Source organism: Colius striatus, chromosome 1, assembly GCF_028858725.1.
Source record: "Colius striatus isolate bColStr4 chromosome 1, bColStr4.1.hap1, whole genome shotgun sequence".
Taxonomy (NCBI): domain Eukaryota; kingdom Metazoa; phylum Chordata; class Aves; order Coliiformes; family Coliidae; genus Colius; species Colius striatus.
The window spans coordinates 123,922,188-124,170,097 of NC_084759.1; the positions used below are offsets into that span (position 1 = coordinate 123,922,188).

Here is a 247,910-nt window from a genome sequence, read left to right on the forward strand (position 1 = left end):
GAATGAACTTTCTGATGTACATTATAGATATAATATCATCCCATTAGCAGCTGTGACACAGAAGACAAGAGGAGATTAATTATTTCCTTTCTTTAATGACTAGATTTATTCAGTAATGGCTGAAGACTACATAGGATCATTTCACAGGAAAGCAGAGGTGGTTAATGAGAGCTTTGTTAAGACTGATGATCAAACAATACTATAATAAAGGCATAAATTCAGGGGCTGGGATGTTATAAAGACTGGAGGAAGGACTGTGAACATGTAGTCCGACCTCTTCTTTAACAGAGACTGTTGGATTTTTAATTACTCTCCTGTGCAATTAAAAAAAACAATCAGTTTTGAATTTAAAATATTTCCATTTCATAATTGTTCTGGCAGCTATTTGTCAGTAATATTAGAAAATTTATTTCAACTCTAAATTTACTTAAATTAAAATTCCAATAAATGTCTCTTGCCCTGATAGGTATCTGAGTGTAAAAGCAGGCAAATGGGTCTCTGTCCATTTCTGTGGAGCTGAGGGCTTACCCATCTCTTTCTGTCTAGCTTGGCACACCAAACAGGTAAGTTGATTGACTTTTTGCTTTGTTATCTTAAAACTTTAATTGGCTTTGAAACTGAAGAGCTAATTACTTCCCCCCTTCCACGTTGATACTTGATGGCTGTGATAAACTCACACCTTCTTCTTCCTTTTTCGCACACTAAACAAATCTCTGTCTCAGATTTTCACTGAGACATTTTCCCCAAATCTTTAATAATTCTTATGTCTTTTTTTCTCACTTATCTCCAGCTTTAAGACCATCTGTCTTAAAGTGAGAACACTTGCACTTGATACTCCATCCTGTCTGTTTCCATAGCAGTGCAAATTGGGGGCAGAAGACCTCCAGTTTAGAAATGAACACTTTTCTGTGCAGCACTGTTTGGCTGAGCCTGATGTTCATCTACATGTTCATTGATTTGTCCAACTGCTTTCGTAACAGTTGAGAACTAAGCTGTAGTGAATACACACACAGGTATCAATATGTGTGGATATCTCATCATGAATAACCCAACAACAGTTGAAGAGATTAGGTTGTTGTGAATGACTGAGTAGAAGTACAGGGGTATGACTGATGGTGTTTTGTATGAATCTTAAAAGATATTGAGAACTACATTCATCCTGTTTTTAAGATCTCTTTTTTGTTTAATGTACATTTTAAGACCCTGACTGAAGTATCTTGGTTAGGAGCAAAAGTTGCCCCAACCTGCCATATAGAGAGACATCTCCTGGGGGATGTTCAGATCTTTTGAGGTGACCTTATACTTTCACTCACCTTCTGTTCTGTATTATATAATAAATACCCTTAAGGAGCTCCTAGTTCTTCATCTGTCTCCTGTTAATAGAGAGCAACAGGAGACAACAACTACTTTGTAGAAAGGCATATCCCTGTGACTTATAAGAAGGAGTGCATTCAGCATTTACTACAGTCAAAACTTTCACTTACAAAAAGTGTAGGGAAGAGTAGCTATTAACCTTCATCATCATGAATAATTAGCTATGTCAGCAGCTGAACTTGAGATTCATCTCTCAGTTAATGTTTGTCCAGACAGATAATACCTTAACTGGCCAAAACCAAACACAAAACCCACACCACGTCGAGTCAATCTGTCAAAATCTGTTCACGCCTGCAACCACACAAACCAGAATTTAATCTTTAAATAAATCGCTTTTTAAAACTATTTTTAATGAGTGAGCTAATTAAGACCTTTCTGTTCTTAGAAGGCTGTTATTCAAAGTGTAAATTCTCTGAGAATGTAACAGTTTTGAGATAGATGATATGTGCAACTTGGAAGTGGAACAGAAATTACAAGCAAAAGGAGTTAAGAACCCAGAAAAGCAAGTATATGTGCATATGGCTAAGTCTTAACTAAAATGGAGCACTTCTGTGACATGTTTTGTTAATACATGTGGAGCAGAAGACCAGGAACGACCAGAGATAAGAAGTTGTGGGAAACATGAGGGAAGATCGAGACACTTCCCAGGAGCAAATGAGCACTTAAAGGTTCAGTTTCAACCTTGAAATTTTTGCATACATACATTTAAACCCTTGACTTTTAATTGGGGGGGCGGGGGGGGGGGGTGTGCAACATTCTTAAGCTATCCAGCTGTAACTTCAAAGTCTTCTGAGTTCAATGTAATTCTGTGTTTGTTTTTAATCCTCTGGTACAATATTTTCTTGGGTTATCACTACTGAAGGGATGTTTGGAATCCTCCTTTGAGGGTGGATTTGATGGCTCTCCATCCTAATACTTCATTCACTGCAGACTATCACAAAAGGAATAACATTTATGGACCTGCAGACTTAACAATCACTATTGTCTCAGTCAGATGTGCTGGTCTTCATGTTCAGTCTGAGGAAAAAAAAAGATGGGGTAACGTGCACAAAGTTTTTCTGTATCTCTCCTGCACCAAATTTTGGAAATATAGAGAAGAACGAAAGGTGTGAAAAGAAGGGAAGACAGTGAAAGAACTAATATCAGGAAAAAAAAGAAAAAGAGCAAGCAACAAAATTGACTGAGGAAAGATCAGAGAATACAGAATGAGTCTGACTGGAGATAGCCAGACACTAGTAAATTTTGCCCTCAGTTCAGTTATTGTGTTAACACTGTAAAGCTTCATCCTCAGAGACCCATGTTTTTTTACGCTAGTTGTCTCTTTTCATTTATGAGCAAACATAGATAATGTTCACCACATTGATTTTTAAAGTGTTGTTAACAGGCTGTGGAGCTGAAATATCGAAAGCAAGTCTCACTTCTCAGAAATACTATTTGAAACTGGCCACCTTCTGATGCAGATATCACTGCATCCATTTTGATTGGCCCACATCTGGAAAGTTTTCTTTGCAGTCGTAAAATGTGGACATGAAACTGTTATTTTATCCATGGCTAGCTCCTGAAGCCCAAGATGACTCTGTCATGAGGGTAAACAGCTCACTAAGATGCCTCAAGTAGGCCAAATGTGACCTACAGAGCAAACAAATGCAGGGACTGAATAATAAACAATAGTTATTGGGCTACAATAGTTATAAATAACATTTTAAACAGAAAAATCATTGCTCAAAAATTATAGTCAAAGAAGATATTAAGAAGAGTGTGCTTGGCTGTTATTAATAGAGGGACAATGTTATCTGTGTGCTGCTGCTTTGATATTCAGCAAATACCTTGGAACTTTTGTTTTGGTTTTTCATACTCCCCAGGGCAGGATATTCCAGGGTTGCTCAACAAATATCAGTTCAAATGATATTGCTTAGACTGCTTGTATCTGTCAGAGTAGCCCCGCACAACTGTACAGATCCTTTTAAAAAAAGCTAAGGAGGGAGAAGAAACCAAATAAGGGCAATCAAATAAGAAGTGCTTGTGCCTGAAAAAGGAATACGAGTACAAAAAAGACGATGATGGAAAGGAGTAAACAAAAGGTAAGAATGGACATCTTCAGCTATTTCCAGATCTGTTCATCAGGGACACAGACCCTTTCCAAGAAAGTAGGATATTTCAAAATGAGTTTGGAGGTGGTCCTTGAAAACGTTCATGAAGAACAATTCTGCAATGGCAGCAGGGGGTATGGACTGGATGTGAACTTACTGGGTCTCTTCCATCTCCAGTTTCTACAAAAACAGTCACCATTCTTTAGCAATATGATAAATATTTTAAAAATAATAGATACTAACTAAATAAAACATATTAAATAACAAGTTCAGCCAATTTAATCATGACTTTTCAACTTTTTAAACCAAGACAGCAGGGAGGAAGAAGGAACAGGCTTGAGATTTTTAGTCCTCTTTGTTTAAGGCGAATTCACATAGGACACACCTTCATGAGACTTGTTCAATAACATTTGTGGAGCTGGGCTGGAGTTGTTGTTGGATTGTCCTCAGTCCACAGGGCTGCTGGTTTTATCCAATGCACACTGGGTGCTGTCTCTCTCTAGCAGCCTTTAATTCAGATTTTGTCTTTTTTATGTTTCACTCCTAGCTGGACCGGTAGATTTCATTTTGGGTGGTGTAATACCAGCCTAGTCCTCTCAGCATTTAGTTGTCATAAGTTGATTCCTTTCTTCATTCCTGCACTGACATAAACAACATCAACTGCCCTCCAAGAACAAATTTACTTCTCTGTAAGGGATCCATGTGTTGCAGATACACAATCTTCATGGTCCTCAGCAGGGGAAGAAGAATTTTTGGCTTGAAAAAAAAGTAGAGTTCATTATTTGAGCACATGGTGTATCCATAAAGTCTAGCTGCAGTAAGGGGACTTGTGTTCCATGGGACAGCCACTAGACAGTGATATAGCCACATCTACACAGCCAAAGTGTGTCAGCTTCACACCCCTGTAATAGTCCCAGCCTCTCTCTAGTATTTTGTTTACAATAGCCAAAATTTTCTCAGAATCCCAGTCAAAGCTCAGCTTACATATATTCCTTCTCAGTACTCATCATTCAGCCTCAACAGAGAGGAAGACTTGAAAAAAAACTTTTCTTCTGTACAAGTAAAAGATGGAGAACATTTTGGGGTAGAGGCAGCCAAGGTTATGTCTTGCCTGTGGTGTTCAATGTGTCTTGTTCAATGGAAAGAAGACCTCAGCCTTCTGGATTGTCAGACTTCAAACTATCAGTCTAGCTTTTATTATTAGCAAGAAAAGTAGTTTAAGAAGTTGAGGCATAGTCATTCTTCCAGTCACTTCCCTGAATTAAGTATTAGAACAAAACAATGAAGAGCCTGGTTTAGGCTTTATCAATATATTTCTCTTCAGCACATCCCTCATTGGGAAAAAGAGACAGGAATCAGTAACACGGCTCAAGTTTGGGCATCAATTTCCCAAGCAACTGTCTCAAGCCACTTACACCCACACTTGTTGGATTAAGTATGCCTCTGGCAAGCACCAGCTGCATCCTCAGAAAGCTCTGCCGGAGTGAATCAGACTTTCCAGTTGTCTCATCTGACTTGCACATTGTCACCTACCCTTTATACCTCTTCTTGAGCCTTCCTTCTCAAACACATGCACATCCTGGAAAAGGGACACAGATAAGATGAAAGAGGCTAATTTACAGGGGCAGCAAGCCTGTCCTAGCAGCAATCCACTCTCTTGCATAAGACTAGGTGAATCAGACAACTTTCTGAGAGCTTTTGGAGAGCTGCCTGACTGCTGCACTTGAGCACTGCACGAGTTCTGTTAGGGAATTCACCTACATCTTCATCCAGATAATGAACAGAGCTGGCTTTCTGTAGAGAAATGCTTCTGTGAGAATATTTTGGCATTCACACCTAGACAGGATCAGCAGTGGCTGATAAAAATGCCTGTATGTAAAGGGAAACCTTCAGTACTCTGCATTATAAGCTCTCAAAGCATCTGCACATTCCCTACTCTGGCTGCTCACTAGGAAATTAACTTTGAGTGGAGAATGGCACTGAGATGGGTGTGCAACATCATCCAGCAAAGTCATTATTCCTGACCAGGGATCATCAAAGGCATCACCAAAAGAATCAGTAACCTAACATAACTTGTCCAACTGTGCCGTAAGAAACATTCTGTAAGACCCTATTTGCCTTAATTCTGCACAATAAAATGTGTTGCATACATAAATCCTCAGTAGGTCCCACTAACTACAGATTCCACTCCAATCAATGGTCTCCTCCAAGAGTCCTTCCCAGCAGTTTCTCTCTCCCAGTTTTCACTGAGTTTTTAACATGCCTGGGCATCTGATGATATACGATTGGAAATTATACCAGCCCTGTAATCAAACAAAACCCTTGCAAGAGGAAGGTAACTCTGAGGGCCTTTCTGTCCTTCTGAACTCTCTCCTTGTTCTGTGAGACATCCCTTATTGCTCCCTGAAGAATCTCCCCACTAAAACCACAGATGTCTTTTCATCACAAGGGACATGCTGCAACTTGACAGACATGCTTGACAACACACCCTTTGATCCCTTCAGATCAAATCCTTAAGGCCAGAGTGCAGTAGAGGCGATCACACTACTCTGGAAACCAGACAAGCCTCTTTTCACATTAGCTTTTCTCTTCTTTACCCTTAGGTCTGGCTTTACTCTTCCTGGCTTTTCTTTGTTTAACTGCTTGTGATAATTCCAGGAAATAATCAAAGGTCATTTTAATTTGTAGTTATAAATAAACAAAGAGATGGTTGTTCTCCATAGTTCTACGTATTCTTTTTCTTTTTACTCTCATGTGTGCCTTTGAAGCAGAAATGATCCTCATTACTTGTTGTTTGGTTCTTTCATGGGCACTGTATCACTGAGCTATAAACATGGCTTAGTATTACAATGAATAGGGAATGAAATATCAAAAATATTTGGCTTTTACTTGTAATTTTTATGTTATATTTTAAGCACATATAACACATAGAAAAAGCAGAGAGAAGCTGGGATATAAGGACTAGCTCCCAAATCAAGTCACTAGTGAGGCTAGCTTGGACCCAAAGTCTCTACTAAATTGGTAGTTTCATCTGCAAAGGGAGTGATAGAGTCAAAACCACAATCAACTGTCATTAGCACAGTATTCAAAATGTTAGTGTTTCCTTGGTGTAAGGAACTTATGCATACTTTTTCCTCCCAAAATAAAACAAAGGATAGCATGAGTTTCAAAAAGACAGCATGGGTAACTCCTCCGTGTCGTGGTTTGGCCCATCTAGCACAGCAGCTCACGACAGTCTCTCGCTCAATGCCTCCATTAACCCCACCCTCATTAGGATGGCAGAGGCCCCAGCAAGGTGGGAGGAAAAAAGATAAGCAAAGTTGTTGTGGATTAAGACAAGGGCAGGGAGGGCTCACTGACAATTATGGTCCCGGGCAAAACAGACTCCAGTACTCAACTTAGAGAGGAAAGTAGGAAAGTTTATTCTACAAGAAACAGAACGGAATAAAAGCAAAAAAGGAGTAGGATGATGAGAAAATGACAACCAGCACTTTAAGATCTCCCTCCCCCATCCCTCCTTTCTTCCCGGGCCCAGCTCACTGCTCCCAATATCTCTACCTCCTCCCCACTCAACAGCTCAGGGGGGCAGGGAATGGGGGATGTGGTCAGTCTCTCACAGATGGGCTCTGCTGCTTCTCTCTGCTCAGATGAGGATGACTCCTGGCATTCTTCCCCTGCTCCAACACGGGGTCCCTCCCACAGGACACAGTCCTTAACGAACTTCTCTGGTGTGGGTTGTTCCCAACAGCTGCGGCTTCTGCCGATACAGGGTCCCTCACACGGGATGCAGTCCTTGGTGAATATCTCTGGCATGGATTCTTCACCGCAGTTGCAGTTGCTGCAGTTGTAGGGTCCCTCTCTCGGGACAAGGCCTCTTCTGGGCATAAGTTTAATGAGCTACTTTGTCATGGCTTCCTTCCCACAGTTACAGCTTCTGTGAATACAGGGTCCCTCCCTTGGGACACAGTCTGCTCTGGCCATAGTTTTAGAGAAGAAAATCATTGCCCTTGGCTTATGGTCTGTAGTGAAGTGATTGGGTCCCTCCCACAGGACACGGCCTCCTCCGGCCATAGTCACTGTCCCTGGCTCATGGCCTTTAATCAAGTGAATCGCTGCCCCTGGTCTGGGGTCAGCATTATCAAAATGAATCTCTACTGCTGATGCGGAGTCTTTAAAGAAATTAAAATAAACCTCAGCTTCACCAGTCCTCTCCATAGAATGCAGGGGAGTCTCTGCTCCAGCACACCTCCTCCTCTCTTTCTTCACTGACCTTGGAGTCTGCATGGTTGTTTCTCTCACTGTTCCTACTCCGTGCACTACCACCAGCCAGAAGAAGAAGAAGGGGCAGAAGAAGGAAGAAACAGGAAGAAGAAGGAGGAAGAAGCCTCCTCTTCCGGCTTCTTCTTAAAAAAGTGACCATCGAGGTATCTAATTGGCTCAGCCCCAGCAGTGGGTCTGGCTCTGAGCTGGGGAGAGTTGTGAGCAACTCCTTACAGGAGCCATCTTTACAGCCCCTTTCCCCTTACCAGAAATGACTGTCATGTCAAACCATGACACTCCTGTGCAATACTCCCTGGCTGGCTGTTGAGGCTATTTCCTTGCCAAGTGAGAGATGTGTTTTCAAATCTGCTTAGACACAGGAGTAGCTGAACCTTCTATATTCCAGCAGAGTTGTCCAAATATTGGATTTGAGGGTGCCCTGACAAAGTGCATTCTGGTATGGTCTGATTGAACTCCGTAGGTGAGATGAATGGATGTTACTTTACTACCTTGACTTGCATAGTTAAGCTCTAGGGATCAATCAATTGTCCAGCAAGAGAACAGGAGGTCACTATGGGCTTGTCCTGCTGTCTCTCCATTGTATTGTTTTTTATTGGTGGAAACAGTTACTGCTCTGTTGCTACTGTCACAGTGAAAGAAGCAATCACAAAGTGATGAAATGATAGATAACAGAGAGCTACAACTAATATGAAGAAAAATAGGAAAAGAAACCCTTCTGTTACATTTTTTTTCTATTTGATACAACCATGCCTCAAATGCTGGTCCACACAAAACCTATGGCATAAATTCCATGGTTAGCTGAGTGGGGGTAATGCAGCGGTGAATACAGCAGATTTCTGGGAGAAGTTTGGAAAGGTACCACAATCTGACATCTGACCTAGATCATTTCCTATTTTAAAGGTTTTGTTTTCTTTCACCTTTACTGTCTCTTTTCCATAACTGTAGCTAGATGATTACTTAAAATAACTAACTTCCACTTCCCCAGTTTCTGCACAATCAGAGAACAGCCTTAAGAAAGTTTCGTTTTCTTGCCATGCTGTGGCGTAGCCCTGAAAAATCTGACTCCAAATACTGCACAAAGAAATCTCTACCGTGTCTTCAAACCAGAGGTTATTTTGATTTGGGATCTGAAACATTAACACTTTAGACTGCTGCAGGGAAGTGTTAATTCTTTACCACTCCTAACTGAAAGTTTAGCTTAACCTTAATAGAGAATTCTCTGAATTAGTAGACCTTTTATCTGGATCTATCTCTAATTAAGCATGATTAAGAATTAAGGAAGCTATTCATTTACCTCTGCAAACAGTAATTATTGGGGGGAGTGATCTGGAAAGTATTTGCAGTCATTTCATTTTGACTGTGCAGCTATACTGTAACAATTGTCATAAGGATTATGATAATCTATTTCTTACAAAGCTACAATAGAAGTAGGAAAACAAATACAATTATTTATCAGAATTAACTGCATCCTAGTACATGAAATGCTGCTTGAAGATCTGGACGACATTAATTCTGTTGGTAATTCTTCAATAATTCGTGGATTAGTCATTTGCTAAAGTTAGTTCTCATGGATGTTCTTCACAAATAAAAGCCTCTGTCATGCCTTCAGGGTGAAAAATACAATTATTTTTTTAATACAGTCTAAGTATCAGTCTCACCAGTGCATTACATCTCTAACAACACTTTTGTTATTATTGTTTGGGAAAATGAAAACCAAACTCTCAGGACAGATGCAGACCATGAGGCTTGGGCTGTAGAATGTCACCAGTAGTTTAGCATGGGGCTATGTGCCGATTTCATTTCTTTTTCTTTATTTTTTTTTTCTTTAAAAAGACATTTTATGAGGTTAAGAGATTTCAGATATAAACTGTTTAACGATCCCCAAAGACAGTGCTGATCTCAACCAACGTTGAAAAACTACGTAATAACTTAAGTGCTTGCAAATAATGATGAAAACATTTCGTTCTATGCATTTCAATTCTTAAGACCCAAACAAAATTGAATACAGCAAATCGGGAGCTGCACGTATCAACACAACCACACAAGGTGCTTTAACTGCACAGGGAGCACCTAGGATGCTCTGCTTCGAGAGATATAGGTATTTTTAGCACGTGGGGTTAAGTATAAAACAGGCGGCTAGATTTTTGTGGTGTGAACTGGAGGAAGATCCCACCAGTCTCGAAAAGAAAACTGAGCGATCGATGCTCTTCTCTCTTTTTTCTTTTTTTTTTTCTCCCCCCACAGTAACGTCCCGCTGCAGGGTTAAGAACTCGGGTGCCAACCTGCCGAGTGCCGCTGTAGGGGCAACCGCACGAAGAGCCGAGCAGCAGCGCCCGCACCGTCGCCCTACCGCCGCGCCGTCCAGGGGGACTCGCTCGCCTGGCAGCGCGGCGCAGTCCAGCTGCGGGGACGCTGATAAAGAGGTATCCGGCTCTCCTGCATCTCCTGCGAGGTAGGACGGGCGATGTCCGCGACGGGGACGGCGTGCCCGGGAGCAGCGGGACCGCAATCAGTGGGCGCAGCGCGGGGCGGTGCGGAGTGGAGCGGGGCGAGCCCGGGCGGGTCCCCGGGGCCACCGCCCGCCCCGCCTTGCGTGGTCCGTGGGAGAGGGCCCGGGTGCCGCTGGCGGCGGGGAGGGTTGGAACGGGGCTCTGACCAGGGGTTTCTCTCTCCCCCACCCCCTCCTCCCCTCGTCGCCGGTTCCCGTGAGGCTGCAAGTGCCGCCGCGGCAGCTGGGGGGCCGGCGGGGGATGCTGCCGCCGCCCTGCCCAGTGCCGGAGTAAGGGCAGGAGCTGGTGGCGGCAGGAGCAGCGCTGGCGGCGGGACGAGGTGAGCGGGGAGCGCGCTCAGGGCGTAGGTTGGTGCGCATCCGGGAGCGGGGCCGGGACGGGCAGTGATCCCGCCGGAGCCAGTCTGTCCGCGCCGGGGGCAGGGGGGGGCACGGGAAAGGGATGGGGCGCAGCCTGGGGGGTTTGCACGGGAGGTGAGGCGGGAGGGGGGAGCCTGCAGTGTAGCGTCGAGGTCTGGCGTTGAGGGTGCAGAAACACGGAGGAGCAGAGCCCTCTGCTCCCCAGGCGAGGTGGGATGGGGACAAGCCGAGGGCGACGGGGAGCCAGGGGCATTTCAGGCTAAACCCGGCCGGCCATGCCAGCTGTAGACGTAATTCTACGGAGGGACCCCTCCACCTCCCCTTCCCAAATCTTGGGAAGGGTGGCTTCTGATACGTGTAGGATCAGGCAAAAAGACATTTCTGTAGAGCTCGGAGGTGTTTACTCTGGCTGAAGTTATCTAGAAATAATATTGAGGGGAAGAACAGTAATTCATAACAAAACTTTAAAGAGCAATAGATTTTTTTTTTTACTGAAATCACACGTGCTACAAAAAAAATGCCTCGAGTGGTTCTGATAGGAAATGGCTAATAGCAATATCATGCAAACCGATTTATGGCACAGTTAGGAGTTTTGGGAGCTTTTAACACTACTCAAACCAAATTTCACTGTATGCTTGAAGTGAAATTCTAAAAAATAGTGAATCTATTCTTAAAAATCTTTATTTTGACATCTGTTGATACAGGATATAACCTTTCTCAGAGTTACTTTCATAGATTTAATTCTTTGAAGTGATTGCCTTTTTACTGTGTTTTTTTCCTACATGAAATGGGTGGTCCATTATGCACAACTGCTCTGCTTACTGTCAGGCTCTGCCCTCCACAACTCTCTTTGTGCCTTTCTGTGCAGTCTTGGTGCAAGCTATGATTAACTGAGCTGGACTCAGAGGGGCAGGGGGGGTAATGGTCCAATAGCCCTACATCTCCCAACTGTCTTCAGTGCAGTGCTCATATGTGTTGAGGAGAGGGGCTTTGCAGGCTTTTCCTGATTTGTCTTTTCAAGTAGCATCTCTCATAGTCAGGACTTTGTCTCCTACTCAGGTTTCACCACCTGTTTTAAATGTTCTGGGAGGGGCAAGGTAAGAGAAATATTAGTGAGGCGTTGCTAAGGCTCTTTCTCAGGCAGTGTAGTGTCACTGAAAGTGTTTATGCTAATTGTGGAAATCAGAGACCTTATCTCCAGTCTTGATTCAGGCTGGAGCTGGACAACTGTTTGCACTCACCGACCTACTCTTTTTGCCTCACCACCTGGCTGCAGGACTAAGCTCTCATTTCAATGAGAAAAGCAAGTTCCAGCCCTGGGGACAGGATCCAGTTCTGTTCAGTGTGGATTTACTGCAATCTGGTCCTTGATCCCAGTGATCTGGAGTCTGGATTCATACATCTCTTGTAGTTGTGATAGTGGGAGAACATTAGTAGGATGATTATTAGGAATATTTTTGCTCAGGTTTACTGAATGACAGTGAAGGGGTCTGATGGCTGTTCAAATGAAACACTGTTTCAATAAACAGTTTACATCCAATTAATGCAATTGGAGTAGTTGAAAAATAGATAGTTTTAATGCAGATTGATTATGGCAGATTGGTGATGACAAGCATCCCAAATTAGTTTATTTTATTCTAGAAAATGCCATGGCTAATATTTGAGGTCATCTATAAAATTATTGGGATGATCCCAACTCTGTACCCAAGTGTGTGTCAAATCTCATCACAGTATTTGACACCAGACTGTCCTACCTGTAAACTCTCAATGAGGCTAGTGATGGAGTGGGTGACAAAACATTTACAATCATTCTCAAAGTAGCCATGGAGTGATATTGACAAAGAAGTTTGTACAGTTAACTCCTGTGCTAAACTTCATGGCTCAATGAAAGAATTCAGATACCAGGTCTGCCTGTCTGACACTCTTGGTGCTATTCTCAAATACTTCCTTAATATTTGATAAGCTTGTTAGAATTCTCTTCCAAAATAAAAGCAAAAATGTTAAGTGAGAGAGTGGGAGCATTTAATCTGCTACTATTCCATCTGCATGTTGGTTGCAAACTGTTGCATCTATTGTTGGTTGCAAACAACCTCTTCTGCATAAGTTGATAGGCTTTCTCAGTGACTTATTAACTGCAAGAGTGCAGAATGCTTTACCTGCACTAATTTATGCCAATGATTGTAAGAACATTATCGACACTGAAGTAGACTGAGTGGGACATTGACAGAGTGGTGGTAGCTTTAGTACCAAAATCTCTGCTAGTGTAGCAGGGCTAATTCTGTATAAATATTTCTTTTGTTCAGCTGAGAAAGTTAGGACAGGTGAACTGCTCAGCTCACAAAATATGAGAGATTGTAATCTCCTCGTGCATATGTAAAACCCTAGTGGAGGCAACACAATCTAGTGACTTAATTGTGATGACAATTCCAGAATCTGTTCTAGGCTTGGACACTGGCCTCAGGCAAACCATTTCCTGCCAGTTTTCTGGTTTCAAAATTGGAGGCGAGGACCATGCTTCACATGGTCTTCTTAGAAATGTCTTGGTTAGATACAGAGGTTTCAAAGAACACTGAAGTTTACATGCAAAAAAAAAAAATCTCTGTTGTTGTGAGATATGGTTACCGTATGGGAACAGACAAAGCAGAGGAGTTCACAAGTTTCTAATCCTTTTTCTCACGACATTCATGACAATTCGAATTACTGTTCCCGTACGTAGGGTCAGGCAACCACTTCTCTGCTCTGCAGTCTTCAAGTGGACCTGTTAACTGGATCCTCTGTATCTGAAACTGTCCTTGCTGATCTAAATTCATTTTGGAGTTGGAAGGAAAATATCATGCTACTGAACTTAGTAATTTCTATTTTTTATTAGCTAGTTTTGGGCACTTGGGGCTGGCGTGTTAACCTGTCTGCCTGCAGTGCCTGGCACTGTGACAGAGACTATTTGGTGCTGAATACTTTGGTGGACAAGAAACTGAACATGTGAGTGAGTGTCTGATATTGGTATGGCAGTTATTAACCAGTTAGTGTCTGGGTTCTGATTTTTGATTCTTGAAAAATGTGTGTGAGTGAGGTGTGTGTTAAACACATCTGTGACATCGCAGACGTAGATACGCAATATTCGCTTGTGCAGAAAGTGAGAGCTGTTGTGCTGTGTCCTAGATCTGGAGGTAAATCTGAAACATTGCTGTTCAGGATTTGTCAGAATGCAAGTGCTCATAGTTAATGGTGGCCCTTTGTATGCTAACAGTGCTCATTCCAACACATTGTACAGAGAATGGGAAATTGTGATGACACATATGAAAAGGAGGGAGAAAAAAAATAAAAGAAAGGACAGGGAAGGGAAATGAGACAGGAGCAAGGGTGGCAATAATCTTAGCAAAGGGAACATTTTCCAGTAAGCAGTTCTGAATGTGATGTAAAAAATAACAACTGAAAGTTTTATTTTACTACACAGAGCCCAAATTCTTCCTTTGATCTCTGTACAAGCTTCCTTTTGGCATCTGTGGGAGATCAGTGGAGACAGGGGAGTGTGTAGTCCTGAATTTATGATGCAGCCCGTGAACAGTCATGAAATGGAATTCAGTCCTCTCAAAAAATAATACGTAGCCATGAGTCAACTAGAAAGGTACATTCAGGGTTCTGAAGTAAATGATAAAAAAATCAGGCTACTCACAGGGGTCTCACAGACAAAATAGTACGTGAGTTATCTGAAAACTCTATTATTGCAGCTAAACTGTCAGCATCTATTTAAAAAAAATAGCTCAGAGGCATGCTACTGTCCACAGGAATTCCTTATTACCCTGGATATCTGTCATAGTTTATATTACCCTTGATTTGTGTAATGGTTTACACAAATACACTATTTTTGAGACTTTTACCAGTATTCAGCATTTAAAAACAATTATTTCAGCTCAGTAAGTTAAGAACACATTAAGTGGCCTCTGAGGAATAACAACAAATTATCTATAACACTTTCTTAAATTATGGAATGAGTTTGGTAAAGTTTGCTAATTAATTGAAAAATAGCAATATGTGAGATTTAAAAGATAGATAACAGATGCACCAACCCTTCTGAGCAAACCAAATATACAAGAATTCACAGAACTTAAGACAGGTGATTTCAGGATTTTTTTCAGGTGTTTATCTTGAATAATCAACATATAGGTATATTCATCCGCAGAAAGGTCACTTTAACTTGAAAGAGTTTGACATCTGATGCTTCTGTTTATACCTCGTGTACCACTGCTATATTTGTACACTTGATATCTTGAATTAAAACACTGGGGAACTAGGGGTTTTGGTTTCTTTATCACAGGATCACGGAATGATAGAATCTTAAGGGTTGGAATGGACCTCAAAAGATCATCTAGTCCAAACCCCTGCCAGAGCAGGACCACCTAGAGTAGGTCACACAGGAACTCATCCAGGTGGGTTTTGAACGTCCCCAGAGAAGAAGACTCCACAACCCATCTGGGCAGCCTGTTCCAGTGCTCCCTCACCCCCACAGTGAAGAAATTCTTCCTTGTATTTCTTTGGAACCTCTTGTGTTCCAGCTTATACCCATTGCCCCTTGTCCTATCATTGGACATCATTGAGAAGAGCCTGGCTCCATATACTGTTTACATATTTGTAAACATTAATGAGGTCACTCCTCAGTCTCCTCTTCTCCAAGCTAAAGAGCCCCAGCTTTTATGTACGTCTTGTGAGAAACAGAACATTTAGGAGCAAACCAAAGCAAAATCTATCATTAAAGCATCACTGTAAATCATCGCTGCTGTAAGAAGCATTTTGTCTGCTTTCTGCCTGCAGTTAGCGGGTTCTTCCAGCACCACTACACAGTTCAGAGCAGTCTGCTGGATTGTGTGAGCAGTAAGGCTGCTGACCCCTTAGTTATCATCACTTGTCTCCACTTAGGAGGGCATCTCATAAACCAGAATAGTGGTCTGCAGTACACTCTGCAAATAGAAAAGAGACCTAGTCCCTGACATAAAGTGCTGAAGTTGTCTCAAGGAGATTAGGTTAAGGAGATGAAAATCTTGTCTTTTCTATTTCCTGTCAACATCTCCTCAAGGCAGAGTTTAATAGATGTAGTTCTTTTCTCCAAGAAGTACTATGAAAGCTGTATTCTCTGCTTTCTGTGCTTTGTTTTTACCTTGTAACCTTAATCTTATTAAAAAGGAGATATTCCCATTCCTGTTTTTCTGCCTTCTGTCTCACCAATGGCCTGGCACCATTTAGTTAATCTGCTTGTTAAGCTTCTTTGTTTGAGGGCTTCCTGTGCTACAGGAGCACCACTGAAGACAAGCTGTTGGAGGAATGTAATATTATACAGAGTGTTTCTCCATCACCTTGACTCCTGGCTCCTCTAGTATCAACTAGGAGGGGATGAGGATGCAAGCAGACTGATTGTTTCAGTGAATGTGCAACAGATCTTTCTCTTATACCGACTGTTAGTGTCAAAACATTCATTGAACTCCAGAGGCCTCCAGAGCATCCACTCATGGCTGTGTTCATATGGTGCATTGCGCAAAACTCTCCACAGAGGCAAGGCAAAAAAGGAAAGTTGAGATCTGGTGGTGATAGAGTTCATCAGTGAATTTAGAGATTAGGGACTGAGGCAGCAGATTGTTTATCCAGTCTTCTACTTAAACTCTTCTTTGATAAGCCTGAGCTGATCTAGAGATTGTAGATGGTTTTGTTGGCATCCTTCCCTCTTCCCCAAAAGGTTCATGTACCTTTAAAATATGCAGTGAGTACCATTTCAGGTGTACAACAGCGTGCCACCTAGCCTGCAGCTTCTGTGCCCCAGAAAGGGAAAGATCTTTTGCAGGTCCAGTGTCACACCTGCCAGGCTGGTGCAGTTATCTCTGATATTGTAGCAAAGCATGGTGTAGGCAGGTTTAAACATCTGGGCTGGTGCATCAATAGCTGGTGCCTGTGACAGGGATTGACTCCTTAATCCCATCTTCCACTTTTAACCTAGTTGCTGCCTTAGCCATACGCGATTCACGTTTCTGGTCAGCTATTTAGTGCCAGCTGAAACATCATTGTGGGAAGCCATGGCTGAATGGGTCCACATGTACCATACTCAGTCTGCTATGGTAGCTGCTTTCAAGAAGACCTAGTTAGCTGTATGTGTTTTAAAATATTTTGAACATATAATTGGTACTCATTAGGAACTTCTGACTAACCCTGACAAGCCAGGTGTCCAAGCCCTGCAACAGCAATCCAGTTTTCAAATCTCTCTGATTGCATTTGAGAATATGTTTTACATTTAGCCTACAAGGAGCAATTCAACTAAGCTGTACCCAGTCTACACCAAGCAGTACACTCTACACCATGCAGTGTTGCAGCTGTTCAGATGTTATTCTCTCTCCACAAGCGTTTTGAAAGCATTTTGAATTGTGGAGGTAGTTCATTCTGGGGGACTTTGTATTGGAAAGACAGCAGTCTGCTCAAAGAACAACTAATTTATGCCACATTTAAGTCCACCAGATATTTTATGTCTTTTGCATAGACATATATTTTGCAAGACTGTCATATTCTTGCATGAATGATAAAATGTCAAACCCCACTGATGAGTTCCCTCTATTCAGTGGCCTTCATTCTAGGGAAAATGCACATATTTACAAACTGAGCTGTAATCTTAAATCTTCTGCTGCCTGCATTTATTATTGCAGGGAACCTGCCTATGGTCCTGAATTTACCTTAGGGAGGCAGCTGCAATTCTCCTGTTTTATGTATTAGAGATTGAAGTGGCTGGATCCAGTAGTGAATGACAAACTAGATATAAAAGTCTGATTTCTAAACCACAGAAGTAGATCCCACCAGTTGTGCCCCAACGTCCCTTAAATACATTTTTTCCATATTTACATGTCTGCAGTATTGTAATGGGGATACAAACCTTAATGTGTGTGAATGTATATATGAATATGTAAGCATGAATTCTTTACATGGTTTAGACGTCTGTCTTTGATAAACCTACTACCTATATCCAGATTATCCAGGATGGTCTTAGTTTGAGTAATTGCAGCACCTAGCTAAGGTACAATTACTGCTATTTCAGTTCCTCAGGAAGTAGTGTTTACACAGCTAAGGATCCTTGATGAGTCATGTCCATTTTCTTGGACACTTGCATACCTAAGCCTTCGAAAGCAGACGTCAGTCAGAATCTGCTGGTCTTAAGGAAAAGAAGCCATCAATTTGCTTAACCTTAAGGAGAAGCCTTTACCTTCCCTCCTGCACAGTTAGATCAGAGCACATACTTGGAATATGCTGCCTGGGAGCTTAAAGTTGAGACCTTTGAGAAGTGTCTCAGTGGTGCAGGAGGCACAGTGTCAATGTTCTGGCTTGCAGAGATGAGATCTCAACCCTCCAGGCTTATGCAGCAACTGTCTGACACTTTTGAGGATGGAAAAATCTCTGTGCCTAAAGTGGGTAATGAATATCTCAAGCACTTTCAAGGACCTGAGCTTTAGTTCCTCAGTGTTAATAACTACAATCCCTTCTTCTTCTGGAGTGTCTGCAACATTTACTGTATTTGTTTCACTTTACTTAAGTGTTGAAGTTTTGGTTCACAGCCACGAGAGCTAGAAGTGTTCAGTTTTAATTGAAAACTGAGGTTCTAATGAAACAGTCCCTGATCACCAAAGTCATAGCTGATCATAGGTGAAGTCACAGGCGAAGTCATAACTCTTGCTGAATTTGTGCTCTGACCACAGATGCATCAGTAACTCTGTGACTGGAGTCTCACACAAACAGGATCTCTTGCCAGTGTATTGGAAACAGCCAGAATGAAACAAGTTAAGTTATTGAAGATTGTTATGCTTTAGTTATTTAGAGTCTATTTCATTTCTCAGTTGGGGCAATGAAGTATTTTATGAAGGAAGAGCAACAAAAAACAGATACAAGGCACTCTCAATGGGAAGGAGTTCTCTACAACCAGAAATATCCATACAGGTGAACAATACCTAGAGAAGAGCAGTAGTAGTCCTTGCAGTTGTACTTCCAATGTGAGATGAAAGTACTCAGGTAGAGGCCTGGATCTAGCCATTTTCCAGGACCCATCAAACTGGAATTGGTCTATCTCAAGTAGGATATATCTGACATTATACCATCAGTACTGGATGAGGTAGCTGGTAGCACAGTGAGATGAGAGATGCTGGAGCACCAGAACCAGCAGTAGCAAGAGGGTCTGGAGTAGATGTGGAGACCTGACAAAAGGCACTGGTAGGGTGGGAGTTGAGGCAGGCACAGTGTAGGCTCTATCTGCTCTCTCATAGACGTGCCATAGTGAAAATGTGGGAAGAACAGTCTCTTGTGTGGCTGTGGGAGTGAATGAGGTGAAAAAGGACTGCAAGGCTGAGTGTTCCCCATGCTTTTCCTATTCAATGCTTGGCTCTTTTCTCCCTTAATAAACTATTCCTGGCTTTGTACCTCAACATGGTATTTGTAGAAGTAGACTTGTTGTCTGTTAATGACATTAGCATAGCACTTAATTTTGGTGGTTCTAGCTGTGGACTATTTCTGGTGATAGTTGCATTTGATAATACATTTTAGGAACCTTCAGGTTGGTGACAGTGCCTAGAAAACTACACTAATGATCCCCATGACGTCCTGTGAGAAGAGATTATCGACAAAGGTTATTACTGATGAACAGATTATTTTAATACCACTATATCAAAATAATTTAAATAACTTATTATGAAATTACTTCCTTTTTTGTGAAAGTTTCATAGTTTTGCCAAAATATCTTTCCTGTAAGCACTGCAGCAATATTGTCAGCATTTGCAATTTTTAAAGTGATCTCTTATTGTGGGAGGTGATTTGTACTAGTCTAGTTTTCTTGTTCAATACATCTGTGGCCGTATTTATCAAGGTAATAGCTGCAGTTACTAAAGACTAAAACAAATCTTGGGCACCGTGGTTCCTGTTAACTTTGCAAAAGTGGTGGAGCTGACACAATGATTTGTATCCTCTCTCTTCGTGCACATTGCCTAGAGAATTACTGACATGTAATTGAAAACTGTTGACAGTTGTGCCAACAAACCAGGGGATACAGAAGAGTGTAGGTGACACTGAGGATGCAGTTTGTTCTGACAGCTTTCTGTTGCTGTTAGCAATTTGCAAATTGGCAGGTAAGTTTGGAGGGATGGCCGTTAACAAAACAATAATGTCTTATAAATTATGAGGAAAATACTTGCACACAACACATGTGGAGCATTAAGATTGTGTTTTTATAGGCACTTTTTGAAACAGCCCTACATTATATGGCCTTGTTTGAAAGCTCTGCTTGTACTAAATCAGTGTGTGCTGAAATAGCTCTTTCAGAAATTAAAAAAAAAAAAAAAAGTTGGCTTGATTGAGCCAGGATTTAAACATACAATTCCAGACAGTAAAACTAGTTGACAACAGCTTTGCATCCAGATATTGTCTTTCATCCCAAGATCTAAAAGCACTCTTAAAAATGTCTAATTACAGCATAATGGGTTCCCACTTTGTACTGAGGATTATCAAAGTAGAAAAAATACACAACTATCATTTTGAGGTTCAAATTTCTGTTGTTGAGTACTTACTTTCATATTATACTTCATGTTATTGATCTAAATATGGGTTTAGATGGCAACTTGCATTCAAGTTTGAAAATGATCTGATTTCCAGGCCCAGGGATGAAGGGAGGAGGGAGGTTTATGGGCATATAAAACATTTAAAAGCCTACATTATTTTGTTTCTCAGTGGAATTTGTGTTTTTCTTTTTTTTTTTGCTTTTGGTAATTTGTCTCTGACCAGCCTCTGGCTGCCAGCTCAAATATCTCTATGACACTTACACTAATAGTATGCCACCTTCTTCAGAAGCAACTATAAAAATTATTGAGGGAATATTACAGGAAAAATAACTAGGAAGGAAAAAATAAGTCATTAAGTCATAATTCTTAGTTAAGCATGTAATGTAACAGTGCTGGTGTGTACCTAACAATGCACATTTCCTCCTAAATGAGGTATTTCAGGTGAGCAAGAGTTCACATCCTGTTGGGGAAAGGGATTATGAGATCTATACCTCTTAATTAAGAGAACACAGTTTTACTAACACAGCTAGCAGTGTTATTAGATAAGTCAAGTCTCTAATCTTTTCCTTTCATAGAATCATAGAATGGTAGGGGTTGGAAGGGACCTCTAGAGTTCATCCAGTCCAGCTCCCCTGCAGAAGCAGGTTCACCTAGATCAGGTTGCACAGGAATGTGTCCAGGTGGGTCTTGAAGACCTCCAAGGAAGGAGACTCCACAACCTCCCTGGGCAGCCTGTGCCAGGGCTCCCTCACCTGAACAATGAAATATTTTCTTATATTCAAACTTTTTGTGTTCCAGCTTCATCCCGTTACCCCTTGTCTTGTTGCTAGGTACCATAGAGAAAAGGGATGCCCCCACCTCCTGACATCCACCATTTAGATATTTGTAAATGTTAATGAGATCCCCAGTTTTGATACTGTGTACTGATAGAAATTGAAAATGAACACAGTGACCTATGGGATCTCCCTGCTTTGCACATGGACTTTTACCAGCTTTAATGTAAGTGCTGTCATGTTAGTTTTCATGTCATTGTACTGGCCATCTCCCTTAATGTTTCCTGTACCTGGGAAAATACCTGTGGGAATTAAAGTTCACCTCCTCCCAATGTCCTCAGTTATCAAGAACCCTGTTGGAATCACAGGCAAGTGCATGTCAGATGGAGTGGTCCTGTAGCTACACAGTGGCATGCAGAGCTGGCATCCCTGTTTGTTCCTGGATTTGGGCAACTGCAAAGATAGCATAAAGCTGATTGTGTTTCACCTTCTCTGGTCTTATGCCAAGAACAGCTTGGAGAACCCAGGCATGACTTGTACAGCAACATTTACTTATTTATAATTATTCATTGCAACATATATTCCCTTCTCAGTCAAATGTTTAAGCTATGGGTTGTAACAAGTGCCTAGATTAATTGCTTTCTGCTATCTTATGTTTTACTAATAAAATAATAAAATCCTTATCTGCATGGACTGTGTAAATCTTAAAGAGCCAAAACATAAATCCTTCTTCCTCTGCTTGTTTAGTTTGTAAAGCCCACTGCAGTCCTGACATCTGTTTAACACAGTGCACAATTACAGTGCAACTTAAATGGTTAGAGTAATAATTACATATAAAAATATACAGATGTCCTGACTCTCAACAAAGTCCATAACTACATGAAATGGCAAACCTTATCCCAAGTTTTTCTGACTATACCTCTATTTTTCCTAAATGTCTGAAGAAACAGAAAGAATCCAGCAGTTCATCTGCAGATTGGTAAATGAACTGTCCTTTTTACACCATCTTCTTGGACCATTTATTCAGAAATGTTCTATATGTTCCAAGATTCTACACTACACATAAAAAATGACAGTAGCAGCTTGAACAGCTGACTGGCATGATATTACCCCAGGAATACCATATGACTGTGTAAATAAAGATTGCATGATAATGCAAATCTCACCTAGTTGAAAAAGCAAAAGGCCATTCTCACTCCTTCGATACTGAGACGAAAAATCTAAAACATGTATGAATGTACAAATTTGAACTCATGTTGTGGGATGAGCTAGTTAATTCTTCAGTTCAGTTGTAGTTCAGGTGTCTCTTCCACTGAAGATATTTCAGCTCATTTAAACAAAGTAGCAAAATAATCATTCAGGTTCAGCTGTCATTTGAGGAAAAAGCTCCTGCTCCCTGGCTACAGGATGGTTTAATCATGCATAAGTAATCAGACAATTGCAAATTGAATACAGGTAAAATTGATAGCAGGTTCTGAACTTTTAATTAATTTTACACAGATTTTAATATTTGTTCAGAAATTTGTATCAGGAATTAATTTACTTTGCAGTTCTTCATGTATTGCTCATTATTTCATAATCTGAAATTATTAATAGTTTAGAAATTAGAAAACATGAACCCAATGATCCTTTAAAGTCATGTGATATCAAGAGAAAGAAACTTTCTCAAATGTTATTTATCTGAGCAACTCTGCACTCACAAATTAGAATAGAGTTTGAGTCTTTTTTCAAAGCTGTACCCTCCTGGCATCTGTTACCACATATTTTTCTGACACAGCCCCTAAATTTCCTATTGTCATGTGTTTCCCACATTGGTAAGTTTTATTCAATCCTCTTGCTGTGTGGTGTGACCAGTGGCAGAGCATGTTTCAAGTTTTGGGCTCTGCATATGAGTAATGTGTTCTTTAGTCTGTCAAAAGTGCTGCTTCTGAGACTGACTCGGAGGCTTGAGCAGGCTGCTAGAGTGTGCGAGTGCATTCACAAACAAAACGGCATGTTCTTGCGTTTCTGTGTGAGCAAGGAAGAGGGAGACTGAGAGTCTTTTGTATGATACTTCGCAAAAGAAGAAATGAGGGTCAGATTTGACAGAGAAAGTCAAATTATTTAAATTAAATCACAGAGGTATATACAGGTTACATTGGGAAAGCTTTATGTCAAATACACACTATAGTTTTAGATCAAAAAGAGGAAAATCCATTTCATAATTGAATGACTATAACTTAACGTGCAAGTAGTTCATTTGGTACACAGGATGGCCCAGTTCTAGTCTTTTATTCAAATCCAGGCCAAGTAGACCTAGTTGGACTCCAGAAGTTGTGGGTTGCAGACAAGCTCCAACCTTGCCAATGGCACTGGCATTCCAGAGCAGTGTCTCACATTTCTGGCTTAAAGTTGGGAAAAGGTCTTGTAGTTATTCTAATGTGGAATGGAAAAAAAATACCCTAAGTCCTGATATCATTCACTACATGGGTGAACTTTTTTGACATAGCTTCATTATAGAGGTGACTAACAGATCATTTTGAAACTCTGAATAACACTGACATGGTAAACAGATACTTCTTGGACAGGTGTGAACCAAATTCCTGGTGCTTTTCAGTGACACTTAGGCTCTCAAGAGTCAGTTTTTTAGACTTAACCAATAACAAAACATTCAGTTAGCAGCCTACTGGGCTTTTCCTGTGTCCCTAATCACCTAGCTGTTTCTGGGCTTCAGTTCCAAAGTCTGAGGACTCAAGTCCATTGAAATGGCAGGCAACTGTGGTATGTCATGAATTATTAGTATTTCTTTGATTAAACTGTAGTCCAGTAAGTTCTTTCTCACCAAATCTCCAATTCTTTTCTTCTAGTTGTTAATTTCTTGATTTCCTATTGTTATCAGTCATTGTAGCTGTCTTTATTCAGCAATGTGTTTTGCTAGAGGTATGACAGAAATAGGTCTGTATAGGTCTATGTGTATATTTATAGGTCTGTATGAGACTCTGCGGTTTAGGGAAAGCTGAACTAACTACAGTGTTTATCTATTTCAGTGTGTGTCAAATGCATTAACATTATGGTGCTTAAATAGGTGCCTGTCTCAAGGCCTGAACTTCTTAAGGTAATGGGTCCATGTAACCCTGCTGGTTTGGAGCACATGTCCTTGCAAATGAGACATCGCTTTTTCCTCTAAAATCTGTGTTGTTTTAAAGCTATAGGTAAAGACCACTTTGCTTATTTTTACTGGGCTCACAAGACAAACTTTATTCAACGTGGTTAGATCGCTGAAGACGCAGCATAGCTGCTAGTTCTACTAGCAAGGCCAAAGCCAGAAACAGCAGGCTAACAGACAGGAAATAACACACTGCTGGATTTACGTGATTCTAAACACATAAATACATTAAATACCTGAATATAAACATATTGAAAAGGGAGAAGAAATTGTTGAACTTGGGTTTCTGGGTTTCAGCAGAACACTCTCCATTTTTTGTCTCCTCAGTACAGTTTGAGCATTGTCTCCTCCTAATGGTCTTAATGTGTGCGGAATAGTATCTCTGGGGTCACTCTACCCAACCCCATCCTTCAGTCAGGATAGTCAGAAAATCAATACAGATTTTTAAAAACACCTTGCATATTTATGTCAGTCAGTGGAAAATGTAATCACCACAGAAAATTTACTGGCCCAAGAACACAGCATGCTTGCAAAAAAATGATTTTTTAAAAAAGTAATGATGAATAGCCAGACTAGTAAGAATATTCATTGCTAACAATGGCACTTATTGGTAGAGCTACAAAGTCTTTTTGCCTCATTGCTTAAAAAACTTACAGCTGTTTGAGTTGAAGATGAGACCTGAGGTTGGGGGTTAATTATCTCAGCTCAGTGTATTTTGTTTTGAAATGACCAGCAATGATATCTGCTGGAGAGAGAACCTGGGCAAGTTATATAGAGGCGTGGATCTATTTTTTCCTCTATGTGTACATAAATTTTGGGGCTATTACTGGGATGCTGATAATAAAAATAACATGTTCTTATATTATTCCATCATTACTAATCTCTCTCTAAAATAAATAATAGAAATCCTTTCTGTCTCTGCAGAAAGCCCTTTGCTGGCTTCCTCTAAACTTGGAAGACATTTACTGTCCCTTGATACTCATGTTCCAGACAGAGCTATTACTGCTGAGCCTCCAGACAGAGAAATTGACTTTACAGGCTCGATGTTTTAAGGCTTCAAATAGCTGAAGGGCTGGAGAGAAGTTGACATGAAATAATATACTTTTCTTGATTTCACTTTTGGGAAATTAAATAAACATTTACAAATAAAATCATGATAGCATTTTTTGTAATTAAGTGTGTAAGCATTAGCTGTTGATTATATTCTCCCGCTTGTAAATTGTAGTGAAGAACCATTTGTCTTACAAGAGTGGCAGCAAGGCTTAATTTAGGCTTTGTTAGGAAGTCTTGGATCCTTAGAGAGAAGCTATGAATGGAGTATGCAGTATCATTATCATAATTTTATATGCAATAATATTCTGTTCATTTACTTTGATGTGGAACAATAATTCAGTCTCAGTATCGTCCATCCTCCTCCTCAGAAGAGGTCAAAACTTAATTGTTATCTCTTTGTTTACTGGCTAGGGAAGCAGGGGTTTTTTTCTGTGAATTCAACATTGCACAAGAAGTAAATGACTGAGCAAGAAATGAAGCTGGCAAGAAATAAGACATATACAGTGAGCACTCAAGATCTTACTGATGTAGTTGTTTACTGGAGTACTTCCTACTACTGTTTTCTTAGCCATGTTTTTGTTGTTAATGGATTGAGCTCATAAGGAGGTTACAAATGCTAATGTTAGTTTTGTGCTCTCTTTGATTCCTTGCAGAAGGACCAATAGGGGGGTATTTTGTTTTGTTTGAAATTGTTTCCTTCAGCTTTGCAAATAGCAAGAGAGACTAATATGCAGTCTTCTGAAGGTTTAGGAGCAGTCTGCCTTGACATTTCATAATTTGAAAAGGAGATTGTATTGAGTCTTTAGCAAGGCTCTTTAACAATATTATCAGACATAATCAAGTTTTAAAAAAGGAAAAAAAAGATATTTGAAGAATTTGATTAAAATTTGCTGTTTCCAGTCACTTTCTAAATGTTTGTTGCTTTGACTGTTGTGGTGGCACTTTATCACTGCCTGTCTGTTTTTTTCCTACAGTTTTCTAGTTTACAGAAATTCAGATTTCCTCAAATGCATTTCTGGGGTACACCTTAGGGCTGTCTTTCCAACAGTGGGAAGGGAGAAAATATGTCAGTTTTTTCCATTGATAGATTAATTTAAAGGTGTTCCCTTTCACTTAGAATCATATGAGCTCATTAGCTGGCTACGTATCTGGTAGACTTGGGCTTAGGAGTATCAGGCATTTTGAGTATTGAATCTGTCCAGTCAAAAAGCAGAGAAAATAGGACATCACCTTAGTGAGAAGCCTCAGGAAGATTTGAGAATGTGTTTTCAGGTGCAGCATTTGTGCTTCCCCTTGTAAGTATGGGCAGCTCTCATAAAAATGAGCTATCAATTTGTGACCTCTTGCTCATCTGTATTTATCCTCCTTTTGAAGCTTTGTCTTTGCTGTATTCAATTTGTAAGTCAAAACAAAGTGTCATATCATTGCTAACACTGCAGGTTTAACCTGCTATCTGAACATCAAGCCAAGCTTGTTCTGCTTCACTACAGTAGCACCCACAGGAAAAGGACTCTGGATTTGGAACTTATCAGGGCTTTTTGTTCATGCTGAAGACACGTATACATGTGACCTAGACTTCAACTTTTGCTGTGCTGACACTATAGGAAACACTTCTCTTGTCAGTAAGTTGATATGTCAACACCAGAACAGTTATAACTAGTGGCTACTTTTTTAGCTGTTTTTCTGGTGATTTTTTTTAGATACTCTAAGAGGGTTGCCTAAACAGTTGAAAATGACAGCTCTGTTAAGGGAGTTAATTCTTCAACAACCAGTCTCATATTATGGCAGCGACACATCTGTAGCACATTAATACACAAGTTGGCTTTCTTTATGCCCTAAGGCTTGCATTATGCCCCTAGGAGCTTGCAGTAAAACTGTCGTGAGACAGACAATATCACTTTTACCCTTCCTTTACCCAAATGCTATACATGTCTTTTGCCCCACATTTACTCAGAAGAAACAAGCCTCTTCAAGCCACGAAGTGATTGTATCCCCAGAAGAAATACCTGAATTTTTAAAAGATCTTGTAAATCTATCAAATCTCTGGGTTTGAGTTTGTTATTTGCATCTCCCTGTGCAAGTCTAGGGAGATAAGAAGAGAAAACAGTGAGTTAGCTGCACTTGGGATTCTCGCCAGTCTTCGTGGGATGGAAAATTCCTTCCTAATTCCATATTTGACTTTAAATTTGACCCTCAGCATGTGAGCAAGATAGAGCAACACACACATTTCAGAAAAAAAAAAAAAAAAAAGATCCTTTGTGTCCTAGCAAGACACTGGTGCAACTTTTCCAGGGTCCCAGTCTAGCTGCTGCCAATCAGTGAATCTTTGTCTTCCCTCAAGCATCCTAGAGTGTGCAGGTAAATAGGGCATTGGAAAAAAGAGCTGTCCTCTCCCTCCTGCAGGCTGTCAACAGAAGCCTTGAAACATGAGATTTCGTTATATAGTTCATCTCAATGTAGAGCTACCAGAATGACGAGGATGTTGAGCAGAACACAGAAAAGCAAGGGTCCCCAGGGGAGAGCTGCAGTTTTCTATGTTCCAGCATTGGTGATCATTTATACGTCAACACTGTTGTTTTCACTGCTAGCTTTAATGTTGTTCTCAGTTTTTAACAAGCACAGTTTCATTTTACTACCCAGAGAACTGATTAAAAAATAACAAATGGGTTCAGAATGAGATTAATCTATGAGTGATGTCTTTAGAAATTGCTCCATTCATTGATATGACCCCTTTAACAAAACCTTTGAGATCAATCCATAAAGTAGTCTTGAATCCTATTAACTGCAGTTTAAAGAAATTGTATGGTCATATGCCTTGGAGATGTCCATGTACTCTCTACAGTTGCCTTTATCGAGTAAGATTCTCCTATGAAGAACTGGGGGCGGGGATGGAGGGGGTGGTGGGGGTAGCATGACAAGATGGTTCACGTTATTGTCTTTTATCCTCTCTGATTTTTAGAAAGAATACTGACCTAATTTATTTCATTATTATATTCAAATTGATATTGGGGTACAGTGACTAGAACTTCCTGAGCCTTCCCTCTTCAGTAGTTATTTAATACCTAGATACACTTGCAGTTCTCTGACCCTTTGGAATTTTCCCTTTTTTCCATGATTTGTTCAGTATCAACACTAGTGGTTCGGAGAACTCCTCATAGAGTTTATGTAAGACTCCAGGCCTGTTGATTTGAAAACATTTAATTTTAGCAGATCTCATCTCACATCTCCTTTTATTACCTACAGTGAATTTTGTTGTGCTGACGTATTATGGGATGATACATTCTCCAGCTTCATTCCAAGGACAAAACAGTGTGCGAAGGACAAAATGTTTATTGGATATTTCCGCCTTTTTTTGATTGTCATTTGCAGTTTTATCACCCATATCTAGCCATGGGCTCATGGCCAGCTTCAAGCACACTAATATTTAGAAAAATATCTCTTTTTTTGCCTCTTTACCTCTGTTAACTATTAGTACTACCTTGGTTTTATTAACTTCCCTTGTAAGTTGCCTGCATATAAGCAATTGTTTTTAACTTTTATTTTTCCCTGTCTTCCATGCCTAGGAAACTGAAGCATCATTTTGTTAGTATGTTAGGTACATACTCTTCACAAGATCGTATCCCCCATGATCATATTTTATGTCAAGTTAGATACAGTTTATTTCAAGTTAGCAAGGAAATCATATGAAGAAGCTGGCATGAAATGTGAGTAAAAAGTCATTTAGGAACAATTCCAGTGATATTACCAACGGAAGCATGAGGGGTTACCTGAAAATCCTTGATTTTTTCCCTTTTACTGGCTGTTCATGCTTGCTCCATACTGTTTGCCACACCTGTTGTTGTGCTAGTGGAACTGTTTATAGGGCTGTGCTGCAAATAAGAACACAAAAACCCAATCAGATTTTTAAAATGTCACCAATGAAATTATGTTCTAATTTATAGCAGCATCCTCTGGAATTTTTATCAGTCAAATATCTATTCTTGGAAGTTTTAATACAAGACTCAACAAAGTACAGGATAGTATATTTTGTACCAGTCCCCAAGGCAAAGAGCTAAAATGGATATATGGGTTGTCCTTTACACAGTAGCAAGTATAGCTCTCATGCTGACTTTTGTAACTTTATTGCTATATGAGCAGTCTTGACTTCAGCTCAAGAAGACTTTGCTCTGAGATATTATAGGGCTCCCCTTTAGAGAGGAAAGGAGGGGGGGAAAAAAATCAGTTAAATACCTGGGGTTTTGTTTGGGATGATGAAAGCTCATGAAAAAAGGACCATCAGAAGGGAAGCTGATGTGTTCTTTCCACTGTAAAATACACTTCAATTTATCTTTTGGTGAAGGGAAATCTGGTTCATTCCCTGATCTTGCACTAAATCATTTCTGAAGAACAAGTCCCTAGGTGAAGAGGCTTCTCACCTTTTGAAACTTAAAAATGGTCTGTCTTGCCTCCCTCCAGTTCTTTTTCTGAGATTTCCCAAGGGCAAAGGTAGCATTTTCTTCTTTGAGGGTTTTATAGGCTGCTAGGAAAAATTACAGGAAGAGCTCAAGAGAAGGCTGGATGGTTTTCCTTTAGTAGGGATCAAGATTCCTCTCAGGCACAAACTCCTTCTATTCATGTGCCTGGAAGAGTGACTCTTGTCCCAGGCCTTTCCTCCTACTCATGATTCCCCTCCCACATAATGAAAGCACCCGCTAACCGTCCCCCTACCACTAACCATGAGGGGAAGGAGTGAAGCCTTAGAGCCAAGAGGCCGACTCCTTTGCAAAACATTACTGGAAGAGAAACATGCATCGAAGTCTGGCCTTCTCCTGGTATTTGTTCATTTGCCACGTTAGTCCTGACGGCAGCACAACCAGTCATCATCATGTCTCATTATAAATAAAATATACACTCCTGAATATCTAGTCAAGGTAGAAAATGTGGGGTTGGGATTGCCTTTTTTTTTCCTTTTCTATTATTTTCTTTTCTTTTTCCGCTTGCTTAAATAAGCACAGCAGAGCTGGTTTTTTATCACGCTCCTGCTCCTGCATTTTTCCAACCCAATTAGGCCATTACCAGGGCTAAATGAGGCATGGAGCCTCCAAAAGTCACACCGTTGTCCCGGAGATGAAGCGCGTAGAGCTGCAGAGTTGGCCGGCAGGTACGATGGCTGGGGCTCACCAGAGTATGACCCGGGGTGTTTTTCTGTACCAGAAAGATCACCTTCAGAAAGGAGGTGAGAGAAAGTCAATAAAAAAAAAATATTATTTTAAAAAGTGCTATGTTAATGAGGGGTTGCCACACTGGTCAGTTAATATGGCTGGCTGTCATAGGGATGCACAGAGGAAAAGAGTGGCTGCAATGTCTTCTCATTTCTAGGCAGAGTGGCAAAAAGGGCTGTGAAGACCACAAAAACCTTTATGTGGTTCTGATACTAGTTTTCTCCTCTCTGGTCAAGAGCTCCTTCCCTAGCGCAGCCTGCTCCCGTGTCTGCAGCACTCTTGGGCAATCCCACTCTGCTGAGGGGTAACTGATGCTCCAGCAGCTAGGCTCCCTTTCTAGCTGAGGTCGTTCAAGTCACTCACACCATGCCAGGCTGTGCAGTAAAGCAGGGAACTTTTCAACTCTTTCTGTGACACAAACACCCTATTTTCTTTTACTCCCAAACTGCTGGGAAGTCTTTGTGCTGGATATAGAAATAAAGCAAAAGAAGGGGTCATCTGTCCTTCCTCAAAGCTTTGGAAGCCCTCACCATTGAGTCTTAAATTATGAACCAGAAAAAATTATGTCATCAGTGTCTAACACAAGGGAGGGGAAAAAAAGGCTCCATTTAGAGAGAGAATACAAACCCTAGGAAAATAGATTCACCAAAGACAAGCCTGGAATCTCCTGCTTAATTTCAGAGATGATCTCTGCTAAAAAAGATTATAATTTTCTACTATATTCTGTTTTAAGCATATAAGATTTTGTGTGCTGAAAGAAAATTAACACATGCATTTTCATAAATTTTATCTTTGCACAATGAAAATAATGGACTAAGTCCTTTGAATACAGAGATTATTTTAGCAGCTTTTACCTTCGCTTCAGTTCTCCTTTTTACTCACACTGAGCAATACCAGCATAACCAGCTACATCATGTGAAACTTCTTGCAGAATGTGGTAGTAGAATCAGATACAATACTAAATTCACCAGCTAAGTAAATCTAAATGTGAGAGACACAATTCCTAGCTTTTCTTTCTGGTTTAAAAGCATGGTAATATATCTGTTGAGATATATGTAGTCAAAAGAAGCCCACACTTCAGCATTACTGGATCTGTTCTTCAGGATCTAACTGCAGTGGTTTGAAGTGTTATTCTTGCATCAGCATACTCTTCACCTGTGCCTTTCCCCAGCAAGAACCATGGTCCTGATCTGCTTCAGTGCCAATTCTAGCCAATTTCTTTAGTTGCATCTTCATAGTGTTTTGAGCTAAACTGACAGAATGTGGAGGAAAAGCTAAGGTGTAGGCTCAAGATCCATTTTGATGACTCTTTGGAGCTCTTAATGACTTCCAGTAGTGGTGTAATAAAAAAATCACAGGTGAGACTGAGATATCTCAGGTCATTGTATCAACTGAGGAGAGTGACAGGGAATTTCCAACAGTGGAATATCACACAGGGATATTTATTTTGTTCACAGGAGTGCATGTGTCAGTTGTGGAGAGAAATGAGCTTGAAAATAGTTAAGGTGTTGATTATTTTATTCTACAGCTGACTTTTCCAAAATTAGGGCTATTTTTCACATACCGATATGCTTAGGATGTTAACCGACTGCTAACTAGTGGAGCTAGAAATGTTCCTTGTAAGACACTAATAGTCTAATTGTCTAGTGCATTTTTGAAGCAGTTATCACTGGATAATGCCAGAGGCAGGCTCTTACACCAAATGAGTTGCTGATTTGAATCTGGGTGGCAATTTCCTTACATTACAGAGCAGGAAACATGCTTCTGAAGGGTTTGAGAGGAATCCTGTAAAGAATCTAAGTGGGACTATTGGAAAAAAAGTGTTTGTGCCTGTCTACCCCCATCTTTTACAAGTTATCATGGAAAGTTTCCTTCATACAGACTTTTAAAATAACATGGCACATCCCTGAAAGGGGCAGGTGGAGCAATGAAGGAGAGTTATGCTGGGTGCTCACATGTTGCTGCTTTAGTATTGCTGCTGGCCTTATGCCATGAGTCTGCGGTGTCATCTTGCTGACATCTTTAGCAAGGAAGTGCAGACCCACAGGCCCAGACAGCATTTCTTAGATGAATAATACAAATAATCAGAACTGATAAACAAGTCCTTGCATATCACATTGACCTTCCAGTGCATTACACAGGCATATAAGGGTCATTGTTATTATTCAGGGGTCAGTGTACAGTGTACAATATTGTATTCCACCCTGGGCTCCATCCTTCATGAGACATGCCAGCACAAGGAAGAGTCAGCAAAACCTTTATTCTTTCACTGTAGGACTAGAGCAGGACAATGGGCGTCCATGCTGGTTACTCACCTCGCCTCATACCTGCATTTCTACTCTTGATTTTCGTCTCTGCCTTCCCCTGGTCTATGTTTAGTGATTTTATAGGTTCAGGAGAATTTCCACCCTTGCTAGAGTTCAATATTTATGATGAGCTTACCAAGACTCCCTTTATATTGAATCTCTTCTTTTCTCAGGACGCTATTCACTCCTGCAACAGCAAAAGTATAGTATAGCATAGTACAGTATACAGGCAAAAGAAATACAAAAAGAGAAAAGAAATACAAAAAGGAAAGAGTATTTTAGTATGAGAATGAATGGAGGAAAGAGAAGAAAACTGGAGAAGTAACCATAATCATTCGGCAAATCATTGAGAAAATAAGCAGTGGAAAAATAGGGAAAAAAGAGACATCCTGAGACAGCAGAGAACTAGAAATGCAAGAGAAATGGTAGAAAAGAGACCACAAAACCCCATAAGGATTTATTAATAAATCATACTGGACTTAGAGTAAAAATAAACCATCCAACACAAAGGAAGTGTTTATTTGTTTTTAATAATAGTACAAATGAGAATGGAACAGCCAGCCAGCAGCTACTTTAGTCTCTGATTCAACAAACCACCAAAGTATATGCTAAGCTTTTAGGATCTACTAAATTTCATTAAAGTCAAGTCTCACTAAAGTTGAGCACATAGTTAAGTCTTTTTTCTAAATTGGATTTATGTTGAAATTGGCTCAGAATTACGTTTGTCCTTATTGTTTGGTTCACTGAGGATTCTGCAGGGAAAAAAATGGGATTAAACAAAGTGTTTTGCTTCAGATATACAGAGTTTGGGGTTTTTTTTAAAAAAAATAAGTAAAACTAAAGGAAATTGCAAAACAAAACATATTTTTCCCTTGTAAGCAATTTGACAAAGCTGAATTGGAAAAAAAAAATGTTTGTTTCTCAAATCTGTGTTTTATTTTATTGTTTTCTAGAGAAAAGCCTGAATCAGGCTTGATTCAGTTGACATTCAATTTAACATCTATTGACATGGAGGAAGCATAGTTGCAATACATTTCTGATTTTATTTCTGGCCACTATTACAAGTTGGGAAGCCAAGACTCAGACAAAGAAAGTGATTGGTATAAGCCTGCCCAGCCAGGCAGAAGAAAGAAGCAGGTGTTTTGTCAAGGATCCTTACCCACACCAGCTCTGGAAGAACATCACTTTCAACAAAACCATATCAAGTTGTTATCAGAAATCCATTTTACTAGTTTATTTAAAAGTTGCAGTTCACAGGTAGATTGGTTTTTTTCTAGTGGCTTGCACCTAATACCAGTGCATCACAGAAGGTTTTGGAAAGAAGAATTTTGCTGATATAAACCAGATTCTTCTTCTCATGTTTATTTACGTGATCCAAGCTTGTTTGCTTCTGCTGTTTTGTAAAAGAATTATCAAGAGCTGGTTGATTAACTCAGAGAAACACAGAAAGATAATTATGCTTTTCCTTATTCTAGTGTTCTCATCCTGTTATTTCATGTTCCCTGACCTTTTGGCTTGCTAGCAGATCTTGTGCTGGTCAATCAGAAAGTATGTGCATAACACTGCAATTTTAGCTTGGTGTGGTTTTGCCCAGCCAGCAATGAAGCATCGCAACAGTGTCTTGCTCAGTGTCCCCCATTCACCCCCACCCTTGTTAGGATGGCAGAAGCCCCAGCAAGGTGGAAGGAAGAAAGACAACCAACGTTGTTGTGGATCAAGACAAGGGCAGAGAGGGCTCACTGCCAATTACGGTTCTGGACAAAACAGACCCCAGTACTCGACTTAGAGAGGAAAGAAGCAAAGTTTATTCTACTACCTACAAGAAACAGAACAAAAGCAAAAAGGAGTAGGATGATGAGAAAATTACAACCAGCACTTTAAGATCTCCCTCCCCTATCCCTCCTTTCTTCCTGGGCTTAGCTCACTGCTCCCAATATCTCTACCTCCTCCCGCCTCAATGGCTCAAGGGGACAGGGAATGGGGGATGTGGTCAATCTCTCACAGATGGGCTCTGCCACTTCTCTCTTCTCAGATGAGGATGACTCCTTGCATTCTTCCCCTGCTCCAGTACAGGGTCCCTCTCACGGGACACAGTCCTTAACAAACTTCTCTGGTGAGGGCTCTTACCAGCAACTGAGGCTTCTGCCAATACAGGGTCCCTCACACAGGGATGCAGTCCTTAGGGAATATCTCTGGTGTGGGCTCTTCCCCACAGTTGCAGTTTCTGCAGATAGAGGGTCTCTCCCTCTGGACATGGCCTCTTCTGGGCGTAATTTTAACCAGCTCCATTGGTTTGGGTTCTTCCCCACAGTTCCAGCTTCTGTGAATATGGGGTCCCTCACATAGGACACAGCTTCCTCCAGCCATAGTCAGTGCCCCTGGCATGGAGTCTTTAAATAAGAGAATCACTGCCCCTGATGCAGGGTCTTTAGCAAAGTGAGTCACTGCCCCTGATTCGGAGTCTTTAAAGAAATGTAAACAAATCAGTGCTTCACCAGTTCTCTCCATAGAATGCATGGGAGTCTCTGCTCCAGCACACCTCCTCCTCTCTTCCCTCACTGACATTGGATTCCGCAAGGTTGCTTCTATCACTCTTTCCACTCCTTGCACCACCATCAGCTGAAGAAGAAAAAGGGAGAGAAGAAGGAATAAACAGGAAGCAGCATCCTCTTCCAGCTTCTTCTTAAAAAAGTGACCGTCGAGGTATCTAATTGGCTCAGCCCCAGCAGTGGGTCTGGCTCAGAGCTGGGGAGAGTTTTGAGCAACTTCTTACAGAAGCCATCTTTACAGCCCTTTCCCCCTTACTAAAAAAGGCTGTTGTGTCAAACCATGACGTAGCTATTTACAGGTGACCAATTACTTTGGCATCTCCTCCACCACTCCCCTGTTCTATGTTGCCTCATGATCCCGGTGACCAGTCCTTCTAACATGTTTTTTCTCTAAATGAAGGAAAGAGATAAAATTTAGGACAAATGTAGAGCATAGAGCATCCAAGAATTAATAACAAGAATAGTTCCTTCTTATTCTTTCCAAGACAGACTGGAGCAGCACAGTTTCATAAATTGTGTTCTTGGATTTGCATTTATTGGCATTCAAAAATTGAGCTGAAGCCACTTCTCATTTGCTTGAAGACAAGTGCATATTAAAAATATGCCCTGATACAAAGAGCACAACTGCATTGTTTTATGAGCACGCATAGCAAGGGAGAAGGACTATGCTAGGGATAATTGAGCCCTCTTGTCAACCCCAGACATGTTTCTTGTGAAAAATGAAGAACATAGCCTAGGAACTGGGAAAGATGAAGAAACTTCTCAGCTACCTATGCAGGGTTGTTCTGTAGCGCAGTAGCGGATTTTGTTTCTGTGGGCTGTGAACACAGCAGTCGTTAACACTTCTGTATCTCCTATGGCAAGCCTCAGAAAAGGTATTAATCCTGCAAATTAGGAATTAAGAGCGATTCAGTTGGGTAACACTTGTTGGTAAAGCTGCAGTGGATGTAGGAGGAAAGGCTTGCTTGAGATGCAGGAGCATAAGGTACCCTGAAAGGCACCCAGGTTGAATGTACCACTCTTACACCTGCAGGCAATAGTCTGAACTAATAAAATCTTGCAAACAGCATCTCAATACCATATGCACCATCCCACAAGGACGTAGAGTGTCTTTATTCTGCAGAGTATCCCTCAGACTCCTTTTCCTTTTGTCTGGGAGGGTGTTAGTCACTTCCCAAATATATGGGGTGGAGTAATACAGCTGTCACTGGAATGCACATTCATTAGCATGGTCCCTGGGACTTTCTTTAGAAACAAGGAAAGTTGGGGAAACCACTTTCATAAAAAAATGATACCTTATAAAAATATTTCACCACCTATTTTATTGCAGCTCTTTAGTGTTCTAATTTCACCTGTACATCAAGACAAAAAAATGGAACTACCAAGAGGCCTTAGATGGATATTATATCAGAGGCATCTTTTCACTCACTTAAAAAAACTGATAAGACAATAGGCTCTTAACAAAATGGAGTGGAAACAACCAAGTTAGTAAACCATGACACAGTAAGAGAAAGAAGGTCAGAGTCCAGAATGCAGAGAGGCAACGAGGGACAGCTTTAAGATGTAGACCAGATGGATTCCTTGGTAGTTATATTCTCTAAATCTGAGATTGATCCAGGGTCTGATGCAGCTCCCAGCATAAATTAGGGTAGTCAATAACTGATGGGTTTATGGTGACTTCCCAAAAGGCTGCAGATGAGCTGCTGTGCCTCCGGAACTCCCTAGGACTTGGAAATTCCTCCAAGTCCTAATGTTCTGACATGGCTCTAGTGCAGTCAGCATTTCTTAGCAATCATTCTTAGTTCATTAAGCAATGTAATGAATTTGTCACACATTTCTTGTCTAGTCATTTTTCAGTGAGCACTGGGAGTGCAGCAGAATGCTTTGCTTTGTAGCATGTCTTGATAACCTCCTGCATTTCAGTACTCCTTTTTATGTGCACACACATGCAGTTTTGCTCCAGTTGTACTGAAGAAGGCACAGGAGTGAAAAGATGAGAAGTTGCAGAATTGTCTGATTCCCTTCTAGTATTCATTTGAGAGGTTTATGATATGTCGTGTAGAAATGGGTTTTAGCTTTTATTGCAGAAAACTGATCCTTCAGAAGAATAAAAACCAGTCATGCCTACAAGGCCCCAAGAGCTGTTTCTTAGGCTAGCTTCCAGCCATTCCTCTGTAGAAATGGCTAAAAGACACAGGTCACCCTCCACATAGATTTCCACCAAGCACTTACTCCTCAGAAACCACTTACAGCTCTGTGTCAGCAAATATATCCCTGTGTCTGAGAACGGTGTTCACTGAGTGCGTTCAATGAGTCTCTAAGGTATTTTCCATTACCACTTCTCTTTCTGTTTTTTGCTTCCCACCATCAGCAAACACATCATTATTTCCATAAAGGGATATCAGTTCCCAGGACCTAAATCACACTGATCAGGGATTTTTAACATGATACTGATGCAGGGTACTTGAGAAGTGTTATGTGAATCCCAAAGTCAGGTACAGTCCCAATTGAAAAGTAGTTGCTATAAAACTATGAAGTCCCAGATACACTGCTTGGCATGTGATTGTGAGTGCTCTTCAGGAGTCACTGCTTAAAGTGGGAGGGAGATCAGAGGCTTCATAATCCCACATTAAATCCACACATGGTAAATGCTGCCTGTGGGCAGGTTTGGATTTTTATCTGGCTGTACAAAGAGCCAGGGGCTGGTGCTATTTTGACTGCTGCTGCTGCCACCAAATTCATTTGCAACTCCTTTAAATAAAGTGTTTTGGTTAGCTCTGGCTCATTTTTCCATGCCTACAGCTGCCCAGAGGCTCGGACATCAGCCTTTAGCAGTTTAAACATCCTTATTCTCAAGTTGCTGTGTTGAACAGAATATCAGCAGTGATACCCCAGGCATATTTCTGCAACCATGGTGTTTCCTAATGCTAAACACAGCTCAGGGTGTGACTCCTTACTCTTTTGTGGTAGGCTCTTTATTATTTGCACACCAGTACACGATCTTAGGAGTAATTATATGACTGCTACATGAAAATAATGCTATAGATACAGACATTTTAGAAACTTAAATGGTAACTCACTGACAAACTTAACAATGCTGGATATACCAGATGTGCCAGAGTTAAATGTGATACCTTTTTTTTTTTTTTTTGATGTCTAGTTTATCTTGGAGAATTGAGGATGTTACTTTAGGACATGTGCTTAAGTTTTTTGCAGCCAGTTCAAACACATTCCTAGGCCTACTTTTCCTTCTGCGGGCTATTCCTCTCAGTGCTAAGAATATGGCTAGGTCTGTTATTTGTGAGCTTCAGCAGCTTCTTCATTACCATGGTTGATTGCAATGTTTTTAGCCTCCTCTTAGCATTTCCAATGCCAAGAGTGACTGTAATGTATCCTTTTTTTAAGATATGTTTTCTACAGTGTGATCAGATATCAGATATTATAATTCAGATATTACTGAATCCTGACAGTAAAATTCCATCTATAACAGATAACACCTCCTTAAGCTGTCTGTCCCGGAGATCTTGTGCTAATGGTCTTGATTTTGTAAAGTCTTTTTCTCCAATGTTCACATTCTGTATTTAGTTCAAAACTATATGTATGGGTAGTGGTTTTAAAAGAGTCATTATTCTAGATCCAAATTTTTCTCTACACTCCTCTTGTCTGTGAATTCTTCAGACTTTTCCGAGGCTGAGATTTCTATTTCCCAGTCATGCAATATGCTCGTACAAAAATCAATCTATTTTGGGGAGTGTGGTGTGAAAGAGTTGTCTCTTGCCATTGGCATTAACTGCTGTGTAGTAATTTTCAGTAAATACTTGCCATCTTTAAAGGCAGAACAGTTTCATTCCACAAAGTTCAAACACAGCTTCTCCATTTGAGCACACTAGCAGTCTGGCTTTGATTGCATTGTTTATGCACTCATCCCCCATTTTCACCAAATTTTTGCTACAAGGCTGAACTATTGCCTGCTTTGGTGACATATGTGAACAATTTACTCTCTCATGTTGCCATGAGACCTCAGTCCTAGAAGTCTTGTCAGGTCTCAGGACTATGAAAACTTGAGTCATAGAATCATAGACTCATAGAACGGTAAGGGTTGGAAGGAATCTTTAGAGATCCTCTAGTCCAACCCCCCTGCACAAGCAGGTTCACCTAGATCAGGTCGCATAGGAACATGTCCAGGCAAATATATAAATGGTGGGTGTCAGGAGGTTGAGACATCCCTTTTTTTCTATTGAGATCTATGTCCTTTGTCCATTTCACAGAACTGCCCTTCTTTAGCTGTCTTGTGCAATGAGATTGGGCAAATTTGACCACTTATATCCTCTCTGATTTCTCTTCTACCTGAACCTCTTCCTTGTCTGCGAGGGCAGATGTGTTGCTCACAGCTTCAACCATACCATGATCTAACTGTAAGCCTTGCATTATAAGAGAATTTCAAGGTACAGAAGGATATCTGCTGAGAAGTTTCTGTTGCTTTAGCAAATAACAAGTCTCCATTAGAGTGAGGCCTGATGAATCTGAGATTTAAGAGCCGCCAAAAACCTAATGAATTATTCTGACACCTACATTACACAAGGGATAGCTCTCCAGCCAGTAATTATTTCATCAGATGCACAGTTCCTGACTAAGCTATGCTGGAACTTCAAGAAAGATACAGACTCTTTGAAACTTCAACAAGCAAAAGCGGAAGAGGGAGTGCTCAAGCATTTTCTGACAAAGCGGCATTTGAATAGAAAACAGTGATTTGTCAAAAGCAGGAACCTATGTGGAAATCTGGTAGAGCAATGCTTTGCTGAAATGCATCTGGAACTCTCAAAAGCTTTTTCTTCACATCCAACAGGCCACAGCTTGGCTTCTCCAAACTTTCCAACACTGCAGCTCTGACACAACTTCATCAGCAGGCTGTGTTGGCCCCAGGACATCCAGGACTCCCAGAGGGAGGACAACCCTGATAATAGGCTGTACGGAAGGCCAGGTTCTTTTGCGGACTGGGACAGCCTTGTTGCCATGGCCAGGATCAGGAATATTCCCCAACTCTCTGCCATAATCAGGTCCTAAAAGCTCAGGAGACTCAGATGAACTAGAGTACACCCGTTCCTTATTGGTTGATCACATGAAGTTTACCAGATTCTACCTTTAGGTGAAATGGGAGGGAAAAACTTGAAAGGTGAGAATTTCTTGCGAGGTTTCATGACTTTATGGATATAAACATGCTCAGCTTTGCCTTGTGTTCAGTTGATGATCAATCATAAGTTAATGTCATGCTGTTCCAAAAAAGATAAATGCCACACTGAGATGTATAAATAAGGCTGTAGCCTGCAAGACACAATGGAGTATTCCTACCATTCTGCTAATCAAAGTGCCAAACAAGGACACTGTCCATTTGTGGGCACTGTTCTGCACTAAATGTGGGGACATGTTGGAGAAAGGCTAGAGGAAGGAAAATCGGAGCTCAAAAAAGAATCTTTAAGAAAAAAAGAAAAAAATGAGACTACTTTAGTTTGCTTGATCTGACAAAAAAAAAAAAAAAAAAAAGGGAGAGGTGCCCTCGTGGCCAAGAAGGCCAATGGCATCCTGGGATGCATCAAGAAGAGTGTGGCCAGCAGGTCAAGGGAGGTTCTGCTCCCCCTCTACTCTGCCCTGGTGAGGCCTCATCTAGAGTCCTGTGTCCAGTTCTGGGCTCCTCAGCTCAAGAGGGACAGAGAACTTCTGGAGAGAGTCCAGCACAGGGCCACCAAGATGATCAGGGGACTGGAGCATCCTCCTTATGAGGAAAGGCTGCAGGAGCTGGGGCTGTTTAGTCTGGAGAAGAGGAGACTGAGTGGGAATCTCAATATTTGTAAGTATATAAATGGCGAGTGTCAGGAGGTTGGGGCATCCCTTTTTCTATTGTATCTAGTAACAGGACAAGGGGTAATGGGATGAAGCTGGAACACAAAAAGTTCTATTTAAACATAAGGAAAAACTATTTCACTGTTCAGGTGAGGGTGCCCTGGCACAGCCTGCCCAGAGGGGTTGTGGAGTCTCCTTCCTTGGAGGTCTTCAAGACCCACCCAGACAAGTTTCTGCGTGACCTGACCTAGGTGAACCTGCTTCAGCAGGGAGGTTGGACTGATGATTTCTAAAGGTCCCTTCCAACCCCTACCATTCTATGTTTCTATGATTTCAAATCTCAAATAAGATGATTATGTGAAGGAAGGTACTGGACTGAATGTAATAGATAGTAGCAGACAACAGGCTTAAGTTGCAATAAAAAAACATTTAAGTTAGATGTGAGAAGACATTTGCCTCGCTAAGAGCAGAAGAGCATTGGAGTAGGCTGCCCTGGGAGTCTGACAGGTCTTCTTTCTGAAAAGGTTTTAGAGAAAATATGCCAGGCACAACATTGCTATTGCTGAGCCCTTCTTGGGCTGAGGCATGCTGCATGACCTCTAGAGATCCTCTCTAACCCAGCTAATACATTAGCTTGAGCAGTTGCTGCTTAAAGTTGTAGTTATTTACTGTTTGATTAAGTGCTTTATAAGTAATACATGCTATGAGTGTGCCATTGAGCTCCTTTTCACCCAAAGAACAAAGACTTAGTGAATATGTCTGGCTTTTCTGCATGATTTAGTCTGACAACTAACACATTCATTCAGCTAGCAAAATGGTACTGATTGCTGCAAGCCTTTCAAATAACCACAACTGTATCCTGGGTACCATCTCACACCATCGGATACTGTTTCCTCCATGACAATAGTAGCCTGATGTCTTCTGTTGTGTCTTCCCTAAAGCTTAGCTGCTACTTTATTTGCGCTTTCAAGAGAGTTTAAAATCAAAAATGTCTGATAGTTACAAAACAGAGTGGAAAAACGAAAATAAAGAATGTTTAAAAAGAGAGAACTGAGATTAAAAATAGAGCTGCGTCAAAAAAATGGAAATGACTAAACTTTTTAATATATATTTTCCTTGCAAAAGAAACCCTATGGAACTCTGTTTGCTAAATATATGTACACAGATATGTAAATATATGTACAGGAGAAAGGTGTTCTGCATTGAAGAGCTTATACTCAAAGAATTTTTGTGCTATTATTAAATAATCATTTAAAAGTAAAAATATTTGCAATGAAAAAACAAATACCAATGGATTCCAAGCTTCCTTCTTAATTCAGTTAAAATCATAGAGTCATAGAATGGTTTGGGTTAGAAAGCTCCAACCCCCATTACCATGGGCAGGGACACTGTCACTAGACCAGGTTTCTCAAAGCACCATCTAACCTGCCCTTGAACACTTCCAGTGCCTCACCACCCTCACAGGGAGGAACATCTAATCTAAATCTACCCTCTTTCAGTTTGAAGCCATTACCCTTTGTCCTATCACTTCATGCCCTTGCAAAAAGTCCCTCCTCAGCTTTTTCATAGGCCCTTTTAGGTACCTGGAAGGCTGCTGTAAGGTGTCCTCAGAATCCTCTCTTTTCTGAGCTGAACAATTTCAGTTCTGTCAGCCTGTCTTCATAGTAGAAGTTTTCCAAGCCCCTGGTCATCTCCATGGTCCCCCTCTGGACTCTCTCCAACAGGTCTGCATCCTTCTTATGTTGGTGACCCCAGAGCTGAGCACAGGACTCCAGGTGGGAGTCTCATGAGAGCGGAGTAGAGGGGGAGAATCCCCTGCCTTGCCTTACTGGCCACACTTCCCTTGATACAGGCCAGGATACCGTTGTCTCTCTGTGCTGAGAGTGCACATTGCTGTTGTATATTCAGCTTTTCATCCACCAGTACTCTAAAGTCTTTCTCCATGGGACTGCTCTCAAGTTGTTTGTTAGTTTAATCTTTTTAATTTGCTAGCTGAAAACTGCAGGACCACGAAAATTTGTTCTATTAGTAATACAATTCCATCTATATTTTGCTAAGTTTTATGTCTTCAGGCATGCGTAAGCAGGTAATTCAATCTTTGGCTGCATAATGTTTTTCCTTAATAAGGAAGAGACTCATAATCTTAATCCAATTAAAGAACAGAGATCTGAAGGAAGATTTACCACAACAAAAGATGATACTAGGGGTTATTATCTTGAGGTACTGGCAGCAAGCTGATAATTGTTAATCAAGAAATCATTATCTTCAAACATTTTCAAACTCAGACATGGTACTTGAAAGCAGCTGGAAGATTTGTGTCTCCTAGCAAATGAGTTTGAGGTACTTGGTTTCTCAGCTAGAGTCAGTATTAAGCATGGAGAGTTGTAAATTTTGACAGAGTTTTACAGGAAGCTGGGCATACACTTAGTTTTGATTTTTCTGCATATGATTCTGTGCCAAAGCATCTTTGTACATTTATCCCCCGGGTTGCTGCCTCAGGGAAGTATTTCATCTATACAGAGACCATCTTGTTCACAGACAACATCTCTGACTGTTCTGTGTCCTGTCCCTGAGAACAGCTAGTTCCAAATTATTCAGAGGGATACCAAGTATTACCCTGAATAAGTTTCATTTGTCTGTTTCCTTGTCATGCTCTTGAATGGCATGTTGTAGTACTGGGTGCCGTAAATGCTGTTTTACAATGAACCCTGTTTTACTAGTTCAGGTCTTTCAACTTTGCCTACTGTGAGAAAAGAGGAATGAGAATATCAATTTACTTTTTCTACATTCAGTACTTCAGCCACATACTGTTTGGTGGCAGAGTGGTTCCTAAATATTCAATAGCATCAGTTCAAGCCCCTCCATAGCATCCCAGTAAACTAAATTACAATTGGCTATTATTCATGATAAAAGCAATTTACTTTTTCACAAGCGAAGAATCCCAAAGGTAAAAGAAAGACTTATTAAAGGAAAAGCAGAACAGAGTAATAAATGAGCAGGCTGTGGTCTCAAGCTCACTCTCTTCCAACAGCAGGTGGTCACTGACCCTGTTCCTTGTCCAGGCTCAGGGGACCTCATTGCTGACTGCCTCCATCTTTACCACTGTAGAAGCATGCAATCCCCCAGGTCACTTTGCCAGCTGGGAGGGAAGCAGCCCTAGGCTAACTAACATTAGTTAGACCATCCCATCTCTTTGCAGCCTCTCTTCAGAGATTATTCTCCCTCCTTCAAGTCTATTGCCTCTAAGTACTAGGCCCCCCTGTGCTGACCTTCACCTCACTACACTCTGTCAGCTGTATTTCCCACTTTTGTTTTTTCTATTTACTACCAAAGCAATGAAAATCCAGAGCCCTTTTCCTTTTGTTTCCCTTTTCTAGGACTCCTCCCTGCTGCCCGAAAGGCTACATTGCTGACTGGGATGGCTCCTCAGCCATAGGGTAATCCCCTAGTCTGCTCTTGGTCTGGACACAACAGGATTTGTCCATTCTTTACCAGACGTAGTTATCAGCATTTTATTCGTACTCTCTTCAGACCTGGTGGTGTTTAAACAGAATGCTCTAACCCTAGCACACTGTGCTGGGGATGCCAGGTGCCCTCTCTAGCAGATACAAGCAGAGAGCTAAAGTGGCCTCTGTGCGTATCTCCAGGTTGCTCTTCTTTCCCTTTTCTCACAAGTATTAGCCATGAACTCTTGCCTGTCACATCAGGCTCCATGTAATGTTTATTATTTCAGACTGCACTGCCCTTTCCTTCATACCTTCTCTTAGTTTAAACAGTGCCAATTGTTATAACCATGAAATCATGCCCGGGCACACACTTTTGACTGACTTTCTGAGTCACTTTCAACTGTGCAATATGCTATGCTGGGACAGGCGTATCTGAGCTAACACTATCTGCAAGCATATCTAAATTGTCTTTAATAATACTGGGGCATTAATTCCTGATTTTTAATCTCACTTTACAAACCAGGAGAGCATTTTACTTACTTTTTGTCTACCATTTGTTACTGAATTGTCCAGCAGAGGATCCAGTATTTTGCTGATAATATTGATTTTCTTGTGACTGTTCAGTCTGGAACATGTACAGAAGCTAATTAAAGTGAGAGGAAAAATAATTTGTTCAACTTGTTGCTTCTAAGAGCAAAAGTTCCCAGCGTAGCTTATTATGCCCGTCTCAGGCAGAAATGGTGGTTAAGCTGGTGATGTATTTACTGTTAGATACAGGAAACACACAACAATTCAAGTACAACCAGCTGAACCAAAGGCAGAGAGCATTCTGCCCCTCTGGGATGTTTCATTCACACTGGCACTAGCTAGACCAGAGCTGATGTGATGGACCTTGCTTTGTCAGCCCCAATCTCTCACAGACCATTTTCAGGCCCCAGAGCAATTTCTGAGGGCCATACCCACCTTTGGATGTGGCTGAAGAGCAGGCTGCAAAGCAGGAGAAGCCATTCAGCTGGGGAGTAGACTGGTTTTTTCTCAGGGACCCTGTGCTATTGGTTCACCCAGTGAAGTGAGAGAGGGTGCCCTTGGAAAGATGGCAGCAAGAAGCAGACTGACAGTTTGACTGCATGTCTCCTTGCTACCTGATCTGAGCAGTGCTTGGGAAAAAAGGTCAAGCAGAGCAGTGGTCACCATTCTCCATGTGGGTAGAAACTCCCCTAAGTGATCCTCACGCTGGAGCAGCGAGTGGGCTGTAAGAAGATGTAGTAAGCACGCATGCTATACTTGACCTCCCCATCTGCAGTAAATTTGATTCACTCCTGAAGCACAGAGCATGCTGCACATTCACATTCACACAGCTGTGTCTGGCTGAATGCACAGGAAGGCTAACTGTGTGTCAAGGCAGCAGGTCATGGTGTCAAGCTCTTCTGCAACTGGCAGTCCACATCTTTCTTTCTGCCACAGGACCAGACACGCATTCTGTAGATGATTGTAGATATTTCCATGTGTCATCAAAAAGCAGGAGATCTTCATGAACCAGGATAGAATGGAAAGTGTCTGCAGCAATGTTTGCCTTTCAGTAATTCATACCATAGGACCTGGCAGACTTAGCCTCAGCCAGGTAGAGAGAGAGAACATCAGTCTAAAATATGTCTAATATCTTTCTTGAATCCTTAAGTGGTGGGATGAAATAACCTTTCCCAAGCTGAAATGTGGCAAAGTGGTTCCTTCTTTATCTGGTTGGCCATCGAAGACACAAGAACCACCATCCATATGCCAGGAAAAATGAGAAGCCAAAAGCTTGGGGACACTCATTTGTTGCACTGTTCTGTCATCTCCTAATCCTGGCTCTGGTTAAAGCTCTGTCCTGCTGTGAAAGGGCCACATGCCTATACCAGAGGCTTCTCAGTACCAGTCAGATTTAAGACAATGCACTCACAAGTGAGACCATACTGCATCCCAGCTAGAGCAATGTGACATAACTCCAATTGCTTGCCAGAGGAACATCCCAAAGCATTTTCTGACTGACAGTGTCAGTAGCAGCTGGACATTTCATGTCCATGTTTCAGATTTTGAGGAAGGTCTTGAAATCCCCATTCAGGAGTAGGGATCTAGCAGTCAAGTTTGTAAAAAATGGGAGTTTCTGACTTTGCTTTGAGTCACTTGGATGCTGCAAACACAAAAATATGTACCATTTCACATGAAAACCTGTATGTTCCTACAAAGAATTTCAGTGTGTCTCGATATTTCCTCATAGAAAATATTTGCCTAGACACAATTTGATCTGTAGCCAAAGATTTGATTGTCCTTGCCAATAAAAAATGTACTTGTTCAAGCCAGGACCAAAGAATAGATTAGAGTGGACTCACCACAGAGGAGTGCAGCATCTACCCAGCTGTCTAAGTGTGATGACCACAGAGGCATGAGAATGATGTGAGCCTTGTCTCTCTTCTCTCATTGGCTGCAGCACTTGGACCTTCATTTTAACAAAAATGTATTAAATATTTGGTGATATTTCCCTGCAGCAGCTCCTTTTTTGACCTAGGTAGAAGTCAAATCTGTCTAGGTACATTTAGTGCATAATAAGCCATCCTCATAAAAAGGTTTTTTGCACATGAAAAGTGTTGATGACTTGCTTCAGAAATTAACTGTCCGCAGGATTAGCAACGTGTGTCTAGCTTCCATTCTGAGTTTTACTGACTTGAGATTTTTGCTACCAGCTTTTAGACCTATTCCAAATAGGCTGAAGAGCTCTTTATTGGGAAAATTTTTTTGTTTGCCTTCTCCCCTATAGCCATAGTCATTTTCATATGCTATAATTTAGTTCTTCATTTGGCAGGCCTGTGAATGTGCTGCCGGGAAAATATATAGAGCACAGAGGAGCTGCGGTATTTCTTATCCCTAGGATGCAGGCTTCAAAGATCTACAACTAAGCTTACAATGACATGATCACCGAACTTTTCAAGGCTTCATGATTCATTATGGAGAAGTACCTTGATTTCAGATGCTTCCCTGGAAGCCATCCTCACTTTCAATGTGAAAGTGATCTTTCTTGTGATCTTATTTCATTTTTAGCAGGGATAAATTCAAACCAGAGAGTTAAGAATGATCAATGGAACAGAGGGGATGGACCGACACCAAAAGAATGTCATAGTTATTTGTTTAAGAGAAAGGTTTAATTGTTTTTACTGCTTTTAATGCTTCCTTGCTCATTACTTGCCCATGCAAGCTCCTCTCTCACAGTCTGCTCTATTAATGGAGGTCTGATAACGAGTTTTACAGGAGCTCCTGTGACAAGAGTCACACAGAACTGTAGGAAGATTTAGTAACCCACCATATATATGTAACAAAGGATTAGGCATCTGGTACTTGTTTGAGGAGTGTTGGCTGATGTCACCGAGGTGCCTGGCTTACCCTGTCAAGGTTAGTATGTGTTCCAGGCAGGTTGTTGGGTGAGGGCAGCCTCAGGGGCATACTGAGGGGTTGATCTGACAAAGCAGAACCACCGTGGCAGCTTAAGGCCCCGGTTTGTAGTTGAGATCACTTTTCATGTCTTTCTTTTACAGTTCTCAGAGATGGGCTCTCCGTAGTGCTCTGGTTATGAAGAAAGAAGGACTGCTAAATTGTTGTTTCGCAATGGAGAAGACAGAGGGAGAAGCATCAGCACTATGGCTCCCACCTTGTTGCTTATCTCCCTGCAGACATGTGTCCCAAATCCTCTCTGTGCTGTATTAAGGAAAGGAAAAGCTTAGACATCACAATATCTGCTTTCTTACATCATCTTATCCAATTTTGCATCCTATAACCTCCTGGTGAAAAGAGGAACAATGACTTTATATAGCTGCTGCTTGATTCTTTTGCTGTTTACCTGGAACACTGCTGCCTATGGGCCAAACCAACGGGCACAGAAGAAGGGAGACATTATTCTCGGAGGATTGTTCCCCATTCATTTTGGAGTGGCTGCTAAAGACCAGGACCTAAAATCAAGACCAGAGTCAGTGGAGTGTATAAGGTAAGCCACAAAATGGGAAAATAAAAAGTTTTAGTGGTCTTGACCTTTCAAGAAGTCTTAACCTTTCTTGGCTTCAGACAACATGCTATACCTTGTGTAAACACTGTGATCTGCTGCTTGTAGAGGCAATGTATGGTGTAAATAATAGAACAAGTATGTAAAGGCAGGAAGTGCATATGTTAAACAGCAGCATAAACAATATTTGGACTAAGAAAGCAATCTTTGTATTTTTGAACCTCATACAATCGGCCTCAGTCCATTACTCCAGCCTGTCCAGGCCCCTCTGAAGAGCCTTCCTGCCCTCAAGTAGGTCTACACTCCTGCCCAGCTTAATGTCATCAACAAATTTACCGAGAGTGCCCTCAACCCTTTCTTCTAGGTCCTTGATAAAGATATTTTGAATAGTATCTGAAAACTAGCTTTTCTAGCAGAAGGATGGAAAACAACTCACAGTGTCCCTAAATTTGTTTGATAACAATCATACTTAACAAAGTAGCTTGGCAATAAAATATTTGGGTTCTTTTCCAGTTCTGCCTCTCATATTCTAAGACTTTACAAATTGTTTAGTTACCTGAACAAGTGAACAGGTGAAAGTAAGATAAGTGACTGGTTTTCAAAAATATCAATAATGACATAGATATCTCTTTAGGACCTTTATAAAATCCCAGAACTCCTTACCCAGGCTTTCTTAACCCAAAGTCATTCTCTTCTGTGTTTTCTTCTGGCAGTTAACTATGGAGGGAGAATTGTTCATGAAAATAAATTCTCTTATTGTAGTATGGCCATTTTCATGATGAAACATGAGGAATTTATTAACCTTGCAATACTACACATGATACATGGAACAAGTGGAAAGTATGACAGAAAACAATTGTGACTGAAATGTCATATAAACAAAACATAAGAAATTGATGTGCAATTTTGTCACATGTGCGGTTTTTTTACCATGCGTGGAAAAACACTTCAGGGTTATGAGACCTTTTCTGTTATCATATGCAAAAAAACCCAAATGTGTATCTGGAATTATTTGGGCCTCTCATCCTAGACTGGGGATCTAGTGCAGTTTTGTTGCAGATGGCAATGAAGAACAGCTGACAGCATGCAGGCTATGCTTACAGATTTCAGGGGTGGTTTTCCACAGAGACACTGAACAAGACACATCTAGGTTATGAGATCATCTGGGGATGATCTCATAGGGAGCACACAGAAAGAAGTGTAATTAAGCAGGGATTCTTTTGGCTTATTCTGTGCACGCACGGGAAAGTCATGAACTAAATGTATGTGCAATGTCTGCTTCATGCAGCAGTAAGTTCTGACAGATTTTCTGCTTTTTTTCCTTTTCTCTCACAGTTGCAGGATTTTAAAAGTGGAATGCTGAAAAGTGATGGATGTTTTTTCTTCTTCACCTGCTTCAGGTAGCAGGCAGAACAGTGCAGATATTTGAAAACTGAACATAACTTTAATTTCTATCAGTGCTGGGTCAGACTTGGTAACTGTCTTGACGTGGTAATGTCATTAGAACGAATCAGAGACTGTTCCCCCACAAGTACTACAAGTGTGTGGTGGCCAAAAGATTTGTTAATGAGGTAGTGCTGCCAATGGGAAAATCCTGAAAAGCTAGACCAGCTGTTTTAAGGATACAATGGGAGGTCCTTCTGAGTGGTATTTGATCTGCTAAAAGTCATCCTCCACCTGAAATTTGCTTGGGTAAAATCTGTGTTCCTCTTACTGATGCACTGAGAAGCTGCAGGTGCAAAGGAGAGGAGTTGACTGAAGGGGAAGGGATTTGTAGGACTTTGCTGCACTACTTCAAGGAACTGAAGAAAAAAAAACAAAGTGAATTGATAACATAATGCAAATGGAGAGAGAATACTTAATGAAGGTCAGAGGTCTAGCTGCAGAGGTAGTAGCAATTACGATAGGAGCAAGGGGCTGGTAATCAGATTTTAATGAAGAAGATACTTACACCGTGGGACAGTTTATGTGCATTCCTTGTTATTGGTACACGTGAAATTGAGAGCAGATGGTTTTCCTGAAAGGATTTCCTATTTTAAGTAGTACTTAAGTAATAAAATTCCTCTGGCTGGACTTGTATAGAGATCTCTCAACACAGTCATGGTGGTCCTTTTTGCTTTTGGACTCCATGATTTGGTAATAGCCTGTGGCAGGTTTGTACATGCTGACTGAAAGATTCTTCAAGTCATAAACTTGAGTCAATACACTCTTCAAGTCACAAGCTAGAGTTTTTCATGTCACATTTCAGTTTCCTCAGTTCTGGGCAACTATCTAGTCTGGAATGATCAAACTCATATTTTCTGGGAGAAGAAAAACCCAAAGATAGGCTCCAGTATCTTTCTAAAGCAAAATCTCCCCAATCTTGTAGCATCAATTTCTGTAGCATGTGAAATCTGCTAGAGAAACCTAAGTGTGGCTGTATGTGGTCAAACCAAAGGTGCTAAATCTGTCTTATACCTTTGACTGCCCCTGCTGCCCTTCTGTGAACCTTCTCCAGTGCCGTTGTGTCTTTACAAAGCTGAAGTTAATCAGTTTTACACCCGCCTCCTTTTTAGGTGGCTGTGCACAGCTTTTAAAAATGAAATGTGCCTCATCACGTAATCAGACCTAGGCCATTTTAGGGGTATAGGCATCTTCTCTTTCCCCATACTCTGCTCTCTGAGGCATCAGCAAGTCAGAAAAGCTCCTTGCTTTGAAACCAAGAGCTGAAGGTCCCACCGAAACCTTGTGGTTGGTTTTACCCCAATCTCTTCTGGAGTTCAGTATCGAACAGTTTAAGATTTTTGAGGATTGTTCAACCAAATCTGTGCTGTTTGGGCATTTTTTTTCCCCACACATTTAGCTGTGTTCAGTCCGTATCTATGCTCCCAAAAAGGATTTCTCAAACTGGGTAGGGCAATTTCCTCTCTGGTTTTTCAGTTTTCAAACTCTTTATGGTCTCTTGGCACAGCACTTTTCTACCCACCTTTTACTCGCCTGAACATACTGTGTATACCTTTACATGATTGTTTGGAAAACTATGTACACTCATCAGTGAAAGGAAAAGGGAACCATAATGATCCATTCTCTGTTCTTGTTGTGCTGTTTCTACTGAAAATACATCTTCATGGCTTAAGCACTGAGTCCAAAGTGAAAATTTACTGGTGGTTTTCCCACACCAAATCTCAGATACAAGCACGGAAAGTGAGAGCAATTTTGTTTCTTGCTTATTGCTTACGCAATGAAGTATCCCACATTCAATATAAATACACCTTTTGTCTTCCTGTGCCTCAGGTACTGTTGCAGCAAGTTTACTTACAACATTTGCTGATGCATATCTGATTTGTGCAGCAGAGGCAGAGGCTGAGCACAGCACAAGCACTCCCTGACCCCCATTCCCTGTCAGCACCCACAGAGGCCTATTCAGAACCTGATTTCTCTGTCCTTTCTTGACTTCAGGTAGATTAGTAGTGATGCTGGTGGTATTAGTATTGTTAGCATTATTGCAGAGATGGGCCATACCCATGTATTTATTCCTCTTACTGCGATGAACTTTTTGCAGTGAGGATATATCTTTAGTGAGCTGAAATACAGTGTTGCCAATATGATGCCACTAGGTCATCATTTTTAATGTGTATTTCCTGTATTCTGACCAGCAATCTAGAAAAGGTCCCACGCTGTGACACGTAGCTTTCAGGCTGTGAAGCTGTGATCCACATGTCATAGTGCAGAACTTCACAGGGCATGGCTCTGGGGTGCTTTAGATCACTGAGTCTATCTGTCCACTTGAGGGAACAGAGAATTTTACTTCTACCCCTTGCAGATGCATTTGCTAATCCCGCTGCAGAACTGAATGTCATGCATAGCATAGTATTTAAAAATCTCCTTCCTAAACCCCAATGATTTCCTCTTTCTCTACCACCCACATTCTGAATTTTAAATGTTTAAGTTTTCATTTCCTTTGATCTGCATAATTTCCCTTACCCATAGTCCTAGCTTGTAAGAGTTGTAAGCAGCTCATTATACCTTACTGGTTGCAGGAATCCAACAAACAGGTGAAGGTCTCTCCTTTGCATAGCTTAGTAATAGCAGTGGTAGTAGCAGCAATAACATGTAATTAATGTACTGGAAATCTAGGGAGGACAGAGAAATTAGTATGTGCATACAAGCACTAGAGAAAGAGGAGAACTGGTGTGAGCCAAGAGGCGTGTGCAAGCTTTGCCACTGTTATTGAATAAAAGTACATGCTGGATATGGGAGGGTAAATGAAAACTGTATTTGGAGCTTTCACATTACTTTATTTTCCTTCATATTCTACTGCTTTTAGTTTAGTGCCTTGCAAGTGTTGATAAATGGAGGTCATAAATTCACATGAGGCTGTGAATTATTTCTTCATGGACACCAACAGGGATCATCACTAATTTCCCTGCTGGATCCAGACAGTAAGGACTGTTCAAACCAAACCAGGGAAACAAACAAACAAACAAACAGGAAATGGAACTATGGGGAGTTTAAATCATGCAGTGAGCTTGTGTCCCTTAATTTACATACCCATGATTTGTAACACTGAGACATTTAATCCATCCTGAGCATACCTTGACAGACACATTTGTACCAACTAGAAAGAAACGGTGTGAGAATCAGTGAGATCTTGTGAGTTTACTATCTAGCAAACTAGGTAGCTGCAATGATCTGTCTTCTGCTGATGTGACAATTAAAATGAGGATTTGTAGAGGAATTGTTTCTGATTTCTCTTTCCCTTCTTATGCTCCTGCCTGGGAATAGAAAGATCAGTGGGCTGCATACTGACAGATGGGAGAACAGAATGGAAACCTTTAAAGAACTGAGTGTAAATAAAAATTCCTATCTACACTTTTGGGGACTGAATTATTTACATTAAACTCTCATTTAGAGCTTAATGGCCACTTTTCATAGCACCATATCTCTGAAATGTTAAAATACAGGACTATGGCAAGGTACTTGTAAATATGGCAGAAAATAAGATTTTTGGGTTTTGTGGTTTTTTTGGGGTTTTTTTTTGTGAGGTTTGGGTGGGTTTTTTTTAGAATCACAGAATGGTAGGGGTTGGAAGGGACCTTTAGACATTATCTAGTCCAACCCCCTTGCCAAAGCAGGTCCACCTAGATCAGATCACACAGGAACATGTCCAGATGGGTTTTGAAAACCTCCAGAGAAGGAGATTCTACACCCTCCCTGGGCAGCCTGTGCCAGGGCTCCCTCACCTGAACTGTGAAATAGTTTTTCCTTTTGTTTAAATGTAACATTTTGTGTTCCAGCTTTTTCCCATTAGCGCTTGTCCTGTCACTAGATGCAGTAGAAAAAAGGGATGCCCCAACCTCCTAACATCCACCATTTATATACTTACTAATATTAAAATCCCCTCTCAGTCTCCTCTTCTTCAGACTAAACAGCCCCAGTTCCTGCAGCCTTTCCTCATAAGGAAGAAAGGCTATTATTATTGGAAACTGCTTATTTTCCACTAAGAAAGTGTTAGTGTCTGTTAAAAGATTCTGGAAATTGGGTGAAAAGTTTGCTTCTATTAGCAAATCCTTTGCAGTTTCTTCATGGAAATTACCAGTTAAATTTCTGCATGGTTGACAGAACATTCCAGTGACTCATCATCTTAGAGCAGCAGCATAGCACAGGAGGTCAGCTGGATCCTGCCTTCAGGTTCAAACACTACTCTTATCCATCACTCAACAAGCTAAGAGAAATCTATTTGCAACCCCTTGCTAGTGTCTTACAGTACAATAGGAGAGAATTTATGCACACAATTTCCACTCACAGTAATTGAGTGAATCACAAAATCTTGCCTTGTTTAGACCTCTTTAGTGTCGCTGCCATCATCTGACCTTATCTATGTTACAGCACTGATTCAACACAGTATCAGTTAACAAAATGAGGCCTTGTCTGAAGCTCTATCAGCTATTAGAGAAGACAGTGAGGTGTGTTTATCTACATCTCACCTGATCCTCATCTCCTGATCTGCTGATGCTGCTATCAGCAGAGGTGCAACTGAAGAGAACTGCAGGTCTCCTGCCCAGGCTAGTTTGAGGTAAATAACCAAAGCATTTCAGAGACGTTTTGGAGTCTAGCTCCCAGAAAATAACCCCTACTGTCCTCTTCCCTCCAAAATAAAACCAGTCCAAACTCAAATACCCAAAGTACAGGCCTTATGCTGAAAATAAGCATATGTCAGAAAGGAAGATAAAAACAACTGTATACCATGGGCCTTAGTATGCAGTTACTAAACAGCAAATATTTTCTGGGAAGACAGTCTTCCCTTTAAAAATATACGAAATACTTTATTATTTTTCTCTTTTACATGAAGACCCTGAATATAGTTCTTTGCTTCAAGTCGTATTTTCATTTTAATTTTAAAAATAGTTGTGAACACATTTAGCTTTTTAAAAAGAAGTGTCACAAAACCCATCCTTGCTGTCAGTCATGCCAATGTGTGTTACTGATCACGGGAAGCAAGTGGTGCGCGCAGCAGCTCTTTTTTTCTGTACACAACCCTCACTGCCTTGTTTAGTCTGAAATTTGCCCTTTTATTTCAGAGCTCTCCCATTGCTTGCCTCTCCTTAATGGTTTGCAATTAGAGAAAAAAATAATCTAAATGACCAAATTCCTATTAACAGTAACCCACACTCCTGTATTGCAGATGACATCAAGTTGAATAAATGAAGTTTTTAAGACTTAAAGATAAACCTTAGATGTGATATCTTAGAAATTCCAGAAACTTAGAAACTCCAGTTCCCAGATAAATAAAATTAAACTCCAGGAATGGAAGCAATGTGTTCTGTATTCATTCAGGTTTGAAGCAATTCCTTTAATCCAAAAATTAAAAAAAGTTCAGGTCATACATTTGAGAGACTGAAAGTTTGAGATTTAATGAAGCTTCTCTTTCTTCACCTTGGTAATGGAAACATCTCAAAGCATTTCAAAATAACACTCACATAAAAAGTAAATGTTATCATTTCACATGGAATCTGTTCTTGGGCAGGCTTATTTCCCCAGACCCGTCCAGTTCTGGGCCCCATCAGTTTTCCCAATGGATCTCAAGCATAACCGCTTTGACATTTTCCTGTTTTCAGCTGCAGCTCAACACAAAACTGCAAACTAGCTGCTATCTTCACCTATAGTGCATTTCAAGGAAGGGTGGGTTTTAGTTCATGAAAGATTCTGCCTTTCTAGATGAATTACCCTTAAGCATAGCAGCTTCACAGGTAAACAACTGTTTGTTTGTGCGACTTTATGGGAGAAAAGAGTAAGCAGCACTTGAGAGTGACACGTTTCAAAGCTACTTTCTTTCTGGTGCTTTCCACAAAGAAGCTTTTTTCTTTGTCTAAGTAGTTACTCATCTTGTATCATCACGCTAGCCCACATGATACTTTAAACAAGAACTCTCAAGGACAGCTCTGGATTACCTCTATGGACAGCTGAGAGATAGTCAGAAAACTCATTTCTTCACTTTAGAGAACAGAGGACAGTGTTTCAAAAGACACAGTTTCAATTTCACAGGCCAGCTTTCATGTCATCTCATGAGCTTGTGTCTAAATCAAATGTATGAGAGCACTATGATAATGAGAAAAGTTATTCCTTCAATGAGAGCACTGTAGTGTCTTAACTAACATGTTAGCAAGTTATGCTAGGATTTACATTATTTACATTTATATCATGTCTCTGTTCTCTGGTATAATCAGATTGACTGTGCTGTCTCTCATAATGTTTAGTGTGTGATGAGAGGCTCAATTTCCCTCAGCAGAGCTCCCAAGGACCTGTGCAGCCAGCAGCATGCCAGTTCTGTGTCAGCTTGCTCTGCCTTCCTAAAGCCATGAGGAGCTGACACACAGAGTATCCATGAGCCTGAGTCCCTGGTAGCATTGTGCTCAGCACAGGCTTAGCAGACACTGCCATCTGCATTCAGAAACATGTCAGAGGAGCCTGGAAAGAAGCCTGATAGGTGTAGCTTTGTGTCAGAGTATTTGCTTGGGAATCATGAGATCCAAGTTTTAAGATCTGGAGCAGAAGGGATAGGCCAGAGCCTACACTCCAGGCATGCTCTCTTTCAACTTCCCCAGACTTTAGGGGACTTAGAAAAGTTCGTCTCATCCTCACAACCTCTGAAGTGAGCTCCCAAACTGAAGAGCTGAAAATCAGAACAAAACCTCATAGCATGATCACGGCTCTTCTGTAACCACTGAAGTCGAAAGCAAAACTTTCCAAAATTAGTAGGATGCAAGAAATAAGCATAAATTGCTTTTGCCTTTTGTATCTGGAATTCTTCACTCTGTCTTTGCCTCAGTCTCAGTCTCCTCTCACTCTAATTTACTTTTACTCCCCCAGGTATAATTTCCGAGGCTTCCGTTGGCTCCAAGCTATGATCTTTGCCATAGAAGAAATAAATAGTAGCCCAACTCTCCTTCCCAACATGACCCTGGGGTACAGGATATTTGACACTTGCAATACTGTCTCCAAAGCTCTGGAGGCCACTCTGAGTTTTGTGGCCCAGAACAAGATAGACTCCTTGAACTTGGACGAATTCTGCAACTGCTCAGAACATATACCTTCCACCATTGCAGTCGTGGGAGCAACTGGCTCTGGCATCTCTACCGCTGTGGCCAATCTGCTGGGACTCTTCTACATACCTCAGGTATGCTTTCACCTCTCTTGTTTAGATTACAGAAGTGACCTGCTTCCCTGTTGTACAGAGGTCAAACAGAGATTGTTTAAGCTTTGCCATTTTCAGGAAAACCTCAGGGAGAGAAGCAATAGAAAATACGAGGGTTTTCTTATGATAGAAACATATCTTGACAGCAATTTCCAGTTACAAACACAAAGGTTACCAAGCAGTCAATAACAACAATCAGCACACAGAAACTTAATCTAGGACTAGAGTCCTCTGGAGTGGTTTAGTCTTTGAACACAGGTATTTTAAATCTGTCATTGGCAGTTGCCAATCTTGACGGGTTAGTTGTGATGTGGCTTCACCATAGTCACTGTCTAGTCATGCCCAACTCCCAGAGAGCTGACTTAAAGCAGAGTTTAGTCATTGCCAACAAGCCTTAGGTCTCTCAGCATCTCTGATCAGTCAAGTAGGTGATTTCTAAAGTTGTTGCTTGTGGCCATCAGGTGCTGTGAAGGTTTCTTCTGGGCTCGCTTGCCTTTCCTTTGCCCTAGGGCCTCCAAAACAGGGTTTATGAAAGCATGTGGATATGCCTCACCTTGTCCTGGGGTCATCTGTGTTGTGGTGTAGTTGTGCCAGTTCTTGGGTCACAGCATTCTTTTTGTTGTCTGCTGACTCCACTGGAGCCAGTGCCAGCATCCATGTTCCTATCCTTTTGTTCTGGAAGCTTGTTGCTCTGACAAGAACATAAGAAAAAGTATGAGGCTGGTATACTGCTGCTTAATGTTGTTGCTCTTGATTTTAGATTTCCACACTTAAGACAAAGTGGAAAAAGTGTTTGGCCTTATCCATTTTTGAGTCACTTTGTATAGCCTCACATTTCCAGTTCCTTCTCTAAAATGAATACAGATGCCAGAGTTCACAAGAATCTTTGTGACAAGATTGTGTCACACTGCACTCTCAGTCTGTTCTGAGAGGATATATCTTTACTTCAGCCAAGGCTACAATTCCCAGCTGCACCACAGATAAGGAAGGAGGATTCCTGACTGCCTTGTGCACAGTAATATATCTTGCCTATTTAATGTTATCAGTCTGACTCCATCACAGGAGTCTGGAAAAGTGGGCATTTGGTCTCTGAGCAGGGCAGGAATGGTTTAAGTTAAAAACAGTATGTGCTATCTAGATGTTGCCTGGAGTAGCATTGGAAGGTGGCACGTAATAAATACTGTGATGGCATTTAAGGGCTATTGTTGATTTACACATCACATTACTAGGCGAACAAGGGCAGCTGAGAAGGGCAGGTGAGTTGAAGTGAACAGAAGAGAAGTTCTCAGACTTTCCCTTTGAACAGAGAATGGCGTTTGTGCTATGAGGCAGTAGTCTCATCTAGAGGTTGCAGACACAGACAGAAGTCAGAAAGTTCAGTTCTGGAGCAAAATCTCAGCCAGGTGGTTGAAGTATGACAACTGAAAGCAGGCTTTTAAACTGGGAGTTGTTGGGCAGCATTAGAATATGCATTATCGCTGCCATTTATAGCAAAGCCATTAGCAAATCCATGCTTAATAGACCCTGCATTTCAGTACAAGTTGGAAGTATATTTTACAATTAATGTAAGGCTCATTACTCATTCCGTTGACATAGAAACTGATAATGTTATGACTCCTGTTCTGTTTCTCAGTACCTCTCCTCACTGTACCTTTCTAGCAGACGTGGGAGTGGGGTACCTTGTCTATGTCTCCTAGCAATGTTGTAGGAGATGAGAGTAGCACTGTGCAGGAGTCTGTTCAGGGGAGAATGTAGTTCTGCGAATGTAGGATTTGCTTCCTTGGCCCTTGAAACTGCACTGGGAGACCTCCTTTTCTTTCTTCTTGCAGAAATATTAAATGCCAGAGTTTAAGGAGGAGATAAGATCTGTAAATTTCTACTTTGTACAAGATGAACTGTTTATAGAAGACTTTTTCAAATGAGACTCAATTCTAAAGAGTTCAGATACCAATCTCAAAATGCAAAGATAAGTGAGTTCTCTGGGTCTTTAAACTACATTCTTCCTATTTATAGAAAATCCAAATTACATTTTAAGAGCATATGGTACTTGTTATGATTAGAAAAATAAATACATTTGCTTATAGCTTAAGAAAAGGAAATAAAATATCATTTTAACTGTGAAACATGGTGACTTATGGAGCGTGGAATGCTACTGACTTCTTTGCTGATTCTGGCCAGCAATCAGAAAACACTGCTTAAGGTAGTATTGAACAGCATTACCACAATACTCTGCAGAGTCAAAGCAACATTACATTCTTCCTACTTATATGGTGCCTGATGGAGCCAGTTTAAGGATAGGGCCAATGGTGAGAGGCAAGGAGAGACAAAATAGATTTGGGATGGCAATAACAGCCTGCTGTCTCATGTCTGGTTCAGGGCAGAGGAAGGCTGCATTTTGTCTGAATTATGTGTATTGCCCTCATCTGAATTACATGTATTGCCCTCATTTATCTAAAAGATATATTCACATTTCTAGATTTGGCAGGAAGTGCAACAAGGTGCATGTGGGCCACCCATGGCTCACCCCTTTGGCATTCCTCCAAACTAGTGCCGGGATCTCTTTCACTCAGATCTTTGACTTTACAGGTGCACATGAGCTTGCTCCAGCCTCTCAGGTCCAAGCAGCTGCTCCTCTGTGTGTGACTCTGTAAGACAGTCACAGCCACAAGAACATGCAGACTCTCAGAGTGGATCACACACAACCACAGACTGAGTGTACTTGGCCGCCACTATGATACTCAGCATTCCATCCCATCCAAGGTCACGTGTTGACAGTGGTGCTAGGTAAATGTAAGCAATTTATTCCTAGGCAGTTCACTTCATGATGTGTTATGCTTATTTACTGTGCTCACACAGGTCAGCTATGCCTCATCCAGTCGTCTCTTGAGCAATAAGAACCAGTTCAAGTCCTTCCTCCGCACGATCCCCAATGATGAGCATCAGGCCACGGCGATGGCAGACATCATCGAGTACTTCCGCTGGAACTGGGTGGGAACAATTGCAGCCGATGATGACTACGGCCGGCCAGGGATTGAAAAGTTTCGGGAGGAGGCGGAGGAGAGAGATATCTGCATTGATTTTAGCGAGCTCATCTCCCAGTACTCAGATGAAGAGGAGATCCAGCAGGTGGTGGAGGTCATCCAGAACTCCACAGCCAGGGTGATTGTCGTTTTCTCCAGCGGCCCAGACCTCGAGCCTCTCATCAAAGAGATTGTCAGGCGAAACATCACCGGCAAGATCTGGCTGGCGAGCGAGGCTTGGGCCAGCTCTTCCCTGATAGCCATGCCAGAGTTCTTCCGTGTTATTGGAAGCACCATTGGATTTGCACTGAAAGCAGGACAGATCCCAGGCTTTCGTGAGTTCCTGCAGAAGGTGCATCCCAAGAAGTCCACCAACAATGGCTTTGCCAAGGAATTTTGGGAGGAGACGTTTAACTGCTATCTCCCCGACGGGTCCAAAAACTCTCCAGCTTCAACTTCCTTCCACAAAGGCCATGAAGAGGGACTGGGAGCTGGAAATGGAACAGCTGCCTTCCGACCTCCATGCACAGGGGATGAGAACATCACCAGCGTGGAGACACCGTACCTGGACTACACACATTTGCGGATATCCTATAATGTGTATTTGGCAGTATATTCTATTGCCCATGCCTTGCAGGATATATATACCTGTACTCCTGGGAAAGGACTGTTCACTAATGGATCCTGTGCTGATATTAAGAAGGTTGAGGCATGGCAGGTAAGTCCTTCATTTGTGTGCCTATGCAACATACTTGCAGGAATCTGGATGCCTTATAGAGTGCCTTTCAGAATCACAGAATCTCAGAATCACAGAATCTCAAGGGCTGGAAGAGACCTTGAAAGATCATCTAGTCCAGAGCAGGATCACCTAGAGCAGGTCACACAAACACAGTGTAAAGCGCCTGGGATGTAGCATATCGCTATGTGCAAGTTAAGGGTACGCTCCCACCCCACAGGGAATGTAAGTTGTGTTACATTTGCCTGCAGTGAAAGGGGCTTAAATTAAGTTAAATTTTCTTGCATTTGCTGTGGGCAAAATGTGCACACACAGACAATTACCAAAGCCTGGCTGACGCAGGGTAACTTGATCAAATATTGAACCCTTACATAAACAAGAGGGCCTGGAAAGAGCACATAAACAAGAAAAACAGTTTTTAGAGTTCATTGTCTTTGGCAAGCTCTAGGTCTTTTGCAATCCCACAGCAATTTTCCATACAGGCTGTATTTTTTTCCCCAGAGTTTTAAGCTTATATAGGGTCAAACTAAAGCAGGTTGAGTAATGAAGGAAAACAACATGGCTATTGGGCAAGTAATAGATAGCTGCTTTGATTTGGCAGTGATAACACTGTATTAATAACTTAGTCACGTTTACCCATTCATTCAATGCATTCTGCTCACTGGCACATGGGTGGTATTCTGGCATTTTGTCTTAGGATTCTTCATGAACACTCTATACAGTACCACATGTTTGAAAGTGTTATCCAATGTGATATTCAGTATGTGTTTGTAATACCTTAATTCTTAACAGAATTAGCTCATAAGGCTATCAAATGAAGATATGCCAAATATATAGCAAATTTTGTTTCTCCCATTCTGGTCATCATAGAAAGCATTGGGCTCAAACATGCCTGAAACCAGAACACAGTCGACTATAAGGAGGATCACATCCCCATTTGCATGTGTAATTTCCCCTGTTTGAGACAGTCTAACCAAAATATAGGGTGTTCATGCCACAAACTTTACAGATGGGTCAGCATTCGCACGTGGGAACTGCAGTTTGGTTCCCGTCTAGTCTTGATCAAATCCCATCAATCATCAGTCAGATCAAAGTAAAAGGGTTTGTCTTGGCATTTGTGGGAAACCTGCATTGCTCTCAGGATCTGATTTGAGTTTATCGAAATCACTTTACTCAAGAGTTGATGAGTTCAGGTTTGACTCTGGCTTAGGGGAATCCTGTGATGGCTGCCTTTCTCTTTCTGTCTTTCAAAGCTTTCCTGCTTTTCAGGAGCACCCTGGCAGAAGTGGGCAAGTCACAGACAAATTTAGTTTTCACTGTGTTGATAAAGATGATCCAGAATAAGTATCTTTTTAATTTGTTCCCTTATGCCTTATCATCTTGGAAAGTAAAGCAGAATATTCATACCATAGCTAAGTAAAATAATACTGTTTTTGTTGAAGATTCCACAATTGGGAAGAATATGCTCTCATTTCTGTGTTGCTTCTCTGGTGCTGAAGGATGGTTGTATTGAAATGTAAAGTATCCTGCTGATCTAGGCTTTTGGGTATGCATACTTGCCTTAAAGGAGGGAATCAACATCAAGAAAGAGTATGTGGGGCAGGAATAGCAGGTGCTACAAAGGAACAAGCTATACCTGAAATGACCACCATTATGTGGTGTTGGCTGTCAAATACATTTGATATTTGTGCATTTCATAGAATCATAGAATAGTAGGAGTTGGAAGGGACCTTTAGAGATCATCTAGTCCAACCCCCCAGCAGAAGCAGGGTCACTAGATCAGGTTGCATAGGAACATGTCCAGGCGGGTCTTGAAGACCTCCAAGGAAGGAGACTCCACAACCCCTCTGGGCAGCCTGTGCCAGGGCTCCCTCACCCTCATTTTTTCACTTCATTTCAAAAATCAAACACATAAATAGCAGGTAAGTGCCAGGTTTGTGTGCACACCTACTTCATATCAGGCATTGTGGCTCATTACCCTTGGAAAGCTTTCCTCAGGCCTGGGGGTAATGAGTTCACCTCACAAATGTGCATCTTCAGAGAGTGGAGAGTTTTCTGACAAGCAGACAGAAGAAAAATCTATCTACTAAATGAATCTTGCTTTCAGCAGTATTTCTGCCTATGGTCAGTGCCTGCTTGCTCTTCCCACAGTCAGCTCAAGGCTTTCTTGAGCAGCCTGAGGGCATGAGGAAGGTGTTAGGAAGCCTCCACACCTGAGACTGGAGCCAGCAGCTGCTAGTAGTGTCTGCAGTCGCCAGCCAGGTGGTGTGCGGAACAGATAAGGTGAACCCTGTGAACTCATGGCTCTGTTAGCCTGAGCTACCCTTGTGGACAGAGTCGGTGAGTGGGAAGGATAAATGGTGTGTTCCGCAATTTAATTATAAATCATTTATTTTTTTGCCTTTCAATGGTGTTATCCCATTAGTACATATAAGTTATTATTTATTCATTGTCTGCTAAATGTTAATTTTATGTACCTGTAACATGAACATTTTGAAGTGAGTGGTTTATGTGATTTGAGGAAAGTGCTTGTGCAGAGCTGTATATAAAAATAACATTTTAACCTCAGTGATCAGTTCATTTGAACTGGACAGCAGGAAGCCTAGCACAGAATTACTTCAAGTTGGTTAAATTGATTGCCATTCTCCTGTTAAGAATTTACCATGTACAGCTTAAGAAAGCTCAAAGTATGTTGGAGCATGGGATTTTTCTGTCTCCCAAGATAAAATATCAAATACTAACAACTTTCTTCTCTTCATACTTATAGCTACTTGTTTAAGAAAATCTGCTTGTTCATTTTCTTCAAGTTGGTGGTCAGTGACAGACCCTGTCCATAAATCCAGTCTTGCTTCCTTTTGTTTTACCAATGCCTCTGAAGCTGGCTGCAGGCATCCCCACTAGAAACGGGACTGATCAGCACAAGCTCACAGGCTGCTGCAGACACGGGCACAGGCAGAGCTCATAAGCGGGCAGGGCACCTGCCAGGCAGGAGCTGTGCCACTCACTCTGTGCATAGCTGCCCGTGGGGTTCAGAGTCCTCTAGCTGGTAATAGGAAAACTGGCGCTTCCATGCTCTAAAGAAAATTACAGACTTTAATCTATAATTTTGTCTGTGCTGCTCTTATTCTGAGCAATGTATATGCATGCAGCTGTCAGGTTTAAGAACTTACCCTACTACAAGGCAGAAGATAATTCAGGTGCACACCTTTGCAAGGTACCTGCAAAGAGCAAGTAGAATTCTCTTCACATGCCATTGTTGTGTCCTGCACAATATTGATCAAGATCAGATTAATTACTTTTTTGCAGTGTTTTTTTCAGGTAACAAAAATGTGCAAAGCAATCCAGAATAAAATGGATAAGCAATTTCTGTCGCATTTGGAAAAGGCAAAATTTTACACAAAGCACTATGGATTACAGTGTATGACTGCAAATAGTCTTCTTAAAGGACTCTGTAATTTCTAATTATCAGGTGCCCTTTCTCTCCTGCTAGTGGGCTGTGGTTATTTTTCTTTATGAGACTGTATTGGATAGGGCTAACTCTGTTATGTATTGCTCTCATTCATGGACTAGCCACCCCAAAATAAAGGCTCTCCCATAAGTGATAGAATAGCAGTGGGAAGCTATGGCAAGAGGTGGGACATGGTCTCAGGACTCCTGTACTACTGTTGCCTCTTAGTCAAAATTCCCCATGCCCTTGGCTTGTTTCTCTGTAACAGCTCAGTCTGCTTTTGAAGTCCTTTTTTCTTAATATCTTCCTTGATAAGATTTCCCAGGTCCTTCAAGTTCCTTATTTTCTTTGTCTCCACTGAGTTGCCTATCCCTATGGTCACTTCCAACACTTCCATCTGTTCTTTTTTCAGTTCCCCCAAGTAAGGATTTGTAACTCTTTGGGGTGTTTACAGGAGCCTCTCTGGTGTCTCTTTCATGTTTCAACCACTGGGTGGTCTTACCCTCTTAGTTTTCCTCTTATTTTTTGTGTCTTGCTCTGTCCTTCAGGGCAAATACTTACTACTTCTGTGTAGCAGAGGAAAAAACACGTCCTTTCTTCAGGCAAAGTTTACTCAGTGTTTCTGCCCACTCATTTGGCTTCTTGATGATTGCCAACAAACAGCTGGTGGGCTTCTCTGTCTCACAGAAAAAGGTTAACAATTACCTGAGAAAGATAGGCTTCTGTAGATTTGAGAGGGCAACAATCACAGGGTCATGGAGCAGAACATCCTTAGGTGGGCTCTCAGATAATTTGCAGGTTGTAGTAACACTGGAGGCTGTGAACTTTGGAAGGTTTCAGGGGTGAAAAATGAGATAGCTCTTCTAGGCACCAAGGCAAAGCATGCTGCTGAGGCTGAAAAATGTGCTGTCCTAATGATTAGCAGGTTAAAGACTTGCTCGTGTATATTAATCTATACCTAGAAATCTGATTGACCTCAGACTTAGTGAAAAGCTGCCATATGCTGTTCCACAAACTAAAAGCAAATACAAATTGGCTTCTCCTAGCAACACCTAAAATGTTTTATTACACCTGTGCACCTCCTAGCCAACAGTTCCTTCCTCTGTGCTGGTGATATGCATTTATAAAGAGGTAAAAATGGATTGGTGCCTTCTCCAGCTTTACATTTAGGTATGTCTGACTGTCTGGATATTGATTCTGCACGGCATTAAAGAAGTGAATGATGCCTTAGATGACATACGTCTCTCCAGATCTTTGAGCCTCATGGCATATCTAATCAATTTTGTGTCTATTGAGCAATTAAAAAGGTGTATGGAAAGCTGCTGCTTTGTGGTATAGAGAATGAAACAGTATCAGAACAGATATTAACTAAGGATGGTGTGAAAATTAGTCATTTGGGAAGAATTGCAACAAAGGAAGCTGCTGAATGTCAGGCAACTGCAGAACTTCACCTAGCTTGCATTATAAATGTACTGGAGATTTCTTTGTTACTGGTGACACCAAACTGGGAGGACTGGCTCGTTCCCCAGAAGGCTGTGCTGCCATTCAGTGAGATCTCAACCAGGTTGAGAATTGGGGAGCGAGGATCCTCATGAGGTTCAACAAGGACAAGTGCAGAGTCCTGCAGCTGGGGAGCAACAACTCCATGCACGAGTACAGGCTGGGCATGGACCTGCTGGAGAGCAGCTCTGCAGAGAGAGACCTGGGAGTCCTGGTTGATAATAAACTGAACATGAGCCAACAATGTGCCCTCGTGGCCAAGAAGGCCAATGGCATCCTGGGATGCACCAAGAGTGTGGCCAGCAGGCCAAGGGAGGTTCTGCTCTCCCTTTACTCTGCCCTGGTCTGGCCTCATCTGGAGTGTCCAGCTCTGGGCTCCCCAGCTCAAGAGGGACAGGAAACTTCTGGAGAGAAGATGATCAGGGGACGGAGCATCTTCCTTATGAGGAAAGGCTGTGGGAACTGGGGCTATTTAGTCTGGAGAAGAGGAGACTGAGGGGGTTCTTATTAATATTTAGAAGTATAAAAACGGTGGATGTCAGGAGGTTGGGGCATCTCTTTTTTCTGTTGTGTCTGGTGACAAGACAAGGGGTAATGGGATGAAGCTGGAACATAAAAAGTTCCATTTAAACATAAGGAAAAACTATTTCACTGTTCAGGTGAGGGAGCCCTGGCACAGGCTGCCCAGGGAGGGTGTGGAGTCTCCTTCCTTGGAGGTCTTCAAAACCCACCTGGACATGTTCCTGTGTGACTTGATCTAGGCTGACCCACTTTGGCAGGTGGATTGTACTAGATGATGTCTAAAGGTCCCTTCCAACCCCTATCATTCTGTGATTTTGTGATTCTGTGATTTCACCCATGTGCCTTTGTTGTGGGAGACCAAATTGAGAAGCAGACAGCTTTAGCCATGCACAGAAACATGTGGGTCAGTAGAGCAAGCACAGATATTTCCAAACAAGGGCAATAACTGATTGGCAGTTATTCATCAGTTTCAAGGTAACAGCTTGCTCTCAGCTGAGAACATCACTTGTGAGCTCTTCAGCTAAGCCAGCAATAAATGGAGTACTGTTTAGATGTCTCTGCAACTAAAAGGGGAAAGAGTTAACTGGACCTTACTAAAGGGAGTTCATGTCTGTAAAGTCACTAGTAGGAAATGCAGAGGGAAGCCATTGCCTCAACAGGGTTTCTAGAAGAAGGGTGAATGAAATACAAATACAAACACACAACCTCTGCATCATGAAGTAAGGAGTTGTGGTTATTAATTACTTAGTGGGGAATGGCTGAGATTCTTCTGAGTCTTCTGAGTCTTCTGAGTCACTGCCCAATGACAAAAACTGCAATATTCCTCTCCACCCCCAAACCTGATGAAATTTTCATGAAAGTAATTTCTATTTTAGCCACTTATATGCTGCAATACAACAAAAACTGTATTTGAAAAGAAGTGTTTTCTAATATTTATGAAGCTCGTTTCTACCTTTGTCACCTGGGGAAAATAAGTCAGTTGTGCGGCCTGTATTGGGCCTGGGAATTTTGAGGAAGGCTCCATGAGATAATAATTATCCCTTGAACTACCAAGACATCAGTATCTTTTACACAACATGTCTTTGTTACACAAAAAGATGTAAAGTTTCTTCTAGGACTCACCTTCCCCAGTGCTACTCACAAATAGAAATGGTGACAAAAGGCACTTAGAATGTGAGGTGAGGAAACAAGTAGGCTTATAAAAAATTCAATTTCATGTTGTAATAATTCCTCTGGCTTGGCTGATTTCTGTTTATCCCAAGGTAGATTTGAAGCTAATTTCAAAGGCATGATAATCACAGCACAGTTTATTATTTCTTTTCGTTCTCTGTGGTTAGTCATCCTCACAGATGGTTTACTAATCAGGCATGTAGTTTTATCCCCACATACACACACAGCACATCTTTTGCCTTGTAGTATTCCAACTCCCCACTGGACCAAAAGCAATACTTTGCTCATAAAGGAATTTTACCAGTGTCTTTAGGAGGAATTACTGAAGGTTATTTAGAAACTGCAGAAATCAAAGCCTTGACACAAGATTTCTTAGTTGGTCAAGACTGACATTGATAAGGGAAATGGAAAAAACAGTGTTAAATTAGTAGTCAAGTGGTATGTGCCCAAACACAGTAACAGTGAATCCACTAGGACTTTAGTTGAGCATTGATGGATCCTATGATTGTGCTTGCAACAGACACCCATTCTAAATGTCTAAAATGGAAGCAGAGTTCAGTTAGATCAGTGTGACTATAGGAAACTTGGGTTTGGTTTTTTATTTTAGTGAATAGTTGTTCTTGAGTAGGTTATAAATAACCACTGAACTCAGGTTTGACAGACAAGCCATATTTTGTTAAAAGAAATTACACCAAGTATGTAGGACAAGTTGGTTCTCATTCTAACAGAGAGGCAGCTTTGAGAAAGGATTGAAGTAATCCATCCTATAGTTCCAAATAGGAAAGAATTTCCAGTTAAAAGCTATGCCTTCCTTCTGGCCTAGGGAAAGCCACAGTTCTTCACATCAGTATCAGCTCTGTTCTGTGCAGTATGCAGTTTCACCCCTTGTTAGAAGTGCTGTTAGAAGAAAATGACAGCAAATGGGTTCATAGGGACACATACAAAGATCTGCTCTCTGTACAGCTGGCTAGACGTAGAATTAAACACCTCCCAGAAAAGACATTTCAATCAGGTTTTGATTATACAAGACATTATATGTGAATTATGCTACTTGAAAACTCTGAACTTGCGGGACAACCACTGGCTCTATTATTCACTTTAATAATTGGGCAATGAATTATCCATTATTTAGCATTAAATGCAGACAGAAATTAGTAAAAAGAGACCTATCTTTAGCTTTTAGGTACTTTGCCATAACAGTTATTGTGCAGCGTGATGATCTCACAAGAGCATTAAAACATTGTTTACTCAGTCAGGACTTCTGCCAATAGATCATTCACCATTAGTATACACAGTATCCTGGGCTGCTGTACCCAGTGGATTTCATCACATTATATTTATTACAAGTGAAAAACAAAGCAATTATGTCACTAAGTCTAGACTAGGTGGCCATGATGGTTCTTTCCTATCGTGTCTGTAGGTACAGACAGAAGCATCCAGAGTACAAAATACCATCTAATAGCACTGCCAACTAGCTTTCACTGTACCTGTACGGTTGCCTTTGTCTGCATAGAGATCATCTCTCTCCACAAAACCTTGATAGGTACCTAAAACAGGTTCAAATGGAGTCACTGTCCAAATGATCATGCAATTTGAAATCCTTTGTGTAATAAACTATATCAATTGATGCCATGTTCAGGAAAGTAAGCTTGATATAGTGAAGTGCTTCATATTGAATGGAAAGTATTTCACTTCCAAAGGGCTGTTTCCAGTCAGACTTGTGTTTTGTAAGGTTTTCAGTCAAACTTGTGTTTAGCAAGATTTATTTTGTCCAAAGACACACTGACTAATAGACCTTCTTTTTTATTAGCATGATCCATGGCAGGTCACATCGCTTGCCACAGACCGCGTCTTATTTCTAGTTAGGATTTAAATGACTTTTAGTTTCATTGGTCCTTACTTGCCCTTGCTCTATTAGATTTAAAAGTCCAGATGAAGTACTCATCATTTTTCTCCATATGGTATTTATGCACATTGATCAAATTATTCCTTGGTCTTATTGTGATAATTTAAACAGTGTAGGTTCTTAGTCATATGTTTTCTGCTTTATTTCTGTATCTTTGGTATTTATTCATCTTTCATTTTTGGCATATATTCAGTATTGCTTTAACAGCCTCAGCACAGCCAGACAGTGAAAAAAAAAAAATCCCACATTTACTCATATTACTTCCTCATTTATATGTGCACAAGTTCCATTAGCCTTGCTTGACATAGTATGCAATTGAAAGGTCACATTAAGTTGCCAGTCATACTTTGCAGGTTGTGGTACCCTTTCTGTGCCTGTGACTTCAATTTCTTATGCCTGAATGGGTGTCTGAATTTTATTGTATTAAGCACAGATGTTGAGCGATCTCAGGGAATTGCCTTGCCTTGATAAATATTTACCATTACCTTAATCCATGCATTTTCCCAGCAGCACTTTTGTATTTGCTACCAGTGTATTGAAGAGCATGCTGGGTGACAGTGAGTTTTTTACTGAGGTTGGAGGAATTCCCCATGAAATTATGATCTGTGTCTGTTGCCATCTGTTTTTACAAATCTGTTGGGCAATTCTTGACCGATGAATGGATGCTTTACTTTCAATGTAAAGCTCAATATAAAGCTCAAACACTTCACTTCTGAAAGGGTGCCAACCAAACTTGGATCTAACAAAATCTGTATTCCTCAAAGCCTTTTCCACTGGCAGCAATTATATTTCTGTTCTATAATCTTACATTCATTGATCCTCAGCCCAAGCCTCTTGTTTTCCCATTGTTTTTCCTGGGATTGATGTCAGACTAATCAGACTTTGTTTACAGACTGCGAAGCAGCCCACTGAGCAGAAATACAAGCCTCTGTAACAGGGGTTAGCTCTGATTCATGCCCTGCACAGACTGACATGCAGGGAAACTTCAGGCACACTGTTGGGAGTACATTAAATGTGCATGTGTGCCAGAAAGGTGGATTTGGATTGCTGTGGAAACATATTAGGTAGCATATTGACTTTGTCATTCAAAGCCAGTGACATTTTTACACATATATCATAAACCTACTGTATTAGAGCTCTTTTTATTGCTTATGGAGTGCTGTGATAAACTGTCTGGTTCTGTCAGCCTTTTAGATCTAATTTAAATTGTTCATGCTGTTCTCTAATCTCTTTTAAGAACCTTCAACCTTGTTAATGTCACATTATGGCTCCGAAAGAAGTGTCCTTGGGATAAGAATGTCCAGGATTTTTTTGTTATTCTGATAGCAAGGGCAATAACATAGCATTTGTTTAGATTTCCTGCTCCTCCTTAGCAGTCTCTTTAGCTTTCCATCCTCTTTAGCTGTCACTTATGGCCTTATGTCATGAGGATTTGGCATACGTGACCCCTTTGAGTAGTAATATGCTCAAGAAATAAGAATTCTTAAGATGCTGCCTCATTATTTTTTCTTCTCTGTTCGCCAGGGTTTTTTTACATTCCACTTTCCGTTGATATAATACCTGTATTTCACAGCCTTGTTTAAATGGTCTGCTAGATGAGTGCTTTTAGAGCACGTCATAGTAAGTACTGCTGTTTGAGCTTTGTGTGATGAGGTTAGCTTTTATTTTGATAAACATGGACGTTATTTCTGAACTGATAATGGATTTATCATGCACACGGTACAATTATTCAGTCCCTTCCTCTGGCTGTCCCTACAGTTTATCCCTTCTTCTGGGTACGGACACCTCTGCCATCACCGGCCTCTGCTTGCACATCACTAGGGCAGAGACTAGTCAGAAGCATGCTTGATTTTGTGTAGCGTTGTGTTTCCCATCTAGCAATTCTCCACAGACATTATTTTTTCACTTTGCTACCATGATTTTTGTCCTGGTTACTAGGAACTGTAATTCTTACAAATTCTGTAATTCTTACAAATACACAGTATTTGTGGGGGGACAATCATAGAATCATTGTAGTTGGAAAAGACCTTTAAGATCATCGAGTTCAACCACTAACCTCACACTGAGAAGTCCATCATTAAATTCAACCATATCCCTCGGCAACTCATCTATGCCTCTTGTGAATATCTCTAGGGATATTGACTTCACCACCTCCCTCTCTTGGTGAAAAAGTTCTTCCTAATGTCCAATCTAAACCTCCTCTGGCACAACTTAAATCCATTTCCTTGTGTTCTATTATTCACACTGGAGAGAAGAGCTCGACTCCCACCTTAATACAATTCCCCTTCAGGCAGTTGTAGAGAGTGATCATGTCTCCTCTCAACCTCCTCTTCTCCAGGATAAACATCCCCAGCTTCCTCAGTTGCTCCTCATCAGACTTGTTCTCCAGACCCTTCACCAGCTTTGTTGCCCATCTCTGGATACACTCCAGCACCTCAAATCTCCTTCTTGTAGTGAGAGGCCCAGAAATGGACACAGTATTCGAGGTGTGCAAATGCTGTCACTCCAACCATTTTTCTCCAGAAGAAATCTACTGCAGTCAGGACATCAGATTAAGTCTGTTTGGGGTACCACTGAACTGAGACTAAGGCTACTTCAGATGTCTTAGCTCCTAAAGTTACATTCTTTTGGATTCTGGGAAACTAATAGTACAATATCATGCTTTAGGCCATACAAACATGTTTGAGTACTGGCACACAGATGGATCTTAATTTAAAACAGAAAAAGGAGAAAATGTTAAAAAGTAAAATCTCTTTTGTCATCTCCACTGGAGCTAGTTAAACTCACTAATTACAGTTACTTGAAACAACACTGTCCAAACAAGCATTTTAGTCTAGAAAAGAGGAGACTGAGGGGGAGTCTTATTAATATTTACAAATATCTAAAGGGTGGGTGTCAGGAGGCTGGGACATCCCTTTTTTCTATAGTAGCTAGCAACAGGACAAGGGGTAATGGGATGAAGCTGGAACACAAAAAGTTCCACTTAAACATAAGAAAAAAATATTTCACTGTTCAGGTGAGGGAGCCCTGGCACAGGCTGCCCAGAGGGGTTGTGGAGTCTCCTTCCTTAGAGGTCTTCAAGACCCATCTGGACATGTTCCTATGTGACCTGATCTAGGTGGACCTGCTTTAGCAGCGGAGTTGGACTAGATGATCTCTAAAGGTCCCTTCCAACCCCTACCATTCTAAGATTCTATCATTTTGACAGATGCCTTTTTACCATTAAAAAAGTAATTACACAATAAAAAATGGAAATGTGACTTGATGGTCACATTTTTTAAGTTTTCTTTTAAAAAACTCTATTTTCACTCATTTTCAGTTGTCGGGATTTCACACGTTTTCCTGTGGAAATCTTTGGTTTCAGAAAATCTTATAGTTGAGATGTATGCGGAGGATATTCCCACTCTGTTTATTTCTTTATATATCATGTGGATCCAGTCTAGGCCAGGCACATGAAAACTTTCTTGCTATACTTTCCAGCCATGTCACACTTATCAAAATGATTATCCTTTATCATAGCATGCTTGAGCCATGTGCCGTTAGCTATCAGCTTTACATTAGGCAGTACAAGCTCAGGGCAGAGCAGTGATCCATGGTTGCTGGCTAGAAAATCATGTAAGCTAACCCATCAAGCCAAGTTGCAGGCAGTTCAGATGGTCCTTGTCACAAGAAACTCTAGACTGAAGCACTCACGACATAGCATGAGACAAAAAAAAGCATCAAGCACCATCTACTGAGCAGCCACCTCTGGCCCTCTCTTTCCTTCCTTATTCTTCTTTCTGATCAAGTGAGCAGGAGTAGCTGCATTTTCCAGTGGAAAATGTACTATCGATGTACATATTGGCACCATAGTTTCAGTGTCGTTTTCTCTCTTACTGTCATATCCAAGCATTTTGTTTGCTCTTTCAACTGCATAATGTATAAAGTGTTTTTACTGAGCTGCCTACAATAATTAACAAGTCTTTGTTTTAAATTATTAGTTCATTTAGTTTCCAGTAAAGGTTATGAATAGCTTAAATTATTACTTCTAACATATGACACATTGGATTCGTCACACATGTTTAGCCTTCAGTTGTGCTGTCCATCGACCTGCCTAGCTTTATGAGGATGTCATTCAGTTCTTACAAAAGCCTAACAGTTTTGAATGTTCATGAGTTATTCTCAGCTTTTGTACAGCTATTCCTGAACTGAACTCTTTCTTTTACTCTGGTTTTCAAGTCAATGACAGATCTAGAATTTCACCAGTGCTGGCATGGCCACTCCGTCTTGCCAGAAATCCTTTGCAGTATTGTCAATGAATCTCTGGCTGACTATCAATGTTTTCTCTCTTCAACTACTTGACACCAGCCTTTCTTCTAGAGTTTCTCTCCCTTTGTTCATCTGCACTGTTACCAACCTGACAGTTTCAATCCTGGAGTACAGCCCAGTCCTCATACAATAAGTGATGAGTAGTCTTTGTTATTTTAGCATCAGGTGCCCAGTATCCCAACTACGGATCAGGCACCCCTTGAGCCTTAGGTTTTGATTGCAATGAGTCATCTAACTGATGGTTCTGTCTTACATCTTGTTACCAACTGGAGGATTCAGACATGCTACTTTTGTCTAGTCCGACTGCTATCAAAATGTACCGTACATACTGTCTGCAACTAGCTTGTGCTCCACAGTACAAAAGTTCAGCTTTGGAGATTCATGCACACAAACAATTATCTACTACCAGACAGTGTCGTGGTTTAGGCCCATCAGGGAACAAAGGCCACGATTAGCCTCGAGTACCGAAGAGGCTGAGGATTGCTCGAGGGCAGGGAGGGCTTAATTGCCGCTTAAGGTTCAGGACAAAACAGACCAGGCTATTCGGTTTTGGGGAAGAAAACAGAAAATAATTTAATGCAAAATCAACCAAAACATAACCAAAATGAAACAACCCAGAGTAATACATCAATGGAGAGTCCAACCAGCCTTTTTAAGAACACCTTCTTGCCACCCCTCCCCTCTTCCCGGGTTCAGAGCCCTGATCCCGGTGTTTTTACCTTGCCCCCCCCTGAACGGTTCGGGGGGGCAGGCAGTGGGGGGTTCAGTCAGTCGGTTTCCGAGAGCTTCTGCCGTTTGTCCCTCCTCAGGACGGGTGAACTCCACACCAGTCCTCCCTGCAAGTCCGTGGGGTAACTCACAAGCATGGCAGACTTGCACGGGCTGCTCCGATGCCCACTTATTCCAAAGGCTGCAGCTCCTCTCTGCCTCTCGTGTGGGGCTGCTCTGCGGCGCGCAGGCTCTCCAGCACGGCCTGGGCCATGGCCATCTCCCCACACAGTCCCCCGCCCGTCCGGGCTCACCCACACGGAGCTGTTGGTGGCTCTCAGTCTTGCCACGAATCTCCACAGGTTTCAGGGGCACAGCTTGTATTCTCGCCACGGCTTGCAGAGGGGTCTCCGGTCTACTGCTTCTCGTTCCTTCCTCCTTCTCTGGCTGAAGGGTCCGCGTGGTGGCCTCCATCTTGTATCACTCTCCACCTCCCGACTCGCATTTCAAATTCCCGTCCCCTAAATAGTGATCGCAGAGGCGCCAGATTGGCCCAGCCGGGCCGGAGGTGGGTCTGAACCTAGGAGCCAGGGGAGGGTCTTCACTGCAACCCGCTCCCCCTGTTACCAAGCCAAAAGCTGCTCCTGGCTAAACCAGGACAGACAGCGTTTGCGATATAAGTGGGGGTTTTTGCCTGCCACCAACCCTAATACTAGTGACACAAAAGATCAAGAAAAGGTGGAGAAAGGCTAAGGAAGCTGGCAAGGCAAAACAAAGGTACTAAGTGGTTATTGTTAAAAGCAAGACAGCATCCTTCAAATAGCTGAATTATGTCCAGTGAGTAAAATTGGAAGGATCATAAACTCTGGCAGTTTACATGTAAGAGTAAAGTAAGGCAGGCCAAAAACAAGAATGAGGGACAGGCTGTAAATGGGATAAAAGCTCATAAATGCTTTTTTTTAAAACACTTCTGCAGTAGGATTGTCTGTTAAGCCATAGATTATCACTGCGAAAGACAACGTAAGGCAGAAGAAGAGTGTGCTCTTTGTGGACAAATTTGAGAATGTTCTTGAGCTTATTTATTTATGGGGGACTTGTAGAGGATCTGTCTGCTTGAAGTGAATGTAGAAGTAGCTATAAGACACAAGAGCAAAACAAACCTTAATAGTTCAGTGCAAATGAATGATGTTCACCCGAGAGTTCTGTCACAGCTCACAGATTAAACAACTGACTATAGTATCCAACTGCTCACTTCATCTTAGGCCCTGAGTCCTAGAAAGTTGACAGACATTCAAAACCTGCCTGGATGAATTCCTGTGTGACCTACTCTAGGTGGCCCTGCTCTGGTAGGGAGGTTGATGATCTTTCAAGGTCCCTTCCAACCCTCAGGATTCTGTGATGTGATATGACATCAGTTTGCTAAAATTATGCTGTAGGAGGTCCAAGGAACTAGCAGAGCCTGACTGAGCCCGTTATTAGAAACTGTAGTAAAGAATAAAATAAAATAGGGAAGGAAAAATAGAATATATTGAGGAGCCTCTCTGACTTTTGTAAAGAGAAGTCCTACCTCACAAACCTCCTGAAGTTTTTTGAAGACACTGAGAGGTATTTGTAGAATAGAGCTTCTATTGATAGACTATGCTAAAAGGCTTCTGATAGTCTTATCACCAAATTCAGTCCTTTGCATGAGTTGGACAGTCAACAGTAGAAAAAAATAAATAGTGAGTTCTGAGTAAACACAGATCTTCAAGATTGAGTAGGTCCTTGGGTAGACTCCTCAGCTTTAGCCGAGAAGTAGTCACAGAAGTAAATGCACTGTTAAGAATATTCACACTGGAAAAGAGACGAGGTAAACAGTGCCTTGGGGCCACTTCAGTAACTCGTGGGGCAAGTCACTTCAATATCATGTGCAAGTCACAGAATTGATGATGGAAACTGGGTAACTTTGGAGAAAGGTCAATGGAACAGATTCTTTAGAAGAAGCAGCAAAGCTGTATAGGGTTCCTCAGTCTGGGAAAGAAGTGGCTGAAGAGAGATCTGACAAGTTTGTAAAATCCCGAGAGGCATGGAAAAGGTGACTAGCAAATGACAATTTTTTGTCTTTTCTGACATAAGTATGAAAGTCATCAAAAGCAATTAGTAGTTGCTCTGTTCCAATAGGCAAGAAGAGGTGCTTTTCTCATAAAATGTAGCCTCTTTGCTGTAGGAGGCTGTGGATGTGAAAAGTTCACATGGGTGCAGAACACCAAGGTGCAACATCATGGAAGAAAAATCCACCACAGGTTATCAGGTACAAAGACCTTTGGCCTAGGAAGTCACTGAGCTGCAAAATGTGTGAAAGTATTCTGGGGAAGTATCACGTCCCCTTCTGCTCTCATGTAGGCACTTGACTGTCTGACCACCAGTCAAAAACAGGTCCTGGGGAGATGGCATGATGGTCTGACCTAATACAACTTCATTTATGGTCCTTCCCTAAGAGTGGCAACCACATGACCCAGAATATCTGGCCTGAATAAAGCATGGGATGCTATGTATCTGGGAATGGCATTACCAGGAATAATCAGAGGGTAAACTAGAAGGCAGCTTGCAAGTCCTCTCTGATAATAGATATTTTAATTAAAAGGCATTGCATTTCAACATGGAGCCTGTGACAGAAGGAAAAAAAATAGAAGGAAGACAGCAGCTTGCACAGTGCTTTTCCCGCAGGCTTCCACCAGCTGCTGACGGTGTATTCGAGCCACGAGGTCAACACGTCTTTTGTAAACTCTTGGTTCCAGGATACAATACGTGCACCCCTGGCACATGCTCTTGCCCTGACTAAAGCAGGGTGTTTTAAGTCTTTGTGGACTGAGCCCTGGGTATTTATGTTTCTAACTTTAGTTACAAAACACAGTGACACATTTTTTTAACTGAGAATCATTTAGCTAATCATTGATAGGCTAGTGCCTATAAAAGAATGCTGAGTTATTCAGAGTCTACAACTTCCTCCTTTAAAGTTTAGTGCTTATATGTTCTTTGGCTGTTTAAACTGTATTTTGATTCTGTAGAGAGCAGAATTTGTGTGATATACAAATATCACCCTGGGATTTTCTTACTGTCTAAAACACAAACATGTCCTACTAGTCATTCTGTTACCATTTCACAAGATGCCCCTCAGAATTTAGACCTGAAGGCAAAGTTTAGTATTTGCTGGAAAGAGAAAATGGATTTTGTTACTCTTGTTGTTCGTATTACCCGTCCATTTTGGATTTTAAATAGGGCATGTGTGTTTTCTGCTTGAACTAATACACCTGGGATCTTCTGCTCTCCAGCTATGACTACATAGCTGAAGCTGCTATTCTGTACCTGGAAAATCACAGCATTAAATGCAGATCAGTGTTTTTATATTAATATTTCCCAATAAATAGAGATATCAGCTCATATATTAAATGGTTTGTAACCTGAATCATCAGGTGTAGTGCTTGTGTAACCAAGGGAAACATGCTGCTGAACTAATCCTACAAAATCCCACCAGCAGAGAGGGGGGTATGTTATTTTTTAAGCAGCCTAATGTCAGGAGTCTACTGCAAAGCAGCAGACTAATTGAGATTAATGTTATTAAATTAAACACAAAAATATTGTATCCAGAGAATCCCCAAGTTTCCCAACCTAATATTAATCTTACTGACTCCAAGGCCAAAGTGAGTTGATGCAGTACAAATATCACTGTGGATCTGCAGACTGTGTCACTTGTTCTGACAACAGAGCTGCTTCTGCTCTGTTCTCACTGTTCCTTGATGAAGCTGAGCAAGTAGCATCTTCCTGAATTCCACTCGGGGACAAGAGGGAGAAGAGAAGAGCAGTCTTCTCTTTTCTTCCCTACAGCAGGTAATGCCCATCCTCTCCACAGCCAAGTACCAGGGCAGAGCACCTTCTTTTGCACAGTCCATCAGAGAGTGATGTATTCCAAGGACAGGTCCTGTCTCTTCAGTTGAGATCATTTCAGCTGCATGCCTTATGGGGGAGCTGGTCTACAGAGGAGAGCTTGAGTAGATGAAAAAGACAGAAAAATGTACTGTTTCTGCCATCCCACCCATTATTCAAAGGCTGAATGTGGTGGCAATGTTTTTATGTACTTCTATCAACATCACACAAAGCTGAAAAGGCACGGCCAGCCTTTATGTCCTGTATAGTACTACTACAGTTTTTCCAGACTTGGCTGGCACTGATAGAGGCAGTGAGAGGAAGATATCTGTGTAGCTCTGGGGATTTTAGCTTGAGATAGAGGATCCCAAAAGGAAACAGAGAGAAATGAGACAATTTAGCAAAACTGACATGAATTAATAAAATGATTCTGTTCCCTTGTCCCTGTGTTTCCATGCTAAAAGGCTTCATCGAAGCAGTGTTGTCTGTTCTATGTCTGTGGGGTGAACAGGCCTCTGCCTATCCAGACGAATTGATTTCATTTTGTTTTCTCTTACGTTTTGACATCCAGGACCTGTATGTTTGGGCACTCACAGGTGAGAGAGTGAGCACTGGACTTAGGAGCTGCTGCAGGCACTAGAACCACAGCAGCAACTACACCACAGTGATCTGGAGGCATTCAATACCCAATCTGCCCTCCGAGTCACCTCAGCTTTCCATAGATGAGCTCTGCAGAGAAACCAACTAATTAAATGAGAGGGGAAAAAAAAAAAACCCAATCTGATAGATGCATAAGTCAGTAACTAACTTTTGAAGAAAAATACAATGTGAATAATTGCATAGGAATTGCCAGTACAGGCTTTCTTTAATCCTGCAATTTCAAAGCAGTCTACATGTCTGACTATCTAAATCATGAATTTTGCAGCTGCAGTTGCCCCTGGGATTAGCTGCTCTTGTTTGCAGCATATGACAAGTTTAAAGCATGAGGTGAAAATTAAAGGAGTCATCATGTGGGGACAGGCAGAATGTGATTCCTTGAAACTACACAATCAGGAGACAAGAGCCAAAAAAAAAAATAGTATGAGTACTCCAGGCCTACCATGGGGTGAACGAGCTTGATTTGTTGCTTTTTACTGAAGTGAGTACTGAAGTTGGGCTTGGAGTTTTTTAATCAAAAGTCAAGTCTGTATTGTTTCTCAAGCATTCCCGTTTCTGAGTGACTGACTGTTCAGAGATGAGTGGTGCCAACTGAGAGCATTTATGCAGACTGGCTGCAAGAGCAGGGTGAGAAGGATGTGTGAGAGACTGAGGCACTTCACTGGCTGCTGCCACTTCTCTACTTGGCAATGAGCTAGGGGCTTGCAGAGGTGGCTCAAAGGGACTGAAGAGGAATGCTAAATAGCTTATGGGGTAGCAACTGGTAAGTGTTACAGAAGGGTGCTGACCACCCTGAGGGCCGTGATACCTTGTGCTATCTATGAGGTTTGTACAGGCTCTGTGTGTGTGTGTGTGATGTCTATTAGAGAAAGACTGCTGCTGCTGTGATTGATTTTTAAGAGATTCAGGACTGTACTAAAGTGATTATTTCCAGTTTTGTCCCCATCTCAGATGTGTGCTCTGGTAGGGTTGTGATACACAGGTTTTCACAGTGTCTATCTCTCTATAGGTTCTCAAGCATCTGCGACACTTAAATTTCACCAATAACATGGGGGAGCAAGTGGATTTTGATGAGTTTGGGGACCTGGTAGGGAATTACTCAATAATCAATTGGCATCTCTCTCCGGAGGATGGGTCAGTCGTCTTTGAAGAAGTTGGGCACTACAATGTTTATGCCAAGAAAGGAGAGAGGCTCTTTATCAATGAAAACAAGATCCTGTGGAGTGGATTCTCTAAGGAGGTAAGTGCTTAAATCTTCACAGAAAGCTGAAACTTGAACTAATCCTGCACACTCATATTACAGCTCCGTGTCTGATTAAAAGATCCATTCATCTTACTGTATGCATTGTCTCTGCTGTAGTCTTTCACACCCTTGTTACACAGTTCTGGAAATATCAGGCAGCTGCTTCTCTCCTCCTACACCTTTGATGAGCCTCGATATTAGTATTTTAAGTAATGCCTTTTTTTTCTGGCTCAGGTAGATAGCTTGGAATTTTGCAGTGCTGCTTCCACATGGATGAGAAATTATTACCTAAATCTGATTGTGGACTAAGTCAAGTTTTCTATCAAGTTTCTATCTCTATATCAAGAAGTGTCTCTTCCTGCTCCTAGTTAAATTCTCAGCTCTTTCTGCTGGCTTTCCCCTCCAAGTCCCAGAGCCTTCCTCACAACCTTGCCTTGCAAACCAAACAGAAAGGCCCTGTCAATCTGTTCAGGTAAACTTGGACATGTACTCAAAGAGTGGGAGATGTCAGTATCTGCCACCTAAATTTAATCTACTTGTGCTTGTGCAGACTCAAAAGTATGTGGTGGAGTCAGGCCTACGTCCTTCACCACTTTCTTGCATACTTAGATCTTTTCAGCATAATAGTATCGTTAGCAGCTAGGGCTGTGTCTCCCCCATGTGATGGGAACACAGTACAGAGATCTGCAGGCAAGAGACAGGTGGCTTGCCATCAGAGCTGGCAGCAGCCCACTCCAGCCTAGAGAGAAACCCCAGCTCACAGAGGGGATACCAATCAGGCATCTGGCTTGTGGCCTAGGAGGTGACACAGAGAGTGTTAGCTTAGAAATGTCACTGCCAGGCCCTGCTGCAACATCCAGATGTGTTAAATCAGCACCTGATTAACAAACAAGGCAATTCACTTCCCGGTGACTATTCAGGTTGGCTGACAGATCAGGTAACTGCTTCTGCAGTAGCAACACTTACTTAATACATTTACACCATCAGTTAAGCCTTACCTTTACTCCAGAGAACCCAGCTTCACTTACCGTTTAAATCCAGAGCTCTCTGAAGGAGACAAGAGTCAGACAGAGCATATTACTGCAGAAACACTGAGCTCAGGTTTTCCTAAGCCTAGCTGGAGTCTCTGAGCACAAACTATAAGAGGAATTAAAAAAAACCCCACCCTGATATTCTATCCCCTCCTGATCATTGCAAATGTCACTGGAACATTTCCAACAATTAGGATTATATTGTTTCTTACTTAAACTAATTAATTTTGTTCTTTTGGTCTAAATTTGTCTGACAGTACAACATTTATCTTCATTCTCTGTCCTAAACTGTTAAAAATGCAACTGGATGTTGCTCAGTGTCATGCCAGTGCACATAAATGGTGTGCTTGTGGACGGGTTTGTGATCTCTGTGTCTGCTGCAGCCTTTTTTTCAACTTATAGTTTGAATTTCTTCCAGATCAAAGAGAATAGCCACTACTTCATTTACTGAAGTCTTCTGTGTCTCTGCCATCCTCAAGAAAAAAAAAGATTAAGTGTAGTTAATTCTAGTACAAGAATTTCAGCATTGGCCAAACTTGCAAAAGAACAAGTTAAAGGGTAGATAAGGCAGATAATTTTTGGCAGAACTTGATGACATTTTCCACAGAATACTTCAGAAGGCAGCCAAAGCAATCTCAAAAGTACCAGCAATTCATCTTTGAGAAAAGTGGAGGATGAGTGACGTCTCAAAGGATTAGAGGAGGGTATTGTACTACCTGTTTCTAAAAGCAGATATAGAAGAGTCAAGGGAATTTCACACAATTGAGCTGAGATTCAGTAACCTGAAAGACTTGATAAAAAAAAGTTATTAAACAGTTTATAAACACTTAGAGGATAATAAAAATGATAAGAAAAAGCCAACATGGATTTGTCAAGGTGAAACATGCCAAATCAATTTAATTTTCCCCCTTGAAAGCTCAAGCTGCTTAGTAGATATTAAGGAAGCAGTGCATGACTTCAGACAGGCCTTTGATTCAGCCCTGTGCAGAACCATCAGTGGCATGCTAAGGGAAGCCAGTCTAGACTGAGTAAGTCCTCTTGGTGGATGATACCTGCTGAAAGGCTGTCCCAAGGAACGGGTATTAACAGCACACTATATTAATAGCAATAGGTATTAACAGCAAAGAATGCTTCAGGTGGGGAGATGGAGGAATTTGCCCTGGATGTCTGTCTGTCCAATTAATTATATGGTCCTGATGAACAACTTATAAACAGTGTTCCCAAACTGTGTTGCAACTATAATTCAGAGTGCCAGGCAATGGCAACCACTGTCAGATGAGCCACAAAATGGGCATCTCCGCATGCGAGTTGCCACTAGTGAGGTCTCATTTACCCTGTGGCTGAGGTTAACGCCTGCACACAGGCCATTTCCAAACCCTGTCCCCGACCCACTGACTAAAGGCATCCACAGAGGATGTGCCTGGAGATCAGCAGGTAAGCAGGGCTTGGGCAAACTAGTGGTAAACTTACAAACAGGTGAATGGAGGCTTCCAACCAGGGCAGCCCTGCAGATCATGGTGCTTTTCTGGCAGTGGAAATTGTGGGTTTAACTCCTCTGAGCTGAGAAACCCATGTTCTATGTCAGCTCTTTTTCCTTAATTTAGCTTGGAAAAGGCAGCCTCAGCCTCAGGTGTGTAAAAAGGCCCAGGCTTCCACTATTATGCTGAACTCCTTGTTGTCACTGTGCAATAGGTGTACAGTTGAGCATGCCCACGCAACCACTTGCTGCCAGGGTAAGACTGTGCCCAGGTGGGCTCACACGCAGCATAAATGCACAGCCAGCAGGTGACACAGCTCGTTATTTGCAGCAACAGAAGTCTGGAAGTGTTTGGATCTGCATATAGCTGCTGATTTGCACTTTTGAATGTTCAGTGTTCTAAAACCAGGGCCTTTCTTCCTTTCATATGAAAACTCATCTTGTTTAGTTAAATTACCTTTTTTTGTTTCTGGGTGGGAAAAGGTCTTCAGGAGAACAGGAGGAAGTGGGTTTCAAGAAACTGTTTTAATTGCCATAAATCATTAGCAGTCAATGTGCAATATATGGGATTGGGGATCAGTACTCAGAGCCCATCATCTCCAAGGCTGACTCAAGTTCCCACCAAGAGACGTCGATCACTTTGCCTTTAACCAGCTAACAACTGTTTCTGGTATGTGCCTCATCATACCACTTTGCAGTGCCCTCAACACAGTAGAGAATAGAAAGATCTGCTGATTTTCACTACCATCTTCAAACAAATATCAGTGCATTGGGTTGGGGAAGGATTGTTGTGCAAAATATGTCAGTTCTGTGTAGGGAACAGCTAATCAAGCAATGATACCTTTAGGGGAAGGCCAAGGTACTGCTGAAGAAAAGCTGAATGTGAGGCACTTGCCACCATTAACTCTCTTTATGCTCTTTTCTTACAGGTGCCTTTCTCTAACTGCAGCAGAGACTGCCTCCCAGGCACGAGGAAGGGCATTATTGAGGGAGAGCCCACCTGCTGCTTTGAGTGCGTGGACTGCCCTGACGGGGAGTACAGCGATGAAACAGGTAATACCCACAGAGCTGCCTTGGGGGTTTGCAGAGGACCATGCGAGCCCCCTGGGCAGCACCTGCAGTTGTGCTGAAATCATCTGCCTGCAGTCCTGAGCTGGAGGATGCTTTGCCAGAAGGCTTCGCAGAAAGTCTGGAGGGACTTCTGAAGACCTTATGGGATTTGAGTCCTATGGTCTCCTGTCTTCTGCTAAGCCTGCTCGTCCCTTCTGCTCTGAGTTAGGAAAATTAAGGCAGAGAACTTGCAAAAGGACTTGTCTTATAAGAAGCCTCTCAGGTAGCCACTGGCAAACTCCATTGCACTGTAGCAATAGCCTTTGTTCCCCCAAAAGCTTGGAGGAAGGAGACATTCCCAAACCTAATCCTAAATTCTGTAGTTAGCAGTCTGATTTTCCTCAGTTACCAGGGGGTTATTTCATTCTTTACAAAGAAATAAAGTTCATCTCATCCCTGATTTCACAAGCAGAGAGGGATATTTCCCTTTACAGGCTCAACAACCATAGCTTCTGTTGAGCACTGACACTGCAGGAGACCAGAATCTCAGGGGCCTCTCAAACATCCATGAATATCTTTTCGTTGTTTTCAGTGGGAACTTGGATTGAGCTCCTCAGGTTCTGCAGTAGAGGGAAAAGGTAACCTCAGCTTTAGAGCTGTCTGAAAGATTCCAAATTTCCAGCACCACTAGTTTCTCTGTAATAGAGACAGGCAGGGTGTTTCAAATGATGAAAAAAGTGTGAGAGGTACGAAGACAAGCAGAAGTAGATATAAAAAAAAGGAGGAATGGGAGAAATGAGCCTGGGTAACAGCTGATAGCAAAGTTTGCAAAGTTTTTACAAGAAATGTATTTCAAAAACATGAGCGCAGGGGCAGGACTCTTTTTAAGCTGGAACTAAGCACGTGTTTTGCTACATAGCCTGTGAATGGCTGGTTGCTGCAGTGTGAAATGCTCTGAGACACCAATATGTGATTCTGGGAACCTGCAGACACCTGAAGGGAACACCATGTGTGTTTAAGGCCAACGTGTAGCTGCCATATGTGTCATCCCATATTTCAGCATCTTGTTCTGACAAACCTTCCGGTCGCTTCTTTTTCAGATGCAAGTGCCTGTGACAAGTGCCCTGAGGATTACTGGTCCAATGAGAACCACACATCCTGCATCCCCAAGCAGATAGAGTTTCTGTCCTGGACTGAGCCCTTTGGGATCGCTCTGACACTCTTTGCTGTGCTGGGAATTTTCCTGACTTCTTTTGTCCTGGGAGTCTTCACCAAATTTCGCAACACACCCATCGTCAAGGCCACAAACAGGGAGCTGTCCTACCTCCTCCTCTTCTCCTTGCTTTGCTGCTTCTCCAGCTCGTTGTTCTTCATTGGTGAGCCCCAGAACTGGACTTGCCGTCTGCGACAGCCAGCTTTCGGCATCAGCTTTGTCCTTTGCATCTCCTGCATCCTGGTGAAAACCAACCGTGTCCTGCTCGTCTTTGAGGCGAAGATCCCCACAAGCCTTCACCGAAAGTGGTGGGGCCTCAACCTCCAGTTCCTCCTGGTCTTCTTGTGCACGTTTGTGCAGATCGTCATCTGCGTCATTTGGCTCTACACGGCCCCGCCGTCCAGTTACCGAAACCATGAGCTGGAGGATGAGATTATCTTCATCACCTGCCATGAGGGCTCCCTGATGGCCCTCGGCTTCCTCATTGGCTACACCTGCCTCCTGGCAGCCATCTGCTTCTTCTTTGCCTTCAAGTCTCGCAAGCTGCCTGAGAACTTCAACGAGGCCAAGTTCATCACCTTCAGCATGCTGATATTCTTCATCGTGTGGATCTCCTTCATCCCTGCTTATGCCAGCACGTACGGAAAGTTTGTCTCTGCCGTGGAGGTGATTGCAATACTGGCTGCCAGCTTCGGGCTCCTGGCCTGCATCTTCTTCAACAAGGTCTACATCATCCTCTTCAAGCCCTCTCGCAACACTATTGAGGAGGTGCGCTGCAGCACAGCCGCCCACGCGTTCAAGGTGGCCGCCCGGGCCACGCTGAGACGCAGCAACGTGTCACGCAAGCGCTCCAACAGCCTGGGGGGCTCCACCGGCTCCACTCCTTCCTCCTCCATCAGCAGCAAGAGCAACCACGAGGACCCTTTCCCTCTACCCGCCTCCGCCGAGCGGCAGCGCCAGCAGCAGCGCGGGTGCAAGCAGAAAGTCAGCTTTGGGAGCGGCACGGTCACGCTGTCACTGAGCTTCGAGGAGCCGCAGAAGAACGCCATGGCCAACAGAAACGCCAAGCGCAGGAACTCCCTGGAGGCCCAGAACAGCGACGACAGCCTCATGCGGCACCGGGCCTTGCTTCCCCTGCAGAACACTGAGCCCCTCGGCACTGAGCCTGGCTTCCAGGCAGCTTCCAGCCCAGAGAGCAGCTCGCAGGAGTCAGTGGTTGGAGACACTAAGGAAGAGGTACCAAACCCTGAGACGGAGCCTTCCCTGCCGTCGGCCAACTCCCGAAATTTTATAGGCACTGGAGGCGGTTCTGTCACAGAGAACACGGTACATTCCTAACGAAAGATCAGTCGTGAAAAACACACCAGCCCCCAAGAGGAACTTGCTCACCTCTTGCCTCCGAATGGGAAAGACAACAAAAACACGCTCCTGTGACACAGCCCCACCACCCCTTGCTGTTAGTGCTGGCAGGGTAAACGCACGTGCCTCCAGAGGAAGGACTGTGTCTGGGGAGCCTCGGACTGAATTTGCGTTCGCTTTACCGAACCCAGGGCATCTCAGAAGGACAAGTCAAGATGGCATCTGGTGGGGCTTAAGCAGAAGTCTGCATGCTGCCTTGCCTGCATAAGCTTTCCCTGCCAGACTGCAACTCAGCTGACTATGGGAGGCACTGGGCAATCCCGCTATACTCTGCTTTTACATTTATGTATAATATTCCTCTTTCCCACTATGTATAATATTCCCTCTTTATCCAGTATATGTGATCTGTAACCATGTGTGTCAGGACTCTCAGCTCTACAGAAGCAAGGTACACGGTTTCACTTGGGGGAAGCATGGTCATGGGGAAAATAAAAAAAGCCCCCATCGTACTGCATGCTGTGTACAGCCAAGGGTGTGAACATGTAAAGTATTTAATGTGACAGAGCGCCCTGCTATTTATATTTAGTAATGTCCCAGTCTCTCCTTTCTGCCCAACAGGAAATATTGGACAATACACTTCTTAGACTCCATTGCACTAGACCAAGCTACTAAGTTCCTACTGGTTTCCTCCAACCTGCCTGTTTTGGTGGAGGGGGAGAAACTGCTTGTAAATCGCTCCCCGGAGAACATTGCGAGAGCACGATGAGATGTATCCTCGATTGATTATGTCGCTAGTAGTTGTATGCTTAACAAAGTGTCGCTGCTGTAATATTCCACATGGCATACATGGCTAACCCTTTCACACCATAGTCAGTGTCGTGCTTTGCCATATTAATCTGCCCCACACCTACACGGCACTGGTCATGACGATAATGGTGGGCCTGACACAAAGAGAATGATATGAGGTGAACTGGAGGAGTTAGGGACGGAGAAGTAGCTCCTAGGTGGGGTAACGTGATTGCAGGAGTGGGTGAACATCCAAAGCGTGTGTGCTGGTAGACGACTGGAGGAGGAAGACGTGCAGGCCTGGGCTCTGAGATACGCGCAAAGACAAAGAGATAACTTGGATGTATTTTGGCTCCTATAGGCCAGCTAGCAGGTTATTCTCCTCCTTGCCCATCTTGAAGAGAGGGCACCTAGCACAAGAAAGGTGGACTCTGCCTAAAGAAAACCAGTAAGGACTTTATCAGAGAGCATAGCAGAACTTCATTGCTCTTGACACCCATCCCACTCCCCCAAAAGCAGAAGTAAGCACTCCTGGTTTTGCAAAGCATACCTGGTTGCAGCCTGATCAGAGAAAAAGCAGCCCTTAACAGCCTGGCAGGCGGGACTGGGGTTATCTTGCAGAATTTATCCCTGTCTTCCCAGATCCTGTAAGAACAAGGAATCAATGTGAAGATGTCAGCACACTCCCTCCTCAAACATGAAAGTAGTCTAGACCACCATGGGCAGGTAGAGGGGCCGGCAGCTTTGTGTGGGTGGAGACAAAAGGACTGTTTGGAGAAAATACCACGATTCTCTTGTTACTGTTTTTGCTTGGTGTTCTTTTGCCAGGGCAGGCAAATAAAACTTACAGGTGACATTACTGCATAAAAACCTTTGTTTTGCCACATCCGCTTGTTGCTGATGAGGAAGAGGGGTTTGGGCTTGGGAGACCAAAGTCCACAACTCCAAGGAGCACGCTACTCAGACAAGTTATTTTAACCCTTTTGTTGATCTGTTGGGGGGGTGGGGGGTGTCAACTTTTAATTATGTAAAGAACCAATACAACTTTAACTGTAAGGTCTGCAAATCACAATATTTGATTAAAGCTATGGCACAGCTGGTCTTAAAAAAAAGAAAAAAGGTTTGAAAACACGATTTTGGATAGCACGTCCTACCTCTGGACCCAGTGAGGGTTAAAAACCAGGTCCCATCCCCACACTGCAGACTGTGGCCTCTAGGCTTAGTTCAGGGTGCACACCCGCGGTCTGTGGAGTCTAAATGCACGAATGGAGATGGACGCTAGATGGCAGAAAGGGCTAAAAACAAGCACTGGGGTTAAGGCCCATGCTCCTAAAAATGTCAGTTCGAATGGTTGTAGTGCTAGTGAATCATTCCTGCGGGCCAAACTTAGCACAGTAGCCCCTGAAGCAAAGCTCACAGTATTGAAGGCATAGGAGAGCTTATGAAATGAATGAAATTAAAACGATACGAGCTGAGGTCTGTGCACGACCACAAACCACACAACATGAGAAATAAAAAGGTACTGTCAGCTGCTTTGTTTGGACAACACTATTCACTGGCTATGCACACAGTAGATAGTGTTGAAATTTGGGTGGTTTTCGTTCTTTGAGTGTTTTTAATTCTTTAGCTGTTGGGGTTTTTTTTACACCTACTTGAAAGGAATTTGTACCCTGGCACACAGCAAGGCTCCAACAGCTGCCATAATTTTATAGCAACAAACCAACTCTGCTCAGTTTTCTGAAGAACCCCCATCCAACCTGCCTGCACATATACCTGGAGCTCTAAGCCTCGATCTCCATATGCTGCGTGAGCCTATTGTAGTGATGCATGTGGCAGATGCAAAGTGATTTGCAACCAAACTCTTTTTGCCATGCATGGAGAAGGGTTCTCATCCTGCCAAGTCTGGAAAAAAGAAGGTTTTCTCAGACAACTGTCCAAAAGCCTGTCTGTGTGTCACACAAGGCAATACTGATGAAGACAAGTTGGAAAACATCCTTCTGTTGAAAGCTCAAGCCTGAGAATCTCCACTGGCAGCTGCCCACGTGAATGGTTACCCCATCCCACCCCCATGATTCAAAAAACCTGCTGGAAAGCCCGTGCTGATGTGGTGCCTCCTGAACCATCCAGAAACAAGGCAACAACAGAGTCTGTCAGCTCTGTGGTAGGATTTCCATCAGCAATCATGGCTGATGGGCAGGGAACCATCCCAGTGGAGAGCTCAATCTTTCATCCTCACTGTGCCCACCAACCTGTCAGAGCTCTGCCTGCCCAAAGTCCCAGCAGAGTATTTTATTTGGTGACCACAGAGGAGAGGGATGATACCAGGGAGAGAAAACCTTTGTCTCCATTCTGTTTCATGCCTCTCCCTGTGCCATCCCCGCCAGTGTAGGAGGTCTGTTCAGCGTGCAATAGCTGCTGCTGTTGAAGTTAGGGTTACAGTTACTCAGTGCACTGAGCGATGCTAGGAAGCAGGGGCACGAAGGTAGGTTTTGTTGTTGTTTTTCCAAAGAATCTGGATGTTTCAGCTCGGGTGGGATTTTAGCTAAAGATGTGAACATTTAGACTGAAGTCTCACCAGACTGTTTCTCAAAGGCTGGATAATTCACCACAGCCTTTGGTTAGTTGGAACGAAAGAGTTTTAGTTCTAGTGAATCATTCCCACGGGCCAAACCCAACACGATAGCCCCTGAACCAAAGCTGACAGTACAGAAAGGCTGGGAGAGTTTAATGAATAGGAATGAAAACGACATGCTGAGGAACAGCAACATCAGCCTGGGAGAGGGAACGATGAGCACTGTGAACCAGGGGGTCCCATGAAAGGGAACTTTCCACGCGGTTAGAAGCGAACACGTCACGTAGGTGGAAAACGTGACACGCTAGAACAGCAAAAAGCTGCAGCTCAGGGCAGTCCTGTCCTCCAGAGGTGACCGCCGCAGAGACGGACAGGCTGCAGACCTGTGCATCGCTCCGCAGGCAGCTCTGACTGGCTGCAATTCCTGCTTCTAGCGCTTTTAAAAAATGACCGTCGTTACTATTTTTGATCGGTTAGCGAACTACAGGAGGGAAACTTTTCTGCCAAGCCCGGAGAGGGCTGGTCCCGCCGCTGCCTCCGTGGCGGTGATGGACGGGAGAGAGGAGGGACGGAGGAGAGGGAGGAGAGGGGCGGGGCAGCAGCCTCAGAGCCCTGGCCTGGCCTGGCCCCGCCGCCGCTGCTGCTGCTGCTGCCACCGCTGCTGGTCCTGTCCCACCCCGCCTCCAGGCTCGGCCCCGCCTGAGGGGCAGGACCGCAGCGGCGCGGAGCGGTTGCCGGCATGTTGTGCGGGGGGACCTCGGCCGCCCGGCCCGCCACCGACGAGACGCAGCAGATAGCCGACAAGGTGAGGGCAACGTGCGGCGCCAGGGCGAGCCCTGGGACGGACTCCCTCGGGCCCGGGCAGGGCCTGGCCTGGCTGCGCCGGGGGCGGGGCGGCAGGTCCCCCGCACCTTCTCCCGACGGGCCTCAGGCCGTGGGGGCCGCATCTGCAGGCGGTGGGTTCGGACGCAGCGCTCGGGCCGCGCCCGCCGGGCAGGGGCTGGGTAAGGCCCGGGTGCGTTTGGCCGCCGCTGAAGGAGGAGGCGGCTGCGCTTCCCCCGCCGCTTGAAAGCAGGAAGCCTGGCAAACGGCGGGCGTGTTCCGAGCGGTCACTGGTTCTCCCGAGCCCCTCCCTGCGCCTGCCTGGCCTTGCGTAGCTTTATATGCTCCACGCAGAGCGCGTTCTGGGTCTACGGAGGAGGTTTTGGAAGGGTTTAGAGAGGAGCCGCAGGCACTGTTGGGTGCTCAGGGAGATCCGGGGTGCTTCCGTGTCCATTCCTGCCTGTGCAGGTGATGCGCTGAGCCTCTGCGTATCCAATCCGTGCCCCAGCTCTGCAAGGTCCATTTTGTCGAGCTTGAGGAAGGAGCTCAAACGGTTCTTACAAAGTCTAAACCTTGTAGACACCACAGGGGTGGTTTTCGGTGGGGTGGAATAAGTAAACTCTGCTGCTTCTGCTATTCCCCAAAGCAGTATTCAACTCTAACCACTGCCAGCTCCAAATTCTGATACTGCTTAGAGTAACTTAGATGACCACCCATGTTCATGAAGCACACGATTTTGCTCTAAAAATGCTGACATAAAACTCTCACAAAGCACGTGGTCTTGTTTCAGTCACGGGAACTCATTTTCCTTCAGCTTTTTAGTTTTATCAGCTAGGGTGTGTCAAGCCAGTGAGGAAAGATGATGAGCAAAGTCCAGCTTCTCACACTCTTTCTCATTATCTGGATTTGTTCCCCAGGCTGCAGCAGTTTCTAAGCATGCAAAGGAGTCGTTCTAGCTTGTAGAATCTGATGATTGTGCATTTAAAAAAAAAAAAAGAGATGTGCATCTCTTCAGCACCAGCCTGTTTGCTGTAATGACTACGTTACTGAGAATTTCTGAGTCACAATTAGTGTTAAGACCCGTAAAGGCCTACATGTCATGTTAAAGATAGTTGCAAATATTCAATTTAACATTGCACATGGACTGAAAACTGGGTTTGAAAGCCTAACTTTCTCTTCTGTGGCAAACTGCAGTGATTTGGAAATCCAAAAATAACATGACAGGCATAAAAACAAAACCCAGCTGGATTCAGAAGGGAACAGAATTAATAAAAAAAACCCTGGCGTTTTCATTTAAATCACATAAATATTTCAAAGTGTGTCCAGCTTGTTTTTACTACCAGTTTAAATTATTTAATGAAATACCAGTGGAAAATCCAAAACTGAAAATTGCCCATGCAGTCATATCCTCATCTGGTAACAGACTGAGGGAGACATTAGTCTTGTTAAATCCAGGTAGGCTTAAATTGTTTTGTTTGCTTAAAATGAGGGATTTTTTGTGGAGGTTTGTCAGAGCCTGCCAGTTCATTTGCCATAAATGCAAAATTTCCTGCTCCTGCTTTTCCAGTTCTTGCCTTCATTGTATTGTTTCATAAAAAGCACGATGATAGCCAAACGTTCAGATTTTGGGCCCTGGCAAGTACGGCTCCTTGCCCAAGGCAGGTACAGTGTGAGACAGAGGAGGACACCTTCCTTCCAACCGTATCTGGCTTAGGAATCCTGTAGAAACTGCATCACCACTGCATGGCTTTCCACTCTGGCCTGTTCAGCCTTTGGCTTCTCACTGGCAGCTGCAGCACAGGTTTGTCAGGGTGATTTTGACCCATTCACTTCTTAGTAACTTCTCTGGGAATGAGCAAACAGGCCATGCAGGTCAGCAGAGAGCCTTCAGGACATGATAACTGTCAGCACTGTGACTGAATCACAGACCAACTGAGTTGGAAGGGACTGCACCTAGAGTCACAGAATCATAGAATGGTAGGGGTTGGAAGGGACCTTTAGAGATCATCCAGTCCAACCCTCCTGCAGAAGCAGGATCGGATCACCTAGATCGGATCGCATAGGAACATGTCCAGGTGGGTCTTGAAGACCTCCAAGGAAGGAGACTCCACAACCCCTCTGGGCAGCCTGTGCCAGGGCTCCCTCACCTGAACAGTGAAATAGTTTTTTCCTATGTTTAAGTGGAACTTTTTGTGTTCCAGCTTCATCCCATTACCCCTTGTCACGAGGCACTACAGAAAAAAAGTGATGCCCCAATCTCCAGACACCCACCATTTATTTGTAAATATTGACGAGATTGCCCCCACCAGTCTTCTCCAGACTAAACAGCCCCAGTTCCCACAGCCTTTCCTCATAAGGAAGATGCTCCAGTCCCCTGATCATCTTGGTTCTGGACTGTCTCCAAAAGTTCCCTGTCCCTCTTGAGCTGGGGAGCCCAGAACTGGACACAGGACTCCGAATGAGGCCTCACCAGGGCGGAGTAGAGGGGGAGGAGATCCTCCCTTGACCTGCTGGCCACACTCTTCTTGATGCATCCCAGGATGCCATTGGCCTTCTTGGCCACGAGGGCACATTGCTGGCTCATGTTCAGTTTGTTGTCAACCAGGACTCCCAGATCTCTCTCTGCAGAGCTGTTCTCCAGCAGGTCAGTCCCCAGCCTGTACTGGTTCATGGGGTTGTACCTCCCAAGGTGTAGGACCCTGCACTTGCCCTTGTTGAACCTCATGAGATTCCGCTCTGCTCAACACTTAAGCCAGTCAAGATCCCACTGAATGGCAGCACAGCCTTCTGGTGAGTCAGGCAGTCCTCCCAGTTTGGTGTCATCAGGGGACTTGCTGAGGGTACACTCTGTCCCCTCATTCAGGTCATTGACTGTCCCCCGAACCAATCCCTGTGGAACTCCACTGGCCACAGGCCTCCAACTCAGTTTTGTGCCATTGATCACCACTCTGGGCTCTGTCATTCAGCCAGCTCTTGATCCACCTCACTGTTTACTCATTCAGGCCACATTGTCTGAGCTTTCTGATGAGGATGTTATGGTAGACAGTGTCAAAAGCCTTGCATAAGTCAATGTAGATGACATCTGCTGCTCTCCGCTTATCTAGCCAGCCAGTTATGCTTTCGTAGAAGGCTCTCAGGTTGGTCAAGCAGGATCTTCCCTTGGTGAATCCATGTTGACTCCCCCTGATAACCATCTTTTCCTTCATATGTTTAGTGACAACATTCAGGAGGAGTTGTTTCATCACCTTTCCAGGGATGGAGGTGAGGCTGACCACCCTGTAGTTTCCCGGTTCCTCCTGTCCACCACAGGGGCTTTTTCCAGTCAGGTCTCAAAAACCTCTGAGGCTAGAAACTAGAGAGTTTCTCTGGGCAACCTTTCACACTGCCAGAGTGTTGTCAGGGGAAAAGTTTTTCCCCACATCTAGCCTGAACCTCCAGCTTCAGTTTATGACCATTGTGTCTCATTTTTCTGCCATCAGCCCTCAAAGAGTCTGATGTCTTGCAGGTACTGGAATGCTTTCCTCAAAGCCTTCTCCAGGCTGAGCAAACTCCTTTTGTTTCTCTCCTCACAGCACGGAGTTCTCCAGCCATCTGACCCCATGGTCACCCTCCACTGAGCTCGCTGTGCTTTATTAACATCTTTCTTATATTCGGAGCCTAAAACTGGATTCCAGATGTGCTCTAACAAGTGCTCGCCAAAAATGGGTCGCTTGTCTGTTCTGGCTATGCTCCTGCTGATGCAGCCCAGTATGCTGTTACCAGCAGGGCACAGTGCCGGCTCGTGTTCAGTGCACTGTCCACCGGGACTCCCAGGTCTAAACTGGGATCATGAACCAGCAGGGCAGGCTGATAGCAGGTCTTTCAGACAGTATTTCTTTCTGGGCTGTCCCTCACGCTGAGTCAGGGTGTCACAAGGGGGTGAGTCATTGCCACAATAGCTCCCTGACAAACTCGCAGCTGCACGCAACTCTGAGTTGTCTGCTGTGGTGGAGCCCAGTGTTCAGCTTGCTGGTGGAAGTACAGAATGAGCTGAGCCAGGGCAATCTTGAGACCTAAGGAACCAACTTTGCACAGTGCCTAGGATAGCTAAGGATAGCTAGGATAGCTAAGGGACCACTGGGCAGGGTCAGTGGAGTGCTGATGTCCACCCTGTCATGGACCCCAGGGACAGGGTAGTCACTGATGAGCTGTTTTGGAAAGGCACTAGAGTTTGATCCTGTGCCTTTTCCATGCTGGAGAGGAGGGAGAGGGTAACCTGTTAGCAGGAATTCATAAGGAATTCCTTATGAATAAGTTCCACTTGAACATAAGAAGCAACTTCTTTCCTGTTCAGGTGAGGGAGCCCTGGCACAGGCTGCCCAGGGAGAGTGTGGAGCCTCCTTCTCTGGAGGTTTTCAAACCTGCCTGGACGTGTTCCTATGTGACCTGATCTGGGGGAACCTGGTTTAGCAGGGCGTTGGACTGAATGATCTCTAGATATCTCTTCCAACCCCTACCATTCTGTGATTCTATTATTGTTTCTGTTCCTACTTTACCTAGAGCAGCTGAGCAGTGACAAACTGGTGGTTTTTTTCCCCCAAGGACGCAGGTGGATTCAGTCAGGAGAACAATTGTATTTATTCCCCTTGAATTTAGGAAGAGGAAGTACACCCTCTAGTTAGAAATCTGCTCCCTGCTCGTGTTGTTGCACTGTGAGTGGAGAACAGGCTCCATGATGAGCAGGGCCAGGGCGATTTTGAGACCCAAGAACCAACTTTGCCCAGCACCTGGGATTGCTAAAGCAGCATGGGACAGAACAGGCTGAGGCCTGAGTAACTGCACTTGCGGCAAGGGCTCCAGGACTATTTCATATTGCCTGAAATCAGCTTTCCTGATCAAGAGTTTTATGGTACAGCCGTGACGTTCTAGACAGCCAAGCGTGGGAAAGAAGAGATGCAATTCATGTGTTCATGCCTGCCTCCAGGGTACTGAGCAAGCTATTCTGACTTCTTGAGCACTGGTTTTATACTCTGGAAACTGGGATGATAACTCCAAGGGCTTTATGGTTCAGTTAGTTTTTGGAAAATGTTTGCAGTTTGAGTGCATGGTAGAATACAGCAGACATGCTGGAAGAACTGTCAAGTGTTGGAAAAACTCAGGCTTGGGTAGTTTTGCTTTCAAAGCTTACTTTTTTGGATGTCTGTCCTGTTTTGCTGGGTCTGTAGTAACTTGTTCTGGGTTTGAAAAGGGAGCTAATGCTGAAAACGGCCCTTTGGCTTGTTGGAAGAATGATGTGTACATTACAAATGTCTCTTTAAATTGACCCATGGTCTTGTGCATGTAGATACTGAACCACTTGATATTTGTTGTTAGATGTACAGGACAGAAAGGAAAGCTGGGACATCAACAGAGGAAATAATTTGTCAAAATAAATCTTCTAGAACAGGCAGTTCTCAGTTGGAGGCTCCACACTTGGTGTCAGTCTGTGGCGACTGACTCACAGGTCTGTCTTGGCTTTTGCTGCCTGTCTAGATTTCTGGTCTGCAAAACTTAACAGTATTCCCTTTGATCTTTTACTGACTAGGAAAAGCAGGAGCTCTGTGTCTTGGAATTCAGCAGCAGTAACCTGGAAGGTGCTGAGGCACACTGATAGTGTGGGCCTTGAATCTTCCCATCAGTCCTAAATAACCTATTGTTTCCTTAAGGTGAAACCTCAGATAGAAGAAAAAGAAGGGAAAACGTTTGATGTCTTCAATGCAGTGGAGTTTAAAACTCAGGTGGTTGCTGGAACAAACTACTTCATCAAGGTAGAGGGCACTGGGCAATGGGTTTATTTGGGAGTTTTTTTACTTAATGTGCATAATATTTGGAATGGGTTTTTAACTTCACTTATCTAGAGGGGAATGCTTCTGATTTGGTCTTAGTAAGAAACAAATCTGTACCTTAGGAAAAAAGAAAATCTACTTCCTGCCCCCAGCCTGTCTCCCTGTCTGTATTAAATGGAGATAAGAGTACTTCTCTGTTTGCATAAGGATTTTTACTTTCAGTTACCTTGTGAAACTTGGGTTGGGGGATAATTCCACATCAGTGCTGTTAAGCAGTAACGCTGCATTAGGTGTGTAAAGATAGTGAAGTATCAAACCCACTCTAACTCTGTCATAGCGATACTACACACAAAACCAAGCAGCTCTGGTCAAAAACATTGAAGTGTTTGTCATGCCAGATAAGCTTAGAGCATTTGCTTCTGCAGGGGGGTTGGACTTGATGATCTCTAAAGGTCCCTTCCAACTCCTACCATTCTATAATTTCTGCCTGTATTTATTATTAATCACTTCTCTGCAACCCCAGTTCCCTACCTGTACGTTCCATGTCTCAGGCACGAGGGGTATTAATAACCATAGAGGATTAAGTGATATTTCCTCCCAGCCTGATTTAAAACAAGACCACACCTTCTGAGGTGGTGATGGCTTTTCTCTGCTCCCCTGTCCTCAAAAACACACTGGTCTGTGCCATCCTTCCCTTCTGCTGAGGTCTTCTGCTACTCCACGGAACTCACTGGCTTTCATGCTCTGCAGGTCCATGTTGGCAACGATGAGTACGTGCACCTGCGAGTGTTCCAGAGCCTCCCTCACGAGAACAAGCCTCTGAGCCTCCACAGCTACCAGAGCAGCAAGACTAAGCACGACCAGCTGACGTTTTTCTAGCAAGCTCTTCTTGTGTGTTTCCCTAGTACTTTCTTAGGGGCGTTTTCTGTAGGCTGCAAAATGTTGATTCCTGTGCCAACAAAGGAGAAAAAAAAAAGTGTCTGTTTTGTTGTCATTGTAAGCTTAATGCTGGGGAAAAAAAAATCAATTGCTTTTATGCTGTCCCCTTCCCATGCAATATCTATATTTTAGGGTCACACAGCTCCCCTTTCCCCCATACTAATGCAAACCCAAGTAGCTGCACTGACTTCAGCGCATCTTACCTGGAATACTGTGGCTGAGCCCTGTTTGTGGGCTTCCGTGGTCTGGCAATTGGGAGTGACACTCTGGTATTTACAAGGAGGAAGAGGAAAACCAGAGGCTTTTCTGTGACTATATCTGTAGACTGAAATTGTACTATTTGTTTTATTGGCAAAGACCTGAAGAGAGGCTTGAGCTGAAGCAATTTTGAAAGCAAGAGAGGGAAGAGGATTCTAGTCTTCTGAAACAAACATTCCTTGTTTGTGCTCCTGCAGCAGCAGGGTATAACATCCAGTATAGGGTATATGAGTTTACAAAAGCCACCTAACATTTTCTTAGTCCGTAGGGAAAGTTCTGGAAAAGAATTGAAGCTGGACAAGCATTTCTGCATTATCATAGAATCATGGAATGGTAGGAGTTGGAAGGGACCTTTAGAGATCATCTAGTCCAACCCCACTGCAGAAGCAGTTTCGCCTAGATCAGGTCACATAGGAACATGTCCAGATGGGTTTTGAAAACCTCCAAGGAAGGAGACTCCACACCCTCCCTGGGCAGCCTGTTCCACTGCTCCCTCACCTGAATGGTGAAATAGTTTTTCCTTATGTTTAAGTGGAACTTTCCATTAGTAACAATAAATCTTTCTCTTGAACTGAGATGGCATATTTGACTGGTGTGATATTGTTCTCTTTGCTGATTCTCAATATTGGTTATTATGTCGCTCAGAGATCTTTTCTCAATGTGTCTTTTTCATATTCCAGGTAACCTTGTGTTTATTCTGTGTTTTTATTAGGAATATGTTGTTTTAATTAGGTGGGAGACAGGGAAGATAGCAAGAAGGGCTTTCTGTGGGTGTGTCAGCAGCAAAAGGAAGACTTGGGCCCTCTGTGCTCAGCAGAGCAGGAGACCTTCCACAGAAAAGGCTGAGGCAGTCAGTGCTGCCATTGTCTCAGCCTTTACTGGTAGGACTTGCCTTTAGGATTTGAGATCCCTAAGCTGAGTGGGAAAGTCTGGAGAAAGGAAAACTTCCCTCAGGAGAGCTGGGTCAGGTCAGGGGAACAATTAACGCAGAACTAACCCAGTGCTGTGGCACTTGAGGGGCTGTAGCCACGGGTGTGCAGGGAGCTGGCCAATGGCACTGCCACACTTGATAGGGAGGTTCCCAAGGACTGGAAGAAATGAAAACATCACTGCTGTGTTCAAGAAGGGCAAGGAGAACCTGGAGCACCAGGGTCATCAAGCTTACCTCTGTTCCTGGAAAGGTGATGGAGCAAATAACGTGGAAGCCGTTTCCAACCACATTAAGGACAATAAGGTCATTGGGAGTGGTCAGCATTGCTTTACAAAGGGGAATTCATGCTTAATCAACCTAATAGCCTGCTATGGTGAGATACATGTCTTGGCAGAGGAGATAAGATGGCTGTTATTTGAGTTTTAGTAAGCCCTTTGGTACTGTCTTCTATAATGTCCTCATAGACAAGCTGATTAAGCACGTGCTGGGTAAGGGGACTGCAAAGGAGCTGAACTGCTGTGCTGAAAGAGTTCAGCAGCAGAGTCCAGCCCGTGGTATACCCTTGAGGGCAATGGTGGGACCAGTGCTATGTAACAGGAGGACCTGGGAGCTGTCCCATTGGATGCCCTGCAGCAAAGGTGGCTGTGGGCTGCACTGGGAGGAGCATTGCCAGCAGGTGGAAAGGCTAATCCTCCCAGCCACCCAGCATTGGTGAAACCACAGCTGGAGAGCTATTCCCTGGCTTGGGCTCCCCAGCTCAAGGCAGACACGGATCTATGAGAGCAAATCCAAAGGGCCACCAAGACTTTGTCAGATTGGGGCATCTGACAAAGCAGACCCTGAGAAAGCTGGGCTTCTTCAGCCTTGGGAGACAAGGTGAAGGGGGAGGCAGTAAAGAGCCGAGCTCATTTCAGTAGCCCTCAGTGCAGTGAAAGCACAAGAGCAACAGCCACAAACTGAACTACATAATTTCCATGTAAATATAGAGGAATCTCCCACCTTTTTTTTTTTGTTTGTCCTTTTAACTGCAAGAGGAGCAAGTTGCCCAGAGAGGCTGAGAAGGCTCCACTGATGGAGAGCACCAAAATTCTGACTGTGACCTTACATGCACGTTACTGGGCTTTTTGGTGCAGGTATGCTCTGAGAGTGTGTCAACAGCCTTTCTTAGAAGCAGCATATTCTGTCTCCTGATTACTAGTGGGGTTTTACATGCTTTTGCTCCTATCAGCCCAACACACTCCCTTCCAATAGGAAATAAAGTGAGGGAGGAAGTCTGGCAGCTTATTATGGTAGTTCTGCTGCTAAAATAAAGTGGCTTTGGAGACACACTGCACCCTGCTCCCATATGGTGATGCTGCACCTAGAGCCTAAAGGCTTCTCAGTTCCCCAGTAGATGAACAATAATTGTGATTAACAATAATAGTCATTGTAGATTAACAATAGCTTTCAGAAGTTATTTTATTTCCTTGCATTTACTGGCAGAGACAGCAATGACATGCAACTTGCAGAAGCGAGGCACCATTCCTCGTTTTCCCTCAGAAGTACGTCAGAGGATCGTCCCTGGTTTTGCCAGTCTGAAAACCGTCAAGGGTGGGACCCTGGTTCTCATAAGGAAGTCTCTGAAACACCCTCAGGTGGATATAGCTGTTATCGGAAACTTGCATCTAGAAACCAAATAAAGAAACAAGTAGCAGGCAGGCTGCACCTCTGCAACACATGACACAGAACCAAAACATGACATGCATGCTTGCATGCAAAACTTAGTCAGCAAAGTAGGAGATGCTTGCATTACATGTTTTTTTCAGAATGAAAACAGATTCACTCTGTGTCTCTGTCAGATCCTCAGGCTGACTTCACATTCATCACAACAAATACAGCTGGAGGACACAGAGGCAAGAGGAATGCTGCTTTGCTTTGAAAGGAAACAGGAGAGCAGAGTTAGGACTAGTTTAAATAATGCGAGTTGATAAGGCAGTCTCTGAGGGAGATGATCCTAAGAAAGTGATCACTTGCACCTGAAGCAGCACGGGAGTTTATATTCCTGTTCCAACAGTAATGCCAAGCAGAGGAATTTTATAAGCATCTGGAGATAATCCCTAGCTCTGGGAGTCACATCAGATGGTTTTCTACTACATTTGCTTCTCTTTCTTGCTATAAGCCACTATGCCAGCCACCTCTAGTGTTTAACTACAAAGCACTCCTTCCTATAACAGATACAAACCTTGATAAAGTAGTTTGTCCCAGCAACCACCTGAGACCTATATAGTATGGCTTTAAACATGCTGTATTTTGTGTTTTCCTTGCTTTCAAGTTGCTGCTTCACCTATAAAAAGAAAAGGAAAAATGGTTGGCAGGTTCATATTTCAGCTTTTCTTTTACATCTACTGCTCCAGCTTTCATCCTTTCAAACACAGTCCCTTAAAGAAATAAACCCAGAACCCCCAAAATAATTCCACTTACACCAAGACCTCCAGCCCTCCTTCCTAACACTGCCTCCAGCATTCTTTAAAATCCTGTTAGATTTCAGGATGTTACACTTGCTAGTTGATAACTAGCTGTCCAGATAAACTGTCCTACTCAGTGCAAGGAAACTGCTACCTGCTGCCCTTTTAATTCAGTGCCACAGGAGCTGAGCCATGCTCCCTGGCAAGGGTGCACCCTCAGTGTCACCCAAGACAGCCCCCTCCCTGGAACACTGGTGCCTGTGCTAGTCAGCCTGGGAGGCTGCAAACTCGCATTGTGTTTCACAGCCTTGGGGCTGTACTCAAGCTGTTGACAGATTTTTTTCAAGGACCTGCAATAAACAGGGTTATTTGAGAGAATTAAGACAACCACTTGATCAGACAGCTCCGAAGCCCTGCAGCTAAAGCTGTAATTTAAACTAAATACATCCTTAACCATCAAAAACCTTGTAAAATACAAACATCTGTAATAGTTACAATGGCCAAGGGCTAAACTATGTACTTCCATCTCTCAAACCAGAACTAGGACCCTTAGGCTGGGAGCCAGAATTCAATCCCAGACCTGCATAAATGTCATGAGTCCTTTACTGTGTAGCAGCTGCAGATATATTGTATTTCCAGAAGAAATGGTTTATCCTCACAGCCCAGTACTCACTTAAAGCCCCCACACCGTTCAGTTGTCTACAGCCATGACACATGTATATTTAAAGAAAAAAAGCAGGTGTAAGTTTTTCCTGAAACACACAAAGTGTAGGGCAAGTTTTAAGTTCACCAGCAACCACAGTGACACATTCCTCTCAGAGATGAAGTATTTGTGTAATTACTCTGCTGGGAGGGGAGGGGAGGGGGGCAGCAGGGAAGACAGCTGTGAGCAGTGGTGCAAGCCTGGCCAGCTGCCCCAGGCATCAGCATTTACGTACCAGTGATTGTTTGACTGCAGTTGTTTGTGTCTGATGACACAAATTCCCTGCAGAAAGGCAACTGCACTGAACAACCCAAAAACTCTATAGTCAAAGTATAAAAGGTCTTTTGCAGGCTGGGTAACAGCCTCTCCTCTGCACAGTGCCACCCATGCAGATGGCCTGATGTGCCCCAGGAGTCGGGTTGAGGAGCACAGCCTCACTGAGCAGCCAGGGCTCGTAGCTCCTCAGTGCTTCTCCCTGTCCACCTGTTTCACAGACAGGCACAGAATTAACTAGTTTTCTCAGCACAGCCACCTCCAGCTGACTGCAGCTCCCACAGCATTCCTGCCTAGGTGGCAGGTCCAGAAAGCATGCTAAGAAACATCCTGTCAGCTGCTTCCAGACAGTCAGAAATTATCTGTTGTATCAGGCTCCTCATGATCTCTTACTCTGCTCTTCTTCCAAGCAGCTTCCATTGGGTTTCAGCTGTACTAGGTCAGCAGCTGCTAACTCTAGCAGACCAGGGAAACTTCAATTTCCAACTCTCTTCCAGCTGTCTGAGCCTGGGAGCTCCTAAGATGCTCTTAAGTGGCAATTTCTGGTACATGTTATTCCTCTCGGAACAAAAAAAAGCAAAGCCATTTCTCTCCAGTTTTATTATTTGAGGCCACACTTGGAATACTGTGTTCAGGTTTAGGCCTCTCATTACAAGAAAGACACTGAAGTTCTGGAGCATGTCCAGAGATGGGCAACAAAGCTGAAATGATATTAATTGCTTCTCTGCTTTGCAGACCACAGAATCCTTCTGAATTCTATCATTAAAGAGTGACACCATTACCCATCTGGAAGCAGAGCAGGACTGCCTCAATGTAAGGTTTGTCTCCACAGAATATTTTCCTTAAAGAACCATACCAGAGGCTTTTCAAGGGAAAGGGACCAGGGAGATTCTCTCTCCCATGCTCAGCACAAGGCAAAAATTTCACCTTGCAGAAAAATAAAGAGCAAAGAATAATTTGTTGTCATTTTCCTGAAGTTCCTGAGAACAGAAGAACACCAAACTTAAGATCAGTCCTCTTCTGGGGTCAAATGGAAAATATCTGTGTCTCTGCATTTCAGATTCTTCATGCCCTTCATGCCCTGTGCTTTATGAGCATTTGCACAGCCTGAAATGAGTGTTCATGTTTTGAAGCGTGTGGTTTCCTCTCTGACACTCATGGCAATAGGGTAGGATCTTTTGATCACCCAAGACACAGCTAAGCATTAAATATTTAGCTCAGTGTGTGGCGTGCTACACTGTCCTACCAGGGCTCAAAAGAGGCCCTTCAGGTATTTCACAGACTCAGTCAAATTTCAGAGCCTCCAGCTAGCAGGAGATATTCCCTTCCCCATCTTACATGGGAAGAAAGAATTGTAAATACACAAAGATGCCCTGAGTCGTTGCCCAGGGTCTCCCCTCCATAGGTAAAAGGGAATTTGTGATCTCTGCAGGTGCTGCTCCTTCAACCCCTTGTGCCAGCACAGGCGGAACAGTGATACTGCTCCTGAGTAATTCACTCAGCATCCTCCAAACAATTTTAGATAATCCTCTTCTTCTGTTCTGCAGCAAGTCATCACCCCTCTCACTAACTTGTTACCACATACTCGAGCCCAACTTTGCCCAACTTTGGCAACCCCAGCTGTGCCTGACTAATAAAGCCCTACAAGTAAGAAGGCTCAGAGGGTAAGGGTGGTATGTCTACAAAACAGAAAACAATGCGGGGTGGGACTGACCACATCTTTTCCAAAGAAGATGACTTCATCTCAACACAAAGGGGACCAGAGGCCATTAGTTTTAGACAGATACCTATGGCAGGTGAGGGGATCAACTTGGGCTGTAAACTCCCAGAGCTCATTAAAAGCACACGAACCCCTCCCTGAGTCAGCGTTGGGGAAGTGAATAGGTGGCTCTGCACAACATACGGTACAAAAACTAAACAATGAACAAAATAGTTCCACAGAGAAGAGCAGACTCCAACTGCCTTTAGTCCACATACTCCTTCCTGGTAACTGAGGGTGCATTGTGACAGCAGATTACAGAGACCAGTAGTGGAGGTCACACTGGTGGTATCACTGAACCTGTAATGGACTGCAATTGCTCTGTTTTGCTAAGAGCAACCTACATCTGTGCTGTGTTACCAGTATGTTTCTATCACTCTGCTAAATCATAAGCCTCATGTAACATCAAATATCTTCAAATAAGGATATTAAACATTATACCCACCACGTGCAGAGTATCAAAGAAAAGTGGTGGCTCTGCCCCTCTGCATGCACAGCCCAGCTCATCTTAGTCTGATTTCATCACCGCTTGGTCTTAGGCTGCAAATTCTGTCCTCCAGGGCACAGCAAAGGAGGGAGCTGGGAGCCCTGCACACACAGGAATGCGCAGCGGGATCTGCCAGCATGTCCAACCCTGCTCTACTTCCTCCTTTTGCTTCCTCAAGGTGGAAGTGAGTCAGTTAAGACTCGTTCGGTAGCCAGAGGGAAGAGCTCATCCTTCAGAGCTGGGAGGGTGAAGGGGATTGGTGGGGTGGGTGGGAACATGAGATGAGAGACACAAAAGTAGCTTTCCCATTCCATGTTGTCCCCCTCCTGCTTCTCAGGATGCACTTCAAACTCTTTTAAAAGTTGCCACACTGCAGGGTGTTAGAAGATCTGCAGAGGTTGTGTTCATACAGCTGCTTCTAAGACAGGACTGCTGCCCGTAACCAATGACCATGGCAAGTGAACTCACCTTGGCTGCCTTGTGCCAAGCTCCCCTTATCCCTCTGGCTCACTAGCAGCCCTGCATCACAGCTGTGACTCCAGAAAATTCTAGATGCCAACAAAGAACATGCCTTGCCCTGTATATATTTTTTGTAGTGCACACTACCACATGGTTGCTCCTATCCATGTCCTCAGCGCAGAATTAATTCTACCAGGTACAATCTTCTCCCTTCAAATCCATCACCTTTCATTTCAGACAAGCAGCCTCAGTGCTGGCACAGTAGAGCTGGTCTTTTACCTACCAACATTAACTGAAGGCAGACGCCACTTTGCCCAGCTACGGACAAGGACGAGACAGAGAAGTGGTTTGTTTCAGCCTTACCAGTACACTGCCTGTGCAGAGTGCTGAGAAAATACTTCCTGACAACCAAGGTAGGCTGCAACTCACCTGGTCAGCAATATGCTGGATTTCTGGAGTGGCAGGCTCAGGCTCAGATAAGCCTCCAGTGATAGGCATCGTCTCTGAAACGATGGGTGGTTCTGAAGAGGAAGCTCAGAGAGAGGGAAGTTCAGTGTAGTCTGAGCAGAGACACCAGGCATCTTGTATATATACACATGTATGTGTCATGGAACCATGTGACCTGTAACATACGGAGCCTACCATTACTAAACAGGAGCAAGGAAACAGGGAAAACAGGGCTGGGCATTAGGGGGAAGCAATGTAATATAGCACTGGTAATATGAATACTACATGAAAAAGATACATTGAAGATCTGAAGTGCATATGGTCTCCATATCAATAAGAAAAGCAAACAACAGCCTCCAGCCACCCACATCTTAAGACAGATGGTTTAGGCTGAAACTAGAACCTCTTGCCTCTCCACCCATGTGCAGTGACTAGTATGGGCTGTTAGGAAATGCATCAAAGTCACACCCAGTATTTCCCAACAGTGCTTACAATCAGAAGGTGGCATGTAGTAACTTCCCTGGTGCACATCTCATTTATCCTGAAATTTTACCATCTCAGCACCCTTTTAAGCGTGAAACAGAAGCAGACTGCCATTCACTTTGAGTGACTTCTACTTCCCTGTTCCTGAGCAGAAAGGTGCCAAGGTAAACACCAGAACCAGCAGGGGAAAAGATTAAATCCTAGGTTCAGGTTAAATACTGCCATTAAGTTTCTTCTGCTTCTTTCCCAGCAAACCCACAGTTATTCAGGCAATCATAACAACAACTGAATATGCAGTACATCGTTTACCTTTCTATTGAAACCCTAGTGCCAATTTCTTGGAAGACCAAGTACAATCCCTCACACTACAGTAGCTACTTGTGCACAATCGCTGTTGTAATTTCAAGGTACTGCTCTTTCACACCCTGCTGCAATATGCAGTAACATGCCGAATATCTAGTCAGAAGTGTTCATTCTGCAGTTGCAGTCAAAAACACATGACACAGTCATACTCATGTATGAATGTACAAAGCTCAAACACATGCAACGTCCTTAGGAAAGGCCAGCAACTGTTAGGATCAGTACCTGCTAAAAAAGGAGAGACAACACTTCAAGACCACAGAAAAACTACTCCCCTTGAGTATTTCTGCCACCCCCCTCTCCAGAAAATAGGAGGCATCTTGTTCCAGACAAGCTGCAACAGAACAGACAGTTTTTAGTCTCTAGGGCTGGGTAATCTGGGAGGGAGTGAAGCAAGAATGCAGTACTTTTCTACTGGAATCAGCATTTAGGGAGCATTAGTGATTAATGCCATCTCAAAACACATGAAAAAACAGAAGGTTATCAGGGAGGAGTCAACACATTCACCAAGGGGAGATCCGGCTTGACCAACATACTGTGAGTGCATAACTGGCTAGCTAGACGGGGAGAAAAGCGGATATTATCTGCCTTGACTTCAGCAAGGCTTTGACATTGTCTCCTATAACATCCTCATAGGAAAGTTCACACAGTGTGGCCTGAATGAGTGGACAGTGAGGTGGATCGAGAGCTGGCTGAACAACAGAACCCAGAGGGTGGCGATCAACAGAGACAAGTTAAGTTGGAGGCCTGTGGCCAGTGGAGTTCCACAGGGATCAGTTCTGGGGCCAGTCTTGTTCAACATCTTCATCAATGACCTGGATGAGGGGACAGAGTGTGCTCTCAGCAAGTTTGCTGATGACACCAAACTGGGAGGACTGGCTGATTCCCCAGAAGGCTGTGCTGCCATTCAGCGGGATCTCAACCAGCTTGAGAGTTGGGCAGAGAGGAACCTCATGAGGTTCAACAAGGACAAGTGCAGAGTCCTGCACCTTGGGAGGTACAACCCCATGCACCAGTACAGGCTGGGGATTGACCTGCTGGAGGGCAGCTGTGCAGAGAGAGACCTGGGAGTCCTGGTTGATAATAAACTAACCCTGAGCCAGCAATGTGCCCTCGTGGCCAAGAAGGCCAATGGCATCCTGGGATGCATCAAGAAGAGTGTGGCCAGCAGGTTGAGGGAGGTTCTGTTCCCTGTCTATTCTGCCCTGGTGAGGCCTCATCTGGAGTCCTGTGTCCAGTTCTGGGCTCCCCAGCTCAAGACAGACAGGAAATTTCTGGAGAGAGTCCACTGCAGGGCCACCAAGATGATCAAGGGACTGGAGCATCTTCCTTATGAGGAAAGGCTGTGGGAACTGGGGTTGTTTAGTCTGGATAAGACTGAGGGGAGACCTCATTAACATTTACAAGTACTTGAAAGGAGCAGTCAAGGGACAACACCTTTTTCAGTAGTGTCCAGTGACAGGACTAGGGATAATGGACATAAGTTGGAACACAAAATGTTCCACTTAAGGAAAAATTTCTTGACTATGAGGGTGAGGGAGCCCTGGCACAGGCTGCCCAGAGAGTGTGTGGAGTTTACTTCTCTGAAAGTTTTCAAAACCCACCTGGATGCATTCCTATCCGACCTGATCTAGGTGGACCCCCTTTAGCAAGTGGGTTGGACTAGATGTTGTCTAGAGGTCTCTTCTAACCCCTACCATTTTGTGATTCTATGTGAGCATGCTGAAAACAAGTCTACTGACCCCCCTGATGGATGAAAAGTGGTGCAACAGACTGTTTGTACTTCCTATCTAACCTTAAAAGGTTGTTCTTGGTACAAAAGATCTGAAATTGAGAAACCAAGGCCCTAAACAGAAGAGTATATAGACCAAGATAAGGTCATGTTACTGATAAGGATGTTGCATAACTTCCCAAACTTGAGCAGTTCTGAGAACAGACAAAAGGCATTTGTGAAAAAATGTTGTCCCAAGATGGCATCCCTCTGAACAACAAGGAAATGTTCAGAGTTCTTGGACTAAACGGAATGGGTGGTGTTAAACTGGAAGTCTGCCACTTCTTACAAATTCTCCACTCCGCATGAGGAGCTCCTCACAGAGCAATTTGTGCCGATGAGCACACTCCACCTTTTGCACTAGACTCTGTGGATGCACTCAAATGCTGATCATCTTCTGCCACGTTCCTGAGGTGTGTCTTAATTCACATAGCAGGACAGCCAACATTAGCTGGAAAAGCCAGTTCACCTTGCTGAGGCCAGATACCACAGGGTGCGTTCAACAACCAGGATGATGTTATAAACTTCTTCACGTACCAGAATGTACCAGCTCCCCTGGGAAGGCATATTGGTACGATCCCCAAGGCTGCACTACCCTTCTGGAGTACTCTTGATGCTGATTAGAAGAAATACTAGATGATCTCTGAAGGTTCCCTCCAACCTCTACCGTTCTGTGATTCTGTGAAATACGTGGAGTGTAAAGACCAGGAGAGTTAATTTACAGTCTTGGGAAAAACTCTAGGTGTGAAACTAAAGACAACATTGCATGGAAGTCATTCATTGGATTTCATATTCCTGGGCTTTCTGGGTTTTCTACTTCAAAGCATAAAAACCTTTTTCTTTTTTTCACTCCCAGAATGCAGAGTTGTGCACAAGGGAAAGGAAATTGCCATCAGTTGTCAGCAAGTTCTCACTAAACAGGCCAATCATACTGTTTTCTTTCTGTGGGAGTGCTAATGGCTGTCCCCAAATCCAGTGATATTCCTAAGACTGGGATGCAGTACTCAGCCTGCACACATGCTTCGTAAAGTCGCTTTGAAATGCCAACAGTTCACAGACCTGCTGTCAAAGATGATCAGTGGCAACGGACTGTCTCGGGCAACCCTCATCTAACTCCTCTCCATTAAGGTTTGGAAGGAATGAAACAGCATATGAGACACTGCCTTGAACAGACAGCTGTCCCCATTCCACCTCTTCCACAACATCAACGAGCGAGTCAGTGTGTCCACTTCAGCATCTGAGATGTGTTTGACACACTGCTACACACTGCTCCAACCTACACTAATCATTTGAACAGGTGGGAACTTCTCTTTACCTAGCAGTCCTGCTGTTACCCTGGAGAATCTGTGCTGGGGCAACACCACTGGTATATTTGATAGTTTTAAAGTTGAGTAATATCTTGCACTGTGTACTATTCCAACAAGAAGAAACAAACCTTTACAGCTTGCAGACCACTACCCTCTGGTGCTGAATAAGTCATTTTAAGAAGCAGAAGCCAATGAAAACACTAATACAGTACCAAAGCAAACAGAGAAAACCCACCCCGAAAACCTAAACTACTGCAAACTTCAGGATTAAGTATGAGCTGTTTTCAATGACGAAATAAAGCCACTTCTGTAGAAGTGATTGTGAAAGCCAAGTCAACAGTCAGTCTTCCAGTTTTGACATGACAAGACACATAATCGTGACTGGATGAAATGACACCATGGTCTGCACCATTTCAAGAGTTGCTAAGGGAAAGCAGCCCCCCATCTACCAATTGAAGATCTCTTTGTCATCATCATAGTAACAACAGCCTTGACTTTCAACGTGCTGGTCTGTGAAAAAGGTTTCTCCTCCTGCTGCCTAGCCTGATTTAAAAAGATTTCTGACATTGTACATCAACTAGGATTAATAGAGAACTGAACATTTACAAATATCTCAAGGGTGGGTATCAGGAGGTTGGGACATCCCTTTTTTCTATAGTAGCTAGCAAAAGGACAAGGGGTAATGGGATGAAGCTGGAACACAAAAAGTTCCACTTAAGAAAAAACTTTTTCCCTGTTCAGGTGAGGGAGCCCTGGCACAGGCTGCCCAGAGGGGTTGTGGAGTCTCCTTCCTTGGAGGTCTTCAAGACCCGCCTGGACACGTTCCTATGCAACCTGATCTAGGTGAACCTGCTTCTGCAGGGGGTTGGACTGGATGATCTCTAAAGGTCCCTTCCAACCCCTACCATTCTATGATTCTGTGACTCTATGATTCTATGAGCACAACACTACCATCCTCTCACCTATGCTGAGCTTATGGTACTGGTGAAGAGCCTCTTCCCCTTTAGGCTGCTTCAAGACAAATTCTAGCCTTAAAAAAACTCTGTAAGGAAATGGTTAAAAGTTCTGTAAGGAGGTGATTATCTATTTCATCAGTCTTCAGCATTAAGCTGCAGAAGACAATAGCACCAAGTGTCAGGAGAAAACACACCTTTTTCTGCATCACAGAAGGAAGTAACAAGCACACACTTGACTTTCTAAGCAAGCAGGATCTGCCCACCTATAGTGACCATTTCCAAGCAATAGGAAAGCCTTAGTAGAAAGGTAAGCTACCTGCAGGAGAGCTAAACTCTGAGCAGGAACATCAGTCATGCTTTTTGTTCAAATGCCTTTACTTGTGGAAATAAAAGTTAGAAGCAGGAAAAGGATGAAATTGTGGTATTCGTGGGGTCCATTATTTGATTCACATATGACCTCAGGCAGCCCAGTAATTTCATGACTCCCTTGATGGTGTAGTCGAAGCAGGATGCAATCGCAGACTAAGCACAATCCTAGAAGGGACAAGAGTCACTGGACACTGAGATTTTACCTGCCTTTGCTTAGCATGGCCCAGAGCTCACAAAATCACAGAATCTTAAGGGTTAGAAGGCACCTTGAAAGAGCACTTAGTCGAAACCCCCTGCCAGAGCAGGACCACCTAGTGTAGATCACATAGGAACTCATCCAGGTGGGTTTTGAATGCCTCCAGAGAAGCAGATGCAACACCCCATCTGGGCAGCCTGTGCCAGTGCTCTGTCAGCCTCACAGTGAAGAAGTTTTTCCTGATGTTTCTTTGGAACCTCTTATGTTCACATCAATGCCTTTTACACAGCATCACAAAACATGCCACTTCACAGATGGATCTTAAGTATTCAAAAAAAAGCAAAGCCATCTTCTCCTTCCCCGTGCCCCAAAGCATGGCATGCAACTCCAGTTACTCACCTCCATGCTCCACTAAGTTCAACTGCAAGATTAAAACAGCCTCTGATCCACATGATTTGCCATGTACTGTAAAAGATATCCCTCTGTGCTCAGAGGAAACTAGAATAATTTAACCTCTTAGTGCAACCCTCTGTATACAAGCCACAAATACCTGAAGAAGGGATGTTTGGGACTTACAAGTCTTCTTATGGTGTCAGAAGTTTTTCATATATAGGTTTGTATACATCTACTTGTTTGAGCTTAGGCTCAAATGAAAAACAGTGTTATGTTGGGATTAGAGTTGTTTTATATAGTTTTTCTTACAGCAAATGCTAAGCTTGAATACTGAAAAAAAAAGCTATACATGTATCATCTCCATTTCACAGGTCACTTTTCACAGCATCTGATAAAGTGAAGAAGTTTTCCCACAACAGCTGAGCAAACTCTGGGTGGATTGAGGACAGTGATTAATTCTCATTAAAATCTCTACAGAAATACAAGCTTCAATTTCAAGAGTATCGACACCAACTATATACATGCTGGGAGAAGTATCTGTCATACAACTGGCTTAAAAGGAGAATTTGTCCCCACAGTGGCAGATCCAAGCCCTGGAAAGAACAAATATTGCAGACACCTACACTAGAGGACTTTGAATTTGAATCTAACTCCTCCCAATATGTCATTAGTGGCCCATCTCTTACAGAAATTAGGTTACTGGAAATTCATCCCATAGTTCTGAGCAGCATTTGGTTTCCACCTTGAGAATAAAAGATCATAAAAATTTAACAGCTGAAGAACAAACATGTTTTCTGCTTTTAGAATTGCAGAAAAACAATGAGAACACTTCAAGAGTGAGATGAGTGCTCCAACTGGAGTAACACTTTGCTTAGATCAGTTGCAGTACCTTGGGGAAAAAAGGGGGAGAAAAATGAAGCTTGAACATTAAGGATTTACATCCTCAAAGACTTAAAATGTCTTTCGGCCTCCTTCTCAAAGACTAAATGACTCTGTTGCCTAAAAGGAAAGGCAACAAGTAAAGTCTCTACTGGACAAACAGCTATAAAACAGATGATGCTGCACATATTTTTGACAGCTTTCAGTAACAGATACGTTCCTCCATTTACTTCCCATCCTCCACACATGCACTGCTTTTAAGGATTTATGAGTACATCATCATTTCAGTGCTGTTACTGAATTCCAAAGTGTTTGCAAGATGGGGTGTGGATTTTTAAGGCTCTGTTCAAGTTCAGTGATTCTTATCACTGAGTAACAGAAACCTTGTCATTCAACTGTCAACTAAGTATAGAAGAAAACAAAGGTGTAATTACAGTAATTCTGCTTTCCTCATACTTATATGCTGCGTTACTGTAGAGATGTGCCATTAAAGCTTTCCAGAGAATAGAGAGGATCAGGTATACACAACTGTTTTCTCAGTTCAAACACAATCCACCTATAGGATTATTTTTAAAGGTTCAAAAGGAGGGACAAGATAAAGTCACTGAATAGTTCAACATCTCATTCCCAAATGAGAAGTATCTTCATCTCCAACCTAAAGTGGTTTTAATTGACACCACGCTCCCTATTTAAAGAAAAAATGCAGACCTTGGTAGCAGAGATCAAAGGACAGCCTGCACCACATGCTGCCTGTTGGCACTGTGGGAAGAATGGCAAATCTGTGTCCATGTGCAACTCTGAACCAATGCTGGTTGAGTTGCAATTAGGAAAATGCTGATAGCTTCTTACTTTCAGGGATGCTGAACCTGCACTTGCTTATCTTTCTGCACTTTTTGTTTCCTTTCCAATTTTAGCAGGTTATTTGCACAAACACACAGTGTTTACTGATAGCTTATCAAGCACCAGCTCAGGGAGAGACCTGTCCTCCCCCCTCAGAGCTGGTTTTCACTCTTGCTTCCCCTCTAGGATGGCTGAAGCTGTAGAAGTTCAAGAAAGATGCCAGTTTCTGTTCCATTTGAAAATTATTTTAATACTATAAAATTCATTTGTTCACATATTTTGTACAAAAGATGAGTTGTTTTCTCTTAATTACAGGAGAATCAATTCAACCTTGAGATTTCAGCTAAGTAGGTCCAAAACAAAACAAGACTGGGTTCTACTGGTTCTGGAGGGTCCCAATACAGCTCACCCAAGGTCTCTTTCCAGTTTGGCTCTCATGGTTATGGACCACCGTGATGGAAAATACCCCACATCATTGACTCTTCGGAGGCTTGTAGTGAATTCGGCAACGCTCATTAAATACCTGAGACATCAAAACAAAAGAGCAAAAGCAAATCAGCCCTCATCCAGGAGAGGAACAGAACTTCAGAGCTATTTTGGGCAACTACCTGTCTACTCAGCACCCATCTCAAGCTTCCCAGCCCTACTGTACCAACAAATGGTACTTACCAAGGCATCTGTCTCCATTTCCCTCCTCTCCTGGCTTTAGTGAATCCAAAGTTTGCAGCCTGATGCTCAGGGACTGCACAGCACTAAAAGTGTTCTCCCTCAGATAAGGCAGGTTCATAATCCTGGTAGTCTGTGTGATCAAAAATGCTGATGCCTTTTTTGGTGGTTTTTTTTTTAAAGAGAGAGAGAAATCATCAATGGCAGGTTCCTGACTGGCTGTGTTCTGTAAGTTCACTCTGGGATTCAAGGGTGGACACTGTATTCTTCTCTTTCCTGAGCAAAGCCATTTTACGTTGTCATGACAGCCAAGAAGTGCAACGGCTCTTGGAAACCACGCTCACACTCAGTTATCTGGCCACAGTTGCTGCTGCTGCCAGTACTCCTAGGCAAAGGGCACACCACTCTTGCCTCTGGCACCTCCTCTGGGTAAACATTTAGCACACAGAACAAGAAACTGAAGATGTTGTTCATTTAGCTCAAACTGCAGGCCTCCTCAAGCAGACTGCTTACCCCAAGGACAGCCAAGAAACGTGACTATGTAAATTAAGGCAGTCTGAGTCAAAAGCACAACACGTAGACTCACACCAAAGTTACCCTTGCACTTTACAAGCCATTCGTTCATTGACCCGTTTGGCTCCAAACTCCATCCAGCACAGGAAAAGCAACAAGAGCACCACCTAGCATCAAGCCGAGGCACTGCCCGGTATTAGTTCCTCCACCAGAACTGCAAGAGCATGTTTTGGCAAGCTGTCCAGGGACCTTTCAGATCCAAATGCCTGTGATCATCAGGATATCAAGTTTAGTGAACTCTTGGCTTCACGTGCAAAGTGAGCCACGTCCTAATTTTCAGTAAATTATGCATAGCTTTATATAAATACATTATTTTATACTGTAACCTCCTACAATCTTGTACTTCTACAGCTGATCTCCTTAATTCAGAGCTCACAACCCATGGCAACTTCAGCAAAAGTGAAATTCAGAGCATTAGATTTAATGCATTAGATTTAGTATTGACTGTTAATATTTTTTTTGAGTAGTTTTCAACTTAATTTTCAAATCTAATTTGCTTTAGGAAACAGACACGTGTTACAAACTGCTTCATGCTGCAGAAAACAAAAGTTGTGACAGCTTGCTTCCCACGCTCACAGCTAGCCTGTCCCATTACATTATCACATGCAACTGACACCTCTGGAAGAGTTAAGAGGATGTAAGGGCCTGAGATCAGATAAGTGAGAGAAGGAAACTATAGAAATGAAAAACCAACACAGGATTCCCATTCAGAAGCATTTTAATACTAAGTAAATGACACCATTTTAATCCATTGTCTGTCAAAGACATTTTAAGGGCATGCATGTCTTCAAGGGAACTGGAAATATACTCTACAATACTGCAAGGGTCTCTTGCATCAAACAACACACCAGCCTGCTATCATGCAAACTTTTAAAGCATCTTTAACAGTAACTCTGTAGCTTATGAAAGGAAGATCAATACTGCAGTCTTATTTAACACTGCCTCCTACATTTAGGATCACTGATCCACAGATCCCCGTGTGCTACTCAGTGAGTGACACATCAAGGCCTCAGATAACAGTTGGCCTCCAGATGGACCCTGCATAACTATACTTGATACATCTTTACAGACAAGTTTCTTTACTGACAATAGTTGCATTAATGAAATATGCTTGAGTATTAGCGAAAGAGGTAGCTTAGACAAAATGTAATTGTTGATGAGAATAAAGTCCTTCAGGTTAGTGAAAGAGGTAGCTAAAACATCTATGAGAATGTATTCATGGGGTTTTTTTTTAATATCTCTATTCCTCTGTGTGTAGGGGGCTGGTGTTCAAGGCTGGGAAAGCAGATGGTCAGCCTTAACTGAAAGTTACATGAAAGGAAAAACCTCAGAAGATAAGGAAATTCCTTTGGTTCCTCCTGAAGCCTTGGCCACGTTTCAGGTGGGATCTCAACAGAGGATAACACCAGATTTTCCACCAATTAAGTCACGTATTGTTTATTCAATAATATAAAAAGCTGGACCCTCTTGCAGCGATTTTGGAGGCCTCACATGTGAGTGGATATGCCACACAGCATTTCCCAGTTGCCAGGAAAGGCTCTCCAAACCCTTGCAGCATGTGAGGCACCCCAGCAACTGTGGGTCTGGATGATGGTAACGTATCAATAGGGCAAATGGTGATGTATCTTTCTTAATCACTATCTCTATTCCCCTGTAGTAATGATTAGGTGCAGTTCCTTGCTTATACTTTTGCCATTTAGGGATAAGAGTGTTGTAAGTTTATTGTTGTAACTTAATGTTTTATGATATTTTTCTTTATTCTGTTTTTCTCTGTAACATTTAGAATTAGACACTAAAGTTAAATTAATCTCCTCATTGGTGTCCTTTCTGCCCCTCCATCATTTGGCAAAACATTGAGTTACACTTAACTGATATTCATGTTACCATGCAGAAGTTTGATTTTGCTGTCTTTTACATATTGACACAAAACACTCCAACAGGGACTGTCTGACACACCAGAAGGCTAAGCTGCCATCCAGCAAGGTGATGAACAGTCTGGAGAGTTGGGCAGAGAGCAACCTCACGAGGTTCAACAAGGGCAAGTACAGGGTCCTGCACCTGGGCAGGAACAACCCCATGCACCAGTACAGGCTGAGGATTGAACTGCTGAAGAGCAGCTCTGCAGAGAGAGACCTGGGAGTCCTGGTGGACAGCAAATTAAACATGAGCCAGCAATGTGCCTTCATGGCCAAGAAGGCCAATGGCATCCTGGGATGTATCAAGAAGAGTGTGGCCAGCAGGCCAAGAGAGGTTATAGTCCTCCTCTACTCTGCCCTGATGAGGCCTCATCTGGAGTACTGTGTCCAGTTCTGGGCTCCTCAGCTCAAGAGGGACAGAGAACTTCTAGAGAGTCCAGCACAGGGCCACCAAGATGATCGGGGACTGAATCATCCTTCTTATGAAGAAAGGCTGCAGGACCTGGGGCTGGTCTAGAGAAGAGAAGACTGAGAAGGGACTTTATCAATGCTTATAAATATCTAAAGGATGGGTGTCAAGAAGACTGGGAGATTCTTTTTTTTGTAGTGCCTAGTGACAAGACAAGGGGTAACGGCCACAAGCTGGAAAACAGGAAATTCCACCTGAACATGAGGAGAAACTTTGCTGTTCAGTTGAGAGAGCCTCGGCACAAGCTGCCCAGGAAGGATGTGGAGTCTCCTTCTCTGGAGGTTTTCAAACCCATTTGGGCATGTTCCTGTGTGAACTGGTCTAGGTGAACCTGCTTTAGCAGGGAGTTGGACTGAGTGATCTCTAGAGGTCCCTTCCAACCCCTACCATTCTATGATTCTGTGATAAATTTCAGCATGGAAGTGCTGTACAGAGATTAATGCAAGTGTCTTCTTTTGGAAGTTAATTCCTTGTATGCTATCAGCCAAACAAAATTCAATTTCTATGGATTTCTATACGGATTCTTATAAAACACCATTCTTCTGTATGTCAGTATACAGCAACCCAGAGTAAGTGTTTGAAAGTAAATGTTTCCTATTCAGATTTTTCCAGTCACTTTCCAGTTGGTTTGGGCTAATGTAAGTACATAAGTGTACTTTCCAACTAAAAGTCAGCAACAGTAAAAATCAGTGGAGGTCCTCATCTGCAAGCCAATAACCGCTTCCATACAACAAACTGCATCCAGCCCACAACTATGACTGGTTGCAATTCCTTCAGTGACATATTTTTACAGGTAGCAAAATGAGATATTTATGCCTATATTCAGAGACAATAGCACAGATGGAGATAAAACCCAGAAATACTTTTCTCTTCAAGCCCTACTCTAAATATTAGCAGGTTAAAATATCCCCGCACTGTTTATAATCTATCTTCAGGAAAAAATAGACGTTTCTGTCACTAGCAAAGCTTACTGCAGTTACAAGAAAGCACTGGCATGAGTGCTAAGTTTCATACAAATCTGGGCTTCACACTGAAGATGGGAATGAGGATTGTCCCCTATAGCAGAGTGGCCATAAAATATGTGCCACTGGTGAAACACAGCATGTTGTTAAGTCTGTGGTGTTGCTTGGTCATAGCTGAGCCATTTTAAAGTTAAGCTTAAGGGCATGATTAGCTCTTCCATACAGTATAGAAGTAGTACTGATGGCAAAGCATACATGGAAAACCATGTAAACACTCATCTAATCAGCCTGCATTGAGCTGTATTGTGGTGCCTAGACCTCTAAGAATACATGAGACTTCAAGCTGTATTGCCTTTACACTGACGCAATCCCAGGGAGCAAAGCCCTGAAGTAAAGATTAAGAAGGGAGCTGCAGATAGTACTAGCTATTTGAAAAAAATCCTTTTTGTACTTAAGAAAGAAGTTCTTTATATAGTGTTGAAAACTCACAACATGTAGAACAAATCAGAAAAGGATGCTAGATGTGAAACGCTGCAGTGACAGAACAGCACCTCAGAATTTAAGCTCAGTGTTAAGATCACTTTACAACAAGAGAACATTTGTGGCCACCAATCCAGAAGGTGATCCCCTCTGTTGACACAGGAGAGCAATGGCAAGCCTGCCCTTTGCACTAGGGAGTATCAGTCCCAGCCTGCAGAAGCTCCATCAGAAAAAGGTTCAATTTCTACTGTCCTCACGCCTCCTCTGGCCTCTGATCAGAAGTGTGATTAGTACCAAACACAGCCAAAATTGAAAGACTCATCTTTTTGATGTTGTTAGGGGCCCAGTAAAACTTTTCAGAAGGGCAACCATGAGAAAGTCTACAGAGCCCTCAGACACTGGGCAAGGTGGAGAAAGGAATCTACACAGGAAGTATTTCATGGTTCTTCCTCCCCTTTAAATCTGATGCTTTTATCTCCTTTGCAATGCAACTGGAAAGCTTTGATCTCTACATCCAGAAATGGGAAAGTTACCAGCCTGAAACATTTCCCCCAGCACTACTCTCACCCATTTCTAATTAACCTGCTCAGAAGGCACCAGTCCCACACCTCCAGTGCAAGACTGTCTCTGGGGACAGGACATTATCGCTATTTTAAATGACCGAGTACCTTCCAGCTTCTGTCGTTCACCACTTCTTCAACATTCAGCTCCGACTGCATCAATTTCAACTGCAGAAAACAACAGATAAAGAGATTATTGTCAAACAAGGCTCCTTGCAGCCTTCCTACCAGTGCAATTTTCTGATCATAACCCCAGCACCAGGTGTAAGTTCACTCCAACAGTGCAAACTGAAAGGCTGGAGGCATAATTATCGCGAAAGCCTGGTTCTTCCATTCAGCCAATACTCAAGGCAAACCAATGTCTGTAAGTGCAAAGTGAGAGCAGACTTGCAATGCAAGCCTGGCATAAGCAGCCACTGATTACTAATGTCCTGTTCCTAAATATTGCCCATCAAGATTTGCCAGCAATTAACTGATTAACATGAATGACTTCACAGACAAAAATAAGTACATTCGAGCACTGAGCATAGGGAGTGCCAGTGCTGGGGGTAGCTCTGAAGCCCTCAGTTGTCATTCCTCCACACATCCCTATATGGCATAAGAGTCATATAGGATGCTGGCAGCACAGCTAGGACTGAACACAGATCTCATACTCTGGATTTAGAACTAAGACCATGAAGAGATCCTCCCCACTTCCTTTGCCTAGGTCTACCCTACTGACCACAAAAAGGTCTGCCAGAACAGATGATGTATGTTCATGCTACTTGAACATGTTATGTGATCACACCAGGACAAATCAGGTCTACACAGATGCAAAAGCTCTAACAAAAACTAACACAATATGCAGTTCTTGAGCACCCACTCAGCCCACGAGAAATGAAAGAATCTCTTTATTTCACATCTACTGGAAACTCCAAGGGATGGGTATGACCGTTGTCTTCAGGTGACCAGCTATAATTGACCCTGCCACAAGGCCTTGAAGCAATAGTAGATCTAAGACCCATCTGTCATCTTTGACAACATTTAGGATGTATTTTTGTTGGAGACCTTAATATGACAAAGGATCAGAGTTTATCCATTTTATTTAGATGGTTCCAATTACAGAGATGGTGAACAGGTGCAAGCCAAGACAGCAATCCCATCAAAATCACTTCCAAGTGAGATGTCCAGACACAAGCAGCTACTACAGTTGTTGGTCAGACTTTTACCTATTCAATAAGACTTAAACTGTTTGAAATAACACTCCAGCATCCACAGAGTGCTAGATGACCAGGATCAGGCTCTATAAAATAACCACTCAGAAAATCTTTTAGCAGTTCAAAAAAAGGACTTTTCTGCTGAAGGATGTGAATAGGTTCACAATCATCTGGATTGTCACATTAATTGCCTTTGACACCGAGCCTAAGCAAATCTACTGTTACAGCATTTTCTTTAAGAGTTGCAGACCTGAACAATATATGGTCAAAGAACAGCCCTCCTGTAATGGAGGGCTTGATATTGTTTTTAAAACATACTCTGATATATTCACAAGCCTTAGTCCATTTGCTTGATAAAGCTAATAATCCTCATGCTGCATGGTTTGGAGTTCCAGAATTTATTTGTTTAGATATTCTGTAACACTTCATTCAAGTAAACTAAGATGCTAACAAATCAATCAATATAACAATCAAACAATGTGGATTAAAAGAATTGGCTGCTAGACTGACACTACTCCAAGTTTTCTTATTCAATGATCCAGGAACAATAGTTTTGGACAAAGTCTTTCCATTTGTACCATTAGCAAGATGAGAGAAATGCAAATAAACAAGAAAAAACAGATCTGTATTGCAACCACCCAAGTGAATATACATTTGAAATGTACAACCTTAAATGTAGGATGTGTTCTGCCAAGATAGCTTATTTAAGTTGGAAAAGCACCACAACTCTCAAATATTTAAAAAAAGAAAAAGAAAAGTAAAGCAGAGGGGCTACATCTCATAAAGTCCAAGTGTAAATTTGAGATAATGAGATGCTTCCAAACCTTGGCTTCCTTTTAACCATTGAAATCATCTCCAATTACAAAACATTATCATTGTGATCTTCCTACTGGTTTCAGTGACCAAATTTGGGGTTCGGTAGCTAAAGAATTGGCTCTGCAGACAAGACTTGTAGAAAATACTAAGCTACCATTCTAGTTTTCCAAACTAAGGGAATTGCTAACAAGCATCCATGTAAGTGAGGCTTTAGGAATAAAATCCCTCACCTGCTACCTGCTTCTTCAAAATACGAGCTCACCACAGAGCACTTCTCTGAAGAGCACACAAACAAACACTACACTCAGTGCCTGGGAAAAATCATATACCCAAGCTCAAATCATCCCCTCAGGAAGCTCTTTTACTACAACTGCAACAGTATCAAGCTGCTCTTTGTTTTATAGCATTTGCAGCAAGGAAAGCTGCATCCAGAACATAGGAATACATATATATATCTGTCTCACAATGGGATGTGTGGTTGTTCTCAGAAGAACTCGCGGCTACACTGGAAACTCAAAGGCACCGGTTCAGAAACTCTGGTTAAGGCAGTCCTCAACAGAGGAAGGCTCACAAAACCACTGAACATGAATAAGCCAGCGCTCTCACTTGGTATGTGCTGCAAGCATACAGCATGGGACAAAACATGAAGTGACACGAGCTATATGGAGCAGGTCTGGAAGGGAAATCCACTGAACGGCTCACACGTCCCCCTGCTAATCTCCACCTCTAGAGCTACACATGGAGTATCTTTGCCTCTACAAGGGAGCCTCTGAAAGGGGGGCAAGAACTTCACCAAAGTTCCCTTCTCCACTTCTAATACTCCATCTAGATTTACCTCTGGCAAAGCACATTGTCCATCCAGAGGCCAGAAGGTTGAGAGGGTGTTTGCACACTAAAACTCTTTATGCAAACACAGAACTGTCTCTCCCATAGTCACAAGGTACTCAAAAATTAGCCCAAGAAATCCTAAACAACAAAAAAGTTTGTTAAGATGAATTGAAGATTACATGCCAGCTCCTCATGGAAGATGAGAACTCCAATTAACACATCCAGTAAGAACAACGTTTCTCAGGGTGATGATGAAAAGCTACACAGCTTTAAGGCAGTGTAACTGTGTGGTGCAAGAGACATACATGAACGCCACATTTCAGTATCTTCTGGTGTTTATATCTTGGCACCCATACTTGCCACTTGCAGATATACTAGTTTTACAAGACCTTAAAAAGGCAAAATGAACCTTCAGGCTTTTTGAACGGACTGAGAAAGCCCCAGGTAAGTTGTATATTAAACAGTGTTAGTCCACCATGTGGAAGTACACAGGTTTTGTTATGGTATTTGCGTAACAGGGTCTCAGAAAATGCTCTGCTTGCAGAGTAAAAGCAGCTCTGTCTTGAGGGCTAGGGGAAACGGCTCTCACAAGCCCAGCCAACACAAACCTTGAAAAGACTGCCTGAGTCAGCAACCACTTCAGGTTCTCTCCATCACATTGGTCTTTCCATTTGCAAAAGATACCCTCTTCTTCCTCCCTAAGTGATCTCTGAAAAGGTCCACCACTCACCTTTGTCTGTTCTTTCCTGAGTTGCTTTAATAATGCTACATCATCCTGGGCTTTTTCCCTCTCTTCTCTGAGAGTTTTCACTACACTGGAAGTCTGAGCGATGCAGTTTTTGATGATTCTCTCTCTGCTGGTGTGAGCATCCATCAGCTAAGTGGAGAGAGAATGAAAGTCACAACTCAGCAGAGAATAAAACCACCCGAGTTACAAGAGAGAGACTTTCTAAAGCCAAGGTATTGCTGTACCTACGGAAATCCCTTTGACTCTATAACGTACATGTTGGAAGCAACACTGATTTGAGTAGCAGCTACCAACTTGAGAAAAGGTCCAAGATACACATGAGCAGGACTCTGGCAAAGCAGCACATAAAGTGTGCCACTACTCATTTTTAAAAGAAAGCAGTGGACTGGGCTTACACCACCCACTGAAGCCTGAAGTGGACCCTGAAGGATGGGTATTGCAGAACAAAGAAGTTTCCTGCATGGTTTTAAACTAAAGCAGCTGCTACACGTCTGTGGCTTGGATGTGTAGAGAAGTCGAGCATGCCAGTTACGGGCAACATGAAGCAGGATCTATCAAGGCACTGGTCACCTTAGAAACTGAGGATGCTTTACTGCCCAGTGCACATAACAAAGCATCAGGATCAGAGCTGAAAGTGGAAGGAGTGCACACTCACAGACTGGTACAGCTCTTTACATGTCTGGCTTGCATCGATTTTCCCCACAAAGGAAGCTGTTGGGATAGTAGTGTTTAATTCATGGACGATTCTGTCATCGATCGTCCTCATCACCCTCAGCAGCTCCTGCATAAAAAAAATAACAATAACATTTGCAACTATCTACTCAAAAGCCTACTGTAAAAAAAAACATGCATTATTAAGTCTTTTACTAGAAAACGAAGCAGACTACCCACAAACAAAACCCCACACCAAATGAACAACCTCTGCATGTGGGAGCATGTGGTGCAAACCAACTAGTTTCCTCAGTAGCAAAGGCCAGCGGTGAGGCGGTGAGAGCAAGTCAGCGCCGAGTACCGACCCCCCCGCAGCCCGTCGGCCCCGCTCGCCCCGGTTCCCTCGGGAAATCGCCCTACCCTCAGCCCAGGGAGCCGCCGTCCGCGGGCCTGGCCCCACCCGTTAACGCTACCAGGCGGGAAACTGGGCACCATCTGCACCGAAACAGCAAATTCCGAGTAAAAAAAATCCACCTTTTCGGGGCCGGTTTCAGAAACAGGGCGGTTACCAGCAGCTCCGCCGGCCGGCACGCTGCCCGCACCGCCGAGGATACGCGTGGTGCTTCATGCTCCATCCAACGACGTGAAGGCGCGCACGGAGGCTTCCGCACCGCGGGAGCGTGGTGGATCCCCGTGAGAGTGATCCCCTGCCCCGCTCCCTGCCCGAGGACACCGCGCTCCCGCCGCCGGGGATGCGGGGAGAGCCGGGGTCTGGGGTCGGCCCCGGCCGGGGCATCCCGACCGTTGCGGGGAGGGGTGACCTCGCCACCCGCCACGGGGCGCGCGCTCGCACGGGGGCGCGCGGCGTTGCTAGGAGACGGCGGGAGCGCGCCGACTCGGGGAGGCGGCGGGAGCGCGCGACCCCACACACACACCCCGCGGGCACCCCCCGGCCAGGCCCGGCCCAGGTCGAGTACCTGGAACTCGGCGAAGTCCTCACAGCTCGCCGCTCCGCTGGGCGCCGCCATACTGGAAAGGCCGAGGGCCGCGTCGGCGGCCAATCCAGCGGAGAGGCGGGATGACGTGCAGCGGCGGAGGGGCGGGGCGGGCCCCGTCGGGAGGCGACCCCTAGCGGAGCGGCAGCCGCACGGGCATCTCCGCGGCGGCCTCGGCGGTTTCAGCTGCCAGGCCCGGGCGGTAGCGCGGCGGGGACGGCGCGTTCCCTCGTGCTTCGCTTCGCCTCGCCTCGCCCCGCCAATCCCGCCGCCGGGGCGGGGCGCCGGCACAGCGGTGACATTGAGGGGCGCCGGGCAGGTTTGAGCTGAGGCGAACTGCGCCATGTGGTGCCGCGCTGGTGAGTGACTGTCCCGGGCCTGAGCCCCGGTGGGAGCTGACGGGCTGTAGCGCGGCGGGCGTAGCAGCGCTGTGAGCGCCGAGGCGGCCCGGAGGAGGCGGGCGGTGGGGCGCGGGGTTCTCCCGGCCGGCCCCGGCCCAGCCGCGGGCGCTGCGGCGGGGCAGGTGAAGCGTTGGCGGCTATCGACGCCGCCGGCTGTTAACGAAAAGGGGAAAAGAGTGCATTTGTGTCTTTTTTTCCTTCTCTAGACCCTTGAAAAGGGTTTGGTTTCAGGGGTGGCGGGTCGCCTGTAAATGTAAATATATATATATATATATAATATGTAAGTATGAAATACGCTGTGCCTAGGAAATAACAGGCAAATGCTTCCCACAGGAGACACGTTTTCATTCAGCATTAAAAAGAAAAAAAAATCGTTTCTATTTTTCAAAGTGCGTTTTTTTCCTGTCAAAGTTGTGGTATTTTTTTCCCCTCTGAATTTTTTCGTTCACACTAGGAGCTCCTTTTTAAGGTTATGTTTGTGTATATAAGCTGCCCTGCCCTTTTCTAATACACTACAAAGTTAGGTATCTCAGCATGGCAGGATTCAGCTTTTTTTGGGCTTCTTTTTTCTCTTGAATCTGACCAGTTTGAGATGTGACAAGATGAGACACGTTCCTGATCTAGGTGAACCTGCTTCTGCAGGGGGGTTGGACTGGATAATCTCTAAAGGTCCCTTCCAACCCCTACCATTCTGTGATTCCGACTGGTAGAATGCTGATGTGCAGCCCCCGAAGGAGCACTGTACAAAGTGCATCTGAGGCGTATGAATGGATAAGTTCCTTGGAAGTGATGTCTATTATGTCTTAGAAATTGCTTGTCAGCTGTAATTTTGCATTCCTGTTTCTCTAAATATGGGCAAGCTCCAGTCATAGCTTATAAACAAACCTTAATTTCTTTTTAGGCCCTGATACAATTAAATTTGATGTTTCTTACATAATGTTAAATTTGTACTATTATAATTACATAATCTAACATACATAACTTACAGATTATGATAAATTACATAATATTAGATCTGTAATGTTGTATTATCTAATAGCAATTTTTTTTTTATCTTGTGGTTAAAAAGCACCCAAACACTTGTCTTGAAATGCTCATATTCTCACTTTCTACTATTCAGAGTTAGATTTAGCCCCTTTGCTTCTTCTGCTTTCTCTTCCAGCTAGGGCTGTTAAACTGCTGGGAAGAAATACTCCCTCGGTTGTGATGACTAACGGAGTGGTTCCGAAGATAAACAGGAGGCTTTGCATTAAACCCCAGAAAGAAAGTACACCTCAGCCAAGTAAGAGTTTTTGATAATGGTTGTGCTATGTTTCATGCCATGCTTAGATACTCAAGCTGCAATCATCTGGACAGGAATTTGGCTGACAGAGGTGCTAACATCCCTGATTTTGGGAGAGGGAATTCCAGCCTTTAGACTGAAAACCTGAGCTAATAAAATAGTTATTTAACAAAGCCAAAGGTCAATATTTCTTGTTATAATAGCACAGCTTTTGTTTTGTAACAGGTCACTAGTGTCTTATCTGACATGCAGGCCTGCACTGAGGCACTTCAGCTGTACTATAGAACCAATTGTTCTATCTCAGTGTAAACTATCAATGTTTAGGAAAGTCCTATGAGCTAAACCTCAGCCAGCTCCAGCTGTTCACAATACTGAACATGCCATGCAGGAGAGACTCACTCTGAATCGTTGGCCAGGTTTGTGTCTAAGGGTGGAATTGCTCAGGTAAAGCTCAGGCCACAAAACATTTTTTCACTATATATGTATCAGTTAATGATGCTCCAGTTCACACCTCCCTTCATGGCCTACTGACGCTAGATAGAAGAAGTGTACAGTTGTGAAGCATTTTGCATGCTTTTGGGTTAAAAACATAATGTAGCTGTACTGGGCAAGACCAGAGGTCTTTTTAACAGCGTGGTGTCTGCAGTAAAGAAGGTCCCTTACATTTTTGTGAAGACTAATAGGAATAGAGACCAATAGCAAGCATCTAAGGAAGAATATAGAAGGAAGCATCTAAGGAAGAATATAGAAGGAAGTCTCCACGAGACTGCTGTCCCAGAGGTGGCATCTTTGTGTTTCATAGTCCTCACTGGATTTTTCTTGCATAAATTTAGCCAGTCTCTTGAAGCTGGATGTATTTTTAGCATCCACATCCTCTCAACAAGGAATTCCTCAGCTCAACCATGCTGTGAGAAAACAAGTAGTCTTGTATTTGTTTTTGAACCTGATGCGTGCTTTTCTTAATCTGATGTTGCTTTATTCAGTACCCCTTCCAAAGCAGGACCTGTTCATTATAACCCACACTCCCAATGTCACTTATGAATCTGGTGTCCTCTGCTGTGCTGGAGAAAGCTTCTTTTGCAGGCCAAAGGGCCTCCATCTGTGGTTGTCCCTACCTGTCTTCTCTGAGCCCTTTCTGTTTCAACTGTTTCTGAGATGAGGGATGGGTATTTCACATGCTTTTCAAAATGCTGGAGTCACAAATTTATACAGTGGCATAAGAACACTTTTGTGTTGGCCTGCATTCCCACTCATTGCTAGTAACACTGTTTCTGTTACAGAACATGTTGCCAAATACTTCTAAGTAACCCCGAGGCCTTACTCCTTAGCAGTAATTGCTGGGTTGGGGTCTGTGGTTTGTATGTCAACTGGAATCACTTCCTGTTTCTGTCCATGGGGTTTCACTGGCCATCTCACCGACTCAGGATTCTGAAGCCCTGCAGCTCTTAATGCTTGGCCCTCTTCTTTATGTTTTTCAGTAACCTAGTGTTGTCAGCAAACTGTGTATCCACCCTACTTCCTAGAGAATTCGTGAATCCGCGAGGCAGCACACATCCAGACAGGACACCTCACATTGTTTAAAAAAAAAAACCAAAAAAACCCGAATCTGCTTATCTTTGCACTTTACTAGATGTTAGTGTTATGTTATTTATGGACACCTTTGCCTGTTGCATTCTGAATGTTTCGTATATGGAGTTCGAAAGACCACGCTGAAAACTAAAGGTTCAATCTTTGCCCATATCCATCTGTTTGTTTATACCTCCAGATAAGATAAAAGTTGATACACTGCCTGGAAAAGTTAACATTTTGTGGTGTAATGGTGCAGCATATTCACTTCTCTGTAGCAGTTCCATTTGATTTATTTAATTAATTTAAATGTAATAGGTAAACGCTAATATGACAGCACCTTAGGAAGCTTAGATGCTGAAGCAGGTTCTGCAGTTTTAGAGCTACAAACATAGAGATCTTGTGCAAGATTTGGCTTTCCTTGCATGACCTGAATTTAATTCATATTTATATGTTTGTTAATCTGACTCTGATACACTTCCTGTTCCCTACTCAACTCTGTCAATCAAATTTCTGCATTGTTCACCCTGCACTGGTTTTGTGGTGGTTTAGGCCTGTCTGGGTGCCAGGTGCCCATCAAGTTGGTCTATCACTCACTCTCCTAAACCGGACCAGCGGAGGGAGAAATATAACAAGAGGTTTGTGAGTTAAAGACAGGGAGATCACTCAGTGATTACTGTCACAGGCAAAACAGACTCAACTTGGAGATAAATGGTTTGGTTGATTAACAATCTATCAAAACAGAGTAGGGAAATGAGAAATAAAAAGCGAGTCTTAAGACACTTTCCTCGCTCCTTCTTCTTCCTGCGTCCCTACCTCCTCACTGCCCCCAGCGGCGCAGAGGGAAGGGGAATGGGGGTTACGGTCAGTTCATCACAAATGGACTTTGCCATTGCTTCCTCTCAAGCAAAGGCCTCCTCACCCATCCCACTTTTACAGTGTGGGGTCTCTCCCATCAGAGACAATCTCTTACAAACTGCTCCAGTGTGGGTCCTTCCCACAGGGTGCAGCTCTTCATAGAGTGCCTCAATGTGGGTCATCCACAGGGAAAACAGTCCTTCAGGAACAGGCTGCTTCAGCATGGGTCCCCCACGGGGTCACAAGTCCTGACAACAAACCTGGTCCAGCATGTTCTCCTCTCTCTGGGGTTTTCTCAGGTCCTGCCAAGAACTTGCTCCAACATGGGCTTCCCACAGGGTCACAGCATCCTTCAGGCATCCACATGCTCCAGCATGGGGTCCTCCGTGGGCTACAAGTGGATCTCCATGGACTGCAGGGGCAGGGCCTCACCATGGTCCTCACCACAGGTCACATGGGAATCTCTTTTACTGTGCCTGGGCAGCTCCTCCCTCTCCTTCTCCACTGACCTTGGTGCCTGTGAAGATGTTCTTGCATTCTAACTCCCTTCTGCTGCTGCTGCAGTTCAGCATCTGCACAGCAACTTCTCCCGTTCTCTAATATGTTATTCACAGAGGCGTTTCCTCAATCATTAATTGGCCAGGCCTGGGTCAGCTATGTGTCCGTCTTGGAGCTGACTGCCATTAGCCCTGTCAGATACAGGGGAAGCTTCTGGCAGCTCCTTGTTTAGAGAAGCCACTCCTGCAGCCCCCTACTACCAAAACCCAGGCATGCAACCCCACTACAGGTTTCACTACAGGTGTGGCAATTGTTCCTCTGACTGTTGGTTTTGGTGGGGTGTTTTGTTGGGGATTTTTTTAGGTCGGCCTACTTTGCGGGTGCCTGGACACAAGCCTACAGACTGGGAGAAAAGATTTTTGTTGTGGGCAGGCCACTTCAAAACACCAGAGGAAATACCAGAGACCGTCTCGTAAGTACCAGTTTTGAAGCTGTAAAAGAGATGTTGTCTACGCAGGAATAGGTTGCTTGAATACAACCCCAGCATAACTTTTCTGAAATGGAGTGGGTTTTCAGAGATGAAAAATCTTATGCTGCTGTGTTTGGTGTATCATCTTTTACATAAGATCATCTGACCAATTCTCTATTGCTGAGATGATACCTCCATTTTGATATTTTTTTTCTGTAGGGATGACCAGCATCTATCAGTTGTTTCATTAGAAAAACATCACAAATTAGTTAATTTTTTACTCCTCACTCCCAGTCAAAAAACTTTTTGAAAATATTACTGTGAACTTTCTTTCTATATCAGCCTGCAATTGTTGAAACTTTAATAACACAGAATCATAGAATTGTTTCAGCTGGAAGAGACCTTTAAGATCTTGAGTTCAGCCTTTGTTGTCCTAACCCTATCAACCACTAGACCGTTTCCCTACATGCAACATCCACCTGTCTCTTGAATGCCTCCAGTGACGGTGACTGCACCACCTCCCTGGGCAGCCCGTTCCAATGCCTGACAACCCTTTCAGTGACGAAATTCGTCCTAATATAGCTATAAAATAACTGAAATTCATTTAAAATACTTACATGTCTAGAGGGCATGGTCCAACTTTTCTTGCTCTTGGAATTTAAACCAATAGTGGGAAGGCTCTCTAACAAAAAATACACATAGTCAAAATTTCCCTGTTGCTGGCAGAGTCCATATGTCAAATGCTTTGCCCCATGTCAAAAGCAGAAAATAAAACTGGATGTTCTAGTCTGCCGATCTAAAATGAAGATCAAACTTAACAACAGGCAATTATTAGTTTTTAAAACATTCCTGGTGGTAGCATAGTCAGTCGTCTTTTAAAACGTGCTCGTAAATATATGTATTTAAAAAGATACATTCAATCTGGTATTATATAAGTAAGCAAACTATGTAGCTGCCCTCTATAAAGATACTCTTTGTTTGGATGCACTGTGTGGGAACTGAAAACCCACCCATGTATCTTAAGTTTCTTCTACATGTCTCACAAGGAACAAATAGTGTTAAAGATCAATTCTTCCATTTTGCACTGAGTCATTTTTCTTGAAGTTACATTTGAAACACATAGAAGTGTAAATTGTTAAAGCTTATCAATTTGTCAGTTTGTATGTTTTTGCACACTGAACACTTTTTGCGAGTGGTTTTAAGAAAAGGGAGTGAGCAGAGCGATTGAAGTAATTTCAATGGTTTATTGAAAGGCAAACCAACTTCTGGATAAAGCTATTTTTGCAAGTTTATGGGGAATTCTTGGTTTTTCTTCAGGCAAATAGTTCAGCCAAAGCTGAGAAGGCGACTGAGAACTATAGAAGCACAAAAGCTTGTTTTCCTGTTCTGAGCTGCATCCGAGCAGGTTGTAAAGGCTTGTGATTTAACTCGGTAATGTGGCGCAAGATGTGGTGATCAAAAGTAACTGATGTTAAACAAATTAAGTAAATGTTAATCTTAGCCACTGAACTGATTTAAAATGCAAATCGTTTTCAGGTAACTACCTTTTCCTCTTGTTGTATTCTAACACATCTAAGATACTTCAAAAATTAACTAATAAAGATTTTAAATCCTACTTCTGTGCATTTCAGCTTAATTTGCAGCCTTCACCCAAGTTGTTCATTGCAGATTAGTAGCAAAAACAAAGAACCTGGAAACTAAATTTAACAATTAGCTTCATGGTAGATGGACATGTTTCCTAGGAGAGATGTCATGCTCGGACTAGTACTCTGAAACAGAGATCAAATCACTCTCAGGCTTCTCCTCAAAAACAAGAACAAAACTCTGTTCAGCTCTCAGGTCCTCCATGATTTACCACATTGAACTGTTTGGATCCTTTGTCATCGTTTTTTTCCCTGCCAAATATAAGGCTCAAAATGGGGTAAAAGATTCCATATTCACTCATGTTTGTGATAATTTCCCAGTTCCATTAAATCCACTATTCACTTTACTTTTGGGGTAGAATTACCTAGTCTTTCCTCACACGATGTTGCCGCTTTCCTGATCAGCAATTTTACAATGTACCAAATTTAATCAGTGAGGCTATCAGGCCTCCTTGAGAAGTGAGTCAACCCCTCTAAATTCTCCACAGACAGTTAAATATGTAGGCGAATAGGTTTTTTGGTTATTGTAAACAGCACATCTAAAAGCATTATGCTTCCTTTCTTGCATTGTTATTTCCAATACAAACTTTAAATTTGCTGTAACTGGGGGATCTCCAGAATTCAACCCAAGTTAAATTATTTTGTTTTGCTTTATTTTACCTCATCACAGGTACAGCTGGAAGGTTTTAATAACTGTTACTCTTCTTCTGGAAGACTTTTGGTTTCTAAGAGATAACAGCAGACAAGTTTCTTAGAGAAGTAGTACTGATAAGCCCTCTGAAATGAGGTTTTGTTTTTTTTAAAAAAGGGGTTTAAAAGAGTCCTCTGTCCAAAGCTGATGGAAAGCCTGCAGTCCTTCATGCCTCCTTAGTTTCCTTGGAAAACAGATAACTTATGGCTACAGCAGAGTTAGAGGGAAGTGGTAACCACTGTTCTTTTACCAAGACCTATTTGGAATTTCTTAGGAGCATTATATTCAGCAGCCAGTGTGTAATCCATAGCGCTATCAGATGCTGTAGCAGAGGAAGCCTTCCTACTGGAAAATAGACTGTGCCATGAATAAAACTATCATGAAGTTCAGGCAGATGAAATTGTTAAGCTGTGGTAATGCTTTCCTCTGCTCAGAAAACTCCTTGTGTTAAGCACTTTTATTTCTTTTGACAAATATTTTTAGCACGCTTCTACTACTGAGGGAAAAATCAGTGTTAAATACACCACAGTTCTAATATGGATGGAGCACTCCAGGGCTTTGCAAACACTGGAAGGCAGTAACACTAAGAAAAAGATCACATTAGTAAACCCATCCATCTCCTTTTCCTGTCCTCTACATAGTGAAAATGCACACTTAAATGCTGCTGCCTTCGTCCTTTGCAGTGCAGTGGAGTGATCTGGAAAGGCAATGTTGCCTCAACAAATAAGTATTGGGTTTGTTTCCAGCTTTGAGTGGAACACTTTTGTGGCCAAGTACCTCCCAAGGTAGTTGTGAACAGCCTTTCTCATGCTTGTAAAACTGGGGCTGTTTAGTCTGGAGGAGACTGAGAGGAAATCTCATTAACATTTATAAATATCTAAAGGGTGGGTGTCAGGCGGTTGGGACATCCCTTTTTTCTATAGTAGCTAGCAACAGGACAAGGGGTAATGGGATGAAGCTGGAACACAAAAAGTTCCACTTAAATATAAGGAAAAACTATTTCAGTGTTCAGGTGAGGGAGCCCTGGCACAGGCTGCCCAGAGGGGTTGTGGAGTCTCCTTCCTTGGAGGTCTTCAAGACCCGCCTGGACATGTTCCTATGTGACCTGATCTAGGTGAACCTGCTTCTGCAGGGGGGTTGGACTAGATGATCTCGAAAGGTCCCTTCTAACCCCTACCATTCTATGATTGTATGAAAAGAGCCAAGCACTGTTAGCACTACACACAATTACAAAGACAGTACACTAGGAGAAATGGAACAATTATCCAGGTTATTTATTTGGGTCTCTGACGATGAGTCTGGGTTTTTTATTATTTCTTAAGGATTGAAACAATCAGAGCAGCAAAAACCACACTGCGTGTGAAGTTCAGCTATGTCATGATCGCCTTGACTATACTGGGATGCATAATCATGGTGATTAGAGGGAAGCAGGTAAGATGTTTTTTTGGCTGGTGAGTGCAAATCGATCTTTACATAAACTCCTCACTTCCTTCTATGGATAATTAGTACTGTTTTAGTTGGGGTTCTGGTTGTTGTTTTGGTGGGGTTTTTTTTCATTTTATTACTGCACAAAAATAAGTCCCAATTTCCCCCATCAGTGACCCTCCTTGATTAATTCCCAGGTCACAAAAGTGTGATGTCACTGTTAGGCTGCATATGCTTCCTTTAACAGGGAGGGGGGGAAAAAAGACAAAAAAAAGATCTTTTTTCCCCTCAGTGCAGTACCTAATTTGTGCTTTTTTAACTCCTTAATTTTGCTAACAGGCTGTGAGAGTTAGAAAGAGCACCTTCTGTTGTGAGGATCTGGTAGGCAGGTAAATAAATGTTCCGTGCACCAATGGAGTACTACGGACTTACTACAAATTCTCTACATGCTGTAACACTCATAGAATCAATAGAACAGAAATAGCAAATGACTGTGTTTCTCCACAAGCAGACTGAAGAATTCTCAGAAGTCTTTTTTCACAAGGAGGAGATGGTCAACAGTAACTCCGTACCATTTAATTACATTACAAATGAAATCTTCCTTTAGTGCAGATAGAAGAAATTTTCTCCCAATTATTGTTTTTTGATTCAACCAAGAATGTCATAGAAGAGCTCTCATTTCCTGTAGATGCTCAGCATCCTTCAATTGCACAGAACTTGGGGCAAGACAGCAAAGTAGCTCAGCACGTGGCAGAATTAGGTCTATGACTTAACTCTTGTCATATTATGCAAATCAAGTGTAAAGTTTAAGATTCCAAGTGCAGCAAAAGTTAGTCATGCTTTATTTTTATGTGTTTTTAACATAGCTGGTGAACTATTAACTTTGAGGTATTTCTGTAAAGAAGCAAGGAGCGCTTTTTGTGTCTTGAAGCCAAGCTCAGCAGCATTCAAGTCAAGGAACGTGAATATAATCTGTGAAGCTTATTATCATGTTACTTCAGACAAAAAGTTTCTCTCTCGTAACAGAGAAATGGTCCACTATGTTCTTTTAAGGACAGCCAGAAACAGAATATCCTGAGTTTAAAGCATCTACATGGTTAGAGCCTTAATTGTATGCTGCTTTTCCCTGTTGAGGCTCCTTCTCTGGAGACATTCGAAACCCACCTGGACAAGTTCCTGTGTGACCTGCTCTAGGAGGTCCTGCTCTGGCAGAGGGGTTGGACTAGATGATCTTTTGAGGTCCCTTCCAGCCCTTCTGTGAAGCAGTTCTTCTGGTGACAGTGTTCATAGAATCAATCTTGTTTCTAGGGACTTGAGTTGTTCTATTGACTTGTTCTAGAGCAACCTTAAAACCCCAGCACTCTGAATTGCTGAAGTGCCAAGTGACATTGCTGTCAGCATTCACTTATCAAAGCAAATGATGCAGCACTCTGAAACAAAACAGTGGAAAGGTTTTTTCCCCAGCGTCAGCAGATCAAATGCTGACCATTCCCAGAACACTTTCCTTTTATATTGCAGTAGTATGAATGCAAACACCAGAAAGAGGAGGACAGCTGCTTTGGGACCCTTCTTTTCACAGCAGCTGGAATCTATTTAACTTTTGATATGTTTCCAGTACCTCTGACTTCTGATGACTAGAGATTAGTATTAAATATTGACTAGAAGTGCACAATGTATCTTCTAGTGCCATAATAAAGTGGTTTAATTTACTCCCAGAGAAGTAATGAATTTAAACCAAACTGTCTCTGGATATTTTATTTTAACACTATCTCTTCTTCTCTCTTAACACCTGACAGAACTGTAACTTGGCATAAGACAGGCCAGGTATTTTGTAAACCATGAATTCAAGTTTCATTTCTGTGGTCCTTTAGGTGATACTTTCTGCTCTTGTTTTGTTATTGCATTGTAGGCTGTAAAGAGGCATGAATCTCTTACAAGCATAAACCTGGAGAAGAAAGCTCAATGGAGAGAGCAAGGTGCTCCAAGTACATCTGACAAACCTTAGAGGATGAAATGAAGAGGCCAACGACTGGGGAGGAAACGCTCAGTCTTTTTCAGCACGGGTGGACACAGTCACATCTTTCCTGTATGTTAGTTCTGTACATTCACGTTCAAGAAAGAATGAATACATTACCCTGTGATAATAAAACCAGAAATATGTATTTTCTTTTCCTAACAACCTCCCCTTTCCTCCAAACTCTCTTCTTCAGGGTTAGCAGAACAGGACAAGGGAGCAAAACTGGACAGATGGAATAGTTGTTTCTCACGTGTGCTATGTACTTATTTACCACTGACGAGAAGATAACTGGGACAACCCACTTAGTTTCCACTTGTACATCCATAATTGGACAAACAAAATACCTTCACTGGGCAGGCATCTGCTATCATTGACTATGTCAGGTCCCATCAGGAAGAATGGTGCTGGATGTATTAGATATTGTTACTAGCTGTTTCAAATATTCCATATGTTCCTCTTTGTGCAAGAGAGAATTATTTAAAGTCATCAACAGTAATTGTATGACCCATTTCAACATCATCAAAATGATCATAACTTACTCAAAAGTCTGCTTACCTGCTCTAGGTCCAATATATTCTGGGCTGACTTAAGTGAGGGATCGATTTGATAAAAAGAGGAGGGCTACTGACAGTGAAATGGCATTCCAGAGAACCAATGTGTTGCAGGTAACAACAGATTTTACACCAGAGCTGGTAGTGAGATGAGAGACTGTCTAAGCTGAGGCAACAGAGGTGACTATTTTGAAGAAAACTAAGCAACAGCTTCAACCTGTGCTGTAAGACTTAGTATTTCAAGGCACATGAGTATGAGAAAGTCAATGAGTCATTCCTGCTCTTTGCTGCTGAGCTTTTTCCAAACCTCATTTAATTTACTTGTGGTTTTCTTCCCCCCTTTAAACCATCATGTTTGCTTTTGTGATACTAGCCAACTTAAAGATCATCTGTCTCAACTTTTGGAAGCAGCAGACCCAGTAACATTTGCAAAGAGCAACTCCCAACAGTCCTATTTCTGGCATTCATCCCAGAAGTGTCACATACTGTTCATGCTGCACGGCCTGAAGCAAGTGGAAACAGTACTTTTTCCTCCTCCTTTCAGTTAATTTGGAAGGAAATGTAGATTTGAACAGTCCAGAGAGTTCCACACTATGCTGTTTCCCAGGACTACCTGCTAACTGGCCCTAGGGACTCCAGAAACAGAAGAGTTTGAAAGATAGAGTTTGTGAACTTCCCAATAGTGGGAGGCAGATGATTTTTCTTGAAACTCCTTCCTGATTATTTTTCTTGTACTACTAGAAGTTAGCACTGTTGCTAAAAAGATTAAAAGCCCTACAAAAATCTTTTCTTTGTAGCTGGAAAAAACTAATAAGATATCTAGTGGAGTCCTACTCATGAGCTGGAAAACAGCTGGTGCAGTCCATTTTTCTATGAATCGCATTTCTGGGTACCACCCATTGATGAGATGTAACCAATCAAGCTGTGCAGTTACTCCTCCACAGAAAGTACAACCTTCAAGTGATGCCACGACCTATCATCAGATGCTCTGTAAGGGAGTCACCTCAAGTATGCCATCAGTGGAGCAGAGGGCAGGCTTCCACAGATTTATTCACTCATGTAGCACTGAATGCAAGTCACATTTAATCCCACTGCAGGTATGTGAACCCATCTTCCATGACAGCCCTGGTTCTTTGCCACACCAGCAAACACACGGGGAACAAAATAATATCTTCCCAAATGGTGTGCCTGTGCTCATGCATATATTAAATGAGACTAAAAAGGAGAACGTGCACTTCAGATTGTATTCCAGGTTACCATGAAGAGAAACTTTGGTTTATGCTTGGTGATGGGAGAGCTTAAAGCCATGCATTTCAGAAGTTTCCCCTTCAGTAAGCACCTCCAAGTGCACTCTGTGAACAGAACTGGCAGGTACCTCATCTGCTTTGGGAAATACAACTATTTGGACTCATCCAGCTGGTTAAAAAAAAAAGCATTTCAAATAAAAATATGTAAGATATCACTTAGAAGGCAACACCTCAGAGCAGCCATGGTCACCAGTGTTTCATTTAACTTGATTTTCTACAAGCTTTATATCATTGACTCAAAAACTGAACTCTGGTCTGGTGGTTTGACAAAAGCTCCAGGTAGCAGTCATACATCCTGTTTTTTCTATCACTCTTGCTACCTCCACAGTTTCAGTATCTACCATAAAAACTGTGCATCGCTGCACACCTTTGTGGTTTCCTTCATCTTCCACATAGGCTCCAGTCTCAAATAAAACCTGGAGCCACTGGATTTTGTGCTGTCTCCAGCTCACTCCAAAACATTGCAGTAATTTTTTTTGCAAGTAGTTGGGTACTACAAAAATTATTGAAATCTTTCTCAGAGGCAGTGAAAGAGACCACTTCTTTCCTGTTGGGACAGCTTCCCGGAAAGCACTTTTTAAACACAGACAATGGATAAAAATAAAACATCTCTGACCTCACCAGCCAGTCTAGCTGACTGGAGAGCTTCTGAATACACCTCAAATCACCTGATGAGCCCACAGATTTAGCCTAGCAACTTTTAACAGCACCTGATGGAAAGGAACACACTAAGCCCTTAAACAGCATTTCATTTTCCTTCCCCTCTTTGGTTTTGTCTGCAACACCATTCACATTTATTCAAAAGGTCAAATTATCAATCCTATACCATATGCCATACTGCTGTACCTGTTCCTGAGACAACTGCAACTTCCTAATGCAACAACAAATCTGACAACGTGAACACTGCCTCAAAAGAGCATGCAGTGGCCCTACAACAATACACAAAGAGGTCTTGTTTAGTTTTCTCACGAGACTTGGGGATCTGAAGAAAGACCTTCACATCTACTGGCTAAAACCGGCATGGGAAAGTACTAACGGTGTATTGTGCCAACTCCAGAAGCAAAGAAATCATACTGGAAGATATGGGGAGTTAAGAGCTGGCACAGAAACATTAACTGCATGAAAGGAGGACAGCTGTTCTGGAAATCCTCAGAGAAGCACAGAGGTGGATCACTAGGAGCATTGTCTGATGTAGGACTGGATGGTGCAATCTGGTTCTTCAACCGCGTCTGTGCTAACAGCATTAAAAAATGCAGGTTCAAGAACATGTAGGTTTTCTGGGGTCACTGCCTTTCTCCCCTGTCTTTACGATGAAGTGAAGGGGCTCTGACCATCATATTTGGTTGGCATCAACAAACCAACACAGGAATTTAAGAAAAGGCCAAAGTCTCTAGGCAGCAGTTTGCTTCAAATGATTGTTTGCAATTGTGGTGTCTTCCCAGGAGCCCCAAGCACCGGTCCTGGCTTAGTTATTGAGCTTTCAGCATCACCTTCTGCCCAGTCACCTGTTGTATCCTCCTGAATCCAAGAGAGAACCCTGCCTGTCATGTTCCACTGGGAACTTTGCTAACAGCTCCCATTCACTACCCCAATAAATACACAACTTAAAAGGCATTACAGGGCTGCAGACAGGACTGCTACAGAGCAACTGCAGGCAGTCCTACATCCTCCTTTCTCTAATAAACTTTAGGGACAAAATTAGACATTGTTAAAACCTGAGTGTAATAGTTCCACCTCATTACCAATGCTGCAAGAACTCACAGAGATTCCTGGTTCTCATGAATCTTTTCACCTTAGCCTTTGCAGCTTTCAAAAGGTGCTTAGATTGGATCTCCAGAAATAGACAGAAACAAGTGGGTTAATTCAACATTTGGGGTAGGAGAAAAAGAAAATAAATGTTACCACTTTTCTGGCACAACACACTGCATGGCTGAGCTATGTGAGAAGAATCCAAGAACTGCAGTAGCTCCCTGGCCTATCCTCTACACATGAGGCCACGCTGCCTCTTACTTGCACACAAAACAAGAAACTCAAATTCAAAACATCGTATGATCTTCACAAAAGTGAAAGGTAGAGGTGTTCTCTGACACAGTTCCTGTTGGAGTAGCAACACATCCTGGAAAGCAGAGAATACTGGTTTCAGTGTTCTAGCAAGGGACATAAAAACTTCGTAACTCTCACGTCCTTCTAAGAAAGCACCTCATTTCTCACCTGAATGGAACTTATAACCTTTTTACAGTCCCGACTGTTGCCAATATTTCATCATCCATTTTTAACCACCGATAGCAATACTGAGTGTTCCTGTAAAATAAAGTTTCACCAATGCCATATATAATGTTAACATAAATTCCCCATTTCTACTCAAGATTTCTTTTTGTATCTGTAAGCATCACACTAGTCACACAGAATCGTGTTAGGAAGTAATGTTCAGGCAATTGCATACAATGATCCTCATACTCTTTCAGTGGCACTTTTCCTCCAAAACAGAGTCCTTCCCCTCTGGCCTGAATGTCATTTATTAGATGGGTAACGCTACACTATGTGTTTGGCTCTGCTAAAACACGAATCATTTACTTGCCCTTGGCTTACCAAGTAATTCTGATAGTCTGGATCAGTGAGCTGTTCCTTTCGTAATTCACAAGTCTGATCTCCCTTCCATACTCATGTAATTGGCAGCCTCTGTTACAAGTAGATTTCATTTATTTTCAACCTATTAATAAGGCTAAGTCAAGCAAGGCCAGGAACAAGTTGCTGGAAGATCCTGATGTAAATTTAAAATTAAATTGAGACCTATGAGTTAGCCACATGTTAATCCATTTAATGTGTGCCATGTTGATTTTTGTATTGTTTTAGTTTTCAGTCAAAATATTATGCAGTACCAGTCAAATGCCTTACACAGTCTAAGTATATATATGACAACAATATTACCTGTGTCAACCAGGCCTGTCACTTCAAACAAACATCGCAAGTTTAAAGACTTATCTGCTCTGAATTCACATATCCACGGCAAAAAGTAACAAACACTGGCCAGGCTCCTTGCACAAGAAGGCACACCATTCAGCTTAAATGGGCTCTTTTTTCTGTTGTTTAATTCACTCATTTAGAGGCAACTGTCGATATTTTCTTGGGGAGGGGCAGGAGAGGGAAACGCCAATGCACCACATTGTTTTCACTAGCCTGGAAGAGAAAACACTTATATATATATATAGATATATAGATATGCATATATATACACACACATGTGCATGTGTGTACATATATATACGTGTGTGTGTGTATATATGTATATATACACACCAGTGTATATATACACAGAATATACATATATGAATATACAGGATATATGCACACACACTTTGCTCAGATTTGTTTACAAAATATGTAGCATTTTTTTATATCATCCAATAAGAGGTACATGATTTTAAACAAATCTTATAGAAATGACATGTTATTGGAAATTTACACGTAAAAAAATCCAGCACAAAAAAATCCAAAAGCTAAAACAAGGTTTTGCTACTAATCAGTGCTTCTATCACCTTTCAAGAAAAGAGAAACACAGTTATTTATATGTGATGTAAAGGCAACATTGAGGGTTTTTTTTGCTTTTTTTTTTTTTTTAAATTAACCACCAAATTTAACCCCCTAAAATTACAAAGAATCAAAGTCCATTTACAGATCAAGTGCAGTAAACTAAATGTTCCTTCAGCACAAAGCAGCACTAGAGAAAATGACTGGGAGAGGGAAGGTGGAGGCCAACTGGCTTAGCTAGAGAGGCAGCAGGTGGCTCCTGCAGTGGCCACACAGGTCAGCCTCCATCCCGAAGCAGAGATGGAACTAAAGACTGCATTTAAATAACGGTCACACAGAGCTGACGTTCAGGCCTTTGCCTAGCTTCTTTCAGCAGTTTGACACGTGATTTGTGTATTTGTGTTATTCTGTATCCCATGGGCTGGTTTTGCTTTTGCAGCAGCTTGTCACCAAGAGGAGCTATAAGGAGGATCTTGCAGACAGCTCTGCCGCTACCGTTTACCACAGGTACAAGACACTGCAGCCGTCAGTAGCAATTTTGAAATGTTTACACTGGACAAATGTGTGTTCCAAGCATCCAAAAAGGCTTGAAAGATCACGGCCCGATGTGGGGAGGGGGGAGCAGGTGGCCTGGGGAATTCATTGCATTTACAGAAATGGAACCGCCATTTTCAATCACATGGTGTCTCCCTCCCCAGCTGCTTGAAGAGTTTGGGGTCAAGCTCAGCTGAACCCAGTGAGGAGCGGCTGTGGGCCTTTGCATCAGACGTCTGTGATTCAAGCAGGCTGCGGAGCCAAGAACATGCTGCTAGCAGAAGGGCAGCCTCCAGCTGCGGGCGGCAACTGCCATGCAGTCGGCGACATGGTGCAGGTGTCACCTGGAAGAATAGTGCGTTCCGTGCGAATTCACCCCAAGTCCCGTAAACAGCACGAGGGAAAAGCAAAATGGAAGGGCCAGGAGGATCCGGCTATCACGTTGCTACCCTTAGAATGTAGTGTCATTTTCGCTGTTAAATAAGGGGCTCGACCAGGAGGATTCTGTTTCATTAGGTGAGCTGGAAAGGAAGCTCTTGTCTCGTGAAAATGAAAAGGAGGTCCAACGCTCCTTGTGCTAAGTTTTACAAATTAAGATCTCTGCATTTTTCAGAAGATAAATCTGTTCAAGTCACGCTGTGTAAAAATGTAAAGAGGCAGACAGGAATTTTTCAGCCATAACTATTAATACCGAGGACCAGACTCTGGAGCATGAAGTCAGAAAGGGCTTGATACTTAAGGAAAGCCTGTCTGGATGATCAAACTGTGCTGGCAAGCAAAAGTGGAAGTAGTTTCTGCATTCTAGAAGCTCCTTAGGAAAGTTATTTCTGGGTAGGTGGGTAAGAGTGACCTATTCACAGGCTCTTCTTTTTTTTTTTGTGGATGGAGAGGAAAAACTGGGAAGGTATACAAATCTCCACGGCGGTCTGTAATCCAGCCTGGGAGCTCAGTGTTGAGAAGGGATGGGGGCCAGATGTGTTCAGTACTTTTAAGAACCAGAAAACATGTCCATTGCAGCCTGTTGTTGCAGGGGACAGAGAACTTACTCCATTGTTTGTAACATGTTCTATATGCCAATAACCCCAGCTGGCACATACAGCAAAGTAACTTCATTGCATGTGAAAATTTAATGCATCTCACACAGCCGTCCAAAGAGGCATCCAGGGAAGAACACGGGGAATGAATTCAGCAACGTTCTCAGAAAGTCTGAATGTCTCCCTGGACTGCAGGCACACGCTGCAGTAAATACAAGAGAAAGGCAGCCTTATCTCAGATGCCGGCAGCATGGGGGCTGGTGGAGGAGGGTTTTCCTGTAATAGGAGTAGGGAATATCTTGAAGTATAGAAAGGTGCCTCAACTCCACGAAGATGACAGTGGAGAGGTTCAGAATCTAGAGGAAAAGGGTGATTCTGGCGACCCCTTGCCAAGGAGGGGGGATCCTGCCATGGAGAGCCAAAAGTTTTCCAGACGTATGTAAGAGCGTGTGCACAAGGCAAGCGAATGAGCGCAAACAGGGGTATGGAAAACATTGAATCACTCCACAGGTGGCTTGTGGCTCGACAACAGGACTGGCTAGAGAGGGGAGCACACAGCACAGGGGCACCTCAGAGCTGGAAGCCTTCCATGGGAGCCTCACACTGCTGGAAGATGTACTGTTGCTGGCTGAGATCCACTTGTGGGGCAATGCTGCTGTCTTCATCCTCTGTTCCAAAGTAGTGCTCAATCAAATCAAAGGCTTTCTGGTAAATCTCTTGATTCTCGTGGCTCTGCAGGAATTCGATCTTGTCCAGGCCTGCAGAGAAAAGAAACATGCAGAAGTTAAAGCTTGGTGGAAGCATATGACCATGACAGTTTTCCTTCTGCTGTGAATATCAAGTTCCATGACAATTCTCTCACACTTTCAGAAATATCAGGTGTCTCTGTGGAGACCCTTACCCATTTTAATCTCTCCACAACCAAGAAAAAGCAGCTTGAAAGTGTAAAGGACAAGGCCTCAAAGACTTTTAGGACCAGGTTTCCTGGAAGTCTGTTCACGATGCTTTGTTCACAAGGAGACTACAGAATCACATAACTGCATGTTGGAAAAGGCTTCTGGTAATCATCTAGTCAAACCTGCAACCAAGCCCAGCATGGCTACCATCACCAGATTAGGTCAGCTGTGTCTAGCGAAGTCTTCAGACTTCGAAAGATGGAGACTCCATTACATAATCTGCATCACATACAATGCGGTTAAACTCATGCAATCAAGTTTTTGGGCAGATATTAACCAGCTGAGCAAATTCAGGCCTTGTAGTCATAAACAAAATAATATACCAAGCTAAACTATCTTTGATACCTAGGAATGAAGTCATAATGAAATCTTAGCCACTCACAGAATCGCAGAATTTCAAGGGCTGGAAAGGATCTTGAAAGATCATCCAGTCCAACCTCCCTGCCAGAGCAGGACCACTTAGAGTAGGTCACACAAGAACTCGTCCAGCTGGGTTTGTAATGTCTCCAGAGGAGACTCCACAACCTCCTTGGGCAGCCTGTTCCAGTGCTCTGTCACCCTCACAGTGAAGAAGTTTTCCCTTATGTTTCTTTGGAACCTCTTATGTTCCTGTTTGTACCCATTGCCCCTTCTCCTATCATCATTAAGAAGAGCCTGGCTCTATCCTCCTGACACCCACCCTTTACATACTTGTAAACATTAATGAGGTCACCCCTCAGTCTCCTTGAAGCTAAAGAGCCTCAGCTCCCTCAGCCTTTCCTCATATGGAAGATGCTCCACTCCCTTCACCACCTTTGTGGCCCTGGGCTGGACTCTCTTCAGAAGTTCCCCGTCCTTTTTGAACTGAAGAGCCTAGAACTGGACACAATATTCCAGATGCAGCCTCATGAGGGCAGAGTAGAGGGGGAGAAGAACCTCACCCAAGTAAATCGCTAATATTTGGAACTGTAGTGGCTATCTTGTCTGTTTTACTAGGTACAAAGACTAGAGGAAACAATTCTCTGATACCTCACAAACGTTTCCGCAACACTTACAAAAAAGTGAAGTTAAAACCTAGAAGCACACAAGAAAAAATCCCAGTTCTTTCTTGCAGGTCAAGGTAACCATGAAGGGAACTATGATTCAAGAAACTGCTTCAGTGATACTATATACTGCTCTTGATTACCTATTTTTATTTTTTTTTAGTTAAGTATTTGTGAATCAGTAAGGAAACCAACCTTAAGAGCTGCAAACACCCATCAAGTGCAATGAAATCATGTACCAGATGAATCTGTTATGTGCCAGAACCTCAGCATAGCAAAGGCAAACAAAAGCAAGTTGCTGCTGCTGCCATAATTCTACAGGGCAGCACAAACGGAAGCGAAAGGTTCGAAACCTGAGCAACAGAGCACTACACCTGAACTTTTATTTGCAGTGGAGGGAAGATACTGAGGCTGAATGACGTCCAGAAAGCTCCTTCCAGGTCAAAAGAAATTGAGAAAGGAATATCTACACACTGTCTCTAATCTACCTACAAAGACAGCGTAAAAGATGGAGAATAGGGGTAAATGCAGACTTGCCAAAGAACAGTTAATTTTCAGGTAATTAGTGATAAGAAAATTAACAGAATGGAGTCTACTGAAACTCTAATGGGTTCACGATCATTGCTGAGACCCCTGACTTCCACAGACGTTTTGCTCGTACCATACGCTTCTTCAATAAGAGCGCAGTAAGGGTTAATGCCAGAGCCGCTGCGTTTGGATTCCTGCTCTCCAAGCCTCAGGATGTTCTCCAGCCCATTCAGCGCTACTTGCACAATCTTTGAATCCATTACTGTAAGGAGGTCACAGAGTGGTTTGATGCATCCCAGTTCTACTAAATACCTGAAAAACACATGGAACTCCGTAAATTGTCTGCAAAATTATCGTTGCTGTAGCTTTTTAAGCGTGATAGTCCAAAAACAAAACCAATCACATAGAATATGAACTTCAGGACTGGAGAAATTATAAACATCTATTTGTATCTACTTCATTCTGCTGAAACCATGAAAATAACTTTAAAATATCTTCTCTACATCTCTGTGTATATTGATATAAAACAGGAATTTAATTTTGTAACTTAGTAATAGAAAATACTTACAAAGGTATAAATCTATCAGCTCTAATAACATATTTGCACTTTTATGATTTTATTTTACAGAAAATTGCACATAAGCCTAATGTATCAGTATAAGTTAAACAGGAAAAACAATGCACACAGTGCCCTTGTCCGAGGGGCTGAGCTACTTCTTCTCAGACTGCTAATCATTTTGTTACACTCCACAATGACTGCTGAGAGATTAATTTAAAAGTTGCATTTAGGTTTTTTCAGATAAGAGAAATGGTTGAATTAAGCAAATATTACAGCTGGAATGCTTCTGTGATTTCTTCCCAAATGAATAAATGCCTCATTCACAACTCAATACAAAGGCAGGGTTTCTCTGGACACAACACTGGAAGCATACAGAAAGGTTTTCCAATTTCCAGGTTATTAGTTTGACTTCTTACACAAACAGTAATTCACTCAATTGAACAGAAAGATTTGAACTACTTCATACTTGATCTGTTCAGCAGAGCCTCCAGACGTTGCATTTGTGATTGCCCAAGCAGCTTCCTTCCTTGTCCGAAACTCAGCCGTTTGCAAAATATTTATAAGAGCTGGAAAAATATGGGCATCTATGACTGTCTGCAAATAAGAAATGACATGTCAGGATTATAACAAAAATGATACATAACTTCATCATCTTGAGCTACTTCCTGTCTGTGCTCAGCATTAACACACTAAACAATGAAACAGAGAAAAAAACTTCAATACTACATTTACAGTAGGTGAAACAACAGAGCAATGAGAGAATCTTCAAAACAAGCAAGTACCAATATGTTCTCTTCTGGTGATAAGACAAAGCAACAGATGGTTTGATAGTGTTAACTGCTTAGCTTAGCTCACCAAACTGATGTAAGTCAAATGAGCACTTAGTTAAGTGACTCAGTCAAGTTAATTCAACTTTCAAGTGACTTACCCTGGAAGAAGCCTTTTGCAACAGGACACAAGTGGCTTAAACCACCACCTCAGGCCAGTTACATACATGACAAAGATCTGAAACACTTTCCCAAGGATCATTCAGTGAAGCAAGAGCTTAGGATTACATTTTAAAAGCTATTGTTTTACAAATGAAAGTCATCACAGAACTGATAAAGGCAAGTTCAAAGAAAGTCAAAGAGATCATTTTCAAGGAGCTCCACAGAAGAAAACTGACAGATTAGGTATGTGAAAAGCTACAGGCAATTCACACTGTGGATGGTTACTCAGTGAAAGAAAAATCAAGTCTCTGATACTTCTTTTACCCCTCCTGTTTGTTTGGCCATCCACACTACATCTACTTTGTAAATCCATACCACATATCAGTTTTATCAATAGTCCTGTAAATGTTATCTCCTTTACCACAGAATCTTCGCTTCTAGAACAGCAATCACGCTTTCAAGGAAAACCATCTTTCCTTCCATTGTGCCATATTATTCGCAAAGAATATTTGGGGGAAAAACGTCTTAACTGAAATTTTTTAACATGAATGCTGGAAGTGATAGGTCATAAACAAAATAAGGTATCTTAAAAAAAATAACTAATGCATTTTCCCCCCGACATATTTTATTCTGAAAAAAAACACACGAAACTTTAAAATATATAAAAGCAACACACCATAAGGGTATGTGGAACATGAGAGCATCTGCTTCATTAAGGTTATCAGATGAAAGGACCTTTTCAGCTCAAAGGGAGACATAAGTAATAGGAAAGTAATAAATAAAACACATCCTGACACAAACCTGATAAGACAAGGGATAAGAGAGAATATCGCAAAGAAGGAAAGGCTCCAGTCACTAATTTATGGGCCATTAAGAAACTACAGGCAGGGTTGTACAGAGCACCAGCCTAGACTTTGTAACTGATAACATGGGGACAAGTGGGGAAAAAAATAGTAAGGAATCTTCTCTTAACCTCCCTCTCTAGCCCGTGTGTGTGCTTTAAGGATTAGGTGCTAGCAACTGAGATTGGTATGACTAAATTGGGGACAGCAACTGGATCAGACCTCAGCAGAAACCTTGTGTCTGTGAGATAATCAGCTGAGGTGGGTGAGGGTCTCGGCATCAGGCACCAGAGGGGCCACAGACTAGGGAGTATGTCTCTGGGGTGCCAAGAAAAGGTAATTCGGGGCCAGCAACTGGTGTTAGACCTTGACTCTGACAAGAAAGGTGCTCCTGCAACTGGAGCAGGTGAGGGTCCCTCTATCAGCCACTGGGAGAGTATCACAATCCAAGGGGCCCCGATGCCAGGCACCAGTGGAACTGGGGAGAAGCTGAGCGAGGCTCTCAGCACCTCAGCTGGAGTGGGGCTGCAGGTCACTGGGCACCAGCTCCATGTGATGGAGAAATCTACACTATCCCCAAATATGGTAGTGGAGGATCATAGTGTACATTATTAGCTGGCAAACCAGACTAGGTGGCAAGTATGAGGCCCATGTTGCTATTCAAGGGGTCTGCAAGCATGGGATGCTTGAGATGAATGTCTGTATCTGCCTCTGAGAATCAAGCAGAAGTAGGCTGTGAGTACGAGCCAAGTACAGCAAGTCAAGAGAGCTCATGATCCAGGCATGGACAGTAGATGGGCAGAGAGCCCATGCTGAGATACTCAAGAGATCTGTGAATGTGTGTCTGTCGACCTAGAGAGCAAGGACATGCAAGTTTTCACTAGTGAACCTATCACTTGGAGATGAGAAAACGGACTGGCAGTCTACACTTAACGTCCTGTTGAGTACAGGTAGTTCTACACAAGGGCATTGAAGAGCAAGGCAGCCCTGTATTAAGGTATATTTTCTACTAGGAGAGCTTGATACAGCTCTAGGATAAGATATGTGAGGACATTAGTATTTTACTGGTCTAGCAAAGAGCAAGTGAAAAATCTCATTATCACTTTTTAAATGCTCTCCTCAAAAGAAAACTTTTACATGAGACTTACTCTTCCTTAGAAGCATTTTCTTAAAACGGACTTTTTCAGTAGGCACTAAAATCAGAGTATGTCACATAAGCATGGAACTAACTCTTAGCTGACAGGCAGTAACGCATTTATGAGTCTTCTTAAGGCCGAATAAAAAATTAGAAAAAAAACCCCACACCACCTTAAAATGTTTCAATTTCAACTTGAAAAACTGCTGAATTCCAGAACAAAGGAAACTAGCAGTGGGAGGGCAGCAAGTAAGAGAATCACAAAAGACTGTTATTGTGGTCCTTTTGGCTCAATCAAGTTTGAACTCTGCTTCAATGCCAAGACTGGGAGGTAAAATTACTGAGAAGAGTGGAGAAACATGCATTTGAAACTTTTCAGAAGGAACCTAATCCAGATCTTGAGTGCTCTTGGTTCTATTTATTTCTATTTAGTATTCTATTGTATAAAGGGCTACAGACACCCTGTTTACTTTGTTTTACAATGAAGTTAGTTATCTTTACACAAGCAGAATAGGTTAGAGTACCACAATGAATTGCAGCCTTTCATAAGGCACTTCAAGACAGACTGCCTCAAGAGACAAGTAGATTATCACTCACTATATTTTTACATTTCCTACTGCTTGACATGGAATGTAAGTGTTGTCAACATCTCACCCTAGCATGAGTCCCAGTTAAACGTACTTAACTGTCCCCCTGTAGTAAACCAAAGTTTGTTGACACTTGAAAATCCCAGAGCTTAGATTTAAAAAAAAAATACACTAACTAGGTCAGGAAAAAGTTTGTTTCCACATTAATACCATCACTAGATTTCAAAAGTCAAATTAAGCTCAACAAGTGTGGATATAACACAGCATCAATACAGAGAGCACCAGCAGCATGGTACTTACACCCTATGTCTTGCAGCCTTGCCCACAGCAGTTGCTCTTGAAAGGATTCCTAGGCACTACGATAGTTTATGTGCAAACAACAGTTATTGTGGAAACAGGCCACGTTTCCCTTTCAGTTAAATTCCATCTAAGTGATAAAATTAAATAAAACTGCTGAAACACAGCTTGTTTTTTTCCTTGAAGAAAAGCAAACCTCAGGCAGAGTGAAACTCTAAAGGATTGTGGCAGGACAACACACTTAAAACTTCTGAGGATTTAGAGAGTGTTAATACAAGTTACTTTTTTAGTATTATTATACACACATGGAAGTGTGTTGCAGACTAAAGTAATACAGTGCACATAAAATGCTCAAGATATGCATAGCTCTCAAACAGAAGCAGCAATTTCCATTCAACAAGAACTTTAAAAATATGTGAAATAAATAAAAAGAAAATTAAATCAAGCTGTAAGGACTACTGTAGATCTCACTATCACCTATTCAAAGGTTCCACTATACTTCAAAAACTGTCAAGTGCCTTGGCCAATCATGAAAATTATGGGCAACTGCCTCATACATGCCACAAAGATGTTTAAGCAGGCCTTTTGAGCAGCTGTTGCATTGTAATGCTCACACATATGCCCTCTAAATATTACTGGAATTTTTCAAGGAGTGTAACAGCAGGCCAACAACATAACAAAAACTTAAAATCATAAAGGTTTTGGAGTGTTTCTTTATCAGTTTCATATAGATTTTTGTAATCCAAATTACTCTTGTCCTTGCATGTAAGAACAAAACATAGTAGCATCCTACTTCCAACAGCAATCATCAGCAGATGCACAGGAAAGTGTCAACTGTGGTCATATTTATTTTTCTGATAGTTGCAGCAGTGAGTTACAGTCAGACTACACCCATATTAAAACTTATGTGCTTGTTTGTCCTAAATGCAGCACCTAGCCATCATTCTAATGCTTCTTTCTCAACGATCTTGCTCAAAAATAAAGAACAATAATTTCTCATTCACCTTCTCAGATGCCACACATTTATCTACCGCATTCTGCCACCTTTCCCTTCTCCTGTCTCAGTCTACAAACTTCATCCTCACATGGAATAAAACTGACATTTTACCGTCCCTCCTTACTACTCGCTCCTACCATATTGTCTGAAGATGCATCTAACCACAGGGCAACAACAATGAAGATTTATACTGGAACAAGAATAAGGATTCCCCTTTGGGGCATTTTTCATCCCTTTCATGATGATTCCTGATATTTACATTGGCTGTTACTGTTAGGCATTGAGGTGGTATACTCAGATATCTTTCTGCAGAGTAGGTAATTCACAGCCCATCTTTGAACATATTAAACTAACAATGATTTTTTTGTCCAAGTGCATCCATTTGTATTTGCTGGAACTGATCTTCATCTTCACTTGTAACTACGAGTCTTTCACAAAGCTGAAATCAAATTATAATTGAAATCTGAAATTTTCAAATTTAAACTGAATTGTAATGTTCAGTGCTTCACCAAATCTGTCCCTCACTTCTCAAGTGTCAGTTTTGGGGGGTTTGTGTTTTCGTTTGTTTGGTTTCTAAATATATGGTATCCCTGTGCTGTGGCCCTCCAAGAGGGTTGTCTGTCTCTCAGAAGCATTCTCTATCCATATTTATTTTAATCAAGCTTTATAGCATTTGATTTTTAAAGGAGGAAGCTAGATTAAAGTGATTTTTCAGAATTTTATTACCTATGCATGGATGTTGAATCTAAACACATTGTACACTGTAAGGCAGCGGGTCTTCAGCAGTATATTAAATCAGTACGTTGAGCTGGTCAATACCAACTGAACTTGCTTCTCCTCCTTTGGGTTCCTACAAGTGAATCACTTACAGTATGCAAAAATATAAACATACATTTTTGCATGCAAGTATCAGAATCGTGTGTTTACACATGATTAGTCACATAAATGCAAAAGCAATCAAGTCTTATGGCATAACTGTTTTCCTGCTCCTGCAACTACCTTTAACAAACAAAGATTACTGTCAACACTCTAGCTAGCAGCTGTGAATACAGTCCTACTGCCATGATCTACTTCTCCTGGCTGGAAATTTCAGTTCACAGAGTCTTCTCACTTGTGTCCCAGTTACCTCATTTATTGATTCAGTTCACAATTGGCTTTTAAATAACACAGCAAATATTTGTAATCAAAAGCACTTAACATGATGGCACAAGTATAAAACCACCACTGCCATCCAAGACCCAGGAAGCACTTCAGACCTCAGTTCTAGCAGACTTTTATGTTGTTGACACAGACACCTAAGCCTACACACTCCAAACTGTGTACAAAGCAAACTTCTATTCAGTTTACATAAGGTTGCTACTGCTGTCAGGAAGAACCTGCACTATAATGAACCTCATTGAGGTCTCTCTAGCTTTTAGAGCCTGTCCTATTAAAAAAAAAAAAAAAAAAAAAAGACAGCTATATACACTACTGACTGCTGAGGTTTTCAGGCAGAATAAAGGAACTAAAGGTATTCTAGCTCTGCTGTCCTCTATTTCGTATGACAGGGATTCATACAGAATCACACATTTCAGGGAGAAGCCTGAAAAGAGATTCTGTACTTAAACACAAACTTGAATCTGAAACATTCATCTTTGTCTTTTGCAAAGAAATATGGACTTGTCAGCAATACCACGTTTTTGCTTCTAATTGAGACATTTGTTCAAGTCTTGCCACCACAAACAGCACATGAAGATTTTGGACTACTTGTCCAAACTGGTCAGAAACCAAACACACTTTAAGTAATTTGATACACAGTTTGCCTGAGTAAACCACAGCTTTATGAATCATGCAATTCCAAGTCTCCAGCATTACTGTAGTCTCTTTGAAGAAGAGCCTCTCACAATTCTTGTGTCTTTACCCCAATTTGTAAAAATGTATTTTGCTCTAGAGTTTTTAAAACTGACAAGCAATATATCATTTGCTACACTTGCCCACATCACGTTTCAGCAAAGATGGGAAACCCTAAGAGAGGAAAAATACAGTATACAACCTGTTGCTACTATGCCTAGCCATACTCAGATTCTTGTGAGAATTTAAGGTATATTAGAAAAGAAGTGATAAGTTTCTTAACCTGTCAACAGGAGAGAACTCCTATGATGTCTTCACTGTCAGATATGGAAGATTGTGTCTGATGTACTGCCTTTCATAGCTTTTCAACGGGTTGCGAAGTTAGAGACAGAACATTTTCTGAGGTATGTGATAGCCTTTCATACCCCTCAGAAGGGTCGACAGTCAGGATTTAGCTTCAGTTGTGCAGTTCTCCATCTGACTCCCAGGAAGCTGCAGTTCCCCTTCTCCCTGACTGGGGAAGCTATCCACTGAAGTACAGCAAAGCTGTATACAAACTAGGAAATTAACAAACAAAAACTATACTTAGTGACAATCATGACTGCATCAGGATATACACATCCAACCCAAACCTTAAAAGCAGAGAAATGATGAGGGGAAAGACTGCTGTATTCCAGCACACTTTTTTGTTGCCTAGGCACTGTTAATAACACACTCTGAAAGGCTTTCACTTCCACCTTTGGCGGTGAAAAACACCCAAACCTCCTGTGCTTTAATATGACCTACAAAAGAAAGTTTAGCACTTATTTTCACACATTTCATGCATGTTAACTTAGATTGCCTACACACTAGAGTTTACTTGATTGTGTTTGACTTAAAGTCTAATGGTGATAGGCTTCTGCCTTACCTTTCAGAAATGGCAGTGAAAGCCTTTGGAGTGTGCTACCGAACAGCATTGTAGGCAGCATGAAAGTGGAAATGAATATAGAAGTCCTTCCCTCTGACTTTATATTTCTATACTTTAGATTGGGTGGATGGAGGGAATGTAACCCAATGCAATCTTAAACAACACTAAATATAGCTCTGTCTGTTAACATTCGTTATGAAAAGTACCTATTAAATTACACCAAAATATTTAATTTTCTTCTTGATGTTCAGAAGGGATTGCTAAATTATGGCTTGAGCACTACTCAAAGATTCCATAGTATTCCAATATCCCGACTGTTCTGGAGCAACAATCCACTAGTTAGATCAGCTAGTAACTTGAAATGATGTCGTTTACTAAGCCAGGCAGACATTCAACTTTCAGGACAAAAATTACCACGTGCTGAAATTATTGTTCTCTCATTTCTGGATAAAGACTGTGCAAGTTGAAAATCCAATTAGTATCACAGAAACTGGACTAGATCTGGCTACGGTATATGACCTCTAGTAGGAACTACCAAGCAATTTGGAGAGACTAGTGATAATGGAAAACAAATTCAGTCTAGAGCTGCACCCAATATTTTAGAGTTGTTTCTGTAAGGAAGATCAGTTCTCAATAAGTAAATGTTTTAATTCATCACACTGTGATATTAATTTAGAGAAAGAAAAAATACCTCCATTCACAGACGAAATGGGTTCATCCATGAACTCAGTTAAATCTGATACTCTTCCTAGATGGGAATTATCCTTTCTCATAGCTACTAAAAACAGTTTAGCATTTTATTCTCCATTTTAGCATTTGACCATCTTCAAGAAACACTTCACCAAACAGCATAGCATTTTCCAACTTCAGAAATTATTTTAAAATGGTTTTCAGCTCAAGTGTTTACAATGATTTTGACACTGAGCAGGTTTGCCTGAAGCAGTACCTGAGAGAAGATGTTTTCTGAGAAAATCAGATATTTCGGCTCTGGAGCTGAAAAGAGGTTTCATCTTATATCTGACATTAAATTTTCTTGGTTGAGGCTAGAAACTACAGAACTAGAGCCCTTCTGGAAATTTGTTACAAACCTATGATAAGACATTCATCATGAGATAACCATTGCAATTACACCTGCAATTGCCAATTTTATTTCCAAGAACCAGTGGCCTCGAGATCTCCAATCAACTTTCCTCTAACAGGCTTCCTGCAATTCCAAAAATCTAAGTCTTATGGTAGACATGATTTGCAGTATGTCATAATTACCAGCATAGTTATCTCCTGCTTAGAATCAGAAAGCCGTTTTTACTATCATTTTTATAACTGCCAGTATAGATTATATTGGGTGTGCACTTAGGGCAGTCAGTGTTCCACTACATACCATGTGTGTGCTCAGAGTTTGAAGGCAGCTCAATTACTCTGAATGGAGACAGAGCAACTCTTAAAAGAAATACAGCTTTCAGTTTTACAGAAGCTGCTTCTCACGTTTTTCCTGAACTTGAGTAAAACATCAACTTGCTTCCACAGCCTTGTCTGTGACATATCCTAAGGCAGATGCTTTTAAATCTGCATATATTTTGGTGATTTGGTTGACAGTGTGTTTTCTTCCTGAATCGAGAATCCTGAGAAAGCAACCTTCTACCCACACAACCACAAGAAATATTTTTATATGCAGAGAGTTAAGGGATTTTTGTACTTCTAAAGAATGACCTGCTAGAAAAGAAGGTGCAATATTAATGTACACACCATTAATTTTCCTCTCCCTGCCTTCACATCTCACCTCTCCAAGTCACAAAGCAGTTACAATTTGTTTTCAGTAGTAAGGGGATTGATCCAAAGTGGTGGTAAGACACCTCAAAATCTTTAAAAACAGTTAAACACACACATGTATAGATATACCTAACCATTTTCTTTAGCTAGGTTAGGCAAATTTTGCTTTAACAAATGACAGACTGTTTTCAAATAAAGATGCAGATTGTGGAGTCTCCTTCCCTGGAGGTCTTCAAGACCCGCCTGGACATGTTCCTATGCGACCTGATCTAGGTGAACCTGCTTCTGCAGGGGGGTTGGACTAGATCATCTCTAAAGGTCCCTTCCAACCCCTACCATTCTATGATTCTATGTGACAACAAAGACAGAAGATTACCAAGGGTATAGTTAAGACTCTCCACCTAAAGCCTTGTCTTTACGTGTCTGAGTAGTGGATATCAGGTGTAAGAATACTGTGCACTCAAGGACAGGCACTTACTCCTTTACTTGAACAGCATTATGTGGTATGGTTAAGACTTATGTAGAAGTAAATTCTATTGAAATAGCTTCTGGTGCACTAGAATTTAAGGTACCCCTAAAGCCTCTTCACAACTTTATCTACAGTAGATCAAGAATATGAAAACAGAAATCCAGAAGTTTTGAATAATTTCTCAAAACAAGCTTTGCTTTCTATTGCCACTTCTGATACTTATTTCTTTATGGACTGACTTGTACTCCTATCTGATTTTCTCAAGCTCTTCTTTTTCTCAGATCTGCAACATTCCTATACAATTGTGCTTCCTGAAGCAACTCGCTGATAGACTTGGGAAAAAAACACAAAGAAAACATATTTGACTGGATTGTTCCCCAGAAAATACTCTTAAGATTTCCCAGGAAAAATAGAAATGGTCTTTTATAGAGAAAATACTGATTCTCACTGTTCTAAGGCAGTAGCAGCATGGATAAAGCAGCCAAAAGACTCTTCACTGCAAGAATTGCAAAGGCAAAATATTTTTACCTTAGCACAAGCAGTAGAAACTACCTTCTCTGCACTGCTAATTGCACAGCAATTACAGTTGCTGATGCAGGAAAAACAACAGTGGTAGAGTTGCTGATTTTACAAAGCACTTTGTCAGAAATTCAGCTAATCCACAGATTAACATACAAGCCATAACAAAGGCAGAATCAAAATTCTTGGAGCTGTACCAAGATTAGATTAAGTATCCATGTTGTTCTCTATCTCACAAAAACTTGACCTTTGGTGGTAAAAGTAAAATCTTGTCTGAGAAAATCAGAGCAAGTACAGCTGTGGGAGTTTACTCACAGTTCAACTTCCATCTTAGTCACATCCTTACATCAGACACAAAGGATTTGCACAGCTTTCCAACAAGTTTTGTTTTTCTACCTACTAATTTCCTAACATAAGTATCTTTGAAGTCAGATGAGCATTCATTCTTAACTCAGCCTCTGCTAAGCTTCCTGGCATTATCTTCCACTAAACTTTATTTCCTATGATTTCTGAGATGAAGACTTCATTCAAGGCATCAAAGCTTTATGCTGCCCCTTCAGCAGCTGAATGTTTTTTATCAGAGAGAATGTATAACCAAAAGACTGCCAAGTGCCACTTGCAAAGCATGAAGTACATATTTTCCTGAGGAAAAACATGCAGTCTCTTTACATTCTTCTGCAAGACTTCTGCAAAAAGAAGTAATTCCCTCCCCTGTGGGAAGGTTAACTACTTCATGCTAACTCTGATCATATAGCATGAACAATCTATCAGTTCATCTAAAATTTATTAGATTATTCATCAGACAAAACTAGCAAGTGTCAGTCTGCCTTCCAAGGACATGGATGCAGAGAAAAGAAGTATTCCTGTTGCACTTTTGACAATATATTATAGGACTACAGTTATTTTCTGTGTGAACATGCATTGTTTATGCTTGGTTACTAATAAGCAAGACATATTTCTAATGTCTAATATTTGTACTATTTATTTCTATTCCTTGAAGAACAGATATCTTCAACTGGACTTCTACACATCCTCTGCAATCCTTGAAACTACTCTGAGAAATGTGGTTGCAGAAGAATTAAATTTGATCTACAGGAGACTGTCATTCAATTGCCTTGACAAGAATCTTGTATATTTATCGGATAAAGCCTGATTTCACTATAATCTGTTTTTCCATCATTGCTGAAAAAGAGAATAAATGAGGCATTCTCCTTGAAAGCCAAGCAAAAAATTCCTCTAATATAGCTGTTCTGAAAAAAACTCCATATCCAGAAAAAACAAAACGTGTTTAGTTTCTTCTTTACCTAGTCAAAGAAAAACTTTTATTTGGGGAAGATATGGTCAATCTCTAATTTACATCACCTAGAGACAAGTTCTGGGAATACTTCCTGACGGCTGACACTAAGTCAAGACTCAGAAGAAAGATGTGGTGCTTTTGGAGGCCTAATTGTAAAAGTTGACACAAGGAAGGGAAATTTTCATTTGCTTCTGTGTGCCACCAATTAACAGGAAGGGATTACAAAATCTGGTACCATCAGAAAGGATGAATCCCAATGTTACACGATAGATTATCCTCCATTGTTGTTCAGCTTAATAGAGATTTTAGATCTGGCTAAGCACATCTGTATCAGTAATTATGAGAAAATATAAACAAGAATAAAGTATTTTACAATGCAGGTGACGGCATATGTTGGTGAAATCAAGGAACATATAAAGTTATTTGATTCTCAGGGTTTGTAGTTTACTCTTTTTGTACTTGACAATTTTTATCTTGGTGACTGTCAAAAGGCATGAAGCAAATTATTTAACATGGTTTTCTTGAGCTTAGCCTCATTTTGTCACTCTAGTATGACCATCTCCCCCCTAATAACCTGTAGATGACTGTAAAATTCAATAATTTGAATTTGAGAGATGACTGGACCACTGAAATGTTCTAATCATGCACAGAGCCTATAATATGCTTCTGCAATTATATGTCTGTGACTATAGACATACAAATACGCACTTTATACAGAAAAAGCAATGTACCGCCTGCTGTGTGTTTCTTCTAGCCTGCAAGACAAAGATTACTTATCATAGCTGAAAAGGTTACCTGAATCTGGGCTCTGTTTCCAGCTGTTATATTGGATATTGTCCAGCACGCTTCCTTTTTGATAGATTCCTTTGGGCTGCTTAGCAAGTGCAGTAAACTCTGCAGGGCTGAACAATTCAGAATTACCTAAATATTAAAGAAAAAACAAACAACATAATCCACAGCTTAGAGGAAATTCAGGATTTAAACAAAAATAAAATATCACAGGAACAAAAAATACTTCTTCAAAATCATAACAAGTATATCACATCAGATTATCCTAAAAGGTTAAAAAAAACCAAAACACCTAGAACTAAGTGTTTGCAGCAAAGTTAATGAGCAACACAATGGAGTAATTCAGGTAAGAGATCAAACCTTTGTTATGATTTCAGTGTGACCTGAACACAAGAATATACTAAGCCCATTATGACCAAATAAATGATGATATTTTCCCATTGTCTTGTTTTCAATAATTTTGTATACTTGGAAGCTCCAACTACTTCTGTTTTCTCCATCAGCTAGCACAGTGGGGCAGAATGTTGGCAGTGTTGTGTCTGGTGACATCATGAACAGGCAATTCTTACTTAAATTGTAAAAAAATATTTTAAACTGCAATTTTACAGAGTAGAAAAGTTGCAGAAAACTCTGTATTTCCAAAATGAACATTTTAAGTGCCCAAAATATGAGAAAATGCTCGAGAACAAGGATGTCAGAAAACTTGATTATGCTGTGTGTGACAGTGAAAGGCTTTCTGATCTTCAAAAAAGGGAATAAGAAGATTCAGTGACTGAAAACTATTTTTTCAATTAAATTCCAACTTCTTACAAGTAAAAAATTGGAAGATCCTACCAAAAAGCACAATAGTTTTTACTTATATGGCCAAAGTAAGCATAAAAGAACCAACAGTGTGGTACAGAATTCTCTGAGAAATTCTTCAGTCTGTTTGTGGATGTCAGAAGGATGAGAGAATCAAGCTGAACCATGGTGATGACTTCTGATTAGGAAATCTGTATACCGAATTCCCTTGTTTATAAAAACAAGGTGGGCTCACCCACCACCACCACCACCTTTCTACTCCATGTTAAGGTTAAAATGGAAAAATTACTGTTTTCAGGAAACTGTCTTGTATGTTGTGTTTATATTAAAAAAAAAATGTATCATCTGTCAAAAGTTGGACTCTTCCTTCTAATAAAGGATTTTTGTGTGCATTCTGTACCCCTCTAGCATACATCACAACCTGCAGGCAGGACTATCATGCTATCCTAAAATTTTAGAAAAGCTTGTGATATGCTCCTCTGAAAAAACTGTGCACAATAAAAATGTTTTAATGTCTTGAATTCAAATGGAAGATTTAAGCAGCATTTAAATATCCTGCATTGCATGTGATTTACAGATTCCTTGTGGGTTTATTTTTAATAAAACTATGAAATCACAAAACACCTCAGTCATTCTTATGACTGCTCTGCAAAACAGATGCCATTGAAACAATACAAGATTATCCATGCAATCCAGCTGAAGAGAAAAAAATTGTGATCATCTAAAAGTCACCTTAATCTCCTCCTAGTGATAAAACACTCAAACAGTGTCCTGATGCTGCCAATTCATATTTATCTCTGATCTCATCATCACAAAGCTACTGAATTATAAAGGATATGTTTATACAAACTAAAAAAACAGAAGCATTGAAATAAGCCTCAAGATTAGGAACCTGGATGATTTGATATCATTTATATGGAAAGAATAATTTAAAATTTTGAATAGGGAATCATAAGCTTTATAAGCATCTACACCTCACTGAAAGCATCTTCCTCCACAGTCTTTGAGTCATTTCACACCTCTGACTGCCACCACTGCTTCATGGATGTCCATTTCACTGTCTCCACTGCACACAGCTCCCCATTCACAGTCACTCCTTGATCCCTTTTCTGCTCTAAGTTTTAGTGATGTCAACAGTTCACCACATCAAGCCTTTCTGAGCCTGTCACTTCAATTTGGTTGTGCATTTGCCAGACAGCTCTGCACCAGACAGACATGCATTAGTTTGTGAACTAGAGACAGATGAAAAGATCCAGTTAAATTTGAAAAGCAGTAGCCTACTCTGTACTTTTCCTCCTCATATCAGCAATTCAGACTTAAAAAAGGATGTCAGAATGCACGAGTCTGAAAACACTTTAAAGTACATCAGCAGAAGGCTGTAACTGAAGCCCCTGCTCTGCGTGTAAAAAGAGACTGCCACCAACCAGAGGATTACGGGTAACATGGTTATGTGAGACATGGACGCTCTGCTCTCTCAGACTTTAAAAACTGGTGTGTTCTGGTTTAGCAAGGAGCAGCTTTTGGCTTAGTAACAGGGGGAGCGGGTTGCAGTGAAGACCCGGTAAAGAGTTTGCGGACCCTCCCCCGGCTCCTGGGTTCACACCCACCTCCGGCCCGGCTGGGCCAATCTGGCGCCTCTGCCATCACTATTTAGGGGACGGGAATTTGAAATGCAAGGCAGGAGGTGTAAGAGTGATACAAGATGGAGGCGACCACGCGGACCCTTCAGCCAGAGAAGGAGGAAGGAAGGAGGAGCAGTAGACCGGAGACCCTTCTGCAAGCCATGGCGAGAATGCAAGCTGTGCCCCTGAAACCTGTGGAGATCCGTGGCAGGACTGAGAGCCACCAGCAGCTCCATGTGAGTGAGCCCGGACGGGCGAGGGACTGTGTGGGGAGACGGCCATGGCCCAGGCCGTGTTGGAGAGCCTGCACGTCGCAGAGCAGCCCCACACGAGAGGCAGAGAGGAGCTGCAGCCTTTGGAATGGGTGCACGTCAGAGCAGCCTGTGCAGGGCTGCTCTGTGTGTGAGTTACCCCACGGACTTGCAGGGAGGACTGGTGTGGAGTTCACCCGTCCTGAGGAGGGACAGACGGCAGAAGCTATTGGGAGCAGACTGACTGAGACCTCCACTGCCTGCCCCCCCGAACCGTTCGGGGGGGGGGCAAGGTAAAAACCTCGGGATCAGGGCTCTGAGCCCGGGAAGAGGGGAGGTGTGGCAAGAAGGTGTTCTTAAAAAGGCTGGTTGGACTTTCCATTGATGTATTACTCTGTGTTGTTTCGTTTTGGTTATGTTTTGGTGTTTTTTTTGGGGGGGTATGTTTTAGTTGATGTTGCATTAAATTATTTTCTGTTTTCTTCCCCAAACCGAGTGGCCTGGTCTGTTTTGTCCTGGACCTTAAGCGGCAATTAAGCCCTCCCTGCCCTCGAGCAATCCTCAGCCTCTTCGGTACTTGAGGCTAATCGTGGTCTTTGTTCCCTGATGGGCCTAAACCACGACATGGTGGAAGCTGCTGTCTCTTGCAAAATCTACCAAGTAGCAGGATGACAACCTAGTGCTTCTGAAGCACCAGGTTTCCTAGCTCCAAGTTTCATTCCAATACAGTGTTGGGAGTCATTGCCTCTTATTAATGCTCCTTCAAATACATGCCTACATACAGCTACATACCACCCAAAAAATTGACTAGACACCTGGTATTGGTATTTTCATCATAGACTGTCAACACCATATAATGTGACAGGCCTTAGATGGCCCTTTCACAGCATGCCATTCCACATCAAATTCAGTCTAAGAGGCAGACTTGCTTTAAGCATGCCAGAAAAAGAAAAAAGAACCCTGAAGGATATTGCAGAGTTACATATAAATCCCAGACAGAGCTATACAAGAATCCACAGCAGTTCAGGACCAAACAGAAAGGCTATGAAAATCATGTTTTGAGGTAAGTAGTGTCAGAAATCCTTGACTTTGAAACTTCAAAAGGAACAAACAGAGGTGCTCGTGAATAGGTTACCACAACTAGTTGAAAGATGAACTGCTGTACAATATGAAAGAAAGTGAATCCATACCTGGGTCTGGATATCATCTCCTGTGACAATGTTCCCAACAGCTCGTAAGGCAGGAGATACAACTTTGTAGTCATTGTGCCTAAAATTACCATGGAAAGATACAAGTGTTAACCATCCTGAAGCATCTCCACCTTTACATCCTCAAGGAAGGAATACCCATCAGCCAGAGGAAAATTTCCCTGCTAAGCCTGACTTAACCCTCACCGTCTGAATCAAAACTCTCTTTGATTTTACAGTAATAGCAAGTCTTATTAGGGTTTCTAAATATTCAGGCCTTTATAGATACAATTTAGCAGCATAAAAATAAAATATGGGACTAAAAGAATACAAGTACTTCACAGTATAGACATCTTTGGGACGGAAAAAGTAAACAGCTTTAACTCTAAAACACAATGTAGCACAAAAAAAAAATGAGACAGAGGAACCCTGACAGAAGCCATGTGTTTTATCTATACAGCTGTTTGAGCATCTTCTGTCACCATATCAGACTGGAATAAGAAGGATAAAGATTTTGTTCTCAAATGACAACATTTATTTTTAAAAAGGTACCTTAGGTAATACATTCTATTTATTAATCCAGCATCGTATTTGCTTTAATCTGAAGAGCCTCAATAGTCAATTTACATCACTAAAAACCATTATTTCCTGTTCTCAGGTAACTGAATGTTCCACGTCCTCCCTTTAGACCTGAAAAAAAAGGACTGAACAAGGCCAGTCTCCCTGATACCAAATCCCCACAGCCACACTTCACTGATCAAAGTGTGTGTATTCTTCTACAGTAAGAGTTTAAGAAATTATTTACATTTTAGGTCCCTGAAACTGTAAATTCCAGTAAATTTTAGTATTTTTTCATTTCTGTCTTCAATAAACTTCACTAGTTTCATAAGTAGGTAATTATAACATGGACTTGAATGGCACAGGGAAAATTCCAGTAGATAATATTTCATAGAATCACAGACTGGTAGGGGTTGGAAGGGACCTTCAGAGATCATCTAGTCCAACCCCCCTGCAGAAGCAGGTCTACCCAGATCAGGTCGCATAGGAACATGTCCAGGCGGGTCTTGAAGACCTCCAAGGAAGGAGACTCCACAACCCCTCTGGGCAGCCTGTGCCACTGCTCCGTCACACTCAGTGAAATAGAATTACATCTGTTAGGTGCAGGAAATAAATCTCTTAAGAAACACAGAAATAGTATAAAAAAAGTTCCATTGCTTCTGATACTCACGGCAAATAGAGAAGATTGAACATCGATAGGTAAAATTAAAACTCAAATCTTGCATTTTGGAAATAATTACATTTCAATACATATCTAATTAAACTTCCTACTGCTAGAACCTCGATTTTAGGGAAAGGGTGAATAGTACATTTGGTTAGAACAAATTTCTTACATCAGCAATTCCACAAGTCTTCTGCAGACTCCTGCATCGATCACAGCCTGGATTTTATCATTGGGGCCATCAGACAAATAGGACAAAGCCCAGCAGGCATCAGCTAATACATCTGTGTCATTGACAAAGAGCAGCCAGGAAAGCACACTAAGACAAGGTGAAACCTGTAAGATATTAAGAGATACATATATTGTGCAATTAAAAGGGCCAGAAGACCTATTAACATGCCAGTTAATTTTGTATGTGACACAATAGGAGCAGGCACTGGCATCACAAGGTTCAATACTCGGAAAATTTCAGACCTAGGCAGCACTTGTGCAGGGCAGTAGTACAAGTACAGACGAGTACATCAGCAGAAAAGCACTATGAGAATTCTTCAGCCTCTACAGCACAATGTCTGGCAACTTAAACTCATACTTGTGCAAAGTATGACACACCTTAGTGGACTACAGCAGTCAAGATGTACAGAGCTTTGTTCTGATGCAGGATGGTCACCTCCAATACGGGGACAGTAACAAAAGCCTCAGAGGCAGCTATACTAAAACAGCGGTTGTGAGTGTTTGCCCAAAGGGCTAAATACGTTCCAAAACTTTATCTGTAAGAAGTCCCTACCTCCTTCCAGAGAAATTCTATAACACTTCAACTATTTTGTTTCAGTTTCATCACCCTTATTGCTTATTTGGCTACCATCACCTCATGACACATTTTCTTTCAAACACCTCTTACCTTGGCAAAATCTGGAGGAGGATTTTTCCCTCTGCAGAGGTTGGATAGAGCCCAAACAGCATTTCGGGTCATAGTAAGACGGTTCTGTTTTGAAAGCAATCTAAAACAAACCAAGAAAAAAATCCAATCTTTGCATTTTAATAATCAAAGCCAGGCAGCCCTGTAGTGTAAGCTGCATGAATCATTAAAACTCAGGCCTGTATTTTAACATACACCTGGGCAAAATATGATAGATTTTGTTTTCTAGAAATATACATCCTGAGGAAAATCACACTTGATGGCTGGATACTAACACACGTGCTAGACATGTGAATCCTAGAATCCTGACAAAACCAATAACTATTATGGTAAAAGTGTGTTTATTTAATAGTTTAGATACTCATGTGGCAGATTAACAGTAAAAAGGCACAGGAATTCTGACAAAAATACTGTTCAAAAAAGAGAGAGTGCATCCTTCTATTAGAGAATTTTGGCAGTCTCAGACTATCAGACTCCACTTTTAAACTTTTGTATGTTAACTAGTGAAGGAGAACAAAACTTATCCTCAGGAAATGTGTCTGGTCAAGATTAGGGCTTCCCAAACACTCAAGACAGTCACAGTAAGAACCGTTTTACAAACTTTTTGTGCACATTGGCTCCACTCTCAGCATATGGGAGCCTTGACCACTGAGTTCCTGTTAAAACACAATTTTACAGACTATCCCAAACTAGTCTCTTCCTGCAGTTGTTAATGTGTGGCATCCACACATCAGCTGCAGGGTTTAGCTTCTGCTTGGCAAGACACAAGAAGCCCAACGATGCGATGAACTGTAATACTGACACCTTCAAGAGACTGCATACCAAAATTGCCCTCTTACATTAGGACTATCACACCAATCAAGGCTGCCTCAGTCATGGTTACATTGCGAGTCTCCTTTTGCGAGATCAATCCTAGTACTGACAAAGATGTCTGTGGAGTTGGTTAATTAAGTCAAACACAGTGTGAACCCTCTAAGAAAGACATTTTTCCTGACAAATTTAGAAACAACTAGCCATAGTGCTCTTTGGCCTAGGAGGAATGCAGTAAGGCAAGACCTAGTTCTTCTACAACTGTACTAACTAGGTCTCTTTTTCTCATGGTCATTCCACACTGTATCAACATCTGTAAGAATGCACTGGAGAACTCTACTACTTCAAACAGAGTTTGCAAAGGAGAGAAACTGAGTAATTCTAATTTGGAGAGACAACACAAGATGGTGTCACTGTATCAGCAATAATATAGTCCTTCAGTAGAGGAACATCAAAATAATTAGCAGACAAGACAAATGACACAAAACAGGAGGTCTAGAGACCTGGATTTGTTCAGTCTTAGAAGACCGTTTAAGATGATATATAACTGTTGCCTACAACAGTTTAGCACGTGGGTAAAGAAGCAGCCAGATCCTGCATAGTAACATGACAAGAGATAATTTTAACAAGATAAACTACAGAGAATTCTGATTAGGTATCAGAACATGTTTTTTCGCCATGTCATGATCAAATGCTGCAGAAGGTTCCCTCAGGTGGTTACTTTTGATGTTCTAAATTTGACTGGTTAAGTAGTTGAGCAATCTAATCTGATCTCACCTGCTACAAAGAAAGGCTTTGACTAGATGACCTCCAGAGGCACCTTTCAACTTACTCTATGACTCTGTAATAAGCCCAGGCATCCACCCACTCTGTAGAATAAAATAGTTCCAGCTTAGTTGCTCCTAAAATGCGTTTAGCTCCAGTACAAAAATAGCTCAGGAGCTCCTATTCAAAAGGCTTATTAGTCCACAATAAACAAAAAACCAATTATTTTTCAAAGAAAAAAAAAAATCAAACTTTGGGCTTAAGACAAGCAAATTTCTGAGAAACTATTAAAACACACTTACTGCAATAATGGGGGTAGGATATTACAGTCCAATACATAGTCTCTGCACATAGTACTGTCTCCAGCAATGTTGCCAAGAGCCCATACTGCCTGCAATGAAAAACAGAATAGTAATTGCTTTTATTCTCACAATTCAATTGATTTAGTATATGTATTAAAGTGGGAGATACTCTGGTCTCACTGTTAGAACCTGGATAACATACAGGAGGGGAATGCATTCTGGTTGAATATTACGTATACACCCAAGCTCACTAAATGATTCAGGGGTATTTACACAGAAGACTACTAAAACAGCCAACATGTATGTCTCCAAAGACTTGCAGGCAGACATAACCTTGCTCTGTCCATAATATGAGAGATAAATCTCCTCAGGCTTAGCAATATAATTCTACACTCCTGATTCAGAGCTGGTTCAAATCCAGATTTTCACAGCACACACTAAGCAAGTTCATATCTACCCAAAAAACATCTGTGTGGAACAATCCATATTAGTATTTCCTTAGAAGTCATAAAAGCATGCATTGTTTACACAGTCATATTAAGAATGCTGACACCAACTAAGATGAAAACGAGAATTTGTACGCAAGATCAACCAATATTCAGAATCAAAGAGTTCAGACAGGCATTGGTATATATTCTTTAAGAGAAAACTATATAAGACAAAGCAAGTGTTGCCTATTAAGACATATTTATGGGAAAACACGAGACCAGGTATTTTCTCCCTTGGACATCAGTACTACTGTAACCATTTTGAGAAGAAATGATCTAAGATACCAGAACATAATTAGAGAACAATAAAATTCTTCTTCTACAGTATGATAAGAATTAAAAATTTAGTTGGTTTTGATTTCTATTTATGGGTCAAGTGGCGGGTTTGATATCACTGTCCTCTAGTACAAGAGTGATAACTGGAAAAAATTGAAGTATAAGAGCCATTTTATGAATTTCATAAAATATACAGATGTACAGACAATACTTTGTCACACGAGAAAGTGTATGAAACTCACTTTTTATATTTATTTTATCAGAGGTCTAAATGTCATAAAGTAGCAAAAATGCTACTTCAAAAAAACAGACTCCAGCCACTCTAAAGGCCCAAAACCATTAGCAAATCCTGCAAAATTAATACAGCCAGATGTAGATACAAAATGGAGATACGGATGTCAGCTTGCTAGAAACAAAACAAAAAGACTCTGTACCAGTATACACCATTGACAGATTAATTGGAAATCCCTAAACTGCAAGTCGTTAAGAGACTAGGAGACTACTCTGGGGAAGGATTAGTTTGTTTTGCTCTCCTACTGTTTTCCAGGCTTCGGCTCTCAGTCAGGGAGAGGGCATAAGGTTAGACTGGCATTTCTATCCAACGTCCCCCAAAGTCAGTTTTCATAATGAAAACTTATTATTCATTCCAATTACTATTATTTTTACAACTGTTGTGACAACAGTTTGTCTGAAATAGCAGTATAACCTTGGGTCTGGCAGCCTCATAGAGTCAAGACAAAGAAGGCAGCTAGTGGAAAAATGTAGCTGAAGAGACAGAACATATGCCAGCTCCTGCAAAAAGCCATTCATATTAGGACAGTAAAAAGCCATGCTCATTGCTCACTGCAGTGCCCACATTTCTGCAGCAATGAGAAGCTCAAGGAATGAATCAAAGGTTTCAGTTGGTTTTAATAAATTCGTGGATCTTCTAAAACGACTTAGAGGTGAAAAAAGTTGGACTTTCTTTTTACTGAACGTGTGGATAACTTCGTATGAAAACAACAACCTCCTTGTCTGGGTACCCTTACACACATTAAAACACCCCTGGAAGTTGTATTTTTTTTGTCCGTGGGCTTTGTTTCTGCCATTATAGCAGTATCTATTTTTAGCGTTGACAACAGCAATAATCACTTAATCCAAGAATCCATTTTGACCCTGAACGACAGACTGGTTTTGCAACAGCAAATCTCACATCAAAAAGTCTGACCAGAGATGCCAAATAGCATCTCTACTGCTTTCCCACTCTTGATCTTTTTATTGCAAGTGAATTCTAAACAAGTTGTCTGATATCTGGACCTGCTAAGAGAGGATGTTACAAGAAAATCTTACAGTGCTAAGACTGACAGTATGCAAGACGAAAAGAAATTGCAATATCTAGAAGAATATGCAAGGCTTCATTCAACAAGAAGCATGTCTTTCCTTAAGGAATTACTTTGGCTCTTCAGATAAGTGAGGAATGTTAAATCACACACCCCAAATGTTTTTATCTTCTTTTCTGGATAGTGGCAGAGGTAAAATTATATTAATTCCATTACATTTCAGAGTTTATTAAATCTAAAAGATATCTGAGTTAAAAGAAAAATCACATTTCAGTACTTTTGAGTTATCTACATCCTGAGATGAACATACCTGTCATTTTAAGATTTGCAGTCTGACTTTTTAACCAGTATCTTTAGGTAGCAAAGTTGTGTGTAAACTGAAAATGCAAATACTGCCTTGTCAATTGACAGTGTCCATTTTTATACACTTGTATAAACTTCAATTTGTCGCTAATAGCAGAGATGGGATTGTTGCAGGCCTCCAGTTTATTTTACTTGTTATTAAACTCCACTGTTTTTTCCCCACAGTGCTGGACAACTTCCACAGTCAGTTACAGTAAAATACAAGCTTTGTAGAGTACTGTTGAACCATATGGTGCCTTCTATGACTATTCCATTTGCTTTCTAACAATCCTCCACTTTTTTAGGCCTTTGTATATTTAAATCAAATGCTAAACCAAACACCAACAAAAGAGTCTGTGCCTCTTGGTAGGGAAGAAATATTATTGAGAATCCACACTTCCTCTACTTTTGGCTGCTAACTTCAGAAACAGATCTAATGCTGGGATGAAGACAGTGAAGATTAGCTTGCATACAAGTATGATTGATAAGTGGACATAAGGAAGGATACCAGAAGGCCAAATTTCTAGGAGACGGCTTCTACTATGCCACAACACAGAAAAAGAAAATACCTTTCAGTGGCTGGAGTGGTCATAGTTGCATATTTCTCTCATCTCAATCACCCAAAGTAAGCAATCCATACCTGTGCCTGGGCTGTCTTTTCTGATCTTGATTACTAAGACCTAGTTAGTACAACTACTAATGTAAAAGCCAAACACAACACTAGACTCAAGGTCACCTCTGCCAAGCAGACAATGGGCGCCAAAAAGAAGAGCAATACAACTAGAAAAGGAAGAATACTGAAGGAAAGACACATAATCTCTTTTAGCTGAAAACAAATCTTCCCAAAGGAGAAGAGAGAACCTGGGGATGCTCCTGCTACTGGTTGTCCATCAGAGCACAATGGTACAGATCTGTCACTGTGAGACAGCCTCAGTCATCTCAGACAGGGAGCGTAATGCCGTGCACGGTTTTTGAAGGAAATTCAGTGTTCATCAAGGAAACTCAAGTTGACAACCAGGTTTTAAATACAAGGGAACTCTGGAAAGAACTGCAGCTAAGACACTGCTGAAAAGCTAGATCAACCTTAAGTACGTCTGAAGTGTGTTGATGGAGTTATGTAATATAAACCATTTCCCTGTGGCATCTCTTAATTTTCAGATGTCTTTTGGAAGAAAAAATTATGATGAAAGAAGGCTAGGGCATATGTCACTGATTTCAGCACGTCAAAACCGAAAAGGCAAGAGCTGGAGAGATGTAGACAGAGAAAGTGTGAGATACAATCTGAGAAAGGCTGATGTATGCAACACAATGATTGCAGTAAATGATAGGAAGGTAATTAAACGTCAGCCTGTATAGCTTAATGGTAAATAGGTCTTATAAAAAGACATAAGATGTAATTTCATTAAAATACATGTTGTTTATCAAAAATAGTTCTAAATATTTCTTCACATAGACTTGTACAAAACCACAGATTTAGACTTAGAAACTAGCACACACAAAAGAAAAAGGGCAACATACTCAATTAAAACTTATAGATATTAAAAATTAACTGTTGGAAAAATAATGATCAGATAAGGCAAACTGGTATTAGTTTCTGAGCAACTGCTAAGACAAATTTGAAATAAAGACACAAGTTCAATGGTGTAAGTCTGTAAGACTGACTTACTGTAATAAAAAGCTAGTCAATAATGATTAGCCAGTAAGCCAAATTTAAATAAGATTAAATATTAATATTTAATCATTTTAGGTTTTGCTATGGCATGTATTGAAAATTATATTACCACTAAAATTTCTTCTACAGAGTTACTATCTCATTTAACATGAAGAATGGTTTACTAAACACAGCCTTCAATATTTCTTTTTCTTTTCATCTTTTATTACATGATTGTAGGGCTAGCTTCTGGCCCATCTGCCCTGAACATGTAGCTATATTTTCTGTGTTTTCATGTATTTTGGCAATTTGTTGTAAAGGTATCAAGAATTGCTTGTAAATAATAATTTTCACATCACCACTGTTAGACAAGAGAAGAATCATCATTTTACAGGGTCAAAATATCTTCCAGTTACAGAAATCCAGCTTAAGTCCAGGACCAGATTTGCTCAAAAAATGTCATTTGCAGAAGCACTGAGTTTCTCAAACGCAAAACAAGAAGGTGTTTCTTCACACTAAGCATTCAAAAAACACAGAACTCATACTCACTTTACTGAAAACTGATACAAGCAAATTGTTCAGCATCAAACACTAAGTAGTGGATAAATGTATCTCAGAAACTGCAATTGCTTTAATCGTGACGATCTCTTCCCTTTTCTCCTTCATTCACTAGAACATGTTCCACCTTTAACAAACAGGGCCACAGTGTGACAAATAAAAGCCTCCTTTACTACCCACTCATTTGTTACCAGGGCAACAATCGGTATATATGCTGAATGAGAAGAAAGTCATCTGGAAAAATACTATGCAACTCTACATAAATGCTATCCTGTAATGCAGAAATAAAAGCCTTAAAGCTCTTAGCACTTTTCATTTTTGTTTTGGTAGATATTATAGTGAAAGCTTTAAGTTCTTCTAAAGCTGCTAGAAAAAACAAAACTTCTTTCATATTGGCCTGTACTAGAGCCTAAGTCAGCTGCAAGCAGGGCTGCAACCTTTAGAACTGCAGCACAAAAACCCATTATGAAAATGTGGGTAACAGTTTGCAGTGGTTTATTTTCCTTCTCTAGCACAGCTTACTACAGAGCAATTTGTAACCGGTATTGAGAGACTTACTGGTACAATGAGATCATGGATTCAATAACAGAACTGCATAGAAAAATATTTTCCAGTAATCACAACCCACTCTGCCTGCCCAAAACCTCAACTTTAATATGTTGGCAATTTATTAGAAGGCAGTGAGGGGAAGGACACAGATAAACTACTTAACTAAGCTCTGCTGTTAATTCACACATCTCAAGGCTAAAGACTGCAAAACTCATTCTAAACAGTTTTGCTCTTCCCACCCGCCCTCTGAACATCAGTAGAAATGGTAACAACAATGTAATTTAAAAAAAAAAATAGCTCTTGTACAGAAGATAACTAGGAGCAAAAGAAAAAATGGAGGGGCCCTTTCCACACACAAAGCACCAATCATTCTGCAGAAATAGCACTGTACAAGTGATGGCTGAATTTGGAAGGTAATACTACCAGTTTCAATCCCCAAAACCCACAAACTCTAAAAATCATCACATTGCTAAATCTAGATGGATTTTCATATGAGTATAGCATTCATTGGCCATTTTGGCAAGTTCACTATCACATTTGTAGTTTCTGCAACAGACTTACTCATTTCAACAAATTAGGCTAAAAAATGGACCAAAAAAAACCCTTATTTCCTTAAACATAATTTTTGTGAAGCACCTGAATTCAACTTCTCTTAAAAAAAAAAAAAAAACAAACCACTTTTCAAAAATAATTCAGGTTGAAATAGATAATTGAAAACATGAAGCTGCAGAGTGGAAGAACCAGAAAGTTATAAGCAACTGAGAAAAAGAGGAATCTGTCTTGTGGAAAATGCTGGGCAACTTTAAGTATAGGTGATACCTTCTGAAACAGTTATAATAAAGAAAGGCAGGTTACACAAAGCAATCCAATGCTTATGAGTCAGGACTGCTCCAATCATGCATCTCAATACAGCCAAATGCAAGGTCAGACATCTAGGAACAGAGAATAGAGGTCACACTTACAGGATGAAGAACTGAACCCTGGAAGTCAGTGACTCTGAAAAGAACAATGGATCATATTGGATAATCAGCTTAACCTGGGCTGGCAGCCAGCTTCTATGGCAAAGAGCCCACAAAGACATCTTGGATATTTACACATTGAAGTATCACGTAGAAATGAAAATCAGGTACTATCTCTGAAAACACCATTGCTGGAGGAGTACTACTGGAATATCCGGTACTTGTAATTTCACCACCACAAAGAGATATTGAAACAAAGAAATGTTCAGAAAAGGGTCGCAAAAAACCAAACCAACCTACTACAGAAATAATAAGAATTCAGAACATCATTTCTTTTTCCTAAGAAAAGCCTAAGCTATGGTCTGTAAGTAGCTACAGGAAAAAGCAGAGAGCTTACTAATAGAGTAAACAACGAAATAAAAGTGAACACCTGCACACAAAGCTAGTCAAATTTGTACTGTAAAGGTACATGCTTTCAAGTTAGGACTAAGATTAACTGAAGCTCTATTTGTTAACATGATTAATATTTCATCACCCTAAATATGCAAAGCAAGATTATATGTCTGAAATACATCCTTGATCAAATACAAGTTATGGACCTCATGGAAATTACTGAGTTGAATGTTTGGTCTGTGCTTTACATTGATCCCTTTGAGTCTTAAAGAATATTCATCTACTCTCTAAAGAACACAGAGAAACTCTAATTCTCTCTGTAGAGAACAAACTGTAATGTCCACTCATGCTTTATCTTCAGGAGAAACAAGCATCTCTCAAACAATTTTTTAAACAGGGCTTCTTGAATTCCTCAATACAAAGAAAAACATTAACCCATCAGAGACCAAAATTTATTACCCTATTGGATATGGTTAAAATATATCACTTACAGAAAAGAAAAATACTTGCTTAGACACCTATAACGCATATTAGGGTAGGGAAAAGAACTGTCAAACACTACATTTCCTCTAAAGGCTTTCCTACAGGACAGCCTTGTTCCTTGGGGGATAAAAGAAAAAAACAAACAACAAAGATCACACATCAAACCAAACACACCAAAACCAATCAGTCAAACAAAACCTTTCAAATCACCATTCACACAAAGAAACCTCAATATAATTTTTAATCTTTACCTGTTCCTGTACATCTTCAAACTCTGAACTAAGTAGTTCTATGAAGATAGGGACAGCTCCTGCTTGGATCACTATTCGAGTCTGAAGGGAATTCCCCGAAGCTATATTTGTCAGCACCCACGCAGCTTCAAACTGGAAAACAAAATACAAAAGTCAGCTTATTCAAGGCACTTTGTGCCACACTAAAAACGAAGTCTGTCTTCTAAGACCAAAAAACTGGCACGGGGAAGCACATAAAATTTGCAAAGATTTAGAATTATAGAGTTTGGAGTTATCAGTCATTTGAAATCAGTATTTGCAGAAGTTCCTTAAAAGAGCAAGATCAGGTTTGCTGTGGCTTTTCAAATATCTTTTGCTACTACTCTTGGTCTGTTCTACTGCCCTTCCTTACTGGCTAAGAACCTATAGCCAAAAAAAAACCCCATGTTGACGCAAGACATCCAATATCTGCATTCATTCAATCAGCAATGACACTCCTGAAGATGCACAAAGAGGCACTGCTTGACAAAATTTAAGGGATATAAAGCAAATAAAAGCCACTAATAATAATAAAAAACCAAAACTCCAACACAAATGAAACAAACTAACCCTAAAACTAAAACAAAGAAAGGAGATTTAAAAAAAAACAACTAGATTGTGATTGCAAAGTGAACTCTGCAATACAGCAAAAGTATACTTCTCCAGCTCTGATGATGAGTTTTGCAGACAAGAGTTATTACTGTAGGATGTTTTCATTCAAGACTTAAAGCTGAGATCCTGAATTAAAATTCTGCATCTTTTGATTTTTTTTTTTTGGTAATTTATTGTTGTTTTAATCTCAACTTGTGAAAGTATAAACATTTTAAGCTGAAATGTAAATTTTGAACACTACCCAATACAAACCTCAGAAGACATAGATTCCAGAAATCTATATTCTGGTATATTTCTGCATGCTTTTCAGTCAAATATTATTACACTACATTAGCAAATGTAAATCCTACCAGATGCATTCAGAATCTAGAGTATGAAAAGACTGCCAAAATCAACAAACAACAAAAACGCAAGGTCGTGTACTACAAAGGATTGATTGACATTACTAATTAATTTTATTGAACCAATGTTGAATTGGCAGTATTCCAGCAAAATTCTTATTCCAAGGCTAGCCATCTCTGAAGAGCAGCAAGGACTTACACTTAGGATTTAATCATAAAACCAGTCCCTGCTAAGGAGATGAATAGAATCCTGAAATGGGCCCAAAATAAGAACAATTAAGCCTAGGCTTGTAAAGCTTTTAATTTTAAAATGTTATTAAACATTTCATTTAAAAAAAAAAAAAATCACAATTTATCCTGCCCTCCTGACCAGCTAGAGAAGACACTATCTTCTGGTTAAGATGTGATCAGAATAAATTATTGCAAAATATATTGTTATAAGACATAAAGAATATGGGCTGCAACAAAGCAGAAACAATGTCAAAACCTCAAGACTCATCATTAATCAACTAGATACAAAACCCTCAAGCCAGAGCCCAAGGCCAACATAAAATACACTTGCTTTCATGCAACTTTAGTATCCAGTGTTTTGTGATACAGAATAACAGAATTATTAGTCATCTTTCAACCACAGAAGTTTCTCTACTAATAAATTTAGAACTTGCCCTTTGGCTTCCTTATGGATGCCACCAGTTTAAACTATTCACAACTTAAGACTCACACTCTCTCCAGCCACCTACCCAAAGTGGAGAAGAAAAATTTGATTAATCTGTCTTTACATAGTGTTAAGAGCAAATAGAGGGTATTTCTTGCTCAAATCTGTACTTTACTTCAGATATTTCTAAAGTATGTTTTGATTATGAGCTAATCATAAGATCGCCCCATCTTTTGTGGAGCAAAGTTCTGTTAAGTCAAGCTCTTTGCAATACTTAACTAGAATCAAGGATGAATTAGATGATGTCATTGTGTGAGCATCACTTCACATTTCAGACAGTATCAGTTACAGAAACATTAGCTGAGTGACAGTTTCTCTCCTCCCTCCTCACTGTGGACACCTGATGCTCCAGGATGTATAAACTAAGGGAAGAGCCTCATGCAAATGGCAAAGGATCAAAAATCAAAATACTTAATGATAAAATTAATTACCAGGAAGAAAATCTCATCCAAGGGATTATCTTGGTACCTGTGAGGTATCGCTCTTTATGATTTCTCTCTCTGTCGTAAAAAGAATTTGCACATGAGACTAATTTACTTACATATGGTTTCAGGGATTATGGTGAAGACAGGAGGTTTTTTAAGTCTTCCAATACCTGAGTAAAAACTGGACAGAGGTATTCCATTCAAATTAGACCTTCCTACCACTGATAGCAGGAGCCCAGTTTTTACTGGATATCCCATTACCAACCCATATGAAATATGGAGCATAAAGTCACATAAAGTTCCAAGTTCATCAACATAGAACAGTTTCCATATTTAATCTACCTTAAAAGTACCTATAGTATGAGGGGAAAAAAAACCAAACCAAACTTCAGTGTTTCCAGAAAGAGTTGAAAACCCTTTCTTTCTGCAGCAAGGTTAGAAACAGGAATGCTTAGAACGGCAAGCCCAAAAATCTGTGCCTGTGTCAGGGAACATTTTTGGAAATACTGACAGAGTAAAATCAATCTTAAAGTGAGGTCAAAAGGAACTTCCTAACTCATCACAGCAAAAAATTCTAGCTGCAGATTCTGAACTGCCAAACAGAGAGATATGGCAAGATGAAGGAAAATTTACCAGATGGAACCAAATACCAAGAAGCAATATACTCAGGTCTGTATTTCTGGTGCTTTGTTACAAGCTTAGAAACTTGGAAGTTTCAACTTTGACTGACTTTTGCACTTTCCACATTTAAAAATACATAAATAAGTAAATAAATAACTGAAATCAATACATGTTACACTAATAAGGCCATGAGAATGACTCAGTCATTCAGATTGCTTCTGAATTTTTTTTTTTTAAACTAGAGATGTATCTGCATTTGATGAAGTATCCCCTATCCTTGTTTTCTCTTCAAATTCAAATATGTTCTTTAAATATTAGGAGCTTGTTTCCCATTATCTGTCTGTCTTAAGTTTCCATGCCACAGCCCTGTAATAAAAGGCATTCAATTTTCTTGATATCAGACTGCTTTACAATCCTTCACTGGATCTGCAAACCCAACTGGCTTAAATGTGACACATTCTTTGCTACTGTTCACAGACTCCTGAAAGGTAGCTAACAGAGCTCTGGAATTCTGTGGATATCAATTTGAAAACTAACTCCTATAAATAATATATGTTCTCTAACACAGAGGCAAAAAACTGACGCTTTTTTCTTATCTCCACTCACCAAAATTTTACTCATATAGCATTAAAAAACTTGTTGCCTTATGCATTTTGAAAAAACACTGATTCTAACCTATGCAGTTTATTTAATGGTCACCTATAAACCTTTTTTTTCGTTTACTAATGGTCTTTATTAACCTCTTTTTTCTTTTACTCTACTTTCCTTCATTTTGTACTAGTCCAGAAGAACTCTGACCAGAAAAAAAGGACAGTTGGAATTGAGACAAAGCTCCAGAAGTAAGTCCAAGACAAATTACCCACTATTGTATCAAATGCAATCTAGGTTTCCAACCCCAAGCAAGTAAGTTTCAAAGTCGCTATGTTTACCATTATGGATCGTAATTCTAATCCTAAACTTCATTTTAAATTAAATTTTAAAATAAATGAGAGTTACAAAGACAAAACCATCTTCCATCAGTACAAAGAGAGACAAACACTAAAGTTTACTTTATGAGCTTTTCATCCATTGAAGTCCAAATTTCAAATTCTGTGTTTGTAACAAAGTGTAAAGACCCCCATCTTTAGCAGCCACAGAAGCTAACTCAACTCACTCTCTCCTGTCCCCAAAGGTCCTGCTAGAAATCCCAAAGATAACTTTTTTAACCTAGTGAAGTAAAAGAAAAGTAGTATAGCTAATTTGTTATAGGTAACAAACCAGTGGGTTTTTTTTTTCTAACTGACTGCATCATCACGTCTTCATAATGTAGGAAGACAGATACATTTATATTTGTATACCTGTAATGTGCAGTTTTCTTTTCGTTTGAGGAACTCCACAAACCTGGCCACCACTCCTGGTGTGCTTATGACTTCATCTATTGGTGGATTTGGTTCTATTTAAAATAAAAAGAGAAGTCGGATACATTAGTTGCCTTGTAGGGAAATTCTGAAATCACTGCATCAAAACAATATCCAGTAGCACATAAAATCCTCTTTTCTGAGTGTGTTCTTATTCTCCAGTACTGCTTTATGTTTATTAAAAGGCAATGGATTCCTGTCTGTCACCATAAGACTACTCAGGCCTAAATTTTGAGGTAATATGGTTCAAAACACTAACACACTCCATTTAGGCAGATCAGCTTCACAACAGTAGTTCTGTGGTGTCACTGGCATGTACATATGCAGAGAAACTTTGAACGATCAGTATATTGGAGCCATAGAGACACTGCCTATGATATCTAAACCTACATTCCAGAGTAGACATCATACCTGTGTCACTTAGCTATACCAATTTCAAGAAAAGAAGCGACTATTGCATACATTTACCTGACATTTTGCAAAACAGAACTTCATCCAGAAACTTCTGTACGAAATTCAATCTTTATTGCTCTTAGAGTAAAAATATATGCCAAGGATGACGATGCTTTTTTTCTCCAAGTAATTTCAGCCCTTACCTTTAGAAAGAAGCTTTCGGAACTTCTGGGTGGCTGAAAGCTGCTGTTCTGGACTATTGGAGAAAATCATCTCAATCATATCAGAGGTGATGACTGCACTCTAGGATTTAGGTGGGGTAAAGAGAATGAGAGTGACAGAGAGTAAGAGAGAAAACAAAATCTGGGATTACTGGTAAGGTTACAACATTTGCTAAACCACTATCAAGTTTCTTTCTTATTGAATAAAAAGCTGGATAGGCAACAAACACCATATATGTACATCTAGATAAGCAGTATCATTCTTAAGTACAGTCTTTCTTTCCTGGAAGACAAAATTCTAATTTTACTTAAGATATAGCAAGAAAATTACTCTTCTGAATCTCTCACAGGTATTCTCTCCCTCTTTTTTTTTTTCTGTTTTCCCCTCTAAAATAAAATTGTCAGCTTCAACAAAAGGTAGTTTAAATTGGAATAGCAATTACTGTTATGCAAGAACAGTATTGTTTAGATTTTTGTTAACATGTACATTTTGACTCATTCTCTTATACTCAAACGTCCAGAAACTGTCATTTTTAGAAGAGTTGACAAACCTAATGCTTGTCATCATAACCAAGTAAGAGTATTAAATTTCCCATAAGATGGTTTCCACTAATACACATAAATTAAATCAGCAGTCTTCCTTATGTCAGGTAAAATATGATATTCTGTACTTCATACACATAAATCCATGTAAAGAAGCATAAGGAAAGTAAGATTTTTTTTCTTCTACTTCTGAACTAAATCCTTAGATAGACATGATCCAAACACTTAAGAAACAGATGACAGTGCTGAAAATACCAAAGCTTTGCTTTCACCGGCTAACAGTTCCAGCTGTTAAGACCTTGAAAATTACTGATATTCTATGATTTAATTAGCATCTATATAGAAACATAAAATCACAGAATCAGAGAACTGTAGGGGCTGAAAGGGACCTCTAGAGATCCAAATGCCCTGCTAAGACAGGTCCATCTAGATCAAGCCACATAGGAACACATCCAGGTGGGTACTGAAAACCTCCAGAGGAGACTCCGCGTTCCCTGGACAGCCTGTGCCAGGGCTCCCAAACCTGAACAGTGAAACAGTTTTTCCTTAAGTAGAACTTCCTGTGTTCCAGCTCTTGTCCACTACCTCTAGTCCTATCACTGGACACTAGAGAACAAAAATGTAGCCTCATCCTCTTGACATGCACCTTTAAATTATTGAAATATTAATGAGGTCCCCCCTCAGTCTCATCTGGGCTGAAAAGCCCCAGTTCTCCATAGCCTTTTCCCATAAGGAAGATGCTCCAGTCCCCTCATCAGGTTGGTGGCCCTATGCTGGATTCTCTCCAGAAGTTCTTTGTTCCTCTTGAGCTGGGGAGCCCAGAACTAGACACAGTACTGCAGATGAGGTCTCACCAGGGCAGAGAAGGAGAGGGGAACCTCCTTCAACCTGCTGGACAGACTCTTCTTGATGCATCCCAGGATGCCATTGGCCTTCTTGGCCACGAGGGCACATTGCTGGCTCATGGTTAGTTTATTATCAACCAGGACTCTCAGGTCTCTCTCTGCAGAGCTGCTCTCCAGCAGGTCAATGCCCAGCCTGTACTGGTGCATGGGGTTGTTACTCCCCAGGTATAGGACTCTGCACTTGCCCTTGTTGAACCTCATGAGGTTCCTCTCTGCCCAACTCAAAGCAGTCAAGATCTCACTGAATAACTGATAAACTGGATAATGCTAGTATCTGTCTCAAATAGGCTCCTTGCCTTACTTTTTACTGTCTATTCGTTTCATATAAGACTTCACTCAAATTGGGATTTAGCACTTCTGTTATATTTAAAGACTACCTTGAAGAGTACAGCAATATATTCTATTAGTGATCTACACATTGTTCACAGGTAATTCTGCATTTCTCAGTAGTTTTCAAGGTTGCTGTAACCACCAAGAGAAACAAAGCCCAGCTTGATATATATGAAAACATAATTTGTATACTCTGAATACAGAAACAAGGATGAAGATCAGCTAGTCAGACTTTTAAGTGAGGACAGTCGTTCCTTAAGACTCTCTGTTACAGTCCAAATCCATTACCATTTTTCTTTCCAGGGAGAGGACTATGGTAATGAAACAGGAAAAAAGCAGAAAAGTCTCATTTCCACTAAAAGTTTTTTCTTTACAATGAAATTCCAGCTTGGAAAGGAGTTTAAGGACACATAAAAACAAGGTAGGTCTAGCAGTATTTCCAACACTCTGGCTAAAAATGGTGTTACTTTAAAGTCTGCTAACAAAGATTTCCACTGAATATGACTTTTTAAAATGCAATAAGACATTGCCTCATTGATATTTTCATGTTTCTAGCATTATGAATTTCAGATTCAAAACCTCAACAACTCTGGGTTGATAAAATCACCCATAGTGATGAACATCAAAACCAAGAAGTAATCAGCCTTTCTGGAACAATGACCATTTTATTGCATTTTCTTAAAAGAATGTCCATTGAGCAACCACTCATTCTGTCCACAACATTCTTCTCTCATGTAATCTGCTTCAGGGCAGTTCACTGAGACAAGTGTTTAAGAGCTATCCACAAGCTTTCTGAAAGCCATTTCTCACATTCTTCTGGAATTCCATTTCCCTCAAGTCACTGCACAACAGGCCTGCCCAATTTCAACTGCTTGTTGTTCCTTTTTGGTCACTTACTGAGGTCATCTCCATGTTGTTCATTTGAGCCTCGTGGAAGCCACCATCTGACATCACCTCCTCTTCCGCTTCCTCTTCAGCTGTTGCAACATTTCGACGTTTAAACAACTAATGAGAGAAAGCATTTAATATATATTATATAACCAATATATATACCCAGCATGTCATGTTATGCTGTAGTAAAAATGACACATGTTGTCGCCTCAAAGAAGCTAGTATACTGGCTACAGGACTGCTCCTGACAGTAAATACAGAAAGTTTAGTCATAAAGTAAATGAAGACATCATCATGCTAGAATATTGGTTCCCAACATCCCCTTCTGCTCTTTACCATCCCTCCCTCCACCTATAAGCTATCTCTAGCTTCCAGTTCATAGAACGGTAGGGTTAGAAGGGACCTTTAGAGATTAATTCCAGTTGCTTTATTGCAGAGGATGCTGGGGCTCAAAGACGTGAAAAATCACAGTGTATAACAGATCTTCACTGAACACCTGCAGAGGCTAGGATAACTGAGTCACAAAGAGAGGGCTTTGGAGGATGATCACATGGGATTGAAATTATGCTGGGATGAATAGAATTTAGTTGCTAACACCCAGAGAAGGTACCCAGTTTGAGAAGTGTTGAGGAGAGCTACAGAGACAGCAGCTTCTTCCTTAAATCCAGCTGTCTCACTGGAACAAACATTAGCAACAACAAGATGGCTGTGAAGGTGCTGCTTAGGCCCCTGAGTTCAGAAAGCAAGACTCCAGCACTAAGTCATGCCAGATTTGCCCCACTGTAGACAGAGCAGGACAGAGCCCTGGCAGACCTGCTACTCCTCCTCTCTCCAGAGAAGCTGGGGAGGAAAGAGTATGTATAACTGCTAAGTCTATAGCAAGTCTAGGTCAGCAATAAGCATCCTTATGGAATTCCTTATTCCTTCTAAGCTACTGTGTGCCATACTCACACAAGTTTAAGAAAGGTGCTCAAATACAATCTTAACCCCAAACTTATACATTGCCAAGTTATGTGAAAATTGAGCAGTATTAGTTGTGTGGAGCTGTTAAAAACAAAATAAAACAACAATAATAAAAACAAAAAATGTGGAATTTAACCTTTGTAATGTGAATGAAATAGTAAGGACTAACAAGACACAAGCAGGTAGAGAAGCTCAGTTTTAAGCATTTTTTGTAAACCATTTTGTCTACAACATATACTAAAGTCACTACTCAAGCTACCAGCCTTATGGTGTTAAACACAACATGAACTTTTGCAAATTACTAAGTGAACTAAAACTTAAAGACAGAAAACTGAGAAGTATCAGGTCAACAAATTATTTCTTCCCTCAAGAAAATCATTACAGCAATTCGTAAGGATTTGGTCGAATCTTGGCTTCCTTGTATTCCAGCTGTAATGTTTCCTTCCATTTCATACCTCAGATTCTCACTCTTTGAACAGAAATTAGAGACACCATAAGTCAGGTTGCAAAAAAACCCAAAACAAAACAAACCCCAAAATAAACTAACAAACAAACAAAAAAAACCACAAACCCATGAAAATCCTCAGTTCCCTTCAGTGCAAGGTCAGACAGCTCTGTTCAAACCATCTTTAAGCTGTTCTGGCCAATCTTACACTTCAGTAAATGAGGAGCATTCACCCTAAGTTTTGTTGAGCCTGAAGTAGAGGCAGTAAAGTCCACAAATGACTGATTTCAGGCCATGTATGAATTTAGCATGGCAGGAAAAACTAGGAAGAGGCTTGTGCAAAGCGAAGAGCGAGAGACAGTAGAAGACATGACTGTTGAAGGGCTAGTTACAGTTACTGTAGTACAGTACCTGCTCCTCTCTCTTTTGCTTCCGTAGCTGAAGACCCTCTTCCTCTCGCCTGCGACGCATCTCATCAGGGTTTAGAGATTTGTTCTTGTAGCTCTTCAGTCGGAAATTCTCTTTTCCTGAGGTCGTCATGATTCCTTTGCAATGTGATTTAAAAAAAGACAGGAAATTTCATACTCTGTCTCCATCTCTTAATCTCTGTAGCCATGCACTTCCAGTCACTGCCCCCCATGTCCCTTCATCTAATTTCCAATAACTTTGAAGGTGAAAAGCAAAATTTCACAGAGCTGTCGCTTCACTGCACCAGTTCTTAACATCAGAACAACAAACTTTTACCCTCTGAGGCTGCAGGGTGTGAAGAACTTAAATATTTTACTAAGAAGTAATTGAGATCTATTAAGCAGAGCATACAGTTTGAGATAAAAAGAAAACTGCACTAACAAATCTAAACATTTTTCCACACATTTGGAATTAGCCAAACTAATTATATTCCTGTCTTCACTCAGAAGTGATCCTATCTGCTTTTTAGCTTAATTCACTTTGGAAGTCAGCATAGGGACTCTTTTGCACTCCAAATCCACATTTTAAGTTAATGCAACACAATCATGAGTTCCTCCTAACCAGACAAGACCTACAAGAAAAATGAAATGGAGAGAAATTTTAGGTGACAGTGGTTTAACCACCAAAGATGCCCCCACTTGTAAAGCAAGCAGTGCTATTCCTCCCCTTCTCCCCACCTTCAGCCTCTAATCCTGACACTGTTTATGCAGAGAGGCCTTTTTGCAGTCTAAAATTTCCAAGTACTCTCTCTGTCTTGCGCAATTCAGTGGACCAACACTTGTATCTACCCATGATGTTCACATGTACAATGTTGCACTTTGGAGTTACTTAAAATGAATCAATAGCTATAAAACTGTGTGGAAAGATCACCCTCCCTTAAATCAATGGGCTGTGGATCAGGTTTCCACACTTAATACTCCATTCTGCTGATTCTTTGTTCCTTATATCCTCCCTTTTAAATCCAAAAAAGGCTGTCAATCAAAATTCTATACAGCTTGGTATTTCCATGCATCTTCATCCTGATGCAGTATCTCCAGTGTGTTATAAACATCCACATCTCTGGAGTACAAAACTTAGGAAATTGTGCTATATAGTAAGTTACTGTACAGGCCTTTTAAAGGTGTTTTTCAAAAGCTGTAAGGTGGTGTATTAAATATGCTACCTACCCTCAAATTCCATAAGCACAGAATCACCAGGTGATAAGTGATTTCCTATGCCCTTTGTACTTCAAAATGGATTAACACAAGCAGATACAAACTCTCATTAGATTAGGTTTCCTATTTAAAATACATCAAATGTATAAGCGAGTTTACTTGAACCTCCTCTTCTTTCAGTTAGCACAAAGAGCCTTAAGGGAATTTTTTTAAAAAGAGATAGTCAAATGTGCTTCTTATTAGAGGCTCTTTTATAAAAGTTGCTGCTACCTGACAATCATTTATAAGAATCCTAATGATCAGAACTGACTTTCACAGCAGACATTTCAGGCATCACTTCAAGCATTTAACTGAATTCTACCAACTGAGATTCGAAAAACTGTTAAGGGACAGGAAACTACTGTATTCGAGATCAGTCACAGATTGCACTGAATGCAACAAAATAAACTGAGCATATAGGTAAGTAATCCAGCAGTCTAATTCTGCTGAAAAGGATCTTAAATATAAGAAAAAACTGTATCACTGTTCAGGTGAGGGAGCCCTGGCACAGGCTGCCCAGAGGGGTTGTGGAGTCTCCTTCCTTGGAGGTCTTCAAGACCCGCCTGGACATGTTCCTGTGCGACCTGATCTAGGTGATCCTGCTTCTGCAGGGGGGTTGGACTAGATCATCTCTAAAGGTCCCTTCCAACCCCTACCATTCTAGGATTCCTGAAATGCTTTTTTTTTTTTAAATAAAGTTCCTACAAATAAGTTTCATCAGGCCAGAAGTTTCCTACATCATTCTTAACACACTAGAGACCCTTTTCTTCCCGTGTTTAGGTGTCTGAGCTTAAAGTGTTCACGTTTCCTGCAAAACACTTGCCAACAATTTTTTCTTCCCATTTTTTGTTTGAGTACCACCTGTATATTAAACATACAAAATATTTGAGGAAATCCAGGACTTCAAACAGAAAAATAATTCTCAGAGTAGAAAATTTCTTTTGTCTCTAAACCATTCTGAAATAAATATTCTATACATTTTTTAATGAAAAAAAAATGAACTCAAGCACCAGATAGAAAACTGTGAGCTAAAAGGACCCACCTAGCATGAAAACAGCTTTGCAGTCACTCTAATCAGTCTGCCTTTGAGCATGAACCAACACAAGCGTAGGTAACAGCCCAGATAAGATCTCAGTCCTTCCGTGACATTATTAATAATTCTCCACTTTTCTGAAACACATCTTCTGAAAATTAGAAAATTAAATTTGCTTTCATTTGGGATGTCAGTTCCTGTGATCATTTTGTACCTTAACTTTCAATCACTGAAAGTTCTTTGTTTAATGAAACTCTTGACAGCATGTATCTTTATTTCTTATTACACAATTTCACTTCATTTCTACCATGTAACCTCCGATGTTCCAATATTTCTAAACTTCAGTGACACCATCCAACTTCACCATGCGCACATTCCCTTAGACTACTCTTCCTCACTGCACTTATTTGCCTAGCTTCTCCTCATCTCCCAACCTGCGTATTCATTTGTTTCTTTAAAGTCAGAAGCAAAATTTAAAGTATTTTCATTTTCCTCTCAGAGCTCTATTTGCCCTCTCTCATTATGCTTTATATTATCAGTTATTGAAAATACAGGCATAACACTTTCTAGTTACTTATTTGAATTTTCTGACTACCGCAATCCCTCACATTTTTCTCATTCTCTTTATCATTATAACTTAGGAATTACCTTCTATTTATGATAGATTTTACAAGCTTTCATTCTAACTTGTGGCTATGCTCATTTCTGACCGATAGCTCACTTTGCTGACAAATCCCCTCTTCCATTTTTTGAGCAATCCATACACCTAAAATCTTTTAAAAATAGTATATTGTGTACACCAGGAGCAAAGTTTTCCTACAAATTCCTATCACCAAATCACTGGGAAGACAAAGTTTCTTCTACTAAAGGTGGGAAAAAAACCCCAAAGCACTAAGCTTCCTTCACCATTAAGAAGTTACCAAATTCAACTAGTAATGAGTTCATTGATTTATTTCATAGTAGTCCTTCACTGGTAGTAAATAAAGTCTCAACACAGAGACAGGTATAAAAAGTGGATATGTATCTGTCCAACTTCTAAAATTATTAAATCCAAAAGTTACTTTTTAAAAGCAGTTTTTGTAATATTCTCAATATCTCCTAAATTCAATTCTTTCTTCATCATTCTTTTACTGGTTCCTCAAGTACTGGTGAAAAATTCAATGGCCACGTCAAAGATTTCATCTAGCCACATCTACTGCTAGCATCTTGGGACCTACTCTGTGTGAACAGACAAGTAATTTTTTTAAGACTGAAAATAAGATAATCCTAAATTTCTTGTTATTGTATCCAAGGACTATTTTCTATGAATCTACTTTTCCATTCTTCAGGACGGAGCCCTTTCGCTGACTAAACCACAGAGGCAAAAATCAACTTCAAATTGCCTCTTGCTCATCTTCAGCAGCATTGTTGTGGCTAAACTGAAAATCTTTCAATGGTCATTTAAAATTCACCCATGGTAATTTCTTCACAACAAATAGTAAACCCTGGATCTTCTCTGCACTATCAAAGTTAATGCTACTTCTGGTGAAAATCTGTGGTGGTTGTCATGGAAATGTTCTACCCATGTTTTCTTTCCTAAAGATAGCATAGTATTCTCCACATTTTTCAATACTCCTGACTATAGATAAAAACCTCTGGTAACCTGGTGGGGAGTTTTCATGATTCTTTAGCTTTTTCTACAGCACCACTCAATCCCCGTATGACACTTTCTCCTCCTCATTTTGGCTACTGTGAAAAAAAATTATCTTTAGTAAAATAAAAACCACCATCTATTTCTGAATGTCTGTATTTCCCTGAAGAAATTACAATCCCCAAATTTTTTGCTGATCAAGATAAGTGCCCTACAAGACATGTAGATGCATTCTACCACATTTTTCCTTTCAAGTCAAAGAAGTTTAGAAGCACTGGGAAATGTAGTCACTGACTGCGCTGACCTACCTTGTCCCAAGCAATCACCTAGATCAGGACAAAAATGAACTCTCTACCTCCTTAAATCAGATATCATTGCTCACTAGACCTAGGAAATTTGCTAGAAGGAATGCCATGTGACTAATACTCTTGAATATTGCACACAGAGGTATCCAGATGTAAAAATAAAGGCCTTACAAATCAAGATCTGCATAATGGCAGATATAACCCAGATGACTGAAACTAAGATTATACTGCTGGCACTAAAGAAGAGTAGACATATTTTCCATCTTTGGCATTACGACTGGGAATAAGAAAAAAAATGTATTTCAGAAACGTATGAGAAATTCTACCTTCCAATGGAAAAACACTGCATAGGAAGACTTGAAAATGAAGGTGGACAAGGAGGTTGAAGAGAAACAGTGCAAGTGATTAAAAAAAGTTATCTGGAAGATTCATGATCCAATGTACTACCAGCTGACACTTCCTAACAGAGGCATTTGTCAGCAGGAAAGGATTCACTACAGGCATGCTTGTGAGCTCTACTGTACCATCAAACTGCTGTGTCTCTTTTAGATTGCTGCCAGAGAGACAATGAAAAGATACAAGAGGCTCTGTCAGCCCTGAAAGGACAACTTGTGTTGGAAACGGCACTGTCGAGACACAACTTCAAGCACTGAGAGAAGCAGGAATTATTCAAGGTAAGAACCAGTTCAGCTACACTACAAAATCTTTACTTTCAAACAGATTCTTGTTTGTTTATTGTCTGTGCTATAGGACTCTAGATACCCTAGAGAACTAAAGTTTCCTCACAAGTATGCTTCTCAACATCACCAAATAACCTACAGTCTGGACAGATATTCTAGCAATTCACTGACCTCTGAGTACAGGATGCACCATCTTTTGACTCTCTTAGTGACAGACTGGAAAACCTATCCAACCTGAAAAACTACCCTGAAAGCAGCACTTGGTCATTCATCACTCTCACCAACATATTGCCTATAAATCCATCTTTTTGGCCACAAATGTGTTTGGGTTTTTCCACATTAACTGTAGAGAAATTAGAAAGTCCTTCTAATTTGCTTTTTGGCAAGTTGAAGGCAACAGGTTCAGGATGCTGCCACAGGTATTTAAATCTTATGGAAGTAAACTGTCAGGTTTTTTGGAGGTGTCAGACAACAAAATTTCTTCATGATAGAACTATGAATAATATATGGTGTAGAATGATAAAAATATTACCTGTGATTAATGCTATTTCCTTGGAAAAACTTCTAGAGCTACATCCTAAATTTGCCATCATCCTAGAGAGATGAAAAACATACACCAAGTCACTACACTGTTGACAGTGTTATCTGAAGGAAAAAAAGTACAGAAAATCATCAGGCTGACTTCTCTCTTCACTGTTATCTCCTATTATTTTAAACAAAAAATCAGCTCAACCAGATCAAACATTCTGGTGAGCCCATATTTGCTTTTTTTGCAAACTTATTTGGCAAAGTATAATGAATTACAGGGGTCTATGGAAAAGTAAAACACCCATATCAGTAAAAACATCCATATCACCTGAGGAACAGCGGTGTTACTTTCTAATTTCAGACATCTTCAGACTCTTGCAAGGCTTGTGACAACTAGAGTAAAGGGCATTTAACTGTCAGAACTACAAAAAGCTATTGTTCAAACACAACAGAGCCAATTTCTAAAACCTTTGCTTAACTTTATCTGAAAAATGAGATTGGGAAATATCTCACAGGCACTTAAAAAGAACAACTACAGTATTTGTAAAAACCTGCAAAGTAAGTTTTGCTGGTGATGTATCAAAACCTAAGAAACAAAACAATCATGTGAATTTCATTTTGTGTGGCTTGGGAAAGTTGCAGTAGTAGCAGGCATGAGTGCTATTCACTAGCAGGAATGACAGACTTCATCTTATGCAGAGACCCACACTCCCACAGCACCAACAAATGAGGATGATGGAGAAGAAACAGAACCATCACTTTCTGTTATGCAAAATGACAGAAGATTAAACATAAAATAAGAGCCATAGCTAATCATGAACAGAGTATCTATATTTAGAGCCTTGAAACAAGGTTCAGACTTTTAGGGACTTTCTTTTAAAAACTAGAAGAAGGGGCCTTCTTAACAGAATTGTTGCTTATCTCCATATCTTTCAAATCTGCTTTATTTTGCAGGCTTCCTAATCCTAATGGGTTTTTTCCATGCCCAGCAGTAGGCCTTAATTCACAATTGTTACTGTTCTAGCACCTTTATAAAGCTGTGAATTAGCAAACCAAGCACTAATCCACCTAATCTATAGCAAATTTGGCACGTTGTAGGCCACTTCAACTGGCATTTATTTAAAAGTGAGAATAATCTTAAAACTTAATTAATACACAGCCTGAAGAGACATAGAATTTTGCAGAATATGGAACATATTACAGACAAATTCAAAACGTCAACGTTGACTGTTGTTCAAAAAACAAAAACAAACCAAAACACACACAAAAAAAAGAAGGAGAAAAAAACTCCTGACTGTTATCAGAACAATGTTGAGGACACCTGATGTCAAGTTAGGAAAGTCACATTGTGACATCTTCCATAAAAGAAAAAAGGGCTGAAAAGGTGGTTAAAATAAACATCAACCACCATAACAAAAGTATTTCTGTAAAATGATTAATCCTGAAGGATCAATTCAGTATACTCCCTGGTATAAGAAAGGCCTTCTGTGCTTAAAAAATACCCTTTCTTTTGTAAGTGGCATGTCTAAAATCAGTCAGTATCAGCTTGCCAAGCCCCTGATCGTCCTTTTTTACACTAAAAGATACACAGAAGGAAACAAAACACCAAGAAAGCATATTTCTGGTTGCAATAAAAAAAACCCACCAACACACTAACAGAAATACAACTGCTTCACACTTCATGTTGTCTCAGAAACTTATCACACATCAGCCTGTACTACCAGTGAAAAGTAGACAGCCACACAATCTAACACTTCACTATACATTTACTATCTCAAAGGTATCTCCAAGATGCTTCAAGTTCCATTTTTTAAAGGTCCACTTTGACTTAATGAGGCAGCAGCTACAGCTTTCAAAGTTCCAGAAACCTTTTAACTTGAGTAAGAGGAGGGGGAAAAAAACCTGACTCTCAAAGCCAGGTGAATTTAAGAGAAAAGCATCCTCAAAATTTTTAATTGAGTCTCTCTGATTTGAGTTGGAAACACAAAATTCCTCTACTGCATTGAAAGTCATTGCAGTACAACAAAACTGTTTAAAGGGAAAAAAACTAAACACTTCACCCTGATTTCTATAACCTCACAGTCTACACTCACCGTGAAAGCAAAAAGTTCACACAAGACATAAAACAAAGCAGCTAGTGATGGGGAATTAAAGCTTTTCAGCCACACGGGATTATACTAACATAAAAAACCACCTCACATTAACGTGCCCATCAACATAAAACAACAGAAATGATTATTCCTGGGTGCCAACCTAAAATGTAATCTGTTTTTCTTTTAAAGCAGAGATTCATTTGTATTCTTATTAAGATTACAGCATACCATCCCTGCACTTACAGAAAAAGCTGACCCACAATGCATTTTCTGTAAGGTTATATCTAAAAACCAGACCATTTGAAAACAACAACCATCTCTATCCTTTGACAGTCATCATCTGTCAGGAAAAAAAAAAAACATCCTAACACTTCTAACATCCCAAAATGCTGTACTATGTTCTTTACAAGAGAACAAGAGCACAGATTTCAGCATTTCATATCAAAGTCACAGACGTTTTAAAACAAATTAGGGTAAAACTAAACTCAATTGATAATTACGCTGATGATGTCGTTTCAAACAACTTTTGTTTGGGGTTGTGAACATCAGAAGGCATTGAAATCAAAACTATCTAATGCTTCTCCCAGTGACAAATTTGCCTTCAACAAATTTATTGGTTGCTGTGACTCAGCATTATGGAATATCTGTGTGCAAAAGCACAAAATAACACTACTGGTTTCATACTAGTTTCAGACACCTGCAACCAAAAGTCACATCTATCAGTCATATTGATCTATCAGTTGCATTATGCCAAAGCCCACAGGAACTTAAAAGCCTGATAATGTTCTTTCTGCCTCCCTTATCTCTTTTACACCTAGTGTCCCTCCTACCAAAAGCCCTCGAATGCAACATCCAGCACATTCACAAATACACCCCTTATTCCTTTTTTATAATTTCTCCATAGAAACAAAAAAAAGTAAAACAAGGCCACACAGGTAGTTACAGAGGTGATAATATGGAAAATGCACAAAGGAATCCTGCACGTTTTAAGAGGCAATCTCTTCCTGTTTCAGACAAACCACATCACAGCAATCTAACACTAATCACAACATTATTATCTGACTTCACTTGAACGTAAATTGTGGTTTGTGTACCATCAAAAGGCATCTGGTTTGCAAAAAAGACATTTGTCATCTATCAATGGGTGAACTTGCTTTCACGTATAACCTTAGCACTAGGTTTGGTAGGCTTATAATGTCTTGTTTGGAGATGAACACTTCAGGATGTCTAGCCACAGGCTGTTTATTTCTAAAAATCAGCATATTACTTATGTATGAGATCAACTTTATCCCCAAACTGCAAAAAAATAAAAGAAAATAAGAGATCTGTGTATGTCAAACTGGTTAGTTTCTCATAGAACATATGAATCCTCCTGCTGAGCCTGGCAAGCAGTCTGAACCACCAAATGAAAACAGAAAAAGAGAAAATTATATCATAAGGAAGCTCTCAGCATTTGGTGACTAGCTGAATCTTAATTCACATGGCACACTCTTAAAACTCCTGAGTCTACTACTCTCTATATACATCTAGGAACAGTCCTATTTTTTGCAGTTCTAATGCTTTTAGCTTCTGCCTCCTCATGACACTAAGCATTAATTATGTTTCAAAAAACTACTCACTTTAGTCCAATTTCAAATTTCTTTTTATGTCACTGAATTCCATTTACTTGTCTTATATGAGTAGATCAACAGCAGTGACCATGCAATGTTCAGTCTACCGTTACTTCCTAAGTGTACCCTCCTACTACTAACTAACATCCTTTCTAAACTAACTATGGTGAAAGGAAATTTACAGTCACCTGCCTTAGACTACCCCTACTTCTTATCATGGAAATTAATGAAGTCTGCACAAGGTTTATGCAGTTGAAGACATTCATGGGGTGGTGTAATATCATTTACAGTCCTGCTGTTCTACAGGTTTTATACTTAGCAGAGGTTTTCACTGAGTGTTTCATTTAAACTCACCTTCTGCTGTTCTTCCAGAGTTCCTCTACCTTCATCACAATAATTTACAAGTATTGATATTTCTACAGGCCTTACAAAGTGTGAGAAGCGGTATGCATCTTGAAAACCCCAAATTAATTATTGGAAATAACACAGAGCAGTTTAATCCATTACTTGCTTCACAGACATCAGAAACTGTAGCAGAGTAAGAATGGATTCTTTCTTCAGAGCAGAAAAAAAAATTACTTGTTATTATTTTGCTGCCCCTTATCTCTGCAATTTACATCAGCATTTTTTTCATTATATTATTTAAACAAGAACTTCAATCAGGCTTTGGTCCTTTAGTGTGAGGCTGGACAATTTTAATATCAATTCAGCTTTCACTCTTGTTCTCTGGGAAGACTGAAAAAAAAAAAAAAAGAGGGGGTGATCTGGTCTTTCCAACTTGCCATTATACCATTCCAGAACCTCCCGCTTAGATAGTTCAGCTACTCACAGCATTTCATTAAGTAATTCCTTTAACATCCTTTCTTTTTCTTGACTTGCTCATACTAGGCTCCCTCACACTATTATCTCCTTTGGCCTTCAGAAGTATTTTAAACAAATCCACTACATTTAGCTATTTGCTGCTGCTCTTCTATTTCCTCTTATGTTTCAAATTTACACTAATTCACAACATTTTTTAAAAAATCTGCTGTATTTTATGAGTTTTCACAGAGTTAATTTCAATTTTTCTGCAGGGCACTGGTTTGCATCTGTTAACTTCTTACCTCTTGTCATGAAGTTATGTTTTCCAACGCTGCAACTTCTTTACTACTACATTTAAAGGTACACTTTTTTGTGTTCTTAAGGATATACTTAAGCTCTTGCTTTGCCCTCTAGAGATTTTGTAGAACACTTTAGAAGAAAAACTCCACTATCTTGTGGAGAAAGAGACAAACAGTAATATATCAAAGCAAGACTGCCAAATACAGGACAGTCTAAAACAAAAAGTACCATTCTGTTCACTTTAGCTTATTCAACACATGGGGGGAGGGGAAAGGAAAAAAGAAAAGAGCACTGTATTGAAAGACTGAAGCACTGAAGTTGAAATAAGACTATCAAACAATCTGGTTAAATAAACATTTACCCTTAAAAGTCTCTATAAAGAACCTTTCAGAAACGGCTACTTCTGACTGTAGCACTTTTAAGATCTCACAGTGACTTTGGTCAGTGTTGCTGACATGTTCTAATGCTGCCTTTCCCTTTCTAAATGGACGACACTGACTCCTCCAGGAATATGCACCCAGCTGAATATATAGGACCACATAAGCAAGCCAGCTCTGAAGACATCAACACAGGGAATGTAACATCAGAGAAACAAAAAAACCCAAACCAGCGGATGGCATACTGACAGCAAAAGGTAAACATCCTGGTACAGTGTTTGAATGAGACGTAACAAAGATTCTGTTCAGAATCCCAAGCCCTTAAAACAGTCATGCCTCTTGTAAGTGAAGTGTCACTGCACCTGTTTGAAAGATTATGACAAGGGAATCTATCCTGAGAAAAACCTCTACCTCGCATGCCATCTTATGCTACCAAGCCTCAAGCTAATATTCATTTTCCCTGTGCCTACGGGTATGTCTGAACAGTAATTAGAAGGTGCAATCAAAGTTCAAGAAGAAACAAACTTGTTTTGAATGAGCTAGTTCATGTGTTAACGCACGTGGTAATTTTGCAGGGAGAACAATTAAGTTGCAATGAAAACTAGGACAGACTCACCAAAGGTTAGTTTGAGTAAAAATATTAATTTACACAGTGGTCTATTGACCATCCAATTCTAACTATTAAATGTGACAGGTATACACAAAATAGCTTTAAAATAACTAACTTCTAGGGATAAAACTGCAATCTCATTTCCAGATAGCTCACAGACATATCCCAACTTTGTTAAGTCCTTCATTAGCATTAAACACTCGGAGCAGAAAATATGCCAGCAAACAAAAAGATTCAGAGAAACAGTAGCTGAATAAAGGATAAAGAGACTATTAAACACAACCATTCAGCACCATCTGGGAATTCTGCAGAAACAGCAGCCCAGTATTTTCACAGCTCATGACATCTTTTCAGCCTGGAGTTTCAGTTTTAATGAAACGCCCTCAAGAGGCAAAGCTTAAAATCATCGTTATATGCATTCCTGTACGAGCGACAGAAATTTTTAAAGACTATGAATGAGTCGAGTTTCTGTCACTTATAAGGTCTCCGAAAACGTGACAACTGAAAACGGACACCAAGGCTACAAAGAAAGCCGTGGTACCTTCATCACATACAGGCAGTCAAACAGATAATGGGGGGCTGGGATAGTGTCAGGCAGTGAGGGGATGTTTGCAAGGAAGAAGGTACAGTCTTGGTAGGAACAACCAAGCTCACTAGGGGAAAAAAAAAATAACCCGTACAAGTACAGAACACCCAGAAGAAAGTTTCCCTTCCCCTCCCCCTCCCGCCGCAGCGCTGCCTCTCCCCACGGCCCGTCCCGCCAGAGGACGAGACCGGCAATCCCGCTCGCCGGCAGCAGCATCGGGGAAGCCCGTCCTTGAGGCAGGGACGGAGTCGTCAGACTCGCCGCAGCCACCCCACCGGCTGCTAAAGCCAGAGCGCGGTGCTTCCGCGGGGCGCAGCTCGCCGCCGGTACAAACCCCACGGCCCCAGCAGCCACGCGGGGGCACCTGGGGCAGAACCGGCGCGGTGCGGCGCGGCCCGACTCGGCGCCTTCCCGCTCCCCGGGAGCCCCCTCTCCTCGCGCTCCGCGGGCGGGTGGCGCTGAGGCGGCGGGAGGCGACTGGCCCCGGCCCACGCGCGCGGCTCCCGCCGCGCCGGCCGGCCCCGCCCCGCCCCGCCCGCGCAGCCCCCGCCTGTTGCACGCGCGCAGGCCGGGGGCACCCGCAGCCCGCTGCAGCTGCGGCCCGGGCTTCCCGCGGACCGGGACAAGGCGCTCCCGCCGACCCCCCGCGGGGACTCGCTTCTCCTCCCGCGCTCGGCCAGGCTACGTTCACCGCCCTGCCGCCGTTAACCTCCGCCTCTGCCGGCTCGCCGCGGCGCGGGCCCGAGCCCTTTACTCCGCCCCAGCCCGCTCCCGGCGGCGAGCTCTGCCCCCGTACCTGCTGCCGGCGCGGCCCGGCCCCGCGCTGTCTGCTCTCGGGCCCGAGGCGCGCGAGCGCCGCTCCCTCCCTCCCAACCTGCCTGCCCGGCGCTGGCTGGCGACGGCACTACGCACGCGCCTGGCGAGCTGCGCAGCTTCCGGCCTGGCCGCAGCGCCCTCTGGAAGGGAGAGCTTTTTCCGGCAGCCCCGCGGGGCGGGGAGAGCCCGGCCTTGCGGCGGAGGCCGCCCCTCGCGCAGCCGCGCCGCTCTCCTCGGGAGGGGACGCCGGAGGGACGCCGCCCTAAGGAAGACTACGACTCCCGGCATGCGTCGCGCGCTTGTCGCAGCCACAGGCGGCGTGCGCTGGGACCGCCGCAGCGCGCCGCAGAGGCATGCCGGGAGTTGGAGTCCGGCGGGCGGCGCCGCCGTCGCAGCGGGTGGGTCTGAGGCAGGGAAAGAGGAGGTGCCGCCTCCCTGCCGGAGGGGCGGTGGCGGCAGCGGCGACAGTAGGGCGAGTTACAGGGCCGGAGGCAGATGGAGTAGTCGTTGGCCGTACCTCTGCAGAGCATGGCGACAATGGCGCTGCAGCCCCGAATGGTGGGGCGATGTTAGGCAGCCGCGGGCCGTAAGCTGGCACCTGTCAGCGCTGCGGCAAGGGAGCTTTGTGACGTGCAGCGGTAAAAGGGACAGAGATACACAGACACACACACACACACACACACGCTTTTACAGCCCGGAATAACCTGACGAGCTGACTTTAACTTATCCGCATTAACTTATCGTCCCTGCTACTGAGGTTATGCTGCGGTGGCCTCGGCGTCACCGCCGGCCCCGTCACTGGGAGCGGAGCCCGCTGGCGTCTGCGCGCGCCTGGAGAGCGAAGCCATTTCGCACTTTCATGCGAGGCTGGACGCAGCAGAGCGGCGGTCGCTGGCCTCAGAGTTAGCATAAAAGGCCACAATAGCTGCAAGTCGGCCGTGGTATCTGTCGAGATACATTTGTGTGTGACACAGGCTGGTCTGCACACCCACAGAGGAGCACAGGGCGATGATGGCAGAGGGGGATCCAGAACTGCACCCTGCGGGACTGCTCCTAGGCCCATCCCAGGAGCCCACCAAAGCCCCATCTCTAGGAGCACAGGGGCATGATGGCAGGCAGACCCAAATTAGGGACACGGAGGAAGGGACACCCTGTCCAGGCACCTCCCAGAGCTGTCTGGTAGCTTCAGCCCCAGCACCTCTAGGACTGGGCACGGGGACCTCCGTTCAGGGGTGCAGGACACAGGATGGGATGTGGGGGAAGAGTATTTGGGGATTGCATGGGACTCCTGAGGGAACGTTAGGGAAGGAACGAAATGCACGAAGTGTGAGGGCTTAGGTGATGTATGGAGGATCAAGCATGAGAAAACAGAGGGGTACAGGAACAGAAAGGGCCAATCACATGTAAATGCTTAGTGATAGTTTCTCTCTCCTTGCCCTTTGCCTGATGAGTGTGGCACGTCCCATCATCTCATTAAACTCCTTTCACACTTTTCCCTGGGCAAGAAACTCTCATCACCACGTGCAGGAGTGTGGGGAGCCTGGGTGCCAGTGTCTGGGTTGGGGCTCAGGGCCCATGTGTCCATGGGAGCAAGCATGTGGGCAAGTGTGTGACTGGCAGCGAGGGTACAGCTGGACCTGCTAGAGAAGGGCTTGGGGCCCGGAGAGGACTGAGATGGCTGCCAGGGGCCATGGGGAGTCCCATCCAGCTGCAGAAGAGGCTGGAAGACCTAAGGGTGAGACCGCCATGGGGGAGCTGGAAGCTGGGGGACTGCAGAGATTGGGCAGACTGTCAGCCCAGCTGCTGGAGGGAGCCACACTGTACATATGTACACATATGCTCACTAGAGCACTAGCACCATCTTGCTGAGGCAGGGACGTGGTGGGCTGAGGCTGCTGGTGCTGTATCCATGTGATTGCTCTGTGTGTCTGGCTGTGTAATCTGTGTAGCCATACATGTATATATTTTTAAGTGGTGTATATGTGTATTTGCACATGTGCCTATGGGGAACACAAGCTCACCCTGGCTATTGCTTGGACCTGGGACTCTTGGACCTGGGAGCTGCATCAGCTTTGCCTGTCTCAGGCTATTAGATCTGACCCAATTTTTCCATGTCAATAGTTATGTATAGTCTTATAGTTATAATACATATACATATACCATATATATATCACATACATTTCATGGGGCTTCTATATAGCACAGCATTTCTAGCCATAAAATTGAGATAACAGATACTAAAACAGACAGGCAACAGCAAAGCATTTGCACACACACACGAAAAAATAACAGTTCCATTTTTCTTTGAGAGATTTCAGGTTTCTCACACCCTACCAGTAAGCACATCTGTACTGCAAGCAAGAGGTCTGGTTACAGTATTGGTTGGCATTCCTAAGATACCTTGAATAAAATTAGCACAGGTAAGGGCATCAGCAGAGATCTTCAAGTTCTCTGGCTTTTGCTGAGAGTCTGGTTTCAGGTGCAGCTGAGCTAACACAGTGGTATGCTGCAGGTATGAGAATGAATTCCTGTGTCCTGTTGCCTTCACTCGTCTGCTCCTTTCTCTCCACCATGTACACATTTTCAGGCACAGCAAACTATGTTCATTCTGCATGTCTTCTGATATCCTGCCCTAAAAGGAGATTTTGGAGTACAGCCATCACCAGCAGGCAAGGATTTGCAAAACTTGGGAACTGCAAGGCAGAATACCAAGCAGAGTGAGGCAAGCCCAGGGCAGGCTGTTTGGGTCTGTGTGATCAGACACACACATGGAAACAGTAAAAAATGCCACCAGAGTTCAGACTGTCTGGAAACACAGAGATCTAAACAGATCTAAACAACAGCTACTTCTGAAGCCGTGTTTTAGTCATGTGAGTTAATTCAGCTGGAGGGAGTTTACTCCTAAATTAGTAATGCAGAATTTTTAGAAGAGCAAGGCACACAAGCAGCATGCTTCCAGAGCCCAAAAAGATGATGACAACACTGAAAGCTAAAGAATGACCCTGAACTGGGAAGAAGAGGGGAGTGTGTGGAAGTGGATGGGATAAATCAGTAGACACGCTGTGACTGGGGAAAATTTGAGTTTAGGCATATTACCGCTGGCCTCTGTTTTCCCCAGTGCAATGGGATGACAGAAAAAGGTATCATGATAATACAGCCCTTGCTAAAAAAGGTCACAGAGCCAGACTGCTAACCATATTTAGCAGTGGCAAATTACGATTGGCACCAGCAAGCCTTGGTTGGCACCTACTGACATTTTGTTCAGCCCTCAAAATGAAAACACAGTTGCCTGCACTGCTTCAAACAATGAGAGCCACTGGGGACTCGCAGATAGGGAAACAGAAAAGATAAGGCATGGCACGAAGTTCAGTGTGACTTAGGATCTCAGAGCTTCCGCCACCACAGCCAAAATTTGGTGTTCTGTGTTTCTGCGGTGGTGGGAAGTGGTTGTGTGTGGCAGCAGGGTCACAAGAGGTGTCTTTGCAGCTAGATGAGGTGAGCACCCACCAGGAAGAAGCAGTGCCTGCCCCATCTGCACCCCTAAACCTCATTGACATGTATTTGTGTGTCTGTACTTGCCATGAGTATTAATTTCTCACCATGAAATGCTTTAAGGGGTCCACATTGTTGGTAAACTATGACTGCTCTCCTTTGCTGCCTCAGGTTTGGCTGATGAAGGGTGACACTGGGAGCTGCACCATCCGGACTTCCTCCTAGTGGCTGGTGGGACCCTTTCTGCTTTCTGTTGCAGCAGAGGAGCTGGAGAGTCTGCTGGGCGTCTCTGGAAGGCAGGCAGGCAGATCTCCTCAGCTGCTCAGCTCTGGGCTATTCCTGCTCTTTCTGCCCACCCCTGCCCAGATAGATCAGAAACCTACCATCACTGTCGACACCAGCTGCTAGAACTAGTGAGGAGGGGTGCCAGGGGCAGGGTCACAACAGCACCACACACTGCTGTGGGCGTCAAGGGGACCTAAGTCCTAAACGGCAAACCTCCATCAGAGAGCAGCAGGGAGCTGATACCGAGCTCAGGGAAGGGTTTTGTTCTTTTCCTTTCATGCAGGGGGCATAAAGTGTTACTGGTTCTGCTTCTTACATCTTCTCTGTGAAGTATCACTCCAGAAGCGATAGTGTTAACAAATAGAGTGGAAGAGACTACTCTGTAAACTGAGCTACACGGTCACATGCACAGGTTTTATTTTTAACATCCCAAAACTACTTGATGTTTCTGCCTGGGCTTGCTCCGTGTCCTCCCATTCTTTGCTTGCAGTTCTCCCTTACCCACCTCACTTCAACTCAGCTGTGCACAACCAGGAGAGCAAGTGTTTGGTACACACACAGGGACTCTATGATTAAGGTAAGGAAGGCTTTGTAAATAAGAGTTTGTATTGGTCAAACCATATGCAGTGTGATGGTAACTGTATCGAGCTATGAAAATCAAGTCTTCTTCTAAATCAGTTGCAGTAATTAAAGTGAAGTAGAATAATCAGACACATCTTAAATGACACCCTAAAACAGAGGCAGTTGGTAACTGTGAACACTTCTGTGATATGCCACTCTAAAATAAAATCCAACCCACAATAATACATCCAGTGGATTAGCCATAGTTTGCAGCACTGTATCTGGGGTTTTGAAAAACTAAGATGCTGATTCTAGGACAGGAACTTCAGTAGCAGGACAGATGAGAAATCAAAAAGCCAATTTCTGTAATTTTCAAGAAATTCAGAGAGAAGTAAGACAAGGGGATACGAGGAGAGGCAAGAGCAACCTTTTGGCAACAATGCTAAGACTTAAAGTCTGGTAAGTTTTGCATGATTAGAGTGCAAATTTTATGTTGGAAATGCAGACTGAATGAATGATGGTAAACCAAGAATTACAAGGGTTACAAGTACTACCATTTTGAAGTGCAGCTGCTTAGCGATGTTCATTCACAAATCTTTTTGCTTTATGACTTTGTTTTTGTGTTTCTATGACTTAGACCTTAACCAATAGCTCTGAAATTCTCTATACTGGGCACCTGCCTTTGGGATGGGGTTTTTTTGTCTTGCTTAAAACCATTCACTTGTTTATCTCGAGAACTTTTCAGAAAAGTATTTTAATGAGATTGTTACTAGGGCATAAAATAGAAGCCTGAGCCCAAAGAGGAAAAAACCAGATTTTGGACCTTCTTTTTTTTTTCTCTCTCTCTCAAACTGCATCTAAACTGGAACATGTTATTTTAAAGCACTTGCTGAACTCAAGACAAAGCCAAATCAATTTCCCAGTTACTGATGCAAAGGGAGAGTTTGCTTCACTGTGTCTCTACCAGGAAAAGCACAGGGACCACCCACAAGGAGCAGCTCAGAGCCACAGCCTTCCCCTTCTCCCAGTCCTGTCTGTTTCCCACATGACTCCCCAGCATGCCCAGCACAAGACCCTGCTGCTGGGCTGCCCTGCACTGTACTGCCAGCCCAGAGACCACCTGGAATTTTGGGGTGGGTTCATATCACGTGAGCTGTGGCAACATTGTGCCAGGTAGGAAGAAGTGTTGCTGATCCGGGTGTCTCAAAGCAGAGTGCAGTGTGGGGGTTTTTACTAGCAGTTCCCCTTGTTACCCTGAGGTTCACTGGTCTGAACTCTCCACAACTCCTCCCATAGCAGCACCAGTGCTTTCCACTGGACAGAAATTGCATGAGCAAGTTTTGGTGCGACTTTACTGCCTGGTGTACAGCACAGTTTGACTATGAGAGGGGGAGGCTTGATGGTGTGACAGCTTCTTTTGAACTCCACAGTTCTGCATGTCAGGTTCAGGGAGCTGAAGAGAAGCTGATGCACTGTTGTGGGAACCTGGGCAGCACACGTGCTCTGAAAGCAAAGCAAGGAACTTGCCTGACTAATGCACTGTACTGTGGGTCTCCTCCATCCCTGTCATTTTAAAGCTTTTTTTCTGTTTCAGTGTAAAGCAGTTCCAACCTGTTCAGTAACTCTGAACCTGTGGTTATTGCCCTAAAACACCACAGGCTCAAACAGCCGATTCCCGATCCCCATCTTTGGGTTTATCTAACAGGTCAGACATCTCACAGAAAACCTTTTCACTTTGTATATCTTACGCTGGGGATTCGATGTTCACCAGAAGGATTGCCCTGGAATCAGAATGCCCCTATAAAACCCATGTGGACTTGTTCAAGATCTGAGCCTCAAAGAAACTATACCTTGTACATGCTCACAAGAAGGTTATTAGTGTTATTGATGAAGGTTTCATCTATACTTTTTATCCTCCCTTTCCATCTATCCTGACCTGTACCATACGCATTGCCTGACTCATTTAAAGCTTGGCTAAAAACATGTATATGTAAAATCAGTCTGAATGGCAACTGCAGAGTCAGTGTGCCATGAAGGACAGTGACCCGCTATGCCTAATGCCAAGGCGGTCACTAAAGCTCTAGCTTTCCCTGCTCTGAGTGTTGAGATGTGGGGCTTAATTCACTTGGAGATCGTTGATTCCAGGTGGTGGCATCCTTAGATTTGCTTTTTATTTTGCATTGAAGGACAGGATTTTAGAAAACTTAGGCTCCCAAGTGTTATATACAAATGTGATACAGTATGGTTTCCAATGGCATGGTGTGTTCTTCCTCAGCTCCAAGAAATAAATACACCTGACTATCAAAAGGAGACCCAAGCCTGGTTTTTTTGCTGAGTTTGTGAAGTACATAGTGATTGAGGAAGACCAATGCACTGAAAGAGAAGAAAGCCTCTAGCTTAAGGTGGTTTAGATGCTCTCCTAGAAAATGTGATTCTATAACTGGCTCTGACAGGATTTTTGTACAGGAGGCATGCAAGTGAAACATCAGAACCGGAGCATCTTCATGCTTGATACAGGGGGGTGTGTGTGTATGTACTGATTTGTATAAAATATTTTATTTAGTTTTATCTATTTTAATCTTTCTATACTTAAATTCTACATCTGCCAAATAGAAGTCATCATATCTTTTCAATTCAAGTGGAACTCTAATACTGCAAAGATAAATTAATTATTGGTTGTGAACCTCCTCAGATACTAAGAGGGTAAACAATTTTTAAAACCCTTAGGGAAATTAATAACTATGTATTCAGGATTCTCAAAGTCTTATGAAAAAAATGAGATAAACACCATATACTGGATAAAAAGGATTAAAAGAAATAGGTAATATCTCCTGTCTACCCTATACAAATCACCAAAAGCATTCACATTCTTTGAATGTGTTATATGTAGGTTTAGCATTCTTCGCTCCAGCATTTGGATGCAAACTTCCCTGTAATTTTTTTAAGAGCTCCTTACCATGTTATGAATCTTAGGAAGATTGTTTTATGTTCATTTACAGTCTCATCTCAGAGCCACTCTTTAAGCTAATTACCTGGGTTTTCTGGTGGCCCTTTTTGGTGGTTCTTTAAAATGGGAGGCATCACTTAATTCTGTGCAAAAAGCTCAGATATAATGTATAAGGTTAGTATGTCATATCCTCAGTCCCATATAGCAAATAAGAAGGTAGTTGTATTGGTTTGGTTCATTGATTGAAGCTGAATTAAATATATGTTTAGTGACAATAAATTGTAATTGGTTTATAAACTGTAAGTTATTGTCACTGAACAGATTTCCAGACACAGACATATCTGCATTTAAAATAGCAGCTGTATATTTTTAAACCTTACTTAATTTGCTGTCATGACAGTCTAAAAATAAACATTTGCCAAAGTGGACAGACTGTGGACTGTAATTTGCATCCATTTTTCACAGTAGCTTGAAAAGAATTCAAGTAAGCATGTATATTTTGTGTTTGTTATTTCTAACACATCTCTTAATAAATTGTGCAAGTTGCAGGGAAATGGGAAGTGTACAGATTTAGAGAAACGTTTCATCACCTGGCATATCTGTGTGTCACCTGCTCCTGGATGTTACGTATCAAACTTAATGAGGCAAAAATTTGTAACTTTTCTGCTCAGGGTTTTGAAAGATGTAGTTTGTGTACTGACAATAATACCATCAACAAAACCACAGAGCTAACTAGATGATCAGTTAAAATACAGAGCTCCTGATTAGTGGCATGTCAGAATAAAAGTAGCATTCAAACCCTGGTAAGTATCAGAAAAAAAAAATGTCAATCCCTTCTTTCTGCCCTCTAGCTTCATGGATTTGGCAATGAGAAGAAAGACATAGAAATAATTTGTCTGAAAAGAACAGCATATACAAGTTAGAGGTGAGGTAAATAGCTAAAAAAAATTACCTGAATAATGACAAAGGCTGGTTCTGGATCTGAATGCTGTGATATGATCACTTTTAATAAACAAAGCATGTATTATCTTTCTCTACGTATGATTCAGATGGGGTTTGTTTTAGTGTACAGCAGCATGAAAGCAGGCTCCTCTCCAGAAACTTTGCAAGCGGTCCTATGTTTTCAGAACCACAAGGCCTGTGCCTCTGATGTATTTTTATTTATCAATTATTTCCCTCAAAGAGTCACTTTTGCAGTGGAAAGTATTGTTCACATATTCGTGTTTTTATTGTGGTGTAATGCACCCAGCCTTCCTCTGACCTTATGCAAGTCATAGCTGGAACTATTTTTAGAGATTATATTTGCAGCAAAATGTTACAAGAATGAGAGCAGCAAGGATGCTGCCAACGTGAAATAAATCCATCTGTATCTCCTGCTTCTCTAAGCTGCATAAAAGTAGATGTAACTAAACAGCCTAAAGCAAGCCAGGTGCCACTCCAAAACACATGTATTTAAGTGCTGGATGTGGCTGTGGCCACCCTGTCCAGCAGCCTGGTGTCACCTGTGTGCAGAAAACAGTACTTCCCAAGACAAGGCAGGGAATGTTATAATGGATAGTCATGAAATACTATTTTTCTGCATTGCTATCTTGAGCTCTTTCCATGCAAATCTGAGCCTTATACTTCAGAGTGTAAGTTTGTCTCTGGGTGAAGGGACCACTAAGGACACATTCCTTTCCTCTGTAGGACTGAGGAGGAATGGGGTTGATTCATTCAGAGGTGTAAACAGGTGTTGGTCAGTGTTGAAAGTTGCAAAGAATGGAGCGGAGGTGTATTGAGCAGTAAACTCACCTAAAATTCAAACAGGAGTGTGTGGTCTTTAGGGACTACAGGAACTCAGAAGCATTGCCTTTCCCAGACATGTTTCCTTCTCTAGCATTGTGTGTGACTTCCATTGCTGGGATGTGAAAGTGAAAGATGAGATGTTAAGACAATGCCTTCATGAAAGAGAGGGGAAGCAGCTTCATGTAGCATGACTTCCCCTTGAGCTTGAGCCTACTTCATCTGCAGCATAGGTCTTCTCTGGACTAGGCCACTTAAGCCTGGGGTTGCAAAAGCACTCACACCTAGGTAAATAACACTACTGTACTTTCTTTAACCTTCGAAGAAAACCCCAAAGTCTAAATTATTTTGGTAACAATCTCTATTTTTTTCCAGAGCCAAGTCAGAGTCTGCTGGGCCTATGGTAGTTCCTACTGCATAGCAAGTGTGATGGGAAGGCTTGTCAACAATCTTTTTCTCATTTTTACACACAACAAAAAAAAGCACCCCGTGTCCTGTTTGGAAACGAAGCTTTGGTTCTTCCTTATCATTTGCTTTTTCCTTTCCACAAAGATTTGCAGGAGGCTGAATGAAACTGGAATGCAGCCCCTACAGTGAGGAGCAGAAAGTCAAAAGTTTTATACTTGCAGCAGCATTTTTTTGCACCAAGTTACTCATACCAGTTGATGGCATCAATACTTAGAAGTACGTGCAAGCAGCTCCAAGTAATGGCTGAACAGACTTTAGTTCTCTAATCCAACAGCTGTGTATGAGAGGAAAGGACAACATAGGTTCTGCACGTTCCCCCTAAACAGCATCTCTTACAGACATTGTTGAAGAAGGCTGTTGGGCTGGATGGATTGGGCTTATGTCCTTAGATATTTTTTTTTTATAGCAGAAGGCATGCCTCATGCTAGTCACCATCTCCATTTACTTGCTGCCAGGCTCTGCGTTTCTGTTTTCCCATTTTTAGGAAGGATTGACAGGCATTGCAAGGAATTATTGCAAGGGTAGAGATATTATGAGCAGGGGGAACTGGAAGCTTTTGCAGGCAGGCCACACAAGTGCAATATTTTTCCACTAAACTGATTTACGTTAAACTGATTTACTGGGAAAGAATGAAAATCTCAATAATGAAACCAAAGGCATTGTGACACAAAGCTAGTAATCTGATATTGATAGCTTTTTCTGCAAGGATCTTCATATATTATCTTCTTGTACTTCTGCTTTTTGTTGTCAGACCTCAGGAAAATTGTCTGTCCTTTTTTTATCAAAGGTTTTTAAGGGGAGGAGAGGAAAAAATAATGTCTATTTTGGAACTGCATTAATATGGAAGTGTGAGAACAGAAATGCAGTCTTCCTTAAGAAAACATTAGACTGTTTATAATAATAAAACTGGTAGAAATTTCAGGAACATTTGGTTTGGCAACCTCAACTTGTTCTTTTAATCCAGTCTGTCGGGTGCAAAATGTTGCATTTGTGGAGCTGCCTGACAGCAGCTGAATTTATGAAACAGAGACTGTTATTGTTTATTACTTGTTATCTGTGACCACTTTCTCTATTATCTGGTCCCTTGTGGTGTCACTAACAACTTAATAAGCTGAATCTAAAATATGATCTGCTCAGCATCACCTATTCAGTTCCAGGTAGTGTTTGACATTGACTCGTCAGAAGTACATAGGGTGAACTGAAAAAGCAGAGCAGCAGGATCAATTGTTGTAGGATCGTGCTCTAAAACAAACCCCAAATGAAGGAAAACAGATTATTTCACAGAGACACACCGTCAAAGGCACGTTCAGGCTGACTTCTCTCATGCATTGTCATAGGAAAGGAAAAGCTCTGTTGAGGTTAGACCTTTATTACTTTCCTTCTGCCCTGACTGCACACTGTGGTGCTGAGATAAAGCATACCTGCCCTCTTCTCCTCCTTCCTACTGCCATTCACTGGTGACAGCAAGGGGAAGAAAGGGGAAAGGCAGTTTGTAAAAAAAAAGTGAAAGAAAATGCATTTAACTGAGTGAGTATTACCTGGCAATAAGCCTGCACTGCATTCTAGGGCTTCTCTCCAAAACACAGACTGAGGCATCGCCTGATTCCATAAAGTAGATCTAGCAAACAATCCACCTGAAGGAAAGTCCCATGTAGTCTCTGTTCTGTGACATGCAGGCATCATCTAGGAGTGTAAGGGTAAATTAGGAAAGCAGGTGAAGAAGATCAGGCAAATTAGGCTCTACCCAGGCTGCTTTCTACGCTGGGAACTGGGATCATTAAGATAATCCTCACTCTCAGCCTTGCTGGTAGAGAGCAAAGGGAAGTTCCTTTGCAGGACGTTCATGTCTTCTGGCTGCCTCTGCTGGGCTAACTGAGTTAGGACCTTATCTATATCTGTGCTATCAGGCCCCACAGTACCGTGGGGATCAGTGCTGATACAAGACTGTATGGAACTGGCAGTCATTTGGCCACAGGAGTGCATGTGAGCACCTAACGCATAGAAACCAAGGACACGCATGGAGAGTCTGTGGCTATCCTTGCTCCTTCAGGCAATAACTCTTGTCTTCTTGTCTTTGCCCCACACAGCATCAGTCTCAAAAAGCTCGCCCTGGGCAGCACAGGCACTGCGAGACATGTTTCAACCGTCACTGCCATGCACCAGTTGAGATCTCCATCTCCTGCATGGTCATCAGCTGCCGCCTCCATTGCGGGGCCACCTTCCACATGTGCAAGGAGGAGGAGCACCAGCTACTCTGTCCCTTTGAACAGGTCTCCTGCCTCAACTCAGCCTATGGCTGCCCTTTTTCCATGCCCCGCTTTAAGCTGGCGAAGCACCTCCAGGTCTGTCCAGCCAGCATTGTCTGTTGCTCAATGGAGTGGAATCGCTGGCCAAACGTGGATTCAGACACGACCCTCCACAAGAACATTATGAAGGAGACCTTGAATGAAGAGTGTTTGGACACAGCCCTGGCACTCAGAGACCAGAAGATACTTTTCAGGACTTTGAAAATAGCTGACTTTTTTCCAGAGTGGAGGAAAAGGGATGAAGTGGAAGAGATAATGGATGAAGACGTGGGTGGGGAAGAAGGGGCTGTGGGAGGAGTAGCCTGTGGTTCTCAAGAGAGCAATGATCAGTCGTCTGAGCTCAGCCAACGTGAGCGTGAAGATTTGGCAAAGGGCAAAGAAGGAATGGATCTGGGGAGTTATAAAACCTGGGAGAACATTTTCAGCAAAGAGCTCCTTGCTTGCAAAGTAACGGATTCACCAGCCAACGCAGGACAAAAGGTGGAGGAGGCTTCCAAGAAAACAGCATCAACCCCTCATGCTGCCAGCTCCACAGAGAAGGCAGAGGAAGTACCTAATGGTGCAGAAGGGGCAAACGACCAAAACTCTAAACAAGTAACACCAAATACAGAAATGACAGGACTGGCTCCCTGGCAAGAAGGGGTCCTAGAGAGGCTGAAGAAGGAAGTTGGTGTAGGTGATTACAACATGTATCTGGTACATCACGGCGGAATGCTCATCCGCTTTGGCCAGCTAGCTGCTTGCACTCCGAGAGAAAAGGACTTTGTCTATGGGAACTTGGAAGCTCAGGAGGTGAAGACTGTCTACACCTTCAAAGTGCCAGTTAGTTACTGTGGCAAAAGAGCACGACTAGGAGATGCACTGGGCCACAAGATACCAACATCAGACAAGTCAGTGGATACCTCAGAACTGGGAATGAACCTAGAAGAGCTACCTAAGGCAAATATAGTTGAATCTACACTGCTATGTGCACTGGAAAAAGAGCTGAAAGGCCATGAGATCTCTGAAGCAAGGGGTATTGATGGACTCTTTGTGGATTTTGCAACACAGACGTACAGCTTTCCTCTGGAACCCTTCTGCTCCAATGCTGTTCTATCAGATGTTCTGGATGAACAAAGCCCACCAGAACTCCATGTGGAACTCTACACTGAATGTGTAACCAGAAGACACAACAAAAGCAGTTCAGCTTTCACCTTCACTTGCAGTCATTTTTTCAGAAGGGATGAGTTCCCATCCCACTTCAAGAATGTGCACGCTGATATCCAGTCATGTCTGGATGGATGGTTCCAGCATCGCTGCCCACTGGCCTACTTGGGATGTACTTTTGTCCAAAATCACTTCCGCCCTGATGGACTTAAGGCCAAGGTTATATACAGCAAGCCTCTCAAGACATTTGCTATTAAGCCAGAGGTGGACACTGTCCTTGCTGAATCAGGGAAGTGCAGTTCCACGGTGACTAATCGAGGGAGAAATACAGACTTGCTGAGCAGCCTCCCAGTGGAAGTGCTAAAGTACATTGCAGCATTCCTGGATAGTTTCAGTTTATCTCAGCTATCGCAAGTGTCAGTGCTGATGAGGGACATCTGTGCCACTCTTCTTCAAGAGAGGGGAATGGTCCTGCTGGTCTGGGAGAAAAAAAGATATTCCCATGGTGGTAGTTCATGGAAAGCTCGTAAAAAGGCAAGTGACTGAGACACTGCGATAAAGACACTCATGGGTTCTTGCCAGATAAAACACAAGCATAGCAAAGGATGCTGCATATAAGCATGCAGATGCAGGGAAGGTTTATGAAGTTGTGAATTTGCACCACAGTTGTCAGGACTCAGGGCTGTAAAATGCCGTATATCTAGCAAAGGCAGGAAGGTGGACATGGGTATCTTGTGACTTAAGAAAGCCCCCACTTAAGCTTGTCTGGGGTAATCTGTTTGCGTGTGCACCCTTTTTAGGCACTGGAAACTGAGAATTCCTGGTATTTAATAGTTACACATGGATTTTTTTAAGAACTTGAGGTTCATAGTTTTTATTTAGTTCTTTACAAGCTGGTTTAGGGTGTGTCAAAACTAAAACATGCTTTAGAACACCACAAAGGTAAAGAATAAGGAGACAAGGCTGTGGAAGGAGCTCGGGCATTAACATCAACCCCCGAAGATCAATTCACAGGATTGCCATGAGAGTCTGACTCGCTGGATTGTGAGCAGCACGGGGATAGGAAGCCACCTTCTGCCAAGCTGGTCTCCCACTGTTTGTGCTGGAAAATTACCACCCTTATTGTCTATTTAGGTAGTCTGAAAGAAATATGTAAACAGCTCAGTCTAAGTACTAGTTGAACAATAGCTACTACAGGGTTTTTTTTCTAGTGGATAACTTTGCAGCTGCTCTAACATAAAACAGTTGGCAAGAATAACAGCATGACCAAGCAGGCAAGACAGAGATCCAGGGAAGACTCCCAGAAATAATCTAAGAACCTGCCTTTCAAGCAGGCCCCTGAAAATCTCCACCTATTGATTCTTATCTAATATAAGCTTAGCATTTTTTTACTTAACTAAGAGAAAATACTCTTTATTAGGAAAAAATGTTAAGCTTACTGAATTCAAAATATGTGTAAGAAAATTGGGTAGCTGCAAGTCAAATTTGCCCAATCCGCAACAGGAATTAGCCACTGAAATCATTTACTGGAGAATCAGGCTTCCTTCAGTAAAAGGAAGAAATTACCTCCAAGCAATCACATAGCAACTAACTGCAGTTATTGTAGAGCAATTTCAAACCATCAGCATTTAATTTAAGGAACATCTAACCCTTTTCATGTTAGCTCTCTGTATTGACCACATGAGAATCTTGTTGCACGGACTCTCCTTGGAAACATTCTGTTTATAATTAGTCTGAATTTCTGGACTATTGTGTATAATAGCCACAGTTACTTAGGACTAGGACAGTGTCAGGTAATCTTAAGTGTAGCACACCCACATACCCTCCTCCTTCCACAAGAGGAAACATTTTTAGGGAGAAGAAATCTGCTATGACTTCAAAAATTATTTTGATTTAATGGCATTCAGGAAATATTAAAGTGACTTAATCACAGCCCTATCACTGCATGCTACTGTATCACTAAACAGCATGTGGTATCACCATGAACACAATCAGAAAGTTTAAACTGCACATTTCTATTTTTTACAAGCTTGTATGTCCCTTAGGAATAATTTTAACCTTAGATTTCCCGGGCTTGCTCTGGGATGGTGTGAATAACAGCAGTGTTGTAATGGTAATCACTTTGAAGTTTCTGATATATGCTTTGGAAGGTCTTTATTGAGTCAGGTTTCTTTGACATACGTGTCACACAAGAATTCTGTAGTCACTGTGCTTTATAAACACCTTGGATCACACTGCATATGTGATGGAGTTTTCTGTAGAGGTGTCGTGGTCTTGGATTTCCTCGTGCCCTGCACTGGATTGACACCAAAAACTGCAGAAGGATACTTTTCCTTTTAAAATGGCAGGTGATGACTAAAGTAACAAAAACATCACATATGAGGTACATAACAACGCAGACCCCATTTTCACTTCACCAGCCCTGCACAATCAGATGTTCACTACCCTGTCTAGTATGAGTTCTGCACACACACTAGAAACATACATTGATTTCTTGAAATCCACTTCATTTTTTTACCAACGTCCCCATTTACATTCTCCAATTTCTCTCCCCTTTCCCATATTAGATCTGGCAGTTCAGCAGCCTGTTTTCGAGAGTTAACAAATGGCAGCGCAACGACGTCGCCTGCATGTCGGAGCACCTGAAGAATTGTCCCTTCTACCAAGTGGAGCACAAGACGGACCCCGTGCTGCTGACAGGCATGTGCGAATCTCGAGAGCAGACTCAAAAGACTTTGGTTTCTACTTTCAAGCGCAAAGTCTGAGCAACTTGATTCCCCTCTGACATGCTCTTTTTGGGGCACGTGAAAAACAGACTGGGAATTTGGGCATAAAGATTGTTGAGTCAGCTCTCCTTTGGACATACAAAACTGGCTTCTCCTCATCTACATTTGGAACATCCTGCTTTTTTTTTTTCCCCTGCATTAATTTAGTTGTTAAAAGTTCCATTCACTGCTCACTGATATCATGTGCTATCTGTTTGTTTCTGTTCCTGGCTTAATACAACATCCTGAAGAAAGCAATAAGGGTCTTGTTTTGAAAGCAGCATCTTTGCAACCATGAAGGTAGGCTGACGCTCCTGTACCATGTTGTGGAGAGAAGAAAGAGCAGTTAATGTACCTAGCTAGACTAGGACTGAAATACCTTCATTTTGGCTGGAAAGCCAAGCTCTAGGAGCACAGATAGATGCCCTGCTGCCTGGTACATCTAGGAACAGCTAACCTTTTCTGAGACGTGGGCAAAAGAAAAGGATACTCCAAAATTAAGGAATTCGCTGTGCAGCCATAGATATCCTTTAGGAACCTGACTCAGGCAAGTGTGCCTAGTTGAGTGCAAGCCTAAAGCTGAGCTCACAGGAGCATTCAAAACAAAACAAAGCAAACAAACTTGCTCTTTGTAGGAAATAACCAAGTAGCAAATAGTTTTAGGGACTTTACACATCTTTTAGTTAATAACTTTCTCTAGTTTATTCAAAAATCCAGTGAAGTCATCAAACAATATTTGAAGTCATTTCTAGAATGCTTTACCAACTCAGTTTTGCAGGTGTAAATTTCAAATTGGCATCGTGAGCAGCTGTAAACAGTATGTCAAAGAAATATTTTTTCTCTAAAAACAAAGGCATTCATCAACACATTCAGTAATGATACAGATAATGTTTGCTTCATTTAATTGGTTAGAGCATATGAATCTTTTCCTTTTTTTAAGAGTAGGAGAGTGATTAGGATTTGCTTTAATATTAAATAATTACACAAATGTAAAACACAATGTGCTTGCTTAGGGAACAGATGAGAGAAAGCGGGCACATTACCAACAGCATCTGTCTTACCACACTCTGTAAACCAATTTCATAGGCACTGGTTAGAAATGCCACAGTTGTGATGGTGGGTGGGATTCCTCTGAAACGGCCACAAACCAATTCAACAGCTTAGAGCTACTGCACAGCCACAGCAGCACTGACTCATGTCCTTTTCTTTTTTTAAGCTCATAACCAGAAGTGTGAGCTCAGGACATCAGGTCTGCCTTTCACCTCACCATCTCGGACAGCAGAACCTCACCAGGAGCTGGGATGTCTGCTGGCCTGGACCTCTGCTCTCCTGGCCTGGGCTGGCCAGGTGAAAACTGGTCCGGGTGAATGGACATACGCTGCATTTGCCATTATCAGTCTTGGTGCTGATCTGGGAATGAGATGCAAGAATGAGCCCTCTCTTACTGATCAAAGTTGCTGATGAACCTGAGCTGAAACCGTGCTAAGTGCAACTCAGCTTTGTATACACTTGCAGCTTAAGTGCTCCCTGTGAGATTTTTAACCCTACAAAGATGTTTTTCTCCTCTAGACACACAGTCTCAGGACCATATTATCTGAGTCATGGGGACAGTGCGTTGGTCCCAGGAGCAAGAGTAGCAGCAGGGTTTTAGGTTGTTTTGTTTTGAATGCTACTCTGTTTTCTGTCCTTAGAGATCCTTTCTGGGAAGTCTCATAATGCTTTACATATGAGAATAAATTAATCTGCACAGGTATCCTGTGGAAAACATAAGTAGCATCCCATTTTTTTGCAGAAGAAACCAAATACAGGGAACGTGAGCTGGGCCAGGAGCAGTTAAAGCTGCTTCGTGCTCTGATCCTTCATCCTGTGGTTTAAGCCACTGCACAAAACCAAAGTGGCCGTCCTTCAAAGTTGCTTACAAAATCTCACCTGCCCTCAAAACATCTAAGTTACCCAACATTATCACTCTGTTTTACAAAGGGAAGCTGGCAGAGGTGAGAACACAGTCGGACTTCCTAGTCTCTACCTCAGGGCCTAATCCTTCACATATTGCGCATCTGATTTTGAAGGATGCTGAGGACCCAACTGCAGCTGCAGACCATGGTAGCTGCAAATGTATGCCCAAAAAATTAGTGCCAGTTCCTATGCTGGGTTCTTAAAAATGGAACCACCCAAAATTGTGGCTAATACAGGGAGAGAGAAGAAAAAAAAAAGAAAGATGGTTACATAATAGTGTCTCAGACTAAGCCAGTGGTCAAGGCTGGTATAAGAGAGCACGAAAACGTTTGACCTGTGAAGCATCTCTCACCTGACCAGCCACCACTTACCTGCTGTTAACTGGTGTAGCTGCTCTGAAATTACGGTTTGTGTTAAGTATGAATTGGGTTCATTTTGCCTTTAGTCCTAGTGTCCTGAGCATTGCTATTCCACTTCTGGCCTCCTGCCAGTGCCAGAGGATTTTGTTCTTGTATCTCCCTGCTCCTGGAGATTGCATGACTTCGGTTCCAGCCTCATTACCATTGAACCTGCTTCTTCCCTGTGCAGAAGGTGCCGGAGTCAGACCACGGGGAGAATGCAGCCTTTGGAAACGTGGTGGTTCAGGGTGCAGGTTGGAGACAGGAATGACACAACCTCTACCTTTTGGGATCAGACAGGGTGCACACACAACTTCTAGGGGACCAGATCTTTTTCCTTCTGGTACTGCTACAGGGTGTGTTGGAGAAAAATGGGCTATTAATTCTCAGAGAAAGAAAAAGACAAATTCATCCCTGTGAATTAGACTGGTTAACCCCGTCTTGGAAGAGGGAAAGCTGCACAGGGAAAAGGTGGAAATCACCCTCATAGCAGTGCATATCCACCTGGACACAGCAGCTGGTAGCGACTTCTTTCTTTATCTTGAGCTGTGGGCTGGTGTCAGATGCAGTTCAATTAATCAGAGGATGAATGCCAAGCTAGCTTAATGTTGATGGTCCTGCCAATTAGCAGAGTCAGCAGAAGCTTTGGGGTGCTGCAAGAAGCCAAATTTGCCTACCTTCTTTATCTTGATGAGCACAACATTGCCTTGCTTAAAAGGTGAGAGGCTTCAGTTTGGGTTCAGCAAGTCCTTAGGCTCCCTGTTTAAGCACATAACTTTACTGATGGAAAGTTAAAACCCTTCCTAAATTTCAGCTTGAAGATTTGATTATTAAAAAAAAAATAGGCATTTGGTGTTTTCCAAAACAGGTTTTTCAGGGTCTGAACTGGAAAAGGGGTTCCAAGGGTATTGAGGTTGCTTTCAATCTGGACTCCACAGAGCTTCATGGCTTTGGTCCCATTTGTGCTGCCCACAAGTCTTACGAAAGGCAGAGCAATACACTGCACACTCCAGGTTGACATGGCATGTGTGTTTTTCTCTCATTGGAAGAATGGAAACTGAAATGATGCATTGTGAAAATCAGAAAGGACAGGCCAGTGCAAAAAGGGAGAGAGCAGAAAGATGGGAAACAGGAAAGGTAAAGGGTTTGGATAGAGAAGACCTGCCTGATTGTAGGCATCATGAGGAGAGGCGAGAGGAGAAAGGTAAAAGGGCACAGGAATGAAGGTAAGTGGGATGTGGAAGAAGTGATGTGGCTGCAAATGATTTTAGGAGGAAACAGTTCAAGAGACCTCTCCTTCAATTCAATGAAGGGAAGAGTGGTGTTGTTTAGGAGAGCAGAGACATAAGGAAAATTGAGAGTTTATTACATTTTATTTGGTTTCTGTTGATAAAGAAATATCAGGCTGGTGAACTTGGTGAAATGCAGATTGTTTTGAGCTGTAATGTCACACAGAATCACAGCTTCTGTTCTGGGTTACTGAGACAGCAGATTGTTGAAACATGGGCTGAGAGGACATGATAAAACCACAAAGAGTCACAGATTTTGATATTCCTGTATGCTCATCATTTGCTGCCAACAACAGCCTTTCTGCATAAATGCTTCTATTTGAGAAAGAGGCTGAAAGTTCCCAGTCAGTGTTATTCAGTAACATGTGGCAGATGATAAACTTCAAGGGATGAAAGGACAGGTGACCTACTGACACATACCCTAAGTCTGGGGAGGAGTAAGAAATTACTCGCTGGGCCTGCAACTCCCAAGACTGGGTGAGCACAGATAAGGTGAAGTTTATCCAAATAGTGATTGTTATTTTGCAAAACTCTGTAACAGCTTATTGCTTTCTTAAAAATAAAAATTGCTATGGTTTTTAAAAATCCAACAAAATTCAAGTCTTAGCTTGTTTTCTTAGTTTCATCATACGAATGTTTGCTTTCAAATCCAACATAGTAGTTCCTGTCCCTGTATATTCATTATGCTTCTTTCCTCTGCTCCATTATTCACTGTCATTTTCCTGGTTGAAGACTATTATTTGTGTTTCTTATTTATGTTTATTTTATATTTAACAATTGTTTTTATTTTTTACCCCATCCTCTTTGCATAGCCACTTTCTCCTTCCTGGTTTAGTAGTTTACTTACGTGAGAAGCTTATTTTTAAATAAGCTCTTAAAAATCGTTTTATAAATCCAGTTTGCAGATTGATATTATACTATATCTACAAACATTTGAAGAAGAGTTTTCTCTGCCAATCTGTCTCCTCACTCTTCACCTCGTGGCTCTTCATCCAGGTAGCTATGGAGATTTTTGCTTCTTTGCTTGGGAGTTCCACAGCCACTGTGCATTTCTCTCTCAAATTCATGGCATCTTTCACTTCCAGTTTCCTCACTGCTACAGTCCACACTAAAGAATATTCTTAATTCCTTGGGGTTTAGTTTCTTTTGAAACTAAACCTGCATGTACAGGACAGGCCTATCCTTATTTAGCTTCCTACTTAATTTATATGTAAGGAAATTATGATCACACACTCCAAATTTATTTTTGATGACCACCTGCTCTATGACTTAATTGCTATTTACAACTAACAAACCTTTTGTGGGTTCAGTGATGGTTTTGTGAAGGAATCCGTCATCTGTCTATATTTAGAATTATAGGCCTAAGCCCCATTATGATCATGAGATCATGGAACAGGTACCCAGAAAGGCGGAAGTACCTTCACCCTTGGAGAGTTTCCAGACCTGTTCAGACAAAACCGGGGTGACCTGACTGAGCTAGAGGTTTGGTCAGAGACCTCTCAAAGTCTTCTCCCACCATCACTCCTCTGATTCCACAGCATCACTGAGATTCCCTCTAGTTCACAGGCACCTGCCACCCTGGTCTCACTCATTTCCCTTAACTGGATAGCCCTTTGGCTACCAGTACTGTCTGCTGCTGCTTCTCTCATCACAGTTAGTATATTATTCTCCCTTGTTGTCTAGGCCTCTGACCATCAATATTCCCTTATCTATCATCACATAGTTATTTAACTGTTTTTCATCTCCCTGTGTAGGAAAACAGATACACAGGCCTCTCTCAGCATCACTGAATGGCTCTCTTGAACATGATACCTACACAATAAAGGTATATTTACCAGCTGGCTTGGTAAGTTGCAGAACTTTTTAACCAGAGCTTTTCCTTTTAGCCAAGCTGATCCACTGTGCAATAGATTGCAGCTCTGGAGAATGGAAGAGAGCTTTAGCAGACACCTGGCAGGGATTTGATTTACAGAGAGCAGTCAAGAGTGGCTTTACTACTCTGCAAAACAAAATCTGTCACAACTGCAGCCTCTCTGCAGGCAGCAACCCACAACTCCCTTCACAGACACAGCACAGGCTGCAGAACTCCCCCAGATCCTCTGCATAAACAGCTAATGGGCAAATCTGCTGAAATGCAGTTTCGGCCCCACTGGAGCAGGCAGAGAGACAAATCAGAGAAAGGAGCCTTGCCTTAGCAGAGACTTGCTGCCGCATTTGCCTGGGGTGAAGAAGTTGCACAGGCTCCTGTGCTCCGCTTCGCTGGCTGACGGGAACATGCGGGTACCCCCCTGTAGATGAAGTAAAGCCACATGTTGGTTAATGCTTAGGCTGTACCGATATGGTTTAATTTTGAATGACCATTAATCATTAGCTTCACTGTGTGAACCTTATTACTTTGTATCAACAACACATGCTTTGCTAATGACTGTATCCTTAAAGAGGAGCTAGAGACTGATAAGGAGGGAACATCCTGCCTCTCAAGGCCCCAAAGGCTGGATGATTGCCCAAAGAAGTGTAAAGTTACCAGAAATTTGCAGTAACTGGGGAAAAGGTAAAGGTGGTGGGGAAATAGTGACCACCAGCTCAATTCAAGACCAAAAAGATTTGTCCTGACCCCCACCAGTGTCTGTAAGGAGCAGGGATGCTAATTTACATAGCAAGTGATGCTAATGTGAATATAATTAACCAATAGCAGAAGAATGATCATTACTAACCAATGAGCACAAAATTATGTGGATTTTTACTAATCATGTAACAGGATAAATACTTTGAATTTACTTGGTGTGGTGTGCAGGCTTTGTGGAATTACCACCTAGCACCCATCTTTCGTGCAAATGTGAAATAAATCAAATCTGGGCTCTTTGTGTAAGATTGGCTCATTGTGTGTCAGGTACCGAACCCTGCTGATGCCAGGTAATATCATGTAAGCTATGGGGAGCAGAGATGAGTGCATCTCCAATTGAAGGGAGATGCTGGGACTCACTGAGTGTGCTGGTAGGTGTAGGATATTACCTTGGTGAGGCAGTGGGCAAGCTAGTCAGAGTGGCTGCCCATATCTGACAGCTCAGGACTCCCAGGCATAACTTCATCATGAAGAATTAATATCCCTTGTGAGGCTTTTCCAGGAAGGACTGATGTGGTGAGTGAGGACAGGATTGGGATTGAAGGGGTAAATCTGTCTCAAGAACCCATATCTGATAAGCACAAGGTGGCTGCCAGGAAGTTATACTGGAAGAGCTGTAGCCAGGGGCTATCATGGTTTCCTGCAGGTGCGTGCACAGGATTATAGCAGCCTACAGCAGGAGTGAGTAGTGTCACTGCAGGGCTTGTGAAGGGAGGAACAGATTAGCAGAGAAGCAGCCATTTTCTCTCTGTGTCTGAAAGATGGGGAGAAAAGCAGCAATTAAATTCCATCAAGGCTCATCCATTTCCTCCCTCATAGCTCAGTTTTTCTCCCGAGCTGTTTTTTTCCCAGGAAGCCAGGGCCGACTTAGCAGCTGCTGATGCCACCGCACAGGGCTCACACCACTGCAGAGCTCTCTTTGCAATTGGAGAGGCTTTGTCGGGGAAAAAACAGAAACAAACACCAAAACAAACAAACAAACAAAAAAATAAACCCCACCTGAAACAAAACCAGCTTCAAACTCAAAGTCTTTTGCGAGGATACAGTCTTTTGCAAAGCCAACAGATAGAGAGGTGACTGCTGTCGCAGGCTGCTCAGCATGTCCGGAGGAGACGAGCTTGCACGCAGGAGCACTGCGGGAATGGCTGATGTCCTATTGATTTAAAGAGGGACTCGGCAAAAGCAGCCCAGGCGCAGGCTTGGGGATGCTCCTTGACGCCTGCGGATGGCGGCCCGCTTCCCCGCTGCCGCCGGCCTCCCGTGCGTGGTAACGCAAGAGTTAACGGGTCCAAGGCTTGCGGGTTGGGAGGGGTTTTTTTCCGCTTCTGCTTTCCGAAAGCGAAAGTGAAAGGGAGAGCCCGCGCTGCCGGCAGCCGGGGCCGGGCGCGCCGCCCCGCGATCGCGGGCTTTGGGGCAGGATGGCCGCGGGGCTGGTGCCGTGCCGGGGGCTGGTGCTGTGCGCGGCCGTGCTGACCATGGCGCCGGGTGAGCGCCGGGGCGACCGTGTCGAGGGCCGGGCCTCCTCCTGTGCTTATTCTCCCCTCTTCCTCCTCCAACGAAGGTCTTGCTAAAGGTTAATGCTGCTGCCAGATGAGGGTGGTGCTGGGTCCGCTGCCAGCAGCGTTGGGAGAACAGTCCCGAGGCGGCAGCCTCCACGTTATTTATCCCGTATCCCTGAGAAACTCGTACACTCTTGTTTGTTTGCAGTGGGGTTCCTGCATTCAACCAGTTCTTTTCCCTCCCGAAAGGGCCAGCGAAATCTTCCACGCCAGACCCTGTATTTCGAAGGGTGGATATTGCCCTGGGCTGCTCCTTCGTGGGGGAAGATGTGAGAGGCTTGCAGCATGCCTTTGGCACTTCATCCTCAGAGTATCCCGCTACCCTTGTGCTGAGGGCTATCAGCGTCAGAGATGATGGGAACTTGGATGATGTAACTGAGTACAAAGTCCCACAGGAAAATCCTGACTCCTCTTCTCCTATTGTCTTTGAAGCCTCAGGTGAGTGGGAGAGCTGGGGTGGGAGAGCTGCTGCCTGGGTTTTGACCAATTATACGCACCAGGCTTCTGCAAGAATTTTCTTTAACTGAGTTTAGACAAATAATTTTTGAATGGCCACTGAAGTTTCTCACATGATTTCCCGAGTTCAGCAACTGGGAAAGGAATTTTGTGCAAGATGTTGGTAAACCCAGTTGAGGCACCTGTCTCCTACTGGGGCTAACCTAGATTGCCAGTCTCTTGGGAAATAATTGGTCAAAAGCTCAGGAATTATTCCCCTATAGAAGTCATAAAGAGTGTTCTCATCTTTAGGCGTGTGGGTGGTTTCTGCTAGTGGGAAGCATGGTGGTAAGCAGGCATGAGGCCTGCTCAGAAGGTCAGCTGTGTGTGACTTGGCTGTCATTTCTTTACCCACGGGTGCCAACCTGCAGTCCAACCTCAGTTCCCCTTGCTTCACACATAACTTTGCAAACAAAGTCAAGCAAAGGTCTGAGCCTGTGCTTCACTGTGATCTTGTTCACTGCTTACAGTGCTTATTTGTGAGCATGTGCTTCAGCAGAACTTATCCCAGTCTCTCAGATGTTTTCAGACAGGAATCTGAAGGCCTGACAGGATCCATTAGCCTGGGTCCAAGCTCTTCTTCAAATGGTGTGGATGGAGTGGGCATGGATGAGTTCAAACACACTAAAACCAGGCTACTGTCGGGCATTGCAGGCAAGGAGTTAATTTCCAGTGGTGTGCTTGGAAAGTATATATGTCACTAGGATGCATATGCTTATGCTTAAGTCCGTGCTATGATCAAAGACACAGATACAGCGTGTCTCCACATCCAGCCACTCCTGCCTTCCTGACACCTTTTCATACCTTACCAGGGATGCTTCAAAGTCCCCTTTCTTTCTGGATTCAGGCGTAAGAAGAATAAACCTTGCAGGTCTTTACTGGGCATTTCACATATATGGCTTGCTTTCTTGAGCCAGCTAAAGGGAATCTGTTCTGTTCATTCTTATTCCCTAACAGCTTCCTTTGCCCAGCATGAACTCTGCAATCTAGCAAGATAAAATACAACCAGCAGACTGGGGGATGTAAGATGGTTATTCCAAACCTCTTGTGTTCTTTGCAGGCCTGCATCTATTAAGCCTAGCCAGGCATTTCTGAGCTCTGACTGACCCCCACCGTGTGTGATGCTTCTCCAAAATACGTGTCTCATGGTTTTGCACACACTTTCCCCTTTTGGGTTCAGAGGGTTAAAGCTTTTCCTGTCGCCCCACAGCACAGTCGGTACCCATCCCCCATGCAGAGTCCCTGCTGCACGCAGACTGCCATGGGGAGGAGCTGCGCTGCGAGATCTCACCCTACAGCTCCCAGCCCGCTGGCCAGGGGCCCTGCAGTACTGCCTGCTTGGTGGCCACCCTGCAGCTCTCCAGTGGCATCAGCGTCATCCTGGTGCTCCGAGGACCCCACTGTGACAGCCTGGAGGAGGAGAAGGAGCACAATACAACACTGCACCCAAAGCTGAGGATTCCTATGAGCAAGGAGGGAACATTGCTGACCACAGGTGACCAGGTGGCCTGGGGTGCCCCCAAAGTACTGAAGGACATGAGTCCTGTGTCCCATCTTGCACCAGGACCTGAGGGCTACCAAGAGTTGGTGCTTAGGGAAAAAGGGGTTGTGCAGATTTCCCCCCAGCCCTGCCTCCTCTCAAGGTTTCCCGTGCTCCACTCCCTGAGGATGATGAGCACCTTCAATGCAATGACATCTACTCAGTGTCCACCTGCCCCACTAACCCCACTGGGCTGGCTTCCTCCAGCTTTTCAGTGCACATGGCCCCTGCCAGACCTTCCCTTCGTCTGGGTACCTTCTTTAACCACTTCTGTGTAACTCTCTGCTTGCCTGTGTTTCTGTTTCTAGTTGAATTTCAGCTGTCATCACGCAACACTTCCCTGCACGCGCGTCTTGGCGGCTCAGTCACCCTCGACTGCCGCTTTGCCTTGGCTCCCAGCTCCTCACTGTCTTCCCTGGAGTGGAGGAGGCAGCATCAAGGCCACGGCCGTAGCCTTTTCTGGTACCAGGTGGGAAGCACAGGCCCAGCGGTGCAGCCAAAAGCCCACGTGGATGTGGCAGAGCTGCTGGGGAGTGGAGATGCATCTCTTAGCCTGCAAGAAGTGAGCGTGGGAGATGAAGGGACGTACATCTGTTTGGTGTCCACCCTGCTGCACAAGGCTCAGCATATCATCCAGCTGCATGTGGCCGGTGAGGAAGAGAATCGCCTGGGGGCAACAGGAGTCCTACATCCCCGGGCACCAAAACTTTGCCCTGCACCCTTATCCCATCTCTCCCAACATTCACCATCACAAGCAGCTTGTCTTCTCTCCCGTGTGGATGGGAACTTTTGTAATCTGCTAACAATAAGTAAATTCCCTGTTTATCTCTTCCAGAGCCTCCCAGAGTTCGCATCATTCCAGCAGTGGTGTCATTTGAGAGAGGTGCGATGACTACTCTGACCTGCAGCATTGCTGGCTATTACCCACTGGACGTCTCAGTGAGCTGGACACAAAAGGCTCCTGAAGATGATGTGGAAATCCCTCTCTCAAACGCACGTTTCTCCAGCCACCGGCAAAACCGAGATGGCACCTACAGTATCACTTCCTACCTCAGCATCAGCTCGGCCACAGCGCAGGCACCAGCTACCTACACCTGCCATGTTTCACACATAGCACTGGCAGAGCCCCTCTCTGTGAGCGCCCATCTTAAGGTACCAGGTAGGTGTAAGGCAGGGGGGCGAGCTCTTCATCCTGCCCAGACCTCCTCCCACCTCCTCTACCCACCACAGGGATCAAAATCTCACGTCACATCTGCCTGTTTCTCCATGCTTTCCTTCTGATGACCACTCATATCCATTCTCTCTATCCTCCTCTTCCCTTTCACTTCCTCAGCTTTTGTTTCACTCCCTGAAGCTTTTGAGGGGAAGGTATCTCATTTCCTTCAGGGAAAAAGAAATGTTATGACCAAAAATGGAACAACAGAGTAAAAGTTTGTAGCACATGGGCTGGACTCTGCTGGACAGACATAAGAAAACAGGCATGCTCCAAGCAGTTAGACACCCAGCTGGACTTGATGTTCATCTGGAAACTGATGTTGTTCAACAGCTATAGCAAAAAAAACCTTCCCCCTTCGAGCTATTGGAGCTTTCACTTTCCTTGGTGATGCGAGGTTGCTCCTCTGCTCCTCACAACCCAGTGGGGAGAAGCAAGCTATACTGCAGTTTAACAAGTTACAGTACATCAGCCCAGCCAATATCACTGGCCCTGAGTCTGTGTGGCTTTAGTTCACGTGTGTTGTGTCACATCTACATACTTGACAGGAGTATGCACACAGTCAGTTGCTGGGGGAGCTCATTTAACTGTGATAAACACACTGGCTGTTCAGCCACTCCTAACATCACTGATTCTCCTCTTCCTCTGCAGAGCAAATGGGATCAGAAGGACTGATGGGGGGTTTCATTGCTACCATCATTTTCATCGTTGTCCTCTTCATTGTGCTCAGGAGAAGAGCAGACAGGAGTTTAAAATGCTGAGCAACTTCCTTCATGGGTGAGACACAGCAAGGAGCCTGTTTCTCACCTGCACCCCTGCTCAGAAGAGAGGAAGGTCAAATATCCCAGGATCTTGGAGGCAGAAGTGCAGGAGCAGATGAGCTGGAGACATTTCTGGTGGAAGGCAGCACTGCTTTGGTCTTCCTGCATCTTCTTTTTTTTTTTTCACCCTTTCTTCATCTAAGGTGAAGTCTGAGCAACTTCCAAAGGCTTCAGAATAGAGGAAATCCCTGTGCCACCCACCTCTTGACACATCCTCCTCGGGAGCCAGCCCTGTCTAAACATTAGCAGAGCTGTTGGTCTATATGGGAAGAGTAGGTCTGCCCTTGGTGGGGGACCTGAGTGGCTGTTTAGAGGTGGACTCACAGTAAAAAAGTGTCTTCATCTTGGGAGGGCAACATTGATGGCCTCAGCTCGTTGCTGGGATGCTGCGTTACAGGCAACATGTTTAGAAATGCCTCTTCTCTGGTTTCAGGGAAAGTTAAATTGTATATAGATGAGTGTATGACTGTATATATATATATATATGTGTGTGTACATATATGCCTAAGTAGGTGTACCACATATGCATGTATGTGGGTATGTATCAATAGATGTATATAGGTACATTTGGTTGATGCCTCTGAAAGCAGGTGTTTAAGTGAGATATTTATGTATGGATGTGTTTTAACCATAAAGCTGGGCAAATACTTAGGCAAAATTGGTACTTCAAAACGGTAAGTCCTCAAACAGAGAAAGTTATGTATTAAACTGATTCCAAATCACGGAATCAGAAAAATGTTACTCTCCTGGAGAAAGCTACAATAAAATTTTTAACAAAAATTTCACTGCCAGAAGTTTACAAGATGGAGAAAATCTGTGGTTCTGTAGTTCTGAAAAAGACAGACGTGATTAAATGTTTTTCCTGCCTAACAGGGAATTTGAGTTTAGAAATCCTTGTATCCAACAGGGGAGGAAAAAAAAAGCAGAAGGAAGGTGAGGATGTAAAGGAGGTATATGGCACACAATAAAAGTGAGAATTTATGAAGCATACAAGGTGATAAGGAGCATTCAAAATAATCTGGCAAAACTGGATCGCTGCAAGCGCTAACAGCATTTGGAAGGAGTTTTTCCAAAATACGTTGAAAATGAAGAAATTCTAGCAACAGCCTAGGCTCTTACTGGGGGGATGTAGGTAAAACTGTTGACAGATAATATGTTTTGATGGGAGCTTTTTACTAAAGAGAGTCACTTGCATAGAGAAAGAAATGTACATGAGGGTTGTAAACACTTCCTAATCCATTTGCAAACTAAGAAAGGTTTTAACAGCGTCTTTAGATCAGTAGCCAAGAAAATTTCCATCTCAGAATCATAAAAGGTTTGACCGAGGAGCTATCTGGTCCAAGGGAGTTAGGTATTTAAAAATCCTGGCATACTAGAGAAATCCCAAGACCTTGGAAGACCGTGTTGTGCCTGTGTTCACAGGTGGGGTTTTTTTCAAAAAGCAGTTGTGAAAAACAAACCTGACTTCATTCTTTGATGAAATAATACATGTGGTAGATGAAACCACTTGTGTAGATTGAACAAACCAAGAAATCTGTAAATCTTGAAGAAAAAAAAAATGCATGTTTGTATAAATCATTGTTTGCATTATGTGCAGCAATTACTAGCTAACAGACAAATGGCAGATATTCCTTGTCCAGAAAGAAGGAGCAATTGCTGCTGAAAGCGTGTGCCTCTGCATGAACTGCGCTGTTTAATATTTGCAACAGGAGATGTGACTGTAAAAAACATTGTTGGTAAAATTTGCAAAGGGCAAGATCAGTAGCTACAGTCCTTCCAATCAACACAAGTCTCTGGGACAGCTGAGCGTAGTCCAACAAGATGTGATGCTCAGAAATGATGGTGGGGCCAGGTACTGGACCACCACGCTGTCTCAATGCTGTTGATCCATGTATCCCTATCAGTTGCCTGACCTATGAGAACTAAGACTGACCTTGGGAGAATGTCACAGCTGGTGGAAGCAGTTTTTGCTCGTGTCATTTCCTCTTCGTTTCTGATGTGTTAGCAATAAATATTTTTAGTTCCAAGGATTGTGCATCTCCCACACTGCTCTATGGAGTCAAGCCTACTGCATGGTTCCATGGCCCCACGCAGAGCGGGGAAACCACCTGGCACTCAGCAAGGGGAATCACAGAAACTTTCTGTACTGCCTGCTGGCTTCAAAGACACCCCCACACAACAGATGAGTGTGTGACAGCTAGCTCTTGTGCAGCTAGGGAAGAAGATCAAGCTGCCAAGAGCTGGAACCCTGTTGGTGACTGCTGGAGAAGTCACTGTCACCTCTGACTGACAATGCCAAGTTGGAAGGCCTGAAAAACTTGAAGCTGCAACACACCTGTCGGCACTGCAGGTGTCTACATGGGGTTTTATTACGTTGAAAGCTTGAAAGTGGCCCAGAACAAAATGAGAGAAGCAATAAACCTCTTACAGGGGCATTTTGAGGCATTACTGTGGTCTTACTAAACCAGTATCTCTCAGTCACACCACAGAAAAACAGAGTACTGGTGGCACTGTAACCTGCAGAGAAAGGCACTGGGAGAATCAACAGCTGCAAGTTATATTTAGGCATGTTCACAGTAGAATAAGATATAATATACTCAACAGTGAGGATGGTTTTCCTATCCATCTGCCAATAAAAATGGTAGACTATCTGTCTAGGCCTTCAAATAAAGGCCAGGTTGCTTATTTCAAGCTGTGGTTTAATAGTTTGGAGTGGTTTTTTTAAAGTTAATAGCATCAGTTAAAAGAGCCACTGGGTCAAATTCCAAGGCCCGTGTTACACATGAAATGAGAGCTAGTGGTTTGTCTGCCTTTTTGCCCCATAAACTGACATAAAGGAAAGAAAAATAATGGAGAGATGGAAAAAAATCCATTAGGTGTGGCCATATTCCTCGTAAGGAGAAATATAATATGGCACTTGATTTTATTTTACTACCTGCTCTCCGATGCTCACCACTGGAGCGGCTATGGGGGGTCTACAGTTACTGTGTCCCTGAAGGCCTCAAGCTGAATTTAAACCACAAAGACAAGTGAAGCACAGCCCCTAAAGCAGAAAAAGCAATATTTACTGATTAAAAAAAAAATGACTTTGTGGTTAAGGACACGTCCCTTGTATCTGAAACATAAAACACTTATTACAGAAAATGCCACTAAATTTTCATGAAAGATAAACTGGATTGCATTAGAAAGACTTGGATAAATAGTATTATATTTTCTGTGTCTCTGGGAGACAGTCATGCTGCCTTCCAAGGTCAAATGTGCCATGGCAGAGTGCCACATGGCATCACTGTCTGGCCACGTGAATTGAGAAGCAGGAACCTGGTCATCATCTGCTTAGCTGCTAGGCAGACCAACCCATTATAAGCTATAATACAAACAAATATTAAATATTGAATTACGTTATTTTAGATATTGTCAATACAAATGAATATTAACTGTTGGTGTTTTAAACTAGGTCTTTAGGATAATGTTTTATATAAGACGTGAAAATTGATACAGATTTTGTCCACCTGCAAAATGTAAGATTAAGTCCTTTGCACTTCAGTCACCACACGACTGCTTAGGGGCTGTGGCTGCATTGTACAGGGAATATAGACAAGCCAGAACTTCTAATGTGGTATTAAAAGAGCAGTCATTTTGCAAACAATAAAGCCAACTTATCTTTTCCACGTAGATTTTCCTTGATTGAATATGCATCCACTCATTCAGTCTAAACTAGCAAAATAAATCCAGCAGCCCAACTACAGTGGTTTAGATGCACCTTATGAACACAGCTGAAGCTCACTTGGTATGTGCTTCAAAGAGCACATGCATTAACAAGAAGTATTAAAATAAACTGTGTTTGCTTCAACCTCACATTGTATCATAACCACACATTCTGACGTATTTCCAGAACAACTGCGGACACTGCTTCTCTAGAGCAGGTATCTCAGTGCCAGCGCAGATGCCTTGTCCAGTCAAAGCCTTTTTCTGCAACGGGACAGACACAGTATATGAAAGGCCACTCTTGACCCTGGAGGTTACTGTGCAGATCCTCTGCAGCTATGCAGATGCTACCTACATGCCATTGCAATTCAGTCAGTGGCTTCATTGCAAGGCATCACAGTAGGGATAGGCTGAGCGAGGATTGCTTTTACGTTGTAGCAATGTCACTCTTGAGACATGTGAGAATGACATCTCTGAAAATGTCAGAAGTCCTGAGCACTGTGCTCATCCTTACATGTAATTGCCAAGTTCATCACGGATCAGATTAGGAAGTCTTTCTTTTGTACCTGAAGGGTGGCAATGATACAAAGTTTTCCTTTAAATGATGAAAACTGGTAGGTGCCTCTTCTAGATGAAAAAGAAAAGTTCAAAAAGCCTGTCTCAAGTGGAGAGGGTTGATTTCAGACTCCAGCACCAGCAGCAGTTGCCAGCAGTTCATGGTGAGGAGAGACAGCAGAGAAATGAGGACCATCCTCATCCATGTCCTCAGTGGTTGCAGCACCGGGTGCCCCTACCACCCCTACAGCCCTTGAATCAGCAAGAGAAGGTCAACACCAGCAGCTTCATTTCTGGAGCTGACACTAACATACCCCTTTGTCACTGCTGCTGTCCCCTGCACCAATAGCTGGGTCAATGTGTGCCCAGACCACAATGCCCATTATGTTCCACAGTAGGAGCCAACCACTCTGCAGGGCCCAGCTGGCTCAGATGTTACCAGGCAGCATTCATCCAAGTGTGCATCCAAATCCTCAGGAGGTGGACCACAGCTTACACCTTCCTCAGGCTGGCAGATGACAGTATGGATTTCACAGCCCATTGGGGTGTGCCAGGCTTAGGACGTCTAGTTCCTCCAGACTTCTTAGACTCCAGCTGTATTTATTTTCCTCTCATCTTTTTATTTATGCCATCTTCATCTGAAGCCCAAATGAGTCCCAGGATCTTCACCACCTGCCCCTGGCCAAACTGTCTACCTGCTGCAGCTCTAGGAGGAGGATTTTTGATTGCAGGGGTGACCCTGGTGATTGCACAGCCTATTTTTATTCCCTTGTGCTGTTATATGCAGAGGATCTCTATGCAGAGGATCACAGGGCATCACCCATGACCTGGTACCGTCAGATGCCTTCAGGAAGCAATGGGTGCTGTTGCAGATGCTGTGTTTTGTGACTCCTCTTTAGTTTTTGCTTTATGTTTTCACCCCATTTTCTCCCCTTTCAAACACTTTCAGGTCGAGGATTTCCTGACTGATTGTGGTTTCTGTGATTTAGTCACCCTCTGCAGAGTTCTTTTCCATGAAGTTTTCCATTTTTCCCCTGAGCCCCTGTAAATTCTTTAAAAATTGTCATCACATTCATCACTGTCCCCTGCTCAGGTACTGCAGCAGCAGTAAGCATGGGTTGCACACTGCTAGGAGCACTTCAGCTATTTTATTCTTGAGTTCCTTTAAGACTGTTGGACAAATGCCATTGCTCCTAGCAAGTTGTTACTGTTTGCTTTGTCAGTGTGTTGAACAGCCTTTTCCACAGGCGCTTCAATTGCAGGCATGTTCACTGGCAAACCCCACCCTGCTGAAGAATGGGTTCTGCCAGGATGATCTTGTCAGTCAACACTGAACACAGAAACAAGAGATTTCTGCAAAGGCCTTATCTCCCCTGTGCCCTCCACTGATGACCAATTTGCCCTTCAGAACACCCGAGAGGTTCCTGACATCCTCCAAGAAAGATCTAATGTTAGTTTTGATTCCTTTTGCTAGTTATTCCTTGCAGCTGTTTGCCTTGCTGTCTTTCTCAATGCCAAGCTTATATCAATGCCAAGCTTATATCTACTTTTCCCATTGTAGAAAACCTCAGCTTTTTTTTCCTATATGTTTTTTATGACTTCCCTTACACCACTGAAAAATGGTTTCTACATCCCACACGAAAGGTGCCCATCCCATTTTTATTGAGCATGGCTGGTTAGTAAGGATGGGTGACAGAGAGTGAATCCAGGCAATGAAGATAAAAAATACTAGAGGAGTGGCACTTTGGATAGACAGAAGAAAACAGTTGTGATAGGTGTTGGTGTAGACTACCAATGCCAGGTAACAGGTCAGAATGACAAAGGCTGCCATGGCAGAATGCGAAGAAGAGAATCAGTTGGAAAACTACAAGAAGTAGAGGGCAGGATGTTAGTGGTGATAAAGACATCAGGTGGACAAAGAGGATTATGACACTGAGCATTGGGATGGAACATCGAGAGGGGGCGTGAGAAGAGGGAACAGCAACATTGCCTCAACAGGTAGGGTTAATGTAGTGATGTAGTGTCCCAAGAGGTGGCAGAAGAGGGTAGAGATGACAGCCAAAGAGTAGTGGCACAGGATTGTACAATACAGACAACATAGACATGAATATGTGGTGGGTCAAAGCAATGGCTGTCAGTGAAGGAGGGCAGCACTGGACAGTGCTGATAGACAGCCAAGGACAGGTCCAGGTAAGTGCAGAAGAAGGAGGGAAAATGTCTGCAAAGGCAGGAAAGGCAATATGTCATCATTTTAAGAGTCTGTGGACTAAGTTCACCCTCCTGTGCTGTAAACTGTCTGCCATGAGTCATCCTCTGGGAGATAAGTAACTTGCCAACACGTATTTCAGTGTCACTAGGCAGTGCAAACCTTCCCATCAGAGCCAGGTGCAGCTTGTGGGGAAGGAGGGCACTGATTTCTTCTTTTTCTGAGTTAATTCATTGATGTTCTTACCATTCATCTCCTTCTTCCCCTGTTTTCAAAAGGACTTTTGAACCATTTTCTTTTCCTCCTTTTCAAACTCTTCTGAAGGCATGGGTTTGTCGGCTACTGCTTTCTTTATGAATTGCTGTTTTTCTCTTCTTTTATACTTTTGTATATACCCACATCATATTCACACGCCTGTCCTCCCATGAAATGCCATCAACATCTTATAAAGTCCTTAGCATGAAAAATCAATTGCCTCAGCTGATAAACAAGTACAGCCTCATACCAGGAACTATGCTGCAAATACTTTGAGATCCTTTACTGGCAGAGGATTTGGAAAGCAAAAGGCTCTAGACTGTATGAAGTGGACCATTTTTCAAGCTACAGGGGAAGGCTCCTTCTCACAAAAAAAAAAACCCACCCCAAAACGGCAAAATCCACCACCACCCTGACCCTTTGCATCTGTCTTGAAGAAAATCCCTTCCTGACCCCCGAATTTGCCCAGGAATATAAACTTCTTGATAAGTGGGATGTATCTGGAAAAGTTTCAGTCTTGATATAGAGTTAAAAGAAGAGGTGTCAGAGTAGGACAATTAACTATAAAGAAGAAATCTCACTTGTCAGCATCACCAGAAGTGGTCACGTGGTTTGACTAAGATTCATGTTTTTTTGACCAACCACTTCCGCTAAAAAAAAAAAGATGAAAACCAAAACAAATATTGAATTTCAAGCTATATCTTGAAAATCACGAACCACCCCAAAGCATCGGATCACTGCTAGCCTGAGATCTTCTGAGGGCTCATAGTGCTTGGGAAAACATAAAATCTTTCAAGAAGAGGAATGAATTGAACACGTCTGAACAATTAAAAAGGAAATGGGAAATGAGGGTGATGCCTTCTCCTCTGCTTTTTGAGACAGGTGTGGTGGGAAGTGTTCCCTCAAGCCATTTGGCTATGAAATCTGGCCTTGCCATAAAAGAAATAGGATTTATGGATTAACTTCTCTTTGTAAAGACTTAATTCTTTATAGATTCCCTTTTCGAGGGCATAACTTCTACCTTTTATTCCAGAGGAGAAGAGGATCACCATCTCCAGAGAAGAGCTGAGAAGCAGAAGTGACATGAAACCACTGAGGTGGGAGTGACTGACAGGGGCACCTGGACAATTACGTGAAGTAGTGTCAAAACTTGAGGCAAACATCAACCAAATTTTCCTAATGTCAGCTCTAGCAAAGCTCCAGGTGAGCAGCAGCAAGCATCTGTGTCTATCGAGCAAATGCCTGCCGTGCTGGATGCTGTATTGGGTGACTAGACCCAACCCTGTGATCTCTGTTGGCCAGGGAGCAGCAGGTGTTGGAAGAAAAACTGGTCTGAGGTGGCTGCATCTGCCTTGAATTTGCAGTAACATGTAGCAGAGATCATGAAAGGGGTGGAGACACAGGCCTGGGGAGTCAAGTGTTTGTGATAATAGTTGTATTGTTAGGGCTGGAATGAGGAAATTAAAAGATTTCATCTGGGGACAACAGGGAGAGGGGAACCTAAGGAGGCTCCATCTGATCTCACCACTCATTAGTTGCCCCTCAGGACAAAGCAGATAAAGAAATCTCTACTTTTGTCACCAGTTTTATAGCTTTGCTCCCTGCTGCTTCAGCCTGGGCTGCATACCCAGCTTCCAGACAGAAATTAGTCTTACCTTATCTTTACTGGTGGGCAGGAATTTGCATCTGGCCATTTCCACAGTCAATCCCACTGTAATAGGACTGGATTGAGGAAATGGCCTCAAGTAGTGCCAGGCGATGTTTAGGTTGGATATTAGGAAAAATTTCTTCACCAAAAGGGTTGTCAAGCTTTGTTACGAGGTGCCCAGGGATGTGGTGGAGTAACAATCCCCAGACATAATCAAAAGACATGTTGATGTGGTGCTTGGGGACATGGTTAATGGTGGACACAGCAGTGTTAGGTTGACAATTGGACTCGGTGATCTTAAAGGTCTTTTCCAACCAAAATCATTCTATGATCTGAGAAACTATTGATGTGTCTGATGCTACATGAGACTCTGGGTTTAGGGAATAGGCAGCAGAAGGAGAGCTTGAAGGACCACTTTTTGGTGATTTTTCTCACCGAAGGCAGGTCACTAGAAGCAAAGGTGGCAGCTGAGTCGGACACAAAACAGTACAACTAGTGTACCAGAAGGTCTGGGTCATCAGCTACATTTTTTCGGGAGCTAATTCAGATTTTTCAGCTGAAGCAGAGCATGAGTAGCCACTATCCAGGCTCTCCTTCAGGCTTCAGAGCAGCACGCAAACAGCAATGAAAAGGGATCCATGTGGGTCTTCTGGAATCCGCTCATGTCAACTTCATTCTCTTAGGAAGAGAGACTGGGTTCCCTCCACAGGATCTGCTTGGTCCTACAAGATTATTTTCATTACCTCTACCCTGCAGCATATGGGTATCGTATGGGTATATGTAGCATATGGGTATTAGGCTCAAAGACAGGGATAACACACACTGCTTCATTTTTTTCCCCAGGCCTCCCTTTTGCACCACCAGAACAGCTGTCTGCAGTCACTCTGCTCCCACAAGGTAAAAATGAAGAAATACATGGAAAAGCTGCCAAATCAGGACACAAAAGAGTGATAATTTGTACAGGGACTTGCTCTTGCTGCTGTAGTATCACTGGTTATTTGGGACAGACCCATTGCTCCCTGGCAAGTTACATCAGTAGCAAGGGAGAAAGCATTCAACAGCCCATTAGATTGGTTTGCGTATCCCTGATGGCTTTTTAACAGCTATCCTCTTTAGAGATCACCACCTCTGCCTCCAGGAAGTCCACGAATTCTGAGTCAATAACTCCCTACTGAAGATCGACAGAGGTACAAAGTGTACCCTTGTGTCAAGCTGTCCTTATCAGCTGTTGCTTCTTTGTCCAAGCGCTTCAGTAAAACTTGTAGCATCATCTGTGCTGCTATTCCTTGACTGTTTGAGTAGCTAGTTTTAATGCAGAAGAACATAGTCAGCTACAGCTAATGCAGAAATAATCCTGAAACAATCACTGGCTTCTTACCTTGCAGCAAAAGGAAAACACAGCCACATCTTCGGATATACGAAAGAACTAAATTGATCAAAGGCCTTTCAGGTTGTTCAAAAACATGTGTAATTTGTTACGCTTGGAATTCAGAATAGACAGGGAGAGACTTTTCTCTTTTTTTTTTTCCCCTATCATGGCAGCAGTGTGCTGAAAAAAAAAAAGGTTGTTGCATTTAAAAAAAACGTGTGTGCTACAGATCATTATCACATTCCTACCAGGGCAGATAACAGGCATAGCTGGTAAGGAAACATTTCAAATTTGGTGCCATAAAAAACGATTCATGTTTACTCTAAGGTTGCTCAGTAGCAATAAAAAGCAATCATGCATTCAGCTTGTGAAGATTGATGTACAGAAGCACTGCCCAGAACAACAGGGCACTTACCATTTCAAAAGAGAAGGAGCTAGTGACAAGCATCTGAAGGAAAAGGATCTTTTCAGTATAAAGCTCCTTGGATTCAAAAAGTTGCTAGGGGTGAAGTAAATACTAGGAAACAAAACTTACAGGAAGGATCTGTAGTGCCTGATGGAAGATATTTCATCCTAAGGCAAGATTTCAGAAGATCATTTATCCTGTAATTGCTGGGCCGGGATGGGGGGAATAACAGTTCCATCAGGTGTGGCTCACCTTGATAGGTCAGTACATCAAATAATTATCCAGAAACTTGTGAATGGGCAAAATGCTCTGGAGGCTGTTGAGGTGAGGGAAGTTTGAGACAGGAGTGTATCTAAATCACCTAAGTTATCAACAGGAGTTGCTTTTCCAAACTGCACTCAAGATTTCATGTCATTATCTTCAATTACAGTGAAGAGTGTCTGAGGAAAATGGTACCACTGGTAATCTTGGTGAGTGATCTCGTTCATCTACACATTAAAAAAAAGGTAAAAAGTAAAACCCCTGAATGGTCAGCAAGTGTTTTGCTAATGGAGACTGAGACTGGCAGCTGATAAAGCAGCAGAAGATGTATTGTTTGCATTGTTTGTAAAGCATTTGGGGAATCAAGAGGTACTTGCAGAAATGTTAAAAATAAAAGTTTTGGTTCCTTTGCACGCAATCGATCTGCAGCATGTCTGTTCGACCACTGGAACCTTCACAAAGCCACAGCCAAAGCTGATATTCACATGACTGCAGCAACTGCAAGTCACCTCAGGGCTGATACATGCAATGAGATGTTGTGCCACAACAGCAGATAACCTTTGTGAGAAACAGGCAAAGGGGAATTGCTTAGACTATGGCTGACACATCAGGTGGAAATGGTGAAAGAGACAACAAGTGGGTTTTTTAATGCTTTCAAAAAACAAACCCACAAACCAAACCCCAAACCAACAACCAACAGCATATGGAAAATGTCTTCTGAAAAATAAAACAAAAAGATATCTAGATGTGCATGTGTATATAGAGATACATAGACAAATGATGTAAATCATTAACACATGTAAAAATAAAACACAGTGCATGCACTCACACCCCAATTATCTGCTATTCTTGTTCAAACTGGCAAAGGCCAAAAGCTCTCCCAAATGAGACACTGATGGAAATTTACAGTCATGACAAAATGCTGAGAAAATTGCTTTAGATTGTCATTTGGATACATCAAATCAGCCCAGATGTTTGAGTTTTTATTTATTCCTTAAGTCAAAAGAAACTAAAATATAGAAATTACCTTCACCTCACACATAGAAAAAAAGACTGTTTTTCCAAACTCATTTGGAAAGACTCGTTGAAGACAGTTTAAAATACTTTTAAATACTGTGGAAATCAGAGAATGTCTAACCATCAGAGCTGCCAAATTCAGCTGTAGCTGCATTGTGAGTGATGTTAACTTAAATGAGTATCAAATGGGTATTTTCAGGAGCAAAATATATTTTTTAATTATTATTCCAGTAAGGCAGAGGCACAAGACAATGAGACAAAGGTGGTTTTGGAGGATGGTCCATTAGTGTAACTGAGTGATTTCAGGAAATCACAATAACAGAAGCCAAACAAATTATAAACATGCTCTCTAAGAAGTGCCTGGATTACAGCTCCATAGGTTACACCGGTAAATTTAAGTGCTGATGCTGCTTAATTGTTAGTACCTCTGTGTGCATTCAGAGAGATTTAAGCATAGGCTACAATGGTGGCTCAAAAGGCTGAGGTGCATCTTCAGGGATTCTCCATATCTGTCTGAGTGCATGAAACTCAAGTCACAAGTCAGAAGAGCTACCAATAAATGGCATCTCCTATGGCACTGCCCCAGACAGGATATGGAGCTGCATGGATCATTGGTCTGACCCAAAAGGGCACTTCTAATGCTCTGAGGAAGCTGCTTTGTAATAGGCTCTTGATACAATATTGTCACAGAATCATCATATAAAAGTTTGAGTCAAAAGGGACCTTAAAGATCACCTAGTTCCAAGCCCACTGCCATGGGCAGGAACACCTGCAACTAGACCAGGGTGCTCAAAGACCCCAGGGATGGGCATCCCCAACTTCTCTGGGCAACCTTCTCAGTACCACCCTCACAGGGAAGAGTATTAGAATATTTGTTCAGTCCCTCCCCTCTCCCCCACTTTTGGCAACTCATCTTTGATGACAGTTCAAAAATAAATTACTTGAGATATAATTAAGATTAGAACTACAGAAGAAATTATTCTTTTGCTTTGCATTGCTTTTCGTCACAGGACAGAGCTGGAGGAGAGCTGGCACCCTGGTACTTGACTGCTGGCCTCAAAAGTGTGCCACTTTCCATTTTCAAGCACCGTATTTTGCAACGTGAAGAGGTAAAAGTGGCCGTGTATTTTGAGTCACTAACCAAATCAGTGCTATGTCCAACAAGGATCAAAATTCAGCATCAGGTTACTCTGAAGCAGGGCTGATCTGAAGGAGGCATTCATAAAGGAAAGAGAGAAGTGAAAATCTCAGCTAGTTGGAGAGAATTTCATTTGGAGAAATGATTGGGAAAGAGGTTCCACAGTTATAAAGGCAGGGGTGTGTAAGGGGCTCCTGGTCACGTCTGGCCATGAGGAAACGCTGCAAGGCTTTGGGTAAGGCTGGGAGGCCTTGTTTTCCGGAGCACAGAGTAGTGAAACGTTTCCACTCAGAGTTGGGCCAGGCTGCTCTGGATACAAAAGATTTTTCTGGTTAATGAAGCAGCAAAGGCGATGCTATCTCATGCCTATCGGCGAGTCGCCACCAGCCTTCCTTCACTGCGCCAGCCTTCTTGCAGATCTCCCCCAAAACTCTCCATCTACCTCTGCTTTGTCCTTGAGACCGATTATTTGGCTACCAAAGCCAGGCACGAGCCCTCCCCGCCGGGCTGTGTGCGCCCCATCCGCGGGCAGACCTGGGTTGTGCCACCCGCGGGAGGTTTCGGGGTTGGGGGCAGGTACCTGCTGCCCTTTGGGACAAGCGCCGCCAACTTTCTTTCCGCATCACCTCGGCTCGTTGGAACTCCGCGTCTCCGCCGGGGGGGCTGGGGGGTGGGAGGAGGAGGAGGACCAGGCCGTACCGGGGACCGAGCTCCTCTCGGGACAAGTGGGGAAGGGGGCTACACCTCGCCAGGAGCTCGGCGGCCGCGCCTTGACCCCGCTGGCGCCGCCAACGTCACCGCCGCGGCGTGTCCCCGGACCCTCGGCCGCCCCGGGGACACTTGAGAGTTTAAAGAGGCTTTTCTTCCCCGGGAGAGGCGCCCGGGGGGAAGGGGAAGGGGCCGGGGCAGGAGAAGCAGGAGAGAAAGAAGGAGGGGCGGGCGGGGAGAGGCTGGAAGGGCAGGAGCCGGGCGGGGTGCTGGCTCGAACTGGAAAAGAACCGGTCCCAGCCCAGCGGGGGTGGCAGCAGGAGAGCCGGCAGCGACGGGCGGCAACGCTGCGGGAGAGGACACCGGCCCCGGCCCCCGCAGCCGCCGCTCGCCATGGGCACAGCGGCACACGTCAGCCCCGCGGGCTCCGGGGGCACAGCGGTGGGACGGCAGGAGCTTGGGCTTGGAGCGGGAGCGTGTGCAGGGAGCGCTGGGGACCTGCAGGCTGGGGTGGGAGTCGGGAGAGGGGGCTGGAAACACCGAGGTTTTGGGAAGGTATTAGCCCCTCATTCTGAGTTTCTGCTATAGGGTGGGTCTGTGAAGACGGGGAAGATGCCGGAAGGGGAGAAAATGAGGCAATGTAAGCAAGAAGAGGAGCAGCAGCAGAAAGAAGAGAAGGAGGGTCTCATCGAATTCTACAGTTCCTACCAGGAGCTATTCCAGTTCTTCTGCAGCAACACAACAATCCATGGGGCTATCCGCCTGGTTTGCTCCAAAAAGAATAAGATGAAGACAGCCTTCTGGTCTGTTCTCTTCTTTCTCAACTTTGGCTTATTGTACTGGCAGTTTGGGATCATCTACAGGGACTACTTCAGCTACCCTGTCAACCTCAATCTCAACCTTAACTCGGACAAACTGACTTTCCCAGCGGTCACTCTGTGCACCCTTAATCCATACAGGTAAGAAATAGACTCCTAGAGCTGTCGACTGCCTTGACTTTGTGGGCATAGGGTAAAAACATGTACTTCTATTCTCCTCATGGTCCTTGACCAGTCCCCTTCAGTAGGAGTACTGGTGGAAAGGAAACTTTTATTACAGACCTTTGCTGCCAAAGGACATTCAGACTAAGGTGTGTTAGTTTAGGTAGCTCTACTTGGTGTATATTATCAGGCTGCACTGTAGACTGCCACAGCGCAAAACCAGATGCTGTTTGGTTTATTTCTCTCCTACAAGGATGGGAGCCTCTAGCAAAGAGTTGGATTTTCAGATGGCTGCAGGAATGTCCTGAATCACCACAGCAAACTTTGTTTGCCACAGGTCTTATTCCAAGCTGCTTAATGTGCATCCAGCCCTAAACCCACAGCCTGCTTTTTCCTCCTCCTTGAATATAGATACAGTGCCATCCGAGAGAAGCTGGATGAGCTGGACAAAATCACCCACCAGACACTGCTAGAACTTTATGGCTACAACATGTCTTTGGCACAAAGCGATTGGTCTACGCCATCCACGCGAAAGCGTAGCTCGAGAAGCCTGCTCCATCACGTCCAGCGCCATCCTCTGCGGAGGCAGAAGCGGGACAATTTAGTCAACTTGCCAGAGAACAGTCCCTCGGTGGACAAGAATGACTGGAAAATTGGCTTTGTTCTGGTGAGATCCTTAGCTATCTCGTGTTGTATCCACTCTGGTCTCTGCCTAGCTACCTCTGTCTTGTTAGACCTTTGGCCGTGCCCATACCTACATAGAAGTCTAATTAAGCTGCACTGGCTTTTGCTGATGATGCATAAAGGTAGAGCTGAATCCTTTGCCCACTGCAATCCTGCTTCCTGAGCCCTGTCACTGCCCCTGTGGGCCCTAGGAAACTTGTCCACGCTAATGTCCATTTTTTGCCTAGGTAGAGCAGGGAAACCTTGTCCTTCGAGCCTTGCAGTTGCCTTTTGCAGAGCCATTTTTTGTCATCCAGCAAAGTGTTGACCAATAATGGCAAAGGGGAAAGTGTTGGATGGCTGTGGACCACTTGGAATAACATGGTCATGGTTGCATTTGCTCGAGGTAGCATCTTTTTTTGCCCTAAGGCATCTGTGTTTGCATTTAAAGAGGCACTGAAGGACTGGAGCTAATTGCTTGCCAGTTAACCTGGAGTTCCCACAGAATCACAAAAGCTTTTCTGGACACACCCTGAAGGGCTCCTCATGCAAGAATTTAAAGCTTCTGGTTTTATACCGAGTAGCATTTGGTGTGCAGCAGATCACCCTACATGCCTCACCACAACTTGCTGACTCCTGGGTTTTACTTGACCTTGCTCTTTCACCAGGTGTTTCCCTTCCACTGAGGAGCTGCCCTGGGTTTGCTTTTTAGCATCCTGGTTGATGACCTTTTGGTTGAGAGCAGGAACCCTACTGAGCTCTTCCACTCCCTTAGGTTCATCTGCCCATGCTGGGAGAGCAAAGCCTCACCTCCTGGACAAGAGTTCCCTGACGTGTCTGGTTTCCTCCTTCTCCTCTTTAACAGTGCAATGAAAACAACACGGACTGTTTCCATCAAGTGTACTCCTCTGGGGTGGATGCCGTGCGGGAATGGTACAGCTTCCACTATATCAATATCCTGGCACAGGTGCCTGATGCTAAAGACCTGGATGAGTCTGACTTTGAGAATTTCATCTATTCTTGCCGCTTCAATGAAGCAACATGTGACAAGGCGTAAGTGGTGGAAATATCCCACCGAGTCTTCCTGAAAGCAGCCCTGTTTTGTGCCTAGGTCGGAGGGGAATCAAGAAACCCACATTAGAGAACCTCCTTCCCAAGGTGGGATTGTTCCATATTCAGTTCCCATTGTCTAAACTGATATTTCTTGAGTCGTTTCTGTGGGTTGTTCTCACCAGGGCCATAGTTTCTATGATCTGAAACTATGGACCTCAGAGGATAGTTTCACCTTTTCTAGGGTTTCACACAAATTGATTATATCAGTACAAACTCCAGAGTGGGTACAGATGTACAGTGTAAAAGTCTCTTTATTCTACTCTCTACAGTGGCAAAGTGGTAAATATCAGCCCACATACAGGAGGAGGTGAAGAGAGAGGGTTGTTACAAAAAAGACAGTAAAAGAAATATCCCACTTCTCTCCTGACATTATTGGTCAAAGTGTCCCAAAGAGGCAGTGGAATGAAACCCACCAGCTGGAGTGGAAAACGGAAGAGCTAAGAGTTTTGTCTACATTACAAAGATAATACAGTAATTGCTAGTACTGCTAAAACCCTTTCAGGCTGTCAATAATTAGCACCTGGGAAGGTTGGGTTTTTTTTACAGCACATTCTAGTTGCTTTTCCCCTTGGGATGAGTTTACATAAGAAATACTGCCCATGTGCTGTAAGCCCCTCACCCTACAGGTGGAAAACAAGAGTTGTCCCTTTCAGAAAGCCCTCGCCCCTGGTCTCCCAGCCCTGTATGAATGTTTCTGTTCTCCTCTCAGGAATTATACCCACTTCCACCACCCCTTGTACGGGAACTGCTATACCTTTAATGACAACAGCAGCAGCCTGTGGACATCCTCAATGCCTGGGATAAATAACGGTGGGTGAGAGGCACTCCTTGGTGAGTAAGGAGAATAGCTCAGCTCTTTTCCTGAGGAGTTATCGGCACCCTGCTGTGCTTGACAAGGATGGTGGCAGATTGCAGCCCTGCTCTGTCTCACCCAAGCTCTTTTTTCACTCATGTGGAGATGGCTGCCTCGTGGACACAGCTGTCCCTCACTGCTGCTCCACTGAACTCTCTCTTTCCCATCAGTGCCCGATCCTTACATTCATTACTCCATCTGGACCTATGATGATTCTTCCTGAAGTCCCTTGTTGAGCTGTAGTGGTGTGCTCCTGAGTGCCTGGTCTTCACCTCCTCCTTCTGCATTTTCCTGTTTCCAGCAACTGACCTGTTTATGTTGGCAAACTCCCAAAGCCTCTCTAGGGCCAATCTTCAGGCTTTTCTTCCATCCAGCTCCGAGCCTCTTGAAATTTCGACAGTTCTGTTTTTTCTAAGCCAAAGTGGAGAAATCCATATTTCTCTGTCCTCTCCTGCAACCTACAGCTTTGCCTCTGGCCTCCTCCATTGACCCTCTGTCGCTGCCCAGCTTTGGTGCAGCCCAGGTTGATGTTTCTCTTGCTTTATCTCTTACCGATTCACTTCTAACCACTTCTGTTCTGCTCCTGTGTGATGGCTGGCCATGACCTCCCTTGCTCTCTGCTGTTCCTTCAGGTCTCTCCCTGGTGGTGCGCACTGAACAGAATGATTTCATCCCTCTGTTGTCCACGGTGACGGGAGCCAGGGTCATGGTCCACGATCAGAATGAGCCAGCCTTCATGGATGATGGGGGTTTCAACGTGCGTCCGGGCATTGAGTCCTCCATCAGCATGAAAAAGGTAAGGAGCAGCAGGGGTAAGAGGTGTGCCTGGGAGCTTATGGTGAAGGTTTGACTTGGTGGATAGATACAGATGGGTTGTCATGGGGCTAGTGTGTGTTTAAGGCAAAGGATTAAACACATGGAGTGAAGGGAGGGGAAGAGCAGCAGCTTATTCAACTGAGGTGAGAAGCATTTGGCTGCAGTTTATCGGTGAACAATAAAATGGAGGAAAACCATAAAGAAGCTGTTAAACAAGCTGATTAAACAAGCACTGACTGACAAGCAATGCATGACCTGGAAGCGCAGAAAGAGACCAGCAGAGTATCAGTGGCTCTCAGCAATGCCTGTTTGATGTTCTAGGAGATGACTGTGCGCCTTGGGGGCAGTTACAGCGATTGCACAGAGGATGGCAGTGATGTGCCAGTGCAAAATCTCTACTCATCCCGCTACACTGAACAGGTAGCTCCTTATCACTGGTCCTGTGCCAGCTTGTTTCCCCACTTTCCTGAACTACTTCAGTCCCCTGGCAGCCATGCTTGACCGTGAGCTCTGTTAATAGTAGCATGATGTCATACATGCCACAGTGGGTTTGAAGGGTTCCCTGTATTCACCCTTTTCCACTTCCTATGCCTCCCAGGTCTGCATTCGCTCCTGCTTTCAGCTCAACATGGTAGAGCGCTGTGGCTGTGCATATTACTTCTATCCCTTACCCACTGGAGCAGAGTACTGTGACTACACAAAGCACATAGCTTGGGGTAAGTGGACAGGAAGAACAGTAAAGTTCATGCCCATCTGAAGCAGTTTGGTCCATCTCATGACCCAGTACCTCTCCCCATTGTCTTCAGTGAGCTTCCTGGTGTGGGACAGCCAAAAGACATTTTTGTCTTGGATGGTTTGTCCCTCAGAATCTGTGGAAAGAAACTTTCTCTGGCTTCCCCTCGCTGTCGCACATCATCTTGTGTGTACAGTTACTGTGATCTTACCTGGATTTGCTTTCTCTGCTGATCAGGCTACTGCTATTACAAACTCCTGGCTGAATTCAAAGATGACGTGCTGGGCTGTTTCCACAAATGTCGGAAGCCTTGCAAGTAAGTTTGACCTTCAGTTAGCCAGACTCGAAACTCTTCCTAGAGGTGTTGGAAAGCAGCTGCTGACCAGGGCAAAAGCTTGAGACAATAGCTGAGCTGCAAGCAACAATGATATTTCTCCCATCAGGAAGCCAAAATGACTGAGGAGCATCAGTGTTGGCTTGGGGAGTGAGCTCCCAAGGACTGTGCAGAAGTTTGGTGGGAAGTGGGCAGAACTTCAGCATGGGAGGGAGTTTCCAGATGTGCCTGGGGACTGAGAAACCTGGCCTTGTAGCTTCTACAGCTTCAACAGCTAACACGGCCTCTTGTCTTCCAGAATGACAGAATACCAGCTCTCAGCTGGATACTCCCGCTGGCCTTCTGCTGTCTCAGAGGTAAAGAGAGGGTGTCCTGGTACCCAGCACTGCTCTGACCTCCCATTTAGTCCTTCCTCAACTGGTACTAAACCTACAGGAGGTGACTGTGATCATGTAATGCAATTGATTGCACTTTCATTTCAGGACTGGGTTTTTTATGTGCTCTCGCAACAGAACAAATACAATATCACATCCAAGAGGTGAGAACTTCTAAGAAGAAATTGCATCCAAACCAGAAACTATCCCAGTGGAGTCTGTGTGTCAGGGGGTCAGAGCTAAGGTTAAATCATTGATGGGAAGAGATTAGGCATGGGGCCCATGGACAAGGCCAGTGGATTTGAGTCAAGAGTAGAGATAAACAGACTTGAACAAGGGCTGGGAATTCACATAGAGAATCTGAATAGGGTCAGAGGCTAGCATGAAAATGGAAAGCCCCAGGCAGCTGCTCTGTGGTCTGGACTCATGGTAAGGGCTTGTGGAAGAGTGGGAAGGAGAGCCATGCAGGACCTTGTACATGGCCAACATAGGATGCCACAAACTTTGAGTTTCACAGTACAGTCTCAGAAGCGCACTTGAAGCACCAAGGACTATTTAGTGCAAAATGAGAGAACTGTGGAGATGGGAAAAAGCCTCTGGGCTCCTCTGGGAGGAGGATGGGGAGGGCAGAAGGGGAGAGAGAGGGCAATTACACTTGGTGAAGAAATACAGGGACTCTGGATTTGGGGTTACTGAGACCCATCATTCATTTACAGGAACGGCGTTGCCAAAGTGAATATCTTTTTTGAAGAGTGGAACTACAAGACCAATGGGGAGTCTCCAACCTACACGGTACACCCTTTACTGCCATGTCTTCTCTAGCCCCCCATTCTCCCAGTTGGCATCCAGTTCCTCCATATTGGCAGGCATTTGTTCCAGCACCATTGCTGGCTACTGAGTCTCTTTTTCTGTGGCAGGGTGGGAGGAACTCCCCAGCACCACAGGAGCACTGCTGTGGGAGCAGGCAGGGAGGCAAAAGGCACAAATAAAGTCTCTCCCAATTGCCCCCTCTCCATCTCTTTCAGGTAGTGACTCTGCTCTCCCAGCTTGGGAACCAGTGGAGCCTCTGGTTTGGATCCTCTGTCCTCTCTGTGATGGAGCTTGCAGAGCTGATTCTGGATTTCATCGCCATCACCTTTATCCTGGCCTTCCGCTGGTTCCGCTCTCGGCAGCAGCTATCCCCACCAGGACCCCCTCCAAACAATCATGATAATGCTGCTTTCCAAGACGAAGCACCAGCTCTTGGTGCTCCACACCGCTTCACTGTGGAGGCTGTAGTGACCACGCTGCCATCCTACAACAGCCTGGAACCACGTGGGCTGAGCAGGGATAGTGAGATAAGACGTGAGTGAGGCCGTGGCTTATTCCACAGTTCACGTGGGTGACGACTCGAGCCGAGGCCACACACTTTGTCTGCAGGACCTCAATTTCCTTCTCTTTGGGGTGCTCAACCTGGACCATAGAAGAAGACTGCACTGTAGTTGGCCTGGGTTCCTTGCTTTCACTACTGTAGGTGAATCATTCAGTCTCACACAATACTATTGCTCTGGGGATCACCAGGGATGGTAATTGATCTAGTGTACATACGGGGGGAAATGTCTACTTGGTTTTCTTACACTCCTTGCATGTGCACACCTACATGTGCACACATTTTCTTTTCCCTGCAACAAGGATGCTGCTGTAGTTCTGGTCTGTCATTAAAGAGGTTTGGCAAGTGGGACTGGCCTCCTCTCTGTAGTATGGTCTCAGCTGGGGCATAAGTCTCTCAACAAGCTGAGCTTTGTCAAGTTTTCCCAAAGGCTGGAAACTGAGTGCTCTTTCCTAGTTCTTAATGCTTATCTCTGATTCCAAGACCAAGCTATCCACTGGCATAAGCTCCATCTATGTTAGGGACAGTACTCTGGGGAGGTGGTTGGTGCTTGCTGCCACTCTCTCAGCTTGGGACAAAACACCCCTGACAGAATAAGGTCTCCCTTTTTAAGATGCCTATGTGGCATCTTGGCCATATAGCAGTCTCCTTTGCGATATACCATATTCACGTATGTTCAGATATTTAACTGTTAGCCAGAGCTATCAGGATAAACTGATCTCTGCATAGGAGCTACGGAAGAAAAGTGTTTATACATACCCTCAAAAATATCCCAAACTATCTCTGCTGCCATGGCATCCTTCAAAAGAGGATCAGAACAGTGCAGGTCATGCAGTGCCTGCTTTGGCTCCGCTCACCCCTTCTCTGGTTTACCCACAGAGGCTCTGCTGAGGATCGTGAAGTGCTGCAGGCTTTAATCTAAGATCCTTCCAGGAAAAGCTTTAGCTTATCAGAACAGACAGTATAGGAAATCAAGGCAAGGACAAAGATGGTCCCTCTTGACAGGAACTAATTTGGGGATCTTTGCATAAAAGCACACATCTTTCTTCTTGCAGTAAGTTTGCCATGCAATTTTTGACAAATACTCAGACTTCTGCTGCAGTGGTATTTCCACAGCACTTTATGTAGTATCAAGAGAGCAAGGATGATATCCTTGATAAACAGGATTGTCCACTTGACTGGACACAAACACAGATACCAAAATTTAAGCACATACTTTAGGCAAAGACCTGTGGTACCATGTAGACAATCACATTGCAAGCAGCCTCTTTTGAATTTAGAAGCTAGTTAATCATAACGAAAGAAAAACTCCAGATATTTTAAAATTTAAGGTAGATTCATTACCCTTGTGAAGCTGGAGATTTTACTGTGCTATATAAATTGTTGCCTAATTTTTCCCTTTGAGATATTAAACTCATTTTTCATGTACCACTCTTGCCTTGATTACCTCAATGAACTTTTTACTTCCCAGCAGAGTGATTTTCCTCCTCCTCACAGTCATGAACACTATTATTTTATTACACAAATATTCCTGGATTTTTGAAACTTTATCCCAGTGCTCTGCTGATGCCCCATGGTTAAAAAAGAGATGTCTCTGGTGGAAAAAGAAGCAAAAGATTCAGAGGTACCCTTCAGCTAGGGTAGCAGCCCAGCAGGAGGAAGAACACTTGCAGGTGTGGGCACACACATTCCCCTGAGAAAACTCCACTGGAAAAACAAAATCAGGTCTTCTATAAACATGAAAAATAAATCCACTTTTTATGTTTAGGGGTGATTTTAAATGAAGTAAAGAGAGCAAGTAATGAAAGAAATTTCAAAGTTGCCTACATGAAGAGACTTTCACGTTCAATAAAAACACTGCCCAAGAGGCAGAGTTAAAAGCTAGGTTTAGAGGCTAAAACAAAAAAGTAACTTTGGTCACGATTAAAACAAGAAAGAAAGGGAAATGTCAGAGTTAGAGTGCTACACCCATATCCCAGTTCCTAGTCATGAATTGAGTACTGCCACCACAGGTAGTTTCTGTGTTGAGTATAACTGTCTAGGTTGAGTATAAAACTGGCTAGGCCCAGAGAGTAATGGCAAATGGAGTTAAATATAGTTGGCAGCTAGTCACCAGCGGTGTTGAAGTCTGTTCCGTTTAACATCTTTATCAATGATCTGGATGAGGGAATCAAGTGCATCCTCAGTAAATTTGCTGATGACACCAAGCTGGGTGGGAGCACGGACCTCCTTGAGAGCAGGAAGGCTCTTCAGAGGGACCTGGATAGGCTGGAGCCATGGGCCGATGCCAGTTGTATGAAGTCTAGCAAGCCTCAATGATGGGTCCTGCACTTAGGCAACAGTAACCCCATGCAGACTTGTGGATGTGTGGCTGGAGAGCTGCCTAGCAGGAAAAGACCCTGGTGTTAACAACCAGCTGAATATGAGCCAGCAGTATGCTCAGGTGGCCAAGAAGGCCAATGGCATCTTGGCATGTATCAGAAATAGTGTGGCCAGCAGGACTGGAGAAGCGATTACCCCCTTGTACTCAGCCCTAGTAAGGCTGCACCTCAAGTGCCATGTTCAGTTCTGGGCCCCCCACTACAAGAAAAACATTGAGGTGCTGCAGCATGTCCAGAGACGGGCAACAAAGCCGAAAGGTCTGGAGAACAAGTCTTAGGAGAAGCAGCTGAGGGAGGTGGGGATGTTTAGCCTGGAGGAGGCTGAGAGGATACATGATCATTCCACAACTACCTTGAAAGAGCATTGCAATGTGGCAGAGGTCAATCTTTTCTCTCCAGTAATGAATGATGAGACAAGAGGAAATGGGCTAAAGTTGCACCAGGGGAGGTTTAGATTGGAGACAGTGGAGAGGAGGAAGAACTTTTTCACTGAGAAGGTTGTTCAGAATTGGAACAGGCTGCCTAGGGAGGTGGTGGAATCGCCATCCCTGGAGATATTTAAAAGATATGTAGATGAGGGACTGAGGGACATGCTTTAGCAGTGAGCTTGGCAGTGTGAGGTTAGCAGCTGGACTTGATAGGAAATGTCTTTTCCAACCAAAATGATGCCATGATTCTAGCACATGAATGAGCAAAACCTGACACTAGACTCAAAGCTATTTGCTTCACAAAGTGACCTCCAAATCAAAAAAAGGAGAAAGAGGAAGTGCAACATCTAAAACAGTCTCTATCATAAATGTATGATGATTCATACGGTATGATCCCTGCTGAATGTCTGAAGAGTAGGACACAATTCTTCACATCACATGGTACCTTGTGATAACCATAAAATTGATGTGACACACTCAACCACAGGTAATTAAAGGAAGACTAATCAGGGGCATAACTACTTGAAACATTAAATTCACTTCAATGAAAGAAATACAGCTCTAGAAGGTGATGCATTCCCTAAGGGAAATTTGCACCATGTCATCTTTCTCTTCTGAGTGTTAAAATGCAAAAAAAAACCAAAAAAAACCCCAAAAAACCAACCAAAAAAAACCCCCCACACTTTGACTCATATGCTCAAATTGCCCCATTCTGGGTAGCTGTAAATCTAGAGTTTAAAACCTGTACAAAGATGAAGCTGTTATACAAGTTGGTAAACAGATTAATCCTTCCTGTCCTGAGGATCAGTGCAAAAATTGCTGTCTTGGGAGAAATCAGATGATCTTCCCAGGAAAATCCCTCCAGTTCTCACAGGCTGACAAAATGACAAATTATCAGCTCAACAGATTCATAATGAGCTTGGTCTGGCTGAAAACAAGAGGCAAGTCCATCACTGGCAGAGTGAGTCCAGAAAATGGAGTGTTTCACTGAGAACGGGAAATATTAGAGAAAAGAGACGAAACTGTGCATTTAGAGAGATTTGTAGGTCAGCAAAAGGCAAGTTAAATGTTTGAGCTGGGGTGAATTTGTACAAGGAGAAAGCTGAGGAGCTGTAAATGCTCAGTAGTCATACATATGTTAGAGGCACAGCACAATTGAGACATATATGTGGAAAACATGCATGGAGCAACTGTAGGTCACAGGATACTAAAACAAAGCAAAGGGGAGTCTTTTTGGACTGGAAGCATCTGTTGCACAGAGGGAAGACAGAAAAGTAGGACTACAGGTGCTTGAAGGAGGAAAGGAAGTACAGAAAGACAATTTTGTGGATAAGTTGGAGTATTAGAGTGATTTGTTTTGCAGGAGGAAGCAGCACAAAAGTGGGTAGTTCTACATGCTTAGAGAAGAATGAGGATGAGAAAAAGGAAGGTGCACATGAAGGGGAAATTGCAGATGAAGAAAAGGGATGAGTGTTTAAGACCTTAAAAACAACAGCAGAAGGTTTGTTGGAGCATTTGGTGCTGTTGAAATACAAGGAATGAGAGCCAAGTTCTTTGAGTATTTGGAACAACTCACTGAGAGAGGGCATAAAGGCCCAAGTATCTGTGGGACCACAGTGGTGGCAGACAATTGCAAGTTGATTTGTAAGAGTATTTGTAGGTCACGTGCTAGCAGAGAAAAAGAATAGTCTGGGAAGCGTAGGAACACTGAAGTTCAAGGCCTCTGTGAGATCAGATGAATTTGGAGTATCTGAGAATGTCTAAGGAAATTCTAAGGAACTTTGGAGTGTAGGGGGCCTACAGGAATGGAAAGAATTGGAAGAACAACAAATGAGCCATCCCCTGCCAAGGAGTAAAACTAAGTACAGGATGGTTGAGAAGGCAGGAAACACAAGTATAGAACCACAGACAGGCATACCCTGATTTGAAAGATATAACAAACATCTCCCCCCAGCAAGAAATAAGGTCATAGAGGAAGTGCATGGAAATACAATGTATCTAAAAAAGCTAGAAAAGAGAAAAATCACTGCTTCAGAAAAAAAGCAATACATAGAGAACTAAACTCTGCTTGCTGGAATGCTTAGAGAAACTGGACAGATAGGTGCAAGTTTTGTCTGCTCAGAATGTGGTCGAATCCAGAAAGAATTTGAGGAATGGATTACCAGGCTCTTGGGACAGGTTCAATAAAATCTAAGAGATGGAAATGTATTACATCAAGAAATGAACAGGGCAGCAGCACTGCTGGTGAAAAGACCAAGGGAACTACAGATCAGGAACATACCAGACAGACAGCTATCATCAGTCTTGCAGACCTTTATACTTATCAATGTGTGGTACTTAAAGGGGTCTTGTGAGCACAAGGGAGGTAAGCGCCTACAGCTTCCAAGTACATACTTAGAGGCAAATAACTAAAAGCTAAGTATCTCCAGATGATGTCAAATTTGTTTAAGAATAGTACAAGGGTTTTAAAAAAAAAAAAAAAGAAGACTGGCAGAAGAGAACATAAAGAGAGCCATTTTGGGCTCTGCAAGAATCATTTAGTGGGTCTGTGCACCCAAGTAAAGGATGTTATGGGGCTGCTCATTTCCAATAGGAAACCTGGGGAGCAAATAAAGGTGTTCTGAATAATTATCTCTGGCAAAAATAGGTCAAAGATCATCACAAGTATGGAGGCTGAAATGCAACTTTATTTCCACCTGTAAACAGGGAAAGCTTTGTGAAGGGACTCTATTACTTCTTCCAACAGGGAGGTTTGTAGTAATCTGGCAGAAACACTGAACTGAACTCATGTATCTAATAGACACAGCTGAGTTGCCTATTTTGTAAAACCCAGATACTTATCTGTTACACCACAGAAAGTAATTATTTGCTTAGAGGTCAGAACAAACATAAAACCTCTGCACTTGCCCATTATTGCCCCTTACTCTTCATTCGATACAAAAAAAAGCAACCTCCTTCCACTGATGAGAGCATACAGCCTACTCTAAATAGTGAAGCCTCAGGAAAGTCCAGAGTAAGGCCTAGTGCATCTAGGAACACGAAGGTTCATACCCATTCAAGACCACTGTAGTTGAGGCTTTTCCCCTGCCAAATCTGAAGGTGTCAGGATAAAGCAGGTAATATGGAAGCTGCATGTTTGAAGGCAGAGCTTGATTTTCCAATTAGATATATCAAGAACTACTCTG

At 42.5% G+C, this 247,910-nt stretch overlaps 9 protein-coding genes across 20 annotated transcripts; 6 read left to right on the forward strand and 3 right to left on the reverse strand.

Moving 5' to 3' along the window:
• The first annotated feature begins 48,318 nt into the window (after nt 1-48,318).
• Nucleotides 48,319-86,422, forward strand: CASR (calcium sensing receptor). Of its 2 annotated transcripts, none has more exons than XM_061988760.1 (6): nt 48,319-48,503; nt 56,868-57,174; nt 60,049-60,930; nt 80,080-80,310; nt 83,709-83,874; nt 84,972-86,422. In XM_061988760.1, the coding sequence occupies exons 1-6, from the start codon at nt 48,319-48,321 to the stop codon at nt 86,420-86,422; spliced, it is 3,222 nt and encodes a 1,073-aa protein (XP_061844744.1). The 2 variants fall into 2 exon arrangements, with proteins under 2 accessions (XP_061844744.1, XP_010195789.1); XM_010197487.2 differs by having other exon boundaries at nt 83,751-83,874.
• Nucleotides 86,423-90,440: 4,018 nt separating this feature from the next.
• On the forward strand, nt 90,441-98,199 carry LOC104549846 (cystatin-B). The gene is made up of 3 exons (XM_062005749.1): nt 90,441-90,606; nt 96,308-96,409; nt 97,178-98,199. The coding sequence occupies exons 1-3, from the start codon at nt 90,541-90,543 to the stop codon at nt 97,304-97,306; spliced, it is 297 nt and encodes a 98-aa protein (XP_061861733.1). The 5' UTR covers nt 90,441-90,540; the 3' UTR covers nt 97,307-98,199.
• A 1,796-nt stretch (nt 98,200-99,995) lies between these two features.
• LOC104550123 (cystatin-A) lies at nt 99,996-105,250 on the reverse strand. The gene is made up of 3 exons (XM_010196010.2): nt 105,110-105,250; nt 100,777-100,878; nt 99,996-100,219 (listed from the first exon to the last, which is right to left on the reverse strand). Exons 1-3 carry the CDS (start codon nt 105,176-105,178, stop codon nt 100,091-100,093), a joined length of 300 nt encoding a protein of 99 aa, XP_010194312.2. The 5' UTR covers nt 105,179-105,250; the 3' UTR covers nt 99,996-100,090.
• Nucleotides 105,251-112,918: 7,668 nt separating this feature from the next.
• On the reverse strand, nt 112,919-123,746 carry MIX23 (mitochondrial matrix import factor 23). 6 transcript variants are annotated; one of them, XM_062005685.1, is made up of 6 exons: nt 123,524-123,744; nt 122,551-122,676; nt 121,878-122,024; nt 118,416-118,475; nt 113,351-113,504; nt 112,919-113,204 (listed from the first exon to the last, which is right to left on the reverse strand). In XM_062005685.1, exons 1-6 carry the CDS (start codon nt 123,572-123,574, stop codon nt 113,197-113,199), a joined length of 546 nt encoding a protein of 181 aa, XP_061861669.1. In that variant the 5' UTR covers nt 123,575-123,744; the 3' UTR covers nt 112,919-113,196. The 6 variants fall into 6 exon arrangements, 5 of the variants coding, with proteins under 5 accessions (XP_061861669.1, XP_061861701.1, XP_061861680.1 ...); XR_009819517.1 differs by lacking the exons at nt 112,919-113,204; nt 113,351-113,504 and adding exons at nt 113,516-113,772; nt 113,945-114,126 and having other exon boundaries at nt 123,524-123,742; XM_062005717.1 differs by lacking the exon at nt 113,351-113,504 and having other exon boundaries at nt 123,524-123,706.
• FAM162A (family with sequence similarity 162 member A) lies at nt 123,686-134,553 on the forward strand. The gene is made up of 5 exons (XM_062005729.1): nt 123,686-123,900; nt 125,105-125,224; nt 128,510-128,618; nt 132,272-132,380; nt 134,284-134,553. The coding sequence occupies exons 1-5, from the start codon at nt 123,885-123,887 to the stop codon at nt 134,377-134,379; spliced, it is 450 nt and encodes a 149-aa protein (XP_061861713.1). The 5' UTR covers nt 123,686-123,884; the 3' UTR covers nt 134,380-134,553.
• KPNA1 (karyopherin subunit alpha 1) lies at nt 132,206-193,890 on the reverse strand. Of its 4 annotated transcripts, none has more exons than XR_009819514.1 (16): nt 193,748-193,890; nt 186,579-186,640; nt 181,149-181,282; nt 179,336-179,443; nt 176,643-176,742; nt 175,987-176,081; nt 171,918-172,049; nt 164,649-164,737; nt 162,754-162,853; nt 162,028-162,191; nt 160,640-160,718; nt 156,782-156,907; nt 144,877-145,004; nt 143,985-144,163; nt 138,839-142,103; nt 132,206-138,550 (listed from the first exon to the last, which is right to left on the reverse strand). XR_009819514.1 is itself a non-coding variant. In XM_062005643.1 (15 exons), exons 2-15 carry the CDS (start codon nt 186,637-186,639, stop codon nt 141,916-141,918), a joined length of 1,683 nt encoding a protein of 560 aa, XP_061861627.1. In that variant the 5' UTR covers nt 186,640; nt 193,748-193,890; the 3' UTR covers nt 132,206-141,915. The 4 variants fall into 4 exon arrangements, 2 of the variants coding, with proteins under 2 accessions (XP_061861627.1, XP_061861646.1); XR_009819513.1 differs by having other exon boundaries at nt 132,206-138,365; nt 138,461-142,103; XM_062005643.1 differs by having other exon boundaries at nt 132,206-142,103.
• A 4,130-nt stretch (nt 193,891-198,020) lies between these two features.
• On the forward strand, nt 198,021-209,743 carry FBXO40 (F-box protein 40). The gene is made up of 3 exons (XM_010207039.2): nt 198,021-198,121; nt 205,390-207,288; nt 209,322-209,743. Exons 1-3 carry the CDS (start codon nt 198,113-198,115, stop codon nt 209,517-209,519), a joined length of 2,106 nt encoding a protein of 701 aa, XP_010205341.2. The 5' UTR covers nt 198,021-198,112; the 3' UTR covers nt 209,520-209,743.
• Nucleotides 209,744-217,142: 7,399 nt separating this feature from the next.
• On the forward strand, nt 217,143-223,947 carry TAPBPL (TAP binding protein like). The gene is made up of 6 exons (XM_062005761.1): nt 217,143-217,270; nt 217,534-217,782; nt 219,050-219,334; nt 219,688-220,029; nt 220,215-220,538; nt 221,244-223,947. The coding sequence occupies exons 1-6, from the start codon at nt 217,204-217,206 to the stop codon at nt 221,351-221,353; spliced, it is 1,377 nt and encodes a 458-aa protein (XP_061861745.1). The 5' UTR covers nt 217,143-217,203; the 3' UTR covers nt 221,354-223,947.
• A 10,972-nt stretch (nt 223,948-234,919) lies between these two features.
• On the forward strand, nt 234,920-242,267 carry SCNN1A (sodium channel epithelial 1 subunit alpha). 3 transcript variants are annotated; one of them, XM_062005772.1, is made up of 13 exons: nt 234,920-235,191; nt 235,270-235,640; nt 236,073-236,328; nt 237,190-237,377; nt 238,147-238,247; nt 238,923-239,086; nt 239,428-239,526; nt 239,705-239,822; nt 240,077-240,155; nt 240,472-240,529; nt 240,656-240,711; nt 241,264-241,339; nt 241,573-242,267. In XM_062005772.1, the coding sequence occupies exons 1-13, from the start codon at nt 235,075-235,077 to the stop codon at nt 241,897-241,899; spliced, it is 2,010 nt and encodes a 669-aa protein (XP_061861756.1). In that variant the 5' UTR covers nt 234,920-235,074; the 3' UTR covers nt 241,900-242,267. The 3 variants fall into 3 exon arrangements, with proteins under 3 accessions (XP_061861756.1, XP_061861766.1, XP_061861773.1); XM_062005782.1 differs by having other exon boundaries at nt 234,920-235,122; XM_062005789.1 differs by having other exon boundaries at nt 234,920-235,092.
• Nucleotides 242,268-247,910: the final 5,643 nt, after the last annotated feature.

Excerpts from the sequence above, each read along its gene's own strand:
- FAM162A (XM_062005729.1), top strand. Across the intron at positions 125,225-128,509 it reads AGAAAGTACACCTCAGCCAA|GTCGGCCTACTTTGCGGGTG; the intron begins GTAAGAGTTTTT and ends GGATTTTTTTAG. Across the intron at positions 128,619-132,271 it reads GAAATACCAGAGACCGTCTC|GATTGAAACAATCAGAGCAG; the intron begins GTAAGTACCAGT and ends TTATTTCTTAAG.
- LOC104549846 (XM_062005749.1), top strand. The coding sequence starts at position 90,541 with ATGTTGTGCGGGGGGACCTCGGCCGCCCGGCCCGCCACCGACGAGACG. Across the intron at positions 90,607-96,307 it reads CGCAGCAGATAGCCGACAAG|GTGAAACCTCAGATAGAAGA; the intron begins GTGAGGGCAACG and ends TGTTTCCTTAAG. Across the intron at positions 96,410-97,177 it reads GAACAAACTACTTCATCAAG|GTCCATGTTGGCAACGATGA; the intron begins GTAGAGGGCACT and ends CATGCTCTGCAG.
- CASR (XM_061988760.1), top strand. The coding sequence starts at position 48,319 with ATGACTTTATATAGCTGCTGCTTGATTCTTTTGCTGTTTACCTGGAAC. Across the intron at positions 48,504-56,867 it reads GAGTCAGTGGAGTGTATAAG|GTATAATTTCCGAGGCTTCC; the intron begins GTAAGCCACAAA and ends TTACTCCCCCAG. Across the intron at positions 60,931-80,079 it reads AGAAGGTTGAGGCATGGCAG|GTTCTCAAGCATCTGCGACA; the intron begins GTAAGTCCTTCA and ends ATCTCTCTATAG.
- MIX23 (XM_062005674.1), bottom strand. The coding sequence starts at position 123,574 with ATGGCGGCGCCCAGCGGAGCGGCGAGCTGTGAGGACTTCGCCGAGTTC. Across the intron at positions 122,677-123,523 it reads AGGACTTCGCCGAGTTCCAG|GAGCTGCTGAGGGTGATGAG; the intron begins GTACTCGACCTG and ends TTTTTTATGCAG. Across the intron at positions 113,505-118,415 it reads TGAACGACAGAAGCTGGAAG|GCATCAGCATTTTTGATCAC; the intron begins GTACTCGGTCAT and ends CCACCAAAAAAG.
- FBXO40 (XM_010207039.2), top strand. Across the intron at positions 207,289-209,321 it reads CATGGAAAGCTCGTAAAAAG|ATCTGGCAGTTCAGCAGCCT; the intron begins GCAAGTGACTGA and ends TTCCCATATTAG.
- LOC104550123 (XM_010196010.2), bottom strand. The coding sequence starts at position 105,178 with ATGCCTATCACTGGAGGCTTATCTGAGCCTGAGCCTGCCACTCCAGAA. Across the intron at positions 100,879-105,109 it reads TCCAGCATATTGCTGACCAG|GTGAAGCAGCAACTTGAAAG; the intron begins GTGAGTTGCAGC and ends TTCTTTTTATAG. Across the intron at positions 100,220-100,776 it reads GGACAAACTACTTTATCAAG|ATGCAAGTTTCCGATAACAG; the intron begins GTTTGTATCTGT and ends TTTGGTTTCTAG.
- SCNN1A (XM_062005772.1), top strand. The coding sequence starts at position 235,075 with ATGGGCACAGCGGCACACGTCAGCCCCGCGGGCTCCGGGGGCACAGCG. Across the intron at positions 236,329-237,189 it reads GGAAAATTGGCTTTGTTCTG|TGCAATGAAAACAACACGGA; the intron begins GTGAGATCCTTA and ends CCTCTTTAACAG. Across the intron at positions 237,378-238,146 it reads GAAGCAACATGTGACAAGGC|GAATTATACCCACTTCCACC; the intron begins GTAAGTGGTGGA and ends TTCTCCTCTCAG.
- KPNA1 (XM_062005643.1), bottom strand. The coding sequence starts at position 186,639 with ATGATGGCAAATTTAGGATGTAGCTCTAGAAGTTTTTCCAAGGAAATA. Across the intron at positions 179,444-181,148 it reads AGCAAAAGAGAGAGGAGCAG|TTGTTTAAACGTCGAAATGT; the intron begins GTACTGTACTAC and ends TTCTCTCATTAG. Across the intron at positions 162,854-164,648 it reads ATCCTACCCCCATTATTGCA|ATTGCTTTCAAAACAGAACC; the intron begins GTAAGTGTGTTT and ends GGTTTGTTTTAG.
- TAPBPL (XM_062005761.1), top strand. The coding sequence starts at position 217,204 with ATGGCCGCGGGGCTGGTGCCGTGCCGGGGGCTGGTGCTGTGCGCGGCC. Across the intron at positions 217,783-219,049 it reads TATTGTCTTTGAAGCCTCAG|CACAGTCGGTACCCATCCCC; the intron begins GTGAGTGGGAGA and ends GTCGCCCCACAG. Across the intron at positions 219,335-219,687 it reads GGGAACATTGCTGACCACAG|TTGAATTTCAGCTGTCATCA; the intron begins GTGACCAGGTGG and ends TTCTGTTTCTAG.